The sequence below is a fragment of the Nomascus leucogenys genome, chromosome 7b (assembly GCF_006542625.1).
Source record: "Nomascus leucogenys isolate Asia chromosome 7b, Asia_NLE_v1, whole genome shotgun sequence".
NCBI lineage: Eukaryota > Metazoa > Chordata > Mammalia > Primates > Hylobatidae > Nomascus > Nomascus leucogenys.
In genome coordinates this window covers 64,473,825-64,762,182 of record NC_044387.1, presented here as the reverse complement: position 1 = coordinate 64,762,182, position 288,358 = coordinate 64,473,825, and the positions used below count along the sequence as shown (strand labels likewise).

At 38.3% G+C, this 288,358-nt stretch overlaps 2 protein-coding genes and 1 pseudogene across 2 annotated transcripts; 1 reads left to right on the top strand and 2 right to left on the bottom strand.

Annotated features, from left to right (window-relative positions):
• The first annotated feature begins 96,898 nt into the window (after window positions 1-96,898).
• On the top strand, window positions 96,899-222,942 carry FREM3 (FRAS1 related extracellular matrix 3). The gene is made up of 8 exons (XM_003257761.3): window positions 96,899-102,080; window positions 104,328-104,417; window positions 171,486-171,632; window positions 174,911-175,141; window positions 178,078-178,203; window positions 187,727-187,975; window positions 214,281-214,430; window positions 222,392-222,942. The coding sequence occupies exons 1-8, from the start codon at window positions 96,899-96,901 to the stop codon at window positions 222,631-222,633; spliced, it is 6,417 nt and encodes a 2,138-aa protein (XP_003257809.2). The 3' UTR covers window positions 222,634-222,942.
• Window positions 222,943-229,965: 7,023 nt separating this feature from the next.
• On the bottom strand, window positions 229,966-241,119 carry LOC100603376 (annotated as a pseudogene).
• Window positions 241,120-245,773: 4,654 nt separating this feature from the next.
• Window positions 245,774-287,652, bottom strand: SMARCA5 (SWI/SNF related, matrix associated, actin dependent regulator of chromatin, subfamily a, member 5). The gene is made up of 24 exons (XM_003257759.4): window positions 286,994-287,652; window positions 283,697-283,771; window positions 279,586-279,752; window positions 276,734-276,834; window positions 275,647-275,747; window positions 274,743-274,922; window positions 272,596-272,751; window positions 271,906-272,037; window positions 270,096-270,164; window positions 265,684-265,793; window positions 263,967-264,193; window positions 261,908-262,029; window positions 261,681-261,833; window positions 260,134-260,266; window positions 256,966-257,114; window positions 256,651-256,770; window positions 255,776-255,886; window positions 254,781-254,894; window positions 254,316-254,438; window positions 253,456-253,588; window positions 252,862-252,980; window positions 252,220-252,432; window positions 250,018-250,125; window positions 245,774-247,019 (listed from the first exon to the last, which is right to left on the bottom strand). The coding sequence occupies exons 1-24, from the start codon at window positions 287,168-287,170 to the stop codon at window positions 246,954-246,956; spliced, it is 3,159 nt and encodes a 1,052-aa protein (XP_003257807.1). The 5' UTR covers window positions 287,171-287,652; the 3' UTR covers window positions 245,774-246,953.
• Between the last annotated feature and the right edge of the window lie 706 nt (window positions 287,653-288,358).

The window sequence follows — 288,358 nt, the reverse complement described above, 5'->3', positions numbered from 1 at the left end:
AGTTGTGGTTCTCCCAGCACGCAGCTGGAGATCTGAGAACGGACAGACTGCCTCCTAAAGTGGGTCCCTCATCCCTGAGCAGCCTAACTGGGAGGCACCCCCGCCAGTAGGGACAGACTGACACCTCACTCGGCCGGGTACTCCTCTGAGACAAAACTTCCAGAGGAACTATCAGACAGCCAAATTTGTGGTCTCACAAAAATCCACTGTTCTGCAGCCACCGCTGCTGACACCCAGCCAAACAGGGTCTGGAGTGGACCTCTAGTAAACTCCAACAGACCTGCAGCTGAGGGTCCTGTCTGGTAGAAGGAAAACTAACAAACAGAAAGGACATCCACACCAAAAACCCATCTGTACATCACCATCATCAAAGACCAAAAGTAGATAAAACCACAAAGATGGGGAAAAAACAGAGCAGAAAAACTGGAATCTCCAAAAAGCAGAGAACCTCTCCTCCTCCAAAGGAATGCAGTTCCTCACCAGCAACAGAACAAAGATGGATGGAGGATGACTTTGACGAGTTGAGAGAAGAAGGCTTCAGACGATCAAACTACTCTGAGCTATGGGAGGAAATTCAAAACAATAGCAAAGAAGTTAAAAACTTTGAAAAAAAAATTAGAAGAATGGATAACTAGAATAACCAATGGAGAGAAGGGCTTAAAGGAGCTGATGGAGCTGAAAGCCAAGTTTTGAGAACTACGCGAAGATTGCAGAAGCCTCAGTAGCAGATGCGATCAACTGGAAGAAAGGGTATCGCTGATGGAAGATGAAATGAATGAAATGAAGCGAGAAGGGAAGTTTAGAGAAAAAAGAATAAAAAGAAATGAACAAAGCCTCCAAGAAATTTGGGACTATGTGAAAAGACCAAACCTACGTCTGATTGGTGTACCTGAAAATGATGGGGAGAATGGAAACAAGTTGGAAAACAGTCCGCAAGATATTATCCAGGAGAACTTCCCCAATCTAGCGAGGCAGGCCAACATTCAGATTCAGGAAATACAGAGAACGCCACAAAGATACTCCTCGAGAAGAGCAACTCCAAGACACATAATTGTCAGATTCACCAAAGTTGAAATGAAGGAAAAAATGTTAAGGGCAGCCAGAGAGAAAGGTCGGGTTACCCACAAAGGGAAGCCCATCAGACTAACAGCTGATCTCTGGGCAGAAACTCTACAAGCCAGAAGAGAGTGGGGGCCGATATTCAACATTCTTAAAGAAAAGAATTTTCAACCCAGAATTTCCTATCCAGCCAAACTAAGCTTCATAAGTGAAGGAGAAATAAAATACTTTACAGACAAGCAAACGCTGAGTGATTTTGTTACCACCAGGCCTGCCCTAAAAGAGCTCCTGAAGGAAGCACTAAACATGGAAAGGAACAACCGGTACCAGCCACTGCAAAAACATGCCAAATTGTAATGACCATCGAGGCTAGGAAGAAACTGCATCAACTAACGAGCAAAATAACCAACTAACATCATAATGACAGGATCAGATTCACACATAACAATATTAACGTTAAATATAAATGGGCTAAATGCTCCAATTAAAAGACAGACACTGGCAAACTAGATAAGGAGTCAGGACCCGTCAGTGTGCTGTATTCAGGAAACCCATCTCACGTGCAGAGACACACATAGACTCAAAATAAAGGGATGGAGGAAGATCTATCAAGGAAATGGAAAACAAAAAAGGCAGGGGTTGCAATCCTAGTCTCTGATAAAATAGACTTTAAACCAACAAAGATCAAAAGAGACAAAGAAGGCCATTACATAATGGTAAAGGGATCAATTCAACAAGAAGAGCTAGCTATCTTAAATATATATGCACCCAACACAGGAACACCCAGATTCATAAAGCAAGTCCTGAGTGACCTACAAAGGGACTTAAACTCCCACACAATAATAATGGGAGATTTTAACACCCCACTGTCAACACTAGACAGATCAACGAGACAGAAAGTTATCAAGGATATCCAGGAATTGAACTCAGCTCTACACAAAGTGGACATGATAGACATCTACAGAACTCGCCACCCCAAATCAACAGAATATACATTTTTTTCAGCACCACACCACACCTATTCCAAAATTGACCACATAGTTGGAAGTAAAGCTCTCCTCAGCAGATGTAAAAGAACAGAAATTATAACAAAGTGTCTCTCAGACCACAGTGCAATCAAACTAGACCTCAGGAGTAAGAAACTCACTCAAAACCGCTCAACTACATGGAAACTGAACAACCTGCTCCTGAATGACTATTGGGTACATAATGAAATGAAGGCAGAAATAAAGATGTTCTTTGAAAACAGAGAACAAAGACACAACATACCAGAATCTCTGGGACACGTTCAAAGCAGTGTGTAGAGGGAAATTTATAGCACTAAATGCCCACAAGAGAAAGCAGGAAAGATCCAAAATTGACACCCTAACATCACAATTAAAAGAACTAGAAAAGCAAGAGCAAACACATTCAAAAGCTAGCAGAAGGCTAGAAATCACTAAAATCAGAGCAGAACTGAAGGAAATAGAGACACAAAAAACTCTTCAAAAAATTAATGAATCCAGGAGCTGGTTTTTGGAAAAGATCAACAAAATTGATAGACCACTAGCAAGACTAATAAAGAAGAAAAGAGAGAAGAATCAAATAGATGCAATAAAAAATGAAAAAGGGGATATCACCACCGATCCCACAGAAATACAATCTACCATCAGAGAATACTACAAACACCTCTATGCAAATAAACTAGAAAATCTAGAAGAAATGGATAAATTCCTTGACAAATACACCCTCCCAAGACTAAATCAGGAAGAAGTTGAATCTCTGAATAGACCAATAACAGGTTCTGAAATTGTGGCAATAATCAATAGCTTACCAACCAAAAAGAGTCCAGGACCTGATGGATTCACAGCCTAATTCTACCAGAGGTACAAGGAGGAACTGGTACCATTCCTTCTGAAACTATTCCAATCGATAGAAAAAGAGGGAATCCTCCCTAACACATTTTATGAAGCCAGCATCGTCCTGATACCAAAGCCTGGCAGAGACATAACCAAAAAAGAGAATTTCAGACCAATATCCTTGATGAACATTGATGCAAAAATCCTCAATAAAATACTGGCAAACCGAATCCAGCAGCACATCAAAAAGCTTATCCACCACGATCAAGTGGGCTTCATCCCTGGGATGCAAGGCTGGTTCAACATATGCAAATCAATAAATGTAATCCAGCATATAAACAGAACCAAAGAGAAAAACCACATGATTATCTCAATAGATGCAGAAAAGGCCTTTGACAAAATTCAACAACCCTTCATGCTAAAAACTCTCAATAAATTAGCTATTGATGGGACGTATCTCAAAATAATAAGAGCTATCTACGACAAACCCACAGCCAATATCATACTGAATGGGCAAAAACTGGAAGCATTCCCTCTGAAAACTGGCACAAGACAGGGATGCCCTCTCTCACCACTCCTATTCAACATAGTGCTGGAAGTTCTGGCCAGGGCAATCAGGCAGGAGAAGGAAATAAAGGGTATTCAATTAGGAAAAGAGGAAATCAAATTGTCCCTGTTTGCAGATGACATGATTGTATACCTAGAAAACCCCATCGTCTCAGCCCAAAATCTCCTTAAGCTGATTAGCAACTTCAGCAAAGTCTCAGGATACAAAACCAATGTACAGAAATCACAAGCATTCCTGTACACCAATGACAGACAAACAGAGAGCCAAATCATGAGTGAACTCCCATTCACAATTGCTTCAAAGAGAATAAAATACCTAGGAATCCAACTTACAAGGGATGTAAAGGACCTCTTCAAGGAGAACTACAAACCACTGCTCAATGAAATAAAAGAGGATACAAACAAATGGAAGAACATTCCATGCTCATGGGTAAGAAGAATCAATATCATGAAAATCGCCATACTGCCCAAGGTAATTTACAGATTCAATGCCATCCCCATCAAGCTACCAATGACTTTCTTCACAGAATTGGAAAAAACTACTTTAAAGTTCGTATGGAACCAAAAACGAGCCCGCATCGCCAAGTCAATCCTAAGCCAAAAGAACAAAGCTGGAGGCATCACACTACCTGACTTCAAACTATACTACAAGGCTACAGTAACCAAAACAGCATGGTACTGGTACCACAACAGAGACATAAATCAATGGAACAGAACAGAGCCCTCAGAAATGATGCCGCATATCTACAACTATCTGATCTTTGACAAACCTGACAAAAACAAGAAATGGGGAAAGGATTACCTATTTAATAAATGGTGCTGGGAAAACTGGCTAGCCATATGTAGAAAGCTGAAACTGGATCCCTTCCTTACACCTTATACAAAAATTAATTCAAGATGGATTAAAGACTTAAATGTTAGACCTAAAACCATTAAAATCCTACAAGAAACCCTAGGCAATACCATTCAGGACATAGGCGTGGGCAAGGACTTCATGTCTAAAACACCAAAAGCAATGGCAACAAAAGCCAAAATTGACAAATGGGATCTAATTAAAATAAAGAGCTTCTGCACAGCAAAAGAAACTACCATCAGAGTGAACAGGCAACCTACAGAATGGGAGAAAATTTTTGCAACCTACTCATCTGACAAAGGGCTAATATCCAGAATCTACAATGAACTCAAACATATTTACAAGAAAAAAACGAACAACCCCATCAAAAAGTGGGCGAAGGACATGAACAGACACTTCTCAAAAGAAGACATTTATGCAGCAAAAAAACACATGAAGAAATGCTCATCATCACTGGCCATCAGAGAAATGCAAATCAAAACCACAGTGAGATACCATCTCACACCAGTTAGAATGGCCATCATTAAAAAATCAGGAAACAACAGGTGCTGGAGAGGATGTGGAGAAATAGGAACACTTTTACACTGTTGGTGGGACTGTAAACTAGTTCAACCATTGTGGAAGTCAGTGTGGCGATTCCTCAGGGATCTAGAACTAGAAATACCATTTGACCCAGCCATCCCATTACTGGGTATATACCCAAAGGACTATAAATCATGCTGCTATAAAGACACATGCACACGTATGTTTATTGCGGCGCTATTCACAATAGCAAAGAGTTGGAACCAACCCAATCCACATGAAATGGTCTCCAAATCAAATGGATAGACTGGGATTAAGAAAATGGTGACCGAATGTGGCAGCATATACCATCCCATGGGCAATATACTATGCAGCCATAAAAAAGATGAGTTCATATCCTTTGTAGGGACATGGATGAAACTGGAAAACATCATTCTCAGTAAACTATTGCAAGGACAAAAAACCAAACACCGCATGTTCTCACTCATAGGTGGGAATTGAACAATGAGAACTCATGGACACAGGAAGGGGAACATCACACTCCGGGGACTGTTGTGGGGTTGGGGGAAGGGGGAGGGACAGCATTAGGAGATATACCTAATGCTAAATGACGAGTTAATGGGTGCAGGAAATCAACGTGGCACATGTATACATATGTAACAAACCTGCACATTGTGCACATGTACCCTAAAACCTAAAGTATAATAAAAAAAAGAAAAAAATAGATAAATAAAAATTGAAAAATAAAACAAAGTTATATACAGTAGCAGAAAAAAAAAAAAAGTGTGTAGCAGTTTCCCCTTCACTCTCTCTCTCTCTCCTGCTCCACTGTGGTAAGATGTATTTGCTTCCGCTTCACCTTCTGCCATGATCGTAAGTTTCCTGAGGCCTCTCAGCCATGCTTCCTGTACAGCCTGTGGAACTGTGAGTCAATTAAACCTCTTTTCTTCATAAATTACCCAGTCTCAGGTAAATCTTTATAGCAATGTGAGAACGGACTAATATAGAAGGCTTGTTTTGAGATCTAATTATGTGATGTTACAAACTACTACATTGTTTAAATCTTCTAAGAGGAATTAATGTCTAAAATTACTCTCCTGGGCCATTGCAAAATGGCATCTGAGTGAATGGTTATGTGGATGCTGAGTTCAGTCCCACATTCTGCTTACTAAGACATGGCCCATGAGGGTGAGTTTTTCCAAACAGGCCATCTTTTTCTACTTTTCACAAAAGAACAATATGAGCTAGCTAGACCTTTGTTTATTATAAACTAAGCAACAAATCCTACAAGCCTAGCAGATTCTATGAACTATGATGCTAATCCGAAAAGGAAAACAATATACGTCAATAACGCTTTCAAGGACATAAAGAATCCAGGGGTGAGACTACTTTCTGTTTCCAACCTAAAGACCAGAAAAGTAATAAGACAAGCACGCTGAGTACAGAATTTGTGAAGGTGCTGCAGAACTATGTTGAGCTTCTGTTATTGGTTCTGGGCTTCCTCTTGCCCAGTGAATGAGAAGCCATGACCAGAGGTCATCAAACAATAACTGGAGCACATTTTTATTTGCATGACATTATAAATTTACAGAATGCTTTATTTTAGTGTGTCAAACCAATGAAAAACTAATGAATGTTAAAATATATAAGCACACGTTATTTTCTGATCTTTTTATGTTAATAGAAATTCTAATGGGTGTGAGGTGATATCTCATTGTGGTTTTGCTTAGCATTTTCTTAATGATTAACAATATTGAGCATCTTCTTATATACTTTTGGGCCATATGTATATCATCTTTGGAGAAATCTCTATTCAAGTTCTTTTCCCATTATTTAATTGCTTTTTTTTTTTTGCTGTTGTGAGTTACTGGAGTTTTTAATCTAATTTGGGTATTAACTACTTATTAAATATATGAGTGTCAAGAAGATATTGTACACCCATGTTCATAACAGCATTATTCACAAAAACCAAGAGGTGGAAGCAACCCAAGTGCCCATCAATAGATAAATGAATAAAAGGTGGTATATATGAGATACCATTCAGGCTACAACATGAATGAACCTTGAGGATCTTGTGCTAAGTGAAGGAAGTCCATCACAAAAGAAATGAATTTGTATGATTCCACTTATATGATGGATCTAAAATAGTCCCGTTCATAGAAATAGAAAGTAGAATGGCTGTTGTGGGGTGGGGGCGGTGGGAGAAGGAAGAAATGGGGATTACTATACACTTAAGAATGGTTAATGAGGCAAATTTTATGTGTTTTTTTACCACAATTAAAAGTTTTAAAAACATATAAATAATAGAATGTTGCACAATTGTTTGCATTTAGTCAAGGTCAGTGCTTAGATGTTTCAGAGAGTGGGACTTCACCATATTGTGACAGAGTGAGCACTGTGTGTGACCAACTCTTAATCAGAGGCCTCCTATTTGCTCTCCTACTAATAAAATACAGTGAAGACTTCAGGGCATAAATCTTACTAGATGAATACTTATTCTTCAGACCATTTTCCCACGTGTGGATTGTGACCCTCTAAAGAAGGATTTAAAGAGCAAGTAGAGGCCAGGTGTCCTGGGAAAACTATCACCTTATCTCCTCACTTCCCCTGGTCCCAGCCTCCCTGAGAGATGCAGTAGGATGCAGCACATGCGGTGGTATAGCTTGGATGCATTCCTCAGAGCCTGTGAGAATCCCCATTCTGCCATTTCTAGCAGTATGACTTTAGGTGTATTCACTTTGCTTAGCCTCATTTTCATTACCTGTAAAATGGGGATAGGTTCTCAATATTGAAGTAAGATGAGGCATGCGAAGCTCTAATTTAGACTAAAAAGAGTAATGTGGAAAATAAGAAATTACTGGCCAGAATTGACAGCTTTCTGATGTACACTTGCATGAACATGAGATGACAAATGTCCACAAATACAGCAGTATGATATGAATTAGAAATCTATTTTCAGGGGCATGGCTTTCAACTGTGCCTTAAAACTTGGAAGCCATCCAAAGTAGTGCTATCTGAAAAGAAAACCTGACAAATAAGAACTCTCATGACTGAGATTATAATGAAGAAGAAATGTGAGATTATAAATTCCAAATCAGATTATTATTCTTCCTGATTTGGTCATTTTTGTCATGTAGATGTAGCAGGCATCAGGATGCAAAACTGCCTTGTGAGTGTGATTTGGGAAAACTGGTCCAAAGTGCATTTTGACATGAGAGAATGTCAAATTCCAGATGCTATTAGTAACTCTTTTGAAATCTCAGTATCTAAGTGTACATGCCCTTCAAATTGGAGTCAAACAGTTTGTGTTTCTGTAGAGTTTTATTTCTTTGATGGGAAAAAGGTATAAAAACTGGATTACTTTGTGGGGTGAAATGGATTTTAGGTGGATGTGGGGGGATAATCAATTAAGTGCTTACATTGATTATGAAAGTGTCAGTCAATGAGGTTATTGGTAGAAAGAACAAAGTTCATTGTTATATGTCACAGGAATTTTTTTCAATGCACTTTTAGCATAGATCTTTAAGCATGATTCCCAGCAGAATAATGATAAAACATTGTAATTCATTTGGCTTGCTCCAGCAGAGGATCTCTAGCCAAAGATGATAGGAAATAACATGTCTGAGATTTGGGGCATTCCCTCAGTCCATATTAATTATTTTATCATGATCAGCAGGCCGGATATAAAATAAAAACAATGGTTTCAAGCCTTTGGATAGCTGGGTTTTTTCTTCTGGTAAAAGTGCTTGGTTCTATTTCTACAGAATATAGATCTAAATAGTCTATGAAAGCAATCATTTTTGATCTTCCATTATCATTATAATTTATTATTTTTAAAGTCATGAGATATTTAATCAACTTTTTAAAGTGATGGATACAATCTTCCAGTACGTTGGTTTATTTTGAAGTTTTAGGTCTTTATACATTATCAAATTCAAAATCATTGTTTGAATAAAAAAATAGATGATTAGGCAAAGCTTATTTTTTCCATTTTGTTCATTCAGTCAATATGATAGGCAGAGTAATGCCCCACCCCAAGAGGTCCCCAGAACCTCTGAATATGTTGTTACATGGCAGAGGGGAAGTAAGGCTGAAGATGAAATTGAGGTTGCTCATCAGCTGACCTTGAGAAGGGGGGATTATCCTGGATTATCTAGGTGGGCCCAATGTAACGACAGGGTCCCTAATGTGGAAGAGGGAGGCCAAAGGAGAGAATCTTGGAGATAACAGCATGAAAAGACTCAGTCTGATGTTGCTGACTGTGAAGATGGAGAAAGAGGCCATAAGCCAAGAAATATGAGTGACCTATAGAATCTGGAAAAAGCAAGAAACAGAATCTCCTCTGGAGTCTCCAGAAAGAACCCAGCCATACCAACACTTTTATTTTTGCCCAGTGAGACCCATTTTGGACTCTGACCTCCAGAAATTTAAGATAAATTCTTGTTTTATTCCACTAAGTTTATGGTAATTTGTTACAGCAACAACAAAAAAAACTAATTCAGTCAATTCATTGTTTTTGTTTTTAATCTTCATAGGTACATGACAGTTGTACATATTTATGGGATACATGTGATATTTTGATCAAGCATACCATGTGTAAGGATCAAATCCTGGTAATCAGGATTTTCATCACCTCAAACATTTATGATCATTTCTTTGTGTTGAGAACATTCCAAATCTACTTTTATAGTTATTTATTTTGAAATATACAAAATAAATTATTGTTAAGTATACTCACCCTATCTACTCTGGGCCCAAGGAGATGGGGTCCCTTGGGGACTCAGAAAAAACTTCAAGAGTGGGATCTGATCTCTAAGAAAAGGCTGTGGAGTCCAAAAAGAAACTTGAGGTCTCTAGGAGATGCCATTTAGTTCTATGGCCTACTGTCCTTAAAATCCTTCTCATCTCTATTCACCTTTTTAATGCTTTCAGGAATCACTTTCCTCCTTCAGTAAATTGGCATTTTCTGTAGAGAAATTTTTCTGTGGAAATACTTGTCTTTACAGAAGTAAATGAAGTTAAAAATATGGAACTTTAGGTATCTAAGTAATTAGACGTGGTCTTTTGTTCTTTAGCATCTTTTAAATGAATATAAAACTGATTTTGTGTCATTCAATAGCATTTATTTTACTTTGAAGAATCAGATAAAGTATGCTCCATAGAATTTCAATCATCCCGCTTTTTTTTTTACTGTGTGACCTGGAAATATGAGATAACCTCCTCTCCACCAAACAGCTCACAGGTACTCTAGTGCGTAAGGAGTCCTCTGCCTCTTAGTCAAGGAAAATGTTAACTTGCAATAATGACTACATTATTGGGAAGCTCACTGAAAGAGGATCTTACAAACCATTAAATGTAGCACAATAAAGGTGAAAACTACCTTATACTCATCATGTAACAGTCAGAATTTTCCATAAGCTTTATTTTTATGATGTCCTACTATAAACATGGCTTAATGTACCTTTACTTATAATTGTGCTTGTCTAAAACTTCATCAAGTTTTTTGGTTTATTTTTCTTATATTGTTTTTCTCCTTTTTTCTTTTTGCTTTTATTTTTAAAGGATAGGAATATTTTTAAGAAATGTGTTCAGACAGCAGGATGTAGTAGAAAGAACACCTGCTTTGGAACCAGAAATTCACAGTGACAATATGACACTGGAACTGACTGAGAAACCCTAGACAAGTTCATGAAATGATTTCTACCTCAATTATTTCCCCTATAAAGTGGGCACTTTGCAGGGTTATCATAAAAACTATATGAAATATATAAATACCCATATCAAATTGGAGAAGATATTTACTAATCATGTCTGCTAAGGGGTTAATATCAGAATATATAAAGAATTCCTACAACTCAGCAACACATCCAGTCAAAAGATGGTCAAAGAACTTCCATAAACCTTCTCTAAAAATGAAATACAAGTAGCCAAGAAATTTCCAATACAAGAAAAGATGCTCAACATCACTAGTTATTAGGAAACGCAAATCCAAACCACATTAGAGTGGCTGCTGGCCAGGCACGGTGGCTCACACCTGTAATCCCAGCATTTTGGGAGGCTGAGGCGGGCGGATCACTTGAGGTCAGGAGTTCAAGACTGGCCTGGCCAAAATGGTGGAACCCCCGTCTCCACTAATAATACAAAAATTGGCGGGGTGTGGTGGCATCTGCATGTAATCCCACCTACTTGGGAGGCTGAGGCAGGAAAATTGCTGGAATCGGGGAGGCAGAGCAAGACTCCGTCTCAAAAAAAAAGGTGGGGGGATGTCTGCTGTATTAATCTATTTGTGCTGCTATAACAAAATACCACAAATAGGATAATTTACGAAGAACACATATTTATTTCTTACAGTTCTGGAGGCTGGAAATTCCAACATCAAGGCACTGATATTCAGTGTCTGGTGAGTGCTCATTCTCTGTGCTGCTAAGATGGCCCCTTGTTGCTGCATCTTCCAGAGGGGATGAACACTGTGTCCTCACATGGCAGAAGGAGAAAGGGCAACAGGACCTAAGTAGTTTTCTTCTACCCTTTATAAGGCACTAATCCATTCATGAAGGTGAAACCCTCATGACTTAATCACTTTCCAAAAGGCCCCACCTCCTAATATCATCACACTAAGGATTAAGTTTTAACCTTAATTTTGGAAGGGACACATTCAAATAAGAGCAGATACTATCAGAAAAAATATATATATATAAAAATAAAAACTACACACAAACCAGAAAATAAATATTGGCAAAGATATAAGGAAATTCAAACCCTTGTGTCCTGCTAGTGGGAACATAAAATGATGCAGCCACTATGGAACAGTATGGCAGTTTCTTAAAGATTAAGTATAGAATTACCATGCAATCCAGCAATTCCACTTCTGGTATATATCCAAAAGAATTAAAAGCAGGGTTTCAAGAAGGTATTGCACATCCACGTTCATTATAGCATTATTCACAATAGCCAAAAAGTGGAAGCAACCCACCTGTCCATTCATGGAAGAATGAATAAACAAAATGCTGTAAATTCTTCTTTAAAAAGGAAAGAAATTCTAACATGCACTACAACATGGATGAACCTTGAGGTCATTATGCTAAATGAAATAAGTCAGTCACAGAAAGACAAATTCTGTATGATTCCACTCTATGAGGTATCCACAGCAGTCAAATTCACAGAAACAGAAAGTAAGATGGTGGTTGCCTGGGGCTTGGGAAGGGAGAAATGGGAAGTTGTTTAATGGCTATAGAGTTTTATTTTAGGAAGATGAAAAATTTATGGAGATTGGTTGCATAATGATGTAAGTATACTTAACAGTACTGAACTATACATATAAAAATGGTTAAGATGGTTAATTTTGTTATGTGTATTTTGTCACCATTTTTAAAAATTCATAACATGTAGGAAGTTCTGATTTAATGCTGAGTGGATGGATGGGTGGGTGAAATCTTACGGGGCACTGAATAGGTCATTGCATTCAGATGACCTTGTCCTATCCTACTAGTTGTGTGACTCTCAGCCTCTCAGAAACTCAGCTCTCTTCCCTTCAAAAGAGGAATAATAACACCCTTGTCCTCATAGGCTTATTGTGAGGCTTGCCTTCGGTAAGCCATGTATGTGAAAGCATGACACGTTGCATAATTGAATAAGAGTCTAGGTAGTAAAATATTATAATTATTTGGTCAACATACATGTGCATGCATGCACACACACACACCACACAGAAAGAGAGAGAGAGCCTTTCACCCAAGGTTAAATTTTTCCATAAGTATCACATCTCCTGTCAATATCACTTAACTAATTAGGGCCCAGAGTTCTAAATCACAATTTGAGAATGGGTTATAAATACAGAGAAGTGTCTTAGTATGCTCAGTAGTTTTCAATCTTTCACAAGAGATTGTGAAACAACCTTGTGTACAATGGAAAAAGACATAAATCTCTTGTTCTGCTGTAAAATTATTTATAATAGTCTTTCTTGTTTTTTTTTTCTTCCCATTAGTCTTTCCCTATCTTCTGTTGAATTCTGAAATAAATGTGTCCTCCAATTTGCTGGGGGAACATAAACTCAGATTTCATCTCTCATGGTTCTGGGAAAGAAGTGGGTTTTAATTTAAAGCAAAGCTCATGTATCTAGCAATATATCTACTTTGTTTTTTTTTTTTTTCACCTTTCTTAAAGGAAAAATAGGAAATTAAGTGTATCCTGGTAGAACAACTTGGTTGATAAAGTAACACTTTTTCTCATTAAGAGGAAGTTTGGGGCTCACTTCATTTTACTCACTGACCACTGCTCATGCAAAAGAGGGTAAGTGCTGTCACTTCCTCAGGCTGCCATTTGGTTCATACAAGCTGGAAATCTGGCTGCTTCTTAGATGCCTTGGGAAGAAAACCCAAGGGCGCACAATGCACTTCATCACTGATACTGAGAATGTTTCAAGTCCAGCCTGTAACTGCCAGCTTGTTTTGATGTTTTAAATCAAATATTCAGCCTTGGGAAAAACACTTAGCCTTGAAATACCTGCCTGAAGAATTGTCAGTTTTGTTTTAACAGCCGGATCACCTTTTTGGTGTGTATTCGGGAAGACCGAGTCTGTGTCTAAAGTCAATAACTGCTTTCAGAGAAAAAAAAAAAAGAGAGAGAGAGACTCCACTGAAGGGATTTAAAAAACATAGCTCAACTGGGTCAAAATGTTGTTTTAGCAACAGTTGCCCTTGTAACAAAATTCAAAAAAAACCCTTACTCAAACCACTGCATTCAATCCCAGAAAGGAAGCATGTCCTGCTGATCTCTCATATGTACAGTATAGATAGATAAACTCATCTTATTTCATGTCCTTTGCAGGGACATGAATGAAGCTGGAAACCATCATTCTTAGCAAACTAACACAGGAACAGAAAATCAAACACCACATGTTCTCACTCATAAGTAGGAGTTGAACAATGGGAACACATGGACACAGGGAGGGGAACATCACACAGCAGGGCCTGTCGGGGGTGGGGGTCTAGGGGAGGGATAGCATTAGGAGAAATATCTAAGGTAGATGACGAGTTGATGGGTGCAGCAAACCACCACGGCATGTGTATACCTATGTAACAAACCTGCACGTTCTGCACATGTATCCCAGAATTTAAAGTATAATAATAAAAAAAGAAACTCATCTCAGCTTCTGACTTGCACAAAAGAAAAGCTTCCTGTGGTTTGTCTGCATGTTCTACTTCAACAACCAAGCTGACAGCAGAAAGTGGCAACACAGGGCAGTAGCATTTTTTAAAGAAAAGTTTGAAATTTGAAAGAAAAATAGGATAAGTGAAGGGTAAAAGCAGAGCCAAAGGACCTGAGGGAAAAGTTGCAGTATCAACTCTACTGGACCGGAGCCCTTGGTACCCTTCAAATTCCCCTTCTTGAAACAAATGCTTACACCTATGAATAAATATTTGTTTACTTGCTTTAATCTCCAATTTTGCAGCCAAAAGAACCTGCCTGAGCTCTCCCCAATTCTTCCCACTTTGAAATCTTCCTCTGTGTTCTCTCCTACATCCCACCTTTCATGCCCCACTACCACTCTCCCATCCCCTACTAGTCAGATGGTCTTAGGACCACTGTAGGTCCCCAGGGCCACAGAGGCCCCTAGTTAGGTGGAGAGGGGTTATTAGCAGGTGGGGAGACCTGCGGGGATGACCGAGCAGGTGGAGAGGAGTGACCAGCTTATTATTCATTCATTCATTCAACAAATATTTATTTAGAGCCTATTTTCTGCCAGGACTATTATAGATTCTGCAGATCCAGAAATAAAAAGATAATAAAAAATCCTTCTCTCCTGGAGCTTACATCTAGTGGGATAAAGAGTATATACTATGTTAAATGGTCATCAGTACAACAAAAAAAAACTAAAGCTGGGAAGAAAGAAAAAGATTGTTATGGACTGGTTGCAATTCAAGATAGGTTAGTCAAGGGAGCTATCTTTAAAGGGTGACATTTGAGTAAAGATCTTAAAAGAGACATGAGCCAAGAAATTATATAGCTAAGGAGTATTCCAGAAGGATGCATCAAAGCAAAAAGGTCCTGAGGTCTGACTTGTTTAAGTAGCAGCAAAAAAGACAGAATTACTAAAGGGGAGAGTTGAAGGAGACGAGGTCAAAGAGGTAGAAAGGACTGATCGTGTAGGCCCTTGGCTGATTTTCTTAGTGCAATGGGGAATTATTAGAGGATTCTGAGCAAATAACTATTGTGACTTGACTTATATTTTTAGTAGATCTGGAATGGACACTTATTTTCATTTATGACTTGCCTATTCCCATTAAGTTCCTAATAAAGGTAAAGGGGAAAACAACTGACGACTAGACTAGTAGGAAGAAGTTATTAGGTGGAGAGACACTTGTATTGTTGTGAGATAACAAAGGCAACAGGAGTCAGTGCTATAGATGTCCTATTGCTCAAGAAAGAAACTTCAAAGAGAAATGTATTGCTCTTCCATGACCAGGTATGGAACTTCAGAATGAATGTCTGAGTATACAGCATTGTAAGCAGAAATCTGAGTCTCGAGAAGAAAAATCTCAGTTTGAGCAGCTGGTTGCAGAGCTCTGACCCATCTTAGGAGAACTTCATCATGTAAGAGCCTGGATGACATCGCTGGTGTTAAACCCTGTGGATGATCTTAATCATTCTTACTTGGTCCTTCTGCAGTATTGAAGACTGTTTTTCGATTCTTAAAATCCTCTTTCCTCGTCCTTCTGTGAATTTAGGAACATCTCCCTTCTCTGATATTTCTCCTTTCTCCAACACCATTCCTTCTCTGGACCCGTTATGGCCACTCTTCTTCCTATGCTTTGTTCAGTTCTCCAGTGTACATTTTAGCCCTATTTCCTCTCACTCTGGCTAAACTTACTCTTTCCCGTGATTTCAATTATCATAGATATTTGGACATTTACTCCACTTGAATATTCCATAGTCTTTCAAAGCCAGCATATTCCACATTTAGTCACCATATTTATTCCTTCCACTATTCCCTTCTCTTTTTATATGTTGACACTTACTTACCCTTCAAAATTCATATTACATTATCCAGAAACTCTTTGCTGGGGGCTCATCTCCAGCTGTTTACAGCCTGGCCTCAGACCCTACATTCCAGCTCTTAACAGCTTTCACTTTGCACTTACCTCCACCATAGTATTTGTTACACTGAGAGGCAATTATCTGAGTAGGTGAAAAAATATTATATTTTAAAAACTATTTGATGGGGCTGTAGAATTTATCTGGAGTACAGAGACAACTGATTTTTCATTAAAAAAGACTTTTGTTATAAAACATAGTCAATGAAGAGATGTATTTCTCTGCTTAATAAAGTAGGAGAGTACCTTTCTGAATCAGAAATTTGGGTTAAAAAACAACTAAGGAATATTCTGCTTTTCCTCAGCAACTGAGGAAGAATACAGGAAAAGCCAGGAGTTTGGAGTCCTGAGGAAGTGAGAATAAAAGGAGAAGGAATTCAATTCTGAGGAATGCATCATAGCAATACAGTGACAGGCCAGGACCAAGAAGAGAGCTGACCAAGAGGGGATTCCCTATGAAGATGGCTTGCAGGCTTCAGACACAGTGTTGTTTTCTCCTCTCTGCTGGAATTCCTCTCTATTGTCTCTAAACCCTTAGTAAAATTATTTCATATATGATAGTCTTGTGTTAGCTGTCCCTGGGAAGGAATGAGAAGAGGCTCTGTCCATGAATCCCATGTAGGGCAAAGTGGTGGGCAGTGCACACCCTGGGCCAGGGCTCTGATAAGAGGTGATTGAGGAGAGGTCTTGAAACAGCTTTTGGAGGAAAATAATGTGGCTCCCCCAATATGTTAGTCCATTTTGCATTACTATAAAGGAATACCTGAGGCTGGGTAATTTTTAAAGAGAAGAGATTTAGTTTGACTTATGTTTCTACAGGCTGTACAGGGAACATGGTGCTGACATCTGCTTCTGGTGAGAGCCTCACAAAGCTTCCCAATCATGGTAGAAGGCAAAGGGAGAGCTGGTGTATCACATAGCAAGAGGGAGCAAGTGGGTGGGGAGGAGGCATCACATTCTTTTAAACAACTAGATCTCATATGAACTCAGAATGAGAACATACTCACTACCATGAAGACAGCACCAAGCCATTCATGATGGTTCTTCCCCCATGATGCAAACACTTCCCACTAGGCCCATCTACAACATTGGAAGTCATATTTCAACATGAGATTTGGAGGAGACAAAATATCCAAATCGTATTGTGTCACCTCCAGCCCCCTAAATCTCATGTTCTTACATTGCAAAATACAATTATCCTTTCCCAATAGTCCCCCAGATTCTTAACTCTTTCAAACATCAACTCAATCAAAAGTCAAAGTCCAAAATCTTATGAGACTTAAGGCAGGTTCCTTCCATCTATGAGTCTGTAAGATTAAAAACAAGATATTTACCTCCAAAATACAATGGTGGTATAAACATTGGATAAATGCTCCCACTCCAAAAGGTAGAAATAGGCCAAAAGAAAGGGGCAACAGGCCCCACACAAATCTAAAATCCAGAGGGCAATCATTAAATCTTAAAGCTCCAAAATAATCTGTTTTGACTCTGTGTCCCACATCTAGGACACAGTGATGCAAGGAGTGGGCTCCCAAGGTCTTGGGCAGCTCTGCCCCTTTGCTTTGCAAGGTGCAGCCCTCCACTGTCTGCTTTCAAAGGTTGTAATTAAGCGTCTGTGGCTTTTTCAGGCTTTCTGATACACCCTCTAAAACCTAAGGGGAAGCTGCCAAGCCTACTTCATGCTTGCATTTGGTGCATTTACAGACTTAACACCATGTGGAATCAACCAAGGTAGCTTACACCCTCCAGAGCAGCAGCTCCAGCTGTACCTGGGGACCTTTGACCAAGGCTGGAACCAGAGCAGGTGGGTTGCAGGGAGCAGTGTCTTAAGGCTGCGCAGAGCAGCAGGCTCTGGGGTTGGACCCCAAAACCATTCTTTCATCCTAGGCCTCTGGGCCTGTGATGGGAGGGGCTGTCTCAAAGATTTTTTAAATGCCTTTGTGACTTTTTTTTCCATTGTCTTGGATATTAGCACCTGGCTCCCTTTTAATCATGAAAACCTCTCTAGCAAGTGGTTGCTCCTTAACCCACTTGGATTCTTTGCCTGAAAAATGCTCTTTCCTCCTCTACCACATGTCCAGGTTATGACATTTCCTGGGCATTTTACTCTCTGTTTCCCTTTTAATTATAAATTCTAACTTTAAGTCATTCCTTTGTTCCTATATATGATCATAGGCTGTTAGAAGCAGCCAGGCTATATCTTAAAAGCTTTCTACTTAGAAATTTCTTCCACCAGATACCCTATGTCATCACTCCTAAGTTCAACCTTCCAGAAATTCCCAGGCCATTGATGCAATGCAGCCAAGCTCTTTGCTAAGGCTTGACAAGGGACTTTTCTCCAGTTCTCAATAACTTCATTTCTATCTGAGACCTTGTCAGCCTGGACTTCCCTCTCCATATTTCTTTCTTTCTTTTTTTTTTTTTTTGAGTTGGGGTCTTGCTCTGTCCCCTAGGCTGGAGTTCAATGGTGCAATCTCAGCTCACTGCAACCTCCACCTCCCTGGTTCAAGTGATTTCTCCTGCCTCAGCTTCCTGAGTAGCTAGGATTACAGGCACCCACCACCTTGCCCAGCTAATTTTTGTATTTTTAGTAGAGATGAGGTTTCTCCATGTTGGTGAGGCTGGTTTCAAACTCCTGATCTTAAGTGATCCACCCACCCTGGCCTCCCATATTTCTATCAGCATTTTGGTCTCAAGCATTTAATTAGTCTCTAAGAAATTCCAAACTTTCCTTCATCTTGCTATCAACTTCTGAGCCCTCCAAACTCTTCCACCCTCTGCCATTTACCCAGTTCCAAAGCTGCTTCCACATTTTCAGGTATTTTTATAGCAATGTCCCATTTCTCAGTAATAATTTTCTGTGTTAGTCCATTTTATATCACTATAAAGGAATACCTGACATCAGATAATTTATTTAAAAAAGAGATTTATTCTGGCACACAGTTTTGTAGGTTATACAGGAAGCATGATGCCAGCATCTCCTTCTGGTGAAGCCCTCAGGGAGCTTCTAATCACAGTGGAAGGCAAAGGGGGGGCTGGCATATCACATGGCAAGAGGGAGCAAGAGGGGTGGGGAATGTGCCACACTCTTTTAAACAACCACATTGTGTCCAGACTCAGAATGAGAACTCACTCATCACTGTGAGGGCAGTACTAAGACATTCATGTGGGATCTGCCCCCATGACCCAAACACCTCCCACTAGTCCTACCTCCAACATTGGAGGTCACATTTCAATAAGAGATTTGGAGGAGACAAAACATTCAAACTATATCACCCAGCAATCCTTAGAAATAGTAAGGAAGGCATTGAACTATGTATAGTAGTATAAGGTAGAGCCTCATTATTTAGTTTGATCATTAAAGGACGTCATGACTCCAGAAGGATGGCAGATTTGTGGAGTAACCTCTAGTGCACTGTATCTTCCACTAAAATTTTGACTTCTTAGACAGGGATTACATATATCCCTGTCTCTATATTTCCACCCCCTGACATGGTGCATATCACAGAATAAGTGATTGGAACTTGTTTGTTGTTTGAATAAATGCTTGATTCTTTCATTCTGTTTCACCTTTGAAATCCAGATTAGACAGGAAATTAGTAGAGTGACCGTGGCCTACTTGCTATGATCACCTGGGAGATTGCCTAAGAATAGACACTAAGACAATGCTTCTCAGTCTTTAATGGGCATGTGAATTACCACGAAGGGATCTTTCAATAATGAAAATTCTGATTCAGTTGGTCCTGCTGTGGCCTGAGGTTCTGCATTTTTTACAAGATCGTAAATGATGTCAATTTTGCTGGACCACAGAATATGCTGGGGTTAGAAAACTCTAGGTCACCCAAGAATAACATAATGGTTCATCATCCCAGAGTGATACTGGGCAGATAGTCAATTGGGCAAGGAGAGTGAGATTGTAGAAAACTGATAGGGAACTGGTGAGTCACAGAATAAAATGATTTGATCTTTGTGAATATAATTAGATTTTAGGACACTGTGCTTTGACTGTTACAGAATACATATTTGTTGATGTCTCTGCCCTTTTAAATGGAGTGTCCATTTGAATTATAGCCAGCTGTCAGCAAGCTTGCAAATTTGGTAGTTGATGCTAACTTCCTGGCCTTTCTATCCAGGAGAGAAATTTCCCTGAATTTTGTGAAAAGCTGAGACTCTGAGGCATGGTGCTCTATGCAAACACCGAAGGAATCAACTTATTAAATTTATTTTAAGACTAAGACTAGATAATATCTTAATCTGTCTGTATATAAAAGAGAATAAAGAGGTAAGAAAGATAACATTGGCTACATATTTGAAAATAAATTAAATGTAGGTAAACCTGTATAAAAGTTTATAGGTACTACCAAATAATTTACCAATATAAAAAGCTGAACCTTGACCCAGCACCTCTACCAGCCATTTTGTATTGCAACTCAGTATACTCCTACACACCTTGTCTTTTCTCCATCTCACATCCATGCAAGTAGATTCCTCCTAAACTTTCAGGAAATCCAGGCAATGGCATCTTCGCTCATATACCACAGTGTAAAGAAACATGTTTAATTTCAGGGAACACCCTAAAAGATGTTCTACACACATAGCATAGGTTCTTCTGTCCTAAATCCAAATATCTTTTTTTATTCCATGATAGTCGAAATATTGAATATTGATCCTTCAAATCACATTTATGTTGTTACTCATTTTTAATGTATTTTTCCAAAGCTGTGGCTCCTTCTTAAAATTTCTCAGTTTAATTCTATGAATTCTAAAATAGAATTTCTTTGTTGTCTCTGTGTCATAAATATCAGGCAAGTGGCACATGACCTGGCTGTTAGTACTTCCAGATTTACTGAATTATGTGGTCGAACCAAAGTCCAGGAATCTGATCTCTAACCCTTCACCCCGAAGTATATTATATATCATTGTTAGATGTGATGCAGACATATGAACAGCAAAATGTAGTGTATAGTAAATCATTTTATTGCATCTTCTCTGAGCCTACCTTCTGCAAAGATGTCAATAAATAAAAACAAGATGACCCTGCCAAGCAGATTCATTATTTAATGAACTATTTTGGAGCTTAAGCTTAAATGCCAAGTGTGAAAGGACTGAAAATTGTCATTTATTTTAAGCCAGATTTTTTATTGTGAGACAAGCAAACAGTACTGGGAAGTTTGTCTTTAAAAAGTACTCAGACTTTTTTATGAAGAGTAGATGATTGAAATTATTGGAGAGACCCAGCTTGTTATGCCTCCTACTGGTTCCTCTGCTCCAAGTAAGCAACCTTCCTTCCAGAATAACCTTTCTTTGTCATTTCTTGTGTGACACGGTTCCCAGCTTCTTCACATCTGGGTGAATGCTAATCTGCAAATTCCTCTACTCAAAACATGGTGCCATATGCCCTGTTTTTATAATTTTATCAAAGGTAACTTCTGTGTTTTGGTAATTTAACTGCCTTCAAGAACGAATTCAACACTATTTAGAAAATTGTAACATAAGAGAACACTTCTATAATGCATTATTCTCAATGTGTCTCATAATAATTGTAAAGATACCAACAGAAGAAAATCCATAGATGGCCCAGGTGTTGTAATTAACAGACAAGGACTGTAAAATAAATATTTTTAAATGTTAAAAATTTAGTGGAGGCCAGGCATGGTGGCTCACACCGGTAACCCCAACACTTTGGGAGGCCGAGGTGGGCGGGGGAGTTCAAGACCAGCCTGGCCAACATGGTGAAACCCCATCTCTACTAAAAATACAAAAAAAAAAATTAGCCAGGCATTATGACGTGTGCCTATAATCTCAGCTACTCAGGAGGCTGAGTCAGGAGAATTGCTTGAACCCGGGAGGCGGAGGTTGCAGTGAGCCAAGATCATGCCACTGCACTCCAGCCTGGGCAACAGAGCAAGACTCCATCTCAAAAAAAAAAAAAATTAGTGGAAAGGGTAGACAAAAATTACTAGATGGGGGAATTAAGCCAAAGCAATGGAAATTCTAAAAACAAACCAAATGGAAATCCAAAAAGTAAAAAATAAAATATCTTACATTTATTGGAATCACCTAAAAGCAGACCAGCACAGAATAAGAAAAGATATTTAAACTTGAAGACAGATCAATAAAAATTATCTGTCTAAAACACAGACAGAAAAAACAATTAAAAAAAAACTCAGCAGACCCTTGAGACAATTTCAAATTGTTGAATATGTATGTCCAATTGGAGTATCAAAAGGGGGTAATAGAAAAAATGGGGCCAACTAAATATTTAAAGAGAAAATGGCTAATTTTTTTCCAAAATTGATGAAATATGTCAGTCCAAAAATTCAGGAGACTCAGAAAACTCCAAGCAGAATAAACATAGAGAAAACTATATGTATGCACATCACAGACATACTGCTAAAAAACAAAAATAAATAGAAAATTGTTAAGTCAGGGTGAGGAAAAAAATGTTACACTCTAGGGGAAAAAAATGCAAGTTATGTTTTCATCAAGTAAATGAAAGCCATAAGACAAATGGTTAGAGTCATCATATTAATTTAGGAGAGACACAATTTGCCCCATAACACTCAGGATGAAATTAAATAAAAATTGTGGAAGACCTCTACAATATAGAGTGTAGATAAATTTTTTAAAACCAAAGTAAATGGAAAGCTATACTATATTCAAAGATGCAACAATTCAATCTTTTTAAGATTTCAATTCTCCATCAGCAAACATTGCTCACTAAAGTCATCACAATCCCAGTGAAAATTTCAGTAAAATTTGAAACTTTGATTTGTAAATTTATACGGATATGAATAGATGCAAAATAGTCAAAACAATCTTGATAAACAGGGTTGTGGGCTTATACTACCTGATCTAATATTAACTTACATTAATTAATACAGAGTGGCAGTAGTATAAGCATAGATAAACAGAACAATAAGAGTCCAGAATTAAACCAACATATATATGTGGTCACTTGACTTTCTACACAAGTGTGATGCAGTTCACTGAGGAAAGGAAAATCTTTTCAATAAATTGTGCAGAAGCAAATAGATATTCATTAGGGAAAACAACAAACAATGACCTTTACCTCACACATACTCAAAAATTTGAAAGGAACCGTAGGTCTGAATAAGAAAGCTATGGCTATTTAACTTTTAGAACAGTAGGAAATACCTTTATCACCTTGCAGTAGGCAAAGATTTCTTAGATAGTATACTACAGGCACTCACTATAAAAGAAAAACCACAATAAATTAAACTTTATCAAATTTTTAAAACTTCTGATCACTAAAAGAGATATCTAAGAAAGTTAAAAGGTGGAATATGGAAAAAAAATACTGAATGGAAATAAATACCATTTGGAATTTGAACTAAACTAGCCAGAGGTGGATAGCTCTAAAGAAGAGAACTCAAGGAGGGAAAAAGCTGTTGTGGGAGACAGTTGTTTTTTCAGTCCTTAAATTATTTCTGTATCGGTATGTATGCACACATATATATGTATTATATGTAATATATATGTATGTGTTGTTTGACAAGTTAAATACCAATAATATCAAACGTAAAATCTATTCATATATGATTTAATAAAGTAGAAAATATACATAATCTCAATAGGTACCAATAATCTTCTGCTTCAAAAATTATCTCAATAAATAACTTGTTAAAGAGTGTCTACATTACTTCAATCATTGACATTGTGTTTACTGGTAAAATGTTAAAAGCAGCAATATTAAAGCAAACTACCATGCCACAATCATCATTACTTTTTAATATTATTCTAGAAGTTCTAACCAATGTACAATGGAAAGAAAAATATAAAAGAGTCATGCATAATTATCATTATTTTAGTTGATATGATTGCATATAAACTTAAAAATCTTAACTAACATTCAACATTCAAAATTTTAAGTATTTTCCAAAGTGGGATTACAGATGATTTTTACTTTTGCTTATCCATATTCTAAATAAGTATTAATATCATGAAAAATATTTTGTTTATAATGTAAAATATTTTAAAATTATAAATATTAAATACCTGAAGCACAGAAGTAAGAACATCTAAATGTGTATATACATTTAAATATGTTATGTTTTATTCAAGCATAAGTTCTAAAAATTAAAATGTTAAGAGTTAAATAAGCATTTGCAGAAAGTATGTGTTTTAGTAGTTTTCTGAAGTAAAACAACTACTATATACATAAATATTGAATTCTATCCATAGATTGATGTTGGGAACCAGACTCAACACCACCCGTAGGGTACCCAAAGTCTGGTGGTGACAAAGGATTGAGAAGAGACAAGTTAAGAGGAAAGGTGGGGAGCCAGGGGGCCAGTTGCACTTTTGGAGACTGCAAAAGGCCCCGAGCTCTGGTCTCCACACTATTTATTGAGTACAGTCACTTACATCTAAGAAGCAGATGTTCAGGGTGAAACAGTGAAAAAGAGGCAGTATGTCATAGGAATAATCTATAGCAATAGTGGTTTAAATGAATCTCCTTTGTGCTCAAACAGCATATCTTTAATTTATCGAAGAGTAGCTAGTGGGAGCTGGCTTAAATAGGAGCCTGCACGTCTGTTCACATTCCAGTGTTTCAAAGGAGTGTCTTTCTCCTTGAACACGGTGTCTACAGATAAGAGAGTGGGTCTCCCTCTGAGCATGGGAACATGATGGAAATTAGGAGGCTTTCCTCCTCAGAGGCCTCTTGTGGCTTTCTACAACTTATTGTCCCATATTTTTATGGCCAGTTTATACAGGCATTCCACAAGCCCTTTTCCCACAAGCCCTTTTCCCAACAGGTTGAAAATTTATAATTTTAGAAAATCTCCCCTGTCATTGCAAATCACTAAAATGTTAATTCTTCATGGGGAAAAAAAATGAGTATTTTAGTCTGTTTGAGCTGTTATAACAAAATACCACAGACTGTGTAGCCTAGAAACAACTGCCCAGAAATTTACTGTTCACAGTTCTGGAAGCTGGGAAGTTCAAGATCATAGTGCCAGCAGATTCAGTGTCTGATGACGACCTGTTTCTTGGTTCATAGATAGTGTCTTCTTTCTGTGTCCTTACATTATGGAAGAGGCTAGGGATCTCTCTGTCCTCTTTTGTAAAGGCACTCATCCCACCATTGAAGGCTTCTCCCTCATGACCTAATCACCTCCCAACAGCCCCACTTTTTAATGACATCACCTTGGCAATTAGCATTGATAAAAATTTGGGGACCCTTAAATATTTAGAACGTAGCAATGAGGTTAACAATCTTAAAGTTGGCAATTGGTCTTAAAGGATTATGCGGCAAAATGCACCAAATATATCCTAAGTTCAATAGAGTTTGTCTCTGCAATTTAATGTACCTTTTCTACATTCCTTTAGCATTCATTCTCATTTAAATATCCGAATTAATGTGAGCAAAAGAGACATTTGTTTATTTCTGACTCCTCCTATTTTTCTTTCAGCCCAGGAGAATAACATGGCAGTCTTTCATTGCCTTCAGACGAAACAGTTTGATAAATTAATGATGTGCTCTTGGTGACATCAAATCCAAAGCAGTTGGCAGTACTTCAGAATATAATTTAGACTGATTAGAGCAAGGCTAATAAATGATGCTTTTCTGGTGTGCAGTAACATCTTTTATCCATGAAGCTAAGTCTGCCAGAGCATATCATGACCTATATATTTCAGCCCTTTGAAAGTAAATCAGCCTGTTGTTCAATTTTGAAAATATATGAAAAGTTCCATAATAGTGTATCTTCACATTGTAATAGTGATCAATTGTATTTTAAAACAATATTCAGGAAACAAATTAAATAAACTATGTTATAGTTCTCTAAAAATTTGAGATCAATCTTCAAGGCATGAAAGGAAATTCTCCAGATCAATTTTTCTTCATATATTTCCTGAGAAAAACGTAAATAGAATTTTGTACATCTATTAACTCATTTTAAATCCTCCCCATAACTCAAATGATTATCATATAGATATTGAGCTATATAGGAACTCCTAATTCTGGACTACCTTCTTATTCTTTGTCATGCATCTTTCTGAAATAAGTACAGATTTACAAGAGCATTGATTATATTTTTATTGAAGTTCTTTTCTCTATATATTATCTGTATTTTAATTTTTAAAAATCCTCTTGATAATGAGTGAAGCTAACCACCAAAAACCTCACTGTCGCCTATTTACAGCATTTTGAATCAAACCCCATCTCAGCACTCTGGAGATCTAGGATCCTTTATTGTGGGTTCATGGATGGACCTAAGTGGGGTTATGAACACTGAAAATTTGGAGCAGTAAGCATATTTTTCAACACGAAGACTCCATAATTTTCATCAAATTCTAAAAATATCAGTGACTCAAAAATGTGAAGATAAGAATATTTTGGTCAAAAAAGTAGGCTTTATTTTTACTTATTCTAGGCTGACATTTTTTCTGACTCCCCAGAATTATAATTTTGACCATTTCTATAATTTACTATATGCTTTTATTTTAAATTCAAAGACAAATTCATAGTGTAATCAGTAGTTTCCTATAAGACTAATAGTGTTTTGGATACAACAGTATATTTACAACTTTTTCTTTACAACTGCAAAACTGTATCTTTATATTTATTCATATTGATATGAGGCTTTCCAATGAATCAAACCTTTTGGTTATTACCATGTACAATATAAATGTATTAGAATCATAGCAGTTTATGATGGTAAGACACCTTAGTAGAGATCAGTTTCTACTGTCCATCCAAAGCATGAATCCTGTTCATATTACCCTTGATAGATGATCAATTTTCAACCTTTGTATGAATGTTTCTTGTGACGAGGAACTCTACAGTTCAAGCGGGTCAAGTACATTTTTAATAACTATAATTATAAGGAAGTTATCTCCTCTATAGTATTTATGTTAAGTAATTTGAATATTATCCTAAAAGCAAGAGGAAACCATTAAAAGGTTTTAATCATGAAAATAACATGATTAGATTTATATTTTAAAATATGCACTCTGAAGTGCAAGTAATTAGCTTGTAAAACAAAAGACAGACAATCAGAAAAATTTTTTATTGTGGTCTGAACAAACTTGACCATAGAGATAGAAATTTTATAAGTTTTGTAAGAGGTAGAAACAACATTGGTTTAGTTGGCTGGATTTAGAGGGGAAAAGAGGTGAAACAGATGACACTCAGGTCTCAGAGTGAATAGTGGGACATTTCGATGAGATAATAACTAAGAAAGACAAGCAGTTTTGGAGGATAATATCGAACTTGTGGTGGCTGTGGAGCAGCTATGAAGTTCAGACTAGAAATCTAGACTTAAGGTATTATTTTCAGAGTCATAAGAATAAAAATATAATTGGAGTCATATTGCAACTCAATAAAAAAGAAAAGTATCCAATCAGGAAATGTACAAAGATATAGACATTTCTCAAAAGATAAAATACAAATGGCCAATAAGCATATGAAAAAATGTTCAACATCATTAACCATCATGAAAATGACAAACATAACATTTCATATACACGAGGATGGTCATAATCAAAAGGATGTAATAACAAGCCTTGAAGAAATTGGAACCCTTATACACTGCAGGTGAGAATGTAAAATCTCGCAACCTCTTTGGAAATCAATTTGCAGTTCTTTGAAAAGTTAAACGTACAGTTACCATATGAACCTAGCAATGTCACCTCTAGATGTACACTCAAGAGAAATGCAAACTATGTCCACATAAAAGTTTATAGGTGTATTATTAATAACAGCCAAGAAGTGGATATGAGGCTGGCTATGGAGACATGAGCACAACGGTGCCAGAAACTTCTACTGCTGCCGTTCCTCTGCATAGGATTCTCAAGCTCACAAGAAATAAAGATGACTAATTAGATGCAGCTGACATGTGCCTCTTCACTGAGAGGAACCAAAATATCAAGTAAACCTTCATACTTTGAATAGACAGGAAATAAACCCTGGCTGCCGCTTTTTCTCTTGGTGGGTTCTTTGGCACACGAGAAACACCTCTGCCCCTCCCTGGGTTGTTCCAGTGGCCTGAGAGCTGCCCCTCAGCTCCCACCAAGGTTGTGTTTGCTCCCACCCTAGTTAGCCTGGAGAACCTGGAGGTAGGTTCACCCAACCAAGCCCCACACAGCTTTTCCCCCTGCACCCCCACTGGTGGCAGAGTGTAGGATGGGACACTTGAGAGCTCCATGCTCCCCATCACCAGGCACACCCTGGTAGTTCCCCTGATCAACAAAGGCCAAGTAAAATTTCCACTGCCATCACCACAGCCGCCTCTCACCTGCAAGCACCACACATGGATGGGAAGTCAAACTGCATGTCCAATCACAACTTCCGCTGACATCATTGTACAGTGCTCAGCCAATTCTTACCTGTAAGCACCACCTGCTGGCCCAGTGTGGTGAACTGCACAGCCCCATATAATTACTGCTGGTAGAAGTGCACAGCACCTGGGAATGGGATAACTCTTCTGAGATCTCCATTTCCTCATCTCTGTAGGAGACAGTGAGCCTGACCATATGCACAGCACACCACTACTACAACCTAGCATTTTAGAAAACCACTACACTAATGCTATATATAAACAAAGAATTCATACAGTGCCTTGGTCCTCTAAAAGCATATAGAAGCAAAACCAAAGGACTCCACCCATATATGCAACAATCACACTCTAGTGGAAGAAAAAAATCCCACCCAAATAAAAGTAAATTCCCATGTAAGAAGTGACAGCTTCTACAAATGAGAAGGAACCACCACAAGAATTCCAGCACCATGAAGAAACAGAATGTTGTGACATTCCCCGAAGACCTCAGTAGCTATCTAGCACAGATTCTAACCAAAATAAAAACTTTGAAATGATAGATAAAGAATTCAAGATGTGTGTTATAAGGAAGCTCAATGAGAACACAGAGAAAGTTGGAAATCGACACACACACACACATACACACACACAGAAAAACAATTCAAGAGATGACAGATGAGATAGATGTATTTTTTTAAAACTAACCAGAAAATCTGGAAATTTTCAAATTAACCCACTTAGACAAAAAAAGAATTTAAAATACTGAACAATTATTTGAGATATATGGGATTATGTGAAGCAACCAAACCTATGACTTACAGGTATCCCTGGGGGAGAAGAAAAAGTAAGAAGTTTGAAAAACATATTTGAGGGAATAATTGAGGAAATTTTCTCCAATCCTGCTACAGATGTATACATGCAGATACAAGAAATTTAGGGAAGACCTTGAAGATATTATATAAAACAATTATAACCAAGGCATATAGTCATCAGATAATCAAAGGCCAGTGTGAAAGAAAAAGTCTTAAAGGCAGCTAGAGAGAACTATCAAATCACGTATAAAGGCAATCCTATCAGACAAATGGTGGACTTCTCAGCAGAAACTCTACAAGCCAGAAGACATTAGGAGCCTATTTTCTGCCTTCTTACAGAAAAAAAAATGCCAGCTAAGAATTTTATATACTGCCAAACTAAGCTTAATAAATGAAGGAGAAATAAAGCCTTTCCCAGACAAATAAATGCTAAGGGAATTTGGCACCACTAGACCAGTCCTACAAGAAATGCTCAAAAGCATTCTAAGCACGATAATAAAAGGATACTCATCATCATATAACACACATAACTAGAAATCTCATGGATCTTATAAAACAATTACATACACAATTGAGACTCAAAGGCAACTAGCTGACAAATCTCTGGCAGGACAAAACTTCACATATCAATATTAGCCTTGAATGTAAATGGCCTAAATGCTCCATTTAAAAGATATAGGCTGGCAAATTGGATTACAAAACAAGACACAACCACCTGCTGCCTACAAGAGACCCATCAAATAACTAAAGACACTTACAGACTCAAATTAAAGGGGTAGAAAAAGATATATCACACAAATAGAAAACAAAAGTTAGCAGAAGTAGCCATTCTTACATCCAATAAAACAGACTTTAAACCAACAACAGTTAAAAAAAAGACAAAGAAGGGCATTATATAATGATGATGAGGTCAATACTACAAGAAGTTTTAACTATTCTAAATAAAACAAATATGCACCCAACACAGGAGCACCCAGATTGATAAAACAAATACCACTACACCTAAGAAAAGAGATTGACAGCAATTCAGCACTAATGGGGGTCTTCAAAATCCCACTGACGACACTAGATAGATCACTGAAGCAGAGTCAATGAAGAGGCTCTAGACTTAAACTGGACTCCAGACCAAATGAAACATAGATATTTAACAAACATTTTACCCCCAAAACCACAGAATATATATTTTTCTCATCTGTGCATAGAACACTCTCCAAGATTCACCATATGCCTTGACACAAAGCAAGTCTCAATCAATTGTTAAAAATCAAAATTATATTAAATATATTCTTGGACCACAGTGGAATAAAATTATTAATCAATACCAAGAGAAACTCTCAAAACTACACAAGTACATGAAACTAAACAACTTGCTTCTGAAAGACTTTTTAGTAAACAATGAAGGTAACATAGAAACCAAACAACTTTTAATGAAAATAGACACAACATATCCAAACTTCTAGGATACAGCAAAGGTAGTGCCAAGAGGAAAGTTTATACTATTGAATGTCTACATCAAAAAGATATAAATATCTCAAATTAGCAGTCTAGTGTCACATTTCAAGGAACTAGAAAAGCAAGAACAAATCAAACCCAAAAGCCAGCAGAAGAAAAGAAATAATAAAAATCAGAGCAGAACTAAATGAGATTGAGACCAAAAGAACAATATCAAGGATCAATGAAATGAAAAGTTGGTTCTTTGAAAGGATAAACAAAATGAATAGACCACTAGCAAGTTTAACCGAGAAAAAAAGATTCAAATAAGGACAATCAGAAATAAGTGTTATTATAACCAATACCACAGAAAAACAAAATATTATCAGAGATTACTATAAACATGTCTATACACACAAACTAGAAAACTAGAGGAAATGGATAAATTCCTGAAAACATGCAACCTCCCAAAATTGAACCAGGAAAAAATAGAAATGCTGAACAGATGAGTAACAAGTAATGAGATTTAATCAGTAATAAAAAATTTTCCAACAAATAAAAGCCCAGTATCAGATGGATTCACAGCCAAATTTTATGAGATGTGCAAAGAAGAGCTGGTACCAATTTTACTGAAACTACTCCAAAGAATAGTTAGTTAGTATCACAGAATACTCAATTCATGGAATTCCTCCTCAATTCTATGAAATGAGTATCACCCTGATCCAAAATCAAGAAAGGACACAGCAAAAAAGAAAACTGCGGGCCAATATTTCTGATGAATATAGAAACAAAAGTCCTCAAAAAAATGAAAATTAGCAAACTGAATCTAACAGCATATTAAAAAGATAATTCATCACTATCAAGTGAGTTTTATTCTTGGGATGCAAGGATGGGTCAACATTTGCAAATTAATAAATGTGATTCACCACATAAACAAGATCAAAAACAAACATCATATGATCATCTCAATAGCTGCAGAAAAACATTGGGTAAAATCCCATATCCCTTAAAGATAAAAACTCTCAACAAACTATGCATCAAAGGAATGTACTTCAGAATAATAAGAGCCATATGTGACAAACCCACAGCCAACACCATACCAAATGAGGAAAAGTTGAAAGCATTCTCCTTAAGCACTGGAGCAAGACAAGGATGTCCACTCTCAACACTCATACTCCACATAGTACTGGAAGTCCTAGCCAGAGCAATCAGGCAAGAGAAAGAAATGATAGGCATTCAAACTGGAAAATAGGAAGTCAGATTATCTCTGTTCACTGATGAAATGATCATATGTCTAGAAAATCCTAAAGATTCCTCTAAAGACTCTTAGACTTAACGAACATCTTCAGTAAACTTTCAGGATACAAAATAAATGTACAAAAATCAGTAGCATTTCTACACACCAATGATGTTCAAGCTGAAAACCAAATCAATAACTCAATCTCATTTACAATAGCCATGCTGAAAAAAAAATCATAGGAATACATTTAACTAACAAGGTGAAAGATCTCTGCAAAAAGAACTATAAAGCACTGATGAAAGATATCATAGATGACACAAACAAATGAAAAACATACCATGTGCATGGGTTGGAATAATCAATATAGTTAAAATGACTATACTGTCTAAAGAAATCTACAGATTTGATGCAATTCTTATCAAAGTACAAATGCCATTCTTCACAGAACTAGAAAAAACAATCTTAAAGTTCACATGAAATGAAAAACAGCCCAAATAGCCCAAGCAATAATTAAAAAAAAAAAACAGCAATAGGCATCACATTACCTGACTTCAAATTATGCTACAAGGCTATAGTAACTAAAAGAGCACACTACTGGTACAAAAATAGACATATAGATTAACAGAACAGAGTAGAGGACCCATAAATAAACCCACATACCTACAATCAACTGGTCTTTGACAAAGTGAATACAAATAAACAATGGGGAAAGGATACCCTATTCAATAAATGCTGTTGGAATAGCTGGCTAGCCTTATGCAGCAGAATGAGACTGGACTCCTACCATTTCCCATATATAAAAATCAACTCAAAATGGATTAAAGATTTAAATGTAAGACTTCAAACTATAAGAATTCTAGAAGAAAACCTAGGAAATGCCACTGTGGACATCAGTTTTGGGGGAAAAAACTATAACTAAGTCCTCAAGAGCATTGCAATAAAAACAAGATTGACAAGTGAGACCTAACTAAAGAGATTTTTCACAGCAAAAGAAACTATTAACAGAGTAAACAGACAACCTATAGGGTTGGGAGAAAACATTCAAAACCTATGCATCCAACAAAGGTCTAATATCTAGGATCTATAAGGAACTTAAACAATTCTACAAGCAAAAAAAAGACAAATAACCCCATTAAAAAGTGAGCAGAAGACATGCACCAGCACTTCTCAAAAGAAGACATACCAGCGGCCAAAAAAGATGTACCCAACATCACTAATAATCAGAGAAATCCAAATCAAAACCACATTGAGATATCATCTCACACCAGCCAGAATGGCTATCATTAAACAGTCAAAAAAAAACAGATGCTGGTGAGGAAATGTCAACTAATTCAGCCACTTTAGAAAACACTTTGGAGATTTCTCGAAGAACTTACAGAACTACTATTTGACCCAGCAATCCCATTACTGGACATATATCCAAAGGAAAATAAATCATTCTACCAAAAGTACATATGCACTTGTATATTCATTGTAGCACTATTCACAATAACAAAGACATGGAATCAACCTAGGTGCCCATCAACGGTGGATACCATTTAAAAAATGTGGTACATACACACCACAAAATACTACACCACCATAAAAAAGAATGAAAGAACATCCTTTGCAGCAACATGGTTGCAGCTAGATACCATTATCCTAAGTGAATTAATGCAGGAACAGAAAACCAAATACCACTTATAAGTGGGAGCTAATCATTGGGTACACATGCACATAAAGATGGAAACAATAGACACCAGGAATTTCTTGTGGTGTGGGAAGGGCAATGGTTAGAAAACTACCTATTGTGTACCGTGTGCACTATCTGGCTGACAGGATCAACTGTACTCCAAACCCCAAGATCACACAATATACCCATGTAACAAAACCTGCACATGTACCCCTGATCTAAAATAAAGAGTTGAAATTGATAAAAAATAGTAAGAATAATATAAAATACATTTATTAAGAATCTAAAAAAAAGAATGACGAGAGTATTTACACCAAGGAAATTGGCAAACACTACAAATCAGGACTTTTAATTTTCTAAATGTGAGTTTATCAGCACACCACCGGCTATTACTTTAATGGTGCTGAGATGCCAAGCATTGTTTGGATCATTTTACATACACTCACTCATTCAATCCTCACCCCTACTTTGTAAAATAGGTACTATTTTTATCCCCATTTCAACTATAAGAAAACTGGATCTCAAAGATGTTAAGTTACTTACACAAAGTCATGCAGCTAATAGCGACAGAGACAACAGTACAGCCCAGACAATCTGGCTCCAGAGACCTGAGAAACAATGAAAGTACAGTTTCTTGGATGCCAAGGAATGACAGTGCTTTCAGAACAGGGTAATGGTTAGTGCCAAATACTGCTGAAAGGTCAAGTAATTAAATCAAAACTCACAAGTGCCATAGCAAAAAATGAGTCATGGTGACTTTGGCAAGGCATTTCAGTGGAATTAAAAAAAATGAAAGAGAATGAAAAATTTTAAAATTGTGTTGCCTCCTCAACCACTTCCTTCAGCAACCCTGGGAATTGTCAAGAGTTTCCTGATTGGAGCACATGTGTAGTCAAGAAAGGTTAAAGGAAATAGAAGCCCACAGTAACACTAGGGAAGTCACTATTGGGAAAAAAACTGAAGTGAATAGAGACAAAAACAGTCTACAAACTCTTAGTTTTCATAAACAAGGTACTTCTGATAAGGAATCAGCAAGTGTTAAAGACACAGCTAAACAATTTAAACACATGTTTGAAATGGTAATTAGCATGTATTTAAACTGGGACTATTTACTATGTTTCTGAAAACAGATTTTATCTATTATCTTTAGAAAAAATCTGCATGAATAGATAGGTAGAGATGTGTAGTTTACACATTTTTGAAAGAAAAAATATGTGAATCTTTGTTTCTAATATGTGCCTGACCCCTTGCAACATGTCTTATTCCCTAATTCAATCAAAATTTCTATGTGACAATAATAGCAACCACCAATGAAAGAAGAACTTAATACCCATGTAAATGTATAAAATTAATTATGTCTTATATATATCAACAATAATAATGAAACAGACAAATAATAAGATTTTAGTCCATGATAGGAAATTTTAGATACTAATTATGTGGCATGTAGAAGTGAGCAGCTTTCAAATTTTTCATTTTCTTTGCTCTAATAATCCCACTATTGGAAGTATATCCAAGGAGGACATAATCTAAAATGTTCAAAATAAAATTTTTTCAAAAACTTTGCACAAACCCAAATATGCTTTTGGTGAAATTTCATTTGACCCACAAGATAGTGCTCATCTTTTCCCACTCTGCTCAGTGCAGCAGGAGGCTGACCTGCTTAGATTATGGCCATGAATCCCTTCTGCTCTGGCTTCTAGTTGTGTCAAGTCAATGGGAGGCATGGGAAGATGAACAATCAATACATGGGAGACAAATAAGGTTGAGGTGTTTCTTGCTCTGAATCTCTCCCCTTTGGATCTACAAGAGTTGGCTGGTTTTCTGTGTCCCTTTACCCAAGACCTTCACTCCAGATAGGTAGCTCACTCTATACAGCTACTCTCTCCAGTATTATTTCCCTTCACATGTACTATTGCTAAAGTCCAGGATATTATACTGCTTCTTGCTTGTTTCCTTAAACCCTGCTCATATCATTATAAATAATGCCTCTATAAAAATCTGTATGGTGAGCGTATGAAGGAAGAGAACTTTTATCATTGCTGGTGGGATGCAAAACAGTATAGCCATTTTGGAAGACAGGTTGGCAGTTTTGCACAAAACTAAGAATACTCATACAATATGATACAGCAATAATGTTCCCGGGATTTACTCAACTAATCTAAAAGCTTATGTCTACAGAAAAACCTGCCCATTAATGTTTACAGCAGCCTTATTTGTATTTACCAAAAACTGGAAGCAATCAAGATGTCCTTCAACAGATGAATGGATAAACACAGTATGTTACATTCATGCAATGGAATATTATTCAGCAAAAAAGGGAAGCGAAGAGAAGGGAAGGGAAGGGGAAAGGGAAGGGGAAGGGGAAGGGGAAAGGGAAGGGGAAGGAGGGAAAGGGAAGGGGAGGGGAGTGGAAGGGAAGTGAAGGGACAGGAGGGGAGGGGAGGGGAAAGGGAAAGAAAGGGAAGAAAGCAAGCTTTCAAACCACAAAAAAGAAAGAATTTTAATACATATTGCTAAGTACAGAAGACAGTCTGAAAAGGCTACAAACTGTATGATTCCAATTATATGATTATATAACATTCTAGAATAACACAGCTATAGAGAGAGTAAAAATATAAATGGTTGCCGGGGTTTGGTGTGGAGGAGGGTTGCACTGGTGAAACACATTTTATCTAATCCACTGTTTATGGGCACCTAGGTTGATTCCATGTCTTTGCTATTGTAAATAGTGCTGTAATAAACATATGAGCGCATGTATATTTTTGGTAGAAAAGTTTATTTTCTTTTGTATATATACCCAGTAATGGGATTGCTGGGTTGAACGGTAGTTCTATTTTAAGTTCTTTTAGAAATCTCCTAACTGTTTTCCAGATAGGTAGCTCCCTCCATACAGCTGAACTAGTTTACATTCCCATCAATAGTGTATAAGTATTTCCTTTTCTCCATGGGAGACTATGCAGCCATAAAAAAAAAAGAATAAAATCAGGTTCTTTGCAGCAACTAAATGGAGCTGGAGTCCATTATCCTCAGAGAATTAACACAGGAACAAAAAACCAAACATCACGTGCTCTCCTTTAATAAATGAAAGCTAAACATTGGATACTCATGGACGTAATGACTGGAACAATAGACACTGGGGACTACTAGAGGAAGGGAAGGAGGTTATCAGGGGTTGAAAAACTACCTATTGCATACCATGCTCACTAGCTGAGTGACAGGATCAATTGTGCCCCCAAAACCAGAGCATCACGCAATATACCCACGTAACAAACCTGCACATGAACCTTCTGAAACTAAAATAAAAGTTGAAATTATTTTTAAAAATAAAAAGAAAATTTAAAAATGAAAAATAATTTATAGATCTATGTATATATATATATATATATATATATATATATATATGTTAGTAGACACACATATTTTCTTGCTCTCTCAGGTAAGTCATGAAACAACAACCTCCCAGTTACAAAGAGTACCCAGATCTTGGTTTCCAATACTATTCTCCACTAAAAGGAACCAGAGCTTCTTGGAGAAATGACCGATTCTAGAACTGGGGCAGAAAATATACAAGATGAGCTAGAGCGTCCTGTAGTGCCAGAAATAAGAGTTTCTTTAAAAAATAAAACAAGAACCTACTTTGATGGGAATGTGCTACATAGCAGCCAACTGAAAGAGCTTCCAGTGACCGAAATTGGAATAATTTGAGCAACAAAATAAAGTGGTATTGGTGATATACTTTGGATATTTGTCCTCCCCAAATCTCATGTTGAAACTCGATCCCCAGTGGTTGAGGTGGGGATGGAAAGATGTTTGGGTCATGGCCCCAGATTCCCTCATGAATGGTTTGGTGATGTCATGGTAATTAAGTGAGTTCTCACTCTATTAGTTAATATAGGAGCTGATTATTTAAGAGAGCTTAGGACCTCCCCCCACCCACCTCCATACTTCCTTCCTCTCCTGCCATGTAATGACTATTCCCTTTCCCCTTCTGCCACCACTGGAAGCATTCTGAGGCCCTTATCAGAAGCTGATGCTGGTGCCATGTTTCTCGTACAGCCTGTAGAACAGTGAGGCAAGTAATCCTCTTTTCTTTATAAATTACCCAGCCTTAGATATTCCTTTATAGCAACTTAAATGAACTAAGACAATCAGATTATGTCTTAGTCCATTTTTGCTGCTATAACAAAATACCACCATAGGTCATTGACAAACGGTAGAAATTTGTTTCCCTGGAGGTAGGGAAGTTCAAGATCAAGGTGCTGCCAGGTTCAGTGTCTGGTAACGGCGTTTGACTTCTTGCTACATCTTCTAGAGGGGATGAACACTGTGTCCTCACACTGTGAAATGTGGAAGGACAAAAAAGCCTAAACTAGTTTCCTCTAGCATTTACATAAGGAACTAATCCATTTATAAAGGAGTAGTTCTCATAAGCTAATCACTTCCCAAAATGTCCTGCCTCTTAATACCATCATGTAAATGGGTATTACGTTTCAACATGTTATTTGGGTTGGAAACCTTCAAATTGTAGCAGGTTATAACCCAAAGTATAATATGTATATTTATGATTCATATTTATATAAAAAGTGATTAAATGAATAAATAAGGAATAAGATACAAATATCTCCTGCAGAAGAATTAGAGATAGTTTATATAGATACTCATCACTCAAGGAGGAGGAGCATGAATCTCCACTCTTTAACTGTCAACCATATGTGATGGCTCTTTTCCCAATGGGTACAGTATGGAAAAGAGTGAAAATAGAGTAACTTTGCAGTGAGAAACCTGACAAACACTACCTTAGCCAGGTGATCAAGGTCAATATTAACAAAGATAAATCATGCTGATATATGTACCCTGGATAGAATGTAATGAAAATGAAACTTTACCTGTGGTCTTCCTCCCAAAAACCCATAACTTCAGTCAAATCATGAAAACAAAAGTCTGAAAAATTTCATTAGGGTAGCATTCTACAAAATACTTGACCAGTGCACTTCAAAACTGTCAAGGTCATAAAAAATAAAGAACATCTGTGAAAGTATCACAGCTAAGAGGAGCCTAAGGAGATATGACTACTCAATGTAATATGGTATCCCGGCTGGGATCCTGGAATAGAAAAGGATATAAGTAAAGAGCTAAGGAAATCTGAATAAATGATGGGCTTTAGTTGATAGCAATGTATCATTTGGTGCGTTAATTGTAACAAATGTACCATATGAATAACATATACCATGTTAACCAAAAGGGAAACTGGGTGATAAGGTATATGGAAACTGTACTATCTTCTCAATGTTTCTGTAAATCTAAAACTGTTCTAAAAAATAAAGCTTATTTTTCAAAAATCTCCTAAATTACCCACTTTGATTGTGCAATCTATTTCCTGGTGGAACACTGTTAATCCAGATGTCCAACAGTGAGCAGAATAATTCAGTAAACGCTGTTTCTGTTCATTAGATATAGTGTTTTTAACCTGTTAAAAATATTTGTATAAAATGTGTAAATGATAAAACGTTTAAGTTATATTGCTGAGTAAAAAATTTAAAAAGCATAATGCATAATTACATAAATGTTTGTCAAATATCTTTTTTAACTTAAATAAGGAAAAGACTGGAAGGACAAGCACCAGCATGTAAAAAATATTTAAAGTGAGTGATGGAAAATGATATTTTTCCACTCTCTTTTCCACTTCTTTGTATTTTCCAGAATTTCTGAGTATTTAACTACCTTTGCTACGGAAAATAATAGTGAAATACATTACACGTGGAAGTTTTTGGTAAGGTTTCAGACTTAATTTTATTTTATATATTTTAATTTTGCAATTCTAACATTCTGACATAGCCATAAAATTCTCAAATTTTGCTATCTAATGTATGTTATAGACTGAGTTGTGTTCCTCCAAAATTCATATACTGAAGTCCTAACCATTAGTATCTTAGAAGGTGATTATATTTGGATACAGATATTTAAATAGGTAATTACTTTTAAATAAGGTCATTAGGATGGACTATAATCCAATATGGCTTGTATCCTGGTAAGAAGAGAAGTTTAGGTGGGTACAGAAGGAAAATCTTATGAAGACACAGGGAGAAGAAGCCATCTATAAACCAAGGAGAGGGGCATTGGAGGAAGTCAAGTCAGCTGACACTTTGATCTTCAACTTCTACCCTCCAGAAATGTAAGAAAATTAATTTCTGTTGTTTAGGCCACCCATTTGGCGGTACTTTGTTATGGTAGCCTTAAACTCAATGGATTAAGTTTGAGGTCTTATTTTTCTCTGCACCTTTTACAGTCTTATTCTCTATATTATATGATTTTATAATTAGTTTCTAGTAATAATGATTAGTTCCTAAAAAAAATCACTGTGAAAATAATTGTAGATATCTTAATCTGATATTAGCTCAGTTGAAAACATTTTTACAATCGTAAGTTTAATTAAAATTTGCTGACACCAAAAATAATTTAATTTGCTCTTCAAAGGCAAATTTATATGGATATCTGTGTAAATTTATACATATTTGTAAAACACACACACAAAATAAATAAATAAATAAATAAAACACCTGGGAAGGAATTAGTGTGTTTTAGAACACCTGGGAAGTTTTCAAAATGATTATTGCGTGGAGGTAGCCCCAGAGATTGTGGGTTAAAGGTCTGACATGTCATCTCATCCCTGGAGTTGTTAAAGTTCCCTAAAGTAATTCTAACGTGCAGCCACAATATAAAAGCCATTGCTTTTTATTAAGAAAACATTACCCGAGTTTTCCTCTGAGTGAAGACATAATAGTTTTTAAAAATTCCTCTCTTATCCATAGAATTAATAAGCAACCTAAATGATGAAAAACAAAGAATATTTTATCATCAGTGAAACAAGAAAAGAGCCATAACCCCAAAGCCCAGAATTTGAGGACAAAAAAAAATCTACTGATCTTGTACAGAAGGAAGAAACTGATCAGTAATCCGCTTTGTAGCAGTAGTTCAGAGTCCACTAAAGTGAGGTAGTAAACTGTAAATAACTGAATAGAAGGCATCTGTTATATACAGCTTGTCAAGAAGTCACAGGAAGGATGGCTCCACCAGGCTGCCAGTGCCACTGTTCTTGTGGTTGCCATCTCATCATTGTTATGGCAGTCTCCACTGTTGCCTTGGCCACGGCCAGTTACATCAAATGGACCTCAATGAGGTGTCTAAGTTGAATGCTATGGTTTAGGATCAAGAGGAGCAGCACTGCCAGGAGGGGGCCCTGAGCCTTCTGCAACACCTGTGGTGACATTGGGACCTTCCAGGAAGTAACTCTGAAGCTCTTGATAGAAGAAATCACAAATAAACTTATTGGCCATTGTATGGGTGATATAAAGGAGGATGTAGACCTTGAGAATTTATAGCAGTAAGACTGAGTTGCTAATTGAAGAGATACGGAACTAAAGGGTTTTAGAGTGCTGTAGACTCTACTGTACCTTCTTTCACAGTTCTACTGGACCTTTATGGATTATGCAGTAAGTGTATACAGGGAGAAGCACTGGATGCAAAGTATGCTGGCAACTCAGCCATTTTCAAGCTGAGAGCTGTTCAGCTTGTTAACATTTTGGCTATTTATGCACACAATGACTGGATTCCTTTATTAGTCAGAGTTCTCCAGAGAAACAGAACAAATAGGATACATATAGAAGTTTAGAAAGAGCTTTGTTATGAGGATTTGTTCATGCAATTATGCAGGCTGAAAAGTTCCACAATCTGCTGTCTGCAAGCTACAATCCCAGGAAAGCCAGCAGTGTAGTTCCAGCACAACCCAGAGGCTTGAGAACCAAGGGAGCCAATGGTCTAAGTAAGTCCTGGTCCAAGTTCAAAGGCCCAAGAACCAGGAGCACTGATGTCCAAGCATGGTAGAAGATGAATCTGTCAACTCAAGCAGAGAAAATTCATCCTCCCTCCACCATTCTGTTCTATGTAGGCCCTCAGGGAAATGGATGATGCCCACCTGCATGGGTGAGGGCAATCTTCTTTACTCAGTCTACTGATTTAAATGCTAATCTTTTATGGAAACACTCTCCCAGAAATAATATTGTATCAGCTATGTGGGCATTTCTTAGCCCAGTCAAGTTAATGCATAAAATTAATCCTCATGATTCCTAAGTCTAATCTATGACTATATATGGGAAAATATTTCTCTTTCATTCCCATAGAATTTGCATACAAAGACATTAATAAAGTGTTCCTAAGAGATATTCCAAGCTCTCAGATTTACCAGTAGGTGATGACTTATTTGAAGGAGATTCTCTCCAACATGGGATCATCAGTCGTGCTTTGCCATAATGACCTATTTTGCACAAATGCAATCAGCAATGAGAAATAAAGTGACATACAGTTAGATGATTGTGAACGCTCTAGATACAACTACCTAGCACATGATTTTAGAAGTCATTTTAATAAATTTATAGATGTGCTTTATGTATAGTACCTATCCAGGCAAAGAACTACAGGGCCCATGGCTGCATTCTTATCTTGAAGTCTACAAAAAGTATAAGGACTTTGGAATTAAATTTACTGAAAAGAAGGTAGCCATATTCTTTATTCAAACCAATCAGTTTGCATTGGCCTCTAGTTTCTTTCGGAATTGTGAGCCTTCATTCAAGCCAAATACTCCACTAAGTTTTGTTTCCTTGGGTGTACAATAGTTCATTTTAACCAATACTTCAAAATAAAGCCTGAGATTGCTGCATTAAGAGTGCTTATTTAATTATTGTTAAACAGCTGAGCAATCCTTGCATATCATAAGAATTCTAGAAAAAAATACTGAAAAGCCAATATTTATTATAATTCTGTTATGTAACTGGTTATCTTGCTTTACAAATTATGTCACTATTTTTAAAACAGATTTAATGATGTCAAGAAATATGCCTACTGTGGCAAAACAGAAATTTGTTAAATCTGCCAAGAGCTATAAAAATGTCAGTTTAGTCCTTCCTTTGATAATTTAATCTATGCTATGTGTGAGTTTTTTAAATTTAACATGATTCCATAGCTGCATTCATCTCTTTCATCTGTGTTCTACTTTAATAAGATTAATTTCCATAAACATTCTAGGTGTTCAGTGTGAACATTTTAATCTTGAGGCACTGTACGTAAAATGAATCATTTACTCTTGAAATGCCAGACACTGCTATAAATAACTTAGAATGTTCATATAAAAATATGTGTTCAGGAGGGTGAAAAACATTTACCTTCTCTGTTGATTGCACATCTTTTTGAATTAAATATTGAAAAGAATTTCTTGGGGTAGAATATATCTTAAAATTAAATTCTCCCTGCATAATCTGGAAGTTAAATATTATATATCCTGGAATGTATATGATATTAAATATTACCAAAATCTGTATTGAACAATGTTTTCGTATAGCAAAAATAATGATTTACATGAATAGTTTCAGTTTTTACAATTTTACTGGGTCAAATTGTTCCATTTTTTATTGAAGTGTTCTTTTTTTGCTTGCTATAACCTAGTAGCTAGTAGGACTATTGCTAATTTTTTAAACAAATGTACCAAGTTTATCACACTTGGGGACATTTACTGCCATTTAGATATATTATTCTTAACCTCTCCAATTGTATTTCTTGCATTTTTGGTTTCATGGGTTTTGTTGTTGTTGTTGTTCCATATATTTAAAGTAACAATGATTACTTGACACATGTAAGTTCCAAGTAATATGTTGAGTCTGTGAAAAAGATTAATAAGGAACTTTTAGGGCATTGATCTTGTACCCTGAGAGTCTGCTATAACAAAGTATGGATTAAACAGAAATGCTTACGGTAGGGGGCTTCTGTTGTTTTGTTTTTATTCAAGTGTATTTTTATATTATGTTTCAGGATGAAAAGGAGGCAATCTTGTGGAAGGAAGCTAGCCCTTTGGGTAAATAAGTAGGCATCAAGTTTCAAAAATTGCTGTTTGGAGTTTAGCAGTTATAATTAGCTTTAGTTTGAAAATTAGTGTGACAAGCTTTACACTTTGGTCATGTAAGTGCCTAGATACAAAGTTGGCTTAATGGATCTGCACAGTTGTAACCACAAATTTTTTCTCTGAAAAAATCTTCTGGAGAGCTTGATGTATTATTCTAAATAACTTATACTCTCAATCAACTGCTTTAAAATACTTAACTTATTTTAAGATGTTTAAAACTAATAATAGAAGTAGAAACAACTAAAGGCCATTTTAAATGGTAAATTCTAGTTACATAATTAGAATCTTATAAGGGATTTTTTGTATTTATATTGGTGTTAAACCAAGATTTGTTTTCTACCCCTCAATGTTATGAATGTTTGCTTTTGTTTTTATAAACCATATTACAATAGGATCAATAGAATTTTGCCTAGTTAATTAAGTGAATGGAACCAATTAAACAATTAATAGCTCTTTACAATGTTAGAGTGAACGTGAAAATATGTTTTTGGTGGAGTTTTCATCTATGGTTGAAACACTTTCATAGAACCATGAAGAATTTGTAATACTCTTAATTTTTTGTTTACCAGCCTCTTAAAATACCACAATATATATCTTAAAGAACTATGGAGGAGCGAACTTCATTTTTCTACCTCACTTCACATTGCATCAAACTATTTTGTATAGAGATATGCTGAGCCATTGCTGGTACACTGTGCATAGCTGCTAGCTGTGACACTATTAAATACAAGTATTTCCAAATTCACTTCCATTAAAGTGAATGCAGCAGGGAATAAGGGTACCCACTCTAGCCCTATGACAATGCAATGGGTGTCAGGAACAAAGTCAGATGTTTAACACATTGCCCCCACTCTCTGGTGAGATTTTGGATAAGCTGTTACTTCCTATAACAGTTTAGAGATTATGGCACAGGTTAATAACAGGGTTCAAAATTGCTTCTCTTTATATTGACCATTTAAGGAATTCTAAAGGAAGATAAATCTCAACTGTATTTTTTTTTATTTTACTTTAAGTTCCAAGATACAAATGTAGAACGTGTAGGTTTATTACATAGGTATAGGTGTTCCATGGTGGTTTGCTGCACCCATCAACCTGTCATCTACATTAGGTATTTCTCCTAATGCTATCCCTCTTCTAGCCCCCCACCCCCTGACAGGCCCCAGTGTATGATATTCCCCTCCCTGTATCCATGCGTACTCATTGTTCAACTCCCACTTACAAGTGAGAACATGTGGTATTTGGTTTCCTGTTCCTGTGTTAGTTTGCTGAGGATGATGGCTTCTGACTTCATCCATGTCTTTGCAAAGGACATGATCTCATTCCTTTTTGTGGCTGCATAGTGTTCTATAGTGTATATGTACCACATTTTCCTTATCCAGTCTATCATTGATGGATATTTGGGCTGGTTCCATGTCTTTGCTATTGTAAATAGTGCTGCAATAAACATATGTGTGCATGTGTCTTTATAGTAGAGTGATTTATATTCCTTTGATTATATACTCAATAATGGAATTGCTGGGTCAAATGGTATTTCTGGTTCTAGATCCTTGAGTAATTACCATACTGTCTTCCACAATGGTTGAACTAATTTACGTTCCCACCAACAGTGTAAAAGCATTCCTATTTCTCCACAGCCTCACCAGCATCTATCGCTTCTTGACTTTTTAGTAATCACCATTCTGACTGGCAAGACGTGGTACCTCATTGCGGTTTTGATTTGCATTTCTCTAGTGATCAGTGATGTTGAGCTTGTTTTCATGTTTGTTGGCCACATAAATGTCTTCTTTTGAGAAGTGTGTGGTCATATATTTTGCCCACTTTTTGATGGGATTGTTTGGTTTTTTCCCATAAATTTGTTTAATTTCCTTGTAGATTCTGTATATTAGACCTTTATCAGATGGGTAGATTGCAAAAATTTTCTGCCATTCTGTAGGTTGCCTGCTCACTCTGAATTTCTTTTACTGTGCAGAAGCTCTTTAGTTTAATTAGATCCCATTTGTCAATTTTGGCTTTTGTTGCAATTGCTTTTGGCATTTTCATCATGAAGTCTTTGACCATGTTTATTTCCTGAATGGTATTGCCTAGGTTTTCTTCTAGGGTTTTATGGTTTTAGGTTTTACATTTAAGTCTTTAATCCATCTTGAGGTAATTTTTGTATAAGGTGTAAGGAAGGGATCCAGTTTCAGTTTTCTGCACATGGCTAGCCAGTTTTCCCAGCACCATTTATTAAATAGGGAATCCTTTTCTCATTGCTTGTTTTTGTCTGGTTTGTCGAAGATCGGATAGTTGTAGATGTGTGGTGTTATTTCTGAGGTCTCTATTCTATTCCATTGGTCTATATGTCTGTTTTGGTACCAGTATCATGCTGTTTGGTTACTGTAGCCTTGTAGCATAATTTGAAGTCAGGGAGCATAATGCCTCAAGCTTTGCTCTTTTTGCTTAGGATTGTCTTGGCTATACAGACTCTTTTTTGGTTCCACGTGAAATTTAAAGTAGTTTTTTCTAATGTCAAAGTTAGTTAGACGGGAATAGCATTGAATCTATAAATTACTTTGGGCAGTATGGCCATTTTCATGATATTGATTCTTCCTATCCATAGGAAAGAATGTTTTTCCATTTGTTTGTGTTCTCTTTTATTTCCTTGAGCAGTGGTTTGTAGTTCTTGAAGAGGCCCTTCACATCTCCTGTTAGCCATATTCCTAGGTATTTTATTCAATTGAAGTAATTGTGAATGGGAGTGCATTCATGATTTGGCTGTCTGCTTGTCTATTGTTGGTGTATAGGAATGCTTGTGATTTTTGCACATTGATTTTGTAACCTGAGACTGCTGAAGTTGCTTATCAGCTTAAGGAGATTTGGGCTGAGACTATGGGGTTTTCTAAATACACAATTATGTCATCTGCAAACAGAGACAATTGACTTCCTCTCTTCCTATTTGAATACCCTTTATTTCTTTCTCTTGCCTGATTGTCCTGGCTAGAACTTCCAGTACTACGTTCAGTAGGAGTGGTGAGAGAGGGGATCTTTGTCTTGTGCTGGTTTTCAAAGGGAATACTTCTGACTTTTGCCCCTGCAGTATGATGTTGGCTGTGGTTTTGTCATAAATAGTTCTTATTATTTTGAGATATGTTCCATCAATACCTAGTTTATTGAGAGTTTTTAACATGAAGGGGTGTTGAATTTTGTCGAAGGCCTTTTCTGCATCTATTGAGATGATCATGTGGTTTTTGCCGTTGGTTCTGTTTATGTGATGGATTACATTTATTGATTTGCATATGTTGAACCAGCCTTGCATCCCAGGGATGAAGCTGACTTGATTTTGGTGGATAAACTTTTTGATGTGCTGCTGGATTCGGTTTGCCAGTATATTATTGAGGATTTTCACATCGATGTTCATCAAGGATATTGGCCTGAAATTTTTTGTTGTTGTTGTGTCTCTGCCAGGTTTCGGTATCAGGATGATCCTGACCTCATAAAATGAATTAGAAAGCAGTCCCTCCTTTTCAGTTGCTTGGCATAGTTTCAGAAGGAATGGAACCAACTCCTCTCAGTACCTCTGGTAGAATTCGGCTGTGAATCCATCTGGTCCTGGACTTTTTTTGGTTGGTAGGCTATTAATTACTGCCTCAATTTCAGAACTTGTTATTGGTCTATTCAGGGATTCAGCTTCTTCCTGGTTTAGTCTAGGGAAGGTGTATGTGTCCAGGAATTTCTCCATTTCTTCTAGGTTTTCTAGTTTATTTGTGTAGAGATGTTTATAGTATTCTCCGAGTTTGTATTTCTGTGGGGACAGTGGTGATATGCCCTTTATCATTTTTTATTGTGTCTATTTGATTCTTCTCTATTTTCTTCTTTATCAGTCTAGCTAGCAGGCCATCTATTTTGTTAGTTTTTTCAAAAAACCAGTTCCTGGATTTATTGATTTTTTGAAGGGATTTTCATGTCTCTATCTCCTTCAGTTCTGTTCTGATCTTAGTTATGTCTTGTCTTCTGCTAGCTTTTGGATTTGTTTGCTCTGGCTTCTCTAGCTCTTTTAATTGTGATGTTAGGCTATGGGTGTGAGGTCTTTCTAGCTTTCTGATGTGGGCATTTAGTGCTATACATTTCCCTTTTAACATTGCTTTAGCTGCATTCCAGAGATTCTGGTACATTGTCTCTTTGTTCTTATTGGTTTCAGAGAACTTCTTGATTTCTGCCTTAATTTCATTATTCACCCAGGAGTCATTCAGGTGCAGGTTGTTCATTTTCCATGTAATTGTGTGGTTTTGAGTGAGTTTTTAATCCTGAGTTTTAATTGCTTTCCACTGTGGTTTGAGAGACTGTTTGTTATTACTTCAGTTCATTTGCATTTGCTGAGGAGTGTTTTACTTCCAATTATGTGGTCAATTTTAGGATAAATACCATGTGGCACTGAGAAGAATGTATATTCTGTTGATTTGGGATGCACAGTTCTGTAGATGTCTATTAGATCCACCTGATTCAGAGCTGAATTCAAGTCCTGAATATCCTTGTTAATTTTCTGTCTTGATCTGTCTAATATTGACAGTGGGGTGTTAAAGTCTCCTGCTATTATTGTGTGGGAGTCTAAATCTCTTTGTAGGTCTCTAAGAGCTTGTTTTAGGAATCCAGGTGCTCCTGTTTTTGGGTGCATATATATTTAGGATAGTTAAGTCTTCTTGTAGCATTGATCCCTTTACCATTATGTTATGCCCTTCTTTGTTTGTCTGTTTTTATCTTTGTTGAAGTCTGTTTTATCAGAGAATAGGATTGCAACCCCTGCTTTTCTTTTTTCTTTCCATTTACTTGGTAAATTTTTCTCCATCCCTTTGTTTTGAGCCTATGTGTGTCTTCACACGTGAGATGGGTCTCCATAATACAGCACACTGATGTGTCTTGACTTTTTATCCCATTTGCCAGTCTGTGTCTTTTAATTGGAGCATTTAGTCCATTTACGTTTACAGTTAATATTGTCACATGTAAATTTGATCCTGTCATCATGATACTAGCTGGTTATTTTGCACACCAGTTGGTGCAGTTTCTTTGTAGTCTCATTGGTCTTTATATTTTGGTTTGTTTTTGCAGTGGCTGGTACTGGTTTTTCCTTTCCATTCTTAGTGCTTCCTTCAGGAGCTCTCACAAGACAGGCCTGGTGGTGACACAATCCCTCAGCATTTTTTTGTCTGTAAAGGACAGCATTTCCTTTACATTTCAGCATTTTGGGGTGCCTTCTCCTTCCTCTGGGATCTCTGACCTCGAGGGGCACCAGCATGATGCCAGTAGAAATGCTCCTATACAGGGTGTCTGTCCTTCCTTTATGAAGCTTAGTTTGGCTGGTTATGAAATTCTGGGTTGAAAATTCTTTTCTTTAAGAATGTTGAATATTGGCCCTCACTCTCTTCTGGCTTGTAGGGTTTCTGCTGAGAGGTCTGCTGTTAGTCTGATGGGCTTCTCTTTGTAGGTAACCTGTCCTTTCTCTCTGGCTGCCCTTAATATTTTTTCCTTCATTTTGACCTTGAAGAATCTGATGATTATGTGTCTTAGGGTTGATCTTCTCATGGAGTATCTCAGTGGTGTTCTCTGTATTTCCTGAATTTTAATGTTGTCCTGTCTTGCTAGGTTGGGGAAGTTCCCTGGATAATACCCTGAAGTGTGTTTCCAACTTGGTTCCATTCTCCCTGTCTCTTTCAGGTACTCCAATCAATCGTAGGTTCAGTCTCTTTACATAGTTCCATATTTTTTGGCAGTTTTGTTAATTCCTTTTTATTCCTTTTTCTCTAATATTGTCTGCATGCCTCATTTCAGCAAGATGGCCTTCAAACTCTGATATCCTTTCTTCCACTTGACTGATTCCCAGCTATTGATACTTGTGCATGCTTCACAAAGTTCTCATGCTGTGTTTTTCAGCTCTATCAGGTAATTTATGTTCCTCTCTAAACTGGTTATTCTAGTTAGCAGCTCCTGTAACCTTTTATCAAGCTTTGCATTGGGTTAGAACATACTCCTTTAGCTCAGCGGAGTTTGTTATTACCCACCTTCTGAAGCCTACTTCTGTTAATTCATCTATCTCATCCTCTGTCCAGCTCTGTTCCCTTGCTGAAGAGGCATTGTGATCATTTGGAGGAGAAGCAGCACTCTGGCTTTTTGGGTTTTCAGCATTTTTTCATTGATTCGTTCTCATCTTCATGAGATTGTCTAGTATCAATCTTTGAGGCTGCTCACCCATGGATGAGGTTTTTCTGGGAATTTGTTTGTTGTTGTTGATGCTACTGTTTCTTTCTGTTTGTTTTTCTTGCAATGGTCAGGTCCCTCTTCTAGAAGTAGGGCTGCCGCTGTTTGCTGGGGGTTCTCTTCAGGCCTTATTCATCTGGTTCACTCCTGTGCCTGGAGATGTCACTTGAGGAAGCTGGAGAACAGCAAAGATGGGTGCCTTCTCCTTCCTCTGGGATCTCTGACCTCGAGGGGCACCAGCATGATGCCAGTATAAATGCTCCTAAACAGGGTGTCTGACAACCCCTGTTGGAGGGTCTCACCTAGTTGGGGGGCAGGAGAAGCAGGACCCATTTAATGAAGCACTTTGACTGTCCCTTGGTGGAGGGGGTGTGTTTCACTGTGGGGAAACTTACTCGTCTGGATTGCCTGGATTCCTCAGAACTAGCAGGAGGAAAGAATAAGTTTGCTGGTCTGCAGAGACTGTGGCCACCCTTTCCCCTAGGGGCTTAGGCCCAGGGAGATCAGAGTTCTGTCCCTGAGCCCCTGGATGGGGTTGGAGTTCCTGCAGGGAGGCCCAGCCCAGAGAGGAGGGTAAGTCAAGGTCAGGCCTGAAGAGACACTCTGGCTGCAGTGTGCCACAGCAGTGTGTTGGGCTGTGGGGGATACCTATTGGGTCCAAGCCATCCAGCCTCCTTGGCTTCAGCAGGTGAAAAGCAAGCATGGTCTGGAGCTATAGAGAGGGCTGCTGCCCTTCCCCTACCCTGGGAGCTTAGTGTGTTAGGTAGCTATCAGTCACTGTGTTGGCTGTCGCCCCTCCCCCAAGGACCTCAAATGGCTTAGACAGTAGGTAGCCACAGCTGGGATGCTGATCACCCCTCCACACCAGGAGCTTGGCAGGCTTAAGCAGATTCTAGCTTAGTGGTTGTTGAGAATCTGTGTGGCTCCATGGTTGGGACCCTAGGCCCTGGTGGCATGGGTACATGAGTGGGATCTTTTGATCCGTGGGTTGACAGTTCCATGGAAAAAGCACAGTTTTCCTGGCTGGGTAGTATGCTTACTCACTGCTTCCCTTGGCTAGGGGGTGGGGGCTCCCCTGCTCTGTGTCGCTCTCAAGTGGGCCACCACACCACACTGCTCTTCCTTCCTCTCCATATGTCACACCAGCCACCTAGTCAGTTCTGATGACAGAACCTGGATACCTCCATTGCTGGTGCAGGATTCATATGCTGTTATGGTTCTTTTCAGTGGGAGCCTCCAATCACTGCTGCTTCTAGCTGGCCATCTTGGCCCCACCCTCCAAACAGTATTTTTAAACCATCCCTGTAACATTTGTCTTGTGACTTGTTGAGATGCCTGTTGTCTTTTTATGTTAAGCTAAGAAACATGAGTGCCTTACCTGGTAACTCAACTTGTAGTAAGACCAATCTATAAATATAAAATGCTTATTAGAAGTGGTATTTGGCCAGGCACAGTGGCTCACAATTGTAATCTCAACACTTTGGGAGGCTAAGGCAGGAGGATCACTTCAGGCCAGGAGTTGCCAGCCTAGGCAACAGAGTGAGATTTCGTCTCTACAAAAAATAAAAAATAGCCACAAATGGTAGCATATATCAGTAATCCCAGCTACTCAGGAGGCTGAGGTAGGAGGATTGCTTGCGCCTGGGAAGTCTAGGCTGCAGTGAGCTATGATCACACCATTGTACTCCAGCCTGGGCAACAGAGTGAGACCCTGCCTCAAAAAAATTAAAAATGGTATTCGTGTATATTCAATGTCAATCAATATGTTAGTCAATAGATCATAGTGGCCTGGAAGTATCAACAAGCAAAATTTAACACATTTTTTTCTTTTTTTCTCACTTATTTGTACAGTCTTTCCTGGCCAGTGATATTTGATTAATTTTTCCCTCATAATACCATGCTACTACCATTTTCTAGAAGTCAAAGAGATGTTACAGTGAATCAAACTGTTCATATGATCATCTGAGATCGATATGAGCACAAAACTCATCAACTAGATCTTTCTGGAATGTATATAAAACTGTGTAAGTAAAATTTTGTAAATTAGTGCAAATTGTATCTTGCATACAATCTTGTGTATTGTTTTGAATTCTCTCTTCTTGTAGAAATTTGTCTGTTAGGAAATAATCTAGCTCTTTGGATTTGAACTGGAGCTAGCCAACAGTTCTGGCTGCACAGTGGAATGACAGAGGAACTGGAAATAATGTTTTTCAGTTTTCATGTTAATATCAGCACTTATTTAAAATTTAACCTCCCATTTTCTAATACAGTTTTTCTTTACTAATTTAATTGGCCATAAGTTTTTGTGAGGCTAAATATTTGCAAGTAAGTACACTGTTGTACTAATAGAACTCCATTCTTTGAGTAATAATCCTTAGCTAAAGCAAAGTAAGAAATATAATTTAATGATTGCAAATTGAAGCATGACCCTTTCCTATTTTCAGAGCTAGAAGCCTTTTTCTACAAAAATAACTTAGAAATTTATACATCTCAATGTGACTCTAAACCCCATGTATACAAGAGATATTGTATTAGTCCATCACATTGCTGTAAAGAAATAGAAACTGGGGAGATATACCTAATGTAAATGACAAGTTAATGGGTGCAGCCCACGAACATGGCACATGTATACATATGTAACACACCTGCACGTTGTGCACATGTACCCTAGAACTTAAAGTATAATAAAAAAAAAATATATATATATATATATAAAATAGACACTGGGTAATTTATTAAAAAAAAAAGAGGTTTAATTGGCTCACAGTTCTACAGGCTATACAGGAGGCATGGCAGCTTCTGTTCCTGGGGAGACCTCAGGAAATTTACAATCATGGTGGAAGGCAAAGGGGAAGCAGGCCTCAGCAGGAACTAGAGAGAGAGGGAAGGTGCTACTTACTTTTAAACAACCAGATCTCATGAGAACTCACTAACCAGCACAAGAACAGCCCCAAGGGGATGGTGCTAAACCATACATGAGAAACCGCCCTCAATTATTCAATCACCTTCAACCAGGCCCCACCTCCAACATTGTGGATTACAATTCAACATAAGATTTGGATGAGGACACAGATCTAAACCATATCAGATATGATAAATAATACCTTTTAGTTCAACTAAAGCATATTTCAGTTGGCTTCTCTAAATAAAGTTGTTAATTATGGGATTGTAAAGGGTAGAAAAGATGTAAGTAATCATTTAATTACAGCTATTTCCATTTTTACTGAACTAAAATATTTATCTTAACTCCATTTTAACTTCATAAAAATATGTAAATAAATCTTCCAGGTTTAAAGGAAAATTTCCTTAAACATGCTCAATTAAAAGTTTAAAACATCCACCTTTAAATTATAAAAAATTTCTTTTTTAGACTACATACAAGCCTTCTGTACCATTTCATGAATTCCTTACTTTGTAATATAAATAAGAATGCATGTGGTAACTTGATTTTTTGCCATAAATTGCTATTATATACTGCATTTTATACTGCATTTCAAACTGATTTAGGCTTAAGCTTTTAATATTAATCAGTCATTAAATTGATAGAGAAAGTTACCAATGTTTTATGCTGAGAGGAAAGTTTTGTTATTGGTATCCACTTGCGTTACTTTATAGAAAAGAAGGCAAGCACTAGTAATTATTATGCACAGAGCAAAAAGAATGATAAGTATGTGGTTAAGCAGCTCTACCTTTACTTCAAAATGGAGTTTCTCTGGTTTTTTCATTCATTAGATCTCAGCATATCTTTTGACTGGACATATGTTAAGGCAATCTGTCTTGTTTTTGTTTCTTTTTTAGAAAGAAGACATTACTTATATCGAACCACCTTTTTCTTTTCTTTTCTTTTTTTCTCTTACATACCACTTCTGTGATTACCGTGTTATGTCTTGGGTTTGATGTCTTTGGACAGAAAAGTATATCCATTATTTTAACATTATTTTAAATAAATTTTTCCCTGTCTTTGAAGCTCAGTCTGTAAATGTGTTGCTATGAAAGAAATTACTTGGGCTTAAATTGCGTGAAGTTTTACACACATATATGACAGAATGAATTAGATTTTTCTGAGCAGATTTTTTTACACTGGAAACTTTTCTTTCTGGATAACACTTTGAAAGACGTTAGAGATTTGAGCTATTTGGATGGAAAAAAAATAATGATATTGCTTCTAGAAAATATCCTTTTGTGTTTGAGACATCCAAAATTCAAGTCAATGATAGGCTTCTGTCCTGAAATCTTCTTTCTCTTCATTCCTATACTCAATGCACTTACTATATTACTGATGTTATAAAATATTATTTTATTTCTTTATTTCTTTATTCAGCTTCAGAAGAAAAAAATGACATGAGAAAATGTTATTGCCTTAGCTGTACCTTGAATTGGAAACTTGTGGCATGAAGTTTAAACTCAGGTTTATCAGATGTGAACCCTAGTAACAATGCTGTTTTGAGTATATCGTAAGTACTGTAAATACTCTCAGCACTGAAAATGTATTAATACCTCCTGAATGAATGCAACTTTTGATGCAGGAGTTCTGATACACCTCAGAAACTCTGAGAGTTTACTAATAACCTGCTTTATAATGAAAATGCTTCCTGTTTTTGTTGCATATTTTCATGTCTAAAATTTAATTTTTAAATGTTTTAATATTAACTTAAGTAAAATGTGTCCTGTGGATAAAGTAAAGTTGCCAGTGAAAAAAATTAAAAACAGCCTCATTCCTGTAACTGCTTAATTAAATGTACATTTTTGCTATATGCTCCTAAATTTCTAATAAAGCTATTTATATTAAATATAAATAATGAAGCTTGGCATGGTGGCTTATGCCTGTAATCTCAATACTTTGGGAGGCTGAGGTAGGAGAATTGCTTGAAGTCCAGCCTGGGCAACATAGAGAGGCCCCATCTGTACAAAAAATGAAAAAAAAATCAGCTAGGTGCAGTGGCTTGTGAGTATAGTCCCAGCTACTCCGGAGGCTGAGGTCAAGCAGTCTGAGGATGCAGTGAGCTAGTATCATGCCATTGAACTCCAGCCTGGGTGACAGAGTGAGACTCCGTCTCAAATAATAATAATAATAATTAATCAATTAAAAAAATATATATTACACATACACACACACATATATGAAAGATATACTTTATTTTTGTTAAGTAGGCCTTTTAGCATTAATTAAATGAAGGAATATATCTTTTATGAGATTTATATTAAATAAATAAAAACTGATTTTAACAATAAGTTTGTATCTTAACTGGGAAAAAAAATCAAGGTAATTTACCATTAACAGACGAAAAATGAATGATCATTTCAATAGTTAAAAAAATATGAATTTCACAAAATTCAAAATTCAATATCCATTCATGCTTTTTTTTTAATTTCAGAAGATTAGGAATGGAAAGTCTTCCTTAATCTGAAAAAGATCATCTACAGAAAACTCACAGCTAACATCAAATCATACTTAATGATTAACTATTGAATAATTTTTCTCTAAGATAGAAACAAGGCAAGAATGTTCACTCTTTTGCCATTTATCATTGTATTATTTGTCCTAATCTTTTCAAGAAGGCAAGAAAAATATGTAAGTTCATAAAAATAAGAAAGGAAGAAGTAAAACTGTCTCTATTTTCAGATTATATGATTGCTTACATAATAATTATAGAAACTATAAAAAACAACTACTAGAAGTAATACATGAAGTTAGCAGGGCAAAAGAAAAAAAGCTAATTTGCAAAAGTCAGCAAAAATATACAGTATCTGCATAGAAATATCAATTTTATCTTATTATTAGATTGAATAGTCTGTGCCTGAATGGCAAAGCTGGGCTATCAGAGTGTGTACATTTAAAGATACACTTTTAAGAAGGAAAATGAGAAAAGATAAATTACACATCTTTTTCAGTTCTATTCTAGGTGAAAGGTATACACGAATATGGTTCCTAATTATGTTCTCTTACCACTCAGTGTTGGAAGAATATTGAAGATTACCTAGTTCAGTACATACATCTCAAACTACCTGTAGTGAAGAACCAGTTTTCTCCCCCAATATGTTTGGAAGAGATGCTCTTAATAAATACAATAAAAGTACCAAGATAATGTCAAATTGTTTTAAACATTTCTAACTGCATAACCTCAATTTCTGTACTTATTCTATTACAGACTGGTAACAAGAGTTAATGAATCAGAACCAGTTATAAATAAAAGTACTGCCACTGTCAACACTCAATTTTCTTTAATTTAATTTTCCCAACTATCCTTTTAAGATATTGTTTAAAAAACTTTCTCTTTTTTGCTACCAACTTGCCCCTGCTCTTTTCACCATTTTGACTTCATGTTAAATCTACCCATCTTCATCGAATGTAATCTGAACAATGAAGAGTATTTAATTTCATTTATCCCTGTTATTCTATAAAATATATCATTGTTTTTAAAAGTCTAAAGCTGAATAAACAGAAATTATTATTAGACCACTGACCAAGGTGACCAAGATCCACTGTATGAGCTGGTTAATTTTTCTCTGTTCCAGTACATCAAGCCATATTATTAGGTGGCTATTATATTCAAATTCACATCATATTCACATATGATCAATTATTCACATATGAATAGTCACACATTGTTAATTAGCCTTGAATTTTAAAATAAAATGAGCAAGTAAGGAAAATTAATTGATATGAAATAGATGGATCTAGACTATACTTGCTTATGCAGAAACTGAATCAGATGCTAACTCTCAAGAATATTTATGATCTTGAACAATATTTATGATAAAGTATTTTCCTCTGGAGTTTTGAAAGTACAAAACAAGAAGTGGCCTTCTCATAAGAATGATATGATGGGCCGGGCTCAGTGGCTGATGCCTGTAATCCCAGCACTTTGGGAGGCCAAGGCGGGCGGATCACGAGGTCAAGACATCGAAACCATCCTGACCAACACGGTGAAACCCCGGCTCTACTAAACATACAAAAATTACCTGGGTGTGGTGGCACACGCCTGTAGTCCCAGCTACTCAGGAGGCTGAGACAGGAGAATCGCTTGAACATGGGAGAAGGAGGTCGCAGTCAGCTGAGATCATGCTCTTGCACTCCAGCCTGGCAACAGAGCGAGACTCCTTCTCAAAAAAAGAAAAAAAAAATGATACAATGGACTTTGGGGACTCAGGGGAAAGGGTGGGAGTGGAGTAAGGGATAAAAAAGTAGGTATTGAGTACAGTGTACACTACTCTGGTGATGAACGCACCAAAATCTCAGAAATTACCTCTAAAGAATTTATTCAGGTAACCAAACAAACACCACCTGTTCCCCAAAAACTTATTGAAATTTAATAGAAGTAGAAGAAGGAGAAGGAGAAGAAGAAGAAGAAAGAAGAAAGAAGAAAGAAGGAAGAAGGAAGAAGGAGAAGGAGAAGGAGAAGAAGAAGAAGAAAGAAAAAAAAAAAAAAAAGAAGAAGAAGAAGAAGAAGAAGAAGAAGAAGAACTGGCCACTTTAGCTGGGCATGGTGGCACACACCTGCAATCCCAGCTACTCAGGAGGCTGAGGCAGGAGAATCGCTTGAACCCTGGAGGCAGAGGTTGCAGTGAGCCGAAATCTTGCCACTGCTCTCCAGTCTGGGTGACAGAGCAAGACTCTGTCTAAAAAAAAAAGAAGAAAACAAAGTGGCCTTCTGATACCTATTCCCAATTCTCACTCTCATGATTACAACCAAAACAGAGCAAGAATTATATCCTATAGGAGATAAGATACCCTGCATTAAAGACCTCAATAAATTGCACTCCGCAATTTTTTGGGGACTTTAAATAGCACATTTACATATATCTTAACCATACTTGAATCCCATGGTTCTTCTATTTTACTGGTCATGATGCTATATTTTGTAATCTGCATTTTGGCTCTATTTAAGCGAGGCACATTTCCAGCTGACTTCTCAATAAGAGAAGCCATAGTTGGCTTTTGGGTTTTTCTGAACCAATGTTTCCATTTCCTCTTCCTGCAAATTGCAGTTCATCTCCAGGGCTCATGAAAGTCTTAGTTTTCCTGGGTCCCATGGAGTTCAAAGTCAGAGATTTACCTCACTAGCTGAACAAGACGTGAGAAGATTGTCTCAACCCAGATAGCGTCTGACCTGAATTTGCTCCTAATAGATGAGCAATTCATGCTTGTTTTCCCAGGCTTTGCTTCCTCCTGAGCTTTCCATTCACCTAGAAACAACTTCCTGTGCCCTAACCTATTAAACACCAGACCGGTTTAGGACTATGTGCTTGGCTAAAAATAGACATTCAATAAATATTTGTTGAATGCAGCCTATTCACAAAATTATCTTAAAAGTTTCAACTTCTCATCTATGTGGAGATTCTAACACTTGAGAAATAACTGCTGCTAGAAAATCTTAAAAATAAAATAAAATAAAATACCAAATCTATATTACATTTAAAATTTTTTATCGCTAATAATAAGTGTTGTGGCATATAATAGTGGCATAGCCCTACAAGGAATAGGTAGGGAAATTAAAATAAACTAATAATCATCTGCTCTCCTTTTAAGCACTATAGTTTTATGATTATATAAAATTCACCATGTAAATTAGCATACATTATCATCTTTTTCCATTCTGGTCATGAATAAACATATTTCAGGGAATACCATGGAATGTAGGAAAGATTTTCATTTGTTGTTTTGGTCCTTCCATATATATATATGTTTGTATATGTATATAACCTCGGCATTACAGTGTATTTCTCTACTTTCAAATTGTTTGATGTTAACATTATTTTCTTAGTCAGGGATTGTTTGGTTGCCAGAAACAGAATTCCCTGGACTGAATTTAAGCAAAAGATAGAATACGAGAATGTCTCCTGGAACTCAGTGGTAGGAGATACAATTAGGTCTCACAAAGAAGTGGGATCAGTCAATAAATGACATCATTCACTTTATCTCTTTTGGAGTCACAGAACTTTCCATTTCTACTGATCCTCCATATATGCTAAATTTCTCTCCCTCTCCTTGTCTGTCTCTCTGTATTTCCCCAACCTAATTTTCTCTATTTTAGTATGCACATGATTACCCCCAGGCCACTTTAAATAACCTCTCTAGTTGCAAATGCAACAAAAATTCACTGAAGTCCCTGTGCTGCAATTTCTAGAAAAGAAAAATTTATTGTCCTACTTTGAGTTAGATGTCCATACCTGTTCCAGTCAGCTGTGGCCAGTGTGGTCAACTCAGATGTCCTACAAAGAAGATGTGTGTAGATCATCTACAAAGGTGTTATTATGTGGATTTAAAAAGAGGATATACTAGTAATACAGATATAAATCTACAGAAATATGTGTTCTTTCTATGATTAGTGTTACTGAAACCAGCATATTGGTCCTTCTTGACTACTTGTCCAAGTACTGATTCTTGACATTTTAGAGGCTATTGAAGAATCCTCAGAGGAAATCCCAATGGTGTACGATAGATATAAGATGATACAGGAAAGTACAGTTGTGCAGAATGCAATAAGGAACATCAGTGTGATGTTCATCTTGGTTGTCCTGACTTTCCTCTCTACACTAGTGACACAGCTATCAATGGTGAGGCACACACAGAACTTATAAACAACCCCTCCTTCTATTTGCCGTCTTACTGTCTCCAAACTTTTCTTGCGTACTTATCCTTGCCTATTAAACAACTCCTGGTATTAAACAAAGGCAAATTCTGCTCTTCACAAGCCAGCAGAGAGAGATACTATTGGTTTTTTGCTTGGTATATAAAAACTAAGCTTGGCTACTGCCAAATCAGAGTCAGAGATCAGAAAATCTAACAAAATCCTGGTACACTTTCTGCTTTCTCTCTACCTAGAGACCTTTATTGACTGCCTGGCCTTAGGAAAGAAATTTCTTTGTTTTGTTGTTCTTGTCATTGTCGTTATTGTTTGCAACCTCAAGGCTTAAGTTTTTTCACAGATTATTATTGTTACCACAGTAATAATAATCACAGCCACCTCGTAGTGCTGTTGAAAACTTTTAGAGCATTCCCTAAGACATGATGAGCACCTAATAAATGTTAGTTATTATTATCTCTGCCACAGAGGAAGCTATACCAAAAAGAAAAATTTGTAAACTTAAATACATATATTAATAAAAAAAGAATAAAAATAAATGGATTAAATATTAAACTCAAAACATTAGAAAAAGAATAAAATGAACATAAGACAAAACAAATTTAAAAAATCAAAGGAAAATTAGTGAATGAGAAAACAGAGATGAAGATAGAGCTAATGAATATATGTAAGAACTGAGTTCTGGGGAAGGAGTTAATAAAATACAGAAACTCTTAGATAATCTAAGCAAGAAAAGGGAGCACATAAAGACACAAAGTTAAAATGACAAAGACATCAAAAACCACAGATATAAAGAAAATTGCAAAACCAATGGAGGATAATTTTCTAAATTTAAAAAAAATAAATCTGAAAACCTGCATGCATGACTCATTTGCTGGGAAAATATAAATTGCCAAGACTAAATCCAGAAAGATAAAAACTTAAACAGATGAATTACCATTAAAAATAGAGAAAATTGTCAAATAACAACCACTCTCCCAAATAAAGCAACATAATTAGATAATTCTACTGTGGAGTTTTACCAAATGTTTAAAAAATAAAAATCCCAATGTTCTTTAACTATTTCAGAGCATAGAAAAAGATACCTCTTATTCTTATAAAACTAGAATAATATTGATACTAAAAACCAACATAACCATATAATAAAATTATAAACTACATTCACATGACTACTGAAACAAGATTATGAATAAAATACTAGCAAGTATAGTTCAGCGGGAATTCAAGAATGATTCACTTATAAGAAAATCTTATAATTCATCATAGTATCATTTAAAAACATATTATTAATCTCAACAGATGCTGAAAAGGGACTTCTTAAATTCAACATTCATTCATTCATGTTTAAAAACAAAAATACAGATTTTTAAATAAGAACAAATACTTCCTAAACATAATTATATTGGCCAGCATCTTGCTCAATGAAAAAACATTTTAAAATATACAATTAAAATTAAGAATAAGAAAAAAATACCACTATCACAAATAGTAAAAAAAAATACACAATAAACTAGGGAAATATATAATCGGCATAAAAACTGGGGAAAAACAGATAAAATGATTATTTTTATAGATAATATGATTGGGCACCTAGAAAATCCAAGAGATTCACCTAAGGAAACTATTCTAAATATTAAGACAATGTGACAGAGCAGTGGAGGAGAAATTAATGTACAGAAATCAGTTGCCTATGTGTACATAAGCAATCGCCAGTTAAAAACAGAATAGATTAAAATACCCTGTATTCAGTAACAACAGCACAACAACAACAACAAAAAGTAAAAACACTGATCATAAAAAATACAAAATATACATGAAGGAAACTTTATAATGTGACAAAAAAGAAGAAAAGGGAACAAACAGAAATAAGAACTAGTGTACAGCCAAATGAAGTTCTTCTATATGAAGGCCTAACATCATATAATGATATCAAGACTCCCTAAATTTACCTATAAATTTAGCAAGATCTCGTTCTCACTTATAATTGGGAGCTAAACATTGGGTATTCATGGACACAAAGACGGGAACAATAGACACTGGGGACGACTAGAGTGGGCATGGAGAGAGCTGGGCAAGGGTTGAGACACTAACTGTTGGGTACTATGCCCACTATCTGGGTGACGGGCTCATTCATATTCCAAATCTCAGCATCATGAAATATACCCATGTAACAAACTGGCACGTGTACACCTTGAATCTAAAATAAATGTTGAAATTATTTTAATAATTAATTAATTTAATTACTTAAAATATTTAACATGATTTCAATAAGAAATACCAACATGATTCTTTCAGAAAGTGGACAAGGTGATTACAATGCTCATCTAAAAAATAAACAAGTAAGAAAAACCAAATACTGAAATGTATTATAACACTTCCAAATATTAAAATAGGTTATTAAGGTGCTATAATTAAAGCAATACAGTGAAATAAGACGGAATCCAGGCATAGACAGAACAATGAAATAAAATGAATGGTCTAGAATAGATCCATCAGTACAGGGAAGTGCCTCCAAAATCAGTGCCTCTTAAAACATTCAACAGATGTTCAGACAACTGAGTGATAATCTAAAAATGTATATATATATATAAACTTAGATTTCTACTTCATCACCAACATAAATGCCAGACTGCTGAAAGATTTACATGAATGAAATACAGAACTGTAAAAACATGAGAAACAATGAAAAAAAATTTTTAACCTCAGCACAGGGAAGGCCTTTCCAAGTATGCCACTAAAAAGCCATAAGCTATAAAAGAAAAGGATCCCTCATTCCAGTGGAATAAAAATTAATAATTTCTACATAGGAAAAAAAAGACAAACAGAAATAACAAACCAGGAAAATAAGCTTAGAAAACAAATTTTTATATAGGCCTTCTAAGAGCTCTTAAAAACCAAAGGGGAAAATCCATCAGATAAGTGGTCAAAATATATTAAAAACACAGTTCATAGAAACAGAATTACAAATGACTATGAAACATATAAAAAGATGTTTAATTTCACTCATAATAAGAAAAATTAGAGCCAGGTGCAGTGGCTCACGCCTATAATCCTAGCAACTGCGGAAAATGACGCAGGAGAATGGCTTGAGGCCAGGAATTGGGGACCAGCTTCAGCCACATAGCGAGACCCTGTCTCTAAAAAAAAAATTTGTTTAACTTACCAGGCATGGTGGCCTGAGCCTGTAGTCCCAGCTATTTAGGAGACTGAGATGAGAAGATCCCTTAAGCCCAGGAGTTCAAGGCTGCAGTGACCCATGATCATGCCACTGCATTCCAGCCTGAGCAACAGAGCAAGATCCCAACTCTGAAAAAACAAGAAAGAAAACTTGAAATTTAAACTACATCAAAGTACATATATAGTATATATCTGGAGAGTTCACAAGAAATAATGGTTTTGCCTCTGGGAAAGTGGAATATGTAGCTTGAGAATCGATATTCTTAAAAGACATACATTTCATGAAATATTCTTTTGTATTCTTGGTATCATATGCATATAGCACCTACTTAAAATAATATATAAAATTAATTTTTAAAGGATAAGAAAAAATGCTTAGTGGAAATAAACCAAATTTTGAAATTATATATACAGAGTTCTGTCATTTACATGATTGCTGAGAAAACAAAATGATACCATTGTTCATGAATACATACAGATATGTTAAATGTTTCAAAAATGTGTACATAAGGGATACAAACCAACTTCATGAAAAGAGGAAGCAGAAAAAGGGCTGGGCACCAAACCAAAATGGCCTTCTAATTTATCTATAATTTTTTTCCCCTAAAGCAAATGTTATCATTGTTAATTCTATGTGGTAGGTACATAGGTGCATGCTAGTCTTTACATATATATTTTTATACTTGAGATAGTTTATAATTTTTTAAAGCTACAGAGCCTGATCAGAAAATACTACCTCACTGCTATGGAAAGTGTATCAAATCACTGGCCAAGAGAAAATGACATTATTGAAGATCATTTAAAGACAACATAATCTAGTCACTCCTACCCATACTCTGAATTCTATCTGGGATCAAACTGAATCAGCAAATGTCATATTACATACTTGGAGCAGTAGCTTAGCCCTAACAGAGTCCATATTAATGTTGATATCATTATCAAAAATAATGGTTGAGGAGATCATTCACTACATCTATCACTGTATCCCCAAAATTTCAAAAGAAGGACATGTCCTTTGATTTTTTTCCTTTTAGGAAAAGCCCCGGCTTTCCCTGAGGAACTGTGGTGCATGATTCTTTTAATGTAAGAATCATCAATTATGTGTCACTCTTTCTTTTGGCTGCCTTAATATGTCTCATCAAATTTCAGGTCTGACTCAACAACAATATTGTCTTTCACGATTCAAATTCTTATTTTCCTTTAATTTGCCCCAATTTTGTATTTATAGTTTATTATTATATTTCCTTGAGTTATTACTATAAACCAACTTTATATCTACTATAAATATCTCAAAAGGTACCATATTAACAAATACAGATATACATCAAATTGTCTTATTGGATCTTCAGAAATGCCTTCTGGGGTAGACAAGATTGTTACTAACTGGTCCATTTTGTGGAGAAAATTTTCCTAGAGAAGCTCAGAGAAAATGCATGCTCTCCAGGGATTGCAGCCACAGGCACCCTAAGCAGCCAGCAGCTCTCAGTTTTTATTGATTGAGCCCTCAGTGTGTATGCAGAGTCTTCAACTTGATACAATGGGGAAAAAATCAAAACACACTCACAAAAATCTGTTATACATTTATAAGCACAGCAAGCATTTGGTCACTTATTGATGGTAGAAAAAATATTATTTTATATCATCATTAAATGTTTGCATTGAATTGACTAATTTTTGAAATTTGTGTGTGCCTTTGAAAAAGCTGTTCTTTCTTCTTGGAATGGGCTTCTTCTCTTCCATGGGCAAATGTTTTACAGCCTTTTCTCATGCCCCTAGGCAGAACTTGGAGCTCTCTTACGGGTCTCTGCAATACAGTGATCATCCCTCAGTCACAGCACTCATCTTTCTTGATTATATCTCTCCTGCATTAGTCCATTTCCACACTTCTATAAAGATACTACTCTAGACTGGGTAATTTATAAACAAAGGAGGTTTAATTGACTCACAGTTCTGCATGGCTGGGGAGGCCTCAGGAAACTCACAATCATGACAGAAGGGGAAGGAAAGGCAAGTACTTTCTTCACAAGGTGACAAGAAAGAGCAAGAGAATGCACGAAAGGGGAAGAGCCCCACACTTCTCAAACAACCAGATCTCACGAGAATTCACTCACTATCACCAAAACAGCAACATGGAAACTGCCCCAAGATCCAATCACCTCTCCCGAGGTCCCTCCCTTGGCATGTAGGGATTATGGAGATTACAATTCCAGATAAGATTTGGGTGGGGACAAAGCCAAACCATGTCATATCCCTTATATGGGGATGCAATAAACATAGATTAATAAGGCTAGTTCCCACTTATAATTTTTTCATATATTTATTCTTTAAAAACTTATTCTCCATGATATTTTTCCTTCCACCAGGGAGCCAGACTCAATTATTATGTTATTCTCAAAGTTACTGCTGAACTCTGCAGTCTATAATGTTCAGAGATTATGACTACTTACCAGTATTCAAAAACAAACTACCCTAGCTTTACCATTGAAGAATGAATGATAAAACATTTACTGCTAAAATTGAACTATTGTGCAAACAGGGATCTTCATTTTAGTTGGTGTTTAGATTTTATCTTTTCTCATGGATGTATTTCAGACACACAGCACTCAATAAATATTTGTTAAATTAACAAATGTTGATGTGGAAGTGGGTTAACATTTTACTATTATTATTATTATACTTTAAGTTCTGGGATACATATGCAGAACGTGCAGGTTTGTTACCTAGGTACACACGGGCCATGGTGGTTTGCCGCACCCATCAACCTGTCATCTACATTAGGTATTTCTCCTAATGCTATCCCTCCCCTTGCTCCTCACAGTGTTGTATACAAAACTGTCGCTGTTCACTGGTGATATGATTGTATACCTAGAAAACCCTAAAGACTCATCCAAAAAGCTCCTAGATCTGATGATAAATGAAACTGAAACTTGAGTAAAGTTTCAGGATACAAAATCAATGTACACCAATCAGTAGCGCTGCTATACACCAACAGCGACCAAGCTGAAAATCAAATTAAGAACTCAACTCCTTCCACAGTAGCTGCAATACTTAGGAATATATCTAACCAAGGAGGTGAAAGAGCTCTACAAGGAAAACTACAAAACACAGCTGAAAGAAATCATGGATGACACAAACAAATAGAAACACCTCCCTTGCTCCTGGATTGGTAGGGTCAATGTCGCGAAAATGACTATACTGCTAAAAGCAATCTACAAATTCAATACAATTCCCATCAAAATGCCACCATCATTCTTCACAGAGCTAGAAAAAACAATCCTAATTTTATATGAAACCAAAAAAGAGCCTGCATAGCCAAAGCAAGACTAAGCAAAAAACAAATCTGGAGACACGACATTACCCGACTTCACACTATACTACAAGGCTATCGTTACCAAAACTGCATGGTACTGGTATAAAAATAGGCACATAGATCAATGGAACAGAATAGAGAACCCAGAAATAAACCTAAATACTTATAGTCAATTGGTCTTTAACAAAGCAAACAAAAACATAAAGTGGGGAAATGACACTCTATTCAACAAATGGTGCTGGGATAATTGGCAAGCCACATGTAAAAGAATGAAACTGGATCCTCATCTTGTACCTTGTACAAATATCATCTCAAGGTGTATCAAAGACTTAAATCTAAGACTTGAAACCATAAAAATTTGAGAAGATAGCATCAAAAAAAAAAACCCTTCTAGGCATTGTCTTAGGCAAGGACTTCATGACCAAGAATCCAAAAGGAAATGCAACAAAAACAAAAATAAATAGATGGGACTTACTTAAACCAAAGAGCTTTTGCACAGCAAAAGGAACTGTCAGCAGAATACACAGACAACCCACAGAATGGGAGAAAAATTTTGCAACCTATGACTCCAACAAAGGACTAATATCCAGAATGTACAAGGAACTCAAAAAAATTAGCAAGAAAAAAACAAATAGTTGCATCAAAAAGTGAGCTAAGGATATGAATAGACAATTCTTAAAAGAATATACACAAATGGGCAACAAACATATGAAAAAATGCTCAACCAATAATTATCAGGGAAATGTAAATCAAAACCACAATGTGATACCACCTTACTCCTGTAAGAATGGCCATAATCAAAAAATCAAAATATAATAGATGTTGGCATGGATGTGGTGAAAAAGGAACACTTTTACACTGATGGTGGGAATGTAAACTAGTACAACCACGGTGGAAAACAGTTTGAAGATTCCTTAAAGAACTAAAGTAGAACTACCATTTGATCCAGCAATCTCACTACTGGGTATCTATCCAAAGGAAAAGAAGTCATTATATGAAAAATATACTTGCACATGCATGTTTATAGCAGCACAATTCGCAATTGCAAAAATATGGAACCAACTCAAATGCCCATCAATCAATGAGTGAATAAAGAAAATGTTATATATATAAAATACCATGGAATACTACTCAGCCATAAAAAGGAACAAAATAATGACATTCACAGCAATCTGGATGGAGTTGGAGACCATTATTCTAAAGGAAGAAACTGAGGAATGGAAAACCTAACATAGCATGTTCTCACTTGCAAGTGAGAGCTAAACTATGAGGTTGCAAAGGCACAAGAATGATACAGTGGGCTTTGGGGACTCTGGGGGAAGGGTGGGAGAGGGGAGAGGGATAAAGGACTACACATTGGGTGCAGTGTACACTGTTTGGGTGATGGGTGCATCAAAATCTCAGAAATCACCACAGAAGAACTTATCCATGTAGCAACACACCATCTGTTCCACAAAACCCTACTGAAATTTTTTTTAAAAATTTAATGACTGCCCCACTGGGTTTTGGGCTTGCACGGGGTCTATAGGCTTGTCTTTTGGCCAATTTCTTCCTTTTGGAAAGGGAGTGTTTACCCAATGCCTATACTTTTACTTTATACTAACCACTTTTTTATTTTACAGGCTCAGAAGTGGAAGGGTCTACCCTTGTCTCAGATGAAACTTTGGAATTTGGACTATGGACTTCTGAGTTAATGCTGGAATGAGTTAAGACTTTGGGGGACTGTTGGGAAGGCATGACTGTAATTTGAAATATGAGAAGGACGTGAGATTTAGGAGGGGCCAGGGGCAGAATGATATGGTTTGGGTCTGTGTCCCCATCCAACTCATAGGTCAAATTGTAGTCCCCAGTCTTGGAGGTGGGGCCTGGTGGAAGGTGATTGGATCATGGGGGCAGATTTCTTCTTTCTTCGTAGTCCCTTTCACCTTCTGCCATGATTTTAAGTTTCCTGAGACCTCCTCACCCATGCTTCCTGTACAGCCTGCAGAACCATGAGCTAATTAAATCTCTTTTCTTTATGAATTGCCCTGTCTCAGGTATTTCTTTATAGTAGTGCAAAAACAGACTAATGCAATAACAGATACTGGTAATATTGCAGAGAAAAAAACAACACTTATACACTACTAGTGGGAATGTGAATTAGTTCAGCCATTGTGGAAAGCAGTTTGGCAATGTCTCCAATAATTTAGAAAAGAACTACCATTTGACCCAGCAATCCCATTATTGGCTATATACCCAAAGAAATATAAATCATTCTACCATAATGATAGGTGCACACATATGTTCACCACAGCACTATTTGCAATAGCAAAGACAAGAAATGAATCTAAATGCTCATTAACAGTATACTGGATAAAGAAAATGTGGTACATATACTACATGGAATACTACACAGCCATAAAAAAACAAGACCATGTCCTTTGCACCAACATGGATGGGGCTGGAAGCCATTATCCTAAACAACCCAACACAGGAACAGAAAATCAAATACCACATGTTCTCGTTGATAAGTGGGAGCTAAACATTGAGTACACATGAACACAGAAGAAAACAGAAACCAGGGCCCACTTGAGGGTGGAGACTGGGAGGAGGGTGAAGATTGAAACACTACTTATGGTACTATGTTTGTTACCCAGGTGATGAAATAATCTGAACACCAAACCCCCATGACTCACAATTTACCTATATAACGAACCTACACTTCTACCCATACTTGTATTTTTTAAAAATACTTATGAAGCCTGGTCTGAAACAGACACTGTTTTGGGAGCTGCAGACGCAAGAGTAATATAATGATTAAGAGCAAAGACACTGAAATGAGAAGGTCTGATTCTAATCCTGACTCTGCCACTATCTAGCTGGGTTAACTTGGGGCAAATTACTTAAGTTTTCTGTTCCTTGGTTTCCTCGTCTGAGAAATGAGAATATTAGCATAACCTACTTCTTAGAGTTGTATGAAGCTTAAATAAGTTAATCTGTTCAGAGTCCTACAAGTCCTTAGAATTGTACCTGGCAAATAGTAGGTACTATACAGGTGCTTGCTGAATTCAGCTTTAAAAATAAAAAATTTCTGTTATCATGTAGTTTACATCATAGAGAGGATGAAATGGCAAAGAAAGACAACAGATAAACTAAGTGAATAAATACATACTTTTTCAGGTGATTATAAGTGTTCTGTAATGAAATAAAGTGAGGAAAGGAGAAAGTGATGCAGTAGGACCAAGAATTGCTATTTTAGAGCAAGTGGACCTGAAAGGCCTTTCTGATAAGATGAGGGGTGAATAAAGTGAGAGAGTAAACCATGCGGAAGTTAAGAACAATCATCCTTAAACATTTATAATAATGTATTCTTTAAATATCACTATTAGTCTTATTCTCAGATTTATTTTTTGCATAACAGAACTTGTCATTATGACAGAGGTATTAATTATAATTCCTTTATTCAAAATCTAAATATAGATAATAATTTGAAAACTCTAAAACAATCACCCTAGTATCTATTCTCAGATTTGTATAGTTTAAAATGTCAGGTGTAAATACTGCCATATACTTCTGTTCTATAAATGCCAGAAGCATCACATTACCATAATTATACCCTGGCTGTTAGGAATCCAAACCCATGACTTTATCTCAGAAGATCCTTTACTTCTGGATTGTTGGTGGAGGTGGAGGAGAGCAGGGAATGGGACTTCTCTCCATAGGTAGATTCTTTCTGTTTCTGGATAAATATTAGAAATAGACTTGTTTTGTTATCAAACTGAACTTGAGTCCACCTATCCAGCACAGCAAAGGCAAACACTGACATCAGAATTTGCAGCAAGAGCAAAGTGAGGTGTTTATTGTAGGGTGCCAAACAAGGAGAATTGGGAAGCTAATACTTAACACCCAAACTCCTGAGAGCTTACATCAAAGGGTTTTTAAAGGCAGGGAGGCAGAGGTTACGGGCAAAGTTATAAATCAGTATATAGAGGCTATACATTGGCTTGGCCCCAAAAGGTGAGATATCTTAAAGCAGGGGCTTACAGATCATAGGTAGATTCAGAGATTTTTTGATTTGCAATTGGTAAAGCAAGAAAGACTTTGTCTGACATCTTGGAGTCAGCAGAAATGAATGTTAAAGTTTGACCTGTGAGCATGACTCTTTCCAGGATCCTCCAGAAGAGATTTAGGACACAGAACGCTAATTAGAGTTTAGTCCTCAGCTTTCCTTATCAAAGGTTTATGTGATAGCAGTCAGCATTTTTCATCTGGTAGGGGTCCAGGCTTCTCAAAAACAACTCAGGGACATAGGTCAATATGTTATCTTTAGTTTTTATGGGGAAATAAACATCTTGTGGCTCTAACTGATTTGGGTGGCCATTGCTTTAAATTATTATTACCTTCTTGCTTATTAAGTTGTTTATTTTTTAAGGCTAGTTAGGTACCTGAAACTTTTCTTGAAAAGACTCAATATTTTTCTTCATTTTATGTTTAGGGGAGGCTCCTCGGACCCCTAAGAAGGGTCCTTACTCCTTCTCTCTTTTTTAAATGATAGCAGCTGGTGAACAGCCTCATCTTCAACAAAAGCTTACAGACAGAATATTTCTCATTCCCATCACATTGATTCAATTAGGATACCAGGGCTCTCTAATAGTTGGCTTAGCTACTTTGAGAAGGGTGTATTATTGCCTAATTTCCTACTAGAAAATTATTTAGCATTAAGAAGAGAACTCATCTTCTCTTTCTTTTTACTTTTCCATGACATGAATTAGTACTTAAGACTTTTGGTAGTGAGATTATGGAATAGGACAGAATTAAAAGGAAAAAAAGGAGAAATTGAGAAAAATGAATCAAATTTTTTTTCCATCAGCTAAATGTTTCTTCTCTAAATCAGAGTTTCCCAACCTCAGCACTACTGACATTTTGAACTGGGTAATTATTTGTCACAGGAACTGTACTGTGCATTGCAGGATATTTAACGACATCCCTGGCCCTTACCCACTAGGTGTCTGTAGAACTATCCCCCACCTCCCATATGACAACCAAAAATGTCTCTGAACACTGTAAAATGTCTCCCTAGAGCAAACATTACCCCTGCTTGAGAACCACACTCTAAAATCGTTTTTATTGAACTTTAAAATAAATGACAAATAATTTAAATATAAATGTATGTATGTAAGCATGTATTAGAATTATCTCACAGAATGTTAGACCAGTAGATCTTAATTAAGCAAACCAGTAGATCTCGAAGTTTTTCTTCAAATCACATCTTCCATCTCCCATATATTCCACAACTAGACTTAAAAATATCCTTATTGAAAATAAGTAATCAAAAAGAATCTGTTACAACTAATAAAAAGCTGGACTTTCACCAAGGCTCTTGTTACCCCTTGATATGGTTTGGCTGTGTTCCCATCCAAATCTCATCTTGAAGCGTAGCGCCCATAACTCCCACATGTTGTGGGAGGGACCTGGTGGGAAATAATTGCATCATGGGGGCAGTTTCCCCCGTACTGTTCTTGTGGTAGTGAATAAGTCTCACTAGATCTGATGGTTTTATAAGGGTTTCCCTTTTCGCTTGGCTCTCATTTTCTCTCGTTTGCCACCAAGCAAGATATGCTTTTCACCTTCTGTTATGATTGTCAGGTTTCCCTACCCATGTGGAACCATGAGTCCATTAAACCTCTTTTTCTTTATAAATTACCCAGTCTTGGAAATGTCTTTTTCAGTAGCATGAGAAGGAACTAATACACCCCTAATATGAAAGTAAAAGGAAATACGCATAAACTAAGCACGTAGAATATTTTCACTGATTTTAGTCACTAACATCAACTTTTATCAATACCTTAATAAGGGTTTTAAAAATTACTAAGTTGAAAGGTTTTCATATCATATACTGTGAAACCTTGATTGTGATTTGCATAAAGTGGTAGTTAATTGAGGGCTACACTGTATGTGGGCTGGGAAGAAGAGAGCCAAGGGAATGGGTAGTCAGCCATTGAATCATATATACAAAATTCTCTATCCAGGAAGAGGGGATAAAGAAAAGTTTGAAAAATATAACAATATGTCCATAAATATTTTGTATGCTCTCTGTGTCCTGTTTTCTTTCCTGTGGATCATAAAATTTCTTTTGAGGAACCCACATTGTGGGAACATAATCACATCCCTTAGACTAAGAGAAGAGTGAGGATGTGAAAAAGCATTTCAGCAACTCTGGAGAAAAGTTCAAAACTTTATAGCTCTGTCTCCTTCCCAGAAGACTGGAAAACTTCATGCAGAAGAGAGGGAACAAATTGGAATTCTTTTCTTATAAAATGTGTTCTTGAGTTGACCCTACTTCACCTCCCCCACTTCTCTACCCACTCCGTGCCTAACCCTAGCTGTAATTCTGTGATTCTAGCCTGCTGTTTATTTAGGCTTAGAACTTTACAGCATTGATTTCTTGGTTGGCCTGCTTCTCCAGTCTTTAGCCCACTACTTTTTCTCCCATCTCATAGCTTGTCTTTCAACAAGTGCTCCATTCACGCAAACAATGGGGATCCAGTGAAAAAAGAAAGCATGCTCTATCAGGGAAGGTGAACATTGAATAATTACAATACAGGGAATGAGTATTGTGAAAAGGAAATTAGGGGAGAAGATTCTGGATTAATTGTATCCCTCAGAAAGATATATTGAAGTCCTAACCCTAGGTAACTGTGAATGTAAACTTTTTTGAAAATAGTGTGCTTGCAGATATAATAAAATTTCGATAAGGTCATTAGCATAGGCCCTAATCTAATAAGACTGATGATCTTGTAAGAGGAAAATGCCACATGAAGACAGAGACACACAGAGAATGCCATGTGCTGACAGATGCAGAGATTGGAGTGATGGCAGCTGCAAGTCAAGGAACATCAAGAGTTGGCAGGCACCACCAGAAACTACGAAGGAAGGATTCTACCCAAGTCTCAGGGAGCATGGTCATGCTGACACCTTGATTTTTCACTTCTAGCCTTAAGAACTGTGAGACAATAAAAAGTTTGGTTGTTTTAAGCCACCCAGTTTGTCGTACTTTCCTGTAACATCTCTAAGAAATTAATATAGGGCATTGTGGGAGCATAGAGCGGTGGAGACCACACCTAATCCAAGATTCAGGCAAAATTCCCAGAGAATTTATATTTAAGCTGAAAAGTAAAGCATGGGTAAGAGTTTGCTAGGAAAGGAGACGAAGGAGAAATACTTCAGATGGAGGACACAGGGTGTGGAAAGGCCTAAAGGCAAGAAAAGCAAGGCCTCCTTAAGTAAGTGACTAAGTTCAAGATGGCTAATGGCCCAGTATCCCTGAGAGTGGACAGAGATGAGTCTGGAGATCTGCACTGGATCCAGGTCCCAGAGAGCTCTGAATTATGTGGTAAGGAATGAAGACAAAAAGAAGGCCAAAATAACCATTGAAAATATTTAAGCAGAGCACTATCATCAGGAAGCATGCTTGATGTAATAAAACTATGACAGCCATAGTGTGGAGAACAGACCAGACGAGGGCAAGCTTGAAGGAGAGGAGAACAGTCAGGGTGATGCAAAGGTTACTTCAGACGTGATGGTGGCCAGAGCCAAGGCAGTAGCCACAGGAATGGAAATATTAGGTTGCTGCAAAAACAATTGCAGTTTACTTTTTATAAAAAGAAAAAAAAGAAAGTTTGCTTTTTACATTAAAGCAATGATAAAAACTGTGATTGCTTTTGCACCAATCTAATAAGTGGGTAAATTTAAAGAATGAAGAGAGATTTAGAGGATTGAGTCAAATAGGAGTTGATGACACTAAATGTGGAGATGAAGACAAGGGAGGAGGGCTCACTTCCCAATGAGTCTCAAGTCTCAGCTCTCTGCTTACTAATTTGTTACACAGTAATACATGATTATATGGGAATTTGGTTATAAATGACTTATGTATTACCTTTTAGATCACTAGAGTACAAAGAAGCACATTGGAAGCTGATACAAAGGATGGCTCATCATTTATAATTCCTGGACTCTAAACTGGATGCAGAAACTTAATGAAACTCTGGATTGTCTCCTGGGAGAGAGGATGAAGGTATCCTATGAGTGAGAATAAGTGTGCATATAGTTACTTATGTAGTCCTAAGAGTTACCCCTTATCCTCCAGTATCCATTTTCTCTTTCTTCCTTTTAGTAATTGGAGACAGTCACAGGTCTACCATTCAGCAACCTTTCCTGCTTCTCTTTCCATGTAACCAGGTTCAAGTCAATAAAATATGAGAGGCAGTGCTGTGTGCAACTTCTGCATTATCTCTTTCACTAAAAAGTGGCATTCCCCGGACTCTGTTCTTCCCTTTCTCAAGGTCAGGAGAGTGGACAAGTAGGTGCATCTGCCCAAACCATTCAAACAAGGACAAACTGTATTGGATGGCAAAGCAAAAAAGTGAAATATTGTGTCCACAGAAGAGCTTGACTGTAGATGAAACTCTTCATTTTTCCTGTGAAGACAGTAGAGCTGGAAGATGTGGTCCAATTCTACCTGACATACAAAATAATTCAAAGGAAAGAAATTGGCCAACAAATATTTGAGAAAAGAAATATTTTTCTGTATACATTAGAGTGACACTTAATTGATTTAACAATCTAACCCCATCATTCAGTGCTTAACACAATAAAAGTTTATTTATTGTTCACAAAAGAGTCCAATCTGTGTATTTCTGGTCAGGTAGCTTTTCTCCATGCAGTGTCAGGGACATAGATTTCTTTCCATTTTGTGGTCTGAAAATGGAAACTCAAAACTCAAAATTTAAAAGTAAAGCACTGTTCATGAAACCACTGTTAAAGTGACCAGGTTTTATGGTAATTCCAAATATATAAAGCTTTAAAACCCATGCCTGTGCCTGATGTGAGATAGGCATATATACATACTGCATGATGCGATAAATGCTTCAGTAGATTAATGTGCAAGCCACAACAGTAGGGTAGAAAACAGAACTGTTAAATAGGACAAGGTGAGATCAGGAGAATTCATAGATGAGAAAAGGGCTTCAGCTGAGGTTTGAAGGATGAACATACACTTATGAAACAGAGAAAGAATGTGTGAAGGCATGTAGGCACAATGTAATAACAGCAAGAATGTCAGTTGGCTAAACCAATCAGTAAATGGGAGACAGTACTGCAGAAGAGATAGTCAGGATGCCATGTTCTGATCCTGGAAATATATACTGAGTCTACCAAGGTGTGTTTTCTTTATAAGTTTGGGGGCCTCCTAAAGGATATTAAGCCACATAATTGCATGAGTAATTTGCATGCAGTGGCTGGGCTGGACAGTCTGAGACTGGAGAGAGAAAGATTGTATAGACTGTTCTTCAATTATCTAATTGAGACATCATGATGGATTGGATTAAGGCAGTGCCAGAGAAGCAAGAGAAGAAGAAGAAACATGAGATACAGTCTACTGAATATGTAGACTATGAGATGTGATAAAGAATTGGTGGTATTAAGGAAGAGGGACTCCTAGAGAGTCCTGGGCATCTAGCCGAGATTCCTAGGGAGTGTGTACGCCAAGGAACATAATGGAGGGAGCAGATTCTCCAAGGCAGAGGGAGGTGATGACTTCAGCATGGATATGTTGAATTTGAGGTTTTCATGGGATTTTCAGTCAAAGATGTCCAGCGGGACATTTATAAAAAGAATATGGAACTCAGCAAAAGCCTGACAAGGAACTTAAGGTAAGTGACGAAGTCATGGTTACTTCATAGATTGGAAGAGAAAGCAAGCTGGCCCATGAAATTGATTCCAAAGAGATTGACAGCTTAATTTAGACTACATAACATGAATAATTTCATTTATGAATCTGTTTCAATGGGTACTCACCCCCATATCACTTAGAGTCCAGTGCCTGTGGGAAGGTACATGACCGAGCAATCCCTGCCTGGCAGCTTGCTGAGCAAATGCAGAAGAAGGCAAAGGACCAAAGGACCTCAAAGTGCCAACACAAATGACAAATGTGATGTATCAAGGGGTCTCTACGGGGAAGGAAGTAGTCAGGACAAGGTTGGTGGCTTTGAAAAAAAAGCTAAAGGAATCAAAGGACTGAGGTGAAGTTGAAATCAGACACAGGGGAAAGGAGATAAGAAAGTCGGTCATGTAAAAAACTGTGGACAAAGAGTAAAATATTAGATATCTTTTAAAACCTTTTATTGTGAGAAAAATGCACATGAAAGTTAAGATTTTTAAAATTATAAAATGAACCACTATGTCAAAAAATAGAAAGTGTCCAGCCCCAGAAGCCCCATGTGCCCACCCTTGACCAAATTCCCTTCCCTTCTTCTTTTCTTCCTTTCTTCTTTTGATATTTCTTCTTTCACTCTGCTTTTATGAAATTATTTTTTTATTTTCTTTAGTATTTTACCACCAATATACTTTTCGTAAACAATATAATTTGATTTTGTCTATTTTAAAACTATAGTATGTATATAAGTAAAATTATTTTATATGTTTTCTTTTATAACTGATATTTTTTTCTTATGTTTGTAATATATAGGCACATTTTTGTAATTAACTTATTCATTTGTACTGTTGAGGACACTGGGTCATTTCCAGCTTGAGTTGTTAATAGAATACTACAACGAACATATTCATTTAAGTATTCTGGTGCATTTGTGTATGGATTTCTCGAGTACACATAACTAGTAAAGAAATTGGAAGATGGCAGAATATGTGTGTTTTAGCAGATTATGCCAAGTGATTTTACCAATTTATACTCCCACTTGCAGTGTCTAAGAATTTGTATTGCTTCACACCCTCACCAACACTTATTTTTTAAAAAGTTGTCAGACACTTTAAATTGTTAATCTGGTTGGTGCTTAATGTATCAAAATACATACGAATTTTCCATTTTCTTATGATTAGTGATACTGAACATTTTTTTCTATGACCATTGCCTATTTGAAGTTAGATTCTCATAAAGTGCTTACTTGAGTCCTTTGCCCATTTTTCTATTGGAGTATCTGTCTTGTCCTTGTCAATTTGTAAACATTCCTTATATACTCTATGTACAATATATATTTATGAACATACAACATAGGTTGGCTATATATGTTTTATATATATATATATATATATCTCTTCATACATTCTGTGGCTTTTCTTTTCTCCCTCTCTTTATAGTGGTTTATTTTCTTTCTTTCTTTTTTATTTTGTGTGTGTGTGTGTGTGACAGTCTCACTCAGTTTCCCAGACTGGAGTGCAGTGCACGCTCATAGCTCACTGCAGCCTGGAACTCCTGGGTTCAAGCAATCTTCCCACCTCAGCTTATTGAGTAGCTGGGACTACAGGAGCACACCACCATGCCTGGCTAATTTTTAAAATTTTTTGTAGAAACGGGGTCTCACTATGTTGACCAGACTGGTCTTCAATTCATGGCCTCAAGCAATTCTCCTACCTCAGCTTCCCAAAGTGCTGGGACTACAGGCAGGAGCCACTGTGCCCTGCCCTATAATGTCTTCTTATACTCTCAGATGTTCTTAATATCACTTTGCTAAAATGTATCAGTCACTTCTTTTGCAGATAATTATTTTTGCATCTTGTCTAAGAAAACCTTGCCTACAACAGGGTCACAATTATACATTTTTATAATTTTTTACAAAAACAGTTTATGGTTTTGTCAGTTCATTTATATAGTTAAATCTGGACCATTTAAGTATAAATGCTGTTTTGGGTTGAGTGCTTTGGAAGTAGTCCCTAAAATGAGGATTCTTATGCAGGTGATTCATTAAGGACATGTTTTCAGAGAAAGCCAGTAGGAGAGTTGGAACAAAGAAAAGTGAAAAAGCCAACCAAATGTGTAAACTCAGGCAAAGTCCTACAGAAAGTAGCTTCAGCCTGATCTGTCAGAAAACTCTAGACAAGTATTTCTCAACAGGGGTGATCTTGACCCCCAGGGAACATTGGGCAATGTCTGGAGATATTGTTTGATTGTCACAATTGTGAGGGTGCTATCAGCATCTAGGGGGTAGAGGTTAGAAATGCTACTAACGATGCTACAATGTATAGCCCCTCACAAGAGGAAACTATCAAGTCCAAAATGTCAATAGTGCCAAGGTCAAGGAACCTTTCTCTAGAATCTGACTTGTGTCTCAGAACTCTCAGGTAAGAGAGCTGACACTTCATACTCCTATACCCATCAGTCATTCACTAATGACTGCCAGTGAAGGGTTGGTGAGTGACACATTTCGAGGCATTTCTGGCTGTCTGAAGGATATGAAATAAAGTGGACTACATAGCTCAAGTCAGTCTTCTGGGGAGCAAGAGAGGAGTATGCTAAACCTGAAATATGCACAGACATGGTAAAACAGCTATCAAAAGCATCTGAACAGAGAATGGACTTTATTTGCTGTGGTCCACTCCATGAACTTCTCAAGTGCACTCTATTTCAGTTTACCCAATTGCATTGTTCACAAAAAGACATAATTTCTAGAGAGAAAAATTAGAAGAGAAAGATTACCAGAACAAACTACAGTCCACACTGCTATGATTGGCTTTGAGGCAAAAATTAATTATACTACCTGTTTGAATGGGCCCCTCAAAGTTCATGTGTTGGAAACATAATTCCCAACAGTATGGAGAGGTGTAACTTTTAAAATATGATGAGGTCATGAGGGCTCTGCCCTCATCTCGGGAGTGGGTTAGTTATCATGGGGGTAGGTTTCTGGTAAAAGAATGAGTTCATCCCCCTTCCATTCTTTGCCTCTCTCTCTCTCTCTCTCTCTCTCTCTCCCCCCCTGGCACTCTGACTCACTTGTTTGCCCTTGCACCTTCCGCCATGGGATGATGCAGCATGAAGTCCCTCACCAGATATGGACTCTTCGACCTTGAACTTCTCAGCCTCCAGAACTGTAAGAAATAAATCTCTGTTCTTTATAAATTACTCAGTCTCAGGTATTTTGTTATGGCAGCACAAAATGGACTAAGACACCACCAACTCTACATTTCCTCATCATTGGGTAGACTTCTGCTGTCATCAGTTGTTCATCTGATGGGGTGACTTTGGTCTTCATCTTTGTGGGATTGATGGTTCTCATAGTCTTATCAGGTAGTGGTTGCCTAATTGCCCATTTACAATTAAATTTAAGTATAAGAGTACCAAAAGATGCCCCTGTGGATCCCACAAATAGCAAAATGCCAAGCAATTATTGTAACAGCAGTTATACCTCTCATGATGAGTGAAATAAATTGCCAGCATGAAGTGACCAAAATGACTAAATAATAACTGGATCTTTAGGCTTGGTAGGATTCTTATTGACTCTCCTTTCTGGAAACCAAATCTCTCCATCCATACAACCTAAAGCTATTGAAACAGAAAGCAAAAATTCCTCCAAAGGGGACACTGTGAATGATGGTGAGGTGATTCACACTTCCACAATTTAGTGGACTGTTTTCCTGTCTTGGCAGTTTCAAGGCTGTGGGGTGAAGGGAAGTCAGTTTTAGCAGCTTTCACTCAGTCTTTTACTATAATGACAACTTTTATTTTATGAGTCAATGAATCAAAATTATAGTTCTTCCAGCTGCCAAACATGTCCATTCCATGTCCAATTGATCAGCTGAACTCTACATTCCTCTACTCAAAAAGGGAGTCATATTAGTGTCTTGGGTCCCTTGGTAGCAGTGTGAGCTCAGACCCTGATCTGACCCTAATCCAGCAACCCTCAGAACATCTAGTGCCCAGTTGGTGCACAGTTGCTGGAAAAGAGACCGTAGATCCCTTTGGGGAAATACTAGGGGAATTGCTCTTCTACATATTTGCTGTGATATTGTAGCATCCTTCTTTCAGGGGATGCAGCCACTCATTCAATGAACTTTGTGTCTGATAACTGGCTCATTTATTAAAACTCACTAGGGTGGCTGACATTTTGCTTACATTCATCCATTCTGTTATCTTTGATTATATATAGTAAATAATACCTTTTTCAAATGCCCCTAGGATGTTTGCTCTATTAGCCATTAACATGTATTTCTACAGGTTAGAGCTCCCAGGCTGCCATTCTGACTCAAGCTGTCCAACACTTAGTTCCATTTTGCCTCTGATGATTCAGTGTTATCATTTGGCCTCTTCTTCTCTGAAATCCTATCATTTTTGATACACTAAAAAACAATTCAAATTCCATAACAGAAAATCCTACTAACAGCCGTAGCCTACAAAGGACAACTATTTCTGAGTTTCTAAATGATGCCAGGGATCTAAACGTTACCAGAAAATTTCTTAACATCTTAGTGAAGAGCGTGTCTTCTGGACCACTCTGAAGAATGTAGTCATCTGATAGATTCTCAGGTCTTATAGAAAAGATTCAGTCAAACATTTCTATTTCTATAAGCCTTTTTTTGCCCTCTCTCAATTCTTAGCCAAGGGAATTATGGCAGCTCCACTTCATCTAACGTGGGCTGTCGTTTCTTCCAAGTTTAGGAACCATCCTAGCAGTATATGAATGTCTCTAGATGCCCTTGCCAGAGCATTCCATCCTAAATTATTGGACAGTGGCCTGCATTAATAAATTGATCCCTGTTCAGCCTTACATTATGTCTCCATGCCCCAGTCCAGCACCCTCAAGATCTATTTTCAGGCATGTTCTTCAGTGTTTTCCAGTATATGTCAGTCAGGTCACAGTTCTTCTGTGGGTCATTCCTTTCTCCCTTGGCATGGCAGGCACTTTCCTAGGAGAGCCATGCTGATACTTGACTCTAGTTTACTGGTCAAGTCAGGAGGATAGGTGGGAGGACGAATCTTGTGAAGAACAAATATTATCTTACGAGACAGCTACCTCAGTTGAGACTTGGTTGCTATCCTCTAGAAAAAGATGCAGGTGGCTTCTGCAGGCCCAGAGGATTTGGGGGAATCTGTTCTCCCCCACATCTACCCTGATGCTCCTATCCCAGGTCTCAGAGTCCCATCACTTCCTTATCGGGATCCTACTTGGGTTTAGGAGACTTGGGCTTAGCAGACTTACCAAAGGTCCCAGTTCAACCTCCTGAATTCCCCTTTCCTAAAATTCAGATCCTAGACCAGAGTTTATAAGAGACTTAAAAGGCATAACACAATGAGTTTCTTGACTGGATTCTGAACAAAACAGTTACAAAAGGCATTTTGAAAAAATTGGAAAAAATATAAATAAAGACTGCATTCAATGGCATTATAGGGTTTTCGGTTTTGTTTACTGTCTTTTTGTTTGTTAGGGGGTTTTGGTGCAGTGGTGGTGGTGGTGTAATTGTGAAAGAAGGAGTCTTTATTTCGGGAAATGGAGGCTAGGATAGTTGAACATAGAATCAGGTGATATTATATGGTTTCCTCGGAATACTTCAGCAAATATGGCAAAACATTAATAATTGTGATATCCAAGTGTTGCAGACATCAGTGTTCGTCATACTGTTCTCTCTACATTTCTGCATGCTTGAAAGTTTTCATGATAAAAAGTAAGTGAGAGATATTTTTAAAAGAAAGAAAGTTTAGATTTAGGTGTGATTGTTCAATATACAGGAACAATGGAAAATCTCAAAGCAAGAACCTCCAGGAGGGAATGGTCCCAGAGTGTCATAGGGAGACTAAGTGACTATTTCACAGTCTGTCTACAGGTCGTGTGGTCCTTGGAGAGTGAACCACCTGCAAAGGAATCACTCCACTAATATTCAGAGGAAATAAAGACTTTCCATACCCTATGAGGTGTAACTTTTAAAATATGATGAGTCATATTCAGAGAGTCAATTCTCTGAAATCTCGCTTCAAATGGAAATGAAGCATAATAAATATATCTGCTCCAAAATTTAGTACTTTCTCTCCCCTCCCCACAAAATTTTAATTAAAAAATCAGCCATTAACTCTACAAATTACAAAGGTGCCACACCAAGTCTTTCTGTAGTCATTTCTCATAATCAGAATACCTTAAACTCTGGGGAGAAGGCCAAAGCAAAATTGCCTTATACTAAACTCAATTTTAATATTAAGATTTTGCTGTATAGAGAGAAGACAATGGCTTACATAGCTATTAATAAACACAGTTTTTTGGTCAGATTAAATCAATTTGATAAATTATCTTTATTTCCACAAATTACCTTTTTCTATGACTTTGAGACTTTGGAGATTCAAATTCTACTTATGACTGCATTTTGATTACCTTATGTGGATTTCCAAAAGCTTAGGCTATGAAGTAACAGGATTCCTAAAATATTGACTACTGTTCTGTCTGATTTGCTGTGTGCTTAATAGCTTTATCTAGTAACAATATACACATCAATATGAATATTCTATTACCTCAATCATTTTTATCTCATGACGAATAAACTTATTTAAGCATACTTGCCAGCTCTTCACACAAAGTGAGATTTATGTATTAGTTATCTCAGTGAAGTGTTGAAGCCAGTTTTATCCCCTATTTCAGTCAATGAATAAAATTCTGTTGCCTACTCTACATGTGCCATACACTGTGCAATCCACCAGCAGCCCTGTGTACACAATGCACACCAGCTTCCTGCTGTCATAAAGCTTACACTTCTGCAGAAAATAGATCATGAAAGATCTCCAAATAATTAATTAAATCATTATTAGTGTTGCAAAGTGTTTTAGAAGAGAAAAAGAAACTCAGTCTCCTGAAATTGTAAACGACAGAACTGATAGTATCTTTGTGGCATTTCCAAAGTGAATAATGCTAGGAAGTCAAACATGGTTGAGCAGAAAAATAAAATTGCATGTTTTTGGTAAAGTAAAGAGGATTAAAAACAAGGAAAAAATGCTTTAAAAAATAGAGACCATAAACTCCCTTTCCTCCAGTAACCAAATTGAACTAATATACAAACAAAAGTGCACACAATATTGAAAGGCAGATATTTTCTCCAGCACATTTGGCTTGTGACATTTTGCCAAATTAACTGGTATAACCGTAGTGAAACTGTTCTACTCTTATTATAAATCGACATCAGTGTTTCACAGATCCATCAGAGATTATATTACAAATGTAATACAAATGATCAAATACCATACAAAGGGTCTACTCCCAACTACAGATATCTTAATTTTATTCCATAGTTCCATGTTCTGTGGCAGAAAGATCAAACATGGTCTTTTCATCCATTCCCAAAGATTTAGATTTTTTTTTTTTTGCAATAGCACACTGAGGAGATAATTATGATAAAATTTCTTCTCCAGCAAACACTCAAAATATAATTTCTCCTACTTGCTTCAGGTTCTAGAAAACTTAATTTTTATTGCTTTTAAACAGTAAATAGAAGTCTCTCAACATACAGTGAAAATTTTAACTCGTTTTTATTTTTTAAAACATAGAAACTGAGGCAAAGACAGCATTATCTTCTCCATTGTTATCAGTGACATTACACTTGGATGAACTAAAATCCTTTAGCTCCAATGAAAACAGAAATGTTTGAAGTGCCTAAAAAAGAAGTGTTTCTGCATTTAAAAATTAGAAAGAATGGGCTATTGCCAGCAGACTTTCTGGAGCTGGGTAAAACTTCAGTCCCAGGCATCGGTGTCCCTGAGACCAATTCTCCTTGCATTTAACATTGAAACGCTAATATAGAAACTGGATCTTTTGTTTTCTATGACAGGGCAAATAAGGCACATAGCAAGGGCAACATCTAATTCACAGCCCTTTACCAGACTCCTCATTTCAGGAAAATAACACATCTCATGCCAAAAATCCACAGCTCAACATTAAAAACCCACCACAGATGATACCTGCAGGCGAAGCGGGTAGGGGTTGGGGGAAGAGCACCAAAAGTAACAAAGAAATTCCCAGTAGCCAGGTCAAGCCAGGGGACAGAGGACAGTCCCAGAGCACAAAAGTGAGTTTGCTATAGGGAACATGGGAAGGATGTAGAACAACACTTCTGGGAAGGAATGCAGAAAATAGGGCACCAGATCTGCAGCCAAGAACCTGTTCTGTTTGTGGTTGTTATTTACATTATAGAGGATTTCACATATTGCAACGGGCTTTCACACCCATTGCTTTATTCACACCTCATGATGGAGAGACAGGTATTATTAAGTACATATTGCAGGCAGGAGAGCAGAGATTCAGAATGGTCATGTACACGAGTTGTGGCTCTTGCCTAAGAAAACGTAACTAATAAGCAGAGTCCAGGTCTCCGAGACACCACAAGTCCAGGATTCCTCCCAGTACCTCCTATTTGGACTCCAAAATCATAACCAGAGGCACCAGGCCTTACTTACTGCAGGCAACTGAAACAACTTCACTTACTTAGCATACACATTTCACCATATTTCATCAGCTTAGGATCCAGATTCTTTCTTTATTCTCCTTTGATTGCACAGTATATAGAAAATCTGATTCAAACAGATACACATTATAAATAACTGGTTTTTATAAGCTTGCCTTGTAATTTCAGGAAAATTCCAACTAAACAAAGATGGCAGGATTTTCCAATAGCTGTGCAAAAATGAATTAAGCTGGCAGCACAAATTATAGAATTGATCATCTCCAACGTGTTAAGGTACAGAATTTAACTCAATATGTCTGTTGTTTTTATGTCACAGTTTAAATAGTATCTATGTGTGTACACACACATATGTGCATATATATGTATTATATATAGTGTGTGTGTATTCATATATATATATTGCCCACACCTATTAAATTGTGCTTTGCCTGAAAACTGTAGCACCAAAAAGATTCAATAGGTAGGAGTGCTGTCTGGCCATGCTAAACAACCAGGGGGATAAGACGTCACCCTGGCAACAACACTACAAATCTCAGAATTCAAGGACCTGTAATTATGCCAAACATGAGATACACCCGACATGCCTTAGATTGTATCACAAGTACAAAGAAGTAGTGGTTAAACTGTTACCCAATGAGCACTACTCATGGATTTAGCTATTTTAAGACCAGAAAAAAAATTTGTATTCCAAAAACAAATTATTTAGTTAGAATTATTCTTTCAATTGTTCATCATTTGTATTAATGCTCCCATGGGTCTTTGTATTGAAAAGGACATTCTCTAGTTCTTCCAAGTTTGAAAATATTGAATTCTTTCTCATAAAGACCACAGTTTGCAAACTTAGTTCACAAATTCAAAGAACTATGGAATTACCAACTGCATCTTAATTTAGAGTGTCTGATGTTATAAGGCATACAAGTTAAAGTAATGGTATTGAACACCATAAATGTCTGGATAACAAATACGCCAATAAAAATATTTCTCATGATAATGTGTGCAATAACAAAACTCACAGAATTTACACATATGCTTAAAGCATCTATTCAAAACTTGTTTTTACAATCACTGTAAATGAATAGTAAACACATTACATTACTAAATACAAACCCATTCAGTGACAATAACCAGAAAGGAAAGCAACTGGGGTGATCACTTCACTCACACTGCAGCTGTTTTGTTATTAACATTTCCCATTTTGCAACCAACACAAAAGCAATCTAGACTTCTTAAAATGCAGTATGGGTTTGGATTACTTTAAATTTATTTCTTATAACTCAAAGATACAAGTTTTTTAACTTAAAAACGTGAATTTTAATCTCCAGATTATGAAGGGTATACATGTTCAAATATAGGAAACAGATGAGGCCAAAAGCTTCATAAATTTCATATCCTGCCTATTTACATCCGGTTACAAGACTTGTGTTTCAAGCAGTCCTGAAGTGAAAGATAGACACAGTCTTCAAAGCACAACTGTATTCCTCTACATATTACATAGAAACTAAAGCCAAGCCTAGAAAGATCTTTATTTAAAATACCAAATTATTATGTGAGATATGACAGCTAAACATAAACTTTGGAATGGTTCACTTAAAAGAAAACCACTTATGGGACATCTACTATGTGTTGGGTCCTGGGAAGACACAGAAATGTAAAGACAGTTCTTAACCCCAAATGAGAGCAATGAGCAGGGAAACAGCAGATGCTGGGAGGCCAGGATGCCAGGCCCTCCCATATGTCATTTCACTCAACTCTGACCCCAGGTGGTTGGTCCCAGTGCCTTCAGCATTTCTCTCCCTAAGAGCCTTCACTTCCGTTTTGTTGTCTTCTCCATCTCTGTTTCCCTTTCCCTTCTCTTTTCATTCCCCTAAAACATCCTAATTTTCCCCACACATCCTCTGAAATAGAAAAATAAGACACTAAGTGGATGTTGATCCAAACAGATGGCCTGCATACAAAATCTAACTAAGATCAATCCACACTGAACCCACTATGGAGCCCCCTCATGGCTTCAATATCCCTGCTGCATCACAGTCCACCAGGGGCAATAACTGAGTGCCTGCGTGGCTTCTTTATCATCCCTACTATGGAGTCACTTCTTATGATCTATATTTAAAATGAAATTGAACATGTGCAAAGATCCTTTCTTCCTGGCCCATGCCATGCTATTATACCCCGGTGGTCTAAATGTTCCTTCAGTGCCAAAATATGAACTATCTTCCCCCAAAATCTTGTATCTTAGCAGGCAAAAGATACTTTGTGAAACAATATCATGTCTTTCATATATGAAAACCATGCTTGACTGTAAAGTATGTACTTCTTGATTACTAGTAGAGACAGAGATGTAGTCCCTTCCTTTTTTTTCTTACACCCTGTGGTTTAATTAATATATGTTACTTGTCTAACCCTGTAAGTAATTGAATTTAGAGCCCCTTCAAATTCTCCATACAGAGTCTTATTACAACCATTAATCTTGCCAACCCTCCAAATTCTTAATGCAACTTGGCTTTAATGACTCAAAAATGTATTTCTTTTCTAAGCCAATTTTTGGAAGTGACTCCAAAGTGCTCACACCTATCTTTTAGGGGAGGGGGAAAAGAATGAAAGGTTGTACTATCTGCTGTGACTCCAAGAAGCCCTGACTACTGTTCTAAGTTAGTCTGCCTTTACCAAGTAGAAGCCTCTTCATTGCTGAGAAGAGAGAATGCACACACATATGCAGATGCAAATTTAATCTCATGTGACCATCCTGCTACTATTAGAATTTTTTTTAAAAATGTCTTTAATATGCCATTTATAAATTAGTTTTTAACAAATGATTAAATCCCTTTCCTTTGGAACTTTTCTTTTTTGTTGAGACAAGGTCTCACTCTGTTGTCCAGGCTGGAGTGCAGTGGCACAGCCATGGCTCACTGCAGCCTTGACCTCGTGGGTTAAGTGATCCTCCCACTTCAGCCTCCCAAGTAGCTGGGACTACGGCATGCACCACCATGCCTGGCTAGTTCTTTTTTTATTTTTTTAAGAAGGGGTCTTGCTATGTTGCCCAGGCTGGTCTCAAAGTCCTAGGCTCATGAATCGCTTGAGCACTGGGATTACAGATGTGCTGTAAAGTGCTGGGATCACAGATGTGAGCCACCACTTCCAGCCCTTTGAAACTGTTAATAGAAAATATTTAATAAACTTTGTGCAAGTTTATTGAATGTATTTAAAATGACCTTGAAAGTCAAAAATAAATAAATAGATTCTCTAGTTGTATTAATCAGTCCTCTGAAGAAACAGAGCCAATAAGATACATATATATATATATATATATATATGAAGATTTATTATAAGGAATTGGCTCATGCAATTATGGAACTGAAAAGTCCAACGATCTGCTGTATGCAAGTTGGAGACCCAGGGAAACTAATGCTGAAATTCAGTCCAAGCCTGAAGGCCTGAAAACCAAGAGCCCCAAGGGTGGGAAAAGACTGATGTCCCAGCTCAAGCAATCAGGCAGGAAGGGAAAGGGGTTAATTCCTTCTTCCTCTGTCTTTTTGTTCTATTCAAGCCTTTAACAAATTAGATGATTAAGCACCCAGTGCATTGGGTAGGGCAATCTACTTTACTGAGTCCACTGATTCAAACGCCAACCTGATACCATCCAGAAACACCCTCAGAGACACACCCAGCAATAATGTTTAAACTGGGCACCCCATGGTGCAGGCAACTTGACACTTAAAATTGACTGTCGAACTGTTTTTAAAAAATTCTAAACATAATAATTAAAATCTCCTTGCAGTTACCCTGGATGGCATTTCAAAAATAATAGGTCAATTACTGAAGTGACATTTATATGACACCCTTTCCACCACATCCCTGGATTAATTTAAATCAGAAAATTACAGTTTTTAATCCTATCTGAGGAAAATACATATAGCTATAACCTCAGTATTTTCCATAGGTCAGTTTGGTATTGCTTAATAATTTGGGTCTATATAAATAAATTATTATGAAAATAGATGTGACTATATGGCATATCATTGATAGTTTTTATTATCATTATTTCTGGAAAGAATCTAATAATAAAGTGACAATTTGCTCTCACATATAAAAGTTTCCAAAGTTCATTTCCTACCTAACCACCTATTGCATTAAGCACTGCCTTGACTCTAAAGTTGAACAAATCAGCCCCTATTAATCAGGTAGAATTCAGGTAGATGTGTTTTTCTCTCCCTAAAACTTGCCTGGCAAAAATTTTCCTATCAATGTAACATTCTTTATAGCTATAACTAGTTAAGAATATTACCACATATCCAAGCAGGGCTGAGGGGCAGAGCTGCCATTCAGGTGGGCCTGGAGAGCGGAGTAGACAAGAGCATCCAGCCAAAGAGGATTCTCAAACCTCCAAATATAATGGAATTTGCTCTGCCAGGTTTCAGACTTGCCTAGGACCCATAACCTCATTTTTCCATCTCATTTCACCCTTTTGGAATGGAAATGTCTACCCTATGCCTGTCCCACTGTTGTATTTTGGAAGCAGATAACTTGTCTAGTTTCACAGGTTCACAGCTGCAGAGGATTTTTTTCCTGGGTGAGTCATTCTCCATATCTCATCCATAATTGATTAAGATGATATTTGGATGATATTTGGGACTTAGAGTTGATGCCAGAATGGTTTAAAACTTTGGGAGATGTTGGGATAAGGTGAATCTATTTTTCATGTGAAGAGGGCACGACTTTTAGCGGGCCAGTGTGAGAGCTCTGTGAGTTAAATTACATCTCCTAAAATTCGTATGTTGAAGTCCTAACCCCAAGTACTTGAGAATGAGACCTTATTTAGAGATAGGATCTTTACAGAGATAATCAAGTTCAAATGAGGTCAGTAAAGTGGGCCCTAATCCAGTATTACTGAGGTCCTTAGGAAAAGGTGAAATTTAGACACAGAGACACAGATAGAGGAAAGACAATGTGAAGAGACATAAAAAGAGGCCACTATCTAAAAGTCAAAAAGAAAGACCTGGAAGAGATTCTTTCCCCAACAGTCCTCAGGAGGAGCCACCTCTCAATGTCTTCATTCTGGACTTCCAGCCTCCAGAACTGTGAGACAGTAGACTTTTGTGGTTTAAGCCACCCCTAAACCTGTAGTGCCTTGTTACAGCAGTCCTAGAAAACTAATACCACGCCATTTAATATTAACACAGAGTATTTTACAGAATTAGAAAAATATATTCTAAAACTCATTTGGAACCAAAAAAGAGTCCAAATAACCAAAGTATCCTAAACAAAAATAACAAAACTGGAGCTATCACATTGCCTGACTTCAAACTACACTACAAGGCTAAGTAGCCAAAACAGCATGGCACTGCTTTAAAAAAAAACCAAACAAACAACAACAAAAAAAACATAGACAAGTTGAACGGAATAGAAAACCTAGAATTAAACCTGCACACCTACAAATATCTGATCTTTGACAAAATCAACAAAAATAAGCAATGAGGAAATGACTCCCTATTCAATAAATGGTCCCGGGATGGTGGGCTAGCCATATGCAGAAGAAACTGGACCCTACTTCTCACCACATATAAAAATTAACTCAAGATGAGATTTAAATGTAACACTTTCAACTACAAAAATCCTAGAAGAAAACCTAGGAAATACCTTCTCAATATAGGCTTTGGCAAAGAATTTATGACTAAGTTCCCAAAAACAATTGCAAAAAAAAAAAAAAATTGACAAGTAGAACCTAATTAAAGAGCTTCTGCACAGCAAAAGAACTTACCAATAAACAGAAAGCCTAAAGAATGGGAGAAAATATCTGCAAACTATGCATCGCATCTGACACAGCTTTTTTGGGGTTTTTTTGTTTTTTTTTTTTTTGTTTTTTTTTGACAGAGTCTCACTCTATCCGCCAGGCTGGAGTGCAGTGACACAATCTCGGTTCACTGCAACCTCTGTCTCCTGGGCTTAAGCAATTCTCCTGCCTCAGCCTACCAAGTAGCTGGGGTTACAGGAATGTTCCACCACACCCAGCTAATTTTTGTATTTTTAGTAGGACGGGGTTTCACCATGTTGGCCAGGATGGTCTCGAACTCCTGACCTCAGGTAATCCACCCACCTTGTCCCCCCAAAGTGCTTGGATTACAGGCGTGAGCCACTGTGCCTGGCCGACACAGTTCTAATATATAGAATCTATAAGGAACTTAAATCAACAAGCAAAAAAAAAAAAATCAAAGTTCAATGAAAAAATGGGCAAAGGATATGAACAGACACTTCTCAAAAGAAGACGTGCATGCAGCCAATAAACATATGAAAAATGCTCCACATAACTAATCATCAAAGATATCAAAGAAATGCAGATGAAAACCACAATGAGATACCATCTCACACCAGTCCGAATGGCAATTATTAAAAAGTCAAAAAATAACAGATGCTGGCAAAACTGCAGAGGAAAGAGAGCACTTATACACTGTCAGTGGGAATGCAAACTCATTCAGCTACTACGGAAAGCAGTTTGGAGATTTCTCAAAGTACTTAAAACAGAACTACCATTCAACCCAGCAATACCACTACTGGGTATATACCCCAAGGAAAATGGTTTATCCTATCAGAAAGCCACCTGCACTCATGTGTTCATTGCAGTGCTATTCACAATAGCAAAGACTTGGAATCAACCTAGGTGTCCATCAATGTGGTACATATACACCATGGAATACTATACAGCCATAAAAAAGAATGAAATTGTGTCCTTTGCAGCAACATGTATGCAGCTGGAGGCCATTATCCTAAGCAAACTGACACAGTAACACAAAATCAAATATCACATGGTCTCACTTACAAGTGGAAGCTAAACACTGAATACACATGAGTGTAAAGATGGGAACAATAGACACTGGGGACTATTAGATGGGGAGAGAGGGAGAAGGATGTAGGCTGAAGACCACCTGTTGGTTCTTCAAAGTTGTTGTTTTACTTTGTTTTACTATGCTCAATGCCTGAGTGACAGGATCATTGGGATCCCAAGCCTCAGCATCACAATATACTCACGTAACAAACCTGCTCATGAACCGTTTAATCTATAATAAAAGTTGAAATTATTTTGTAAAAAATTAACATAAAAACATGTTAATGTTTTTTCCAGCTTTATTGGTATATAATTGACAAATAAACATTTTTTACATTTAAAGTGCATAACATGATGTTTTGGTATACAAAGTCATTGTGAAATAATTGCCACAATTAAACTAATTAACTTATTTATCACCTCACATAGTTTGTGTGTGTATGTGTGGTGAGAATATTTAAGATCTTAGCAAATTTCAAGTGTACAGTACAGTATTGTTAACTATAGGCACCGTGTTATACATTAGATCTCTAGAACTTATTAAATCTGCATAACTGAAACTTTTTATCCTTCGACCAACATCTTCCAAAAACATATTAATGTTTAAATGATAACATTTGCATGATATTTGAACATCTATTCAATAGCGACTGGTCATATTTTGTAGGTATGATAATAACATACTGTATGATGTAAAATCATATAGTAAGATATTGCTGAAGACATTAATTCTCTTAGAAAACATATTTAATGAAGGTAGAATCATATTTCAATAGTCATGTATTTCCTACCCATATTCTGCACTTTTACTATTGATCAAAGGGGGAAATATCACAATGGAATGCTCTGAGAGGATATGCAAAATTAAAAAAAAACTGAGAAGTAATTGTAATTTTATCTAACTGACAAATATACTAACAAGTCATTTTCAGAATTTATCTGAGCTTTCAACTTCAGTGCTAAAGTCATGATTATAATGTGGAATGGATCATATTTTAAGAAAGACAAAAGCTGATCTAGTAAAATTACATAATTCTTCATCAGACAAAACCTGTAGACAAACAAATAGGACTATGCCTAAAAGCCAGACTTTTATTAACTCATTCAAATTGAATTAATGGAGACCCCAAATAATGTGCAAAGTAATGGTATCTTTAAGTCATTTTGAGATTAGATTCAACTAAAAGTTCTCAAAAAAACCAGTGCCAATTAAGTACTATCACTCTTCTTCATCATCATTTTTCTTCTAAAATTTGAAACTATTTAAAAGGAAATCTCTATTTAAATAGGCATGGTACTTGTATATACTATAAATACAACAAAGAATATCTAGTACATTAGAAAAATACCCAATCTTTTAGCTTTGATTCTTGTTTTACATCTGTTCCTAGTGCTTTTCTTTGAAATAAAAGTTACTTCTTTTATATGTTGTATGATTTAAAGGAAGATGATCAATTATCATGTTTTAATTTAGTGCTGAATAACCCCTTTTGTTTTTCCAAGGTCTTATTTTCGGCCAATATTGAGAGTTTGGATCAGCTGTTTGTGATGGACCAGAGCAAGACAGAGCCTTCTTCACCTACCTCGCACATGCTGCCCTCTTCTGAATGCCTTGCTGTCCATCTTTTTCTCTGAATAGTGACAGCCTGAACGGGAACTTTGAGAGTCAGGGATCATGTAGCCAACAGCCTAAAGGATGGCTCTTTCCAGCATGAGAGAGCTCTGGACACCTGCTCTATTCTAGATGCTAGTTGATGTCTTAGAACAACAGGCAAAACATTCATCTCCCTCTTCCCTCTTTTTTCACACCACTCAGTTCTCAAATGGCTCTGACGTTACCAATGCACTTGACTTTCTTATTTATTTATTTATTTATTTATTTATTTTGAGACGGAGTCTCGCCCTGTCGCCCAGGCTGGAGTGCAGTGGTGCAATCTCGACTCACTGCAAGCTCCGCCTCCTGGGTTCACGCCATTCTCCTGCCTCAACCTCCCAAGTAGCTAGGACTACAGGCACTCGCCACCACGCCCGGCTAATTTTTGTATTTTTAGTAGAGACAGGGTTTCACCATGTTAGCCAGGATGGTCTCAAATCTCCTGATCTCGTGATCGGCCTGCCTCGGCCTCTCAAAGTGCTGGGATTACAGGCATGAGCCACCGTGCCCAGCCTATACCTTGACTTTCAACCATCTTTTTGAAGGCAGGCAAAATCGGATGACTAGTAGTTTGTTGGGAATGTTTTAAAATGTTTTAAAATGCAGCATCACTTGTTTGATATATGCTGAGTGATTATTCCCATTGGGTATGATGATCTTCTCCTTGCTCCTCTGTATGGAGCCTGCCTTTACCAACATTCCATCATGTGTAGAGGCACAGAGAATAACGGCGCCCATCCTGGAGGGCATGGAGAACCTAGCCCAGATTTATGCAAAGAAAGACATGGCCCTGAGATGTAGTTATTGAGGTGAGCTTCAGCTACTGCATTCTTCAGGTTGGGAGAGACTCACAGAAAATGCAGGTGCCCCACTGAGTCCATATGTAATGGAAGCAAAGGTGGCTTGGCCACTGACAGGCTGTGTGACTTAGTTTAGTTAACTTCTCTTGAAGCTGCAGTCCCCACAGATTACAAATGGTTTGGATGTCATTTTAATGTTTTGTTTTCCATGTTCTGTTTTGTTTTGTTTTACTTGTAGTCTCCCTGGAGCATGTTCTTCCAAGATCCCACTGGTGACCCAATTAGAGCAAAGCCTCTAGATAGGCTTTACTGAAGTACATCAATGCTAAACATTTGCAAGCAACCTGATTCAAGGCATTCATGGTGTGACACATGGGGTTTAAGATCTTTTGTTTCTCCACCTGGTAGAGAAAAAATAACTCCCACAAAAATCAGGTTAGATAGCTGGTCTTGGCTCCTTTAGTTTGGGGGAATGGGGACTGCTGTTCTAGCGCTTCCTGGTTCATAAGGTGAGAACTTTTCCTACCTGTTCCCAGTAACTTCTGAAAGCTGGATGTGACTTTTCTAAAAACGGACTCTCTCTCTGCCAAAGCACACTCAGGATATTTGGACATACAGTCTCCCTTCTATGACCTATTTAATGCCATTTATTCTATGTACCTCAGGGCAGAGCCAGTTATTTATGAAGTGCAGCATGATGGAAAGTTGCCCTGAAGTGACAGGGGTATTTAAGAAGTCCTTCCCTATAGGACAGACTTTTAGTTACAGTGGAATTAATTTGCAAGGTAAAATTTTTCTACTTAACTCTTGTAAGTCTCAATTTCTTATCTATAATTATAATAATTACTTACATTTATTGAGTGCTTACTGTGTACCAGGCACTATTCAAAGCCTTTTATGTGTAGCAATCTGTTTAATTCTTATGATAGCTGTATGAAGTGGGATCTATTACTATATATAAATTAGAAATATGGCACATAACCAGCTTGCAGGGGTTTTTGATCACATATTTATGATCACATATTTGATCACATATTTATGATCACATAATGTAGGGCTTATGAAATAAGTGATCACATAATGTAGGGCTTATGAAAACCTTGGGCATAGCATACAGTTCATAGTTCCCACTTTCCTTCCCACTTAATGACAGACTTGATGCAGCTCAGGTTTGAAGAATAAATTTGGATTAATGAGAGACTGAAGTAAAATATGGATAGTGAAATTGCCCTGTGAAAAGAAAATTTTGGTAATATAAATATTTGGCTAGAAATCAAATTTGAATTTTCTAAACAGAGCTTCCACTGACCTCTAATGAACTGGCATATTCTGAGGAAAGACGAAAGAAGTCATCCTATACTTGCACTGGTTTCTCCTGCTTGACACCTAGACTGCATAGTATGTCAATCACTACTTCTGATTCTCTTTCATTTTTCTATTCATTCATTCATTCATTCATTCATTCAATCAATCAACAAATACTTATTACATACCTTCTATGTGCCAGTCCTTGGCATAAGCACTAAGTATTGATGGTGAACATTACATACTCCCTGCTCTCCTGTAGCTTAAAGCCAAACAGGGAAGACAGACACTAATCGACCTGTACATGAATAAATAATTACAGAGATTTTGCAACATGGTTTGAAGAGCATTTGAAAAATGCTTCCTGAAGAAATGAGACTTAAACTGGGAGGTAGAAGAGAACCAGAAAGGTGTGGCAACATTAACAATATGAGAGATGGTTATAGGAGTTTGCCAGATGAAGTTACTAATTACCTTAGTGAAAGTTTTTTTGGTGTGTCTAAGGTGGAAACCAGACTGGGAGTGTCCTAAAGAGACAATGAGTGAGAGGTGAAGAAATGGAGACAGTAATGAAATAAAAAACCCTTTCAAGACATTTAATGGTGAAAAAGAGGTGAACGGAATATATGCTGAAGAGGGAGGGTCAGAGGACAAAAATATAAATATAGTAGTTTAGCTTTCTGTTATATCAGCTGCCCACATCCATCTCTACTTCCAGTGAAAATAGCATAGAAAAAAAGGTACTTGTCCCAAAGTGAGTGAGTGTGCTTGAAAAAGAACCAATATATATAAAATATAATATAATGACTCACTTACAATGAAACTTTACCTGTGTTTCAATTAAAAATATATTTTAAATAATATTTTTCCAGATACGCTGAACTAATACTGTATAATTAGGCTAAACACATATTGATTCAAACTTATTATCTCAAAATTCTGTTATATGAACAAATCTGTGTGCTAATGGGGCACACTAACATTCAACTAAAGTGAATTGTATAGACCCATAGCATTTCACTGGATGATTAAATTGAATGTTTAGAGAGAAAATTAAATCTTTCAAGTCACTAGCAGATTATTCTTGCCCTGGAAATCAGCTGATGCCGTTGCTGCTGTGAATAAAACAGGCATTTGTAACACTGTAAAAAACTAAAAAAATAACTTGGGGATGACATTTAAAGATTTCTATTCCTCCTTGAAGCCATTTCTATCAATATAGTTTGTAGACATCTATTTTTACTGTCATCAAAAAGTCTCCCACATTCACATTTATTTTATAAGGAAGCACGTTACTATTACTACTACTTTGTTTATAGAAAAAGATTACTCTGCACTGTAACTAAATTGGCTATTTTAAAACTTAAAAAATTAATAGGATTCTGTTAAGTACCTAACACTACATCCATAGTCATCTTCATCTGAAAGCCATGAAGAGCCTGATTCCAAGTGTTAAATGATTGAGCCACAGAAATTGATCCAAGTATTCTGCTACTGTTTCCTTTGACATCCTCCCCTCTGGCTATTGTCTACGAAGAAAGTAATTAGAAAACAGCATGTCTAATAAACTAACAGGCAAGTCACTGTTGATCAGATATGGAAACCACATTCTAAGAAAACGGAAGGAAGCCGAGCCACACACCTGATTGTGTTATGTGAGACCCAACGACAAAAAAAAAACAACAACAACAACAAAAAAACAGATTACAAGCTATTCAAGTTTGGGTGCTGATTTTCTTTTTCAAAACCTGAGCAGACGAAAAATGTCAGGGTTGTTTGGAAGCACTGAATTTCAAGATCCTGAATAAGCTGCTTCATCAGACAGACAGCTAGAAAATCCTATGTGCAAAATAGCTCCCACCAGCTTCTTTTATGTCCGAAGTGAGACTCAGTTTTTGGCTAGAAAATACACTCCTGTCAGCGGTAAGGAAGAGGAATGGTGTCTCTCCCCCTTTTCAGAAACACCATTCCCTGGATGAATGGACAACAGGAGCGCAATCTCACAGACGCAGGACTGACCCGAGTACAGTCACCGTCTCTCTCCCAACCCTGAGGGACAATCCCTTTGTGGCACCCGGGGAAGAGAGTATCCAGACAGCTGGTCGGAGTCTGGCAGCGCGGGCAGCAGTGCGGCGGCCAAGGCTCCGGGCGCGAAGGTGTGTAAGGTAGGCTGGGTGAAGTGCCCAGGAGCGGAGGGGAGAGCGCTGCACCCTCGCTAAGTCTCGCCGCGCTGGGCGCGTATCTGGGGTCCCCAGAAGCCAGCAGAGAGAGACTTGGGACCAGGGCTGAACAGGAAGTGGGCAGATCCCCTTCTCCCGCTGCCGTTACCTGCGGCAGCCGAAGCGCAGCCGCTGGCTGTTGCTGGATCCGCGCGTCGGCTACCGACTGGACAGCAGCTACTGCCTCCACTGCCTGCGTCTGCGGCTCAGCGGATCCCTCTTTGCACAGGGCACCCCACCCCGGGAATCCCAAGGCCAGGAGCCATCCGTGGCCATGGCAGGGGCTTCTCGGCACCCGACTGGGACGCCCCGGCAGCTCCTTGTGGCGCTCGCCTGCCTGCTCTTGAGTCGCCCCGCGCTGCAGGGACAGGCATCCTCGCTTGGGACCGAGGCCGACCCGGAGCTTTACCTGCCCGGCAGGGGTGCGCTTGACGGCACTCGCCCCCACGGCCCCAGCGTGCTGATTGCCAACCCTGGACTCCGGGTGCCCCTGGGTCGTTCCCTTTGGCTCGACCCGCTCCGGGATCTGGTGATTGGAGTGCAGCCGGGGGACCGGTGCGAAGTCACGGTACTGGACGCCCTGCCGCGGCTCAAGGGCGCGCTCTCCCCGCGCCGCTTCCCCTGCACCTTCGGGCCCCGCCAAGTCCAGTACACTCACTTCGGCTCCCACAGCCCCGGACGCGCCCGGGTGCTGCTGCAGCTGCGCTACGACGCCCCGACTCACACGCTGGTGCTGCCCTTCACGCTGGCGGTGGACTTGGTCTTCTCCCAGCTGGAGCTGGTGACGCGCAACAGGCCTTTGGTAGTGGAGACGCTCCGGGGCTGGAGCCGCGCCATCGACAGGAGAGTGCTGGACTTCGCCTCCCTGAAGTCTGGAGCTACGGCCACCCGCAGGTGCCGGCTCACCCCACTTCCTCACGAGGACGGCCCCCTGCCCAAGTACGGGCGCTTGGCGGACGCGGTGGGGGCCCCTTTCCCCAGGGGCAAGGGCGTAGACTGTGAGGCTTTCCTCCGGGCTGGGGTGCGCTATCAGCACACCGCCACATCCTCGCCCAACCGGGACTACGTGCCCATGATGGTGGAGCTGCTGGGGCCTGAGGGCCAAGACGCTGGGTCCGCGGGTGTGCTGGTCCGCGAGCACTTCCAGCTGCTGGTGAGGATCCGCGAGGGAGCCGAGAACACACCGCCCAGGCCCAGCTTCATGGCCACGATGATGATGGAGGTGGATCCATTGGTGCTGACAGCCCTGACGCCTGACGCACTGGCCGCGGAGGACGTCGAGTCAGACCCTGGTGACCTGGTGTTCAACATTCTCAACGCCCCCACTCCACCACCAGGGCACCAGGGGCAACAGGGCTACGTGGTCAGCACCGACGACCCTCTAGGGCTTCCAGTCTCCTTCTTTACCCAGCAGGAGCTGCGGGAGCTGAAGATTGCCTATCAGCCCCCTACAGAGAACTCCCACGGGGAGCGCCTCTTTCAGCTGGAGCTGGAGGTGGTGGACGGAAACGGAGCCGCCTCAGACCCCTTTGCCTTCACGGTGACAGTGAAATCCATGAATACTCTGGTCCCAGTGGCTAGCCATAACAGGGGACTTGTGCTTTTTGAAGGTCAGTCAAGGCCCTTGTCCAGCACCCACAGCGTTCCTATCAATGATAAAGATAACCTGGAAGAGGTGAAAATGGCTGCAGTCAGGGGCTTGAGACATGGGCAGCTGGTGGTGTTTGGGGCACCTGCTGGGTGCAAGTATTTCACACCAGCGGACCTGGCAGCAGGGCGAGTGGTGTATCAGCATGATGGCAGCAACACCTACAGTGACAACATCATCTTCCGGATGGAGGACAGGCACCACCAAGTGGAATTCCTCTTTCCCCTCACCATCCTACCTGTGGATGATGAACCACCAATGGTCAATACTAACACAGGACTCTCACTGACTGAAGGGCAGGTGGTCCAGATCTCTCCCTTTGTACTGAGTGCTACTGATATTGACTCTGAGGACTCAACCATCCACTTTGTGCTGGAGAACCAGCCCCTAAAAGGAAATGAGGAAGAGCCTCAGTGGGAGTTGGCCCCTGGTTCCTCCCACCCAGGCCACTACCTGGGGGACCTGTTGCTGCGGCAGGCTGAACTACCTCTCTCCACTGAAGATGAAGACTGGCACTACATGGAAAAGGAAGGGCTTTATGAGAAAGTGGTGACTGAGTGGCTACAGAGAGACATAATGGAAGGGAGACTCTTCTACCGCCATCTTGGACCACACTGCCCTCAATCTGTAATGGTCCAGCTGGCTTTCCATGTGCAGGATGACCATGACCCACCCAATCTCTCCAAGCAGCACATTTTCACCATCAAGGTCCAACCAGTGGATACACTGAGTCCACAGCTGTATCCAGGAACTGCACTAGAAATGACTGTACAAGAATACCAACTCACTCACTTCCAGAAGAATTTCCTCCGATACATTGATCAGGACTCTGATGACCAGAACCTATGGTACACCCTACTGACACTCCCGACTGACACAGATGGCAACCACCAAGTCCGGGCTGGAGAAATTGTGCTCACTGATTCACCAGACACACTCATCATGCACTTCACCCAAGCCCAGGTAAATCAGCATAAAGTTGCCTACCAGCCTCCACAGAAGTTGGGTATCGCACCACGGGTTGTGCAGTTTACTTACCAGGTGGAAGATGCTGCAGGCAATAGTGTGTCAGGCACATTCACATTATTCCTGCAACCTGTGGACAACCAGCCCCCAGAAGTCACCAACAGAGGCTTTACTGTCTTAGAGGGAGGCAGCTTTAACCTCAGCAGTAATGAACTGCATGTTACAGACCCAGACACAGACATTGACCAAATTGTCTTCATATTAGTCCAGGGTCCCCAACATGGACACTTGCAGTACTTTAAAAAATGTATGGTCCCAGGGGAATCTTTCATGCAAGCTGATATTATTAATGGGAGTGTCTCTTACCAGCATGGCAGAGACCAGACTGCCAGTGACACTTTCCATTTGGAAGTAAGTGATGGGGTGCACCATATACCCATCACCGTCCCAATTTCTGTGCATCCCAATGTGGCTAACAGAAGTCCTAGGATCTCTCTCAGAAGCAGTTCATTATTGGATGTTTCTATAGACGTACTAGAGAATAAAGCCACTGAAATTACCATGGGTGTCATCCATGGCAAAAGGAAGGATGTAGGTGACTTGACGCTGTCTTTCATTGTAAAGGACAGCCCCAAACTGGGCACTATTCTGGTAAATGGTTTGCCCACAGAACGATTCACCCAAGAGGATCTCATCAATGGGAGAGTAGCCTATGTCCACACTGGAGGTGAAGTTGGTTTTCAAAAGCAGCACGATGCCTTCAGCCTCATCCTCTCCAACAATTCTTACCAATGGGTAGTGGGGAATAGCATAATAGAGAGAGTACAGGTACAAGTAACTGTGCTGCCGGTGGACAATGTGGGACCCAAGGTCTTGGTGGGGGAGTGCTTCATTGTCTATGAAGGTGAGAAGAGCTCCTTGACCTTACAACATCTCCATGTTGAAGATGTGGACACTCCTCAAGATGAACTCCTCTGCACAGTGACTAGTCAGCCAGCCTCTGGCTACCTGGAAAAGATTGCACCAGCTCCTGGTTCAAAAATGTCCCAGTCTGGTAGCCCCATCAGTGCTTTCTCCCTCAGAGATGTCAAAGTGAGGCATATCAATTATGTACAGAGTATTCACAAGGGAGTGGAGCCACAAGAGGATCAATTCACCTTTTATTGCTCTGATGGCATCAACTTCTCCCCAAATGTCTTCTTCCCCATAATCATCCTGCCCACCAATGATGAGCAGCCTAAACTTTTTGCCCATGAGTTTGAGGTACTAGAGGGGATGAGCCTGGTCATAGACACTCAGCTGCTTAACGGAGCAGATGCTGACCTGCCACCGAATGAGCTCCACTTTCAACTCACAGCCCTCCCTCGGCATGGACGAATCATACAACAGCTGGCTACAGGCAGCCAGCCCACCCACAGCTTCACCCTCAAGGAGATCCATGAGGCCTCCACCATTGTGTATCAGCATGATGACTCAGAGACCAAAGAGGACAGTTTTGAGGTCTGGCTGAGTGACGGCAAGCACACAACCCACAAGAAGGTAACCATTGTAGTGACCCTAGTGGATGATGAAACTCCTCAGCTGACTGTCAACAATGGGCTGAAGGTAGAGAAAGGACACTCTGAGATCATCACAAATAGGATCCTCAAGGCCACAGATCTTGACTCAGATGATAAGAGCCTCAGTTTTGTCCTCCATTCTGGGCCTCAACAAGGGCTTCTACAGAGGCTGAGAAAACCCAGAGGAGAAGTGAAGAACAATCTTACTCTGGGAATGAACTTTACCCAGGATGAGATTAACAGAGGCCTCATCTGCTATATCCACACAGGCCAAGAAGGGATTGTTGACATTATCAAGTTTGATGTTACTGATGGGGTTAACACTTTGACAGACCACTACTTCTATGTCACCATTGGCAACTTAGACAGGGTCTTCCCTGAGGTAATCAGCAAAAGGATCACCTTGACAGAAGGTGCCAGAGTGACCCTTACCAACAATCTGCTTAGCAACAGTGACATCAACAGCTCTGATGAACATCACTTTAGCATTACACGGGCTCCAAGCCTGGGTCACTTAGAAAGTTCTGACCATGCTGGGGAACCCATTGCCTCTTTCACTCAGCTTCAGTTGGCTAGCAACAAAATATCCTACGTCCATACTTCAAATGATGAGAAAAAGATGGACAGCTTTGAGTTTCAAGTGATCAACGAACTCTACCCTGTGTTCAGAATCTTCAGGATCTTCATCACTGATGTGGATAATAAGAAACCTATCTTGACCATCCATAGACTAACACTACAGAAAGAGGATAGCCAACTGATCACTCTCCTTGAGTTGACAGTGGAAGACAAGGATACCCCAGATGATCTTATTCTCTTTACCATCACCCAGGTCCCCATGCATGGCAAGATTTTGTACAATGGTAGCCGTCCTGTGACCACTTTCACCAAGCAAGACCTGAACAAGAACCTGATTAGCTACAAGCATGACGGCAGTGAGACCAGTGAAGATAGTTTCTCCTTGACTGTGACAGATGGCACTCACACTGATTTCTATGTCCTACCAGACACTGCCCTGGCGACACACAAACCTCAAGTAATGAGGGTCCAGATAAGATCATTAGACAATAGGCTTCCCCAGATTACTATCAACAGGGGTGCCCCAGCCTTGAAGCACCTTCACACTGGACACATGGGCTTCCTGATTACCAGCAAGTCTCTGAAGGCAGAAGATCAGGACAGTCCCCACAGGCTTCTGAAGTATAAAGTGACCAGAGGACCAGAGCATGGCTTCATTATCAAAACTGGCCTTGGAAACCAGAGCACTCGAGTGTTTACACAAGGTTAGTATGCATTCTTCCCTGACTATTCTGTCCCTCTCCTTCATTGGATCAGATCTCTCAGCTTTGTGTAAAATTGTCCTGATCGCAACCATTTGCAGTAAGATTCTTGTTCTAATAAAATACAGTGAAGCGTGAAACTATTCTAAAAATAAAAAAGGCAACAAGTCCTTTTTCATCAATTTCATCAGAATGCCCATTTAACAGAAACTCACAGATATTTCATAAAGTTGTAGTTATACCTTAAAACTGCTAAACGCAGGAGGACAGCTTCTGCTTCTGAAATATTATAAGATAACATTATATTAATTCTGATAATATCAGATTGACTTTGAATTTTAAGAATGACATATAGAAATCATTTGCATAGTTATTAGTAAGTCCAGATTTCTGAAGATGTTTGGTATCTAGATTTTGGATATAAATTCCTACACTGTTCATTTTTATTATACTATTCAAATGTAATTTCTACGTCTAATAAAAGCACAGAACTATGTTTGCCTGAGATTATTTTTTCTTTTATATTTGGTGTCACTACTAATCATGAGCTAGAGGCAGGTCCCTCTACTTTCCCAGGTGATGTGATACCCGCTGGCTTTTAAATGCTCTTTATGTTGTCATAACTTATTTAGATAGCTCTGTGCATGAAATTTCCCACACATGATACATGTAAACCCAGATGCAAACTCAGAGGAAAACTTACACATGTTTTAAAAATAGTTTGGTTACATTTTCAGAATTGCTTCTAAAGCAAATGAAATCATATGTGGTTCTCCATGGCATGTGTATACCTATGTAACAAACCTGCACGTTATGCACACATATCCCAGAACTTAAAGTATAACAACAACAACAAAAAAGAAATAATGCAATCACAACAGTGATAACATTTTCAAATATTAAGCTTATATAAACTTTAATAAAATCATATGTGGTTCTATAAGAATTATTCTATAAACAAACACCCCTGAAAGCAAATTGTTTTTAAAATACTAATAATTACCAATATAAAAACATAATTATAGACCTTCATAACAAATTATTACCCAAGAGAATAGCCAATAGAAAAAAAAATCATGATTTTATTCTCATTTTCTTTTTTCTTAGGGTGCAGTAATTATTCTTGTTTAAATTCGTTTTGACAAGTAGTTCATGAGTATCTACAGTTATGTCAAGCTCTATACTTGTGCAAAAGATTCAAAACCAGATAGACCTGGCTCTCCATAGAGGACCAGGATGTTGTAAAGCAGACGTAACTAGAATGCCCTCTTTGCTGGGCTTCAGCACCCAGAGAATATGCACATAGTAGCACTGTGACAAAGTCAGGGTTTCTTAACTTCTATTTTAGGTTTGGAGGTACATGTGAAGGTTTGTTACATACTTAAACTCATGTCATGCTGGTCTGTTGTACAGATTATTTCATCACCCCAGTATTTAAGCCCAGTACCCAGTAGTTATCTTTTCTGCTCTGCTCCTTCTTCCTACCCTCCACCCTCAAGAAAACACCACTGTTCCTTTCATTGTATTTGTGAGTTCTTATCACTTAGCTCCCATTTATAAGTGAGAATATGCAGTATTTGGTTTCCTGTTCCTGAATTAGTTTGTGAAGGATGATAGCCTCCAGCTCTATCCATGTTCCTGAAAAAACAACAACAACAAGAACAACAAAAGACATGATCTAGTCTTTAATGGCTGCATAGTATTCCATAGCGTATATGTAATATATTTTCTTTATCCAAGATGTCATTGATGGACATTTAGGTTGATTCAATGTCTTTGCTATCATGAGTAGTGCTGCAATGAACATTTGCATGCATGTGTCTTTATGATAGAATGATTTATATTTTGGGGGTGTATACCCAGTAATGGGACTGCTGGGTTGAATGATAGTTCTGTTTTTAGCTCTCTGAGGAATCATCACACTGCTTTCCACAATGGCTGAACTAATTTACACTCCTACCAACAATGTATAGTGTTCCTTTTTCTCTACAATCTCACCCAGCATCTGTTATTTTTTGGCTTTTTAATAATCACCAGTCTGACTGGGGTGAGATGGTACCTCACTGTGACAAAATTTCAAACCAAAGTTTTATTTTTGACATTGTAGCTTTAAGAAGAAGGTTCATGTTCACTCAATCATTATTTTCAAATTTATTAATTGGAGTACTTCTATGCCTAATTAAAACTTTGAAGTTGTTAACATACTCATTTTCATTTGTGACTTTGTGTGATGGTTGCTTTTTTTTTTAGCTGACATTGATGAGATGAAGATATCCTATGTCTTGAATGAGGGCAGCAACGCATCAAAGGACATCTTCTATTTCTCTGTTGAAGACAATGGTAAGTCATAATAAACCCTTCAAAAGGATTCATGGTTAACTAAAATCAACGTAAAATTGGAAAAAAATTAAATAATTTCTGGGCAAGTATAGGCATCATGTAAGCAAGTAATCACAATCAACAATGTCATAATACAAACAAATTAATTCTTTTTGTTTCACTTATGGTCCTGTGCCAAACAATTCTTGATAAATAACTTTTTAGGAAGAAAAAGCAATGAGGAGTTTGATGAGTGAAATGTGAAGTACTTTATCTGATCTGGATCATGTGTGACATCATATAGGCAAGTGAATCTTACCTTCAAGAGATTCTGTGAATCTAGCTAGTGGTTTCTATCATTCTGAAACAGATTAGAAAATACATCTTCAGGTTTTGTTGGGATTTTTATTTGCAGAACTGAATCTTATGGCTCCCTGACCTTAGATTTGAAATCTTTCTGGATGGGGTAAATATATATATATTTCTCCCAGCATAGAGGAAAGCTTACTTAAAAACTGCCTGTTTATGCTGCAGCTTGGTCTGTCTACTATTAACTTCAAAGTAGAATAATGGGCAGCATCTAGTTAACAGAAGCCACTTTCTTTACACACCTAGGGAGTCAATGATTATGTGGTCAGAAGAAAAATCATTTTGCAGTATGACAGGATAATAGCAGAAATTATCTCTGTGTGCTGCTTGCCACTCAGTAACCTCTTTCAGTACAAATCATTACTCATTCCCAGTAAGTAACCTGCATTTTCTGCCTAAATCATGTGTAATCAGTCAGGAACTGAATTTATTGTAAAGTAGTCCTATATGAGAGGCCATATGGTATACTGACTGGGTTTGAATCCCAACTTGTCCTGTGTGACCTTGAGTAAGTGACCTTGTCCTCTTCATTCATTCCCCCATGTATAAAGTGGTGGTCTTCATACATATCTCAAAGAGTTGCTAAGAGGATTGACTAAGATCATGAATGTAAAGCACTTCATAAAAAGTAGGTGCTTTCACCTGATTCTTGTTCTTTTTAAAAAAATTAATTTAAAGATAGGTGCCCATTAACTAGGTACTTTCTCTCCTTCTGATGAGACTAACTACAGTTGAAACTACTGATCCCTCCTATCCATTTTCTCCCTTAAAGTTTAAAATCAAATCTTCCTTCCCTTTCCCAAGTTCTCAAGAACCACAAGTTACTAAAAAGATGAATTTATGCCTTTAAACAGGTTCATAAATAAATGTAAGACAAATATTTTATATTGAATATTTTCCTTTCTGTTTTTGAAAAGAATGTCACTCTAAAACGATGTACCTCTGACTCCGACACTATGTTTTGTGGACAACGTTACAAACAAATGACACTGTAAGGTGAATTTTATGTAGCTATCATGTTTTAACTTTTTTCTGTGAGCTAGCCAGTCCCTAAAGACATTATGACTTTCGATCCTCACTACAAAATAAAAAGTAAATGTTATGATGCCCATTTTAAAATGAAGACACCATGGTTGAATAACTTGCCTGAAGTTATACAAGTAATAGGCAAGTAAACTGGAATCAAATCCAGGTCTTGCCAGTTCCAAAGCTAGGGCTCTTAACTGGTAATGCTACACTCACCCTGCTTTGGGAAGCTGAAGCCATGGACAAAAGTCAGAGAACAGGGCCAAGACTGCACTTCTTAACCTGACAAAGAAGCACCTTGAGAATTAAAGTGATAAGAATGATCAAACACAGAGTCCAAAATATTTGAGGATACATTTGTTCATAGCTGTATCTTAAAGTACATATACATAAACTAATTAAATATTTGCACATTCATTTATCCAGTGGATTTTTTCCCCTTAGATCCAGGGACAAACAGGAATTTTTAAAAATTATTTCTTTAAAGATTTTTTATAGAAACAGGGTCCCTCTATGTTGCCCAGGCTGGAATACAGTGGCTATTCACAGGTGCAATCATAGTGCACTGCAGCCTCGAACTCTAGGCCTCAAGTTAGTCCTCCCACATCCACCTCTTGAGTAGCTGGTACTACAGGCATGTGCTGCCATGCCCAATGAGTGAATTTTTCAGCTGCCTTCTACGTACCACGCATGGAGCTAAGATCCATGTCCACTGATGATGGGCATTCCTGGAACAGCTGATAAAGGACTCACTTTAAACATTCTTTTATCTGTTATTTTGAAATATTATGAATCCATTCTTTACAGTAGCTGACTTAATCTTTTTTCTTTCAAAATGCCCTCACTTTAAAAAGATTTCCTAAATGGAATGTTGAAAATTTCCATTTGATCTACTAATAATTTTTTTTTCCTAATAGCACATAGCACTAACAGAAGGTATTATACCCTTCTAGAAAAAGATCTTTCACCATCGGGCTGAAGTAGATATTGTTGTTGTTGTTTCCCATACCAATATTCAAACTGTTAAAAGAAGATCCTGTCCTGCCTCCAGAACTGGACATTAGGTGTATGCTGCGGCTTAGTTCAGGGGCCTTAAGAATGGAAATACTGGCAAAAATAACTCTAGTGCTCCAACTTTACTAAAGTCTCAAGAGTGATACCATGAAGGCCTCTAATTAATAGGCTCTGGACCCAGGCTGTCTGTGTCCAAATCCCACCTCAACTCTTGTAGTCTTGCATCTTTGAGAAACTGCCTGTGCTTTAGTTTGCTCATCTATGAGCTGGAGATAATGATGGCATGTGCCCCTTAGATTTATTATGAGGATTTTATTAGTTTCCTGCTGCTGCTGTAACAAATTACCACAAACTTAGTGGCTTGAACCAACGCAAATCTGTCATCTTACAGTTCTGGAGTTCAGAAATCCAAAATGGTCCTTACTGGAATAAAATCAAGGTTTTGACAAGGCTGCATTTTCTTTTCTTTTTTTTTTAATTTTTCCTAAGTTTTTAGGGGTACAGGTGGTGTTTGGTTACATGAGTAAGTTCTTTGGTGGTGATTTGTGAGATTTTCATGTATCCATCAACCAAGCAGTATACACTATTTTTTGCCCCCCTCCTACTCTTCCCCCCAAGTCCCCAAAGTCCATTGCATCATTCTTATGCCTTTGCGTCCTCATATCTTAGCTCTCACATATCAGTGAGAACATACGATATTTGGTTTTCCATTCCTGAGTTAATTCATTTAGAATAATAGTCTCCAATCCCATGTCACTGCAAATGCTGTTAATTCATTGCTTTTATGGCTGCATAGTATTCCATCGTATATATATATATATATACCACAGTTTCTTTATCCACTCGTTTATTGATGGGCATTTGGGTTGGTTCCACGATTTTGAAATTGTGAATTGTGCTGCTATAAACATGCGTGTGCAAGTATCTTTTTCAAATAATGACTTCTTTTCCTCTGGGTAGATACCTAGTAGTAGGATTGCTGGATCAAATGGTAGTTCTCCTTCTAGCTCTTTAAGGAGTCGCCACACTGTTTTCTGCAATGGCTGTACTAGTTTACATTCCCACCGGCAGTGTAGAAGTGTTCCCTGATTAACAAACACATCCACGCCAAAATCTACTGTTTTTTTATTTTTTATTTTTTTGATTATTGCCATTCTTGCAGGAGTGAGGTGGTATTTCATTGTGGTCTTGATTTACATTTCCCTGATTATTAGTGATGTTGGGCATTTTTTCATGTTTGTTGGTCATTTGTATATCTTCTTTTGAGAATTGTCTATTCATGTCCTTAGCACACTTTTTGATGGAATTGTTTGTTTTTTTCTTACTGATTTGTCTGAGTTCATTGTAAATTCTGGATATTAGTCCTTTGTCAGATATATACATTGTGAAGATTTTCTCCCACTCTGTGGGTTGTCTGTTTTCTCTGCTGACCGTTCCTTTTGCCATGCAAAAGCTCTTTCTTTTATTTAGGTCCCGGCTATTTATCTTTACTTTTATTGCATTTCCTTTTGGGATCTTGGTCATGAAATCCTTGGCTAAGCCAATGTCTAGAAGGGTTTTTCCAATGTTATAGAATTTTTATAGTTTCAGGTCTTAGGATTAAGTCCTTAATCCATCTTCAGTTGGTTTTTATATAAGGTGAGAGATAAGGATCCAGTTTCACTTGCCTATATGTGGCTAGCGAATTACCCCAGCACCATTTGTTGAAAAGGGTGTCCTTTCCCCACTGTACGTTTTTTGTTTGCTTTGTCGAAGATCAGTTGACTGGAAGTAGTTGGCTTTATTTATGGGTTCTCTGTTCTGTTCCATTGGTCTATGTGCCTATTTTTGTACCAGTACCATGCTGTATTAGTGACTATGGCCTTATAGTACAGTTTGAAATCAGATAGTGTGATGCCTCCAGGTTTGTTCTTTTTGCTTAGTCTTGCTTTGACTATGTGGGCTCTTTTTTGGTTCTATATGAGTTTTAGAATTGTTTTTCCTAATTCTGTGAATAATTATGGTGGTATTTTGATGGCAATTGCATTGAATTTGTAGATTGCTTTTGGCAGTATGGTCATGTTCACAATATTGATTCTACCCATCCGTGAGCATGGGATGTGTTTCCATTTGTTTGTATTGTCTATTATTTCTTTCAGTAGTGTTTTGTACTTTTCCTTGTAGAGGTCTTTTGACTCCTTGGTTAGGTATATTCCTAAGTATTTTATTTAATTAATTTATTTTTTGCAGCTATTTTAAAAGGGGTTGAGTTCTTGATTTGATTCTCCACTTGGTAGCTGCTGGTGTATAGAAGAGCTACTGATTTGTGTACTTTAATCTTGTATCCATAAACTCTATTGAATTCTTTTATCAGTTCTAGGAGCTTTCTGGAGGAGTCCTTAGGGTTTTCAAGGTAAATGATCATATCGTCAGCAAACAGTGACAGTTTGACTTCATCTTTACCGATTTGGATGCCCTTTATTTCTTTCTCTTGTCTGAGTTGCTCTGGCTAGGACTTCCAGTGCGGTGTTGAAGAGGAGTGGTGAGAGTGGGCATCCTTGTCTTGTTCCAGTTCTCGAAGGGAATGATTTAAACTTTTGCCCATTCAGTATTATATTGGCTGTGGGTTTGTCATAGATGGCTTTTATTACATTAAGTTATGTCCCTTCAGTGCCAATTTTGCTGAGAGTTTTAATAATAAAGGGATGCTGGATTTTGTCAAATGCACTTTCTGCATCTATTGAAATGATCCTGTGATTTTTGGTTTTAATTCTGTTTATGTGGTGTATCACATTTATTGACTTGTGGATGTTAAACCATCCCTGCATCCCTCATATGAAACCCTTGATCATGGTAGATCATCTTTTGATATATTGTTGGATTCAGTTAGCTAGTATTTGATTAAGGATTTTAGCATCTATGTCCATCAAGGATATTGGTCTGTAGTTTTCATTTTTGGTTATATCCTTTCCTGGTTTTGGTATTAGGGTGATGCTGGCTTCATAGAATGAATTAGGGAGGATTCCGTTTTTCTCTATCTTGTGGAAGAGTGTCAAAATAATTGGTACCAATTCTTCTTTGAATGTCTGGTAGAATTCTGTCGTGAATCCATCTGGTCCTGGATTTTTTGTTGTTGGTGGTGGTGGTGGTGGTAATTTTGTAATTACCATTTCAATCTCACTGCTTGTTATTGGTCTGTTCGGGGCATCTAATTCTTCCTGATTTAAGCTAGGAGGGTTGTATTTTTCCAGGAATTTATCCATCTTTTCTAGGTTTTCTAGTTATGTGAGTAAAGGTGTTCATAGCAGCCTTGAATGCTCTTTTGTATTTCAGTAGTGTCAGTTGTAATATCTCCTGTTTTGTTTCTTAGTGAGGTTATTTGGATTTTTTCTCTACTTTTCTTGGTTAGTCTTGCCAGTGGTCTATCAATTTTATTTATCTTTTCAAAGAACCAGCTTTTTTGTTTTATTTAACTTTTGTATTTTTTATTTGTTTGTTTCAATTTCATTTAGTTCTGCTCTGATCTTGGTTATTTCTTTTCTTTTGCCGGGTTTGGTTTTGGTTTGTTCTTGTTTCTCTAGTTCCATAAGGTGTGACCTTAGATTGTCTGTTTGTGCTTTCAGTCTTTTTGATGTAGGTGTTTAGGGCTATGAACTTTTCTCTTAGCACCGCCTTTGCTGTATCCCAGAGGTTTTGATAGGTTGTGTCATTATTGTCATTCGGTTCGAAGAATTTTTTAATTTCCATCTTGATTTTGTTTTTGACCCAATGCTCGTTCACGAGCAGGTTATTTAATTTCCATGTATTTGCATGGTTTTGAAGGTTCCTTTGGGAGTTGATTTCCAGTTTTATTCCACTATGGTCTGAAAGAGTGCTTGATATAATTTTAATTTCCTTAAATTTATTCAGGCTCATTTTATGGCCTATCATATGATCTATCTTAGAGAAAGCTTCATGTGCTGTTGAATAGAATGTGTATTCTGTTATTGTTGGATAAAATGTTCTGTATATATCTGTGAAGTCCATTTGTTCCAAGGTATAGTTTAAATCCACTGTTTCTTTGTTGACTTTCTGTCTTCGTGACCTGTCTATTGCCGTCAGTGGAGTATTGAAGTCCTTCACTATTATTGTGTTGCTGTCTACCACATTCCTTAGGTCTATTAGTAATTCCTTAGGTCTATAAATTTGGGAGCTCCAGTGTTAGGTGCATATATGTTTAAGATTGTGATATTTTCCTGTTGGATAAGGCCTTTTGCCATTATATAATATCTCTCTTTGTCTCTTCTAATGGCTGTTGCTTTAAAATTTGTTCTGTCTGATATAAGAATTAGCTACCCCTGCTCGCTTTTGGTATCCATTTGCATGAAATGTCTTTTTCCACCCCTTTACTCTAAGTTATGTGAGTCCTTATGTGCTAGCTGAGTCTCCTGAATGCAGCAGATAGTTGGTTGGTGAGTTCTTATCCATTCTGCGGCTCTGTATCATATATATAGTTTAAGTTCTGGGGTACATGTGCAGAACATGCAGATTTGTTACATAGGTATACACATGCCATGGTTTGGTGCATCCATCAACCCATCATCTACATTAGGTATTTCTCCTAATGCCATCCCTCCCCTAGGCCCCCACCCCCCAACAGGCCCTGGTGTGTGATGTGTCCCCCACAGCTGTGTCCATGTGTTCTCATTGTTCAACTCCCACTTATTAATGAGAACATGCTGTGTTTGGTTTTCTGTTCTTGTGTTAGTTTGGACATGGATGAAGCTGGTTCTGTATCTTTTAAGTGGAGCATTTAGATCATTGACATTCAGTGTAAGTATTGAAATGTGAGGTACTATTGCGGTCATAGTGCACTTTGTTGCCTATGTACTTTGATTTTTTTGTTTTTTGCTTTTTAACTTGTATTTTTGTTTTATAGGTCCTGTGTGATTTATGCTTTAAAGAGGTTCTGTTTTGATGTGTTTCCAGGATTTGTTTAAGATTTAGAGGTCCTTTTAGCAGTTCCTATAGTGGTGGCTTGGTAATGATGAATTCCCTCAGCACTTGTTCATCTGGAAAAGACTGTATCTTTCCTTCATATATGATGCTTACTTTTGCTGGATACAAAATTCTTGGCTGATAATTATTTTGTTTGAGGAGGCTGAAGATAGGCCCCCAATCCCTTCTAGCTTGTAGGATTTCTGCTGAGAAATCTGCTGTTAATCTGATAGGTTTGTCTTTATAGGTTACCTGGTGCTTCTGTCTCACAGCTCTTAAGATTCTTTCCTTCATCTTTGGATAACCTGATGACAATGTGCCTAGGTGAAGATCTTTTTGCAGTGATTTTCCCAGGTGTTCTTTGTGCTTCTGGTATTTGGATGTCTAGGTCTCTAGCAAGGCTGGGGAAGTTTTTCTTGATTATTCCCCCAAAAATGTTTTTTAAATTTTTAGATTTCTCTTCTTCCTAGGGAACACCGATTATTCTTAGGTTTGTTCATTTAATGTAATCCCAGACTTCTTGGAGGCTTCGTTCATATTTTCTTATTCTTTTTTCTTTGTCTTTGTTAGCTTGGGTTAAAATTTGAAGATATTGTCTTTGAGCTCTGAGTTTCTTTCTTCTACTTGTTCAATACTGTTGCTGAGACTTCCCAGAGCATTTTGCATTTCTAAAAGTGTATACAAAGTTTCATGAATTTTTGATGGTTTTTTCTTTAAGCTATCTATTTCCCTGAATATTTCTCCCTTCACTTCTTGTATCATTTTTTGGATTTCTTTGCATTGGGCTTTGCCTTCCTCTGGTCCCTCCCTGATTAGCTTAATAACTAACCTCCTGAATTCGTTTTCAGGTAAATCAGGGATTTCTTCTTGGTTTGGACCCATTGCTGATGAACTAGTGTGATTTTGGGGGGGTGTTGAAGAGCTTTGTTTTGTCATATTACCAGGGTTGGTTTTCTGGTTCCTTCTCATTTGGGTAGCCTCTGTCAGAGGGAAGGTCTAAGGCTGAAGGCTGCTGTTCAGATTCTTTTGTCCCACAGGGTGTTCCCTTGATGTAGTACTCTCTGCCTTTTACTATGGATGTGGCTTCTGTGAGCCAAACTGCAGTGATTGTGTTCTCTCTTCTGGGTCTAGCCACCCAGCAAGTCTACCAGGCTCTGGGCTGGTACTGGGGGTTTTCTGCACAGAGTCCTGTGATGTGAACCATCTATGGGTCCCTCAGCCATGGATAGCAGTTCCTGTTGCAGTGGAAGTGGTGGGGGGTGCAATGGACTCCATGAGGGTCCTTAGCTTTGGTGGTTTAATGCTCTGTTTTTGTGCAGTTGACCTCCTGCTAGGAGGTCACACTTTCCGGACAGCATCAGGTGTGGTAGTATGGGGAGGAACTGGCAGTGGGCAGGGTCCTAGAACTCCCAAGATGATATGCCCTTTGTCTTCCACTACCAGGGTAGGTAGGGAAGGACCATCATGTGAGGGAGGGGCTAAGTGTGTCAAAGCCCAGACTTTCCTTGGGTGAGTCTTGCAGCAGTTGCTGTGAGGGATGGGAGTGAGGTTCCCAGGTCACTGGAGTTGTGTACCTAGGAAGATTATGGCTGCCTCTGCTGAGTCGCACAGGTTGTCAGGGAAGTGGGAGAAAGCCGGCAGTCACAGGCCTCAGCCAGCTCCCACGCAAACTGAAGGGCAGTTCTCACTTTCACCGTGCCTCCCACAACAGCCCCCAGATTGTTTCCAGGCAGAGAACCACACAGGCTTGAAAACCTGCCCCAGGCTATCCGCCTCCCAGCTGGGAAAGAAAGGGGCTTGGTTCCTTCCCAGCCTGTGGAGTTCTGCACACTGGATTTGCTCCCTCTCTGAGTTCTGGCCAGGAGGCTTCTCACCCTGTTCAAACTGTTACAAAGTTCAGCTAGAGATTTCCTTGTCCCTAAGTAGTTTTCCCCCTGCTCCTCTCCCATCGGATCCCTGTGATGCCAGGCAGGAATGGCCTGCTGGGGGAACCAGCGAGCTCCTAGGGCCTTTCTGCTGCTTCCTCTACGCCTGAATTTTGCTCAGCTCTCCAAATTGACTCAGCTGCAGGTAAAGTTGGAAACTTCCGCAAACAGACCTTCAGCTTCTCCAATGGGGGTGTGTGTTTAGGAGAGGAGGGTCTCCCTTTACCACTTCCATAGTTGGGGCACTCACAGTTTGCGGGGGACTCTCCCAGGTCCTGCAGGAACAGTCCGCTTCCTTCAGAAGGTGTGTGAGTCCTCTTGGGATTGCTGGTTTGTTCTTGCAGTCAATCTAGAGCTAAACTTCACAATGCGAGCCCCTGCTTGCTCTGTCCAGAGCTGCAATCTAATCCTGCATCCCATCTGCCATGATCTCCCGCCTCTCTCCAGCCAAGTTTTTAAAACCTCAAGACTGCATGTTCTTGTGCGACTTTAGGGTAGAATCCATTTCCTGGCCTTTTCCAGCTTCTAGAGACTGCCCATTCCTCCGTCTTCAAAGCCAGAAGTGAGTGAATCTTTCTCCTGCTGCATCACTCTGACACTCCCCTGCCTCCCTCTTTCACTTGTAAGGACCCTTGTGATACATTGGGCCTAGCCAGATAATCCAGCGTAATCTCCCGGTCTCAAAAGCCTTCATTTAACCACATCTGAAAAGTCCCTTTTGCCATGCAATATATTCATAGATTCCAGGAATGAAGATGTGGATGTCTTTTGGGAAACGCTGAACCATTGTTTTCTACCACAAGTATTAAAGGAATCAACACACATAAGGCACTTAGAAGAGTGCCTGACACATAGTAAACACTCAATAAACACTATCTTTACAATTATCAGCTAATGTTAATGGTAAAGGGTAGTGACTACAAGTCCAGGTTCTTTGCATTTTGAACTAAGAATTGGACAAAACCCCCAGCAAAGCAAAGAAGGAATGAAGCAACAAAAGAACAAAAGCAGGGATTTATTAAAAATAAAAGTACACTCCACGGTGTGGGAGCAGACCCAAGCAGTGGCTCAAGGGCCCGGATACAGAATCTTCTTGGGTCCCAATACCCGCTGGAAGTTTCTCATTGGCCACTTCATGCTCACCTCATGTAACGGAAGTGGTAGCCTGCAATCAGTCTGATCGGTTGCAGACAGCAGCCATTCAGTGGGGGGAGTGAAGTTACAAAGTTACAAACCAGGACTCAACCGCACTCATTATGATTTGTTGCAGACAGCCAATCCCCCCTCTGCTGGGCAGAAAAGGTCAAAGGGAGTAGCCTCTGGTCCTTTTGTTACTTAGGCCTGGAAAATTAGGATTTTCCTTTCAATTTAGTTCTAGGAAGTTGGCGTGAAACAGCCTTAGGTCCCCTGCCTCCAGACCCTATTCTCTTGCCTCACTAGGATACCAAATTTTGTATTTTTCTTCTTCTGGCTGAAAAGAAGTTTATTAACGTATTCCTCTTTATATGAGGTCAACTTTTAGACTATTTTGGTGAATTATTTAATTGGGATACTGCCTTAAACCCTTGGTTTCTCACCTCTTTTTCTCTGCCTACTTATAAACTGATTTTATATTTATTAGACGTCCAACAAGTAGACAAAAGAAGGAGAGGAAGTAAGTCAATCCACTGTTTTAGTCTTTGATGCTACTTACTGAGCTGATGCACAGTAAATATCTTACCTATCCACATCTTGTTGTCTCTATCAATTTTGCCTTTTTCTTTTTGTTCTGCTATAGTTAAATGAACTAACATATACCAAAAATGTGATATGATGCCTAGCATGTATCAATTTCCCAATAAATACGAGTTCTCTTCTCTTCTTTGCTCTCACATAGTTATGGACATAACCATACTGGTGTATAGAGTTTAACTGGCAATTTAAATGGAAATTTTTGACAATGTGGTGGATTTATGTATTTCATCAATTTCTGCAGTTTTTGAGTAATCCAGACTAAGGCTATTTCACCATAAGAGATCAGTCTACTTTTTAACATTAATGATAAATTTCATTATATTCAAGGTTACTATGAAAGCCACTGGCAGAATAGGGGATACAGTTCAGATTTCTAAAGCTCTGAACTGTGCCAATTAAGCATACTGTCAAGTTTATTAATCTTCCTTCCCTAGGTCATTATACTCATAGAATCATAGATTTGTATTGAAATTTTTCACATCTCTACTATATCTAACACTAAATGGGTCTCTTCCACTTACCATATAATAATATTACTCTAAACTTGTATAGCACTTAATATATCAATAAAGTGTTTTATAGGAGTTATTTCATTTGCTCCTTACCACAAATTTTAAGATGACAAAATGGGCTTAAGGAATAAAAATCATCTATACAAAGAACAATTTAGAGGAACCAAGTCAATTCCTTCTAATAAGCCATACTGAATAGCTAGCTATATGCAAGAAAGACTATTTTCATTTTGTGATGTACTATAGATATTTAACCATCCTATTAAGACTAGAAACAGATTGTTCAATTTTCTCTCAAATGATTTGGTGTTTAAAGCTCAAGTGATTAATATTATGCATTTTGATATTTAAATTTGACCTGATGGAATTTGACTTGCCTCATGGTCCATATGAATTCCAATTTTCTGTTTAGGTGGCTGTCCTTTTCAAGCAAATTATGAAAATAAATTAATAAGAGATTTAAAAATATTTATCAGGACAGTGACAGTGATAGAACCAACCAAGAGTTCAATTAATCTCTCCATGCAGTTAAAGTAATATCACACTTACTTAGAACATTAAACTCTTTAGAATACATATGATAATTCAAAAGCAAGTTAGAAAAGTCTCTGGGTAGTCAAATTATGAGATCCATGGCCCAAAATTTTCACACCTGATTCAAAAATGCTTGAATTCTGTTTGCTCTTATTTTTCAAACAACTCTAATTATATTTTAGATAAAAACAGTGGTAAGAAAAGTATAAGTGTTAAAGGCAAAGACAGTTACAAAATACAGACGAGGTAAAAATTAGCAGAGAAAGAATTCAAGAAGCAATGTAAATGTAGTGATGAGACAAAATACCCAACATATTTCTATAGCTGCTTATAATAAAGAGGAATGCATAAGTGTGGTAAGTCTATAAAACAAGTCTATGGGCCTTAGAAGATCATAATAATAAACCCATATTTGTTTATATTGGAAAAGGTTCAGAATGTACTGTTAAATGAAGAAAAACAAGTGGAAAACAGTGTGTAAAGATGTAAAGGAGATTACATTGTGATATATATAGATAGATATGCATATATATTCCATATATATATATATATGCATTATTCCCTATTCCATATATATATATAGGGGAAGGTCTAAAATATATACAGCAAGATGTTAAGATTGGTTTATAATGGCAATGATGGATTATAAATTGTTTTTATTAATATTTCCTTTTTCTTTACATTTTCTTGTGTAAATGCTTTACAATGACCATTTTATTATTTTTAGAAGAAGGCAATTTCCATTTAAGAAAAAAAGAATGCTTGAATACATCACAACCAACTTGGTTCAATAATATTGATTAATATGACTAACCACATTATTCTGGCTTATACATACATCAAAAATGTCCCCATTATAATAATGTGATGGGTTCAAAAATCCAAACAAAAGAGAATCAGGGTGATTTATCTCAGGCAGGAAGGAATCAGCAATTGGATTTGTTGCTAACTTGTTTCCTCATGAGTCCTTCTTGTTTGGTTCTTTTATTCCTGTATACATGGTGAACAAAAATGAATTGTTTGCCCTGGACAAGCTATAAGCAAGATAGTTCCAGAGGCAATGAGAGGCAATGGAGGAGACAAGGCTCACCAACAGCATTCCCAGGTTCTGTAAAGCCAATCTGTGGAAGAATTAGCTCAGAGCTGTGAAATATAGGAAATTGCTGCAAAGGGCTGGATGTGCAGATCCTGTGCTGAGTAAAGTGACATCATCCACTCTCCCATATGAGATATGCCAGATAATCTTCCCTTTGTGTGATTTAATTTTATTCTGTTTTCTTTTATGCTGAAACCGCTGATTATATAAAGATGAAAAAAATATTTTCTATTTACTTTTGATCATCTTATAAGTTATCCAGCAGTCCAGCCAGGCCTGGAGTTCAACTGTTGCTGTAGGCGATTTTTTACTACAAATTGCTCTTTTCTAAAAGGCAACACTTTTTCACACCACCCAAGATTGAGTCAGTCTTAGAAGAGAATTCAATGAATGAGAGAATGGTAAGGAACAGTATTTTGAAAATTAATGGGCACACTCATAAGCTTGTTTTTAGCATTGTTAATTGTACCTCCAAGTGAAAGTGTGAAGTCTAAAATCCTGCACATAAATACCTGAATTTAGTGGTATTTTTTAAATAGTCCAAGAAATTTTAAATGACCTATAATTTCTAGTGGAGACCAGAAGACTGCTATCAACATATTTAGAAAGTAAAATAAATGCATATACATGGTTAAAGAATAACAACAATTAAACTGTGCATTGACACCTAATTCCTTTTCCAAAAGAGAAATTATTGCTTATGTTTCCTTACAAAAAGAAAATTATTCACAGAGCAGAATATGTATATGTGCATCCTTTTATACACATAAGAGATTTTTTTATGCTTGCATCTAAACCTTACTTGCATCTACTTAAAATATGTTCTTAATATATTACTTGAAATATAGTTCATCATATATATAATAAACTAGCACAAATGGATTTACCTAAGCTGCCTTATTTTTTTTAAACAGTATATATTTCATTTTATGACTATATTGAAGTTTAATTAAGTGGTTATCTAATAGAAGGCATTTTCCTCTTTCATTTTCAATGTTGTTTTGAACTTTTAATCTTGGCTGACTGTGGTACATACTTGCATACTTTTTCTTAGTACCAGAAATATTGATTTAACCTGGATATTTGAATCTCTAAAACATTCTAGCATTTTCCTAAATTCCATAGTTGCTTCAAACATAGGCTTTTTCTTCTTTTTTATACATATATATATATTTTTTATTATACTTTAAGTTCTAGGGTACATGTGCACAACGTGCAGGTTTGTTACATATGTATACATGTGCCATGTTGATGTGCTGCACCCATTAACTCGTCATTTACATTAGGTGTATCTCCTAATGCTGTCCCTCCCCCATACCCACACCCCGCAACAGGCCCCGGTGTGTGATGTTCCCCTTCCTGTGTCCAAGAGTTCTCATTGTTCAATTCCCACCTATGAGTGAGAACATGCAGTGTTTGGTATTTTGTCCTTGCGATAGTTTGCTGAGAATGATGGTTTCCAGTTTTATCCATGTCTCTACAAAGGACATGAACTCATCATGTTTTATGGCTGTATAGTATTCCATGGTGTATATGTGCCACATTTTCTTAATCCAGTCTATCATTGTTGGACATTTGTGTTGGTTCCAAGTCTTTGCTATTGTGAACAGTGCCGCAATAAACATATGTATGCATGTGTCTTTATAGTAGCATGATTTATATTCCTTTGGGTATATACCCAGTAATGGGATGGCTGGGTCAAATGGTATTTCTGGTTCTAGATCCCTGAGGAATTGCCACACTGACTTCCACAATGGTTGAACTAGGTTACAGTCCCACCAACAGTGTAAAAGTGTTACTATTTCTCCACATCCTCACCAGCACCTGTTGTTTCCTGACTTTTTAATGATCGCCATTCTAACTGGTGTGAGATCATATCTCATTGTGGTTTTGATTTGCATTTCTCTGATGGCCAGTGATGATGAGCATTTTTTCATGTGTCTGTTGGCTGCATAAATGTCTTCTTTTGAGAAGTGTCTGTTCATGTCCTTTGCCCATTTTTGATGGGGTTGTTTCTTTTTTTCTTGTAAATTTGTTTGAGTTCTTTCTAGATTCTGGATATTAGCCGTTTGTCAGATGAGTAGATTGCAAAAATTTTCTCCCATTCTGTAGGTTGCCTGTTCACTCTGATGGTAGTTTCTTTTGCTGTGCAGAAGCTCTATAGTTTAGTTAGATCCCATTTGTCAATTTTGGCTTTTGTTGCCATTGCTTTTGGTGTTTTAGACATGAAGTCCTTGCCCACGCCTATGTCCTGAATGGTATTGCCTAGGTTTTCTTGTAGGATTTTAATGGTTTTAAGTCTAACATTTAAGTCTTTAATCCATCTTGAATTAATTTTTGTATAAGGTGTAAGGAAGGGATCCAGTTTCAGCTTTCTACATATGGCTAGCCAGTTTTCCCAGCACCACTTGTTAAATAGGGTATCCTTTCCCCATTTCTTGTTTTTGTCAGGTTTGTCAAAGATCAGATAGTTGTAGATGTGTGGTATTATTTCTGAGGGCTCTGTTCTGTTCCATTGGTCTATATCTCTGTTTTGGTACCAGTACCATGCTATTTTGGTTACCATAGCCTTGTAGTATAGTTTGAAGTCAGGTAGTGTGATGCCTCCAGCTTTGTTCTTCTGGCTTAGGATTGACTTGGCAATGGGGGCTCTTTTTTGGTTCCATATGAACTTAAATTAGTTTTTTCCAATTATCTGAAGAAAGTCATTGGTAGCTTGATGGGGATGGCATTGAATCTATAAATTACCTTGGGCAGTATGGCCATTTTCACGATATTGATTCTTCCTATCCATGAGCACGGAATGTTCTTCCATTTCTTTGTATCCTCTTTTATTTCGTTGAGCAGTGGTTTGTAGTTCTCCTTGAAGAGGTCCTTCATGTCCCTTGTAAGTTGGATTTCTAGGTATTTTATTCTCTTTGAAGCAATTGTGAATGGGAGTTCACTCATGATTTGGCTCTCTGTTTGTTTGTTATTGGTGTATAAGAATGCTTGTGATTTTTACACATTGATTTTGTATCCTGAGACTTTGCTGAAGTTGCATATCAGCTTAAGGAGATTTTGGGCTGAGACAGTGGGGTTTTCTAGATATACAATCATGTCATCTGCAAACAGGGACAATTTGACTTCCTCTTTTCCTAATTGAATACCCTTTATTTCCTTCTCCTGCCTGATTGCCCTGGCCAGAACTTCCAACACTATGTTGAATAGGAGTGGTGAGAGAGGGCATCCCTGTCTTGTGCCAGTTTTCAAAGGGAATGCTTCCAGTTTTTGTCCATTCAGTATGATATTGGCTGTGGGTTTGTCATAGATAGCTCTTATTATTTTGAGATACGTCCCATCAATACCTAATTTATTGAGAGTTTTTAGCATGAAGGGTTGTTGAATTTTATCAAAGGCCTTTTCTGCATCTATTGAGATAATCATGTGGTTTTTGTCTTTGATTCTGTTTATATGCTGGATTACGTTTATTGATTTGCATATGTTGAACCAGCCTTGCATCCCAGGGATGAAGCCCACTTCATCATGGTGGATAAGCTTTTTGATGTGCTGCTGGATTCAGTTTGCCAGTATTTTATTGAGGATTTTTGCATCAATGTTCATCAGGGATATTGGCCTAAAATTCTCTTTTTTCATTGTGTCTCTGCCAGGCTTTGGTATCAGGATGATGCTGGCCTCATAAAATGAGTTAGGGAGGATTCCCTCTTTTTCTATTGATTGCAATAGTTTCAGAAGGAATGATACCAGCTCCTCCTTGTACCTCTGGTAGAATTCGGCTGTGAATCCATCTGGTCCTGGACTTTTTTTGGTTGGTAAGCTATTAATTATTGCCTCAATTTCAGAGCCTGTTATTGATCTATTCAGAGATTCAACTTCTTCCTGGTTTAGTCTTGGGAGGGTGTATGTGTTGAGGAATTTATCCATTTCTTCTAGATTTTCTAGTTTATTTACATAGAGGTGTTTATAGTATTCTCTGATGGTAGTTTGTATTTCTGTGGGATCAGTGGTGATATCCCCTTTATCATTTTTTATTGTGTCTGTTTGATTCTTCTTTCTTTTCTTCTTTATCAGTCTTGCTAGCGGTCTATCAATTTTGTTGGTCTTTTCGAAAAACCAGCTCCTGGATTCATTTATTTTTTGAAGAGTTTTTTATGTCTCTGTCTCCTTCAGTTCTGCTCTGATCTTAGTTATTTCTTGCCTTAGGCTAACTTTTGAATGTGTTTGCTCTTGCTTCTCTAGTTCTCTTAATCGTGATGTTAGGGTGTCGATTTTAGATCTTTCCTGCTTTCTCTTGTGGGCATTTAGTGCTATAAATTTCCCTCTATACACTGCTTTAAATGTGTCCCAGAGATTCTGGTATATTGTGTCTTTGTTCTCGTTGGTTTCAAAGAACATCTTTATTTCTGCCTTCATTTCGTTGTGTACCCAGTAGTCATTCAGGAGCAGGTTGTTCAGTTTCCATGTAGTTGAGTGGTTTTGAGTGAGTTTCTTAATCCTGAGTCCTAGTTTGATTGCACTGTGGTCTGACAGACAGTTTGTTATAATTTCTGTTCTTTTATATTTGCTGAGGAGTGCTTTACTTCCAACTATGTGGTCAATTTTGGAATAGGTGCAGTGTGGTGCTGAGAAGAACGTATATTCTGTTGATTTGGGGTGGAGAATTCTGTAGATGTCTATTAGGTCCACTTGGTGCAGAGCTGAATTCAATTCCTGGATATCCTTGTTAACTTTCTGTCTCGTTGATCTGTCTAATGTTGACAGTGGGGTGTTAGTCTCCCATTATTATTGTGTGGGAGTCTAAGTCTCTTTGTAGGTCTCTAAGGACTTGCTTTATGAATCTGGGTGCTCCTGTATTGGGTGCATATATATTTAGGATAGTTAGCTCTTCTTGTTGAATTGATCCCTTTACCATTATGTAATGGCCTTCTTTGTCTCTTTTGATCTTTGTTGGTTGAAAGTCTGTTTTATCAGAGACTAGGATTGCAACCCCTGCTGTTTTTTTGTTTTCCATTTGCTTGGTAGATCTTCCTCCATCCCTTTATTTTGAGCCTATGTGTGTCTCTGCACGTGAGATGGGTTTCCTGAAAACAGCACACTGATGGGTCTTGACTATTTATCCAATTTGCCAGTCTGTGTCTTTTACTTGTAGCATTTAACCCATTTACATTTAAATTTAATGTTGTTTTGTGTGAATTTGATCCTATCATTATGATGTCAGCTGGTTATTTTGCTCGTTAGTTGATGCAGTTGCTTTCTAGCATCAATGGTCTTTACAATTTGGCATGATTTTGCAGTGGCTGGTACCAGTTTTTCCTCTTCATGTTTAGTGCTTCCTTCAGGAGCTCTTGTAGGGCAGGCCTGGTGGTGACAAAATCTCTCAGCATTTGCTTGTCTGTAAATTATTTTATTTCTCCTTCACTTATGAAACTTAGTTTGGCTGGATATGAAATTCTGGGTTGAAAATTCTTTTCTTTAAGAATGTTGAATATTGGCCCCCACTCTCTTCTGGCTTGTACAGTTTCTGCAGAAGACGGGTGATTTCTGCATTTTCAACTGAGGCACTGGGTTCATCTCACTGGGGCTTGTTGGACAGTGGGTGCAGGAGAGTGGGTGCAGCGCACCGAGCATAAGCTGAAGCCAGGCGAGGCATTGCCTCACCCAGGAAGTGCAAGGGGTCAGGGAATTCCTTTTCCTAGCAAAGCTGTGACAGAGGCCACCTGGAAAATTGGGTCACTCCCACCCTAATACTGCACTTTTCCAATGGTCTTAGCAAATGGCACACCAGGAGATTATATCCTGCGCCTGGCTCGGAGGGTCCCACGCCTACGGAGCCTCGCTCATTGCTAGCACAGCAGTCTGAGATAGAACTGCAAGACGGCAGCAAGGCTGCGGGAGGGGCACCTGCCATTGCTGAGGCTTGAGTAGGTAAACAAAGCGGCCAGGAAGCTCAAACTGGGTGGAGCCCACCGCAGCTCAAGGAGGCCTACCTGCCTCTGTAGACTCTACCTCTGGGGGCAGGGCATAGCTGAACAAAAGGCAGCAGAAACCTCTGCAGACTTAAATGTCCCTGTCTGACAGCTTTGAAGAGAGTAGTGGTTCTCCTAGCGTGGAGTTTGAGATCTGAGAACGGACAGACTGCCTCCTCAAGTGGGTCCCTGACCCGCGAATAGCCTATCTGGGAGGCACCCCCAAGTAGGGGCAGACTAACACCTCACACGGCCGGGTACCCCACTGAGACGAAACCTCCAGAGGAACAATCAGACAGCAACATTTGCTGTTCACCAATATTTGCTGCTCTGCAGCCTCTGCTGGTGATACCCAGGCAAACAGGGTCTGGAGTGGACCTCCAGCAAACTCCAACAGACCTGCAGCTGAGGGTTCTGACTGTTAGAAGGAAAACTAACAAACAGGAAGGACATCCACACCAAAACCCCATCTGTACATTACCATCATCAAAGACCAAAGGTAGATAAAACCACAAAGATGGGGAAAAAACAGAACAGAAAAACTGAAAATTCTAAAAATCGAGAGCCTCTCCTCCTCCAAAGGAATGCAGCTCCTCACCAGCAACGGAACAAAGCTGGACGGAGAATGACTTTGACGAGTTGAGAGAAGAAGGCTTCAGACGATCGAACTTCTCTGAGCTAAAGGAGGAAGTTCGAACCCATCACAAAGAAGTTAAAAACCTTGAAAAAAGATTAGACGAATGGCTAACTAGAATAACCAATGCAGAGAAGTCCTTAAAGGACCTGATGGAGCTGAAAACCATGGCACAAGAACTACGTGACAAATGCACAAGCTTCATTAGCCGATTTGATCAACTGGAAGAAAGGGTATCAGTGATTAAAGATCAAATGAATGAAATGAAGCAAGAAGAGAAGTTTAGAGAAAAAATAATAAAAAGAAATGAACAAAGCCTCCAAGAAATATGGGACTATGTGAAAAGACCAAATCTACGTCTGACTGGTGTACCTGAAAGTGACGGGGAGAATGGAACCAAGTTGGAAAAGACTCTGCAGGATATTATCCAGGAGAACTTCCTCAACCTAGCCAGGCAGGCCAACATTCAAATTCAGGAGATACAGAGAACACCACAAAGATACTCCTCGAGAAGAGCAACTCCAAGACACATGATTGTCAGATTCAACAAAGTTGAAATGAAGGAAAAAATGTTAAGGGAAGCCAGAGAGAAAGGTCGGGTTACCCACAAATGGAAGCCCATCAGACTAACAGCTGAAACATAGGCTTTTTCATACAAAGATGCCAAGACAGACATGTGGTTGAGGTCCAAAGAATGACAGCAGTTTATTCCAAGATTAGCTTTTAATCCTTAGAAGTAAAAAAGTATGAGCAAAGAAACAACCAAACAAAGTCTCTTGCTGGTAGATGTTCCAAGAAAGTCCTTGAATAGTAAACTGAGTTGTTGGCATTCTTGCTTCTGTGGCTTTAGAGGGGTTGAACTATGGTGGACTGTCTACCTTTGGGGTTTCGAGGTCGTTTATGCTGAACTTGTAAGGATTAAGTCTGCAATTTAGAATCAAGTTGGAATCAAGTCTATAGTTACAGTGAACTGCCTGAAGATATACTGCTGCTCTGAGTACACATTTCTAGCTCGCTAGCCAGTGGAATGCCAAATATCACTCTGCAGTGACAATGGGAGAGAGAGGGGAACCTTGCCAACTCTATGTCACATGACAGAGCTGGGTGTGGTCTCAGCATTTTATAAGATATTGTACATCCATCCCCAGTGCTTGACTATAAAATCTCATTCAGAATGTAGGAATAAATGGCTTTAAATCTTACTAATGTTAGATCCTGCTCACGTGTCTATTTCGTGTGATGTAGACTTGCCCATACTTTTACAAAGTAGCTGCATTTCTCATGTATCAATTTTAATGTTTAACAATTAGAACTCTTCACACCTAGTTTCCACATAATAAACTAAATGGGGTTTTGAGGTGAAAGTTTTTTAGATATTGAGTCAAAAGTGGGATGATTTCCAGATGATTATTTCAGTTCTCTATTTTATTCTGAAACATCCCTGTGGTTTTCACCATACTCTTAAAAAATAAAAATAATATATGCATAAATAAAATGAGAATTTTAGTACAGAAGAGTCTAAAAAACAAAAGTTTTCTTTCCTGTCCCCATCTGTAGTCCTATTACAGAGAGAAAAAAATTGCTTTTATATAAGCAAATACGTATATGTGTGTGTAACTAGTACACATAGCTGTAGCTGTAATTACATCTCCCATAAATTTTTAAACAGGTGGAAGTATGAGAGATGGATAAATTTATATTTTATTTATCTATGGCCTAAATATTCATCTTTCGGTAAGAGGATGCTGTTTAGAAATATATCTTAGGCTGTGTATATGAGTTAAAGAGGAGAGGGAGATAATCTGGTTAATTCAATTGATATAGTCAATCAAATCATATACTCCTAATCATAATCTATGTTGGAATTGAAATGCCTGCCTGACATATAATAGGTGATCAAATCATATTGGTTGAATAAAAGAAGAAACAATCAAAATAATGGAAAAATTATTAAATTTCAAGTTCATTTTGTGATTTGTAGAGGCTGAATATTTAATTGTGATTTTTGAAGTAATATTGATTACCATTGTGGATGATTTTGAGGTAGACTTTTTGAAAATAAAAAATGAATACATTGTGGAGTTTATGAACCAGAACAAATAGCTTTAAAGAAAAATAGCTTTGGTCTCTTTATCTTTCAGTATTTGCATGAAAACATTTGCGTTCACGTTTCCATAAAAATGAAACACAGGCTTATTTTTTTATTATAATTTATTTTTTTAATCATGCAATTCCATGTATAAAAATAGAAAGTTGGTGTGATCATGCAAAAACCTAAGAAAGCTCTGATATAAGAAAATAATCACGCTTCAGAAAACCTGGCTAATCAAAAACTATTTTGGAAAGAAAAAGAAATATTACGAATGATTTTTTGAAACATTCTCAACTAGTAAATCAATACCTACTATACTCAGGGATTGTGTCTTTTAGATTACATTATTGTGTATTTCTTGCCTTTCATTTTCCAGTTGCTAAATATCCTGATTACCACATATATCAATTTTAAAAACATCATTTTGCTTGAAAAGAGAGTTTATTGCTTGAAAAGTCAAAGCTGTTTTTGTCTTGCTTTATGTAAACAGGTTATTAAATAATCAATTCACAGATAAATTTAAAATATAACTTCAACCTTGGGATGAAGTCTTAAATTCCATGTACACACACATGTGCCTAGTAAGTAGATAATTATAAATAAATACATATGTATATATTAATATATGAGGCATGTATATACAACAACTCTTCAAAAGTTAGAATGGCTAGTTAGCATGTATCTTTCCTACTGGTAGTACAGTAAAATACTTCATTTTTCAGGATATTTTTAATTCTTCATTCTCAAATTCAAGTTCAGCATTTACTGAACACATATCTCGTCCCAGGTATTGTGCTAGACATACCTAATTTCTCAGTGAATCTCCTCAGGAGATAGATATTATCCTCTATTTTTTAGATGAAGAAACTAAATTTTGATGAGATTGAGTGAATGGTTACATTCTAGGCAGTCACAGGGAAGGACAGGAAAATCACAAAATTCTAATCCCTTTGAAATTAGGTCAATATCAAAATTATCTTTAAATGTGTTGATCTACTGTTAGTTTAAAAATTGCATAGTTCTTGTAACAACAGACAGAGTGGACTACTTGAGTGGGGAGGAAGGGAGCAGGGTGTGGGCTGAAAAACTTCCTATAGGGTACTATGCTCACTCTCTGGCTGCAATATACCCATGTAACAAACCTGCACATGTACCCCCTATGTCTAAAATAAAAGTTGAAATTAAAATATATATATATTACATGTTTCTGTAGAATGCAAAAGATATTTAATTTAAAGCAAAAACTATAGGCAAACATCTGGAAGCTGATGTTTCTATACAATACATGCATAAAAGACAAGTCCTTAGGTGATTTGTGGTTTTTTTTTTCTGAACTAAAAAAGCAGTTGAATACATGTATTAGTGTTACATAAAACTTCATATAAAATGGAATGAAGAGTTAGGGACCGGGCATAGTGGCTCAGGCCTATAATCCCTAAGTAGGCTGAAGCGGGAGCATCACTTGAGGCCAAGAGTTCGAGACCAGCCTGGGCAACATAGGATGACCCTGTCTCTACCAAAAAAAAAAAACCAATTGTTTTAAAAAATAGCCGGGCGTGGCGGTTCACGCCTGTAGGCCAAGCTACTACTCAGGGGCCTAAGGCTGCAGTCAGCCATGACCAAGCCACTGCACTCCAGCCTGAGTGACAGAGCTAGACCCTCTCTCTAAAGAAATTAATTATGAATTCATTAATTATGAATTAAAAGCACAGCTAAGAATAGTTATGATCTGTGTGAGAGAATTCATAATGCACCCTAGTTCCTAATGCGGTTATTTTTTCTGGTTCATGGGCCTCTCAGTCTTAGACTCATTTTTATTTTAGAGAAAATAAAGCCACTCCTCTGAGTTTTTGCCTCTCACTAAGCAAGTAACACAAACAACTGAATGAAACCACTGCCACTTTTAGAAACCAAAAATCACTGTTTCAATACGTAAATGACTTAACTATACACTTTTCATTGTCTGGAGTCACAGAAGACAGACATTCTTCAGCGTCTGCTGAACTGAAGACAGTATTTTTAATAGAAAAACTACCTACAGATTGCATTCTAATTGAGCTTCAACTAAGCTGAGCTTCTGAGCAATTTGCTTACAATTCCCTATCAAGGCACAGATATACTGGGTTGTCTCCATGTATGAGAATGATTCAAGATTTTCTAATGTAATTTACAAAAACGTAGGAGTGACTATGCTTATGTCCACTTGCACACTTTTCTTTAGCCTGTGTTTATGAGAAATTGGCAGAAAAACAAAATATATGTATGAAGCATGGAATGGATATCAAACCCTGGCCTCATCAGAAGAGCATATAGTAAAACACGAAAGGCACACCTGGTATCTAACCTTGTCAGGTTTTCAGAGGCCCATGCCCCAGCAATAGCACCAAACTGGAAAGTCAGTGGCAATATAATTTCAGCCCTTTCATGAATCGAAGCCAAACAAGCCAACATTAAGGGTGAGGGATGCGCCAATCAAGTGATCAAGGATCACAGAGTTTTATTCGTTAGGTGTGTTATTAGATATAGACATGCAATCAGAAGTTTCTGCTTTTGCTTTTATTTTTTGGCAGTTGTTTGAGAAAGTGAATACCAGAATGCATTGTTATGCAGTGTTGCAACAGCAGAGGAAGGTTTAGGGCCTCCAGATCTTTGTTAGTGATGCCATTGAGGTTCTAGTTCTTTGCTTTTACTTTTTTCTTCTTTCTACCTCTGCTTCCACCTTCTCTTTGTTTGCTTTTTATTTCTCTGGCCCAGCTTGTAGAATGAGCTCTGGATGCTCATCATGTTCATCGGTTCTTGAGTCACTTTCCAGCCCTGTAGTAATACTCCACTTGTGACTTTATTTACATGACTTACTGCCTTATCTTTCATTCTGCTAAATAGTGTTTAAAAAATATAAAACACTTTCATCTATTTACTAAAAAGTGTTTGCATAACAATTTTATTTTTAAAGCAATTTCTGTAAGTTATAATAAGCAACTTTTATTATATCTGACTATAGTCATATCTAATAAATGCACTGAAGAAGGTGTGGAATTTGTTATTTTTATAAGTACAAATTCTCTGAAACAGAATGACTTGTTATGATGTTTACTCAAAAAAAGCTAACAACATCGGAAAACTCTGCTAAGAAAATCCTACTAAAGAGAGGAAAATTGAATTCCCTTTGAGACTAGCTAGGTAAAATGTTTCATTCACACAATGAGTTTCAAGGAGCTAGACATCCTCTTTAATTATCGGGGAAGGCACTAAGCCCTACTCGGGGCAGACATTTTGTAGTGCTGGCAGGATTACAGCTGGAAGCATTCTTGCTTACGAGAGCCAGTTGAGTTACTCAACTGAAAAAGTTATGATGGATTGAAAATGGCATGTGGTCTCTACTTCCTCTGATTAAAACAAAGCGGAATGTGTGCCAGTTGGCAAGGAACTGGGAGAAAAAAAAATGAGTTTCCTGCGACAATGACTTTCTAGTCTTTTTAAGTGACGGATATAATGTTGGAGTTAAATGATTATTTGAGGGAAGACTTGTAATAGATTTCCCAGTTCCTTTTTTAAAAGTAGTTTGATTTAATATGCAATGTTAATTTAATAAACACTGCCCAGCATTAGATTCTCAGTTAGCAAAATTATTTATGCAGATAAAGAGAGAAAAGACAAATCAATTTTTTCCTTAAGTAGTTTATTTTTAGTAGAATAAATCTATAGATCTTAATCTAAGAGATCTGTATATAGAATACAGTGGTGAAATTGAATTTAAATTTTCTTTTAATTTTTAGTAACTTCCACATAAAATACAGTATTCCTCCAATAAAATATATGTTGGTAAAAAAATACTACTAGCATTACTTGTGACTTCGCAACTATTAGAAATATCAAAGTACAGATACTTTAATATCAAATTACAGGTATTGCAGAGATGTCAAAATATTCTTCACAGCCATTATTACTTTAAATTTTGGTAATAATTTTATTAGAAATTTTTTAACAGTTTTCTTGAGATATAATTCATATACCATACAATTTGCCCATTTAAAGTCTATAATTCAATGGTTTTTAGTATATTATACATTTTTTTACATTGTGGTAAAATATATATAACATAAATTTTGTAATTTTAACCATTCTTAGGTATACAATTCAGTGGCATCGATTATATTTACAGTGTTGTGCAACTATCATTACTGTTTTCAAAACCTTCCATCACTCCAAACAGAAACCCTTTATCTGTTAAACAGTAATACTCCCCCTTTCTCCAGCCTCTGGTAACCTCTAATCCACTTTATGTCTCTATGAATTTACCTTTCTAGATATTTCATATAAGTGGAATCATACAATATTTTTCCGTTTGTGTCTCGCTTATTTCACTTAGCATATTGTCTTAAAGGTTCATCCATGTTTTAACATGTATCATCACTTCATTTTATGCTGAATAATATTCTGTTGTATGTACATACCATATTTTGTCTATCCACTCATCTATTGATGGACATTTGGGTTGTTTCCACCTTTTGGCTATTGTGAAAAATGCTGCAGTGAACACTGGCATACAAGTATCTTTGAGTCCCTGATTTCAGTTCCCTTGGATATATACCTAAGTGTAGAATTTCTGTATCTCATTCAGTAATTGTATGTTTAGCTTTTTAAGAAACTGCCAAACTGTTTTCCATAGCAGTTGCAGAATTTTTTTAATATTCTAATAATTGTGTTGTAATGTAATTGGTTTTTGCATATCCTATGCATTTTCTTTTATGCATGTAGAAACACTGTTCTGTGAAGGGGATCATAGGCTTTCCCAGACTGCCAGCATGCTCCATGGCACAAAAATGTTCAAGAACCTCTGCACCTGTCTTCTGTTTTATCTAAGACAAAATAATTTAAGTTTGTAAAACCCTGGCATGTATTTAAAGCCTGAAACTAAGAAGAGCAATCATTATAAAAATACTGATTTTGCATAATCTTAGAAGGTTAGTACAGATAAGCTAGACTGATTACTAAAATGAAAAATGTTTACAGAACAAAATGTGCTGGATTTATAATGTAAGAAATATCTTTAACAATAAACATGCTGAGAAAACACAATATGCCTTTCAGTGGGTAATTATGATAAATCAGGCCTTTGATATCCTAGAACACAAGGGCTAGTTAGATGAGTACACTTTGAAATCCAGATAGTTCTTGAAACATGGTTGATTTAATCAATCAACTTCTATTGGAGTTCTGAAAAGGTAGAGGGGAAAAAATTTGCATCTCTTGCATAGAACTGTATTCAATTTAAACATCTCAAAATTCATTATGGTTAGCATTACTGTGTCTTTTATATAGAATTCCACTTAAATCTTGTGTTTTATAATGAGAAAATACTTTAACCTCTTGCCCAACTAAAGTGTTTAGGATTCAGAATGGGATTTTCCTCAATATGTAAAGAAACACCTAGCTAGAACTTGGGCTGAATTTCAGAAATGGCCTAATAGTATTCTGACTTTACTGTAGCATTATTTTATAATTAACAAATACTTATTAAGTACCTCCTATATGCTAGGCAACTGGGATATGACACAGAAAAAGACATAATCCTTGCTCTCAAGAACTTACAGTCTAATGGGGGATAAGTGAACAATGCAGGGTAAATGCTATGGTAAGAGTAAGCTTCAGTTACTATGAGAATAAGTGGGTAAGGCACCTTATTCGTCTTTGATGACTCAAGGAAAGCATCCCAAGAAAATGACCTATAATCTGAGACCTGAATGAGTAGGCGTTAGCCAAGTGAAGGAGAAAGAAAAGATCAATGGAGATGTATAAAGGGAGAAACAGTAGGAGCAAAGGAGATTTGGGGCACTGCTTGAATTCACTGTGACTTTGTAAACCTGAATGCAGAGGGTGCAGCCAGAGTTGAAGTGGTGAGCATGCTCCAGACCATGAAGGATATTCTAAATCAAGGGTGACAATCTTTTGGCTTTTCTGGGCCACTTCACAAGAAGAAGAATTGTCTTGGGCCACACATAAAATACACTAATGATAATGATAGCTTATGAGCTTAAAAGAAATTCTCATAATGTTCTAAGAAAGTTTACGAATTTGTGTTGGGCCACATTCAAAGCCATCCTGGGCCGCATGCAGCCCAGGGGCCACAGGTTGGACGAGCTTGTTCTAACTGATGTCGAAAGACTTCATCCTGAGGACACTGAGGAAACAGGAAAGGTTTAGACAAGGTGGTGGGTGACATGCTCACTCTCTCAGTCCATTCAGGCTGCTGTAACAAAACACCATAAATTAGATGGCTTTTAAACAGCAGGAATGTATTTCTCACTATTCTGGAGACTGGGAAGTCCAAGATCATGGTGCCAACAGATTGGGTTATCTGGTGAGGGCCTGTTTCATGGTTCACACATTCCAAATTCTTACTGTGTCCTCATGCTGTGGAAGGGGTGAAGAGTCTCCTTCTGGCCTCTTTTATAAGGGGACGAATCCCATTTGTGAGGGCAGAGCCTTCATGACCAAGTCACCTCCCAAAGGCCATGTCTCCTAATACCATCACGTTTGGGGTTAGAATATTAACATCTGAATTTGAGGGGCACACAAATGTTCAGACCACAGTACTCACAATGTGCTTTGCACACATAACTTTGTTTGCTCTATGAAGACTAGATTGTGCAGGTAGAGACAAAACTAGAAAAGAGGAGATGGCAGTAAAATAAGGTGAGACTGATGTTAGTAGAAACTTAGGTCATGGCAGTAAGGGTGGAGAGAAGTGGATTGATTTTTTTATTAAATAAATGTGGTGTGGGAGTTGGAAGTGACAGTTACTGAACTCGAGGAGGTAAAGAGAGGAAGTCAGGAGGGGCACCCAGATTTCTGGCATGGGCACTGGGTGACATGGTGGCACAGAATAATGAGTTTAGCTTGGGAAGTGTTGGGTATGAAGTTCTCATTCCATATCTAGTGCTTACTATGCCTATGGCTTTGGGCAAATCCTATAACCTTTTTTAACCTAAAATTAGCATCTCTAAAAACTAGCTAATTCTAAAATAGAGATGCTAATTCCTGCCTGGCTCATATGGTGTGATGAAGCACTAATAAAATTATGTAAGTAGAAGTCTTTTATAAACTGTTAACCACTGTACAACTGAAAAGTGCTATAATTCAGATCACTGTTCCAGTAACTGATTAAAACCTTCTGCAACATCATCATTACTGTCATGAATTATCATTTGGGTAAGTAAGTAAGTACAGGCCTAGGAATCAGGAAACTTAAGGGTCAGTCCCAGCTCTGCTGCTTGCTGGCTCTGGGATCTAAGGTCCTGACTTGCAAAATGAAGAGGTTGAACAGCTCATCTCCAAAGACCCTTCCAGTCCTAAAATTCTAAGAATGCTATCGACCGTTCTATTGAATATTCAGCATGATCCCAGTAGGTCTAGGTGGATTATTCTTATGGAAGGCATTTTAAGAAAACTTTTCAGTCACCATTAACCTACTTTATGGAGAAAAGAAAGCTTAGGCTTTCTGAGAAACTATTACACAAACAAGTACATATGTGATTAATAGGTTACTTGATAAATACGAGTGTGTTACAGAAACAGTTTAATTGAGTATGACTAGGAAATGGTAAAATGTTATTTATTTGCTGCAATGAACAGTCAGGAAAGATATGAAATAATTCTAGCATTTCTTATTGAATTTCATTTTGTGAATGTGAATGCATAAACAATGCTTGGGATTTTTTTCTCATGCCATTGATGCAAAGAGCAGAAAGTATATAAAACCCTAAACAATTTCCTTCACTATTTTATGTTCTATGTTGTTGAATATAAACAATCAGACACTCCTGGGGCTTTGCCTTCCCCTTAGTTTTTACTTTTTTGTGTTTTTTTTTAAATAAAATCTATTTATGTACATGAAAATACATACTATATCATATTTTAATTAAACTCACCTTATACAATTTACCCATTTAAAGTATGCAATTGAATGGTTTTTAGTATATTCACAGGCTTATGCAACCATCACCACAATCTAATTGTAGAACAGTTTATTCCCTCCAAAAATAAAGTTCGTACAGTCACTTCCATTTCCCCCACCCCTCTCCCTACTCTAGGCCTTAGCAACCACTAATCTACTTTCTCCCTGTATAGATTTGTCTATTTGGTCCTTTCACATAAATGGAATCTTGCCATATGTAGTCTTTTGTCTGGTTTCTGTCACTTAGCCTAATGTTTTCAAGGTTTATGTTATAGCATATATCAGTACTTCATGCCTTTTTATGGCTAAATAATATTCTATTATATGTATATATGGTACTGCTTTTTATTTACCCATTTATCAATTGATAGACATTTGGATGTTTCCATTTTGGGGCTATTGTGAATAGTGCTATTTGAACACTCATATAAACAAGTTTCTGTGTGCATATAAATTTTGCATGGAGGAATTTCTCTTGAGTATGCACCTAGGAATGAAAGATAGTTTTTAGAACTCAGGACTTGATATCTGCTGTCATCACTGCTTGAGGAACTCTTTATTTCAGTAGAAAGAGGAGTAATGAGTGGCAACTGATAGAAAAGCAATTGGATTTCTTTTGAAAACATGTTTAGGCTTGGGTGTTTATCTAATTATGCATGAATTACTTGTATTCAAATTTATAATTACTGTGGGGTAAGAAATTTTTACTGCAATACATTAGACAGATCCAATAACCTATGCCTGAGATCTGTTTTCTTAAGAGACTTCGCAACTTCAATAACACTTGTTGTAGGTAATATTGGTCATTTAATACAGAGGTTATGCCTATGAGCTAGGGAGTGTGGGAAAACTTGATAAATTTATTACACATCCTCTGAGGAGTTTTACTCTTATATTAATACAAGCACTGATAAAACTGAATACAAAATTCACAGTGAATTTTTAAGCTATTGCTGTGACTTCAAAGCTCATAGCCTCTAGCTATGCCCTGGGCCCCTGGTCCTTGTCCCTTGTAGGGACAGGTTCACTCCGATTTGCCCTTAGGGCATTGGCTGTAAGGTTTGAGAAGCACTGATGAAATGAATTTCTTTTTTTTACATGGTTTTTGATACGAATTCAAAATAATTTAAATGGTATTTACTCAATGGAGCCATATGGACCTAGAAGTTAAGAGATGCTGCATTAAAAGATGCTGCCTTTTGTTTCACAAGTTTAATTGTAAATTGACCAAAACCATCAATTAGAAATCATCTCCAGTGTTAACTTTAGAGTACTGAGAAGAGATTCATGAGAGGGTACTCTCTAGGTGTAAAACATTCTAATTTTATTAACCACTAAATACAGTTTTGTTCACCTGCAATGTTTTTCTTCTCTCATTTTGTCTTGTGTAGCCAAGTTGAGCTTGGTAATGCTATTTCCCTGTTTCACCTGGGCTACTTTCTGAAAAAATGGCTTCAGGCTGGCAGACACATTTTCTGTGATTAATTAGGCATAAAAGGGTGATATTTTTCTACATAATTTCACCTTTCATGCTATAAATTGATTTTCACCTTTACAGCTTCAATTTTTCTCTCCGCTGAATTTACTTATTGGGGAAAAAAGTCCTAAGGAGGAGTACATTGGTGCACAGTATAATGAAGATATCTGGAAGGGATTTCTGACAGATTTCTACACAATCACAGATCCTTTCTGCTGCCTTGCACCCTTCCCTGAGCCCCACGCCTCTGTCCTCACTTACCTGCCTGGGCCTCCTGGTGTGGAAATGGAGGATGGAAGGAACAGCTGCACTTCAACTGTTCCTGCCAGCCATGTGCTCCTCCATGCTTACTCTGATTCCTTCATTTGCTCACTGTCTTCAACTCTAACTTGTTTCCTTACTAGGCCCAACATGCTCTTACTTTACAGTTCACCACAAAGTAGTATGACATAATAGAATGAACACAAGTTTGCAAATACAGTTTTAGAGTCATTGCATGACAAGTTCAGGAAAGATGCGTCTTCCCTTTCCTTGGGCAAGAATTTCAAATGTCAAAAAAAATGGGGCCCCTCCAGATTAGTAGATGTCATTGCCTTATTCAGAGTTGCTTAGGAAGAACTTGCACAATACAGCAAAATATATAAAACACCTTTAGTGGAAAACAAGTGCAGCTAGAAGATGGGAAGGAATTGGATTCATCCTAGTTTAGTGCTTCTTTTTATTCTTACCAACAATCATTTTCCCCGGAGAATTTGGTGAATCTTTTTTACTGAGTCTTGTTTCCTAAGTGCACTTTACATGAAAATTCTTTCCTAGCAGATACACCTCACTCATTTCAATAACTTCTTTTATTACACTCCAAGTTATTAATGTTAATTTTTAGACAGAAAGATTCCTTAGTTTGGGCCTAGCATGCTGGTTCACGCCTATAATTCCAGCACATTGGGAGGCCAAGGCGGGCAGATCACTTGAGGCCAGGAGTTCCAAGACCAGCCTGGCCAACATGGTGAAACCCTGTCCCTACTAAAAATACAAAACTTAGCAGGCCGTGGTGGCACAAACCTGTAATCCCAGCTACTCGGTAGGCTGAGACAGGAGAATCACTTGAACCCAGCAGGCTCAGGTTGCAGTGGGCCCAAGTTGCACCACTGCATTCCAGCCTAGGTGACAGAGCGAGACTCCGTCTCAAAAATAAAAAAAAAATTTTTAAATTAAAAAAATAGAAAGATCCTTTGGTTTGTTGTACTGGATTTAGACCAGTAGTCCTCCTAAAGGTATTAGTTCAATTACCTAATATTGTTTTGCTTGTTCAAGAATTCTCACTTTATGAACTCACTTTATGAACCTCCTACTGAAAAGAGCTTAATTTCAAAATTTTTTTCTCATGTTTTATTCTGGTAATCAAAAGAAGAGTCCCCTAATTCCAGAATTACTGAATAGGCACACATGGTCCTTGTGGAAATATTTGTTGTATAATTACATTACCTGGGAAGTTTTTTGAAAATACAAATCTGGGCCCAGCCATCTAAACACTCTGATTTAATTTGTCTGGAGTAAATACTGGGCATCAGTATTTTGAGTAACTTCCCCAGCAATTCTAATGTGCAGCCAAGTTGGAAACAATGGTTGGCAAAATGTTAAGATAAGCCCCATGTACACTTCCTGTATAACCTCTTGTCCTTGAGTGTATGTGGGACCTGTGACTTGCTTCTAATTAATAGAATATGTCAAAGGTGATGGATGCCACTTCTATGTTTAGGTTTACACATGTGCATACCTGTGTGTATGTGTGTGTGTGCATCTCTGTCTTGCTGGCACACACTAGAGAGAGTCTACATTGACCTTAAAGAAGGAAACAGCCATGATGTGAACTACCTATTAAAAGATCCACATGACACGGAACTGCAGGAAGCCTCTAAAAGCTAAGGGCAGCCTCCAGTCAAAACCAGTAAGAAGCTGTTGAATGACCACAAGTAAATGAATTCTGCCAAAAATTCTTCCCTATTTGAGGCTCCAGATGAGAATTCAGTCCAGCTAATACCTTGACTTCAGTCTTTTGAGACCCCCAGCAGGGGCTCTAGCTAAGCTGGGCTTGGACTTCTAACTCATTGAAGCTGTGAGATAATGTGTTTTTTCAGCTGCTGAAGTCATGGCAATTTTTACATGGCAATACAAAATAGGAAACACTGTATAATAATTATATCAGAGCCATTTGTATTTGTGTTGCTCCTTTATGCCTTTTAGAGTTTGCCCAAAACATAAAAAAATAGAGTCAAGCCCTATTATTTGCTGCATTCTAGTACCAAAAACTTGTACAGCTTTTTTCTCCAAGTTCTGCATGTCGCCATTAAGAGAAGGCAGAAAAGGCCCAGGTGTGGTGGCTCATGCCCATAATCCTAGCACTTAGGGAGGCCGAGGCAGGCGGATCACTTGACCTCAGGAGTTCAAGACTAGCCTGGCCAACATGGCAAAACCCCATCTCTATAAAAAATACAAAAATTAGCTGGGCATGGAGGCATGCAACTGTAATCCCAGCTACTCAGAGGCTGAGGCAGGAGAATGGTTTAAGCCCAGGAGATGGAGGTGGCAGTGAGCTGAGATCGCACTGCACTCCAGCCTGGGCAACAGAGCCAGACTCTGTCTGAAGAAAACAGAACGAGGAAAGGCAGGAAAGCATGCAGTCTTCACCTCAATTTACCCGACTCACAAGACCCAAAGGGACTGAATGGGATTTTTTTTCTATATTCCCTTTCATTTGCCACTTTCATTTCTATTGCTCATTAAGGTTTTTAAAACTCTTTATGTATTATTCTTTTTTTAAGAAAGGAAAAAGACCATTTGAATGAATAGTTGAGTTATTTTTAAATTTATATCTTTATGGCACACCAGCAAAACCAAATGAACAGGGAGGAAACTGGCAGCATGTAACATTAAGTGCAAAATGGTAAGATGTTATACACAGCTAGGGACTTGTGCAGAAATACAACACACAGAAAAATCTCTTGAGCTATTAGTTCTTCAGATATTACAAAAAATGCACCTCCAAGAATGAGTCCATTGAAAAGAAAATAATAGTAATGCTGAATTAAAGTACACTATTCCATTCAGCACATAACTGATTATTTTATATGAAAGTGACCTATGTCATCTTTACTTCCTTCTCTCCTTTCATCTGTTAAGAAGTATAAATGACTTAAGGGTGGGCTTTATTATTTTCTCACAGGTTAAAGCATTTCCCGATGTCCACATTGGATTTGCACAATTTCAACTAATATGGGAGTGTGTTGGCCAAGTCTTTTTGAGGGTCACATTAACTCATTAATAAAAGAAACCAACTTATAGCATTTCAGTTGACCACTTTACTAATCAGCACCCACTGAAATTAGAGCACAGTTACCATCTGTTGAGGAAGGAGCAGATAGTGCAAATGAATTCTAAGGCCCTCCAGACTCCAGCATTTTGTTCTGTGTGTGCATTTCCATGTCCCCATCAAGGGCACTGGAGTGCTCGCCAGTGAAACTCTGAACCATCTTATCCGAAACCTTTGAATATTTAAGAATTGGGATTTCGGTCTTTTGTAATGTCTTTCCACCCATCCTCTGAGTTCCTATTGAATTCATAGGAAATCAAAAGTCTCTATCTTGCTTGATTCTTGTACAGCAAGCCAAACACTGAAAAGATTTAGCAAACGGTAATTAGAGAAATCATCTAATAGACCAACATTAACTATTTGTTTATAGATTCTGTGAAAATTATGGTGAAATGAGCAACCATTTAAAAAAGAAGGGAGATATGTGTTTTTAAAACCACTCAGGAATCCCATTGTTTCTTAAGTCCTGGTTAACACTCTGGAAATATATTACTTGTCTGACTAAAACCAAATCAAATTACTATCCCCTATTTAAATAGTAAGTAAAAGAGAAACATTGAATATTATTAAAAGGAATACCTAGACCACTACAGTGATCAAATAAATGAGCACTGAGTTTGTTCACTTGCCAGGAAGATAATCCCATCATTGAAAAAAATCAGAGTAGTTCACTGAAGATGAGAAGTCAGGGACTGACATATCCCGAAGAAAGAAAAGTCCACTGTGATTACGCTAATTAAGGACTGAAGCCTGTACACTGGAGAGGGTGGGATGAATCCACAGTACTGATATAAATGATTAAAACAAATCCCATGCTGGCTGTGGTGGCTCATACCTGTAATCCTAGCACTTTGAGAGGCCAAGTGAGGAGGATAGCTTAAGGCCAGCAGTTCAAGATCAGCCTGGGCAATATGGAAAGAAGTCGTTTCTACAGAAACTTTTTAAAATTGGCTGGGCATGTTGGCATGTGTCTACAGTCCCAGTTACTTAGGAACTGAGGTGGGAGGACAGCTTGGACCCAGGAGTTCAAGGCTGCAGTGAGCTATGTGTGTGCCACTGCACTCCAGCCTGAGTGACAGAGCAAGGTCTCTATAATAAATAAGTAAATAAGTACCAGTTCCATGTTCACCATTCACAGAAGACTCGTCAACTGGGCCTGGTAAGGGTTTAGACACCACAGTCATTGATCATCTTTGGCTGATAGTTCATTGTCATTTATAAGATATGGCTGGTTAGAACCAACTGTGGGGAAGGTCAAGTATAGCATCCGGCTTTTAATGTCTCCTGAACAAGAGCTTTGTGAGTGAAAACTGCTTTTACAGTGCCTTCTATTGGTTTTCATCTATTCAGGCAAAACAACATGCCTACAATAAGATAGGCAAATTATCAGATTTTTAGGTCTACACTACTACTTTGGTTTGGAGAGAGAATTTCACACACTATTAGTGTCCTTTCAGTATTGTTTCAGACTTCTTTTGTTATCGAATCATCAGATGTATGAACTGGTGGAATGCTGACTGTGCGATAGCATTTATGATTTTGTTAACGATTGACATGACAAAAGCAATGAATGGGAACAAAGATAGAAACAGCATAACTAATATTTATAGAATGCTCCCCAGCTAAATTCCTGTTTTGCCAAACCCAAACTGTGAGAGTAGATGTCATGGACTGGTTTGTTCAATTTGAACAACCAATTGATTTGTTCTTAAATTTTATGCAAAGGTTCCTCAACTGGTCCTGAAACATTCATTCAGAGGAAACAGAAGGTGTTAACTAGTGTGTAAACAGACCTTAATTTTTCATAAATAATCTGAAATTCTGTTATCTAGTACCATTGTAGCAAGTACATGGAGCCTCATTTGCCAAGCCTGTAATGCAAATATAGTTTCATTTGCAATGACAGAAAAGGTGAGAAAAAATTTATATACAGCTTTCTAAGGTAAGTAGTCCAAGCCAAGGAAAAAAGTCCCATTGAAAGACATGAATATCTTCAACTCTTCCAGGAAGGTCTACCTATCATCAAAGTACAGTCAATAGGTATTACTAATGCCTGAAGAGAATGGGAAATTTAAACCTTGTGAAGGATCTTATTATTAACACTCCCAGGTTAACATTTTTCTTTCCCTGGTTTGTTATGAGTATATTTAATTTTCACAAAGGAAAAACAAACAAGAGTCTGTGCAGTCTGTAATGGGATCAGGAGGAATGCAGAGGTTTCCAGAAAGCTGAAGCACTGCTCCAAATATTGTCTGATGCACAAAGTGAGAAGAACATAAGGTGTGCAGCATGTATGACAAAGGAGAATTTAGTGATCATGAAGAGTTGATGGTGTTTTCAGGATTTCCATACTGGTAAGGCAGAATCTATGACTGCAATAGAATCCATTTAAAACTTTACAATGAAATTTAACAGATATGGAATCTTATTCATATAAACATTTTTGGTAAATGATATTCTCTGTTCTACTATCCTTATTAAAGTTAAATTGGCTGTATTTTATGCAACTAAGATTTTTAAGCCATGGAATTTCAGTTAAAGAAAAAAAGCTGGCCAGGTTTGGTAGTTTATACCTGTGATCCCAATGCTTTTGGAAGCCAAGACAGGAGGATCACATGAGGCCAGGAGTTTGAGACCAGCCCAGGCAACATAGCAAGGCCCTATCTCTATTTTTTTTTTAATGCTTTAATTAGCTGGGTGTGGTGGTGCACACATGTAGTCTCAGATCCTCAGGAGGTTGAGGTGGGAGACAGCTTGAGCCCAGGAGTTTGAGGCTGCATTGAGCTATGATCACGCCATTGCACTCCAGCCTGCGCAAGAGAACAGGACTCTGTATTAGTCCATTCTCACACTGCTATGAAGAACTGCCCAAGACTGGGTAATTTATAAAAGATAGAGGTTTAATTGACTCACAGTTCCACAGGGCTGGGGAGGCCTCAGAAAACAAATCACTGCAGAAAGGGAAGCAAACATGTCCTTCTTCACTTAGTGGCAGGAAGGAGAAGTGAGTGTCAAGCAAAAGGGAAAGTCCCTTATAAAGCCATCAGATCTCATGAGAACTCACTCACTATCATGAGAACAGCATGGCAGGAACTGCCCCCATGATTCAATTATCTCTACCTGGCCCTGCCCTTGACACATGGGGATTATTACAATTCAAGGCGTAGGTACACATTGCCAAACCATTTCACTCCATCCCTGGCCCCTCCCAAATCTCGTGTCCTCACATTTCAAAACAAAATCATGCCTTTCCAACAGTTCCCTAAAGTTTTAACTCATTCCAGAATTAACCCAAAAGTCCAAGTCCAAAGTCTCATCTGAGACAAGGCAAATCCCTTCTGCCTAAGAGCCTGTAAAATCAAAAGCAAGTTAGCTACTTCCTAGATACAATAGGAGTACAGGCATTAGGTAAATACACCTGTTCCAAATGAGAGAAACTGGTCAAAACAAAGGGGCCACAGGCCCCATGCAATTCCAAAATCCAGCAGAGCAGTCAAATCTTAAAGCTCTGAAATGATCTCCTTTGACTCTATGTCTCACATCCAGGTCATGCTGATGCAAGAGGTGGGCTCCCATGGCCTTGGACAGCTCTGCCCTGTGGCTTCGCAGGATACAGCCCCCTTTCCAGCTACTTTCATGGGTTGGCATTGAGTGTCTACAGCTTTTCCAGGCACACGGTGTAAGCTGTTGGTGGATCTACCATTCTGGAGACTGGAGGATGGTGGCCTTCTTCTCACCGCTTCACCAGGCAGTGCCCCAGTGGGGACTCTGTGTGGGGGCTCCAACCCCACATTTCCCTTCTGCACTGCCCTAAAAGGGGTTCTCCATAGGGCTCCACATCTGCAGCAAACTTCTGCCTGGACATCCAAGCACTTCCATACATCCTCTGAAATCTAGGCAGAGGTTCGCAAACATCAATTCTTGACTTCAGTGCACCCACAAGCCCAACACTATATGTAAGCCACCAAGGCTTAGGGCTTGCACCCTCTGAAGCAATGGCCTGAGCTGTACGTTGGCCCCTTTTAGCCATGGCTGGAGCTGAAGCAGCTGGGACACAGGGCACCAAGTCCCAAGACCCCACAAAGCAGCAAGGCCCTGGGCCCATCCCACAAAACAATTTTTGCCCCCTAGGCCTCTGGACCTGATGGGAGGGGCTGCCACAAAGTTCTCTGATATGACCTGGAGACATTTTTCCCGATTGTCTTGGTGATTAACATTTGGCTCCTCATTACTTATGCAAATTTATGCAGCAGGCTTGAATTTCTCCCCAGAAAGTAGATTTTTCTTTTCTATCACATTGTGAGACTGCAAATTTTCCAAACTTTTCTGGTCTGCTTCCTCTTGAATGTTTTGTCGCATAGAAATTTCTTCTGCCAGACATCTTAAATCATATATCTGAAGTTCAAAGTTCCACAGATCTCTAGGGCAGAGGCAAAGTGCCACCAGTCTCTTTGCTAAAGCATAGCAAGAATCACCTTTATTTCAATTCCCAACAAGTTCCTCATCTCCATCTGAGACCACCTCAACCTGGACTTAATTGTCCATATCACTATCAACATTTTAGTCAAAGCCATTCGACAAGTCTCTAGGAAGTTCCAAACTTTCCCACACCTTCCTGTCTTCTTCTGAGCCCTCCAAGTCTCTAGGAAGTTCTAAACTTTTCCACATTTTCCTATCTTCTTCTGAGCCCTACAAACTTCCAACCTCTGCCAGTTGTCCAGTTCCAAAGTCGCTTCCACATTTTTGGTTATCTTTATAGAAACATCCCACTCTCTGCAGTATGAAATTTACCGTATTAGTCTGTTCTCATGCTTCTATGAAGAACTGCCTGAGACTGGGTAATTTATAAAGGATAGAGGTTTAATTGATTCACAGCTCTGCAGGGCTGGGGAGGCCTCAAGAAATTCACAATTATGGTGGAAGAGGAAGCAAACATGTCCTTCTTCACTTGGTGGCAGGAAGGAGAAGTGAGTGCTGAGAGAAGGAGGAAGCCCCTTGTAAAACCATCAGATCTTGTGAGAACTCATTCATTATCACAAGACCAGCACAGCTGAAACTGCCCCCATGATTCAGTTATCTCCCCCTTGTCCTGCCCTTGACATGTGGGGATTATTACATTTCAAGATGAGATTGGGTGGGGACACAGAACCAAATCATATCAGACTCTGTCTCTAAAAAAAAGAAAACCAACTAATCCTTAGTATATGAAAATACAGCATGTCCTAATACCTTAAGTAATGTTTGCTAATGCATCAATTTTGCAACTCAAGTTCTCCTCTGAAGGATCTTTGAATGAATATTCAGTGTATTTTATGTAAAACATTCTTAAGCTTTCATGTTGTATGTCTTATTATTTCTCATATTTTCCAACAATTTTAAATGCTGGGCAACTTTTATAAACAGAGGATTTCTTTTTTTGTTGTTATTATTATGTATTCTCCAGTGAAAGATCTGAGTTTAAATCTTCATAAAAGCGCTTTAGGCAAATTAGGTAACATTAAAATACTTCATCTCTCTCACTGGGGAAGCAGCAAATCTTCCCCTACAAAGGGTTCTTGTTGCAAAGGCTACATACAAAATGCACCTTACTAAATTAAAACAAGCAAACAAAACATGAAGACAGAGTCCAAACATGTAAATAATAATTAAAAGTAATTAAGATATGAGATTTTGTAAGATGCCTGTATCCAGCCAAGTTTCACAGATGAAGAAAAAAAAGGCAAGGGATGAATATCATAGTAGCTATACTAGTTGGAATTCTCCAGAGAATCAGAAAAAGAACCAATATATTGATAGATAAGTAGATAGATTGATAGATAGACAGATAAAACATAGATATTTACTGGCTGACACAGTTATGGGGGCTAGCAGATACAAAATCTGTAGGAAAGGCTGGAAATTCAGTTAAGAGTTTATGTTACAGTCTTGAGTCTGAAATCTGCAGGACAAGCCAGCAGGCAGGAAAGTAAGGCAGGTTTTCTATGTTTCAGTCATGAGGTAGGATTGCTTACTGGGGAAATCTTAGTCTTTGCTCATAAGGCTCTTAACTGATTGAATGAGGCCCACCAACATTATGGAGGGTAATCTGCTTTACTTAAAGTCAACTAATTATAAATTTTAATCACATACACAAATACTGTCACAGCAACATCTAGACTGAGCACCATAGCCTAGTTGCATTGACACATGAAATTAACTATCCAAGTGACTATCCATCAAAAAGTTGTCATCATTCTTGAAGCAAGTAGAGGTACCCCGAATGAAAATTCAGTCAGAGTAAATCAGTGCCTCTTTTTCTCAGGTTTAAGTAGAGTTTGCAAGAGCTACGAAACAGTTCCACAGACCATGAATGTCTTCGGCCCGCACCAGCAAAACCCCTAGGCTTTCAATGATTATCTTACCGTCCTCACGGAGCACACAGTTCCTCTTCTCTTGAGGTGGGCCACAGACCTGCTGGACTCGTGTACAAGCTGCAAGAGAAAAGCAGATTCATGTGTCTTCACTTAAGAAATAGTTATCTTTTCACTAGTGATGCTTATCCCCAGTTTGCTTTATCACCCATTATTAATACATAGAAAGAAGGCCAGAATCAGAAATTATGATAATAATAATTTTGAAAAGGTTAGATTTGACGGGAAATGGTGCATTTTAATTCTCAATCTATAACTTCTGCCTGGGTTTCCCTTGGGAAACCAAAAGGCCACCTACCTTAATATAACTATGGAACCTCTATGGCTGGGCAGAGGACCTTGGCTTGCCGGGGCAGTCATATTTTTGTTGTATAGCTTGTACTATAAAGTTTATATGTTCTTTGTGAGAAAATGTTTATTTTCCTTATAAACTCTAAGAAATGCTTTTTTAAAAATTATATGCTTTGTAGATTGAACTTGCCTTTTGTTATTTTTCAAAAAGGTAAAATTATAGAAGCTATTATTGTAATTATTACTACACTCAAAGTTATAGATCTAAAGACTGGAAACAACCTCAGAGATCGTGCCCATTTTTGTGTCTGTGTTCAATTAAAGATGTGGAAGTGAAGCATTACCTTGAGATTTTATCACAAATTTCCAGGGATCTACAAGGTTTGACTCCAGAGACATGGCAAAGGAAACAAATACATTGAGAAATCTCTTTGTGGATGCTGATTATTAGATACTCATTCTTTATATTTTAGATTTTTTAAAGACAGTGTATACAAAATTAAATGACCTTATGGAAAATGGAAAGAGCTCACGTATGCATAAAGACAAAGAAGTAGAAATAGGAAGATGATGCAGATACACGGAGAAGGGCAAGATAAAAGAAACAGAAAGGGGCCCTGGGAAAAGAAACATGTGTGCAAATGCACACACACACACACACAAACACACACACACATATGCAGAGCAGGAGGGAAATAAGATTAACAGAAAGTTACAGAGACCAAGAGCCTGGATTTTTCTCTTGTCAATTTCTGTCTGTGTTTGGATGCTCCTGATCATCATATAACAGTATCCTATGTTAAATTATGCAGCAGCATAATTCATAAAACAGTATACACAATCCAAAGTCCCTAAAACTATTTTCATTTTAATAAAATATATTTTAAATAATTTATAATTGATATGCTGTACTTGTACATATTTATAGGGTACAATTTGATAAGTCCATAATGTATGTGTTAAATACTGATCGAATCAAGGTAATTACCATATCCATCACCTCATGCATTTCTCATTTCTTTGTGGTGAGAACATTCAAAAGCCTCTCTTCTAGTTATTTTGTAGTATGCAATACCTTACCATTTACCATAGTCACCCTACTGTGCAACAGAACACCAGAACTTATTTCTCCTACCTTATTGTAACTTTGTGCCTGTTGACCAGCCTCTCCTCATCCTCCCCTCCCAACTGCCCTCCCCAGTCTCTGATAACCACTGTTCTGCTCTCTGTTTCTACAACGCCAACTTTAAAAAAAAAAATCCCACAAGTGAGACTGTGCAGTATTTGCATTTCTCTGTCTGGCTTATTTCACTTAACATGATGTCTCCCAGGTTCATTCATGTTGTTGTAAATGACAAGATTTTTCCTCTTTTCTATGGTTGTGTTTATATTTATATACTTTATATATTATATGATATAAACATTGTGTTTCTATACCACATTTTCTTTATCCATTCACCTGTTGTTGGACACTTACACTGCTCCAATATCTTGACTATTGTAAATAGTTTTGCAATAAACACTGGAGTGCAGATACCTCTTCAGCATATTGATTTTATTTCCTTTGGATATATACCCAGCAGTGGGATTACTGGATCCTTTGGTAGTTCTATTTTTAATTTTCTGAGGAACTTCCAAAATACTGTTTCCCATCATTGCTCTACTACTTTATATTCCTACCAGGAGTAAGTGTTCCCTTTTCTCTGTATCCTCACCAACACTTGTTGACTTTTGTCTTTTTGATAATAGCCATCCTAACTGGAGTGAGGTGGTATCCCATTGCGATTTTGATTTGCATTTCCCTGATAATTAGTGATATTAAACACTTTTTCATATACCTGTTGGCCATTTGTATATCTTCTTTTGAGAAATGTTTATTAAGGTCTTTTGCCCATTGTTTTCTGGATTATTTTGTTTGTGTTTTTTTGCTGTTAGGTTCCTTATATATTCTATATATTAACTCCTTGTCAGGTGTGTACTTGCAAACACTTCCTACCATTGTGTAGATTGTTTCCTTTGCTGTGCAAAAAGCATGTGAGTTTGATGTCATTCCATTTGTCTATTTTTGCTTTCATTGCCTGTGCTTTTAAGGTCTTATTTAAAAAATCCTTTCCCAGCCCAATGTTATGAAGTGTATCCTCTATGTTTTCTCCCAGTAGTTGCATAGTTTTGAGTTTTACACTTAATTCTTTAATCCATTTTGAGTTGATTTTTGTACATGATGAGAAATAGAGGTCTAGCCTCATTCTTCTGCATTTGGCTATCCAATTTTCCCAGCACCATTTATGGAAGAGACTCTTTCCCTCAATGTGTGTTCTTGTTACCTTTGCTAAAAATAAGTTGGCTGCAGGTGCACGAATTTATTTCTTGGATCTCTACTCTGTTTAATTGGTCTGTGTGTCTGTTTTTATGCCAGTACTGTGCTGTTTTTGTTACTATAGCTTTGTAGTGTATTTTGAGGTCAGGTAGTGCGGTGCCTCCAAATTTGTTATTTAAGCTCAGGATTATTTGGCTACTCACTACATAAATTCTGTTATTGTTATCTCTTCTGTGAAGAATGTCATTGGTATTTTGACAGGGATTGTATTAAATCTGTAGATTGCTTTGGGTTTTTATGGCCATTTTAACAATACTAATACTTAGAATCCAGAAACACAGGATATCTTTCCATTTATTTGTGTCTTCTTCAATTTCTTCAACAATGTTTTATAGTTTTCAGTGTAGAGGTCTTTCACCTTTTGGGGTAAGCGTCTTTCTAGGTATTATGAATGGTTTTTGAACTGAATTTCTGTTTGACATGACAGCAGGCAGTATCCAAGTTTAGTCTGCCACTGAACATGATTCACCTATGATTATTCTGCCATCTTTAAAATTTTTCCTCTCTATACAGCATCATTCAAAATGATGCCTAACAGACCCAGTTCTATTTTCCTTAAGAGTATATAAGATTTATGAATTTGACAGTTTATTGCTTTAGTGGAACCCTTTGGGATCATTTATAGCTTATGCTATATAAAGGGCATTTTTATTTCTAGAAAAAGGAATATTTTACCCAAGAGTGTGTAAGTTAAGTGGAAGTTTTTATTTCTCTAACAATTATTGATTTGTGGTCTGGCAGAAAGGAATTTCTGGCAAATGGAATGCTTGCCCTGAAAAGAAAAGCTCAGCTTATATTCTTAGCCTGATAACTGTTGGCCAAAAACTTGGCTAATGACATCTGTTACATCTCTGGTTTGGCTATTTTTGCAATGTGTGGACTAACAATGGATATTATGATTACAGAGCTGTGCTGTGGTTTACTTAACTTCCAACCTTTCCTCCCTAATTATTGTTTTATTAAACCTCAAAAAGAAGTCTCAACCAGAGGTCATCTATCCCCCATTCACTTAAGGATTTGTTAGATAGATCCAAGGTTCAGCCAAACTCACAATTGTTAGTGAATACACTTGGTTCTAAAACCTGGGCTGTGGTCAGTAGAACTTTATTTTTATGCCTCTACAAGGCTTCTTTTTTATCTCCTTTTTTTCATGTAGACCTTCAGGTGGCTTCCCTTTTCCTCACATCTATGAATCAAATTGCTGTTGGAGTCATCTTATTTCTCCTTTGAGTACACTGTGTACATAAGCTGTGTAGGGATATGACATTTATCTTTGTATTCATAGAAAAATAAGTCTTTCTGGCTTTTACACCTCCTATTTCACTGACATTAGCACAGGCTGTCTCCTATGTGTATAAGGAAGAAAAGGGGCTTGGTTTGATTGGGACCAGGTGTTTCTAAGATGTACAGTGCATTATGGCTTTCAGGAAATATTTGTTTTTATTTATTACACTATCTAATTTTAATGCCAATCAAGTACAACTCTATATGACCAATGTAACATGATTAATTTATAGAACATGAGAATGCTAGATTTTGAATAAAAAGTTAAATAATATATACTATGGACATGTAAGTCATTTTTATCATTTTTTTAAAGATTGCTCTAGAATAAGACCCTCATACTTAAAGATTGGTTCACAGCCTGGCTGTACATACAGTATTTTGTAGAAGCTCTAAGCTAAGAATCTAAAAGCCTGACTATAGGTACTGGCTCTGTTGCTAACTAGAAAAAAAAATGGCTTTATACTGTATTACCAGAATTTTTTTTTTTTTGAGATGAAGTTTTACTCTTGTTGCCCAGGCTGGAATGCAATGGCACGATCTCAGCTCACCACAACCTCCACTTCCTGGGTTCAAGTGATTCTCCTGCCTCAGCCTCCCGAGTAGCTGGGATTACAGGCATGTGCCACCACACCCAGCTAATTTTGTATTTTTAGTAGAGATGGGGTTTCTCCATGTTGGTCAGGCTAGTTACCAGAAATTTTTAACCCATTATCTACATAGTTACGTAACAAGATAATAAAAGTAATACATTTACAAACTATACATGGGTTGAATTATTAGCAGTGCTCATTCTATTCTTCTTTGAGTCTACATTTAGGTCATTTTTTCTCCAGAAAGCATTGTCATTCAACAGGTATTGATTAAGCCCCTGTTAATTGCCAGGAACTGTGCTTGCGTGCTAGGGACTCCAAAGTGAAAAGATACTTGCAGTAATTTGGATCAATCAGCTCCAAATCTGGAAACAGACTGACATGTAGACAATTAACTGCAGTACCCTGAGAGGTGCAAAAAGGAAGTATGTGCAAGGGTAGCAGAGATAAACCATTACCCACGGAAGCTTCATTGAGAAGCAACATTCAAACAGGGCCTTCGAGGGTGAATAAGAGTTTTCAGAGCTGTGAAACAGCATAAGAACTTGGTATCGCTGGCCTGTGTGCTCCAAAGTCAGTAAGAGAGGTAGGAGATGATGGAGAGGCAGAAAGGATCCAGACTGTAGAGAGCTTTGCCTATTTTTACATTTTTTTTTTTTACTAGCACTGTGACCTCAAGAAAGGCACAGTTACTAAACTGCAGGTACTCCATTTGTCAAATGTCAAGTATGACTATTCCCATTCTTGAAAGTTGTTATAAGGATTGGATTTGCACATGAGATAATGGATATGAAAAGACTTGGTGATAATATGCAGTCAGTGTTAAGATTACACCTCTAGATTTGTCAGTGCACTTCTGTTCCCAGACAGTTTGTATGCCTTCTGGGGAATTCACCCTCCCCACACAGCTTAGACCTCCAGGGAGCTTAAAGCTCACTTAATATATCAAGTGACAACAACTTTTGTGAGTGATATTATTGTTTGTCCAAAATGGGACATAATAAGTTAATCTGTTTTCTGGATTGCTGTAATGGTGACACATGCTAAGGGTGGCAGAAAGAATCACAGAATGTTAAACCTGAAAACGAACTCAGAAAGGTTCTAATTCCACTCCCTCATCTGAGAGATGGGGAAACGATGCCCTGCGAAGTAAGCGATTCACCCAGGACCACACCTTAGTTAGTGGTATTGCCAAGACTCCAGCCCAGATCTCCTCACTCAGTCCAGTTCTGTTTCCACAACATGCTGACACCGCTCGTATGTCAAGTTGAACTATTTGAAATTGCTGACCATTCATCCATTTTTGACCTGAAGAAAATAACAATCTCCTCTGGATCAATCTAATAGAAGGACTCACCCTGCTGATTCCCTCCCAAATACAATCTCCTTCTATGATTTCTGCCGGTGAAGAACTGTTCTCTTCTTACTGAAAACTCTGCAAACTTAGGTTTAGGAAAATTCTGTTTTCTAAAACTTCCACATCTATCTTCATATTTGATCCCTATAACAACACAGAAGGATCCTTATATAGCACAAAAAGGAAAAATCACCAGAAGAAAAAATTTAAGATACCACCAAATTAATATTTTGGAAGCAAATGTAAATTATTTCACACAGCAATCATAAGATCGACTATGAAATAAGTGATACTAAGGGCAGATGATGCACTTGGGTGTGGCACTCACCTGGGCAGTCATGAGCTCTCTGTGATGCTGATGGCCACATTTCCTTTTGCTGCCTCAGAGCCCTATTTAGTCTACTAGGCAGAGTCACAATACTCTGTATCTGTGTCTTCTCAATAATGATAGATCAAGACTATGTTCTGGACAGTATGTTTAATTGCTAGATTGGTAAGGACACAGCAAACTCTGGTGTCCCTGGCCCTAGAGAATAGGGATCAAACAGTCTTTACCGCCAATGGGGAAGGACAAGAAAATAGAGTGAGATTCAAAAGAAGAAGAGGACCCTCTAGTTCAGTACATGAAAGTTCACAGTCACTTGCTCTGGACTCAAGATTGTATCGGAAAATGAGCATGATTCTTTTTATCTCTAAATAAGTTGCTATATTAACTATATCATATTATATTATATTATATTATATTATATTATATTATATTGTTTTCTCTGGAATAAAGAGTTTGGTTCAACCTCCTCTTTAAATCTTGTATGCTCCTGAGAAGGTACAATGTTTTCTGCCTTCCAGTTAAGCCATGTGGAGCCTCAACTCCAAAAAAGAGATGGCCCATGTGGGCATGGAGTGTATTTCCACTTTGCTACTAATTGAAAGCTTCTGCTAATACAACCATTTTTAAAAACTCTCTAATGTCTTGCTTTGAGACTTCTTTGGGTAATTTTATTTTGTATCAAAAGCAGAATGTGGTGTCCCTATTGAGGCATGCAAATGAATCTAAGAAAAGCGTGTGGTCTTTATTATTTCACACTGTTTCCACTGTTCTTATATTGAAGAACACTATTTTAAGAAGGAGAAAAAGGGCACAAAAATTTGTATTGTTATACATGACATGACATGTTGGGTTTTCATTCTCCAAAATGGAGAGCCAAATATATCATCAAGACAGTTTGGGGACATCTCCAAAAAGAATATACCAAACACCTCTCAGTGAACAGAATTAGAGCTAGCAGCCTTGACACCTGCCACCTTCTGCTCTCCCCACCCACCAACCACGTGAGCACAAACACCTCTCCCTCCACCACCTGCCCCACATGTCCAAAGATTGCAGAGGTGGATTTAAGAGCACTGTCTGTGAGTGGCATCTCTGCATCTTAGGAGAATACAACTAGGAAAAGGACCAACATAAATCTCATCTCTTTGCTGTTCTTTTGGTTTTTACCCTCTTTTCTGAAAAACCTATGGGTTATTTTGTATGGTTGCACAAAATAGCCTATTGTTCCTCAAGAAGAGAATGGATATGAGCTTGTAATGTTGGAGTCTCCAAAAAGAGGGCCACCTGTCCCTCCAAGCTCCAAGATGTGGGTGGTGGCACCCTGAAGCACTAAGAGGGCACAATCAGGGAGACCCGGGGAACAGTTGAATAAATAGAAGTGAATTAAGCAAAAGCCTGAGAAATGGAACTGGACAATCAAGTGGAATAATACCCTTATTTGGGAAGGGAATATGGCAAATTTCAACCAACAAGACACATTTTTGAAATTGCTGGACACACACGGGTGGAGCCAAGATGGCCGAATAGGAACAGCTCCGGTCTCCAGCTCCCAGCCCCAGCGACACAGAAGACGGATGATTTCTGCATTTCTGCTTGAGGTACCGGTTTCATCTCACTAGGGAGTGCCTAACAGTGGGTACAGGACAGTCGGTGAAGCGCACTGTGCGCCAGCCGAAGCAGGGCGAGGCATTGCCTCACTCGGGAAGCGCAAGGGGTCAGGGAGTTCCCTTTCCTAGTCAAAGAAAGGGGAAACAGACGGCACCTGGAATATCGGGTCAGTCCCATCCTAATACTGCGCTTTTCCAACGGGCCTGGAAAACGGCACACTAGGAGATTGTGTCCCGCACCTGGCTCAGAGGGTCCTATGCCCACGGAGTCTCGCTGATTGCTAGCACAGCAGTCTGAGATCAAGCTGCAAGGCGGCAGCGAGGCTGGGGGAGGGGCGCCCGCCATTGCCCAGGCTTGCTTAGGTAAACAAGGCAGCCAGGAAGCTTGAACTGGGTGGAGCCCACCACAGCTCAAGGAGGCCTGCCTGCCTCTGTAGGCTCCACCTCTGGGGGCAGGGCACAGACAAACAAAAAGTCAGCAAGAAACTCCACAGACTTAAATGTCCCTGTCTGACTGACAGCTTTGAAGAGAGTAGTGGTTCTCCCAGCACGCAGCTGGAGATCTGAGAACGGACAGACTGCCTCTTAAAGTGGGTCCCTCACCCCTGAGCAGCCTAACGGGGAGGCACCGCCCCAGTAGGGACAGACTGACACCTCATTCAGCCGGGTACTCCTCTGAGACAGAACTTCCAGAGGAACTATCAGACAGCTGAATTTGTGGTCTCACGAAAATCCGCTGTTCTGCAGCCACCGCTGCTGACACCCAGCCAAACAGGGTCTGGAGTGGACCTCTAGTAAACTCCAACAGACCTGCAGCTGAGGGTCCTGTCTGGTAGAAGGAAAACTAACAAACAGAAAGGACATCCACACCAAAAACCCATCTGTACATCACCATCATCAAAGACAAAAAGTAGATAAAACCACAAAGATGGGGAAAAAACAGAACACAAAAACTGGAAACTCTAAAAAACAGAGCGCCTCTCCTCCTCCAAAGGAACGCAGTTCCTCACCAGCAACGGAACAAAGCTGGATGGAGGATGACTTTGACGAGTTGAGAGAATAAGGCTTCAGACGATCAAACTACTCTGAGCTACGGGAGGAAATTCAAAACAATAGCAAAGAAGTTAAAAACTTTGAAAAAAAATTAGAAGAATGGATAACTAGAATAACCAATGGAGAGAAGGGCTTAAAGGAGCTGATGGAGCTGAAAGCCAAGTTTCGAGAACTACGCGAAGATTGCAGAAGCCTCAGTAGCAGATGCGATCAACTGGAAGAAAGGGTATCGCTGATGGAAGATGAAATGAATGAAATGAAGAGAGAAGGGAAGTTTAGAGAAAAAAGAATAAAAAGAAATGAACAAAGCCTCCAAGAAATTTGGGACTATGTGAAAAGACCAAACCTACGTCTGATTGGTGTACCTGAAAATGATGGGGAGAATGGAACCAAGTTGGAAAACACTCTGCAAGATATTATCCAGGAGAACTTCCCCAATCTAGCAAAGCAGGCCAGCATTCAGATTCAGGAAATACAGAGAACGCCACAAAGATACTCCTCGAGAAGAGCAACTCCAAGACACATAATTGTCAGATTCACCAAAGTTGAAATGAAGGAAAAAATGTTAAGGGCAGCCAGAGAGAAAGGTCGGGTTACCCACAAAGGGAAGCCCATCAGACTAACAGCTGATCTTCAGCAGAAACTCTACAAGCCAGAAGAGAGTGGGGGCCGATATTCAACATTCTTAAAGAAAAGAATTTTCAACCCAGAATTTCCTATCCCGCCAAACTAAGCTTCATAAGTGAAGGAGAAATAAAATACTTTACAGACAAGCAAACGCTGAGTGTTTTTGTTACCACCAGGCCTGCCCTAAAAGAGCTCCTGAAGGAAGCACTAAACATGGAAAGGAACAACCGGTACCAGCCACTGCAAAACCACGCCAAATTGTAAAGACCATCGAGGCTAGGAAGAAACTATAGCAACTAACGAGCAAAATAACCAACTAACATCATAATGACAGGATCAGATTCACACATAACAATACTAACGTTTAACGTAAATGGGCTAAATGCTCCAATCAAAAGACACAGACTGGCAAACTGGATAAGGAGTCAGGACCCATCAGTGTGCTGTATTCAGGAAACCCATCTCACATGCAGAGACACACATAGACTCAAAATAAAGGGATGGAGGAAGATCTATCAAGCAAATGGAAAACAAAAAAAGGCAGGGGTTGCAATCCTAGTCTCTGATAAAATAGACTTTAAACCAACAAAGATCAAAACAGACAAAGAAGGCCATTACATAGTGGTAAAGGGATCAATTCAACAAGAAGAGCTAACTATCCTAAATATATATGCACCCAACACAGGAGCACCCAATTCATAAAGCAAGTCCTTAGAGACCTACAAAGGGACTTAAACTCCCACACAATAATAATGGGAGATTTTAACACCCCACTGTCAACATTAGACAGATCAACGAAACAGAAAGTTAACAAGGATACCCAGGAATTGAACTCAGCTCTACAAAAAGTGGACCTAATAGACATCTACAGAACTCTCCACCCCAAGTCAACAGAATATACATTTTTTTCAGCACCACACCACACCTATTCCAAAATTGACCACATAGTTGGAAGTAAAGCTCTCCTCAGCAAATGTAAAAGAACAGAAATTATAACAAACTGTCTTTCAGACCACAGTGCAATCAAACTAGAACTCAGGATTAAGAAACTCACTCAAAACTGCTCAACTACATGGAAACTGAACAACCTGCTCCTGAATGACTATTGGGTACATAATGAAATGAAGGCAGAAATAAAGATGTTCTTTGAAACCAACGAGAACAAAGACACAACATACCAGAATCTCTGGGACACGTTCAAAGCAGTGTGTAGAGGGAAATTTATAGCACTAAATGCCCACAAGAGAAAGCAGGAAAGATCCAAAATTGACACCCTAACATCACAATTAAAAGAACTAGAAAAGCAAGAGCAAACACATTCAAAAGCTAGCAGAAGGCTAGAAATAACTAAAATCAGAGCAGAACTGAAGGAAATAGAGACACAAAAAACCCTTCAAAAAATTAATGAATCCAGGAGCTGGATTTTGGAAAGATCAACAAAATTGATAGACTGCTAGCAAGACTAATAAAGAAGAAAAGAGAGAAGAATCAAATAGATGCAATAAAAAACGAAAAAGGGGATATCACCACCGATCCCACAGAAATACAATCTACCATCAGAGAATACTACAAACACCTCTATGCAAATAAACTAGAAAATCTAGAAGAAATGGATAAATTCCTCAACACATACACCCTCCCAAGACTAAACCAGGAAGAAGTTGAATCTCTGAATAGACCAATAACAGGTTCTGAAATTGTGGCAACAATCAATAGCTTACCAACCAAAAAGAGTCCAGGACCTGATGGATTCACAGCTGAATTCTACCAGAGGTACAAGGAGGAACTGGTACCATTCCTTCTGAAACTATTCCAATCGATAGAAAAAGAGGGAATCCTCCCTAACACATTTTATGAAGCCAGCATCGTCCTGATACCAAAGCCTGGCAGAGACATAACCAAAAAAGAGAATTTCAGACCAATATCCTTGATGAACATTGATGCAAAAATCCTCAATAAAATACTGGCAAACCGAATCCAGCAGCACATCAAAAAGCTTATCCACCATAATCAAGTGGGCTTCATCCCTGGGATGCAAGGCTGGTTCAACATATGCAAATCAATAAATGTAATCCAGCATATAAACAGAACCAAAGACAAAAACCACATGATTATCTCAATAGATGCAGAAAAGGCCTTTGACAAAATTCAACAACCCTTCATGCTAAAAACTCTCAATAAATTAGGTATTGATGGGACGTATCTCAAAATAATAAGAGCTATCTATGACAAACCCACAGCCAATATCATACTGAATGGGCAAAAACTGGAAGCATTCCCTCTGAAAATTGGCACAAGACAGGGATGCCTTCTCTCACTGCTCCTATTCAACATAGTGCTGGAAGTTCTGGCCAGAGCAATCAGGCAGGAGAAGGAAATAAAGGGTATTCAGTTAGGAAAAGAGGAAGTCAAATTGTCCCTGTTTGCAGATGACATGATTGTATATCTATAAAACCCCATTGTCTCAGCCCAAAACCTCCTTAAGCTGATTAGCAACTTCAGCAAAGTCTCAGGATACAAAATTAATGTACAAAAATCACAAGCATTCTTGTACACCAATAACAGACAAACAGAGAGCCAAATCATGAGTGAACTCCCATTCACAATTGCTTCAAAGAGAATAAAATACCTAGGAATCCAACTTACAAGGGATGTGAAGGACCTCTTCAAGGAGAACTACAAACCACTGCTCAATGAAATAAAAGAGGATACAAACAAATGGAAGAACATTCCATGCTCATGGGTTGGAAGAATCAATATCGTGAAAATGGCCATACTGCCCAAGGTAATTTATAGATTCAATGCCATCCCCATCAAGCTACCAATGACGTTCTTCACAGAATTAGAAAAAACTACTTTAAAGTTCATATGGAACCAAAAAAGAGCCCGCATCGCCAAGTCAATCCTAAGTCAAAAGAACAAAGCTGGAGGCATCACCCTACCTGACTTTAAACTATACTACAAGACTACAGTAACCAAAACAGCATGGTACTGGTACCACAACAGAGACATAGATCAATGGAACCGAACAGAGCCCTCAGAAATGATGCCGCATATCTACAACTATCTGATCTTTGACAAACCTGACAAAAACAAGAAATGGGGAAAGGATTCCCTATTTAATAAATGGTGCTGGGAAAACTGGCTAGCCATATGTAGAAAGCTGAAACTGGATCCCTTCCTTACACCTTATACAAAAATTAATTCAAGATGGATTAAAGACTTATATGTTAGACCTAAAACCATTAAAATCCTACAAGAAAACCTAGGCAATACCATTCAGGACATAGGCGTGGGCAAGGACTTCATGTCTAAAACACCAAAAGCAATGGCAACAAAAGGCAAAATTGACAAATGGGATCTCATTAAACTAAAGAGCTTCTGCACAGCAAAAGAAACAACCATCAGAGTGAACAGGCAACCTACAGAATGGGAGAAAATTTTTGCAACCTACTCATCTGACAAAGGGCTAATATCCAGAATCTACAATGAACTCAAACAAATTTACAAGAAAAAAACAAACAACCCCATCAAAAAGTGGGCAAAGGACATGAACAGACACTTCTCAAAAGAAGACATTTATGCAGCCAAAAAACACATGAAGAAATGCTCATCATCACTGCCCATCACAGAAATGCAAATCAAAACCACAGTGAGATACCATCTCACACCACTTAGAATGGCCATCATTAAAAAATCAGGAAACAACGGGTGCTGGAGAGGATGTGGAGAAATAGGAACACTTTTACACTGTTGGTGGGACTGTAAACTAGCTCAACCATTGTGGAAGTCAGTGTGGCGATTCCTCAGGGATCTCGAACTAGAAATACCATTTTACCCAGCCATCCCATTACTGGGTATATACCCAAAGGACTATAAATCATGCTGCTATAAAGACACATGCACACGTATGTTTATTGCGGCACTATTCACAATAGCAAAGAGTTGGAACCAACCCAAATGTCCAACAACAATAGACTGGATTAAGAAAATGTGGCACATATACACCATGGAATACTATGCAGCCATAAAAAAGGATGAGTTCATGTCCTTTGTAGGGACATGGATGAAACTGGAAAACATCATTCTCAGTAAACTATCGCAAGGACAAAAAACCAAACACCGCATGTTCTCACTCATAGGTGGGAATTGAACAATGAGAACTCATGGACACAGGAAGGGGAACATCACACTCCGGGGACTGTTGTGGGGTGGGGGGAGGGGGGAGGGACAGCATTAGGAGATACACCTAATGCTAAATGACGAGTTAATGGGTGCAGGAAATTAACATGGCACATGGATACATATGTAACAAACCTGCACATTGTGCACATGTACCCTAAAACCCTAAAGTATAATAAAAAAAGAAAAAAAGAAAAAAAGGAAATTGCTACCAACAGCTCCAGGAACATGGAAGATAGCCAGAGGAAGAAAATGGAGACCTAGCTGACAAGCAGTTTGGCTTTTTCTGTTACCTAATCTGCCAATTCTTCTATTCCAAGTTACTTTCTTTTCCTTAAATTTATAGCTCTATTGGAAAAAAGGACCATTATATTTATCATCTGTAGACATGTAACTGGAGCTGTGCATGTGAAGTCACAAGTCAGAGTAACACATTTCTCACTGTGAAGCATTTTCCAAATGACAATGATACTGACACTATGTGACAATTGCTAAGTAAAGGTATTGTTTCCAAATGCATGATGAATGGGTGCTTATGGAATTCAAATACACTTTAAAACTATATTACGGTGTGAGCTGTAGAAGCTAAATGCTTAAGACAATGAAGCTATTTGAAAATGTTATGAAGTATTAGAAAACATAAGTATATATAATATTAATTTTTCTTTAAATTATTAAGCACTTAAGATAGAAATATCCTAGTCAACTAAAATTTTTTCTAAGTTCAAGTCATAAACATTTAACATTTGACAATGGCTGCCACTTTATCATTTGGTAAATGACTTTATCTATTTGAGAGTCAGCATTTATTAAATGCATCTTCAAAATTTCTTTAGTGGTATATAATCTTTTTTATTTTGTTTTTATTTTTGTGGGTTTTTTTAATTATTGCGTTTTTAAAAGAGGAGATTATATTAGAAATTAGAATTAGTAATTAAGTTATATCAAAATTAAATCTTCCTAAATATAGTATTTAGGTAAAATACTTGATGTCTTTTTCTCATATTTTTTAACCTAATGGGAAATAATTGTGAAAACATAAATGCCATTATGCTCTTCACATTTTGATAAGTTAAAAATTCTGCAGTTGGATGTTTTTCTCTATTATTACTTTAATAGTCACCTTCTAAGCCATTCCTATTCCTCAAATTTCTATTTTTCTTCACTTTACTGTGCACTCAAATCATTTTCTTGTCCTGGCTGGTCCTATCAGAGCCTTTCTACTGACTTCTATCTCCTTCAGCTTGACCATCTCTCCATGTCTTTTTTTTTTTTTTCGGACAGGCTGCACAGTGCCCAGCCCAATATTTGCCTCACAATGGGCATTTGGTGCATGTTGGTCCCTCTTTACTCTCATTTCCCAGTATCAGGTTATATGTTTTCCTTTCCTTTTTTTTTTCTTTAGAACATTAGGACACCAATTTTATTCAATGTAGTTTTTTTTAAAAAAAAAAAAAAACAATGTTTCTACTGTTTTATGATGTGAAGAAAGGAATTTAATAATAAAAGCTTAAGTTATAAAGATGATATTTGTCCTGCACTCCCCTACCTCTGAGATCTCTCACACACAATGCTTCTTTGCACCTCTTTACTCCCACTTTATAGATGAGGGAGCAGATGAGAAGTTGCCTAAGGCCAGAGAGATACTGTGTGAGTGAACAGTGTCAGGTCTTGCCAACTGAACCTGACAACCTGATGCTTCCACTTCAAAATACTGTCTGAAAAAAGTGTGATGGTAAATCAAACCCCACTAAATAGCTCTTCTTCATGACTTGTAAACTCTAATTTTCTCATATGGAAAATAGTTTTATATTATGATTTTCCTTGGATTAATTTAGGCAATGCTAAGACTACCTTCTGAATTCAATAGAGAATGTTTGATTATCTATGCCAAATTCAAATCTAAAATGTTTTATCATTCTTCTAAAACACAGTCATGTGAGATATATGAAGATTTGTATCAGATTCAGTAAAATTATTTCATTTCACCTACACCAGTAGTTCTCAATCAGTGGTGATTTTCCCCCCAGGGGACATTTGACAATGTCTGAAGATAGTTTTGATTGTCACAATTGAGGATGAGGAGGAGCAGGGAGGGAATGCTGTTGGTATCTAGAAGGTAAAGGCCAGAGAGGTTGCTGAGCATTCTGCAATGCACAGGGCTACTGTCACAAAGGAATTATCCAGCCCATAATGTCAGTAGTACTGAGATGGAAAATCATGCACTAGAGTATAACTAGATACATAGCTACAACAGCTTAATATAACAAATAACAAAGTGTCATGCTTTGATGTGAAAATTATACTTATGCTTCAAGCTATTCTTTTTTACTTCTAGGTGATCATTTTATACCAGACCTCCACATTGTGATAAAACTAATTCAAGTATTTCTTATTCTCTATTCTGTAACGGACTTCTTTTTCTTCACTGGTTTCCAAATGTAACTGTCCCCAAAGTTTAGTTTTTGGTTCTCTTTTTCTAGTGTCTCCCTCATTGAAGTACATAGTGTCAGCTACACAAAGTCCCTGACTTACATAAATTGGGTTTTCATACACTCCAGAATCTGTACTCTTATTTATTACACATTAAACCACCTTTCATACACAGAATACAATTGTTAATGCATCATCTGGCTGACTCCCTGCTGCTAGGTCTGAGGGAGGAAGTTGAGTTCTCCAAACTGAAGCCTGTGGGGGCATAGCTAAGGTCTAGGCAATGATCTCTCTGGCCTCCATTTGGAAGGACCACAGTGACATCCCCCCATCCCACACTCCCTCACAATTCCCTGACTTCAGAATCCCACACCCCCTCACAATTCCCTGACTTCAGAAGTCAGGGAGCCTGTAACTGACCCTCACTCAAGGAGCCTCCAAGGAGCCTCCGTCTTAGCAGGGTTTCCCTGGCCTGGCCCAGCTTCTCCCTTTCTAATATTTCATTTCCTTCCCCTCACACTCTTTTTCCAGCAAGTGATTATGCACAGCCAGAAGGAGACTCAGTCAGAACCACACATGAGGAGGCAGGATGTGTCATGAAGACGAAGCCCTTTCCTCCACCTTGCTTCTGGCTTGGAGCTTCAAAGTCCAGGGGTGGCCAGCTGTCCATCAAGAGCCCAGTAGCAGATCTGAGAGAGGGTGGAAAAGGGTGATGGCTGAATCAGCTAACTCAGAGCCCCCGGGGTATCTTATGTCAGATACGCTGCTGGGATCCCAATAGCTATAAATCTTCTTATCCAACTCCACAATTGCCTAGATCCTTTGAGAGTAATGCCTAACAAAATACAAAGATTGTACAATATATATTTAGCTCTCTATTGTTAAACTTTCAGAAACCCGACCTTAAACCTCTCTCTCAGCAACTTCCTGCATAATAATTACTCCTGAATTTACATGTCTTGCCTTTGGCTGTCCCCAAACCTTTGTCCCATATATCCAAATATCTGATGAGCCTTTTGCACTTGGGCTTCTTATCATCACATCAAAGCCAAATTAAAACCAAACTCACAAGCTTATCTTCCTTCCTGGCTTCTCTAAATCTGCTATTGCTATATCTATACTGCTATACTACTATACCTACACAACTCCTCCAGCTGCCCTGTTTGGGTTCTATGAGTCATTTTTTACAGTCCTCATAACTCTCAGAGCTAGTCATCTCCTACAGCCTGATGGTTCTTCCTTCATTTTTCTTTAACCCATCTTTTCCCTTTCCACTGTAACTCTTTAATGCTTAAGCTCTTATTATTTCATGAAGCCTGTCAACATCCTCTCTGAAGAGCCCATACCTGACATGACTTTTTATCTACAACTCTTAGGACTGTGCCTGATGTATGGTTTGACTTCAAAGTAATTATATATTGTGTAAATGAGCAAATAATCAGTTCTCTGTATGTAATTGATTTATGCATTCCAAAACACCAATTTGTACTTATTTTCTCCTACGTGTCCATTAAAATGTGTGCATTGCATTGATATTAATATAACCTTAATGTATCCAGTGTCTTGAGTGCCTACTGCATGCCAGGCATTATGCTAATCATTTTCACCTTCACTATTCAATGTCTTATTCCTTTACAAACCCAATAAGACAAAAACAAGTTCATTGTTGTGGGATTTTGTTGTTTTCATTGTTCTATCCTCAACACTTAGAAGAGGGAACAGCATATACCAGGTGATCAACAAATATTTATGCAATAATTGAATGGATGGCTTAGTTAATTGTAATATTTCATAAATCATCCTTCAGAAACCTAGAATACAACTTAGATCTACAAGAGAATTTTCCTAGTTGCAAACCTACCATTGCTATTTAAGTCCTATTAAATATCATTGCTACTTAAATAAAGAAATTTATTATGGCATAGTAATAAGCTTTAGTAGTATCTCTAGGAGGCCAGAGAGATAGAATGACAGGACATGCAGCTAGAAAGAATGCCAACAGCACTCTGTGGATGACCATTGCCACTAGGTACAGTTGTCCCTGGACACTAGCTCTCTGCTACCAATGCCCATGAAAACCAAGTGCCTCCACTGCAACCCTCACCAAAATATGGACTCTATGCAGTTGACCTGCATTCTCCTCACATTGTACACTTTTAAATCAAAGTCTCAAGCTACATTGTCAAAGCCTAAGTGACAAGCTTATGCCCTAGCTGTAAGAGAGGCTGCAAAATGATATTTCCTAATTCCTTCCTGTGGGTCAAGCTTGTCCAACCCATGGCCTGTGGGCTACATGCAGCCCAGGATGGCTTTGAATGTGGTTCAACACAAATTCGTAAACTTTCTTAAAACATTACGAGTTTTTTGTGATTTTTTTTTTTAGCTCATCAACTATCGTTAGTGTAGTGTATTTTATGTGTGACCTAAGATAATTCTTCTTCTTCCAATGTGGCCCAGGGAAGCCAAAAGATTGGACATTCCTGCTATAGGTGACAGGACTCATCAAATCCCAAATCCTCCAAATATGGACAGGGAGTTCAAAAGCTGCAGAATAGTTACAAAACAAAATCATGTTAACTAAATGGCCCTAATGAATATTACTTGCCTGAAAAAGCCAGTCCACCTTCTTAAGTACTGATTGATAGGTACTGATTGATAGGAATAAAAAGGGCACCAGAAGGGAATGGAGACCAAGTAGCCTTTGGTCATGACAGAATATTGATTAGTTTTAACATATGGACATATTTATTTTTGTGCTTGTTTTCCCTCTGCCTGAAATATTCTTTCCCCCAATCTCTAATCAAGTATCACCCCTTTAGAAAAGCCTTTTCTAACCACTCTATATAAAATATTACCTTCTGATTCTCCCAGTTATGCTTTATCCAACTATCCTGATTTTTGCATAGCACTTTCACCATCAACTATATTATATATTATTTGCTTATTGGCCCACTGGAAAGCAAGCTACACAGGAACAAGGATTTTTTTGATTTCACTGTTCTATCCTCAACACTTAGAAGAGTCAATAGCATGTAACAGGTATTCAATAAATATTGGTGGAATAACTGAATGGATGGCTTAATTAATTAATTGTAACTTTTCATCAATCATCCTTCAGAAACCTAGACTATAACTTAGATCTACAAGAGAATTCTGGAGTGTATTAACACATTTTTTATTATAATTATCAAGCCAAAGAAACTGAAAGGGTGCCTGAAATTTTTTTTTTTTTTTTTTTTTGAGACGGAGTCTCGCTCTTTCACCCAGGCTGGAGTGCAGTGGCGCGATCTCGGCTCGCTGCAGGCTCCGCCCCCCGGGGTTCACGCCATTCTCCTGCCTCAGCCTCCCGTGTAGCTGGGACTACAGGCGCCCGCCACCTCGCCCGGCTAATTTTTTGTATTTTAGTAGAGACGGGATTTCACCGCGTTAGCCAGGATGGTCTCGATCTCCTGACCTTGTGATCCACCCGCCTCGGCCTCCCAAAGTGCTGGGATTACAGGCGTGAGCCACCGCGCCCGGCCTGAAATGTTTTTAGGTTATCAGAATTACTCTTTTTGTGGTAAATGCATGTAAGTATTTTGACAATCAGAAATCTTCCTGAATCCATTCTGAAGTGGTCTTGTCGTGCCTTAGAAACAGTACATTTTACTAAAGAATACCATTACAAATTTTTAAGAATGTACCATGCCCTTGTAAGTTTCCTTCACTCTGCTTCCCCTAAGTCTACCTTCTTCTCCCTCCATATTAAAATGGCCCCTCCTTCTCTGCAAAGAGAATTCTACCCATCTCTCCTAGCCCAGTCATCCCAGGAAGTCTTCCTTTCTACTGATTTTGCTCCATTCATTTCTATCCACAGTCATATTGCCCTTGTGTTGTAATTTAACAGTTTCATATACACATCTTATTTTCTAGTTGGATTAGAGAATCCTGAAAGTCAATGCCCACACTAGGGAAATAAAAATGTATAGATATTATCTCTACTATTTAGAATTAGCCGGGCGTGGTAATGTTTGCCTGTAATCTCAGTTACTCAGGAGGCTGAGGCAGGAGAATCACTTGAACCTGGGAGGTGGAGGTTGCAGTGAGCTGAGACGGCGCTACTGCACTCTAGCCTGGGTGACAGAGCAAGACTCTGTCTAAATAAATAAATAAATAAATAAATACAGTATTATAATAACACAACTTTTCTGGATGTTTATTTCTGTAGTAAATTGGCAATTGCAATGGTAGCTCCTTCAAAATTTAAGCATGAGGAACTAAGCCAGCCCCAGAATCAAATAATATTCTTTGGCACAAATTCGCATTTAATTGGAATAAAATAACATTTTTAGCAGGTAACAAGAAGTTGGTATTTGGGATCAATTTGTAGGATATGACCAATACACCAGGGAGCCATTTATCTCTGATTTGTGTTGCTTTATAGAGAAGGAGAAAGAGAAAATACTTTAATGAAAACTCTCTTCTGCTCTATCATTACCATTAATTATTTTGACTTCTGATAGACAGTCTTTTTGCTGGCCAATACATGTACTTACTGCATTTTAGCCACTGGTATCTTTAGGCCAAAACCCCATTGAGTTGTTCCTTAGCTATTTACTTCTCTATTTCTATTTATTAAGGAATATTAATAAATAGAGCTTTAAAACATCTGTAGATAGACTTCACCTTCTTGGATTCATCTAGAACTAGAAACAATTCCTACCAGCTTCTTTCTCCTAACATACTTGGTTTAAAGTAGGTTCCCTTTAAATGTTTTGAAACACAGAATACTTCTTATTTATCCCAGACCATGTTTATTTTTCTCATTTCTCTAGAAAGTGAATTGATATGGTGCCTAACAGCAAGCACGTGGTCACAGAAAGCATTGATTAGCCAGTGATGTCAGGTTACAGTGACTAAGGAGCTCATGCTTGAAGAGGATGATGCTTTCATATTTTCTTATCTTGCTCAAGGCATACTAAAATTTCAACAAAATAGTAACAATAATGTTGTTTGGTATGGGGACAGGCAAAATATAGGCAGATTGCAAAGGAATATAAAATGTGACAGGAAAGTGCTTTAAAAAGAAATGTTCTTCACATCCCTTGTAAGTTGGATTCCTAGGTATTTTATTCTCTTTGAAGCAATTGTGAATGGGAGTTCACTCATGATTTGGCTCTCTGTTTGTCTGTTATTGGTGTACAAGAATGCTTGTGATTTTTGTACATTGATTTTGTATCCTGAGACTTTGCTGAAGTTGCTTATCAGCTTAAGGAGATTTTGGGCTGAGACAATGGGGTTTTCTAGATATACAATCATGTCATCTGCAAACAGGGACAATTTGACTTCCTATTTTCCTAATTGAATACCCTTTATTTCCTTCTCCTGCCTGATTGCCCTGCCAGAACTTCTAGCACTATGTTGAATAGGAGTGGTGAGAGAGGGCATCCCTGTCTTGTGCCAGTTTTCAAAGGGAATGTTTCCAGTTTTTGCCCATTCAGTATGATATTGGCTGTGGGTCTGTCATAGATAGCTCTTATTATTTTGAGACTACAAACCACTGCTCAATGAAATAAAAGAGGATACAAACAAATGGAAGAACATTCCATGCTCATGGGTTGGAAGAATCAATATCGTGAAAATGGCCATACTGCCCAAGGTAATTTATAGATTCAATGCCATCCCCATCAAGCTACCAATGACTTTCTTCACAGAATTGGAAAAAACTACTTTAAAGTTCATATGGAACCAAAAAACAGCTCGCCTCGCCAAGTCAGTCCTAAGCCAAAAGAACAAAGCTGGAGGCATCATGCTACCTGACTTCAAACTATACTACAAGGCTACAGTAACCAAAACAGCATGGTACTGGTATCACAACAGAGACATAGATCAATGGAACAGAACAGAGCCCTCAGAAATAATGCCGCATATCTACAACTACCTGATCTTTGACAAACCTGACAAAAACAAGAAATGGGGAAAGGATTACCTATTTAATAAATGGTGCTGGGAAAACTGGCTAGCCATATGTAGAAAGCTGAAACTGGATCCCTTCTACACCGTATACAAAAATTAATTCAAGATGGATTAAAGACTTACATGTTAGACCTAAAACCATAAAAACCCTAGAAGAAAACCTAGGCAAAACCATTCAGGACATAGGCGTAGGCAAGGACTTCATGTCTAAAACACCAAAAGCAATGGCAAAAGCCAAAATTGACAAATGGGATCTAATTAAACGAAACAGCTTCTGCATAGCAAAAAAAACTACCATCAGAGTGAACAGGCAACCTACAGAATGGGAGAAAATTTTTGCAACCTACTCATCTGACAAAGGGCTAATATCCAGAATCTACAATGAACTCAAACAAATTTACAAGAAAAAAACAAACAACCCCATCAAAAAGTGGGCAAAGGATATGAACAGACACTTCTCAAAAGAAGACATTTATGCAGCCAAAAGGCACATGCAAAAATGCTCATCATCACTGGCCATCAGAGAAATGCAAATCAAAACCACAATGAGATACCATCTCACACCAGTTAGAATGGCCATCATTAAAAAGTCAGGAAAAAACAGGTCCTGGAGAGGATGTGGAGAAATAGGAACACTTTTACATTGTTGGTGGGACTGTAAACTAGTTCAACCACTGTGGAAGTCAGTGTGGCAATTCCTCAGGGGTCTAGAACTAGAAATACCATTTGACCCAGCCATCCCATTACTGGGTATATACCCAAAGGACTATAAATCATGCTGCTATAAAGACACATGCACACGAATGTTTATTGCGGCACTATTCACAATAGCAAAGAGTTGGAACCAACCCAAATGTCCAACAATGATAGACTGGATTAAGAAAATGTGGCACATATACACCATGGAATACTATGCAGCCATAAAAAATGATGAGTTCATATCCTTTGTAGGGACATGGATGAAACTGGAAAACATCATTCTCAGTAAACTATCACAAGGACAAAAAACCAAACACCGCATGTTCTCACTCATAGGTGGGAATTGAACAATGAGAACTCATGGACACAGGAAGGGGAACATCACTCCGGGGACTGTTGTGGGGTGGCGGGGGGGAGGGACAGCATTAGGAGATATATCTAATGCTAAATGACGAGTTAATGGATGCAGCAAACCAACATGGCACATGGATACATACGTAACAAACCTGCACATTGTGCACATGTACCCTAAAACCTAAAGTATAATAATAAAATTAAATTGAAAAAAAGAAAAGTGTTATAATAAAAGGAGTTCAAAGTTCTAACACAGGCTGTTCCTATGAAACTAGCCACTTTTTAAAAGATGTATTAACCAGTCAGTAGTGAAAGCAAAGTCAAAAGCAGCAATATAGCCTAGCGTAAATTAATCCTATGCTGTTTTAAAACCATGATGATAAGAACCCACATTTATTGAGCACCTAATTTGTGCTGGTCATTTGGTAGCATTGTTTTCTTTGATTCTCACAACAATCCTGTTGAGTACATAATGCTATTATCACATTTACAGATGAAGAAACTGAAGATCCATAATTCGCTCATGATCAAATGGCTCATAAGTGGCAGGCCCAGAACCTGGGTCCATGTGACTCAGGAGTCTATGCTCTTCATCACAAGACTACAAATTAGCTGTTTGGAATCTGGAAATGTATCTGTCTCTAATTGTTAAACCCTTCTCACTGTGCATGCTTTTATTCAGAGGGTCTGGTCTGCAATAGATTTTTCCTACTTTGCTCTTGAAGTGTTTGTGCTGCATTGATCCCTAACCCACAGGAATGGCAGCTCAGAGTGAAAGACAGAGCACTGGACTAGCAGACTGCAAAACTGGCCTCACCACTCACCTGTGGGGACCTGGTCAAATTGCCTCATCCTCCTGAAACTGTCCAGTTATAAATTGAGATTAATATTTGCCATACTCTGTAATGGGTTTGTAGAATAAAACATGTGATGGTATATAAAAGAATCTTGAAAAAGACACAAAAAAAGTAAATATAAACTATTATCATGATATGGGATTTCAAAATCTAAAGGACTACATACATGAATAATTAAAGTGTTTTCAAACTGTAAACAATATGGTTTTTAAAAAATAGCAGTAGGATTTTGGGCACTTTTGTCTTGTATTTTTCTGTATTTATCAGAATATCCACAATAGTATCAGTAATGTTATTTTTTAAAGACAGAGAAAACTATGGAGTGTAAACATGAAAATCAACATATGCATTTATCTTGCAGTTACACATCAGTGAGTTCCTTTAAGCCCAAGTAGGATTAAATCTCAGTGCTTGTTTTCTACTGATCCTTCTTTGCAACTATAGATCAGAACCTGCAGTGCGAAGGAGGGCTGAGGCCAGCTTCCCTCTTTCCATGCTCATGGTTCCCTTCACTTACTACCAAGGCATTGCTCTTCGAAGGTTGCTCTAGAAAGAGAGGAGATAAGGTAGGCAGAGCACAGTCTGGTATAGAAAGTATCATTGCCATCTGCTGTTGGAGGTCCCTGGGTGGCAGCTCTTTAAAGGGGACCCCTTCTTTACTTGGTGTTTTCATGGGTTCCTTGAAGATTCCTATCTTTGGAGCCTCCTTGTCTCTTACTGCTTGTGCAACTCATGGGAATCTGGTGGTCGGCTCCCAGCTTCCTTTCTGTGGAAATCCTGTTGCCTCCTTAACTGGCCCTACTGGACAGATGACCCACCTCTAGTCCATATACCTGCTTTCTTTGTCCTGCTCTTCACAGCTACTCGATTGCTTCCCAATGCAGCGCTCTCCACTCACTCCTTTACCCTGCCAATCTTTTTTGGAAATGAGTAAGTCACATGGACTCCAACTATAGAAGGAGATGTCAAGCTCTCCAGGAGGTTCATTGAAGCCCTGTAGGCTGGAGGTCAAGGCTGTAGCCCCATCTCATACCCACACTCTTTTTGGTGATAATAGGGATTTCCACCTCAGCATCAGCTTTTTCTAAAGTACTCTCTTCACAAATTCTTCTTTCTTGTCCACACACTGCCCCATTTTGATATGCTTGATCTCATTAAGGGGTCCAGTAACTGTGGAACTGGTTAGTAAAGCTGTATTTGGTAAAGTTCATACACAGTCACTTTGGTATCTGATACCTATCATATTGGCCCATCAGTTGAAACTCAGTCATAAAAATTTCTACTTCAACATCTTTTCACAGGTGATTATTTGCAGCAACCACTCCCCAGATGAGAGAGACCTTCTCTTGCTACCAATACACAAACCTTACACAGCCACAGTAAGGGGCTGGGTTGATCTTTCAGAAAGAGGCCAGTGACTTGGTGTGGACAAGAGGAAATAAGATAGAGCCCTTATATACCTTGTCTATTGTCCTCTTCATGGGTAGTTTTTAAACATTAGAGTATATAAGTTCAATACATCATACTATGTCCTGAAAGTGATAAAATAAGTAAATATAATGTTGGTATTGCCTTCAAGGAACTTCCAGACTAATATGAGATCAAATCGATGCTCAAATAATACAAAGGAGTAAGTTAAGGGCAAAGAAAAAATGGAGGAGGCAGAGAGAGTGGAAGTGAACAAGACAGGCAGAGGGGAAAGGACAGAGGTGTTGAGTATGACCTGAATTTAAAACTACCAAGGTCTGGCTCTTTGGAACCCTGATGCACAAGACCCTTTGGGAATAGGAGGCACCTGGCTCCCTCCATATTAAGCAGGAGGAATAGGGCTTAAGATGACACTCATGGCATCCTCTAGAAAAGCAAAGAACATTTCCTCTCTCTACCAAAGAAATAAAATCAAATAAAACAAGAGTATGTTTTGAAACCCCTGGTTTCAGAAGTAGAATGCACACCTTGATCATTGACTTTTGCCGTCAAATACTCCAGCTGACTTTTCCTTTGCCCCTATCAATTGCAGGAGGAAATAAACTAACAAATCAGCCTTTCCATCTAAACTGGGCTTGGATTTGTTTGGAGAAAGAGTACTACATTGTGGATGAAGATTCCACATTCTTAGAAGTGACCCTTACACGCAGAGGATACCTTGGAGAAACATCATTTATCAGTAAGTAACTTTGGATTGGTTGTTGGTAAAAGGTCATGGAAACATGAAATCTAGGACTAAAAATAATTATAAGAAAGTATACTGAAAGAGAATAAATAACTGGTTTGGAGAAATCTCTAAAAAAGTGTCTGTGAAAATGTGCTGTGGTTTTTGCTCCATGTGAGTTATGGGGCTTAGATACGTATCAGTTTTTATCATCCTTCCCCTGTTTTCCTCTTTCTAGCAAGTTACATCTTTCTCTCTTTTATAACTCACCAGTCTCCAGGAAAATTAAGACACTTCATAGCCATCCTACAATCTTCAAGTCACTCAATTTCCTTCAAAGTTGTTTTAAGCATATATTTTTAGCCTTAGTTCTAGCTATTTCTTTTGAAAAATTATTCATCAGTACATGATCCATTACTGTGTTTAGTTCTATATATTTCTTTTGATTATGTATAATTGTTTTAATCTTGCTAGTAGGTTATAAATTCCTTGAGGACATGTATGGTGTCAAATTTCTTTATGTTCTACAAGGACCTAGTACAGAAATATGTTTTCTTGGAGTAAACACATACATAATGCCTGCATAATATATCTGATTATCATCATTAATAATTAACAATAGTTGTTCTAATAAGGCATTGCATTTTCATGACATCTTTAGCTGCCAGAACTTTCAGAAATCATTTTGCCTTTATTTATATAATCTATTAAGAAGATAGATAGTGTTATATTGTCTTCATTTTACAAATAAGCATTGAGTTTCCTTGACATGCAGCACCCCACTCAGAGCCGAGGCAGTATATCAAAACCGTTGGAGAGAAGCCAGGGAAGAAATGAGCTGGAGAGAAAACAAGCAATCAAGAAAAGGCAAGCTTTCCCTAGTCTCCGCTCCAGGCCCAGAGCTCCTAAAATAGGACTGTTCTCCTAGAAGAAGGGGTCAGCCAAAGAGCACCCTGATTTCTGGGTGGCCCTCAGCCTCGGCCTACATTCCAGGTTACTACATCAACACATGGTGGAACTCGCTGCCAGGAATGTCAGCTGAAATATGCCTCCCTCCTCTCGTCAGGCCCTACTTTCACGATTCTTCATCTCAAGGCTTTCTTGTGAGTTTGGGTTAAAATGTCAAGAAGCATTTTTGTATCCTGACCCAAGAAAAAAAAGTTCATCTGCTTAGAACCATTTGAATGTTGGCCCTAACTGAACCCTTTGGAAATCCTTCTGGCCACCCTGTCCAAACCAGCACCCCTGCCATACTCTATCTCCATGCAGTGCTGAATGGTTCCTCACAGCACTTACCATAATTGGCATGGATCATATGTCTATTTGTCTTCCCAAGTAGATTTCAGCTTTATAAGGTCAGGAACTACATCCTGGGTTATGTCCAACCTCAAGAACAGCATGGGGCATATGGTAGTCACCAATATTTGTTGTTAAGTAAACTCCAGCCAGCCCTTCTGTTCCATAAATACTCTTTAAAATCACAATACTACTCAACATCACAGACAGGAACCTCTAAAGCATCTCACTCAGACACTCCAGAAAGTCCTCCTGATGCCCCAACTCCACCCCAGGCTAATAGTCGAACCACAGGATCCAGAAGAAAAAAAGAAACAAAATGGTGGAGTTCGACTTCCTGCTCTGTCACTTACTCTTTTTTGTTACTTTCAAAAGAGTTCAGTTTCCTTATGTGTAAGTAAATTATCCACCTCATGATGTGTTTGAGGGGAATTCCTAATAATGATTATAAATCAATCTAGCACAGTTCTGGGCATACCGCCGATGCTCAATAAGTGATAAATACCATTCTGTGGCACTCATCAAACACAATTAAAATCACCTGTTTATCTGTTTGCCTCTCCCAAAATTGAAAACCTCTTGAGGGTAGTGGTGGCTGTGCCTAATTCTGTGTGACATCCTCAGCACCTGACACAGAGACAATGTTCATCAAACATTAAGTAAATCACCATGTGCCTGCTTCATTCCTATAGCAGCGCCACTTAGCTCTACCTAAGCTTTGGCTGAGGACACGATTCACTCTTCTTTATGTTCTCCACTTCCAACATGTGGCCAAAGGAGGCTCTTCCTAAATACTGGACATTCACTCTCAGTCACCAAACTGATATTAATGCAGCCTTTCTTCAGCAGATTTGCAAAGGCAACACTAGCTATCCTACCTTTGAAATTATTTTCAGGCTCTATAGCTTCGAGTATCTTTTACAAGTTTCAGATTATTTGAGAATGAGGCCAAGGAATCGCAAGGGGGGGCTATTAATCTTATTTTATATCAAGTTTTCACCATAGCTGGTGTCAGGTTACCATATTTGATTTCATACATCCACACAACTGCAGAATGTAACTAACCCTTATAATGGGACCTAAAGTGGTGAGGCATGGGTATTGTTTTCTTGGTATGTTAAAAATCAAGACCAAACAATATTAGAATGCTGCTTGAACACTTTGGGTTGAGAGGAAGGTCTATTTAGTCTTGATGGGGTAGCACCTTTCACCAGTGTATCTCACATTGGGTATTTTAACACTATTTTGTTGTTGTTGTTGTTGTTTAGTATCTTCAGTAAGTTACTAATTACTATTTCCTAACAGTGCTCAAATCTCTTGCCTCTCTCCATTTTCACCAACATTGCACTGATTGCCTGAAAAATTACTAAGAGTTCTCTTACAATCAAAAAATCACTAAACATATGAGGAAACAAGCCACCATGAGTAAGAATCTGGAAGAGAAAACAACCTTCAGGGTCATTCTTCCAAAGGCTGCAGAAATTGAAATTATCAGATACAAAATGTTCACTCAATAATTTGTATTGAATACCTACTACATGCCATGCACTGTCCTAATTCCCAGGAATTCATCAGTGAACACAACGGTCAAAGATCTCTACCTCCATAGAGCTCATATTCTAGTATCTTTCTCTTGAGACTATGAACTTTCTGGGGGCTGGGACAATTTCTTATTCATCTGAATCCCCAGCATCTGGCAGAGTTTGGCACATCGAGGATCTCAATAAACATGTGCTAGAATAAATAAGTTAAATAAGACTGTTCTCTGTTCTCTTCTTTCTGTCAATCCCCCTTCCATGTTTTCTTCTCAATTCTATTCAATTCTGCTTACTTACACTCTCTTAGCCAAGAAAGATCATTTACAAGTGTCTTTTGGGAGCATTAAAAGAAACAATTTCTATGTTATCTACTTTTATTAACAATAGAAACCACTTTGAAAGGAGACTATGCCTTCAGTCCCTTGGCTTTATATTTATAGTTTTCTGATTTGTATTCAGGCATTGGTACCAAAGATGAAACTGCAAAAAAAGACAAAGATTTCAAATGGAAGACCAATAAACAGATCCAATTCAATCCTGGACAGACTACAGCCACATGGAGGGTGAGAATTATACCTGACAATGAATATGAGACTTCAGAGACTTTCCAGATCATTCTGTTGGAACCTCTCATGGCTGTACTGGAGTTTCCAGAAATGGCAACGGTTGAAATTGTAGACCCTGGAGATGGTATGTGACACTGACTGATTTGCTTTATTAACCAGTACAGGTTCTTGGCTCTCCATTTCCAACATTCATACTTCCCTCAGGCTCTGTGAGCCACTAGATGCGTTCATATCCATTAATTTAAAGTGAAGTAAATTACTTTATAGACAATAATTTTTCATTTGCTCTCAGGATTTTTGAAAGAGAATACAGGAGGATTAAAATAGAGAGGATCTGGATCAGCATTTCTGTAATATATATACAAGTCCTTACTGCAGGCTTCTGCACGCCATAGGTACGAAGCAGCTCTGCTCCCAGATGGCTAATCCTCAGGGCTCATTTCAGAGCCACCATCTTTTCACAGCCAGATCAAATGGGGACTTAGATATCCATTGTCCTAGATGTGGCTCCTGGATACCAGCCAACTCATTTGTTTTAACATGTGTTCCTTGAAGTTCTGTTATCATTGTACATAATATCCTTGAATTCACTGGTTCGTTTTATGCATTCATTCTTTCAGCAAATATCTCCCCAGATAAATTAAAAGGAAAAAAATCTAAGCAGTAATCATGCTACTTGCTGCCCCTTTTTTGGAAGTAGAAGACTATTCTCTAAATGGTGGTGAGGGGGGAATAATATTCATCTTTGAATTTTAATTAAGCACATCGATTACACACTGTAGTTAAAAGAGGTCACGTAGCACCTGGAAGTGCATAGCTTACAACCAGGGAGCAGGCCTTAAGTTCCACAAGACTCGATGAAGAATCCCCTGCATTAACATGCTCTGAACTACATAAGAGAACATTAGTGTAATAGACATCTACAGGGGATGGAAAGGTTTCCATGGTCAAACAAGTCTAGGAACTATTTCAAACTTCATCCCTCTTTTGAGGCATCATAATTCATGTTAGCATATTAAAGATTCTGAGAAACTCTCCTATAAAGAAACTCATTTAATTTTGTTTAATTTTTCCAAACTAGACTGTGGATTTTCTTTTCATCATCTCCAAGGAATATCTTTTAAAATCTCTAAGTTCCAGTTTTCTTAAAACATAATTTGAGAAGTAGTGTTCATATGCTCTGCACTTTGGCAGATACAAAAGAAGTAGAAAACACTGCCCCCACCACCTAATGAACAAGGTATCAGACCAGTTTTGTTGAGAACAACACTTTGATACATGAATCAGTTATGAAGTAAATGTAAGACACATGGGAGAAACACTAAGAGTTCAAGGAGAAGAACATAGATCATCATGGTCCCAAGTAATTAAGGCTCATGGAAGAGGCAGGGTTTGAGCTGAATCTTGAAAAATAAATGGGATTTTGATCAGAAGAGCAGATAGAAACAGGCTTTCCAGATTGGAAAAAATACAGGGCATGACTGAATAACTTAGTTCTATTGTATCAATTTTTTCACACGACATTGATAACTTCAATTTACTTTTAGTTTCTTCCATAATGCCAACGTTTTGAATTGAAAGATGTCAAGATAGTAGACTACCATACAGGTAAAATGGAGGACAGAAAATTATCACTGGTCTTTTCTCCCTGTGACTCAGGGTCAGTGTCTTCCTTGAGATTGATGCTTGTATCTGTTGAAGCTAATGTAGGCAGGAAAGTAAAGAAGAAAAAAATTAATATATAATAGCTAGATAATTTAACATTGAATTCTGAATTATCATTTAGTAATAGTTCCAAAATGAAAAAAAAAAAAAAAGATGATTGCCAGCCGAGTGCAGCGGCTCATTCCTGTAATCCCAGCACTTTGGGAGGCCGAGGCAGGCAGATCACTTGAGTCCAGGAGTTCGAGACCAGCCTGGCCAACGTGGCGAAACCCTGTCTCAACTAAAAACACAAAATTTAGCCAGGCCTGGTAGCACATGCCTGTAATCCCAGCTACTCAGGAGGCTGAGGCACGAGAATTGCTTGAACCTGGGAGACAAAGGTTTCAGTGAGCTGAGATCACGAAATTGCACTCCTCCAGCCTGGGTGACAGAGCAAGACCCTGTCTCAAAAAAAAAAAAAAAAAAAAAGATGATTGCCTACAATCTTTTCCGTTTTTGCTTGCATCACTAAGAGGAAGAATCTAGGTATATATATAACATAAAGAAAAAAACTGAGGAAATTAAATGTGGTTTCATAGATAGTTACTGCAGTTCTCCACTTCACACTATGAGTTGGAACAATCTGCTCTAAAACTTTATTTGTAAACAAACACCTATATTTTAATTGCACAATGCATGCTTAATAAAAAGCCTTAGAAAACATCTAAAATCTCTCCCCACCAAAACAGTACACATAATCCCATGAAGACATGACCAATATTCATATTGATATTTCAATGAATGTTTTGATTATGTCTAGGTGTATGCACATACACACATACACACACACACAAACGTGTGTGCACATATACACAACTCAGTAAATTTCAGCAGTAATATGATCTTTAAAATTGAGGGAAGGACCTGTAGCTTATTTTTCTCAGCATATTAAATGACCAGCACAGTGTCTGCTCAATAAATGTTAAATAAGCAGTTTGTTGAATGAAGCATGAAAACAGTTTTCTTCATTAATGAATTAGATTACTTGATTAAAATATTTTTAAAAATAAACAGTAAAAGTAAAGCAAGGACAGAAATATGTGATCTCCATTTAGAAGACTTAAAATCTGATCTCGGAAGAAAAATAGACATGAAATTGCTGCAAGATTTTTGTTTTCCTTTTTAATGCTGGCTATCCTTTTTAACCTTTCAAAAGAGGTCTCCTAAACCCAATTCCACTGCCTCTGCAGCTCCACTCAATAATAAATAATGTTTCCCATTCTCACTATATTTAATACAGTTAATCATGTTGGAAAATATAAGGGTCAAAGACTTTGTACATTTCTGCTCAGGTGTGTTCAAATATCACCGATCAAATGTAAATCTTGGTGAAAAGTCTTCTGCCGTCTTTTCTAGAATCAACAGTTTATATTCCAGAGGCGGAATACAAAATACAAGAGGACATTGGGGAACTTTTGATTCCAGTAAGACGATCGGGAGACGCAAGCCAGGAACTAATCGTCATTTGCTCCACACGTCAAGGTATGAGGCTCTGTGGGGTCCTGTTCGCAGGAATAAGATGATGAGAACAGGACTGTGGTAATGCTGGGAGTAGCACAGGGGGTGAGCAAAGCAGAGTTAAGATGCTGGACGCCTGGAACCCTCATCATGCATGCCCCGCTGCAAACCCCCTTTGCTGACTCTGTGCAGGTGCCCTACTCCTCTGAGCTGGTCTCTTCAACCAGGGATAACACTTTATTCAAAACTGGGATTAAAATATCTATTTTAACTACCCCACGAAAGGGCTAGTCAAATGAGACATTTGTGAAAGTCAAATGAGACATCTTGTGTCAAAAGAGTTTATATATGCTGGTCAAAAATTTATAAATTAAAGATTCTTATTTTTAATAGTCAGCATTGCCTCTGGGCAATATTGTAAAATAGTCTGTGTATACTACTCAGTTTCTCTTCTCCTCTCTGCCCATCTCACAACCACAGATGCCCCCCAACCATGAGTTCAGGCATCTTTGCACCCAAAACAAGGTTCCATTCTTTTTGACCACTTCTATACAGCCAGATTTAGCTGTCTCATGTCTCATCCCCTCAGGATCATATTCTCTAACATCTTATTAGTAACTATGTAGAAAACGAAAATTATGGAAATAAATGAAGACCACCCAAATGACAACAAGAAAAGGCTATTTAAAGCTTGCTGTAGTATGTCAGCCACCATCACTTGCATGTGGCAGAGACTCGCCGGCAGGTAGAAGCATGAGAAAGCTTTATAGTGGAAAAAGGAAAGGTATCAGGTATGCCCTGATTGGAAGCTGTCGACCTGGGAATCTGGAGACTGGCTTGGTAGAAGCAGGCATCCTATATGATTGGTTATGAGGGCATATTTGGCTCTCTCTGGTTGGTCTTAAATTAGAAGTGGGAGCAGAAATTAGAGAAGCTGGCAGTTATTTAGTAAGTCTTGACCATTTGATTGTTGATTGCCACAGAGGTGGTGGCTTGGCTTCCCGGACTAATTGTTGCAGCTTGTGGGTCAGAGTTCTCTTTTTATGTAAGGTATGGCCATTGTCCATCTGTATATTCAGTCTCTCAAAATCAGTGCTCCTACTTGTTGATATGTCAGCGAGGGAGAATTTATTCCTCCAGCTTTTCTTCCTCTCCCAAACAATGTTTCGGTTTTTTTTTTAAATAATACCTCCACCATATTGTTTGTAAACACTGATGGTGCACTAATCATTTAGCAGGGGCAGGAAGTACCTTGGCAGATGGAAACTTTAATGGTAGGGCCTTGAGATCTCCAGCAAAACACAACATAAAACTAGTTGCCTCTTTCACTTACCCGTAGCCATGTTTAGTATTTGTGAATTATTAGTAACATACAAAGCATGAGTCTGCTTTCCATTGCACTGTGTATGTAGCTCATGTTCATTTTATTTATGAGAATAAGTAATTGTTAAACATTTACCTTAACATGACTTCCAGAGATGTTTAAATAACCGAACTGAACTTTCATCCTATACATGGGGAGTAGGTGAGGACAAATACCACAATGGCACACGATATGAGTATAAGAAGATTTACAACGTTCACACTTATAATTCTGTTACTGGCCAGGTTCATTCTGCTTGTGCACAGCAAGTCAATCACTGTGGTGACAGGTTTTGCAAAAGAGAAAAAATTTCCTTCACAAGGCTGCCATACAAAGATACAAGAGAATGAATCAAAATTCATCTCTTTGTAAAGAGGGTTTGGGAGTACTTATGAAATAGAAAGCAGGGTCTTCTAAAGCATGGGGAAAGGTGATTGGCAAGTAGGGAAGTTGAGGTAATTGGGGTTTCTGTGCAAAACTAATCAAGCTACATGGTAATTCATAGGACACGTATGCACAAAATGGCAGTGTTAGCATAATCTGAGGTTGGAGCTTTTGGCCCTCTGACATCAAAAGATCACTCTTTGGGCACTCAAGCAGGCCCAGTTAGAGGGTCAGTGGTCTCAACAGCTTGAACTGGACAACAGCTGCCCCCTAGTTCCTGAAAAACAACTTTAAGCAACGTTACTATAGTGCCCCACAGTCAGAGATGTTATCTATAAGGAAGCTAGTGGGAGTTTAGTTATGTATTGTTTGGCTAAGTGATTTGCTAGTGGGAGTTTTTTGTTGTTGGTTTCTTGGTAGGTTGGGGGAGGATTTTGAGACAGGGTCTCACTCTATCACCTAGGCTGGAGTGCAGTGACTCCATCACAGCTCACTGCAGGATCAAACTCCTGGGCTCAAGCCATCTTTCCACCTCAGCCTCTGGAGTAGCTGGGACTATAGGCACCAACCACTATGCATGGCTAATTTTTCAAATTTTTTGTAGAGATGAAATTCTCACTATGTTGCCCAGGCTGGTCTCGAACTCCTGGCCTCAAGTGGTTCTCCTGACTTGGCTTCCCAAGGTGCTGGGACTACAGGTGTGTGCCACCATACTTGGCTGCTAATGGGAGTTTTACGATAAGCCATAAGTAAGCTGTTAAAAGCAAGCAAGGCAGGTTAAGTTTGGCAAACTTAATCAGCTTAGCCCTCAGTTTCAGTTCCACCAAGAGATATGCAAGAGTCAAGATGCTACCTTGCATACAGTGGCTTAGTGTTCCAGGAAGGGCCCTGACCCTGTTGTATCCTATTTTTTTTTCTTTTCTTTTTTTTTAACCACAAACATGAAAATACCTTCTTATGTGGGGATCTCGGGGTCAAGGCTCAGGTGTCAAGCAGTCTGAGTTGTGCACCAGCTATGCAGGGAGTTTTCCAGGCATGCCAGCTTTCACATCTGGAAATCATGTGGGAAGTTGGATTACATAAGGGAATCTTACGAGAAGCTAAAGTTAGGTGTAGCCCTCCCACTTGGGGAAGCGGCACTCCTCCATCCTAGCTGACTCCGTGCCAGATACTCTGAGCCTTGCTATTCATTTGGATGGTCCTTCTGCAGCATAGCTCTTTCCAAGGGATGAACAGACAGACCCTCGGTGAATTTTTCCACCTTAGCAATTACATATGATCTGTTCAACTGGGCTGTTTACCATATCATCTCTTTCATTCACGTCTAAGAGACTTTAGCACCATTGTCTGCTGGACACTTTGGTTGTAGACAGAGAATGTGTCACTAATACCAGAAGAAGCCCAGCTTGAAGCCCAGAGCAAAGCATGAGTACACTTTCTACAATAGCTGATCTGTCCAGCCTCAACCACACCCCCCAGCTCCCACATACTTGCCCATTATTGCAAGACCCAAACTAAAGCCCCAATGCACCAATGGAAGAAAGAATTAGGCACATCCTTTCAGTGATCAGCTAGCTAAGGAGAAAGGCCTCAAGGAGTACCTCACCTAGCTTGTTTTTTCTCCTCTTCACTTTTTCCTTCCCAAACATAAAACTAGCTTAAACCCAAGAGTTGCTAACATTATATGGAGCTGGCTATATCTGGTGCTTTCAAGAGGAAATCTTAGTTAAAGAACAGGCAATAAGCCTATCTCTGGATATATAGCCAAACGCAACAAACATGAAGATCTTGAAGATGCATTACAAAGGTTTGTCCTTGTAGTAGGTTTTAAATATCTTAAAATAAATTATCTGTTTACTGCCAAATCCTCTGTCTTCCAGGGCAGAGGAGAATTTATTCTTGTTCCTCTTCTCAACCTTGGCACCATTAATGTTTTGAATAACTGTTTATTGTGAGGGCTGTCCTGTGCTTTGTAAAATGTTAAGCAGCATCCCCGGTCTCTATATACTAGATGCAAGTATCTAGCATCTAGACGCGTCTGCCATCTCCATCTGTGACCCCCAAAAATGTCACCAGACATTGCCAAGTGTCCCCTAGCAAGTAAAATCAGCCCAACTGAAAACTCTTGCTCTATAATGAAATGTTTTAAGCGCAAGGATTCTTTAAGTAAAGACTTGCAAATTAGACATTTCTTGGTCTTATTTCATTCTTAAGAAAAATCTCATCGATCTTTTTCTTCTCATTAGTCACTCTCTTGTTTAAAAACTGCCTTATTGGAAGGAACAGCCAATAAATAGCAAACCACAGAACCTAAAACCAAATGAATAGGTACAGCATTGAATCATCCTGTGGTTTTTGGTCAGGCCCAAGTCAAATATGTTGCGGTTTTTAATGATCTACTCTATCCAGTTAAAAAGAACTGTGTAGTAAACCACAAGCCATGGACCCTGCCCCACTTCTCTGATTGGATTTTTTCTCTGGGTCATCCCCTAAGATGGAGGTAGAAAACAGATAATTCTTTTTTTTTTTTTTGAGACAGAGTCTCGCTCTGTCACCCAGGCTGGAGTGCAGTGGCGCCATCTCAGCTCACTGCAAGCTCTGCCTCCCGGGTTCACGCCATTCTCTGGCCTCAGCCTCCCATGTAGCTGGGACTACAGGCGCCCGCCACCACGCCTGGCTAATTTTTTTTTTTGTATTTTTTTAGTAGAGACGGGGTTTCATAGTGTTAGCCAGGATGATCTCAATCTCCTGACCTCGTGATCCGTCTGCCTCGGCCTCCCGAAGTGCTGGGATTACAGGTGTGAGCCACTGTGCCCAGCCGAAAGTGGATAATTCTTAAAGGGTTCCAAGCATGTCCAGGTGAAACACTTTCTTCTTTCTTTCCTTTTAAAAAAGATTCTCTGTGTTGATTTATTTAGTTGCAGATGTGTTCACAGGTTATAGAAGTTATACTTTGCATCTCAGACAGTTTGGGGGGATTATCGTTTTCTGTTCCTGAAGTACAAATCATATGGTTTAAAAGTCCCCTTACTGAAGGTTTTCTGGGGGTGAACTCTCACCATTTTCTGTTTATCAGAACATGTCTTTATTTCAACTCCAGTCTTGAAATTGTAGGTTGGCAGTAGTTCTCTCCTAGCATTTTAAAGTTATTATTCCAACATATTCTGGCTTCCATTGTTAAGAAGTTTGTTTTTCATTTAAAAGTCATCTTTGTAGAGATGTTTTCTCTATGCATCTAAAATCTTACATGTATTTGATCTGAATCTGTGAAAGATCTGAGGGCTTCACTTAAAAATGTTTTCCTCCAAGAAAGGTTTGCTTTGCTTATTCCAGGATTCAGAGGGTACTACGGATCCAGACACACTCCTGCCACCCTGTATCCTCAGGTATAACCATAGCTTCCGAGTCAGCTCTGTGAGGTGGCCTTGCCCAAGGCCTGTCTCCACCTGCAATGGTGATAGTGCACCTGCTCTTGGGGGGATACCACCTTCTGAATGGGAATCCCTTCTACGGGTTATGGGATTTCAGGTTGGGGGAGGGTTTTTATGGTTTGTTTTAGGTATTTTTAATTTCAATTTTGTTTTGTGGGCTTTTGGGTTTTTTGTTTTGTTTTGTTTTGTTTTTTTGACACTTGATGATATTCCCTACACTTGACGATATTCCCTATGAGAACAGAAAAGCCAGAATCATTATTTTTTCTAGTTGTTTTTTACTGTACGGGCATCCCAGAGTACCTGACTGGCCAGTATGCTGGAAACAAAAGTCCCAAAGTCCCCTCTAGATAGATGCTCCCATGCTGCTCCAGCCAAGCCTTTGCTACCCTCCTCCTCTCTCCTCTGGTTCTCCCACCTCCCTTCAAACATCAGCCCTCCTGGGGCATGAAGAGACTTGTGCCTGGGGTCCAAAAGCCTTCTGCTCCAATGAGGTGTTAGCTGCTGCACTTTAAAGAGGGTGATTGCTTGTCTTGCTGTCCTATTAAAATGTACATATTAAAAGAAAATCGTGTGTTTAAAAGAATTTATAATCAACTAAACAAATAACTAAAGACAATGTGAGAAAGTAAAAAGTGCCCCAGGCTGACTATCAGGAGATGGGTCTTTGACTCCTTGGATATCATGAGGCATTCTCCGCCTCAATTTTCTCATTGATAAAATGCCCTGCCCACCTCATCAAGTAACCAAACAACATAATATAATGATTTAATTACCCTTTAGTGTAGTTCCTTAATAGGACTTTCTCTCTGATTTTAACATTTATGATTTTTGTAAAGCAAGTGTAATATGTAGCCACAGAGACTGAGCCATAAATACTCTTTTGTAAATAAATAATTTTTAAAGTAACTTCACAAATTCTCAGGCTGCCAGAGAGGTGAGGGAGGCCTGGACAGGGGCAATCGATGCCATCATCATCATGGATAGAGTGGTATGCTGGATCCAGCTAGTAACTGCTCCTGAAAGCTGATTCTGTGCACCTCTTCCCTACTCTATGCTCCGTGACTTCACATTGATAGTTGAAGTTGGCTATGGTGGGAATATTAATACAACAAAAATCAGCAAAGTTTGCAAATCAGCTTTCGAATGCCTTGTTTGGAGAGCACATCACCATGCTAAGGGAGGGAACTCCTAGGTTAACATGAAATGAATCTTTGGTTCTAACCCTTAATTTTGGAGAACTAAACCCATACCCATTAAAACTGTCATTCATCATGCCTCATAATCTACCTCTGCAAACAATGAATCTTTAATATTTCTCACAAAGATGCTATGCTCTACCACTGGTCAAGCCACCCAAACAAGGCTTGAGACCCAATAAGTGTCTTTGATACCAGCCTGGAAATCATACATTTATACTCTTTGAAGCCTCTTCACTGTAAAATATGGGATATGTACAGACAATCGCCAGGGACCTTATCTTTTATCTCAGAATATATTTGATGTTTTCAGAACAGAATTTTTCCAAGTCCTGAGGATTCTTAACTTGCTGCAGATAAAATATTGTTTTTTACTTAAATGAATGTCAGTATTCACATTCTTAATTATTGAATACAACTGCTCAAAGAGTTGCCCAAAGTAAATTTTCTAGAATCCTACAAGGAATGTTCCATTTAGATCAACTGAATTTTTTTTATTAAATACAATTTACTTAGACAACTTTTTTCACCAACTCTTGTTTAAAAACCTTGCTAAAACATATTGTCTTGATTTCTGCTTTAGAAGAGTTCAATCACCAAATGATTTTCAAGAAGTATTATATTTCAGTCTTTTATTTAACCCAGAAATCAACCTACTTGAATGTCATATCTATGTCAAACAGTGGATTGGTCAAATATAAAAAAATAAAATAAAATAAACAGAAAAAGATAAAATCTCAATTGCTTTTGTTTCATGAACTACAAATAAATCATTATTTGAATATTCATTAGGTGATATATATTGAGAAAGAGGTTTAATACAGATAGTTATATTTAGTGAAGATAGTGTTAGTTACTATGCGAGCCTAGTGTGTACAGTATCTGCTTTTGGCATTCATCCTGAGGAGTTAACATGCAGTTTCTAACAAGGTTCTTTGTCATATCGCCTGTCATACCAACATAATGCACACTTGATGGCTAGGCAAAATTGAGAACTGTGTTCTCCAAGATATATTTCTGTTTAAACATCTGGCTCTTTAAAAAGACATTCCAAAAGTTGTTTGCTATTTAATCAGATTGTTGTAAGAGCTTAAGACCTTTTTTCCTTTGTCTGTGTGCCGGGAACACAGAAAGTCTCCCTGACAGTGTTTCATCTCATCTTGAGAGCCTTTCTATATTGCTAGCCACTTATCTCTTTCCCCATTTAACTGGAGAGTGCCTGTCTTAGGCACTCAGTGATAGCACTATGTCTCACATCCCAAGAGCCAGCCTATCCTGGTTGACTTGAGCGTGGAGACCTCTTTCATGCATAGGTTTCCCCAGAGAAGGAATCTCATGAGACAATAAGGTTTCAAAGCATAGACCACCACTGAAACTCAGCTAGCTTCCCCACCAAGTGATAGTTCCCCTTGTGCCTGTCCATTTTGATCAGTTTCTACCCTCTGCCCTAGCAAACACATTTTATTCTCATCAACTCTCCAGCTCTAACAATTTTTATGATTCCAGAATAACAAAACAGTCAATTTGTTACTTCCGAATAATTCTAACATTTTTGTTCTTTCAAAAAAACCATTCTAAAACACTTTGTGAGTCAGTGCCCTTCCAAGCAAAGCATCTGAAGTCAGTTGGAGACCACTATCATTTTTTAGCAACTTAGATCTATACAAGCAACATGCAGTGATGGACACCAACTTGTACGGATGTTTAGATGACAGTGGGCATTGGTATCATCTTGCATATGTGCATGTACCATAGCTATAAGCAAGAAAGACTGTTACAAGACTGGAGCATCCAGTCCAGAATCTCACTGTCATCTCCTCACTGCTTCTTATTGAAGTGAGGTATGGTGGGAAATATTTATATTTTTCAAAAACTTCTTATCTGGTATAATAGGTTATTATTTCGTAGTCTTTGTTCTGCCTAAATCTGGTCTGCCTAAATCATTTAAATTACAACGAATACTGTTCAGTCTTTTAGCCCTAAATCTATGTGTTGCTGTTTTAAAACTGCAAAAATGCATCAAAACCTAGGAATCCTACTCCTAAGTATTTATTCTAGAAAAAAAATTATTGGGTTGGTGCAAAAGTAATTGTGGTTATTGCTATTAAAAGTAATGGGAAAACCGCAATTCCTTTTGCACCAACCTATACATACCCACTCAAAGACTCGTACTTGAATATTCATAGAGCATTACTCACAATTGCCAAGAACTAGAAATAACCCAAATTATCAACCAGTAAATAGATAAACAAACTGTGGTATAGCCACACAATGGGAAACAATAGTCAGCAATAAAAGGGAAAACATATCATGGTACATGGATGAATCTCAAAAGCATTGTGCGAAATGAAAGAATCAAAACATATGCTTCATTTGTATGAAATTTCTCATAAAGGCAAATAAATCTATAATGATGCAAAGCAGATTTGTGATTTCCAAGGCCTGGGAGACAGGGAAGGAGATGGATTGCAAGAGACACAAGTCAACTTTTGTGGATGGATAAAAACATTTTATGATTGTGATGGTGGTCACATGATTATATGCATTTGTCAAAACTCTTCAAACTGTGCATTTACATTGGTGAATCTTAATGTAAGTAAATTATTAAAATAACATTTAAAACACACTGAATCTAAACTGAAATCCTCTAATCAATCCTGCACTCCTTGTAAAATAAGATATAATTTTCTGGCTATATTATGGTGTCATACAAAGAACTCTAGTTGGGGTGTGTGATGATCAGATTACATAGATGCTGCTCACAGCTATGCCACTATGGGTAGAGCAGCAGCAGGAAAAAAATCTATACTATTTTCATGCTGTGGATTCTCTAGTCCTAATTTCACTACACCTCAGTTTTCTCATCTGTAATAAGAAATAATTGAGCTAAGCCAGCCCTAGCATCCTGTGATCTTGTTTATTTAGCCCCTAATATAAACAAACCTTATTCAATATACTCTATTTAAAAATCACTAAATCTAGATCATGTCAAAATACCAGAGTCTATTCCAAAAGCCTTCTTCTTACAGTATTAATATTTGTGAGCATAAGAGGTAAGTGTGTTCTATCAGATAGCTATTATCTAAAAATACGTTAAAGAAAACAGACAGGCTTTTTGTTTGGAATTCCATTTCTTCTAAACTTCCCTGTTCCTTCTCATATTTCTGTAGGTTCTGCCACAGGCACGATTTCTTCCACAGTGTTATTCTCTGATTACATCTCACGTCCAGAAGACCACACCAGCATCCTCCACTTTGACAAGAACGAGACACAGAAGACCTGCCGGGTCCTGATCATTGATGACTCCCTTTATGAAGAGGAGGAATCCTTCAGTGTTTCACTTAGACTGCCAGTGGGAGGACAGCTGGGAGCCAGATTCCCCACCACTAAGGTGACTATTCTGGCTGATCATTATGATGGTAAGTCCATTTGTTGCTTCCTAATCTTTGGCAATAGCTGCCTTCTCACACTTTCCTCCAACAGTCGAAAGGCAAATGTAGCTTAAATTATCTTTTAAAAGAATATTTTATGTTCTTTTATCTCCAAAAACTGTGAGTAGCTCTTCAAATACATAGACATCACCAACACCAAGGACAAAACAGCCATGCGAGAAGATTAAATATTTGGGTATGATTTTACTTGACACAAGAAAAAGCACAGCCCAAGGAGCTGACTTAACTTAGAAGGAAGCCAGGGAGAGGACCTAAGTCAAGTATCTAATTACCCAACCAGGACTACCCCCAAGAGGACCTTCATCTTAGCAGCACAAGGATCATCCCTCACAGCTAGTGTGTGAGTTGTCAAGCAGCACAAGGATAAGATGGAGCCCAGTGTGTCAGCATCTGGACCTCTTTTTACGGTTACCTAGCAGGGCGTTTGCCTCCAGTCCGTGGGGGTCCCAGCTGAAATTTAGCCAGAGAAGAGAGGGGCACCTCATTCCTAAACGCCAATTCCCCTCCCAGACATGACACAAAGTATCAAGCCCAGTATGATTTTCCTAGGTCTCACCTGCCCTTCTATAAGGAGCACTTTTAACAGAAAATGGTAATAAAGACAGGGCCAGGATCAGAGTGTTTTATTACTATTCCCAAATTAATGTGAGTGCTTCATCTCTCAACCATGCTTCTGTCAGGATTTGAGTGGCTGTGAGTTGCTAAGCTCAGACCTAAGAAGGGTTAGACTGGGCTGTTATTATAGACCCAAACTTAATGTGACTGCTTTATGGATGCACCACAAAGCTTCCATTAAACTGAGAGCTGTGCCAAGAGATAAACACAGATTTGTAAAGTCTGAACAGTTTATACTCTCTAGGTAGGTATGGTAAATTTATCATGTACTATCGTGTTCTGTTTAAAATTATGTCTTCATAACAACCATAGAACAAGAGAAAATATGAGTGAGATTAAAGGCGGTCTTCTGTTTGTTGTTTAATCTCCTAAACGGCTTTACTTGGGAATATTTCACCCTGTGGACCAGATCTCTGAAATTTTCAGTAGACTAGTTTTGCTCCATTAAAAATAAAAAAGAATTCTCTAGGACTAATTTCAGTTCCAAAACATATCATTAGAAGTATCAAGAGCTAAGAATAAGGACAGGCCCTGAGATCCATGCTTTCTTCATCGTGTACTTTTCTTTTCAAAAATTTCTTCATTGGAATTAAAACAAAGATTGTTTTTCTTAAAATAATTTGAATAAATTTTCAATATATTCCTTTGTGGAAATGTATAATTGTATATATTTTCTGTTAAACCAAACAGATAGGACGAAGTGTCCAACAGGAAAATTAGCCTTGATTTTCCAGTTTCATTTGAAAGAAGTTGTTTTGGAAAGAGAAACACTACTCACATTATCTTATAAAAAGTATCTGCTGTTTTCCCAACAGAAGAGAAGTAGAATCTGAGTAAATTTGTCTGGTTGAGACATCTGAAAAATCCCTACGTGGTCAAGTCTAGTTGATTAATACGGAGAGCAAATTGAGAAATGAGGACACTCTGAAAGACAAAAAATGATGACATGGCATTATGTGGTTTTTGAAGCCTGCTTGAAATATTAGAATTTCTTTTTAATTACAGGCCTATGATTAGGATATTGCTGAAGCAACTATCTCTTACCAAGAGGTTAGGAAAGATTTACCCACACCGAGTGCTACAGACCAAGAAGGTGTTAACCAGGCAGAGTGAGAAGGGAGAAAGGCAAAGTTATGGAAGTGGAGACTTTTTTACATTTTCTACATAGTCCACTTCACAGTATATCCTTCTTTGTATAATCAATGCTTACTTTTCCATGATAATGAAGAATTAACATGAAAAGTTGAAATTTGTAAACACATAGCTTCAAATTCCTTTTCCCTTCACTATCACACCTTTTCTTATAGCCAGAAAGATTGGCGTCAGAACAGTCTTCGTTATTCTTCTCTACTGGAGCTAGTAATAGGTCAAGGTACACAACGAAAGAAACGGGAGAGAAAAGGAAGAGCATCAAAAGTGGAACAACAGAGTCAGAAAAGCTTGTGCTGGGGGCCTGGAAACTTGGATTCTTAGCCTGAGCCACACTCTCTGGGTAACCTTGGCTAGGTCAAGCTATCTGGGGCTCTGTTTCCCAATCATGAAATAAGGGGATTGATTGGGTTGTCTCTAGGAACCCTTTCCCTCCATAATTCTATCATTTTTAAGTCATTCTAAGAAGAAGGCATTAGTTAATAAACAGTACCCATACACAGAAATGATGCATCCTGTAGGCTGAGTTTTTCCATTAAAATTTTGTCATGAACTTAGAAAAATATATGTCAAAGTTTTGCTCTAAACAAGCCAGGTAAAAAAGAGAGTTAATTAGTGAAGCAAGAACTTGAATGGTCTTGTGTTTTAAGCTATCCATTTTGTCTTTTATTTTTCCAAGGCCTACCCCTGTTTGACACATGATATTCTTTCCAACATAAGTGCCAGAAGACATATAACTGAAGTGATATGTCTGTACCCTGGACATGCTCTAACATTTTTCAAGCACATACTGAGTTACATTTTGATAAGCAAGTGCATTATATAATTTTACCCAGATAATTAGAAGGAAATTTCTTTTAAAAGTAGCCTGAAATTTTTAAGCAAACATGAAGAATTAAGTTGTCTGACCTTCAATTATTCTATGTCTTCTTCCTCAATAAGAAGTATGTTTTCTGCAAGCTCTTTACCTAACAATTAGAATAGGCTCAAACACCAGAGCTTACCTGAAAACTACAAAAGCTAGAGACAGGCATAAAATACCCAACAGATATTATATCTAAACAAGCAATTTAATGAGATTCAGGTGCCATTATATGACTTTGTTGGTATGTTCAGAACTGAGGTGACTCTGGGAACCACCTTACAAAAGAATGAGAGAGCTCCTTAACCAAAATATTAGTGTTTGTATGTATAATAACAAGCGAATGGCTGTCAAGAAAACAGACATTCAAGTCCTTTGGTCAGTAATGTAGGCTGAATAATGGACCCCAAAGATATCCACATTCTAACCACCAAAATTCTGAATGTGTTACTTTACATGGCAAAAGGGACTTTTCAGGTCTGATTAAGTTAAGGCTGTTGAGATGGAGCAATTATCCTGAGTTACCTAAGTGGGCCCAGAGTAACCAGCGGGGTCCTTATAAGAGAGAGGCAAGAGGATCACAGAGAAAAAGGGGAACTGATGACTGAAACCAGAGGTTGGAGTGATGCACTTTGAAGCTGGAGGAAAGGGCCACAGGCCGAGGAATGCAGGCAGCCTCTAGAAGCTAGAAAAGGCAAGGAGATGGATTTCCTCTTGAAGCCTCCAGTTAGAACACAGCCCTGGCAACACCCTTTATTTTAGTTAGACTTCTGACTTGCAGAACTGTAATAGAATAAATTAATGTTGTTTTAAGCCACTAAATTTGTGGTAATTTATTACAGCAACAAAAGGAAATTAATACCATCAGTATTGTTTCTGGAGGAAACGTCTATATAAGAAACCAATTTATAATTAGAAAATTTAGTGACTGTGTGGAAATGAAAAGATGATCTGTTCTTGTCTTTAAGCAAATACAGCCTTCTCTGCTACACTCATAATCCTACAAGAGTATTGAACATTTGAGTGTAAGTCAAGGATTCTCAACCTAACTCTTAATCATTGAGTTCCCCCTTCTGACTGCATGCCCTTTTCCTAAATCTTCAATTCCTCTTCTAGTAACACTGTGAACCAACTACAGAGCAAGGTAAAAAGTGATTAAGGCAAGAAAGGCTCAGATGAAGGACGAAGGGAATCAAGAAAAGGCAGAGATTTCTTCTAACTGGAGGAGCTCAAGAAAAAAAATACCATTTGTGCTGTGTCTGGATGGGTAGGTGGAACTTGAGGATAGAGAAAGGAAGGACAATGGCATTTCAGGTGGAGGAAACAGCTTGAGCAAAGTCATAAATGAGGAGATATCAAGAATGTGATTCAAGACTGTGCAGGAATGCCATAGGCCAATTCTTTTATTCAATGGGATTGCAAATTAGCCTCATGCTTTACTTTTATGAAGAACTACTCGTTTATTAATGTATTAGTTCCAAAAGCATTTGTTGAGCCCCTACCATGTGTCAGGAACTCTGCTAAGCATAGAGGATACAGCAGTGAAGAATACAACCATTATATAATCAAGGGGGGAACACTATTCTGGAGTTTTCCTAGAGACTAAATAAAGGATATTAATAATAACTTTCAGCCATTGCAACTCAGGTTCAAACTTAAGAAAATTTTTCTGGTAAAGTTCTAGCTATCAAAATATACTGCAGAGAGATATTTTGGGGGATACTTTTAAGAAGAGAATATGCAATATAGTATTACCTAAGTTGTTTGTATGTAAGTCTTGCTAAGGACAAGAAATAGATAAAAAAAATCCTTCTAGATTCATAGAAGCATGAAATCTTAGAAACAAAACGGGACCTAGAGATCATGTGGTTCAGCCTCCTCATTGTTGAGGCTAAATGTACTAAGTGGTTTTTCCAGTTTGCCCAGTCAGTTAAAGCCCAGATTTCTGCCTCTGAGTCTGTAACTCTTTTGTACTCTACTACGATCCTTCAGTGATATGGTTCTAGGATGCATTTACCCCTAAGAAATAGCCAAATCTTCCATAGATAAGTATTTTCTTCCTTTTAAGGTTACTAACTGCAGTGATACTGAGGTCCGTCTAGTGTTTCTGATAACGAAAAGCTACCTTCATGTTCAAAACCCACAGGAAATCACCAGTCACCAAAGTTTAACCCCATTGTCAGTTTAAAAGGGTTGCAGCTTTCTTCAAGTGTTTGCAAAAAAAAAAAAAAAAAAAAAAAACAGTTACTATATTCCATAATATAGTAATCTCACAGGTACCATTTAGCAAGCAAACTCCTTGAAGAACATGTTTTCATATGCACATAGCCAAAAAGTAGATAGTTTGGAGCAGATGCCAGCCCTTTGATGCTGGCTCTCTCCACATAGGTGAACAACAGGATTTTGTAATGCACCTTGATCCTGTTTAAATACTGTGGGCTTTCCTTCTGGGATGTGAGGAGCGCCTCTGCGTGGCTGCCCCATCTGGGAAGTGAGGAGCGCCTCTGCCCCGGCCGCCCCATCTGGGAAGTGAGGATCACCTCTGCCCGGCCGCCCCGTCTGGGAAGTGAGGAGCGCCTCTGCGCGGCCGCCCCGTCTGGGAAGTGAGGAGCGCCTCTGCCCGGCCGCCCCTTCTTGGATGTGAGGAGCGCCTCTGCCCGGCCGCCCCGTCTGGGAAGTGAGGAGCGCCTCTGCCCGGCCGCCCCATCCGAGAAGTGAGGAGCCCCTCTGCCCAGCCGCCACCCCGTCTAGGAAGTGAGGAGCATCTCTGCCCGGCCACCCCGTCTGGGAAGTGAGGAGCACCTCTGCCTGGCCGCCCCGTCTGGGATGTGGGGAGCTCCTCTGCCTGGCCGCCCCGTCTGGGAGGTCTCCCATAGAGGCCAGAAGCAATGTGGGGGCTGGACATGGTGGCTCACGCCTGTAGTCCCAGTACTCTGGGAGGCCAAGGCAGGTTGATCACTTGAGGCTAGGAGTTCAAGACCAGCCTGGCCAACATGGCGAAACATATGAAAAATACAACTGACAAACCAACCAACCAACCAAGCGACAACAAAACAGGTCTACCCTGGAGTCATACTCTAATTTTTTCTATTTTCCTTCCTTTCTGATCCTTTATCCCACTTTCTTTTTCTTCCTCTTCCTTCTCCTTCGTCAAATAGAGGATTGAGTTATTATCATTGATCCATACAAAGTCCCTCTCTCATTTATTTTCTTTAATTCCCACCCCCCATTTCTATTCCCCGTCTTCCCATGTGCAACCTTCCTAATATGTTTGATATGCATCTTTTTGTTTGTATGTACTTTTAGAAAATGTTTATTGTTTTGTGTGCAAAAAAAAAAAAAATTAAAAAAAAATACTGTGGGCTCTGTAGCATTGTCTCATTTTATGTAGAGACCTGCTGACTGTGTGTGTACAACTCAAAAAAGAATCCAATTGTTCATCAGTAAAAATTTTGAAGAAAGAGATGCAAACAGTGTGCTACTTAATAAGTGAACAAAAAACTGAAATAAAAGGGGCTGGCACATTTTGCCAGTCGTCTCATAGGCTGAGCAAATGTCTGTGTAGAAATGAAAAATGGCCACAAGGGAAAAAAGAACCATGAGCCAATGTAAGTAACCTACCCAAGAAAACATTTGAGTATGCTTGACTTTTCAGAAAAATAGAAATGGCATTAAATTACCACTTTGTTTATGAAGTAGGAAGTAAAGATTATAAGATAATAAAAGGAGACTTTTTGCTCATGTACAAAGTAGTAAACTGTTTGCCTCTCAGTATTTGGAGTTAAGTGGTAGGAAATTGAAATGATAGTGTCTTTATTGGCTACACATGAAAGTCAGAGGAAGGAAGAGAATAAAGAATGTAAATGGCTTTCTTTATAATCACCACTTTCTTAATCCAGTGCATATCCTGGCAAACCACTTTGGCTACATTTTTCTCTCTCTTTGACTCTGTTGTTTATATTTCAAATAATAAAGTTACATCTGCGAATCATAGTGACCACTGAAACAACAGAATAACACTAATTAAACTCCAAAAATGAAACCTAAACACTTGAATTTTATTAGTGCCACAGCATTGTATGAATAACAAAGCCATCAGGTGAACAATAAAGTTAGTAAGATGAGCTACATTGTACTTAACTGTAAGAGTAGTTATTTATACAGGAATATGTAAAAACAAGTAGAAGTCTTAATATCTATTTCTTGAAGAAATATTATGCCCTTGAGCCCTGCCATATTCCTACTTAATTTTTACTTAAAACTTGGTAGTTTTAAATCCTCTAATGTTCAGAAGAGAACTTGAGAAAATTTCCAATATTAAATATAAAAAGGAAGGAAAAATACAAAGAAAGGAAGAAAATTACACAAAATCCAGTATACGATCCAATTGTTAATTTACAGTGTTGTCTGAAATGGTCTTAGTAGACTCTTAACAGGTAGATAATTCGTTCAAGAGACATTCACAGTGACCTGTCACTTGCTTAGTACAGGACTACAAAGTCTATCCCTGCCTTCTATCCTACCCAATTTGATCTTTAATTAGATTATCCTTGAATGAATTAAGCCTTTTTAATGGAGAAAAAAAAATATGCACAGAAATAATGATGGAAGAGTCATAGTTCAGTGTAAACAATCTGAATTGCTACATACTTATTTGAGCAAGTCATTATTTATAATTACTGGATTGTGGGAACTTGCATTCAGAGTCTGTAACATTTATTGAGGATCAAGCACATTGCTAAGCTTAAAATGTAATGCTAGAATCTACATACATGGTCATCTGTGTGATTTGTTCATGAAGTCACACTAAAATATTATTTAATTTAAAAAGGAGGCAAGCTCCCAAGTTTTGGCTTCTAGTTACCTTTCAGGAGCTTGCTAAGTGATTTTGGTTGTGCTCTTGAGTTCTTAGCACCCCTGAGATTTGAGACCTGCCCTTATTTTTATCACTTAAGATATTAATAATTAATGAAAAAAATATAACTTTTAAGTATTTTATTAGTATCTTGAATATGTTCACCTAAAAGGAAGAAGCTGAGGCAAAATTAATATAGAGTTTATCTGAGCCAGGGTTGAGGACTGCAGCCTGGGACAATATCCAGGTTGCCTTGGAGAGTGCTCCAGAGAGTGAAGAAGAGGTTTAAGTTTTTAGAGAAAAAGGAACAAATCAGGAGAAGGAGTGTCTTAGTCCATTTGCATTGCTATAAAAGAGTCCTGAGGCTAGGTAATTTATAAAGAAAAAAGGTTTATTTGGGCCATGGTTCTGTGGGCTGTACAGGAAACATGGTGCCAGCATCTGCTTCTGGTGACGGCCTCAAGAAGGTCCACTTGTGGCAGAAGGGGAAGGGGAGCTGGCATGTGCAGATCACATGGCAAGAGAGAAGCAACAGAGAGGGGAGGAAGTGCTAGGCTCTTTAAACAATCAGATCATGTGGGTACTCATACAGCAAGAACTCACTCATTACTTGAAGGATGGCAACAAGATGTTCATGAGAGATCCAACCGCCTGACCCAAACACTTTCTACCTGGCCTCACCTCCAACACTGGGGATCACATTTCAACAAGAGATTTGGAAGGAACAATATCCAAACTGTATCAGAAGGCAATTACAAAAAGTTGTTTGTCAGGAATTCGCATTGGTTTACATAACATTGGTTAGTGGTTGGCTATACACTGTTGAATTATAGGGGGTATGACATTTTATGGCTGCTTGGCATGAGTTAGTCTAGAGTCCCCATAGCAAGTCACTTCAAGAAGTATATTATTTATCTCAAGGGGGAGTGGGATGTGACAGGTGTTATATTTTAAATGCCTCTCTGGGCTGGATAATTTAAAGGGACTTGCATTTCTCAGATAAAAAGGTTTTTTTCTTTCTCATATAAATAATATACAAATTATTTCCAAATCAACATATTTACATTAAGTTGTTCCTTTATCTGGCACTCCTCATCTCAGAACTATGTCATTCTACTGAGGCTACAGAATGTATTAAATTGATCAACTATGTCTAAAGAGCAGACCGCATGGGGTGGAGCCAAGATGGCCGAATAGGAACAGCTCCGGTCTACAGCTCCCAGCCTGAGCGACACAGAAGACGGGTGATTTCTGCATTTCTGTTTGAGGTACCGGTTTCATCTCACTAGGGAGTGCCAAACAGTGGGTGCAGGACAGTCGGTGAAGCGCACTGTGCAGGAGCTGAAGCAGGGCGAGGCATTGCCTCACTCGGGAAGCGCAAGGGGTCAGGGAGTTCCCTTTCCTAGTCAAAGAAAGGGGTGACAGACGGCACCTGGAAAATCGGGTCAGTCCCACCCTAATACTGTGCTTTTCCAATGGGCCTGGAAAACGGCACACTAGGAGATTGTGTCCCGCACCTGGCTCAGAGGGTCCTGTGCCCACGGAGTCTCGCTGATTGCTAGCACAGCAGTCTGAGATCAAACTGCAAGGCAGCAGCGAGGCTGGGGGAGGGGCGCCCGCCATTTCCCACGCTTGCTTAGGTAACCAAAGCAGCCAGGAAGCTCAAACTGGGTGGAGCCCACCACAGCTCAAAGAGGCCTGCCTGCCTCTGTAGGCTCCACCTCTGGGGGCAGGGCACAGACAAACAAAAATTCAGCAGGAACCTCTGCAGACTTAAATGTCCCTGTCTGACTGACAGCTTTGAAGAGAGTAGTGATTCTCCCAGCACGCAGCTGGAGATCTGAGAACGGACAGACTGCCTCCTAAAGTGGGTCCCTGACCCCCGAGCAGCCTAACTGGGAGGCACTCCCCAGTAGGGACAGACTGACACCTCACTCGGCTGGGTACTCCTCTGAGACAAAACTTCCAGAGGAACTATCAGACAGCTGAATTTGTGTTCTCACGAAAATCCGCTGTTCTGCAGCCACCGCTGCTGACACCCAGCCAAACAGGGTCTAGAGTGGATCTCTAGTAAACTCCAACAGACCTGCAGCTGAGGGTCCTGTCTGGTAGAAGGAAAACTAACAAACAGAAAGGACATCCACACCAAAAACCCATCTGTACATCACCATCATCAAAGATCAAAAGTAGATAAAACCACAAAGATGGGGAAAAAACAGAGCAGAAAAACTGGAAACTCTAAAAAGCAGAGCACCTCTCCTCTTCCAAAGGAACGCAGTTCCTCACCAGCAATGGAACAAAGCTGGATGGAGGATGACTTTGACGAGTTGAGAGAAGAAGGCTTCAGATGATCAAACTAGTCCGAGCTATGGGAGGAAATTCAAAACAATAGCAAAGAAGTTAAAAACTTTGAAAAAAAATTAGACGAACGGATAACTAGAATAACCAATGGAGAGAAGGGCTTAAAGGAGCTGATGGAGCTGAAAGCCAAGTATTGAGAATTACGTGAAGATTGCAGAAGCCTCGGTAGCAGATGCGATCAACTCAAAGAAAGGGTATCGCTGATGGAAGATGAAATGAACGAAATGAAGCGAGAAGGGAAGTTTAGAGAAAAAAGAATAAAAAGAAATGAACAAAGCCTCCAAGAAATTTGGGACTATGTGAAAAGACCAAACCTATGTCTGATTGGTGTACGTGAAAATGACGGGGAGAATGGAACCAAGTTGGAAAACACTCTGCAAGATATTATCCAGGAGAACTTCCCCAATCTAGCAAGGCAGGCCAACATTCAGATTCAGGAAATACAGAGAACGCCACAAAGATACTCCTCGAGAAGAGCAACTCCAAGACACACAATTGTCAGATTCACCAAAGTTGAAATGAAGGAAAAAATGTTAAGGGCAGCCAGAGAGAAAGGTCCGGTTACCCACAAAGGGAAGCCCATCAGACTAACAGCTGTTCTCTCAGCAGAAACTCTACAAGCCAGAAGACAGGCCAATATTCAACATTCTTAAAGAAAAGAATTTTCAACCCAGAATTTCATATCCAGCCAAACTAAGCTTCATAAGTGAAGGAGAAATAAACTACTTTATAGACAAGCAAACGCTGAGTGATTTTGTCACCACCAGGCCTGCCCTAAAAGAGCTCCTGAAGGAAGCACTAAACATGGAAAGGAACAACCGGTACCAGTCACTCCAAAAACATGCCAAATTGTAAAGACCATCTAGGCTAGGAGGAAACTGCATCAACTAACGAGCAAAATAACCAACTAACATCATAATGACACGATAAGATTCACACATAACAAAATTAACTTTAAATGTAAATGGGCTAAATGCTCCAATTAAAAGACACAGACTGGCAAATTGGATAAGGAGTCAGGACCCATCAATGTGCTGTGTTCAGGAAACTCATCTCACGTGCAGAGACACACATAGACTCAAAATAAAGGGATGGAGGAAGATCTATCAAGCAAATGGAAAACAAAAAAAGGCAGGGGTTGCAATCCTAGTCTCTGATAAAAATAGACTTTAAACCAACAAAGATCAAAAGAGACAAAGAAGGCCATTACATAATGGTAAAGGGATCAATTCAACAAGAAGAGCTAACTATCCTAAATATATATGCACCCAACACAGGAGCACCCACATTCATAAAGCAAGTCCTGAGTGACCTACAAAGGGACTTAAACTCCCACACAATAATAATGGGAGATTTTAACACCCCACTGTCAACATTAGACAGATCAATGAGACAGAAAGTTAACAAGCATATCCAGGAATTGAACTCAGCTCTGCACAAAGTGGACCTAATAGACATCTACAGAACTCTCCACCCCAAATCAACAGAATATACATTTTTTTCAGCACCACACCACACCTATTCCAAAATAGACCACATAGCTGGAAGTAAAGCTCTCCTCAGCAAACATAAAAGAACAGAAATTATAACAAACTGTCTCTCAGACCACAGTGCAATCAAACTAGCACTCAGGATTAAGAAACTCACTCAAAACCGCTCAACTACATGGAAACTGAACAACCTGCTCCTGAATGACTATTGGGTACATAATGAAATGAAGGCAGAAATAAAGATGTTCTTTGAAACCAACGAGAACAAAGACACAACATACCAGAATCTCTGGGACACATTCAAAGCAGTGCTCAGAGGGAAATTTATAGCACTAAATGCCCACAAGAGAAATCGGGAAAGATCTAAAATTGACACCCTAACATCACAATTAAAAGAATTAGAAAAGCAAGAGCAAACACATTCAAAAGCTGGCAGAAGGCTAGAAATAACTAAAATCAGAGCAGAACTGAAGGAAATAGAGACACAAAAAACTCTTCAAAAAATTAATGAATCCAGGAGCTGGTTTTTTGAAAAGATCAACAAAATTCATAGACCGCTAGCAAGACTAATGAAGAAGAAAAGAAAGAAGAATCAAATAGATGCAATAAAAAATGAAAAAGGGGCTGTCACCACCGATCCCACAGAAATACAATCTACCATCAGAGAATACTACAAATACCTCTATGCAAATAAACTAGAAAATCTAGAAGAAATGGATAAATTCCTCGACAAATACACCCTCCCAAGACTAAACCAGGAAGAAGTTGAATCTCTGAATAGACCAATAACAGGCTCTGAAATTGTGGCAATAATCAATAGCTTACCAACCAAAAAGAGTCCAGGACCTGATGGATTCACAGCTGAATTCTACCAGAGGTACAAGGAGGAACTGGTACCATTCCTTCTGAAACTATTCCAATCGATAGAAAAAGAGGGAACCCTCCCCAACACATTTTATGAAGCCAGCATCGTCCTGATACCAAAGCCTGGCAGAGACATAACCAAAAAAGAGAATTTCAGACCAATATCCTTGATGAACATTGATGCAAAAATCCTCAATAAAATACTGGCAAACCGAATCCAGCAGCACATCAAAGGCTTATACACCATGATCAAGTGGTCTTCATCCCTGGGATGCAAGGCTGGTTCAACATACACAAATCAATAAATGTAATCCAGCATATAAACAGAACCAATGACAAAAACCACATGATTATCTCAATAGATGCAGAAAAGGCCTTTGACAAAATTCAATAATCCTTCATGCTAAAAACTCTCAATAAATTAGGTATTGATGGGACGTATCTCAAAATAATAAGAGCTATCTATGACAAACTCACAGCCAATATCATACTGAATGGGCAAAAACTGGAAGCATTCCCTTTGAAAACTGGCACAAGACAGGGATGCCCTCTCTCACCACTCCTATTCAACATAGTGCTGGAAGTTCTGGCCAGAGCAATCAGGCAGGAGAAGGAAATAAAGGGTATTCAATTAGGAAAAGAGGAAGTCAAATTGTCCCTGTTTGCAGATGACATGATTGTATATCTAGAAAACCCCATTGTCTCAACCCAAAATCTCCTTAAGCTGATTAGCAACTTCAGCAAAGTGTCAGGATACAAAATCAATGTACAAAAATCACAAGCATTCTTCTACACCAATCACAGAGAAACAGAGAGCCAAATCATGAGTGAACTCCCATTTACAATTGCTTCAAAGAGAATAAAATACCTAGGAATCCAACTTACAAGAGATGTGAAGGACCTCTTCAAGGAGAACTACAAATCACTGCTCAATGAAATAAAAGAGGATACAAACAAATGGAAGAACATTCCATGCTCATGGGTTGGAAGAATCAATATCGTGAAAATGGCCATACTGCCCAAGGTAATTTATGGATTCAATGCCATCCCCATCAAGCTACCAATGACTTTCTTCACAGAATAGGAAAAAAACTACTTTAAAGTTCATATGGAACCAAAAAAGAGCCCGCATCACCAAGTCAATCCTAAGCCAAAAGAACAAAGCTGGAGGCATCACGCTACCTGACTTCAAACTATACTACAAGGCTAAAGTAACCAAAACAGCATGGTACTGGTACCACAACAGAGACATAGATCAATGGAACAGAACAGAGCCCTCAGAAATGATGCTGCATATCTACAACTATCTGATCTCTGACAAATCTGACAAAAACAAGAAATGGGGAAAGGATTCCCTATTTAATAAATGGTGCTGGGAAAACTGGCTAGCCATATGTAGAAAGCTGAAACTGGATCCCTTCCTTACACCTTATACAAAAATTAATTCAAGATGGATTAAAGACTTAAATGTTAGACTTAAAACCATTAAAATCCTACAAGAAAACCTAGGCAATACCATTCAGGACATAGGTGTGGGCAAGGACTTCATGTCTAAAACACCAAAAGCAATGGCAACAAAAGCCAAAATTGACAAATAGGATCTAATTAAACTAAAGAGCTTCTGCACAGCAAAAGAAACTACCATCAGAGTGAACAGGCAACCTACAGAATGGGAGAAAATTTTTGCAACCTACTCATCTGACAAAGGGCTAATATCCAGAATCTACAATGAACTCAAACCAATTTACAAGAAAAAACAAACAACCCCATCAAAAAGTGGGCGAAGGACGTGAACAGACACTTCTCAAAAGAAGACATTTATGCAGCAAAAAAACACATGAAAAAATGCTTATCATCGCTGGCCATCAGAGAAATGCAAATCAAAACCACAGTGAGATACCATCTCACACCAGTTAGAATGGTCATCATTAAAAAGTCAGGAAACAACAGGTGCTGGAGAGGATGTGGAGAAATAGGAACACTTTTACACTGCTGGTGGGACTGTAAACTAGTTCAACCATTGTGGAAGTCAGTGTGGCGATTCCTCAGGGATCTGGAACTAGAAATACCATTTGACCCAGCCATCCCATTACTGGGTATATACCCAAAGGACTATAAATCATGCTGCTATAAAGACACATGCACACGTATGTTTATTGCGGCACTATTCACAATAGCAAAGAGTTGGAACCAAGCCAAATGTCCAACAACGATAGACTGGATTAAGAAAATGTGGCCCATATACACCATGGAATACTATGCAGCCATAAAAAATGATGAGTTCATGTCCTTTGTAGGGACATGGATGAAACTGGAAAACATCATTCTCAGTAAACTATCACAAGGACAAAAAACCAAACACTGCATGTTCTCACTCATAGGTGGGAATTGAACAATGAGAACTCATGGACACAGGAAGGGGAACATCACACTCCTGGTACTGTTGTGGGGTGGGGGAAGGGGGGAGGGACAGCATTAGGAGATATACCTAATGCTAAATGACGAGTTAATGGGTGCAGCAAAACAACATGGCACATGGATACATATGTAACAAACCTGCACATTGTGCACATGTACCCTAAAACCTAAAGTATAATAATAAAATAAAAAAAAAGAGCAGACAGCATTTGGCATTTCACATGTCAGGTCATCACAATCAGAGACAACTGGGAGAAAAGAAATGAGACAAACAATAACAGCTGATTGCCACTGGTTTTTATCGCAGAAATCTGAGAAAATGTATCAAAATCATTTTAAGGTTACATATTCATAAGATGATGTACATTTCACAATCTCTTTACAAAGCCAAGTGATGCAACACTCTTTTTAGATTTCTAAAACCACCTAGATGTCTTCCAGCCATGTAGAAGCAGTTCCTTGGCTCATCACTGCAGTCCATGGCCTGTCAGAGTCAGAGGTCTAGAAGCTCAATTTTGTCTGTGGGCACAGAGACAGGATGCAGACCCACAAGAGACATGATATATGTGCCAAAATGACTAATTCTAAATTACAGTGAAAACTAAAGTCAAAGAAAACTGAAAATCAGAGTCCTCTGGTTAATAGATTCTCTTCTTAAAGGAGGCTCTACTGGGCAACCACTTCATAAGCAGGAAACTGATGATAATGGGATCTGAGAAATCCCATCAAGCCAATACAGCCATCTCCATCCTGGGCAAATAACTGCTAAGGGTCCTGAAGACTCAGCATCCAAGGTCAGAATACCTTTTGTCTTAAGATGGCTAGAAACAGGCAACCCATTTTTCCTTTTTTTGGCTGCTTGCTCTTTTCTAGGTTTCATGCAGAGCTAACTTCAGCTAATGCCATTTTCCTTTAAATACAGGACAAAACAGTTGGCCATGCTGCAGATGTAACCATGCTAACCTAGCCTGACTCTACTGAAATTACACTTGGTCACATTCCTTTAAGCCCAAGCTTGACTCTACTGAGTGCCCTAAAACAGCTCAATCTCCAGAGTTAATAATACTTAACTCTGACAGAATCTCCTGTCAGAGTTAATGATATTCCAGAGCAGGTATTCGTTTGTAAAATTCTGAGGTGTGATTTCCTCCCATCTTCAAGTCCCCCATGGGGCACTCATTTGGCAGCTGTAGTGTATGACATTTATGGGAGATACTTCTGCTTTAGTCCCTACCCTAGAGATACTCACATTTTGCCACTTGTGACTCTAATGATCCCTTTGAATGGTATCATTTTATTTTGGCCTTGAGGAAACAACCACAAGGATTATTAGTGCACTTCCCACGTAATTATATCTTTTTTAGAATAATGACATGAAATGATAATTCTGTTAATTCGAGTTTCTAAGCATTAGCCACCTGTCAAATTCCTGTGTGGTGTGTCTCCAGTAGTAGTTTAGTCGTCATTTCAGTCAGAAATAAAACATGTGTCCTTCAAAATTGACTATTTGAGAAAATATTGGGAAAAGCACACATTCATTTCCCAGGGTTAGGACTTTACATATGGTTTACCAGTTTAGGCACATGTTAGATACCAATAATGCTTCCTTTTTAGGAGAGTCAAATGCATCATCTTGTAACAAAAGCATGTTTTCATTTAGGCCAAGTGATGACACAATATCTAGCAACCTAAAGATATACCCAAGTTACTCAAGGGCAAGCTTTTTTTTTTCCAGAATGAGCTGAGGAATTTTATTCTATTTTGCTGGACTCCAGGAAATGTTTGCTTCCTTAAGCAGAGATTGAATATCCCACTGTCAAACGGATCACCTGAAGAAATACTTTCATAAGGACAACTATCATGGAGTAAGACAAAGAAAAGAAAAAGTATAGGAGCAACCACAGACTAAGATTACCCCAGGCCAGGGACGACAGACTTCCTGGCCCACACTGCCAAGACAGCCATTATAAAAACATCAGCTCCATGAGAGCAGAGGCCACGGTATCTGCCTAATAAATGTTTGCTGAGTGAATGAATGGCAACTTCACATTTATTCACCTAGCTTTAGAACCTAACTTCCACTGGCCCTGTATCAAGGGCAAGATAAAATTGAGAACACTTGTTAATCTGAAAAATGTGTCTGTTCTATATATAAGCACTTTATACTATCTCCACTCGGCTAGTAAAGACTTTCTTTCAATTTTTAGTATGTGATTTGAAAACTCTAGTAACCTGCCACAAAAAGAAATGTCCGGTTTCACAGAGGGTTATATATTTTGTCCTGAGGCAGTAGGATTTGGAAAACTTGCATAAAATTTGCCTATAAATATTACCAGCTAGTTTAGTGAATTTGTCATTAAATGGGCATCCAACAGAATGTTGACAGATTTAAGAAAACATTGTAAGGAAAAATTGTGCATAAACAAAGTGTTACTTTGGTGAAATCAGCACATTCAACTTTTTGAAAATGTGGTTATGGACCAAGATAAACTTCAACACATAAAAGTTTTTAAAATGTGAAAGACACATATTGCTATGCTGTAAATCCCAGGAAACTGTTCAGAAGAAATAGTATCATTATGCGTTCTAGGGCTAGTCATATTATAAAACAAGTGCTATAGGCTTTAAAAGTATCATAATTTTAATTTTGGATCTTATTTTTTAGTTTAAAGTTAATGAAAGGAAATATTTTAGAGGCCATTACCCAACATCTCAAAAAAAACAAAAAAAAGACTTTAGAAACAGAAAGGAGAAAAGAGCATTCCCAGAATGAAGTGACCAGTGACCACCCTTGCTTGCAATAGAAATGATAGCACTGATAAAAAGTAGTTCTCAGGCAGAGATGTTGGCTGTGCGTGGTCTTTTCAGCCTCCATGATATCTTAAGTTCTTCTGCATTTAGTAAACAAGATATTTAATCACATACAGCCATATTTGTTAGTTATGTTACATTTATTTTAGGTTTTATGCTGAATCTTAAAGAAAATGGATTACATTCTCCTAGCCATTGTAAGATCTTTTTATGAAGTTTCACAACTTTTATATTTGAAGGTAACCTTGGGAGAAGTAGACCTAGGATTATTTTACTGTTAGACACATCATGCTGACAGCATATTATAGTTTAAATGACAACTGCAAAGTTCAAAACAACTTTTTTATTTTTTATATAGAAAGCACACAAGGTTAAGGTCTAAACTAATGCATTAGTCATTTCTTTTTTTTATTTCAATAGGGTTTTGGGGAAGAGGTGGTGTTTGGTTACATAAATAAGTTCTTTAGAGGTGATTTTTGAGATTTTGGTGCACCTGTCGCCCAAACAATGTACGTTGTACCTAATGTGTAGTCTTTTATCCCACCCTTTTTCCTGAGTCCCCAAAGTCCATTGTATCCTCAAAGTCCTCATAGTTTAGCTCCCACTTGTGAGAACAAAATGATGTTTGGTTTTCCATTCCTGAGTTACTTCACTTAGAATAATGGTCTCCAATTCCATCCAGGTTGCTGCAAATGCCATTATTTTGTTCCTAGCCACTGTCTGCTAGCCACTGTCAGATTTAATAAGACCACTACAACCAGTTGGAAAGATTTAAGGGCTTCTTTAAAAATTCCTATGCCTCTGCTCCAGGGCACAGACTATTCTCCAGCTCATGCTGGATGCCAGCATGACTCAGAAAATGTGAAGACCAACTACTAGATTTTTAAGTAGCTCCCTAAGTTATATTTCTCTCTTCAGATGAGGTGCTTCTGAGCCCATAGTCCAGGGCCAAAGTCTTCCATACTACATTTCATGTGTGGATAGCTGGTCTTATGCCAGGAATTCTTTTTCCACATCCTGCACTAGTATCAACAAGACCCTGGTCTCCACTCTTAGGACTTGATACTTTCCCTGGAGGCTAGAATGTGTGTACCCCTGAATTCTAGCCCTGCTGCCCATGAATAGACCCTTTCCCTCATCCTCTATTTTTCCTGCTCTGGATTTCCCCATTCTTTTGTTCTAGCCCAGTGTTCCTTTGCCAGAGGTAACACTTTAAATTACTACATTCTTTGGACACCATGCGTTGCCAAGTGGCTGAATCTCCACTGGTAGTTTTGACGTGATTCAAGTCAGATCTGTTTCTACCTCCACACCTCCTACCATAATCCTCCAATCTCCACCTCAATAAATTATAAGGACGACATTCCAATGCAGAAATGTCTTCTGCATCACAGAATCATTAAGACCAGAAGGAACCTCAAAGGTCATCTAGTTCGACCTCTTAATTTTACAAATGAGGAAAGCAAGGCCCAGAGAGTTAAAGTGACTTTCCCAAGTGTCCATATTGTGTCAAGGCAAGAACAATCTGAGAAGCCTATTATTTCCGGATTCTGCATTCAGTGCTCTTTCTCTAATATCATGTCCCTTAGCCTCTCTGACAGCTAGTTATTTTTCTTTGTTCTGAAAAATCCTATTGACCCAGAGTTTGCTACTTAAAATAAGGCCAAATTTATGGTTAAATAACTTTAATTAACAGAATGCCCTTTCTTATTCTGATCCAAAATTCTTTTTTAAAAATCAGCTTTCTGAGCAAGATGGCAGAAGACCCTCCTACACTTTTCTTCCCTCTACAGACATACTGACTCAACAGCAAAACACTAACATTCTCTTTATGAGAAATCCAAAAACCAGCTGTAAGCCTCCCATATCCAGGCTGAGTACAAAACCAGCTACAGTCATGTGTCACTCAATGAGAGCAATATGTTCTGAGAAATGCATCTCTTAAGGAAATTTCAATGTTGTACAAATATCATAGAGTATACTTACACAAACCTGGATGGTATAGCCTACTATGCACATAGGCTATATGGTATAACCTATTACTCCTAGGCTACACATCTGTACAGCATGTTACTGTACTGAATACTGTAGGCAACTGGGACACAATGGTAAGTATTTGTGTATCTAAACATAGAAAAGGTATAATAAAAATACAATATTATGATCATATGGGACAACCATTTTATATATATGGTCAACCATTGAGCAAAACATCATTATGCTTATACATAAAAACTGGTAGGAGAGTTCAAGACACCCTCTTGCCCAAAGCCCCTAGCACAGTGCCATACAATTGGGAGCTCCAAGCTTTTCTTTGAGGAAGGAGGAGAAGAGAAGCACCATATATCTAATGCCTTGACTTCTCTAGGGCATGCACAAAACGCTGGCTTCTGCGTCACCTGTCACTGAGCACTAACAGTCTCACATACTATAGATGTCCAGAAGCTATTACTGAGAACAAAATTAGAGTTCATAATAGCAAGCTAGCATATGCCACAGCTGCAACCTTCAGCTCAGTGCAAAGTGAGTGGGCAGGGGAAAAGAAAACAGCTCCAAGCTGATATTACAGCTTGTACCTGGGCAGGGAAGAAAAGGATGTGACCACACATAAATGTTCTGATTTTTACTGGGGCCTGCCCAAGTCACTGGTTTCTGTCTACCTGCCTCAGACCACTGATGCAACCCACCATACTCTAGATGCTGAGGGCCACTGCAGTGGACTGAATGTTTGTGTCTCCCTCAAATTTATATGCTGAAATTCTAACCTCCAAGGTGATAGCATTAGGAGGTGGGGACTTTGGAAGGTGATTAGATCATGAGGGCAGAGCCCTCATGAACAGTACTAGTTCCCTTATGTAAGAGACCTGAAAGAGACCCCTCACCTCTTTTGTCATGTAAGCGTATAGCAAGAAGGCAACATCTATGAACTAGAAGGTGGTTCAGATTCAGATGCTGAATCTGCCGATGCTTTGATCTTAGACTTCCAAGTCTCCAGAACTGTGATAAATTTCTGTTGTTTATAAGTTACTCAGTTTATGTGGTATTTGAATCTGTAGATTGCCTTCAGTAGAATGGATATTTTAATGAACACAGGATGTCTTTCCATTTGTATGTCTTCTTTAATTTTTTTATCAATATTTTGTAGTTTTCAGTGCAGTACAAGTCTTTCCCTGCCTTAGTTAAGTTTATGCTGAAGTGTTTTATTCTGATAGTATTTGAATGTAAACGGGGTTGTTTTCCTAATTTTATTTTCAGATAGTTTGTTATTAGTGTAAAGAAATGCTAGTGATTTTTGTATATTGATTTGTATTTTGCAACTGTACTGAACTTATTTATTGGCACAGTTCTGAGAAAGAAGAGCAGAGCTGGAAGCATCACATTTCCTGATTTCAAAATATTTACAAAGCAACAGTAGTCAAAATAGTAAGATACTGGCATAAAAACTGTGTTTATCTAAGCAGGTCTTCCTGAGTAGATTTTCTGTCTCCTTTCATTTGGGCACTATAGTTAATTTACTTTATGCAGCTGAAAGTTTCATAAGACGTGTTTTGGGTTTTTGCCGTTGACGTCCACTGTTGGCTTACATGTATCTTTCTGGATATGCTCGCTGCGTTTGACATTGTGACCACTCATTCTTCTCAAGATTCTTTACTCTCCTGATTTTCCTGTTTCAAACTCCTCTCTCCCTCTTGCCAACTATTTTTTGCTTGTTTGTTTTTGCTTGTTTGTTTTTGTTTGTTTGCTTATTTTTCCATCTGTTTGTTTTTGGTCTCTTTTGGGGGCTCCTGTCACTCGGTCTTTCTCCCCAAAGAGGTCAACCCCCAAAGGGTTGATGCTCCCTGCTATGATCCTCTTTTTATTCATCCATAGTAGACGGTCATACCATCTAATATAAGAGTAACCCCAATCTGTATGCTTAAGACTTCCAAATCTTATTTCCAGCCCTAGCTTGATTTTTTGTTTCTTATTTTTTGAGACAAAGTCTCACTCTTTTCCTCAGACTGCTGTGCAATGGTACAATCATGGCTCACTGCAGCCTCAATCTCCTGGGCTCAAGTGATCCTCCCACCTCAGCCTCCCACAAAACTGGGACTACAGGCATGTGCACCACACCCAGCTAATTATTTACTTTTTGTAGAGATGGGATCTCGCTGTGTTTTCCAGGCTGGTCTCGAACTCCTGGTCTCAAGTGATCCCCTCTCCTTGGCCTCCCAAAGTGCTGGAATTACAGGCATGAGCCACTGTGAGGCTTGATTTTGAACTCTGGATTCATGCATGAAAGGGTTTTTCCAAAATATCTACTTAAATGCACCACAGGCCACTCAATTTCAACATACCTATAACCAAACTCATCATCTTTCTTTATCTTACCCTCAGTCAACACTGTTCCACCTGCTTTATTCCCAACTGAATTAGCGCCTCCCACTCCCACCCACAAACACTAGAAACTTGCAGGGCATCCTAGAAGCGCTACATTAGTCACTGGGTGCTGTTCAGGGCACTTCTTACATTCACCTCTTCCACTCCATCACTAATACTACTGCCTACTAGTAGTATCATCAATCATCATTATGTCTCAGATGAATAATTGCAATGCCTTTCTAATGGGTTGTTGTACTAATTCCTCCTAAATTCATGGCCCACACTGACACTGGACAGATGTACGGAAAACAAAAACCAAACACCTTTTCACTGCCTAAAATTGGTTTCCACATTCTATAAAATCTAAAATATCAAGTCCCATCTACCTAAAATGATTATGTTTCTCTCTAAATTCATTCCAAACATTCCTCTGTTCTCACCTTACACACTACCAATAAACAAGTTCTTGCATCCTTTCCTAAACGGTAGGCTTTTTTCGTGCTTGTGTGTCTTTGTTCCTACTAGTCACTCTACCTGGAACATTTTTCCAACCTCTCTCATTGGTCAACTCTCATTCATTTTTAAAGACATAGCACCTTATTTTCTCCAGGACTCCTTCTGAGCCTCAAAGGCAGTTCCTTCTTTTTTTTTCTGAGATGGAGTCTCACTCTGTCGCCCAGGCTGGAGTACAGCAGTGTGATCTCGGCTCACTGCAAGCTCTGCCTCCCAGGTTCATGCCATTCTTCTGCCTCAGCCTCCCGAGTAGCTGGGACTACAGGAGCCCGCCACCACACCTGGCTAATTTTTTTGTATTTTTAGTAGAGACGGGGTTTCACCGTGTTAGCCAGGATGGTCTCGATCTCCTGACCTCGTGATCCGCCCACCTTGGCCTCCCAAAGTGCTAGGATTACAAGCATGAGCCACGGCGCCCGGCTCTCTTCTTTTGCTGTAGCACCTAGGATTTAGCCGAATGAAATCCTAGGTGCTATAGCAAAAGAAGGAACTGGTGTGGAGGCCCTGTCATATCAAAAATATCTCGAAAACAAGACTGTATATCTCTTTACATTCCCAGTAACTAGCACCATGCTTACAGCACATAGGGGATGCTCAACAGATGTTTGCTGAACTGAACTAAAAAATATTTTTTAAAAAAACATTGAATTGGCTTTGCCAAATCTGATATTAAAGAACCAATACTGACCAATGGGCATTATCTTTCTTTTCTCAGAATTCAAAACCTGTTTAAATAAGCAGTTCTAGAATTGTTCTAAAGATAAAGCCTACCAGTCTGTTTCTAGAATCTGTTTTCTATCCTGAGGCAACTGGAAAAATATTTTCCTATCTTCCATTTTTTGGCATCCATTCTAGGTTCTATACGGTTTCTCAGTTTACCAACAGTGTTCCTGTTACCTCATTTGCAAAACTTGGCATTAAATGTCTGAATATGAACACTGAACTCATTTTAAATGATAATCTTATCTCTTTGAGAGCTTAATTTCTGACCTTGTCATATTTATTTTTCCTATTTTCATTTAAAGGACATTCTCTCTTAAAGGAGATTAAAACACATCTATGGCTGTGGAATCCATTTAATGTAAATATGATGTGGCCAAAGCATCATACTCTCCTAATTGCCCATCCTTTAGAATCACTGCTAGCATCTCAGTTTCTCAGACAGAGCTAAGGTAAAGAGTACTTGGAAACTCTTCTGTGCTACATGGAGGAGCTGTTTTCTCTATTCTGACAGATCTCCTGATGCTCAGTACCTAGAGCATCTAGAAAGAATTTCATGACATTTTTTACAAGTGATACTATCCTCCTCTCATGTCTTATATCTTAGTGTCAGAACTCAGAGGCTTGAGTTCTGACATTTTTTTTCTCTCAACAACAGTATAACAGATCCAAATGTTTTTTACCTGTCTCACTTCTTGCCCTTCCCCAATGCCACACAATATAATTCCTCTGCTAAAAATGCAGGTAACTTTGTCTAAACTTTTTTTCAACAAACTTTGTAATAAGTTCAAAATACATCAGAAGAGAGTTAAAAATGTCCATTTGACAAATTCTTGAGACTTTGTCAATATGCTAGCCACTGCGTCACTAAAAATACAAGGGCATATAGAATATGGTCCCTGACCTTGAGAACAGTTCATAAGGCTCTGATAAAAACACAGGACAGCATGTTAGAATGGTAACTTTTAACATTTTTGCATTTTAAAGAGGTGCTAAATCAAGAGAGGGGGCTCGAAGGAGACAATTTGGGCAGTATGATGTGTACCACCTGCAATGTGGAGAACATAATGAAGTGGGATCTGGCTCTGCCTGGAAAATCTGAATGTGGGAGATAAACCGGTTGGCTGCTTTGGTGGATGAACAAAAGAGAGGGACTGCCTTGGGGTTAAGCAGTATTCCTGGAGTTTATCAAGGCAGAGGATGCAGGAAGGTTGCCATGGACCACATGTGAGCCATGCATACAACAGTGAGCCAGAATGAACTTGTCTTAGGTCTTGTCCAAAGGTGCCATCTAGAGGGCTGAACAGAGGTATTTCCAAATGCTAAATAGGTTGAGGAATGATTAAGTGATCAGCCAGAATATAGCTGTTTGATCCTCATCAGGAGAACTGCAGATAAGAGATACCCAATTGTGGGAGTGAGAGATCTCCAAAGAACCTGCAAAAGTGCCCATGATAAACAGAATCAGCTTTTCTTCCATCTTCCAAAACCAAAGAGTACTGACATCCATGAAAGTGTTCAAGAAAGAACTTTCCTGCTACTCCTCCCTCTCCTCCTTCTTTCCTGTCCCGACCGTGGAGGCATCAGAAGCACCCATTAGCAATAATGAGGAGAAAGTTCTTGGTAAGAGAAGAAAGAATGGGATATGCGCATTATCCTGACCTGATCATTATGCCACAAATATATCAAAACACCACTATGTACCCCATAAATACGTACAATTACTACATGTTCATTAAAAAGAAAGAATGACCCCACCACCCTTTTCTGAGTGCAGGCCACCTGCCTGCTGTATACCTGAGGTGAGCAAATTGCAAGTGTGTTCCATTACTACAGTTATAGAACTATTTGAAATGTTAGGGAAGCACAGAGTGAAGAATGATTATTTATTGAGGAAATAAATATGGCTTCCCAGAGAAGGCAACTCTTTATCAAAGTCTTAAAAAAAATGAGTAGGCATTTGCCAGATTGGCACATTCCAGCTCAGAGAACATCACTACCAAAGATGGAGGCTCACAAATGCATGCTGTGTTCAGTGTATTGGGAGCTGTTTAGCATAACCGGGACACAAGCCACAGAGTGGGGTATGGCAACAGATGATTCCAGAAAAAGTCAACTCAAATCAGATTGGGAGAGGTCTTGCAGTTTTACTACTACTACCACTCCCTCAGCAGTTAAAAGATCTACTAAAATACATCTTGAAGCAAATAATATTTACTAAATCTGATTCCTAGCCTCCAAAAATTGAATTTAAATTCAGATATGCTCCTGGTGCATTGCAATATATTCGCAAAGGTGTCATCTCCACAACTAATTTTCCGTTCGACAGCCTCAAGGGGTTGTTCCTCCATGGTGAATCTTCTTCCTAATATTTACATTTTTTGCCTCCAGATGTCACAGCCAACAAAGTATTCATCTCAAAACCTTTTTCATGACAGTACATATAGTAGGTACTGTTACAGCTAAGCTTTGTATATGCTTTAAATAATCACCTAAGTTCATAGCTACTTTTTAGAACAGAGCGAACGGGGTATGGATAGGTGTATTTGCTTGGCCAAAGCAACATTCGCATTGTCAGCCTCTTCCTCCTTTTAGAAGATGTACAATTCCCTTCTACCCACCCCTGAAGCCTGGTGTCTGTGCTGGTTGTTCTCCTTCAGCCTTCTTTTTCTATGGAGTCACTTCTTGGCCTCTTGGGGAAGTGCTTCTGGCATCTCAGCTAACAGGATCTCTCCTCCCCCTCATTCACTGCCCCAGGATTTCCATCTGTCCCTGTAATCAGCAAATGCCCTACGAAAAGGCAAAGCCATAGTGATCAAACTCAGAATTCTGGCTCAACTGTCCCTCCATAGGAAGAGCAATTTTCTCCCTGCCAAAAAAAGCCTCTCTAACTTCTCCACCATCTTTTCCCAAACAATAGCGGACTTGCCTGAGTTACAGCTGATTGGCCAATTTTCCCTAATAGGAAAATCTCTTCTATGTAATGGAAAGTCCTTAAAACAAAAAAATGAATAGCATCTCAACTGACTTCATCTCATGGCATTTCCTGGAGTCAAAGTCATGGTATGTGACTCTGATGTGGCTTTTTGTGCGTTTTTGTTTTTGTTCTCCGTGAGCTATATAAAAAACAAGACCTATGGGATCTGTCATCTCTGACAATTATGACAAATGCCCAGGCTCACACAGGGCCAAAGGAGACAGTATACCAGGCAGGCTGAAGCATTCTTAGTTTATCTTTTTTTGCCTCTCTAGAACCTGTCCTGCACTTTGGGGATGCTGAATATCACGTCAATGAAAGTGCTGGCTATGTGGAGGTTTGTGTTTGGAGAAGAGGCACTGATCTTTCCCAACCATCATCCATCACCGTGCGCTCCAGAAAGTCAGAGCAGGAGTCAGCAGAAGGTGAGAGGGCCATCATGATACATGTTTATGGTGGGGTCTAGTCTGTTAAGTGTAAGCATGCTTAGTCTTTGTTGATGGACTCCGAATGAAAGTTTCTCTGGCTTCAGCACATAGATGGTTTTTATACGTAATGACTTCTGCTGGTTACAAAATAAATACATTATTCAAACAGCAGCCTCTAGGATTCATTTATTACCCACTTGCTTGTCATGGGCTCAAATTAATTTTTCCAAAGTTCAGAATATTTATAGATACCTAAAACTGCTCATAAACAATATTTCAGATGAAATTACCCCCATAATGGCCAAGCAAGTCCCAACTCGTGGAAGAAGCTCGTCACATATTAGACCTTTGAAGTGTAGGAAGTTTTGACTTCAGACTCAGGCATTTGCCTTAGCTTCAAACAGCATGTCTTCATGCCCTGCTCACCTTTGTATTTCCTGACATGGATGACCAAGGCCTAGCTGACAGCATGGCACAATTCTAGATACCATTTCCTCTAGAGTACCTGTCAGGTGCTTTATCAGAAAAAGAACAGGACCCAATAGGAAAAGAAAAGGACATTTCCATGTACATTGATGCCCACATTTTCTCATTTGCAGTTGTGACCTTTTGGTATGGTGTTAAGTTCTTAATTTTATATCTTTCTAACTTTTTGATGTGAGCATTTAGCACTATAAACTTTCCTCTTAATACTGCTTTAGCTGTGTCCCAGAAGTTCTGGTATGTTGTATTGTTCTTACTAGTTTCAAAAAATTTCTTGATTTCTGCCTTAATTACATTGTTTACCCAGAAGTCATTCAGGAGCAGGCTGTTTAATTCCATGTAATTGTATGGTTTTGAGTGATCTTCATGGTATTGGTTTCTATTTTTATTGTTATATAATCTGAGAGTGTGGTTGGTATACTTCTAAATTTTTTGAATTTGCTAATAATTTTTATGGCCAATGGTGTAGTTGATTTTAGAGTATGTGTATGTGCGGAAGAGAAGAATGTATATTCTGTTGGTTTTGGGTGGAGAGTTCTATAAATGTCTATTAGGTCCATTTGGTAAGTGTCAAATTTGGGTCCCAAATATCTTCGTTACTTTTCTCCCTTGATGGTCTGTCTAATACTGTCAATACGGTGTTGAAGTCTCCCACTATTATTGTATGGTTATCTAAGTCTCTTCATATGTCTTTAAGGACTTGTTTTATGAATGAGGATACTCCTCTGTTGGGCACATAAATATTCAGGATAGTTAAGTCTTCTTGTTGAATTAAACCCTTTACGATTATATAATGCCTGTCTTTGTCTTTTTTATCATTGTTGGCTTAAAGTCTGTTTTGTCTGAAATTAGAATAGCAACCCCTGCTTTTTTTGTTTTCCATTTGTTTGGTAGATTTTTCTGCATCCCTTTACTTTGAACCTATGACTGTCATTGCATGTGAGATGGGTCTTTTGAAGACAGCATATGGTTGGATCTTTCTTCTTTATCTAACTTGCAACTCTGTGGCCTTTTAATTGGGTCATTTAGCCTGTTTACATTCAAGGTTAATATTTGATATGTGAGGATTTAATGCTGTCATCTTGTTGTTAGCTGGTTTATTATGCAGACTCAATTGTGTAGTTGCTTCATAGTGTCAATGGTCTACGTACTTAAGTGTGTTTTTGTGGTGGCCATAATGGTCTTTCATTTCCATATTTAGTGCTCCTTTAAAAACCTCTTGTAAGGCAGGTTTGGTGGTAATGAATGCCCTTAACATTTACTTGTCTGATAAAGATCTTATTTCTCCTTTTTTGATGAAGCTTAGTTTGGCTGGATATAAAATTCTTGGTTGAGCTTCTTTTTTTTTTAATAATGCTTAATAGAGGCCCCTAATCTCTTCTGGCCTGTAGAGTTTCTGCTCAAAGATAATGCTGTTAGCCTGATGAGATTCTCTTTGCTGCCTTTCTCTTCTCTTCAGCTGTCTTTAATATTTTTTTCTTTCATGTCAACCTTGGAGAGTCTGATGACTATGTGTCTTAGGGATAGTTGTCTTATACAGTATCTGGAAGGGTTCTCTGCATTTCCTGAATTTGAATTTTGGCCTCTCTAGTGAAGTTGGGGAAATATGAATGGACAGTATCTTCAAATATATTTTCCAAGTTGTTTGGTTTCTCTCCCTGTCTTTCAGGGATGCCAATGAGTCGTAAATTTGATCTCTTTACATAATCTCATATTTCTAAGAAGTTAGGAAGTTTTGCACATTCTTTTTTATTCTTTTCTCTTTATTTTTGATTGTGTTCATTCAGAGAACCTTTTTGCTATGAGATTCTTCCCTCAGCTTGGCCAATTCTGTTGTTAATACTTGCAATTGGCCCAGCACAGTGGCTCTCATCTGTAATCCTAGCACTTTTGGAGGCCTAGGCAGGTGGATTGCTTGAGTCCAATGTGGGCAACATGGCAAAACCCCATCTCTTCAAAAAATACAAAAAAATTAGCCAGGCATGGTGGTGTGCACCTGTAGTCCAAGCTACTTGTAAGACTGAGGTGGGAAGAGCACCTGAGCCCAGGACATTGAGGCTGCGGTGAGCCAAACATTCCAGCCTGGGTGACAGAGTTCAACCCCGTCTCAAAAAAAAAAAAAAAAAAAGTAAATTAATTTAAAAATAATAAATATTTTCAATCGTATTATGAAATTCTTGTAGTGTTTTCAGCTCTATCAGATCTGTTGGTTCTTTCTTCATTTCATCTTTCAGTTATTACATCATTTTATTGTTATCCCTAGATTCCTTGGATTGGTTTTGACTTTCACCTGAATCTCGATGATTTTTATTCCTATCCATATTCTGAATTCTATGTCTGTTATTTCAGTCATTTCAGCCTGGTTAAGAACCATTGCTGGGGAACTAGTGCAGTCATTTGGAGGAAGGAAGACACTATGGCTTTTTGAATTGCCAGAGTTCTTATGCTGGTTCTTTCTCATCTGTGTGGGCTGATATTCCTTTAACTGTGATGTAATTTTAGTATAGTCAATTGACTTTGCTTCTGGATGTTTTCAGAGGGCCAAGGCTTTGTTCAGGGTCTTCATATGTAGCTGAATTCTTGTCCTTGGTTTCACAGGGTGTTACAGGCAAAGTATTTTTGGTTTCGAAGTTTGGGCTGTGATCTAGTAGATGGCGTATAAGTGTAATGGCTGGTAGGCAGGCTCTTACGCAGCCACATGGCTCCTCTGTGCATTTGCAGCCGTGTTCCCTCTCAGCACTCTAACAGTGTGGGCTCCTCTCTTACCTGAGTGCTGGCTGCAGATCTTGGCTTTGCACTCCTAAGCTATACACCACAGCCTTGAGGCAACCTCAGGCTTTACACTCCCTTTCTAGCTTGGGGGCAACGAGGACGGGGACCTTAGCAGTGGTAATGGCAAAGGGCTTTCGACTTGTCTCTTCAAACTCCACCCCAGAGAAACCCAGAGCCACTATCAATCAGAGTGGCTGCATTGTGAGCCCAAGCTTGGGGGACTGGGGAGGGCCTGCCTGGTGATGGGCAGGGGGTGCAGGAGGCTCACAGGGAGGACAGACTGGCCTCTTCTCCTTAGGGCAGCTAAGAGCTGGAGGTGTGAGTAAAGCACTCAGAGTCTTTGTTCCTTTTCTTCTCTGGGGGCAGCAAGGGCAGTACCACTACAGTGGCATTAACAGAGGAACTTTCAGATGCCTCTGGGAGCTCCACCCCAGAGAAATGCAGAGCCACTGCCAATGGAAATGTTCAGCCAGGAGGTGGTGCAGCTGTCCTGTGGGCTTGAGCCAGGAGCCCTGTTTGGTGAAGAGCAGCGGGTCAGGGGCTCACAGGGAAAAGAGACTTGGCTCCTCTCCATATGGCAACTGGCATGGTAGAGGTGGGAGTAAAGCCCTCAGACTCTTTGTTCCTTCCCCAGTCTGAGGGCAGCACTGGCAGAACCACTGCAGTGGCAGTGGCAGAGGGCCTGTCAGTTGCCTCTGGGAGCTCCAGCCCAGGAAGACACAGAGCCACTACCAGTGGAATGCTCAGCCAGGGGCAGGGCAACTGCTCTGCAGTCCTGAGCTGGGGGCCTTGCCTGGTGAACAGTAGAGGCTCCCAGGAAACAGAAACTGAGCTCCTCTCTGTATGGTGTTTGTGGCATGCTGGAGGTGTCAGTGACTTGACCAGCCCTTTGTTCCTTCCCCAGCCTGAGGGCAGTAAGGGCAGTACCACTGCAGCTGCAATGGCAGAAAGGTTTTGCATTGTCTCTGGGATTTCCTCCCCAGAGAAATGCAAAGCCACCAATGACAAAAGGGTTCAGGTGGGGACAAGGTGGCTGTGCTGGGTTCCCAGATTGAGAGGCCCTGCCCAGTGAGGAGTAACAGCGGCAGGGACTCACATGGAGAACAGTCTGGGCAGTTTTCTCTAAGGCTGCTGCACTAGGCTGGAGGCCTGAGTTAGTCCTGAATCTCTTTGCTCCCTCCCACGCCTGAGCTCAGCAGGAGCGGGGGTTGTGGAGCAGCAAAAATGGTGGCACTGCTACTTCTGGGAGCTCTATCCCAAGGAAGTACAGAGCTGCTACCAGCCAAGAGCCTAGGTGGGGCTGGGGTGGCTGGCGTCCCAGGTCGGGAGGCCCTGCCCAGTAAGAGGTAGCAGACGCAGGACTCATGGGGAAAACAGTCTATTTCTCCATAAGGCAGCTGTGCTGTGCTGGGGGTTACATTAGTTCTCAATCTTTTTGCTCTCTCCAGAGCCTGAAGACTGCAGGGGCCAGAGCTGCAGACCAGCAAAACTGACAGGCCTGCCTGCTACCACTGGGATCTCCATCCCAGGGAAGTGCAGGGCTGCTACCAGACTGCAAGCTCAGGTGGCCACGCTGGGGTCCCAGGCCAGTGGGCTTTGTTTAGCGAGTTCAGTGGAGGCAAGTTGTGCAGTCCATCTGCTCTTCAGCTCTGTGAATTCAGCCCCTATCCTGGGGGCATGTGAGGCAGCAGAAGCTCCAGATGCTGGTACCAGGGTTTCCAGGGGTCCAAAGCCCCTGGAACTCCGTGCATACCTGAGCCTTAGCTCTGCCCAGTGTCCACACAGTTCTCTGTGTCTGTCTGGAGGCGCCAGTGGTAGGGGTGGTCATGGAGGATTTCCAGAGCCCAGGGTTGCAGAGGTTCATGGAAGAACTGTGGGTCCCAGGAGGGTCACACTCACCATTTACCCACGGTGGGGATCCTCCCCTGGCTTCGCCCCAGTCCTAGGTGGGCAGCTGTCCTGTCTCACTCTTCTATGTTCTCTGTGGGTCATGTTGCTTCCTTGATGAATCTCAACCTGTCCACCTAGAAAATCCAGCTGAAGGGCTTGTGTGTTTATTCACCACTCTCTGTCCACTCCATGAGAGTACCACACACTAGCTGCTTCTAGTTAGCCATCTTGGCACTCCCCTCCCCTCTTTTTCATTCTTTTTTAAGTTTTCAGACAGGGTCATTTCTCACTCTGTATGTATCCATGAAACGAAGAGTGAATAAACCCATTTGGTTTGGTGGACTTCTTTGCTTGTGGTTTGAAAGAGAAATTTAGATTCCTTTAAATAAACCTCTTTGCATGAAAGTAATGACGCCTCTGCTAGCTGTCTGTTAGGGATGAACTAATAGAAGTAATGTTCATGCTTGGGGTGGTGATTCATGGGTTTAACAAGTAGAGCTGTAGAAGTAAGGTTTATACTTGATAGTCTACTGAACCTAGTAAATACTTGACATCTGCTCAGGTTAGTTAACTATATTAATCTTATGTATATATGTATAAGGTATAACGTGTTACATTAATAATTATTATAACTTCTGTGTTCTTAATGCCTACTATTTGCCAGATACTGTGTTAGCATACGTGCTCTACTATCTATAATCTTCACAATAAACCTTATAAGGTAGCTATCATTATCCCCATTTTGCAGTTGAAGAAAAGAAACTGAGACTCAAAGAAGTTAAAGAATTAGTACAAGTAAGCAATAAACCAAGATTTGAGTCAAAGTCCATGAGATACAAAACCTTATCCATTACTCTCCTGCCTTAGTAATTTTCACTATAACCTTGTTTTTGTTTTTGTTTTTGAGACAGGCTCTCACTCTGTCACCCAAGCTGGAGTACAGTGGCATGATCTCAGCTTACTGAAACCTCTGCTTCCCAGGTTCAATTGATTCTTGAGCCTCAGCCTCCCAAGTAGCTGTGACTACAGGCACTCACCACCACAACCTGCTAATTTTTGTACTTTTAGTAGAAATGGATTTCACCATGTTGGCCAGGCTGGTCTCGAACTCTTGGCCTCAAGTGATCTGCTCGCGTCAGCCTCCCAAAGTGCTGGGATTACAGGCATGATCCACCGGGCCCGGCTTTGTTTTGTTTTCTTAATGTCACTATTTAGTGCCTTTTAGAAAATTTTTTGGAGTAATCTCAAACTTACAGAAGAGTAACAAGTAGAGTGAGACACTTTTTTTTTTTTGTCAACTATTGAGAGTAAGTTTGGAACCATGTCTCCAAAAACTTACAATGTAATTCCTTCAAACACATTCTTTTGTATAACCACAAAACAAGCATAAACTGAGAAATTAACTTGATACACTTCCATAATCTACTCAGACCTCATTCAAATTTCACCAGTTGTCCTCAAATCATTCTTTACAGCAAAAGAATCCAGTTATAAATCACGCATTATATTTAGCTGTCATGTCTGCTTTTGTTTTCTTCAATCTATAACAGTCCTCTCAACACCTTGATGCTTTTGAAGATTACAACCCAGTTATTATACTATATAGAATGTCTTCCAAATTTGGGTTTTTCTGATGGTTTTTCATAATTAGATTCAGGTAATGCATCTTTAGCAGGAATATCACAAAGATGATACTATCCTCTCATTGTATTCTGTCAAATGGCACACAGTTTCCATTTATCCCATTACTGGTGGTGTTAACTTTGATCACTTGGGTAAGGTAGTATCTGCCATGGTTCCTCATTATATTCCCTTTTTTCCTTTGCAATTAATATTTCATGGAGGAGTACCTTGAGACAATATAAATATTCTGTTCCTCGATTTATTTTTATATTTATATCACTCATGGGTTTCTATTTAATACCATTGATTATCATATGTTATGATCATTACATGTGATGACTTTCCGAATAAGTCACAAAGAAGCTGTATGGTGAGGTGGACCAGCTTGAAAAAATTATTAATAACAACCCAGAGAATGGCAGAACTTCATGGCTTCATAAAATTGAGCAGAATGTTGTGAGATGAAAACAGATGTCTAGCAAAAGTGAATGGGTGAAATCTTTTTTTTTTTTTTTTGAGACAGAGTCTCGCTCTGTCACCCAGGCTGGAGTGCAGTGGCGCAATCTCAGCTCACTGCAAGCTCCGCCTCCCGGGTTCACGCCATTCTCCTGCCTCAGCCTCTCCGAGTAGCTGGGACTACAAGCGCCCGCCTGAAGACACCACGCCCGGCTAATTTTTTGTATTTTTAGTAGAGACGGGGTTTCACCGTGGTCTCGATCTCCTGACCTCGTGATCCACCCGCCTCGACCTCCCAAAGTGCTGGGATTACAAGCGTGAGCCACCGCGCCCGGCCTAATGAGTGAAACCTAATCAAAATAAAATGTATTATATTTATCTTCAAGGTTAAAAAATTAAAAAGGCAAATCCTTTCATTTCAAATTGAAGCTACCTTCAGAGATCCTTCAATAAATTGGCAGAATCTTGGTGGAAATAGTTGGAAGGTGATGTGCCTGGTCTAGACGTGTAAAGCCCTGGTGAGGATGGCACATGGGCATGGCACAAGGGACTACAGGGCATTTGGTAGAATATGGAAGTTCCCCCTTCTGGGGATCAAACCCAAAATATATGATCCTGAGAGTGTTGGGTACAAAGGAGAATGCTGCAGGGTTGATGAGAGCTCTCATTTTTCTCTGAAGGAAAACTTATGACAAATCCTACTGTCTCACTAGTTCCTTTTTCTTTTTCACTAGCTGGAACAGATTATGTTGGTATCAGCCGAAATCTGGACTTTGCTCCAGGCGTGCGCATGCAGACATTCCAAGTGACCATCCTTGATGACCTGGGACAGCCCACCTTGGAAGGCCCAGAGAAGTTTGAATTACTTCTTCAGATGCCTATGGGTGCAGTGCTTGGAGAACCAAATAAAACTACCGTTTTCATCGAGGACACCATCACTGACTGTAAGCAGAGTGCTTGTAGTTCCTTTGATTGAAAGACTTTAAGAGGGAAAAACATAGCCAAGATATGCCTCCTAACAACAGAATGAAACTCTACTGTTTATAGATCTTAGCAATTCTGGGATATCAGTGATATTGTACTGTCATTGGTGTTATATTCTGGTGATATGTGGAAATGTAATTTATGTGACTGCATGGAGATAGAAATATATATACACATAGAAAACATTGAGCCCACAAAGAATTAGACTGTGTTCATGTTCTGTTTCTATTTTGTTTTACTTTGTTTCTGAGGCAAGTAAGAAATCCACTGTGATCAATTAAATCAAAAGTTAAGATCAAAGGATTAACCTCTCTTTACTGATTGCTGCGGCATATGAAACACTTTTCAACTCTCTCTCTCCATATATAAAGTTCTTTTAGCGAAATCTTCAATTTTTCTTCACAAGTCTTTATCAGAACTACTTGGTAGGGAAATTTTTCAACTCTTTATTCCTTTGCACTCCTTTGTGAAAAAAAAAAAGGATACTAAACAGTAAAGTGATGAACATGCAAGTAGTGAAAAGGAGAAGAAAGAAGAGTTGAAGATGTGCATAGTTCACAAACTGCCCAGTTAGTTCTTAACTAATGTTGAATTGACAATATGTATAGCTGTGGCTAATACTACATAAATCAAAGTTTCCAAATTATTTTGAAACCACATCTTTGTGCCCCATCATTACTTTTTAGGTATTTCTTTTGCAAATGTTTTTTTAAAATTTGTGTTTCAGACATTAACTTATTCTCAAGCCAACATAGTGTATAATAGAAACCATTCCCAGATGCATTTTTTCCAAATATTGAATGGGGATAAAACGGCTCTTCACTGTGATATAGTCTGCACATATAGGCCAAGAAGCCCTTGTCTACTGTTAGCCCAGGTTTTGCTTCTTTGCTAGACTTTCATTTTCCCAACCAGAGGAAATATTTTTCTAAACTACCTTATAACTCTTGACCTCACTTCTCCCTCTGTAAAATAAGAAATTTGGACTCAATTTCTGTTAAGATCTCTTCCGGTTCTGTCTGATTCCTGTCTGAATGCATATCTACCAACAGAAAATCACCCTCCCTCACCTTGCAATTTTCCCAACCACCAGGGGAAAATCTCTTAAACTAAAATTCAACAGATAGTTATTGGGCTTCTTCTTCAGGTCAAAGAGATATGTCCCCTTCACACACGTTAGAAAAAAAGTAATAGAAAAACTACACATGGACCAAGATAACTCTCAGATATACCTAAGAGACCCCACAGATGCCCTGGTTCGGGCCCCAAATGAAGCAACAACTGAATTCCCTGCTGAGTACCTGTGTGCCCAGGGGAAATACACATTGTCAGCATTAGGAGGAATCTGTTTTGAACTCGAAATTAATTCCAGTCTTTCAGTGTTTTTCAGAAAATCACTCTTTTTCTCTCTCATTGTATTTTTTTGTTACTTAGGTACATTCAGATGAATGCAGTGCTTAGGCATTCATATGTTTGGGGGAAGGATATCACAAACAGTGCTTTTTATAAAGTCTGTTTCATTCCCAGTTTCTACCCATTAAGATGTGCCAGAGAAGCAAAATTATATTTTTCAGGATAAAACCTGGTGTACTCTAGTTATGACTTAGAACATATTCTACAGTTCAGTAATGAAAGTAATCCAGTGTCCCGAAAGAGTGAAAAAATGCCTGATTTCCTACCAGGAATGGAATTGCACACTATGGAAAATTGGGCTTATTTGTCATCCCTTATATACTCTTCCCTATGCTAACATTTTTATAGAAAAAAATATTAAGTATTTTTTTCTCACTTAATACTTTAGTTTTCTCAGAGCTGGAAAGTGTAATGGAGATACACTAGATGTTGCTGTTCTTGCGTAAACTTTAAATGGAAAGGTGTTGTATATTTTATTTCAGTGCCCAGGGCCCAATTTAAGGGCTCCACTGATGGGGTGAATGAAAAAGGCAGCTAAGGGCCATCATTTACTGGAGCAGAGACACCAGCCATAGGTCCTTGGTGAAATGCCGTACCCACCAGGGCTCAGCCCAGGAGACAGTGAACTATGGGGAGCAAACCACACTGATGACTCCACAGGTGGCTTTCTGCCAGCTAAGCATTCAAAAATTTGTTTGTCACTAAGGCAGCAGAATGTTGCTGCTCCTAAACTTATCTATAATAATAAATAATTATAAGCAGCCTAAATGCCCAATACTCAGGAAATGGTTAACTGAATTATAGGATATCTACTTGATAGAACAGTATGAATTCTAGAGTATCCATGACCATGTGGCTATTGCAATCCTTAAACATATGGAAAAGACTAAAAGAAAATGCCTGGAAATGGTAATAACTTTCTATTAGGGTAATGAAATCATCAGTCATTTATTTTGTAAACATACTCTAAAGTTATATCAGCAAATATCTGTGCTCATTAGCAAGTTGTTGCTATTTATGAAATTGAGGAAATTAAACAGATTATAATGACCTCATTCTGTTATTGTTACCACAATTTGTGATGAAGTTCATAGGGTCCCTGCAGGAATATTTAGCACTGACTTGTCCTAATCCCTGGAACCTATGGATTTTACCTTACATAGAAAAAGCATCTTTGCACATGTAATTAAGGATCTTGAGATAGGAAGATTATCCTGAATGGCCCCTAAATGTAATCTCAAGAGTCCTCATAAGACGATGTGAGATGGAGGTTACATACAGAAGAGGAGGATGCAATGTGACTATGAAAGGCAGAGATTGGACTAATGGGGCTACAAGCCATGGAAGGCCAGCAGCCATTGGAAGCTGGCAGGCAAGTAGATTCTCCTGCTGGAGGCAGCACAGCCCTGCCAACAACTAGGCTTTGTCCCAGTAATACTGATTTTGGACTTCTAAACTCCAGAACTAGGAGAAAGTAAATTTCTGTTTTTTTAAGCCATCAAGTTTATAGTAATTTGTTATAGCAGCCACAGGAAGCTAGTACCACAGGCAGGGAGAGATCAGGAGAGTTTGCTGGTATTGGCAACGAAGCAAAATGAAGAACACTAGAAAGCATGCTCAGAGAATACAGACAGAGACCGACACTCAGTGTCTGCTGTGAGGGGATCTTTGTGCAGAGATTCAAGGCCCTGTCCTGAAGACATAACGCAGTCCATCTGACAGAGGTAATGTTTGGAAGCAGCATCAGCAGACACACAATGTCTTGAAAGCAATGGGAATTCCAGCCTGAGGCTTTAGTAGACCTATGTTTAGAAAGAAGCTGTAGGCAGTCCAGCATTAGCCTAATCTACCAATAATGTAAGTATTAAGAAATCTAATGAAATAAAAACTATTCCTCGGCTGGGCATGGTGGCTCAACACTGCTGGTGTAATCTCAGCACATTGGGAGGCCAATGCAAGAAGACTGTGTGAGCCCAGGAGTTTGAGACAAGCCAGGGCAACATGGTGAGACCCTGTCCCTACAGAAAACAAAAAATTAGCCAGGTGTGATGGCCCAAGCCTGTAGTCCCAGCTACTTGGGAGGCTGAGGTGTGAGGATTACTTGAACCCAGAAGTTTGAGGCTGCAGTGAGCCACTGCACTCCAGCCTGAGCAGCAGAGCAAGACCCTGTCTCAGACATAACAAAACAAAACAAAAAAACAACAACAAAACAAAGATAGAACTATGATTCTATTCCTCTACTCACAACATTTCTTACATGAAATGTGTGGGTTCTTCCCACACCAAGAACCAATACTCCCACCCTTGGGATACCAACTGGGTACCCTACCATTCCTACCTGGAGTTAGCATCAGACCCCACAGGTGAAGGGCTCAGTCCCTTAAGACTGCTCCCACTTCAGACACCATACTTCTGAACAACTTGGCTACAAATTGGAGGTGCCCATAACCACCTCTCAGGTTTGATAATTTGCAATAACAGCACAGAACTCAGGGAAACACTTTTACTATTACTGGTTTATTATAAAGGATATTATAATAGATAGAAATGTACAGCCAGATGGGCCAGGCTCAATGTCTTACACCTGTAATCCCAGAAATTTGGGAGGCCAAGGTGGGTAGACCACTTGAGGTCAGGAGTTTGAGACCAGCCTGGCCAACACGGTGAAACCCCAACTCTAGTAAAAATACAAAAATTAGCCGGTGTGATGGCACGTGCCTGTAATCCCAGCTATGTGGGACACTGAGGCAGGAGAATCATTTGAACCCAGGAGGCAGAGGTTGCAGTGAGCCAACATTGCACCATTGTACTCCAGTCTGTGTGACAGAGCAAGAGTCCATCTCAAAAAAAGAAAAAGAAGAAAAGAAATGAACAGCCAGATGAAGAGGTACATAGGGCAAGGTCCCAAAGGGTCCTGAGCACAGGAGCTTCTGTCCCCTGGAGTTTGGGATTCACCACCCTCCTACCATGTGGATGCATTCACTGACTTGGAACCTCTCCAAACCCTGTCATTTAGGGTTTTTATGGAGACTCCATTTTATAGGCATGATTTATTAAATCATTGGTCATTGGTGATTGACTTAATCTCCAGCTCTTCTTGCCTCCCTCGAGGTTGGGAAGTGGGACTGAAATTTCCAACCCTGTAATCACATGGTTGGTTCCTCTGGCTAGCAGCCCATTCTTCAAGAGTCACCTCATTAGCATAAACTCATATATGGTTAAAAGGGGCCTATTAGGAATAGCAAAAGACTCTCCACTTTCCTCTGTCACTCAGAAATTCCAAGGGTTTTACTAGCTCTATGACAGGAATCAGGAACAAAGACCTTAAATGATATTTCTTATTATATCAAAATATCGCATTAGTAATTTCAAGACTATAGAAAAAGACTCCAAATTTGGAGCATGACTAGAGAATATATATATATATATATACACACACACACACACATACATATGTATATACACACATATACACATACATATATATTTATATATACACAAATATGTGTATGTCTCTATAGATAGATATCCCCCTCTATATATTCCTTTATAAATCAAAATAAAATAAAGAACAAATAAAATGTGTTAATAAGAATCCTTATACCGTGAAAGAGTATTTTCAGAGCAGGGTCCATACATCCAGCTGTATCTCCAGTTTTCCTTTTGTCTTCACTTATTCACCAATCTCACTTCTTGACGTGAAGTTCATGCTGTCAGTTGATGGACCAGGGCCTCGGACTCCTCCATTCTTGGTATTATGGCATGTCTTGACACTACAGTAGATCAAAGGAATTTTAATTCAGAGCAAGCACAAATATGTTGGACTTTTTACAAAGCTATGTTCTTTGATTCTACAATGGAGCATCACAAGAAAAAAATATGATAGGAAGTTATGAATCATCACAAGAGCTTACCTTCTGTACCATACCCCCATTAATTTCATACATTTTAAATATTTTAAATGTAATAAAATATAATAAAAATCATATATATACACTTCCCTGGATTAAGCACCATGTCCATTTTGTCACATTGGATTTGTCTCATTCTAAAGCTCCAGTTCTTTCTGGGTCACTCTGGTCTTCAATATTGTATTGTGCCATAATAAAAACCAAATGTAATGATGTCCCCCAAGTACTGTAAGATCCATAAGTGCCTTCTTATGGATAATAATTTTTATTGCTCTTACAATATCAGAATCAATATATATCTCATGTATATTTTAATATATTACATAATATATAATATGCATATTAAGAGGTATCTTGAATTGTAAAGGTATCTGTTTTGAACAGAAGTGCTTAACTTAAATAGACATAATGCTACAAGAAATACATTAACTGAGGAAGAACTTTGAAATTAAGCAACTCTTATACTTATTCAAAGAATGTTAAAGCAAAGGTATAGGCACATCCCCCACAGAATGCACTCCTAGTGTCACTGAGTGAGGTCGACAGCAACCTTTTCTAAGATAGAACACCCCATTGGTGAGAGAGCATGCTTAAAGGGCCCAGGTCAGAGCTGAGTGAGGTGGGACTCCCAGTGAGGAGGAAGCCTGTGCTAGGACCAGATCAGTGCAAACTCTGTGTAATGATTTTTAGCCCTATGAATGTTTTTCACTGGGTCCAGACCCTGCCTCAGCTCTCCCCAGCTCTCTGGCCATGGTAGACACTAAGTATACTTGAGCTTCCACTTCTTTCTTTTCTTAGGCCATTCTGAATAAGTAAAAATGTATTGTATTTTTTAACATCATAGTTAACAAGTATGAAATAATTTCACTAAATATGTGTTGTATGCATGTGTGTGTGTTTATGATTTTTTTATGTCCACAATTACATCTTCCAAGGACTAAAAGAAATCCCAGCAGAGAGTCTCCTAAGCACAACCATTGAAGGAAGAGCTCCACACGTTTTCATCTTGTTGAAGCAACAAGAAATTAGGCCACATTTGAACAAGGAATTTTTTGAGAGAAGTACATTGATATCTCAAAAATCGGTAATTGATTATTATTAATCAATTTATTCCAAGACTTTTTCCCTTATAATATAGAAGTCAATAATTTACAGAGATAATTGTGTCAATGACTCAGTTTTTCACCTGCAAAATGAGAATATCTCCTTCATAGGATTATCGAGAATTAGTATGATGATATATGTACACTAGTGTTCACTAGGCATTCAGCAAACTGTAATTACTATTCCTTGTTTTATTCTCATTATCCTGGAGTGGCCAGTCCCTTATGTTTTCATTAGCATCTGTTCTCCCAGGTCTCTGCCAGCCTCATCTGTCTGACACAGTGGGAGTTGAGCCTTTCTCAGCCAAGATTCAATATATGGGGCCTGATGACTCTGTTTACTTCAATTTAATCAAAATCATTGTGATGATATCACACATGAATGATAGGTGTTACCACAAGACAAAAGGCACAAGCATGCATTCTCTGCAAGGTAAGGGGGACCTCAGGGCCATGCCTCAGGCCACTGGAAGAACTAAAGAAACAAGTAGGACCCAGTCACCCCATCCCCAAGCTCTGCCCTATGCAGGCTGTCTCCCTGGGTTCCAGGAATGCTGCCTGTCATGTCCACATGGCTTCTTGCCAATTTTGAGCTCCCTCTCAGCCCTGATGGCAGGCCATGGTAGACGCTAAGTATACCTGAGCTTCCTTCTCTTGGGCAGACACTAAGTATATTTGAGATCCCTCCCATGTGGGCAAACGCAGTGCTCCAATCTTCTGGTGACAGCAAGCTCCACATCAAAGATGGCTTCACCACAAAGCATGCCAAGCACCTGGAAGTGCCCAGGCAGAGCCCCCCCGCCCAAAACAGTGCAGTGCCTCCCTAAGACCTGCTGGCACCCTTTGCTTTCACTAGAACCTCAACCTGGAGGCCTGCCCCTGTGAATTCAGCAGATATTATGACATGCCCAAACTGCTGACTGAGTGTGCTCCAGTGGCTCCTTCGGCACTGATGGCCAGGTATGCTTCTGACAGGAGGACTGATGGAGCAGAGCAGCAATCCATACTCATTAACTGGGGACAGAATAATCCATTAAAGGCTTAGAGCAAGCCTAAATGTGAGTGTAAATGTGAATTAACTCCAGATAAATCAACTAATTGAAGAGGCAGCTCCACATCTGAAATTTCAAGTGGAGCTTTAGATACCAACATATTCACTTTCAACAGTTTCCTTACTTGGAATTTACAAGATGCCTTCATATCCTTTTCCCATTTAATCATCCTTAGTCCAATGTGAGGTGCTTATTAATATCCCATAATAGAAACAAAAATACTCCTGAGTTGTTCAGGTATCAAGGGGTGGAGCTAAGATTTGAGCCCATGTCACCTGACTCCTAATTTTACATTTCTTCCACATCTTGCCATAAAAGCATGAATTGAAGTACCTGTGATTTGTTGATGTGCTTATACTCATAGCTGATAAGTATAGAGTTATACAAAGAATCATGGAACCTGAGGAAACTGAGGCTTGAGTTGATTCAACTGAAATGTACAAGCAAAAGTACTTTAAAATGATGAGCTCCTAGCTGAGTGTTGTGAATCACACTTGTAATCCCAGCACCTTGGGAGGTCAAGGGAGAAGGATGGCTTGAAGCCAGGAGTTCAATAACAGCCAGGGCTACAAAGCAAGACCCTATCTCTACAAAAAAATTTAAAAATTAGCTGAGTGTGGTGGTGCACACCTGTAGTCCTGGCTATTTGGGAGGCTAAAGCAAGAGTATCTCTTGAGCCTGGGAGTTCAAGACTGCAGTGAGCTATGATTGTGCCACTGTACTCCAGCCAGCCTGGATGAGACCCTGTCTCAAAAAAAAAAAAAGATGAGCTCCTGTTCCATTTCAGCAAATTATTTTTCCCAGCATCACATTGGCTGTGATACGGCTGAGACTATGACTCTATTCTCCTGACTGCTAGCTAGCCCAGTGCTTACTCCACCTAATGGAGGGTGATTTGAAAGATTTTTCCTAAAGCCTTTTTGGACTTCTTATCCTCTTCTTTTAAAAGTAAAGCAAAGTATCAGATTTCTTGGCACCTTTTTCAAAGTGATTTAATGTTGGTAGTTGATATGGATTGGCTGTGTTCCTACTCAAATCTCACCTTGAATTGTAGTAATCCCCATGTGTTAAGGGCGATTACTTTGGACTGTGGACTTTTGAGTTAATGCTGAAGTGAGTTAAGACTTTGGGGGATTGTTGGTAAGGCATGATTGGTTTTGAAATGTGAGGACATGAGATTTGGGAGGGACCACGGGTGGAATGATACGGTTTGGCTCTGTCCCCACCCACATCTCACCATGAATTGTAATAATCCTCATGTGTCAAGGATGGGGCCAGGTGGAGATAATTAAATCATGGGGGCAGTTTCCCCCAACTATTCTCATGGTAGTGAATAAGTCTTACAAGATCTGGTGGTTTTATAAATGGGAGTTCCCTTGCACAAGTTCTCTTGCCTGTTGCCATGTAAGACACGAATTTACTCCTCATTTGCCTTCTGCCATGATTGTCAGGCCTTTCCAGACATGTGGAACTGTGAGTCCATTAAACCCCTTCCTTCATAAATTACCCAGTCTCAGGTATGTCTTCATTAGTAGCATGAGAATGGACTAATACAGTAGTAAAGCTTTCTGGTGGGCTCAACAAGTGTAAAAGTCAAATGGATAGCCTCACCTGATCCAGACGTATCACTGCTGACATTGACCTATGAGCATTAACATGAGCCCAAAGTTTCCCTATATCCTCCTTTGGGACAAATAAGAAGCAGGTTAGACAGCTGTAGAAGAGAAAAAAGACATACAGCCAAATGTATAAAGCTTTGAAAATTGATGTCTTAGTCCATTTGTGTTGCTATAAAGGAACACCTGAGGCTAGGTAATTTATAAAGAAAAGTTTATCTGGCTCACAATTCTGCAGGCTGTACAGGAAGCATGGCACCAGCATCTGTTTCTGGTGAGGGCTCAGGAAGCTTTCAATCATGGCAGAAGGTGAAGGGGAGCTGGTGTGTCACATGGCAAGAAAGGAAAAAGGGGGATGGAGGTGCCACACTCTTTTAAACAACCAGCTCTCCTGTGAACAAACAGAACAAGAACTCATTCATTCTGTAAGAAATGCACCAAGTCATTCTTGAGGTATCCACCTCATAACCCAGACACCTCCAACCAAGCCCTGCCTTCAGCATTGGGGACCAAATTTAAACATGAGATTTGGAGGGAACAAATATCCAAACTATATCATTCTATCCCTTCCCTCCCAAATCGAATGATCTTCTCACACTGCAAAAAAGAATCATCCCTTCCCAATAGTCCCCCAAAATTTTAACTCATTCCAAGCATCAGCTCAAAAGTCCAATCTGAGACTGAGCATGGTGGCTCACACCTGTAATTCCAGCACTTTGAGAAGCCAAGGTGGGCAGATCACTCGAGGTCACGAGTTCGAGACCAGCCTGGGCAACATCGTGAAATCTGTCTCTACTAAAAATATAAAAATTAGTGAGGCACGGTGGCACACACCTGTAATTCCAGCTACTTGAGAGGCTGAGGCAAGAGAATCACTTGAACCTGAGAGGCAGAGGCTTCAATGAGCTGAGATCGTGCCACTGCACTCCAGCCTGGGTGACCAAGTGAGACCCTTAACTCAAAAAAAAAAAAAAGTCCAAAAGGTCCAATCTGAGACTCAAGGAAAGTTCCTTCCATCTATAAGCCTGTAAGATCAAAAACAAGTTATGAGAATTAAAAACAAAAATCATGTAATCATCTCAACAAATGCAGAAAAAGCATTTGACAAAACCCAGCATCCCTTTATGATCAAGACCCTCAGCAAAATCGGCATGAAAGGGACATACCTCAAGGTAATAAAAGCCATCTATTATAAACCCACAGCCAACATTATACGGAAAGAGGAAAAGTTGAAATCATTCCCCCTGAGAACTGGAACAAGACAAAGATGCCTACTTTCACCATTTCTATTCAACATAGTACTGTAAGTCTAGCCAGAGGAATCAGACAAGAGAAATAAATAAAGGGCATCCAAATCGGTAAAGACAAAGTCAAACTGCCACTGTTCACCAATGATATGATCATATACTTAAAAAAACCCTAAAGACTCATGCAAAAACCTCCTAGATCTGATCAATGAATTCAGTAAAGTTTCAGGATAGAAAATCAATATACACAAATCAGTACCACTGCTGTACACCAACAATGACCAAGCTGAGAATCAAATCAAGAACTCAACCCCCTTTACAACAGCCACAAAAAAAATAAAATAAAATACTTAGGAATATACCTACCAAGGAGATGAAAGATCTCTACAAGGAAAACTACAAAACACTGCTAAAAGAAATTGTAGATGATAAAAACAAATGGAAACACATCCCATGCTCATGGATTTGAAGAATCAATATTGTGAAAATAACCATACTGCCAAAAGCAATTTACAAATTCAATACAATCCCCATAGAAATACCATCATCATTCTTCACAGAACTAGAAAAAACAATCCTAAAATTCATATGGAACCAAAAAAGAGCCCACATAGCCAAAGCAAGACTAAGCAAAAAGAACAGATCTGGAGGTATCACATTACCTGATTTCAAACTATAGTATAAGGCTATAGTTACCAAAACAGCATGGTAGTGGTATAAAAATAGGCTCGTAGACCAGTGGAACGGAATAGAGAACCCAGAAATAAAGCCAAATACTAACAGTCAACTGATCTTCGACAAAGCAGACAAAAACATAAAGTGGGGAAAAGACACCCTATTCAACAAATGGTGCTGGGATAATTGGCAAGCCACAAGTAGGAGAATGAAACTGGATCCTTATCTCTCACCTTATGCAAAAATTAACTCAAGATTGATCAGGAACTTAAATCTGGCCAGGTGTGGTGTCTCACGCCTGTAATCCCAGCACTTTGGGAGGCCAAGGCAGGCAGATCACGAGGTCAGGAGATCGAGACCATCCTGGCTCACACAGTGAAACCCTATCTCTACTAAAAAATCCAAAAAATTAGCTGGGCATGGTGGCAGGTGCCTGTAGTCACTGTTACTAGGGAGGCTGAGGCAGGAGAATGGCATGAATCTGGGAGGTGGAGCTTGCAGCGAGCCGAGATCACGCCACTGCACTCCAGCCTGGGTGACAGAGCGAGACTCCATCTCAAGAAAAAAAAAAAATAATAACTTAAATCTAAGACCTGAAATCATAAAAATTCTAGAAAATACATTGAAAAACTCTTCTAGACATTGGCTTAAGCCAAGAACCCAAAAGCAAATGCAACAAATAGAAAGATAAATAGGCAGTACCTAATTAAACTAAAAAGCTTCTGCACAGCAAAAGAAATAGCAGAGTAAACAGACAGCCCCAAGGAAAAAAAAAAAACAAATACTCCTATCAAAAAGTGGGCTAAGGATATGAATAGACAATTCTCAAAAGAAGATATGCAAATGGCCAACATGGGAAAAAATGTTCAACATCACTAATGATCAGGCAAATGCAAATCAAAACCACAATGCGATACCACCTTACTCCCACAAGAATGGCCATAATTAAAAAATCAAAAAATAACAGATGTTGGTGTGGATGTGGTGAAAAGTGGAACTACTGTTTGATCCAGCAATCCCAGTCTTGGGTATCTACTTAGAGGAAAAGAAATCATTATATGAAAAAGACACTTGCACATGCATGTTTATAGCAGCACAATTCACAATTGCAAAAATATGGAACTAGCCTAAATGCCCATCAACCAACGAGTGGATAAAGAAAATGTGGTATATAGATACCATGGAATACCACTCAGCCATAAAAAGGAATGAAATTATGGCATTCACAGCAACCTGGACAGAGACCATAATTCTAAGTGAAGTAACTTAGGAATGGAAAAACAAACATCATATGTTTGTATGTTGTAAATGAGAGCTAAGCTATGAGGATGCAAAGGCATACATAAGAGTGACATAATGGACTCTGGGGACTTGGAGGAAGGGTTGGGGGGGTGGTGAAGGATAAAAGAATACACATTGGATACAGTGTACACTGCTTGAGTGACAGTTGCACAAAAATCTCAGAAATCAACACTAAAGAACTTTTTCATCCAACCAACCAGCACCTGTTCCTCCAAAACTATTGAAATAAAAAAAAAACAAAAACTGGCTGAGCATGGTGGCTCACACCTGTAATCCCAGCACTGTGGGAGGCCAAGGTGGGTGGATCACGAGGTCGGGAGTTCGAGACCAGCCTGATCACCATGATGAAACCCTGTCTCTACAAAAAACAAAAAACAAACAAACAAAAACAAGTAGTATCTGTTGATATTGTAAAGAGAAAATCAAACTACTGTTATAGCACATCTGGTTTTCTAATGAGAAAATGCTTATAAAGTATGCCTAGAGGGGAAAATCCTGCTCACTTAAATAGGGTAAATTATATCTTCCAGAGGTCCTAGTAAGAGTGAGTGAAGAACAATGAGTCGGGGACCCGAAGAAGATACTAAGTTATAATTACCATGTCCATATTAACAACATACAAGAAAACTTATAATTTAGATGACTAATAAGGCCTTTCATTCTCTCCTACCACTTTCAGGTTTCTCTTACTGTTTCTGGGGTGATAGTGTTGAAAATAATGATTCTTAGGCACTTTTACAGAATAGCAATATTTAGTAACCATGATTTGGTATAAAAGGATATCAGGTTAATTTATATACAATTTTGCAAGAAAAGTGTGGTAACTTACTGATCTTTTTCTGAAGCATACACCAGCCACAAGAAATGCTAACAATTCTGTATAGTATAGCAGTTCGCCTCTCAGTTGTGTCTCACGCACTGCCATGTTTATACATGGGATCCTAACCTTTTAGACTGAAATACATTTAAAAAGTTATAATCTTCAGGTCTCAGAAACAACATATTTAGTTCACATATTTTCTTTCCATTAAGAAAAGGCTTAGCATTTGAGTAAGAACATGACACATTCTGCTTTCTTAATATCATATTGTCTTTAGCATATAACCACCTTTAGATTAAAAACCTGGAGGAAAATGGTTATTTGCCAAAAAGTAATTTTCTTCCCTCAAAATTTAGGTAAAAACACAAGGGACAAAGTGAAATGCAGCCTGGAAGAATATTTATAGAAAGAGAATTGTATAGAAAGGTATAGAAAGACAGGTATAGAAAGACAGAATTGCCTGACATAAAAATTATTTTAGAATATAAAACATAATTTTAGAAAATGATAAATATGATGGGGTATAATTATTATTCATAATTCTGGAAAAGTAATAAAAATACATTCACTATATTTAACCAAAAGCATAAACATTCTTTTAAAAAGTAGTACTTGTTATTCATTATGTGCCTTTTTAAACTAATTCAATTATCTTTACTGTATATGATTTTCTCTATATAGATTTCTATTCTGTATGTTACGTTCTAGTTTTTACTTACAAGCAAATCATTTTTTAAACTTACATGTGTTAACTCTCTTGAAGTGCTATCAATAAATAATAAATAATATTGAGAATATTACCTTGAAAAATCAAAAAAATAAACAAGTTATATTCTTCCAAGATACGATGATGAAATAAAGACTGATAAACATTTCCATTTCAAAATGGAGCAATAGGCCAAAAATAAGGGGCAACAGGCCCCATACAAATCTGTAACCCAGTAGGGCAGACATTAAATCTTAAAGCTCCAAAATAATCTCCGTTGACTCCATGTCCCACATCCAGGCCACACTGGTGCGAGGGGTGTGCTCCCAAGGTCTTGGGCAGCCAGACCCCTATGACTCTGCTGGGTGCAGCTCACATGGCTGCCCTCATGGGTTGGAGTCGAATGCCTGCGGCTTTTCAAGGCTGAAGGTATAAGCTGGCTCTTCCATTCTGGGATCTGGAAGGCAGTGGCCTGTTCCTACAGCTCCACTAGGCAGTGCCTCGATGAGGACTCTCCATGGGGGGCTTCAATCCTCTATTTCACCTCAGCACTGCCCTTTCGAGTCTTTCTACAGGGCCTCCACTCCTGCAGCAGGCTTTTTCCTGGGCACCCAGTCTTTCCACTATATCCTCTGCAATCTAGAGGAAAGTTGCCAAGGCTCCACCACTCTCGCCTTCTGCTCACCTGCAGAACTAACACCATGTGGAAGCCTACAAGGCTTATGATGGCTTGTGCCCTCCACAGCAGTTGCCCAAGCAGTATCTGGGGCCCTCTGAGCTGAGGCTGGAGCCAAAGCAGCTAGGATTCGGGGAACAGTGTCCTGACTCTGTACAGGGTAATGGGGGCCCCAGGCTTGGTTCCCAAAATCATTCTTTCCTGCTAGACCTCTGGGCTTGTGAAAGGAGAGGCTGCCTTGAAGAATTACCTTCAATAATTTATAATATAACCAGGAATCAAATTTCTTATTACCTTTCTTCATGGGTTTTCTGGCCTCTAAAATGGAAAAAAAGATTTAATTCTGTTCCTAGAGATATGTATCCAGCAAGATCCGTAACAAGTCAGATACCAAGCAGAGTTAACCATACAGTAGAAAAATGTGCCCATACGTGCTGTCATTGGGTGCCAACATCAACCTCTAATGTGAAATTTAAGTAATAGAAAAAGGAAAAGTATTTTTTTTAATGTAGCAAAACATGAAAAAGTTTTATTGACTGGCAGAGGTAAAATTAAAGTAATAGATTTACCAGAAGGTAGGAATACTAGTTGAGGGTGTTGTTTCCCCCACCCTCCTACAAAATGCTGCTTCCACGGTTTCTCCAGAATTTGCAGTTACTTTCTGACTCCACATATTCACTACTCCCTGATTTCAGAGGAGGGTCCAAATCTCTTTATTTTCCAAATTGATCACTTTGAACCCTGACGTTTTTAGGCCCCAGACCTTAACAACAAGCCTCAGTCCTCTTTACTAGCTCAATCATTTCTGCCTGCCATCTTTCCTTCTCAGAAAAAGCTCACTTTATGGGCTGATACCTGGAACCCTAGTGGTCATCAGAAAATAGGGTTTAATACTTGGCAGTCAGATGCATGCTTGATATTTCCCAATCTCAATGCCTAGGATGACATATCCCCTCTGTCTTGTAACCAGAAAAATGTCATTTGTCCTCAGACTAAAGAGATCATGGAGAACTGTTTCAGCAATAGATATGGAGCAAGGAAGCATTAATCTTTCCTATGCCTGCATGGAACAGCAACTGAGGTTACAAATAATACTCTCGTTTTCAATCTTTCGATGGCTTTCTATCACAAACTATTTTGTGACTTAGGGAAAAATCAAAACATATTTCTTGTCTACAGGACTGCAAAAGCTCATTTACATGATGTGGCCCTAACTAAGTCTCCATTATTATTTCCCACCTCTCTCTCCCTCCCCAACTACACTCCAGCCATGGTGTCTTACTGCTGTTCTTCAAACATAACAAGCACTTTCCCATCACAGGGCTTTTGCACTTGCTGTTCCCCCACTCCTCCTAAAGATCTTCACACAGATGTTTGATGGTTAACTCTCTTACATTATTCAGTTTTTCATCCAAATGTCATTTCCCTGGAAACAACTTTGCTGACCACCCTAAGGCAACAACCCAACATCAGTATCTGCATACTCTGTGTTGTTTGACTTCACAGCAGTAATGACTTTCGGGATTTTTATATGTGTTTGTTTATGCATATGTGTTAGCATATAAACTCCATGAAGGCTGAGGTTTTGTCAGTTCTCTTTATTGTTGTATCTGTGGTACCTAGAATGGTACCTGATACAGAAAGGTTCTATATAAATGTATGTTAAATGAAGGATTTGACCAAGGAGTATCATCAAATTTCCTGTTGCCTGAGGTCAGCCAGTAGCTGACTTCTCTGTTGCCCCTTGCTTTCAAGCAGCTGGTTGAGTAACTGTATTATACGCATTGGGTGGCCAACTGCCATTCTGAGAACTAATTTTCTAGTTCTAAAGAAACTATAAAATTGATCTGAAAAAACCACTAGAGCCAACAGTAATTCAGGAATTCATCCCACCATCTGAGCACTAATTTCTTGACTTTCCTCTGAAGATAGGTGCTAGACCTTTGGCAAACAATGGCAGCAAATGACAGGAAGAATCGAGTTAAGACCTATCTTGCCTTAGCATTGCTATATTCCTATGGTCACAAGTGTTTCATAGTCTAATCACATCCTCTTAAGTGGCATATGCTTAGGATTGTTATTTTTCTTTAGCATACACATAAACAGGGGCCAAAATTGAACTCAACTGCTGTGTATTGGCTACATAAAATATTGCAGTAAGAATCTGGACTTGGGTTTGAATGGACAAATCTATACTACAATTTTCCTCTGATATTTTACAAATAAACTTTTCCATCAAGGAGTCTACACACACTGGTTCTACATTTTCTTTACCATCAGATCCTGTTTTGAACACTACCATGCCACTGAAGAAAACTGTTCTCTCCAAGGTCAATCTTCATTGACCTTTATCAGTCATTAAATCCAATGCCTCCTTCCAAATTTTCCACAACAGCTTTCAAAACCTGTGACATTCTGGGTCTCCTCCCATAACTGACTCCCACTTTACAGGCAGTACACTGTAGAAGAAAATGCATGGACAATAAAGTCATACCATTCTGGATCAAGCAAATCTGTTCTAGTTTTGAATTCTCACTCAACCACCTATTGGCTACATAACTTTAAACTAGTGGGTTCACAAACCTCTAAGCTTTACTTTCCTAACCTATATAATGGAAGTAATCATATCCACCAAATGTTGTGGTTATGAAAACTAAATACTAATATTGTCTTTGGCACACGGTAGACATTAAATGAATGTAAGTTTTCATTTTTCTTTTGTATCCTCTATCACTTCCTTGACTATTTCGTCTTCTTTCAACAAAGTCTCTCTTGTTATTTTCATTTATTACATTAACTGTCAGTTTTTGAAGAGCTCATGTAAATATTCAGCTCCACACTTCTCATTGAAAATTTCTTAATTACTTACAAAATTTTTAAGTCACTGATATGTGACTTACCTAATGTAATTACCCTAATGTAATGCCCCACGGGGTGGGACAGGAAGGTGGGTGTATGGGTGGAGGCAGGATGGTACCCACGTGGAGGTGTCGGCCATGTCGAGGATGGTCCCTGGTGGCAGGGTGGAGGGGATGAGCATGTTGTTGATGGTGATAGTGATGCGGAGGCAGGAGGGCAGGGGCCCCACCTGGAACAGGCTGCTGATGTCGGTGTCAAAGGGGAGGTAGACCCCTCATGCTCTAGCGCGTCCACCCCATTCACCCACATGATGGCATAGGAGTGGGCACTGCCAGTTCTCAGCACCACTCTTGTGTGCAGGTCCTGGGTCCATTGCTCCGGGAGGGTCACCTCCCGTTCGTACCACATCTGGCCTACAAAATGCCTCAGCCGCCAGTCCTGGCCAACGTCGTTGAAGCTGGAGGGAACCGGTATGTCCAGGGTGGGGCCCGACTCTCGCAGCAGACGCCGATACCACTGCTCCTAGAAGCCACGGCACCGTTTGTCGAAGAAGTCGGCGCGGAAGCTCCAGAGGCCGTCCAGCTTCTTCCGCTCCCGCGACGGCCTCTCTCTCGGGTACAGCATTCCGCCCTGCAGCGCCAGCGCGCAGCCCCACAACAGCGGCCCGAGCGCCTACCAGGCGTCCGCCGCCCCCCGGACCATGCTTTCCGCTCCTCTGCTAGGCCGCCGTCTGAGGGGCTAAGAGCAGCGTGGGAGGAGCCCTACGGACTGGTCGCGCGCGACGTGACGCGCCGGTAGCGCAGAGGGAAAGTATTTTTTAAAAACAAAGAGATTTGAACTGAGGAACAATTACAAATACCCAAAGGGATGATTTGTCCCCCTGTGTTTAAAAGTCTTGATGCTAGACAATCAAGGACGTTTCCAACATGTACCTAAAAGACTCTGACCTAGCACCACTGTTCAGGTGTTAAACTGGGCCCAGTCCTACGTGACTGCCTGCGCCTCTCTGTATTCTAGTCTTTCACTCCCACCTGCAGCTAGTAGCTGGCAGCGTTTGACCTGCAGTGGGCAGCTCACCGTTGTTCCTAACACTGCCATCCTGCGGATTGGGTCTGCAGCCGCCAATCAGAGCGTCAAGGTGAGCCTGGGGAGACCTTGTGCCTGTGGTCACTGTAACTACCTAACTATTCATTCTCTTATCAAGCACCCAGTCCCAGTACTGTCCAGGTACAATAAGGAGCCCAATGATAATTTTTTTTAAAAAGATTAGTTCCTGCTATGAAGAAACTAAACTCAGCGTACTCTTGAAGGAGCTCCCTCTAACTTATGACTATTAAGGGTGAGAAGAAAGCACTGTGGCATCTGCAGCACTTAGATTGGTAGGAGTATTCTGCAAGGAGTATTCTGCAAGATCTGTGCCATTAATTTTATCAAGTTGGCTACCAGGGAAAGAGGTGGCTGGGGAGGAGGGGGAGCGCAAATAATAGGGGGCTGGGGGAAAGCCAGTACCCAGAGAAAAGACCTTCCTACAACTGGAAAGCATACTAAGAAAGCAAACCTATCCATCTACGGGGATTAAAGGGAATACAAAATGAAAAAAAAAAAAAAAGTTACTCCTTGCAAAGCTAGGATGACTAGATAGCCCCTTGCCACCTCCTAGAAAGGAGTCTGAAAGTCAGTTAATCACCAGCCTGTTTGTGAGGAAGAGCCAGTAAGAACTCCGCCTTTGCACAGCAAATCTGTATCATCTGTATTCTTCTTTTTCCCTCCACTCAGGATCCCTACACCCAGCCAGCATGGGCATCAAGGAAAGCAGGCTGCTGGTAAACTTCAGGGCAGAGATCCACTTCTGAAGGCAGCTAGTAATTTCTCACCCAGCTAAGCCTTGCTACTAGGCAACAGCACTGCCTCACTCAAGAAATTATCAATCTGCATCAGGCCAGATGCAGTGGCTCACACCTGTAATCTCAACATTTGGGAGGCGGAGGCAGGCAGATCATTTGAGGCCAGGAGTTCGAGACCAGCCTGGCCAACATGGTGAAACCCTGTCTCTACTAAAAATACAGTAATTAGCCAGGTGTGGTGGTGCATGCCTGTAGTCCCAGCTATCCGGAAGGCTGAGCCAGGAGAATTGCTTGAACCTGGGTGGCGGAGGTTGCAGTGAGCCTAGATCGCACCACTGCACTCCAACCTGGGTGACAGAGCAAGACTCTGTCTCAAAAGTCACTAGTCTGCATGAGGCACAGAAGCTTTGACAAAAATTTAAAGAGCCATGGAGAAATACCGATGGTCTACAGAAGCAGTGCTTAGTCCTTGCTAGAATTCTCCAGTTTTGAAACATGGGAATAAGTAGAACTGCCAGTGTGTCTGATGACTAACTGTGGTGTTTATTGCAACTGAGCTCTAGAAAGAGGCTACTGTTGTCTATGATCTACCCTTTCCCCAACCACCCAGGCATCTCTTTGTCCACTCCAGTGATGTCTGCAGACCACCCTAAGGTCACCTCAAGAGGGGTGACACCTTCCATTGGCCAGCATAATAACCCTGGAGTTTCATCTCAGATTTCACAGTGAATTCGGCTTTCAGGGCAGGCTTTAGTTTGGGATGAAAAAGTGTTTCCATTAAGTATTGTATTTGAATCCTGGGTTCTTCAGTGATTGAGGAAGACTAATAAAGAAAAGTTTACCAATAATCACATGAACTAAATTACGACTTCAAAAGTTTAATGAAATAATCTCTACTTATCTCTATTTCTTTTCCCAATTTATTCATAATCTATATACATAAAAACTCCTTTGGGTTGTCTACAATATCAAAAACAAGAATTTCTATAGTAAGCAAACTATATGCATATTCTTTGTATTAATAAAATATTTTTGTCAGTGTAGTGTTTACATTGTTTATATTACAAAGTTTCCAACATTAAATTCTGATAAACTTCCTTCTTGTACTGGAGATACGTGATATGCAACATTAAATATTGGTGTCCTAGAGATAAGAGCCACACACCTTGTATGCTGTAGAATTAGAGGCAAGCACCTAGATCCTCAATCTTCTCATAGCCTCATTACCCCCCAAAAAATCTGTCATTAGAGCTAGGGAATCTCTCAGGACACAAGGGAATCTCAGTGATAACAAAGAATGAAGACCCATGTTGCCAGTCTTGAGTATCTCAGGTGAGGTGCCAGTCCACTTCTGAAACAATGCTTTGCCTCTTATGCCTATGGAGAAACTATTCCACTTCTTTATTTTTTTCATTAAAAATCATAGCATTTCAGTCTTTTTCTTCTTTCTTCAATTTTGGTTCTTGTAGCATAGTCTTTTCTGGTAACTACTGTAAAGTTAATGCTGCAAAAGCCTATTTAATCATTCTAATAAAAACCTTAACAGATCCAAAACGATTCTGGGATGTACACAGGAAGTTAATTCTGCAGCACTGCTCCACACCAAGAATATATTTGGCCCATTATCTGTCATCTGAGGGATGCCATCACCTTTGATCTTGACATCAGATTCCAACAGGCAAAGATATATTTTGGTAACAGCTATGTACATATACAAAATATGTATATAGTTTGGTAACAGCTACTGTTAATACAGCATTCCATTCATTTGGATTTATGAGTTCATCAATCCACCTTGTGTCATTAATCTACTGTTTAAATTACCCTTCTTAGTACCTATTTTTTTAGCAATGTTCTACTCCAAAACAACTGGTTTGAAATATAGTAGCACATCCTTTCAAAAAGATTTGTTTTTTAGATTCAAGATTTCAGAATTTTTCTGAAAAACCACAGGGGTGTTTTATAATGCTTTTTAAAATCGAGATTAAGAAAGGTACTAAGCCAAAGATCATTTATATAATCATTTATATAATTAAATCCAGACTAGTTCAAACAATCGGCATATATTAAATACTCAAAGGGCAGACTGAGCAATCCTTATCTGAAATGCTTGGAATGAGAAGTGTTTTTAGCATTTTCCAGACTTTAGAATACTTGCATTATACTTATCAGTTCTGCATCCCTAACCCAAAAATCAGAAATGCCCCAATGAGCATTCAAATTTTGCAGCATTTCTTATTTTAGATTTTTTGATTAGGGATGCTCAACCTGTATCTATGCTTAAGATTTGCTTCTCTCAACTTTATGAAAAACTTAAAATGTAGGCCAGGTGTGGGGTAGGCTCACACCTGTGATCCCAGCACTTTGGAATGTAGGCTCACACATGTAATCCCAGCACTTTTGAGAGGTCGAGGCAAGAGGATCACCTGAAATCGGCGTTTGAGACCTGACTGGGCAACATAGCAAGGCCCTATCTCTACAAAAACTAAAAAAACTTAGCTGGGCATGGGGGTGCACATCTGTAGTCCTAGCTACTTGGGAAACTGAGGTGGGAGATCACTTGAGCCCTGAAGTTTGAGGTTGCAGTGAGCTGTGATCACATCACTGCACTCCAGCCTGGGTGACAGAGCAAGACCCTGTCTCTTAAAAAGTAGTCATAATTATACTTTATAATAGCCTCCAGCACTTTGTCAGATGTACAATTAAGCAATCTTTCATGCTTTGTTAAAAAAAAAAAAAGACATTTATTCAGTATCATGACCAGAATATTAAAACATTTAGCAATCAACAGCATGGGTACAAAACAAAACAAAAAAATCTACATTGAAACTCTGTGTTGGAATGCTTTACTTTCCACAGAACAGAAACTAACCTATTATACAATTAGTCACAAATACAGTCATCAAGTTCTGTGATCGTGGTGGCTTTGGTGGCAGCCATGGTGGTGGTGGTGGATATGGTGGCAGTGGGGATTGCTATAATAGATTTGGTAATGATGGAAGCAATTTTGGAGGTGGTAGAAGCTACAATGATTTTGGCAATGACAACAATCAGTCTTCAAATTTTGGACCCATGAAGGGAGGAAACTCTGGAGGCAGAAGCTCTGGCCCCTATGGTGGTAGAGGCCAATACTTTGCCAAACCACAATACCAAGGTGGCTATGGCAGTTCCAGTAGCAGTAGTAGCTGTGGCACTGACAGAAGATTTTAATTACTGCCAGGAAACAAAAGCTTAGCAGGAGAGGAAAGCCAGAGAAGTGACAGGGAACCGACAGGTTAAAACAGATGTGTGAACTCAGCCCAACACAGTGGTGGCAGGGCCTAGCTGGTTCATGCTTTTTTTCAAGTGAGTTTCCCTTCACACAGTTTCCATTTGAGTCCCTAAGCTCTCAGGGCTAGCACTATACTTGATTCATTTTGCATTTCCACTGTGTATCTCCCTTCCAGTTTCTCTTCCTCTTGAAAACATCACTTTTGTGACCTCCGTAAGTTTTCTTCAGCCTTACATTTTTTCAATTTCTTCCAAACTGAGGTCTTAACTCTTACAAATTCTTCTTCCTTTCATGAGAAAAGTAACCATTCCTCATGCATGTATTAGACCTTTAACTGTTAAGAATCTAACATAGTATTTAAAAAGTTAATTTTGAGGGAGCACTAAATAAATTCAAATTACTTTACAATTTGCCATAAATACTGCGTTTTGCTTGACATTAACAGCAGCAATTCCACATTTCAAGAAATTAAGCAGTATTAGTAATACTGCAGGTACCAGAATTTTTTTTTTAAATCTTCAATTACATGAGGGCAGATGAAAACAACTACTAATAGAAATTTAAGGGAAATGTGTCCTAAAGGAAAAAGTGAATAAAAATTGAGAAAAAAATTAAAGAAATGGAAAGAAAAGACCACTTTACGGATTATAAAAGTTATATTTATTCACGATGCTACATTTATTGCATTCCCTTAGAAAAATGGAGAACTGTTTATGTACCCAATCTGCACATATAAAATTTTATACAAATTATGTGTAGCACATAAAGGCCTCTGGTACAGCTAAAATCCTGACACTATAATTTGGGTATTCCCACTTTAGGGTCTCCAGTTTATCAAGTCTATCCATAGAAAACAGAAACTGGAATTATAGTCAGTCTTGCTAACACTTAGAAATTACTTTAAAATACAATAAAATTTTCATTTACCCTAAAACTCAAAATGGGAGGGGATATATTGTTACCAATTTCAATGTAACAGTATGACAAATTCACATCTCATTTTGGCTGGGCTTTCAAAATTAAAAAAATCACCTTAGTTCTGACATTATCTAAGTTGTGGCTGCTTCAGAAGGTCATATGACAAAATATTTACCAAATAATTAAAAATAATAATAATAATATTCCTTTTACAAAATGGTACAGTAATACCTTAAGGAACCAGAAAATACTAAATGTCTTTGGCTATACAACTAAAAGGCCATTCTTTCAAAAGAATAGGGCAAATTCATTTCAGAATCAACTAAAAAAAACAGAAAGCATAACAGAAATATGCATAGAATTTAAGTATACTTTGTCTTGCCTTCTTTTCCCATTCTACCCACATAAGCAAGAGAATGCAATTTATATCATCTTTCCAGATGAGACTCAATAGCACTACAAAGAAAATACCCAAATTTCTGCAAAGGCAAAGTGAATTAAAATAATTACACAACTAGGTGAAGACTGAAAGGGACAAATGTTATTTGCAATTTTCTTTTTAACTTGTTTTTAAGCCTTTCAAGTGTAGAAATCATAGCTAATAAACAAAAAGTCACAATCTTCACAAATGGAACTACAATAGAAAAATAAATCAAATGAAACACTCAGTAATAAATGAAGCCTATTTTATTACTTCAAGTGTTAATGATAAAAAAATTTCAGCACAGCTGTTGCATTTAAAAAAGTGAAACTACATACTATGTTTCTAGCTCAGTAAACAGATGAACCTGATGTCTTTAAATGACATAACAATTGAGCATTGTACAGTACATCTTATGAAGACCCGTAAATTAAAGAACTACTGGTTTAAAGTTAGTGATTATGAAACGAAAACATATTCATAATTTCAGCTTCTTTTTTCTTCCTCGACCATCAGGTGCTCCATCCATTTTACGTTTCTGTGTCTACAAACAGACAGAAGGATTACTTTTCACAAGACTAATATAAACATGAAATACAGCTGCAGACACATTATAACACTTTAGTAATAACAACTACTACAAAGTAATAGGTATGAGATTTTTCCCCCAGGCAATATAAATCTTTCAAAGCAAACTATAAAGCCTCAAAATAATCTTACCTACTTATTTTACTTACAGAATAAAAAATGTTAATGTTAATAATGACGTCATAAAACGAATGCACAATTAACAGTAGTAAATCAATATCAAATAAATGCAAGCTTCCCAAAAGAGTAGTCAGAAACACTTGAGTTTTTAAAAGGCAGTTACATAAGTACCAAATACTATCCAGAGATACTCATTTATTCATGACTTTATAAATTAATCATTTTTTATTAAATTAACTATTATTAAGTAACATTTTTTCCCTTAAAGTGCTTGTCTTCACGTTGCTAAAACATCACTGAAATAATCAAAGCTTAGAGACGAACAGTAAAAGTCATAATACCACTGCTTTTCCAATGTTTCTTAAATTATTCTAAAAGTATAACTTGTATTCCCAATGAGATGTGTACACACTTGGCATTTACGAGACATACTTTCCTGATTTTCATGAAGCCCCATATTAAGGACTACCATATCATCAAGACATATTTTTCCCACACAACCCAGTCAAGCTAAATTTGTACTTTTTGAGTATTTCAAGGAAGTCCTAGGTATAGCAATCAGACGAGAGAAAGAAATAAAGGACATGTAAATTGGAAACAAAGAAGTCAAATTGCCCTATTTGTAAATGACATAATCTTACATTTGGAAAAACCTAAAGACTCCATCAAAAAACTATTAGAACTCATAAACAAATTCAGTGACACTGCAGGATACAAAATCAACATACGACAAACAGTAGCATTTCTATGCCAACAGTGAAGAATGTGAAAAATAAAAAGTAATCCCATTTACAGTAATTACACGTGAAATAAAATACCCAGGAATTAATCAAAGAAGCGAAAGATCTCTGCGATACACTATAAAACACTGATGTAAGAAATTGAAGACACAAAAAAATAGATATTCCATGTTCATGGATTAGAAAATTCAATATTGTTAAAATGTCCATACTACCCAAAGCAATCCAGATTCAATGCAATCCTTATCAAAATACGCATGACATTCTTCACTGAAATAGAAAAAAAAAATACTAAAATTTATATGTACCCACAGAACACCCAGAAATAGCCAAAGTCACCCTAAGCAAAAAGAATAAAACTGGAAGAATCACATTACCTAACTTATAGTACAAAGCTATAGTAACCAAAACAGCATGGTGCTGGTATAGAAACAGATACATAGATAAGTGCAACAGTGGAAAAGAACAGAGAACCCAGAGATAAGTCCATATATCTACAGGGAACTCATTTTTGACAAAGGTACCAAGAACATACACTGGAGAAAGAACAGTCTTTTCAATAAATGGTGATGGGAAAACTGGATATCCATACACAGAAGAATGAAAACTTGACCCCATCCCTAACCATATACAAAAATCAAATCAAAATGTATTAAAGACTTAACTCTAAGTCCTCAAACTGTGAAACTACGAGAAAACATTGGGAAAACTCTCCAGAACACTGGACTGGGCAAAGATTTCTTGAATAATACCCCACAGGCAACCAAAGCAAAAATGGACAAATGGGATCACATTAAGTTAAAAAGCTTCTGCACAGCAAAGGAAACAACAAAGTGAAGAGACATCCCACATAATGGGAGAAAATATCTGCAAACTACCCATTTGTCAAAGGATTAATAACCAGAATATGTAAGAGCTCAAACAACTCTACTGAAAAAAATCCTAACAGTCCGATTTAAAAATGGGCAAAAGATCTGAACAGATGTTTCTCAAAGGAAGACACACAAATGGCAAACAAGCATATTAAAAGCTGTTCAATATCACTGATCATCAGAGAAATGCAAATCAAAACTACAATGAGATAACATCTCATCCCAGCTAAAATGGCTTTTATCCAAAAGTAAGGCAATAACGAATGCTGACAAGAATGTGGAGAAAAGGAAACCCTCATACACTTTTGGTGGGAACGCAAATTAGTACAATCACCGTGGAAACAGTTTGAAGGTTCCTCAAAAAACTACAGATAAGAGTTACCCTACTCCTAGGTTTACACCCAAAAGAAAGTCAGTTTATCAAAGAGCTATGTGCACTCCCATGTTTACTGCAGCACTATTCCCAGTAGCCATGATTTGGAGCAACCTAAGTGTCCATCAACAGATAAATGGATAAAGAAAACATGGTATGTACACACAATAGAATACTATTCAACCATAAGCAATGAGACCCTGTAATTTGCAACAACATGGATGGAACTGGAGTTTATTAAGTGAAATACGCCAGGCACAGAAAGACAAACTTGGCATGTTCTCACTTATTTGTGGGAGCTAAAAACTGCAATTAAACTCATGGAGACAGAGAGAAGGATGGATACCAGAGGCTGAGAAAGGTAGTGGGGGTGGGGGAAAGTGGGGCTGGCTAATGGATACAAATAAATACAAAGAGTGACTAAGATCTAGTATTTGATAGCACAACACAGTGATTACCGCGATAAATAATTTAATTATACATTTTAAAATAACTAAGAGTTAAATTGTTTGTAACAGGGATAAATGCTGGAGGTGATAAATACCCCATTTACCCTGATGTCCTTATTACTTATTGCATGCCTGTATCAAAATATCTCACGTAACCTATAAATACATATACTTACTCATAAAAACTAAAAATAAAAAACGTATACCACTACCTAAATTTGAAAGTGGAAGAATCTCAAATTATGAGCTTGGGTTCTCCCTTAAGGGGAAAAAAAAAAAAAGTAAAGGCAATGGGGGGGCGTGGACAACAGGGACTAACACATCAATGACAGCCAAGCAGTGTTAAATACTTAGGGGAAATTTACATAATCCACATATTTACATATTCATGAATACTTACTGAAGGCTTTGGTCCTCGTTTCTTTTTCTCAGCCTTCTCCTTTTCTTCTAGTTCCATGTTTTCTCTTTCAATCAAAGTAATTAAGGTATTACATCTCCTCTGGAGCTCCTAAATTATAAACAAACACGGTACATGCACTTTCCATCTACAAGTTTCATGATTTCAATTTTAAAACAAGGTATGTTTTAATAGGATAATATATAAAACCACTAATACATCCCTAATTAAAAAAAAACTGATTTTCATACACAATTCATGCTATGAAGATTAAAAGCAAGATATTTGTAAATAATGTTTTTACTCCAATCTTTAAAGCCAAACTACTGTGTATTCTTCAAAAATTCTTCCTTCACTTAGGAGTTAAAGCAGTAAAAATGAACATATGCAATACTGCTACTTAGTGTGTATGTCTGAGAACTACTGTGCTACTTATATCCAAAACTTAAAAAGATTAATAGTGCACATATGTGAGGGTCAAAAACAACAAGAACTTTAACAGGTGTGTATAATCTTTCCCTTCAAAGTATCACTAGAATTATGGTAGTCAATCAATCACATGGCACCTTTTCCAATTTTGGAAAACCAGCCATGGAAGTCTACGATGAGTTCTACCTCAACTCTCTCTGGCAAACTGGACATACAGCCTCCAGAAAAGATTTAAAGTATAACGTAGAAGTAGCAGATAACCCTGAAAGAAAGAGAAGTCCATTTGCATGGCTGCTGGTTAGCAGCTCCCTTTCTTATAGAGCAAAATTATTTTTTTCTTATAGTAAGTGATACTACTACACACACAACTACAGTAAAATAATTTTAAAATACTACTCTATAGAATACACCACACAAGGCTTAGAAATAGTATATAGATAGAAGAATACATTATCATTTTTTGTGCATCTTAACATGGAACATGTTAAGAAGTAACACAGTTTTAAATTATGGTACTGTACTAGTTAAATTAGCATGGCACTGTCTTGTTACAATCACTATAAAATTATTCTTTATTAACTCTATAAATTGTTCCCACTTAAGAAATAAGCTTTCAGCAACTGGATCTTTTCTCTAATTATAAATTTATACAGTATTTTATCTTCAAAGTAGCTTCATGTATTTAAGTTTACTACATTTCCCGAACTTGGGTATCACAAAACAGTGATGTCTAGTGAAAAAAAATTTTCAGTAGTCAAACATGAAAATACTGCTAACTATCCACTGTCTTACAAAGTGACATTTTACTTTAAATATACAGAGAAATCTTACTATAAACAAACACAAAGATGTTTCAACTTTGCTTATCCCGGAATATCCCAAACTTAAGACTACAGAACTTATTAGCATTATCCTCATCTGGCAGAAAACAAGCTGAAGCTCAAAGTTCAATGGTGGTGAAATAAGGAAGAAAAGGAGCAATCCAACAAAGCTAAACTTTTCTGAATTCAAATTTTAGGTTATTAGAAATGGGGCTATTTGGTCAGAAATGGTTAGTAAGATATTGGGAATAAAAACAAAACCTAGCACTAAATCAGTACAAAAATAGTGTTTCACTACAATAAGCCATCTTAAAATAATACAGACTCAGCATTCCGATGTGCAGATGCCTGAATGCAAGGGCCATTTTTCTTTATAGAAATATGTTCATTTGAAAAACCAAAAAGTCGCCAGGCGCAGTGGCTCACGCCGGTAATCCCAGCACTTTGGGAGGCCGAGGCGGGCGGATCACGAGGTCAGGAGATCGAAACCATCCTAACACGGTGAAACCCCGTCTCTACTAAAAATACAAAAAATTAGCCGGGCGCAGTAGCGGGCACCTGCAGTCCCAGCTACTATGGAGGCTGAGGCAGGAGAATGGCATGAACCCGGGAGGCAGAGCTTGCAGTGAGCCGAGATCACGCCGCTGCAAAAAAAAAAAAAAAAAAAAAAAGGAAAAACCAAAAAGTTGTAACACTCAGAAGTTGAAACTGATACTTCCTCCCACTTAGAACTTGAAAAGCTAGTCTTATCATATAGTGATGTTTAAAGGCCTAAGATACTAAGGGATAGGACCAATAAACTTATAAGTTATCTCTGGTATTAGGTTTTGTGATACTAACAATATTGTAACAAAAGTCTACTTCATACATTTTTTTAAGGTCACCTTAAAGAATACCAAAGATGACACTTACTCTGAACTCTGCTACATTACACAAAAAAGCCCTGAGCACTCACCATTGCAGTTCTGGACTTAAGAAACCAGTCAAATCTGAACTGAGGAGAGTTGCGAATACACTGTCGCAATTCATCATAAACATTTTCTTTGTCAAATCCAAGTTTGTGAAGCATACAAATCAGAAAACGATCTTCTTCTTCAGTATAGTTTTTTCCTTTGTTAGTACCATATGATATTCTCAGCTGATGAAAAGGTGCTTTGTACCGTCCAATCTATGAAAGTCAGATTTTATATTATATAAAATACAAATCCTATATAATCTGTTTTCAAACTCAGCTTTAGTATAATTAGCTAAAATGTTGCATTTCAAATCAGAATTTTCTATCTAGAGCACCTCAATTGCTTTATATAATCTTTGTCCTAAAACACCTTTATAGTCTTTATTATTATAAAGAGAAATACAGACTAAGACTTTCTGATTCTACTTAGTAAAAAGCTAATCTTAGTGTCTTTGACTCAGATCTATCAGTCTACTGTATAGGTAAATTCTGCTGACAATACCATGCCATGTTTGAATGCTACTCTGAAGAAATTTTAAATGGTAAACCCTTACTTCTTTTCCTTTTATAAAAAGTCACTCTCTCATACTCACAGCTAGGAGTTATTTTATTAACTACCTAACTTATTAACAAGCAAATTACCTTTGTGTCAAGTGCTTTCTTAATGCTTATTCTTCTTTGAATTCTCGCCTCTCCCCTTTCAATCTGAGCCATAATCTTCTCTATGTCCTGGAGCTCGTTGCACCTTTCCCAGAACACAGCTGTAAAAGTTGGACAAAGTAAACAAATCATTTATATTTTTATTTCTTTAATGTAAAAAAAAGGGATCAACTGGATTATTTATCTTCTAATTCTTAAATGTCTGCTATTCTAAGCAGACTCACCACAGCATACCCTCACATACTAACCTAATGATACAACTGACTTGAGGAAACACAACACATAATACTTGAAATTATGGAGAGAAATTAAGATTAAAATGCAAGGGCAATTATCCAGTGACTTATTCTGATTTTCTTTGCTGTGGCTACAGTTAGCTAGGGTTAAAAAATTTTTAAAAAGGAAACCATTATGCCATTTCTGGGAACGGGACATTTTCTAATTTGTAAAAACTAATGAAGAAGGTACTAACTACACTGTGACAAAATTAGCTAATCACAACATAATTCAGAATAGGAAGACAAGAACCTTCCAACAGCTCTTACTAAACTCCAACAGCCTGGTTAAAAGAATTACCTGAATATTCAATGACTTCTTCTGGAGTTTTGCCTTCTACTTCTCTTGCTATATTTTCAATATCATCACGACCCCACTTCTCATTAGCTTTGATAAACTGGTTAAAATCTCTCTTGTTCCAATTGGTAAATCCCTTCACAGAACAGAAACAAAATATTTAATCACAGCACATTAAACTCAGAAAACATGCTATTAGCAAACCTTCTAAATATTACAAAAACAAATTTTCAATTGCTGCTAGTTTATTTATTAAGTTCTTTTAGAGTGGTAACTTTTCATGTACGTAAATGTACACTTTTGACAACACATTATATATTGCTCAAATACCCAAGCAATTAAATATGAGTGGGTGAGAGCAAGGAACACTGTATGAAAAGGTGACAGTTTCACTGAGCTTTGAAGGATTACTAGCAGTTGGCCAGAAAGAGTGAATAACATAAAGGGCAAAAATATGAGCAAGTAGAAAAATGGAAGGAAAATAAAGCTTAAAGGTAAGTCAAAGGCCAGATTCTGAAAGACCTTGATGAATACCAAAGGATGATTAAAAAATACCAAGCCAAGATTTATAGTTGAAAATGGTGACTGGGTAGCAATGTGGAAAATTCATAGGAAAGACGGGAACATTCAAAGTAAGGTGATGAAAAGGATACCCACTCTACCAAGCCAGAGTAATAAAATCTGTAGTCTTCTCAACTAGTGACAATCAGAGGGAGCATTTATCCACATGCCCATGCTTTATTGTCTCCAATTATTCCATCTTTAAAAGCAGAAACCTGTATTTATTTTTATGCCCCAACATAACCTAACACAGTCCTTTACAACAAACTGTTACTACAGTTTGTACTGATTAAAGACTATACCTGTGTTAGAAGCTTCTCTTTTTCCTCTAACTCTTCATCATTAAGGGATTCAGCTTCATCAATCTTAAGCTGTTCTTCTTTTTGTGCCTGTGCTGCATTAGGCAACTCAGGATTTCGAGGTACCTAAAAGATATTTTTCTATGCCATCAAATCAGTAAATTTTAAAGAGCATGTGATGAACCAACTAACTGACATTTCACAAGTTTCGATTCAACCAGGAAAGAAAATACACTGATACATTGCATTTATTACGTTAAAAACAAACTAGATTGGTCATGAAGTCTTATTTTTTCTTGTTAAAAAAAAAAAAAACCCAAGTTTATGTATTTCATATATATAACTAGACTAGGCTAAAGCAGTATTCTTTCACACTAGGTCCAAATTAGATAAATATTTATAACTAATGTTTATACCTTCCATAATTTCTGGATAGGAATGAACAGAAAGGCAGATAATTTCAATTACCTTGTACCCAATAGTTTTTCTGTAAAACAGAATTTCTTTTTCCAGTAATTCAAATAAACGTGGAGGAAAGAACTGGAAATCCTGAACGTTGGGTTGTTTTGGAGGTCGAGGAGCCTAAAGAAAAACAAAAATAAGTGTTATCCATAAAAAAAGAAATTTTGTTTTAAATGTACCCTTAGTCCTCACTTCATAAACCACGACAGCCAATTCTGCAAGCAACTGAATGCATCTTTCAATAAAACTGAATTTATATCTCAATTTTAAATGCACAGATTCAAAATTAATTTTTAAAAAATGTTAACTAAAGACAGAAGGGAGTACACTCTAAAGAAATGCAAAATGGGCCGGGCACGGTGGCTCACGCTTGTAATCCCAGCACTTTGGGAGGCCGAGGCAGGGGGATCACGAGGTCAGGAGATCAAGACCACAGTGAAACCCCGTCTCTACTAAAAATACAAAAAATTAGCCGGGCGTGGTGGCGGGCGCCTGTAGTCCCAGCTACTCGGAGACGCTGAGGCAGGAGAATGGCGTGAACCCGGGAGGCGGAGCTTGCAGTGAGCCGAGATTGCACCACTGCACTCCAGCCTGGGCGACAGAGCAAGACTCTGTCTCAAAAAAAAAAAAAAAGAAATGCAAAATGTAGGCCAGAGGCAGTGGCTCACGCCTGTAATCCCAACACTTTGGGAGGCCAAGGCGGGCGGATCACGAGGCCAAGAGATCAAGACACCATCCTGGCCAACATGGTGAAACCCCATCGCTACTAAAATTACAGGGGTGGTGGCGGGTGCCTGTAGTCCCAGCTACTCGGGAGGCTGAGGCAGGAGGTTGCAGTGAGCTGAGATCGCACCACTGAACTCCTGGTAACACAGCGAGACTCTGTCTCAAAAAAAAAGAAGAAACACAAAATGTAATTATCAATCTTTTTGCAAGAATATAAGAAAAAAATTACATTTTCAAAATTTTTAGATATTTTTATGCTGTGTCAGTCAACTCACCTTGGGTGCTTTAGGTTCACTAACACGAAGAGCTTCCCTGAAATATGCATCAACGGCATAGTTGGCTTTTCTTTCTCGTTTAGGTGGTTCAATCCACTCTGTGAATGCAATCTAGCAAGTGGGAAACAAGTCAAATCACCGACTTTTATTACACACAGTAACAAATCATCATCAAGAAGGATGTTTGTAAATAGAAAGATATTCACAAAATCCTAGGCTATAAGCTCTATGAGGGTGGAGACTATGATACTTTGCTCAATATTATGTATATAATTAACACAAGACAGTGTCTAGTCAACAGTGTAAGCATTCAGTATTTCTTGCTTAAAGGAACAACTGTTAAATGAGGGAGAAACGCTACAGAATGTTTGGTATAAATCTAAACTAGGAGAAAAGTGTAGACACATAATTAGCCTACAAAAAATTCTGAAGATATAGACCTAAATGTTAACAAGAAAAACACTGGGTACAATTATTTTTTTCTTCTAATCTATGGGTATTTTTCAATTTATCTCTATATTACCAAGTATTACTTATGAAGTTAAGAAATTTTTCCCTTTATTACCAGCCAATTCTGCTGTTTAAAATAAAACGAATCAGATTACCATCCCAAATTACTATTCATCCCATACAAGAATACATTTCACTGTAAACATATACCACAAACTTCATTACAAAAACTTTAAAAATATTTCAGAGCTTACCAACTGAAAAACTGGCATTAAATTTTACATAATGATGAAAATATTCAGATGTGAATAGGCAAAAATGACTACTGTTTTAAGCAAAATTACAAAACATTACAGTAACACTTAAAATTCCAAGTTTCCAGTAAAATAAAGCTTTCATGTAACCCAAACCTATTTCTAAATTACCTTTTGTTTTTCTCTATAGTCTTCTCCTTCAAAGTTATAAACACTTGACTCTGTATCCATTGTAAAGTTTCTAAGTGAGCTTTCGCCCATCTTGGAGAGCTTTTCATTCATCTCTGCAGTCTAGAGAACAAAACAATCAACTTCTTAGATTCACAACAAAGAAAGCATGAAAACTGCAGTCAAAATAAATTAACTTCACATACACAAAAGCTTCTTTTTAAGGAAATAAAATTATTTATCATCAATGTAACAGATATTTCCTGTTTCTGGTCTAAAACATTCTATATTAAAAGCATTATTTAATCTACATCTCACCTTCTTTGCACCTCTTTCCAAAATACCATCGATATCTTCATCAGTGATCTCACTTTCCTTTGAAGCAAACACATGTGTTGCTCCATGTCTAATCATTTGAAGCATTTCATCTTTCCCAATTTTGTTCAGATTCTGATCCACAAGCCTCCCTGAAAAAAGATTGTGTTGTATAATGTTAATTGAACAGACTTTATTTTACTGGAAACTTGAAACTTTAAATGTAAGGTTTAATGCTTTATAATTTTTTCTCAAATGTCAATCATTTCTGTTTACTGTTTATTCACATCTGATAATTTTCATTTTTGCACTAAATTTAATGCCAAATTTTCAGTTGGTAAGATACAAAACATTCCTAAAGCTTATGTATTATATAATGAACCCTGCTGTATGCTGTGTCAACGAAATATAATCTTTTGTGAAAGCTGCATATGAGAAATTTTCAAAAACCTACAAGTTTCAACAGATGGAAGCATTATATACACAAGTTTCTGACGAGCAGAAAAGTGTTATTACTAATACTCCCCAAATCAGCTTTTTCTCCTTAGAAAAGTAAAGTAAAAAATTCTTCACATAGGCCAAACTTTACACAGAACTGAAATATGTAACATCAGTTTCTTTTTAAAGAAAACTTCTAGAAGAACTGAAACTCCTAAAAACTTATTTTATTCGTTTATTTTTTTGAGACAGAGTCTTGCTCTGTTGCTTAGGCTGGAGTGCAATGACAGGACCATAGTCACTGCAGCCTTCAACTCCCTGCTCAAGCCATTCTCCTGTCTCAGCTTCCCAAGTAGCTAGGACTAAAGGCATGCACTACCACACCTGGTGAGAAAATGTATCTGATCATCGAAGAAACTCACCATTAATAAATTAACAAAGATTTTCAGTTGGCAGGAATTTGGAAAACCTTGTAATTAGTGTTTTCAAAAATACAGGTATAAAAAAACAAACAAAAACCCAGAAAGACTTGTTTTCACCCTCCTCAAGGGTCACTCACATACACCTAAACAAAGCTTTGATTTTTATATGTCAACCAACTTGTAAGTAAGTGGAAAAAGATCCAAGTTTTCAACAACTTCTTTAAATACTTGTATCATGGTTTGGGACCCATAATAGAATATACAACCAAACATCCATGACTTTGAAAGTGAGGAGATATCCACAAAGCATGTTCTTTGGATTGGATGCTACCACTGCTACCAAAATGTTCTTATGCTTATACAAACTACTTCCAAGTTGGGAAGGAAGGGAACCTTCAGATGTAAAGTGCTTGTGTACTCTCGTTTTTAATTATGTCCCTCAAATAAAAAACAGTAACACAAAGGTATGCACTTAAGGCTTGCTGTTTGACTAACATGTCTACAAATGGCACAAGAAAGCTATTAGCCTGAAGGTTTGCTCCAAAAATTGCCACAGTAAATATGAAGTAAAAAACCTCAAGATTTCTAAATTAATTATGAATCAATCAATTAAGGTTTTTTTAATCTTTAAAAAAAGTGTTTCGGATGGGTGCGGTGGCTCACACCTGTAATCCAGCACTTTGGGAGGCTGAGGTGGGTGGATCACCTGAGGTCAGGAGTTCGAGACCAGCCTGGCCAACAAAGTGAAACCTCGTCTCTACTAAAAACACAAAAAAATTAGCCAGGTGTGGTGGCGGGCATCTGTAAACTCAGCTACTCAGGAGGCTGAGGCAGGAGAATTGCTTGAACCCAGGAAGCGGAGGTTGCAGTGAGCCGAGATCGTGCCATTGCACTCTAGCCTGAGTAACAAGAGCAAAACTCCATCTCAAAAAAAAAAAAAAAAAAAGTGTTTCATGGATGAAAATAACTGAGAACAAGAAACACATGGCAGGTCTATTTCAAAACACATGGATGTGTGAAGAAAAATAAAACATTAGCCATTATATCACCCACGAGATAACCTCATGGGTTGGCAGCCTCAAGAAGTCCCCAGAGACTTTCCTAATTAAACACTTAAGAGTTAACAAAGTTCTTGATCCCCTTTGAGTCACTTCCCAGCTGTATGTACAATGAACAAGTAATTTAACCTCTCAAAAGCCTTTACTTCTGATGCTAACATCTCAAGTTGGCATGAAGACTAAAGGAGAAAATGAAATGTTAAGTATACAGCACACTGCCTGGCACAAAATAAACACTTTATTAACGGAAACGATTTGTAAAAATAAGCAATAATTTATTGTCTTCAGGTATGCAGACATATGGCTAACACTATGAATAGCATTAGGGATACCAAAGACATGTAAAATACTCTCTTACATGGAAACCAGACACTGACAAAATCAAGATACCTACATAATCAGTAAACAATGTAACAGTATGCCTTTCAGCTTTATAGACAGATAGTAAATATATGCTCACAATGCAGTTACAAAGGAAACCAATGTACACTTGAAGTTATTAAGTTTCCCACCCCTTTTCTTGAATTTTATATTTCCCATCATCAGCTTTATAGCAGGCTTCATGAAAACATAAATTATGTCATCCTTAAAAGCTGATCTGGAATGAGAACTTAAGTTTCCTTCAATTGATCCAAAATAAAATCCCACTCTCACCCCCTACTCCTACTTATACCCTTGTTTACTTCATCTCTCTCTCCCAACTAAATTGTAAATTCTTTGAAAGTAAGAATACTTATATGTTCCATTTACCACTGAATTCTCAGCACCAAGAACAGTGCCTAGCATCTGGTGGGTACTCAAAAAGTTGCAGACAAGAAAAAAGAATAAAATCAGGCTCTTTGATTTTTATTTCTTCAGTTTTCCCCACAGTAATCAAGAGTAGTTAGTACATATAAATTATTAACCACCACACTGAATGTCAGATATTTTATATACATTATCCCCTTTAATTCTTTAAAATCCTTAAGTGTAGTTATTTTTATCCCCACTTAACAGATGAGGAAATGGGTTCATGTAACGAGAGAGAACTGCTAACTGGCAGAGTCATTATTCAAACCTCAACTGTCCTGAGCCCAAATCCATCTTTTTAACGACAAAACTCAAGTTTACTGTATTTGCAATACAAGTCATCTCTACTGGCTGCAAGCTTGACTCAATGGATGCTTAGTAACAAGAATCTTCTAAGATGATTTTCAAACAAAAACAGGTTGTGTCAATCCAACTTGGTAAAGTTTTAAAGTTCCATGGCTTACCTTGTTGAATGACTATTGAATCCAGTCTGAGTTTCATCTCAGCACGCTCTACTATTCTTTCTTCTACAGTGTTATCAGTTATAAAGCGGAACACTCTGACTGTCTTGGTCTGCCCAATTCTATGTGCTCGATCCTAAATAAATTACCATGTTATTTTGAATTTAATTTAAAAGTCACATAAATAACAATGAAATGGGTACGCTAAGAAAAAAAATTAAAATATTCTGAAGTACAAAACTTCTTAAAATTTGTAATAACACTGAATCTGTAAGGAATCAGATGAATTCTGCTAGGTTACACTGAGATAAAACACATAATGTCTCCAAACAATATACAAAATTATAGTTTTTACGTCTGATGAGAAAAGATTTTAAGTCTTTTTTCCTAGGTGTAAATTCAAAATGTTTTTCTATCTAAATCAAACCCAAATTGTCACTGCTATCAGGCAAAGTGACATGAAACAACTTAGCCAACATAAAAATTCTAATCTTTAAATATTACCCAATTAACTACATACAAGTAGTCAAACTAATTTGAATATGAATTTGTTTCACTTTTGCTAACTACATTCCTAAAAAACTCCCTTATTTCTAATAATTGGTCAATTTTCCCCAGTCACCCTTAGTAAGAGTACAAGATGAAAGTGACTAATGGGCTGGATGCAGTAGCTCACTCCTGTAATCCCCGCACTTTCGGAGGCCGAGGTGGGTGGATCACCTGAAGGTGAGGAGTTTGAGACCAGCCTGACCAACATGGTGAAACCCCATCTCTACTAAAAATACAAAATTAGCTAGGCGTGGTGGCGCACACCTGTAATCCCAGCTACTCAGGAGGCTGAGGCAGGAGAATCACTTCAACCTGGGAGGCAAAGGTCACAGTGAGCCAAGACTGCACCATTGCACTCCAGCCTGAGCAGTAAGAGCGAAACTCCATCTCAAAAAAAAAAAAAAAAAGTGACTAATGACAGAGATTAAAATTGGATTTATGGTCACCAATATCATGGGTCAGGCCAATCTGCAGTATCAATTCTCTGAATCTAAAAATAATCTTCCTGATCTGACCAGGTACTCTCACACAGGTGTTCTTTTAAATAACTAAGGTGGAAGACAGGCTAGTTGCTCATCAAACCCAATTCTCTTTGGTCCTGTGATACAACTATACTATAATTTACCAATTCCCTTGCAGTCAGTTATGCTACATGATTTGAGTTCTGTCCAATTGTTTGATCAAGGGGGTGGAGAGACAAGCAGGCTCTTTCAAGGTCTGACCCATAAAAAATTTCCTGAGAAATCCCCAACTCTATCCTTTCCCCCTTCTGCCAATTGGATGCAGTATAGCAGAGGACTCCAGGGTCCTAAGATATGGCAGATCCCTGAGATGGAAATACCCTTATTTAGATGGAAGATCACCTCAATATACTCTCACTGAACCACTAGACTGGAGAAAAATAAAATCCTACTGGGTTAAGTCACTGATATTTGTAGAATTATCTTGCCCTAACTAACGCATCTACTAAGCACAGAATATATTTATTTGTTATCTCTTACCATAGCCTGAAGATCTACTTGGGGATTCCAGTCAGAATCATACAAAATTACTACATCAGCGGTCGCAAGATTGATGCCAAGACCACCAGCACGCGTGCTTAACATGAAAACAAACTTTGTGCTGTTTGGTTCATTGTATGCATTGATGGAGTCCTATGGATAAAACAAAATGATTGTCAAAAAGTTTATCTGATTCTTTTTTATCTCCCTCCCCATATTTTACTCACTTGTCTCTCATCATGGGGCGTCTGACCATCCAACCTGCAGTACTCATAATTTCTCCACATGCAATAATCTTCCAAAATGTCCAATACCCTTGTCATTTGACTGAAAATTAGTACTCGTGAACCTGTTGGGGAATATAATAATCTATTATCAGTGGCTTCAAAAGTCGAAAAATTTAAGGGTAACCAAAACTAAGACTAACCAATTATCCTTAATTCGAAAGTTACCTACTTGGTTACAAGGGGGGAAAAAAATCTACACATTATTATCCAAGTCAGTCATTTCCCACTTTTTTCTCACCATGGCACAAATAAAAAAGGGTAACATTTGTACAGAAAAGCATATTTGCCTCTGGTCTCGAAGGCTTTGCCATCCCAAAGGGTAAGATAATCATTATCTTGTTGCAACATATATGTTTAAAAATAACCTTCCACTACTTCACAACAACTCTTCAATGCATATGACTCCCCAAACCTCCAACACACACCTAATACTCCTGGTCTCAGCCTGGTTCTGAAGACCCATTCCAGATCAAAGGACCATAATAGGTGCCTCATATATCTACAGTGACTATCCTTCACTTACCACTTACCTGACATGATTCAAATTATCTGACTGCCTTCCACTTCTTTAGGCAGCTACATAATACCTTCAGTAGAATATATCAAGACAAAGGATCATTTTGAAAAGTAATGATTATGAAGTGATCCTGTCCTAGAAGAGGAGGCTGACAATCTGCTGTTGTCACACGTTCCTGCACCTCAAATGCATAAGAATTTTTTTTTTTTTTTTTGAGACGAGTCTTGCTCTGACACCCAGGCTAGAGTGCAGCGGCGCCATCTCAGTTCACTGCAACCTCTGCCTCCGAGGTTCAACTGATTCTTCTGCCTCAGCCTTCCAAATAACTGGGACTACAGGTGCATGCCACCACGCCTGGCTAATTTTTTTTTGTATTTTTGGTAGAGACAGGGTTTCACCATGTTGGCCAGGCTGGTCTCAAACTCCTGACCTTAGGTGATCTGCCCACCTCAGCCTTCCAGAAAGTGCTGAGACATGAGATATTTAATAATCTCCATTTTCCCTGCAGAGTTTAATATACCTTTCATTAATATCTGAGTATTCCCACCAAGTTCCTGCCACTCCTCCCCACCAATTTAATTCCTTTAATTACTTTGCTTTCAAGGAAAGCATTTTTTAAAAACCTATCTCTACAAAAAGGTATAAAAAGGAAAAAGTAAACCCATTCACTGACAACTCTTACAATATGCTTTTGATAGTATCATAGAGGAGATTCATCTACAGGTCCAACTGTCATTCTTATTAAAATATAGAGAGAAACACAAACTTGAATCTGTACACTTAATACTATTGCAGTGATATTTCGTATCTTTAAGAGATATATAATAATTTATGAAAGGCTATAGTGTCTGGCGTTTGCTTCGAATAATCTGGGAGGAGGAAGGGTATAGCAGACTAAAAACGTTTTTATTAGTTAAAATTGGAAGCTGGCTTCTAAGTTCTTTCTACATTCGTGTAATTTAAATATACCCAAACACACATCACAGACATACCCATTTTCATATAAAAAGTCAGCATACTACAAATAAAAATGTTTCAGGTCCATGTACATGGTACCTTATTAAATTAAAACTCCACATAAATAATTAAAAAACAATATCATGAACACACCACCAATTAAAAAACAATATCATGAACACACCACCACTGTCTAACAATGGATCTGGTAACCATGTGTGGGAGGGAGGTGCATTCTTCACATTTTATGACAGAAAGCTATAATTTCTAGGAAAGTATATATAAAGTATGAACTCTTCCCAAAATCAAGGGAGTACGGTTGCTCTAACTATTGCTTACCTTCTAAGAGACTTAAGGCCTAAAATCAGGAGTGGGGTCAGAACTCAGATAATGAATAGGTTTTTTTAATGTTCTACACTTCAACTTTGGAAAGCATCAGAGCAGTCATTTCAAAGTATGGTGCTCCTTTGTTTTAACATGAGCATTTTAAAACAGTTTTGATAATCTGATACGGCTAACAGATACCTTGTTCTTTTAACTTAGGGAGCAGCTTGTCTAAAACCACCATTTTGCCACTGTTGGTTACTAGATGCATATCTGTTGTATAAGGTGGACCAGGTTCTGCTCCATCAAAGAGATATGGATGATTACAACATTTTCTCAACTGCATTAGGATGTTCAATAACCTCATTTTGTCCATCTTGCCTGCTGAGTTGAGTATATCTATATCCTTCATTAATATCCGAGTATACCTATTCAAAGAAGAAAAATATTTTTAGAGCTCAAATGTTCCTTGATCAATCCCTGACACTTTACATACTTAATCCCCTTCCCCACATGAACCCCCAAATATCTATAAGAAACTACTCATCAACTCCTAGGTATGGTTAGGAATTTAACATCTGTAACCTCTTTCTTTTTGCTTCCATTTTTCTTTACTGTCCATAGCATTATAATGTTCATACTTACGCCTTGGGCCTTGAGGATATTATTTTAAAAGCACAAAAAGAGTTCCCTTGGGTAGAATTAAAGCAGTAAGACATAATATTTTTAAGTAATAAAGCAAAACTTAAAAAAATGTAAGTTTTAAACATAATTTTAGTTTGTAGTTTTTTGCAACAGGAAGTGCCACTATTCAATTACTACATACCCCGTAGCTAGTGTAGCATTTAGGTAAGAACCCTAACATCTGAGAAGACAGGAAGAATAATGAAACAGTAAGGCATGATGATGAGAATAATATGAATACAACGTTACTTAAACATATGTATAAATACACAGGGGGAGGGAGGTATGTCTGTGAGGCAAGTCTGTGAAGCTACAGCCATAAGCTAAGGCCAGATTATAAAAAGCCTTGAATGTATACTAAGAATTTAGACATTGTTATGAAAGAATGAGTAATTTGTCTAAGCATCAAAGTTTTAGAGCCTTGGATCCTTTGAACAAAATAAGTAGCCTAGGCAATCTATGCTTAAACAAGGCAGACCTTTCCATCTCAATTCTGATATAAAGTTCGCTCAAATGTTTTACTAAAAAAGATTTGTCTTCCCTTAGCATTGACTCATCTTAGTTCTGTTTTAGAGCCATCCAAGGTAACCCTAATATCTGCTACCCTTTCAAAAGTTTTGAGGACATTTAGGACCAACCACCTTCTACAGATAACCTCTTACCCAGATAACATGCCCAGCTCTCTATATGATTTTAAGTCCTTTAACCAAACAACTCTGGCCTCTTGCAAATACTTATCAAAATTTAAGTATGCAGTTAAATACACATGAAATATGATGAGACCAGTAAAGGGTAGCTATATTTATTTCCTCTCCTTTGAACACTACACTTACATTAAATTAAGGCTAACAGTATCTTTTTCTGCAGCTACTTTACACTGACCCAGTATTTATGAACTACTAAGTGAACCGTGTATCTCCCACACTGTGCTATCACAGTTTCCTTTTTAAAAATTCCAAGTAGATGGTTTCATATGAACCCCGTTTAATTAAATCCCAATTTTAATTTTGGATTCATTGAGCCTTCCATCCCGATTCTGTCATCTAATAGGTCCAAAACTTTCTATAACGAACTTAATGAGCAAGCCCTATACTACATGACAAGAAAACTCTTTTCAGGTTGAGTTCAATCCAGCAAACTGGAATTCCATGAAGACACAAATTAGGAAAACAAAATACAAATGAAATTTAGGGAAGAATCAATAGTGCTATCAAGTACATCTGAGAACACATACCATTCCCTTTGCATTTTGCTGAGGCCCACATAGATTTTTACTTCCTTCTTTGGAGGCAAACTCTTTTCAACATCAGCCTTAATTCGACGAAGGAGGAATGGACGCAAAACCTTAAAAAGGACAAAAATAAATAGGTAATACCAATATTACACATAAGGTCATATTTCAGCATCTTAGAATTGTATATAAAATATATGAAAAAGAAATTTCTCTGCGTATCAAGTGATTTCTTAGGATTTCTCCCTGCAAATACAGTCATATCTCAGTATCTGTGGGAGACTAGTTCCTGTCCCCTTCCCTGTGAATACCAAAATCCACAAATGCTCAAGTCCATTATATAAAATGTACTATTCGCATATAACCTACAAACATCCTCCCATATACTTTAAATCATCTCTAGATTACTTACAATAATAGTTGATGGAATGTAAATGCTATGTGAATAGTTGTTACACTATACCGTTTAGGGAATAATGACAAGGAAAAGGTCGGTATATTTAACACAGATGGAACCATCCATTTTATTTTTATTTTTGGGGGCAAATATTTCCAATCCATAGTTGATTGAATCTATGGATGTGGAACCTATGGATATGAAGGGCTAAGTGTATATAATTTATTACTACTGGGTTCCTGAAGGGTAGTAATACAAGGCCATTACTTATTCAATAAAGGCGTACCTCAGAGATATTGTAGGCTCAGTTCCAGACTACCTCAATAAAGCAAGTCACATTTCCCAGTGCATCTAAGAGTTACATTTACACTATTAAGTGTGCAATAGCATTATGTCTAAAAAAAAACAACGTACACATCTTAATTTAAAAATACATTACTGCTTTAAAAATGTGATACATTATTTAAAGCAATACATTATTGCTTTAAAAACAGAGTAAACACATGCCATTGGGAAAATGGTGTTTATCGATAGACTTCCTTGACACAGTGTTGCCACAAACCATCTATTTGTTTTGCAAAATAAATTTTTCTTAAAAATGCAGTATCTGTGAAGCACTGCAAAGCATAATGAGATGTGCCTGTATATGTGAGTATATACTTGTTATACTACCATAAAATACTAAAAACAATAGTAAATTTTTAAAATGATATTTTCAATGATTTGCTGCCTTTCGGGTCTAAAACTAGTTACTTGCATGCAGACTAACATTGCTTAAGAATGGGCAAGGGTCGGGAGGCCAAGGCGGGTGGATCACGAGGTCAGGAGATCGAGGCCATCCTGGCTAACACGGTGAAACCCTGTCTCTATTAAAAATACAAAAAATTAGCCAGGTAAGGTGCCAGGTGCCTGTAGTCCCAGCTACTCGGGAGGCTGAGACAGGAGAATGGCGTGAACCTGGGAGGCGAAGCTTGCAGTGAGCCGAGATCGCGCCACTGCACTCCATCCCGGGCGACAGAGCGAGACTCCATCTCAAAAAAAAAAAGAATGGACAAGGGTCTCATTAAGATCTCTTTATGGTTAGTCTTTAAACTTACTGTCCTAACTTACGGAAAGAATATAAAAGTACACACTTCAATAAATCATGAGGGTATACAGTTCTAGAAATTTTATTCAAGTACTGTAAAAGTACCCATGTTATTACCTAAACAGAATACTCTAGACATCATTTTTGTGTCCCTTCCAATCACTATCCCCTCTTTTCCTTCCCAAGGGTAAGCAATATTCTTATTTTGAGACACCATAAATTAATTTTGCATATCATTTTTAACTTTATATACATGGAATCACTCAATATGCACTCATTTATATCTGGTTTCTTTTATTAAAAAATGAGACATTTCCATGTTATATGTAGTAGTAGTTCACTCATTTTCATAAAACAGTAAGTTTTAAAATTAACTACACAACTAAAGATACTCTTTTTTGTACCTCTGTTCTATTTACACTGTTTTTTAAAAATAGTGACTATATCACAAACAAATTAGACATTAGTGGGAAAAATATCAGCAACACCTCTCTAATATCACCACGTAGAAAAGCTAGTTCAGCCCTAGTCAACAGGCGGCAGCAACTGCCAGATGTGTAAGTGAAGACCTTTAGCCCCACTGGTTCTCTTCTAGCATTGTCCAGCTAAATAAATGTAACTGGATAAACCTAGGTGTAACCCACAAAGAAACCATTCAGTCAACCCATGAATTCTGGGGTTGTTAATAAAATATAAACTATTAAGTGTTTTGGAGGTGGGGGAAATAAGAGAGTCTTATTAACCCCTGAAGGGAGGGGGTTAAGGTGTTTTGGGGGGTGGAGGGAATAAGGGGTTCTTTTGCAGCATTAGATAACTAATACATCAAATAAGAGTTATCTCATTCCTAAGCATATCCATACTGACTTCTAAACCCTCCCTTCATTATGAGACCACAGATGCTACTGTACAAAGTAAAGAGCAGGAGAAAGTAGAGAGGTAGCTACAAGACCTCTTCTCCCTGACTTCATAAGCATTTTCAAAATACCCTGTGAACAAAACAGAGTTTCCAAATCTGGTTGATACTGCTGTATGGGTTGTTCATTTGCTTTACCTAGATGTACCTACATATTTACTAAAGGAAAGCCAAGAGCAGAGGAATAAGGGAAAAAAATGCATGAAAAAAATCGTGTTCTTCTGCCTCCTTTTCTAACCCCAAGATTACATGTACACTCCACAATCCTTGGTCTAAGTAAATACGAAGAGAGTGCTTAGATGCATGAATGCCATCTGAACTGAAATAAAGGTAGCTAGGAAATTACTACCTTCAAATATTTAACAAAACTCTCAATATTTAAGAATTTTAAAGTACTTTATAATGAAATATTTGAACAATCATGAACTTAAATTTTTTTCCCTGTTCAAATGTCCACTCTAACTAGGCATTGTGCCAGGTATACAAAGACAAATAAATATGTGCTTCCTGCCTTTGTGCTTACAATCCAGTATGGAAAACACTTGTGAATCATCTCAATATCCTCTGCAAAGTCCTATAATATTAGGATGCTCAGATTGTTAAAGATGGAATACACAGAAGGGCACCTAGGCCAGCCTCAGCCTGGCTGGTTCAGTGGAGGTGATGTCGCTGAGTCTTGGACTAGGTATTAGTAAAGAGACCAGGAAAAAGGATTCTAGATGTAACAAAAACGATAAGCAAAAATAGATTAGAATTACCACAATGTTTACAGAAAACTGACAGTGGGGTCAGCAATCTATGAAATTAAAGCTCAATATATGAAATAAAACAGATGCCAAAGAATGTTAAAAAGGTTAGGTCATGGAGGGGCACAATTTTGTTCCCCAGGGGACACCTGCAATGTCTAGAGAAATTTTTGGTTGTCACAACTGGAGGAATGTTACTACTGCCATCTAGTGAGTAGAAGTATCAGGGATGCTATTAAACATTCTACAATACACAGGACAATCACATTCTCCCCTCTCTCCTTACCCCTCTCTCAAAGATATACCCAGACCAAAATGTCAGAAAAGGCTGAGAATTCCTGAGTTAGGTCATTAAGGGCTTTATATAACATAACATTCTTACAAGCTCCTGCTTTAACCTGCTGAGCAGGGTATTTTAATCTGGGGTCTGTTGGAGAAGTTTCTCTACCTACCAACTTTTACTTGTGAACCGTCACAGGAAGCTGTATGTAGAAACAAAGCTATACAGCAAAGCAAAAACATACCAACTCTGCTCATAATGCAATATTAGCAGTTGCTTATACACGACGTCACTAGATTCAAGAAAAAACAGATGGATCTTTAGCCCTTTCAAAAGTGAACCTGTTAGATTCTTCCATGGAATGTAAATTGAACTAAGCTTTAAAAACTTGTCTATTAAGGCCGGGCGTGGTGGCTCATGCCTATAATCCCAACACTTTCAAAGGCCAAGGCAGGCAGGTTGATAACTTGAGTTCAGAAGTTCGAGATCAGCCTGGGCAACATGGTGAAACACTGTCTCTACAAAAAATACAAAAATTAGCTGGGCATAGTGGCCAGTGCCTGTAGCCCCAGCTACTCTAGACACTGAATGGGGAGAGACTGCTTGAGCCTGGGAGGCAGAGGTTTCAGTGAGCCAAGATCATGCCACTGCACTCCAGCCTGGACGACAGAGTGAGACTGTCTCAAAAACAACAACAAAAACTTGTCTATATTAATTATTATGCAATTCTTCTTTCCCCCACTGTATTTTGTATAACTGTAAGAGAATACTTTCTCCCTTAAGTCAGGATTCCATTCTAGGTTCTAACACTGAAACAACCACACATCACCCCCTACATTGATTGTAAGATGTAAGAGTTAAGTGTCAGAATTCAAGCAGATCTGATTCTTAAGCCATTGTGCTTTTTATTGACAGGAAAATAATCTACTAATTTAAACCTTTATCCTTTTTCCCATCATAAATATGCTTTAACACTACTCCAAAATACTTACCATATGAAGCCTCTCAACTAGTTTTTGATCCCCAAGGCAGTTGTTTGTATCAAACCAGGAATCAAAGTCCTAGATAAACAAACAAAAAATATACTCAGATCAGAGATAATATTAACAAATACCCTATAATACCAGATATAAAAATGATTTCTAGAATTAGTAATTTGAATTGTAACCCACAAAAAAAAAAAAATCACTTAGTCCAATCCTGGTTTTCATGTGTCATTGTCACTAATTTTAAAACAGGTAGTTCAGAAATCACACTACCTTCTAAACATTCTTCTCAAAAACATCAAAATAACAAGTTTCACAGTAAAAAGTTGGAAAGCAAGTTCTATAGAATTAGAAAATTAATATTCTTGAAAAATATCTTTTAAGTTTCATAAAAGCTTGAAAATTAAAACATTTTATAGTTTGTTCTCTGAGACCATTCACACTACTCAAATACAAGTTTACGAACAATGTCAATTTTAATCAAACTTACTAAATGAAATTGAAATTACCAGCATTTCATCAAAATTTGATTAGGATTTCAACAAGGGCAGTTTCCCTAACCTCATCTCTTGAACATATGTATTATATATGTGCTTTGTTTTTGAGTAAACATTATCTTAGAATTCACACTGCTTTAAAGTAAATGAAAGTGTCAACGTAGTGAGAAAAAGGAATTATCTCACAAACATCAAAATACATAAAATCGAAGCTAAAATTGCTTTTGGAGTCTGATTAAATATCTTTTTACAATACAAAATCTCTATTCTTTCCAAATAATCTTCAACAGAAAAAAACAAAATTAATTAATACCTTTTTATAACTTAATTGTACAAAAATATACTAACGTGGAGCTCTTCAAATCCCTCCAATACACACGAGACGCCAGCTATGCAAACAAAGCTTCAAAAATAAATGCTGGTCCAGGAAAAAAAAACTGCAATTTCTAATAGCACAAACTCTTGACATAGTTATTATATTAGTATTAACAGTTCAAATAGCTAATTAACCATTACTATCATTTCTATGACTATAAATAATCCATAAAGATAAGGTTCTATTTGTTTGTTAGACTATAAGAAAAGCCAGACAGATTTCACTAAATTTGACAGTCATCCTTGGGACTTACAACATAAGCAATGTGAGGTATACAAATCACTTCAGGAATACCTTGAGCAGCACCTTAAAAACATAACCAGTCAACCTAGAGCCACTGAAACAAAGGCCAACATGACGTACCAAATAGGAGTGACAATTTATGCCATTTCAGATAGAGAAAACAATGATTTAAAGTAGACTGAGGCCTGGCGTGGTGGCTCATGCCTGTAATCCCAGCACTTTGGGAGGCTGAGGCAGGCAGATCGCTTGAGGCTAGGAGCTTGAGACCAGCCTGGACAACATGGCAAAACCTCATCTCTACAAAAAAATACAGAAACTAGCCAGGTGTGGTGGCACACACCTGTGATCTCAGCTATTCGGAAGGCTGAGGCACAGGAATCACCTGAATTCCGGAGGTGGAGGTTGCAGTGAGCCAAGATCACACCAATGCTCTTTAGCACAGGTGACAGAGTGAGACTATGTCTCAAAAAAAAAAAAAAAATAGTAATAATGAAGTAAGATTGAAACCAAAGGCACAAAAGTAAATTCCCATTATACAGAGACAACCTAGGAGATAACACCAGGCTAACTATGTAAATAAAAGCATAAAAAATTAATAATAATCTCAAGCCATGCTAAAAGGCAGGCCACTTTTATTACAAAAATATATAGCATTAAGCAAAATATTATTATTAACCAGAAAGCACCAGGAAATACTTACATCTGCTGAATTAAACACATCTGGCAACAGAAAGTTAAGAAGTGACCACAGCTCATGCAAGTTGTTCTGCAGAGGTGTTCCAGTTAACAATAGTCTATTTGTAGTCTTGAATTCCCTCACTATTTCTGACAACTGAAAGAAAAGAACCAAATACACCATTAGAATATTCTGCATATTGCATTATTTACAACAGCAAAGACCTGGAACCAACCCAAATGTCCATCAATGATAGACTGGATAAAGAAAATATGGCACGTATACATCAGGGAATAATATGCAGCCATAAAAGAGAATGAGTTTATATCCTCTGCAAGGACATGGATGAAGCTGGAAGCCATCATTCTCAGTAAACTAACACAGGAACAGAAAACCAAACACTGCATGTTCTCACTCATAAGTGGGAGCTGAACAATGAGAACACATGGACACAGGGAGGGGAACATCACATGCCAGGACCTGTCGGGGGGTGGGGAGAAAGCAGAGGGACAGCATTAGGACAAATACCTAATGCATGCGGGGCTTAAAACCTAGATGATGGGTTGCTAGGTGCAGCAAACCACCATGGCACATGCATACCTATGTTAACAAACCTGCACATGTATCTCGTAACTTAAAGTTAAAAGAAAAGAAAAATCTGTACTTTAATCAAATTCTTACATGAAGGCTTTTCACATCTAAGTATCAAATTACCTTAGATTTTTCATTTTTGATCCTGTGAGCTTCATCTATTACTAAGTATCTCCAATTAAATTTTTTGAACACAGACTTCTCTTTAATAAGCATTTCATAAGATGTTACACATACATCCCATTCTCCTGGTAATAAAACGTCTCTGACAAAAGCAGCCTGTGTAACAAGAGAAAAAAATTACATCACGCAGAAATAAACTACGCATTACATTTACTGATGACAAGTAATCTAGTATATAAAAGGAGGTGGGAATACTAAAAAGGAGTAGAGTAGCTAGCTATATTATGCAAACGTTTAGAACCAGCTTTCCTAACACTAAAGTAACGTCATTAATCATTTAAATGTCAGAACCATGAAGTTTTAAAAAACTAACAAAGTTGGCCGGGCGTGGTGGCTCACGCTTGTAATCCCAGCACTTTGGGAGGCCGAGGCCGGCGGATCACGAGGTCAGGAGATCGAGACCATGGTGAAACCCCGTCTCTACTAAAAATACAAAAAAATTAGCCGGGCGTGGTGGCAGGCGCCTGTAGTCCCTGCTACTCGGAGAGGCTGAGGCAGGAGAATAGCGTGAACCCGGGAGGCGGAGCTTGCAGTGAGCCGAGATTGCACCACTGCACTCCAGCCTGGGTGACAGAGCAAGACTCTGTCTCAAAAAAAAAAAAAAAGAAATGCAAAATGTAGGCCAGAGGCAGTGGCTCACGCCTGTAATCCCAACACTTTGGGAGGCCAAGGCGGGCGGATCACGAGGTCAAGAGATCAAGACACCATCCTGGCCAACATGGTGAAACCCCATCGCTACTAAAATTACAGGGGTGGTGGCGGGTGCCTGTAGTCCCAGCTACCCGGGAGGCTGAGGCAGGAGGTTGCAGTGAGCTGAGATCACACCACTGAACTCCTGGTAACAGAGCAAGACTCCGTCTCAAAAAAAACAAAACAAACAAAAAAAAAAACTGACAAAGTTCACAGTGCAAAATTCAATAGACACTTAAAATGTCTTTCTGCAATTCCACTAGATCGGGAAATTTTGTCTAAACCTCAAAGGTTTAGACAAAAAAGAGGGAGGTTTAACATAAAGAAAGGAAGAGGGTGGAAAGATAGTTAGCAGTAGTAGGCATTTGTATTTCTTTCAGGTTTATAAATGTATTAACACATTCCTAATAGTATTATTTTAAAGGTAAGGAAACTGAAGCAAAGAGTGGTTAAGTAATTACCACTCTTTGGGCTCCCAAACAAACAAAAATTGATAACTTAAAATATCCAACATAACTAGAAAGGGAGAGAAAAAAATACAGACTTATCACTCACAGGTAAATGAAGAGGAAGTAAAAAACAAGTACACAGCTATTCAGTAGTCTGAATAAATTTCCAAATCTGAGCTTTATATACTAATGTCATTATTTCCATCTCTTCTTCCCACAAGGATGTTGTCAACTGATCGAAATTTTAACTTATTTTGTTAGATATCATAATAAATCACCAAATTACTATATATGACTCAACCCATCTTTAAAAACTGTAATTCTGTGACTATTATCACTACACACATTCATCTAAAAATGTGGCTCCTTAAATTTCCAACCAACTCACATTTCAAAATATCTTTTAAAACTGAGAAAATAACTTCTAATGAGAGCACAACCACTGATTTTATACCACCACTCCCAAAAGCGACAGAAACAAACTATAGTCTTACAGCTTTCTACCGTTTCTAATGTCTTCTTCCTAGTATGATTTTTTTTTTTTTTTGAGATGGTCTTGCTTTGTTGCCCAGGCTGGAGTGCAGTGGTTCCATCTCGGCTCACTGCAACCTCCACCTCCCAGATTCCAGCGATTCTCCTGCCTCAGCCTACCAAGTTGCTGGGACTACAGGCCATGCGTGCTACCACACCCAGCTAATTTTTTGAGTTTTTAGTAGAAATGGGGTTTCACTGTGTTAGCCAGGATGGTCTCGATCTCCTGACCTCATGATCCACCCGCCTTGGCCTCCCAAAGTGCTGTTTTTTATCCACCAAGACAATGCTACATTTGTAAATACTAATATTTGCGAAGATCTCGTCCCTTTTATCCTTCTTCCAGCTATACCCATACCCAAGCCTGAATTCAAATTATTGTAGCATCAAAAATGTAATGAAATACTAGAAACTTACTCTTTGTTCTTTATCTCCTATCAAACAAACAGATCTAAGCGTTGGTACCCATCTCTTGAATTCACTCATCCAGTTGTGTAATGTAGACTTAGGAACCAAAACCATATGAGGACCAGGAATGTTTCTATAATGTTTCATGTACCCAAGAAGAGAAATTGTTTGAAGAGTCTTTCCTAGGCCCTGAAAGATTTCAAAATCACCATGAAGCAGTGAAAAACAAAAATATTATTTCACAATTATACCTCCCAACATATAGAAATGTTCAAAAGAAATGCTACATATTTATAACAGTTAATAAATGGCAAAAACTTAACATATATCAAAGTTTGTAAGTGTTATGTCATATAATTTTCACAAGTCTCTAAAGGAGGTATTATTATCACCCGCATAAGGCCCCGTTTAAGTGACATTCCCAAAGCCATCTAGCAGAGCTAGCATTGAAACACAATTCTTTTGACTTCACACTTTCTCCAACCAATTAAACGTTTTAGCACTATAGCAATAAGGAAACTTTTTTAAACATTCATTACATAACTAGTAGTTAACAAAAGACAAATGTTTTCCAAGAATTGTACAAGCTACCACCTGGAAAAAATATTTATCGGTTATAAACAACTAATGACCTCACTTTTGTTTTACAAAACTGGAAGCAAATAAATCATTGTACTATAAAAGTCATCCAAAAACATGTTTCTCAAATGTATTGTTTTTAAATTTATTATATTTTCATAGATGGAAATTTCTCACAAAATACAGATCACACTTATGCAACTAAGGCAAGCTGCTTATACTAGTTTCTGAGACGATCCATTTGCTAACAGCTGTAGACTGTAAGAAACTTTTATCAATGTATAAGGTATTTTAAATACAAAACATACCCTTCAAAAAAACTACCAACACATACCATTTCATCTGCAAGGATACCATTGATGCCATTCTCATACAAAGAAATGAGCCAGTTTAATCCTCGGACCTGATAATCTCTCAGTTTACCCCATTTTACATCTAAGAACAAAAGAAACGCACAATACGCATTTTAAGACAAGAAATACAAGGCAATCTCTTCATCTGGGCCTACACATATCTACTGACTTTATTTTCATTACTAAGGGATTCTTGAAGAATAGGAACTCTGCAAGTTCCGAAATACTAGAGGTAGCTGCGGTGGTCTGAAGTGGAAAAGCTGGACATGGAAGATAACCAAGTGCGGGAAATATGACTGCGGGGAACAGAGTACCCACTCCAACAACTCAGTTCTTACATTACTCATATACTGGTCTGAGAGACTCTTTGGCCTCTTGTCTTTTTAATGACAAACCAAGTGTTCCTAACCAAGTATTTTCAGCTTTCATAAAGACCAGATACAGGTTATCTGGGGATTTTATTTTCTTTCTAGTAAAAAAAAAAGAAATAGGAAATTCCTAAGTTACTTGTCCAATATATCTTATACATTCCAATGCACTCTTTCAGGATATACTACTTATTTTGCTCCCCAGAATAATTACCAAATACACATAACAGTCACCTGATTTTTCTTTTTCAATATGTACACAGTGTAGCCCCCAGCTCCTTTTGAAAAACACTTGAGGATAAAAGCTAACCAATAAACAAATACATTTCACAAAAAATTAAAACAAATTAATATAAAAACATCACAAGATAAGTAAGCAAATATGTTCATGAAGTACCTTTTTTTAAATAAATTAGTTTTCTTATGTGGGACAAATATAAAGCAAAACGGTCCCTAGTTTTATATATACTTCAGGACAATAACAAACACAATGACATTTTATATAACTTTGAAATACAGCACTACTATACTATAATATGCTCTCACCTCCATCAAAATCTGAAGTTTATTTCACAACCAATAAATATCTAAGATTACTAAAAATTTACTTCACAAATAGTAGCCAACACAAATCCAAAACATTAACCAAAGGAGGTCTCAAAGGGCTTTTTTTTTAAAAAAAATCAAGTGTTTAACATACATGACGGAGAGTCTTCAAATCGAGTGCAAACATTGGTTGCTTTGGAGCTTTCTGTTAATAGCTCTTCATCCTCCTCTTGCTCTGTTCTACGGTGTCGGTAACTGTTAAGATGAAAATAAAATAACCTGATTTGAGTTTTGGCTTTAATTATCAGCTACTGTTTAAACATCATAGTCAAGTGGCTGACCAAGATTCCACAAAATTAAATTTTTAACAGGCATCAACCAGTGGACAGTAGAAAATATGAGTAAATTTAAATTTGCAATGTTTTAAATAATTATTTAAAATATATATTAGTTATTAAAATACAGCGGTACTATACATTAACCAGAACCCAATAAACTCAAATATGACAGTCAAATTTCAAGAACTATGTAGTCAGAAAATCTCATTATTTGAATTTTAAAGTGTACCTTTTTAAAAATCTTTTTGCCAAGGGAAAAAAAGTTCTAGAAACCACGTTTAGAATTGTAACTCCGAGCAAAAGCTGCAGCATAAGGACTCAGAAACTTAAGCAGTGACCACAGATTCATCAAAAAAAATTTTAAATACACATCCAAATTCTACATCCTAAGAGAATCAGATATAACCCCTTAAAAACTGATTTTCTCAAGCTTTAATACTGCCAATTAATCTCTAAAGGGCTCGGTTCAGTAAAACTATTAATACTTACTCCCCAATTCTGACACTTTCAACAAATATTTTCATCTTCTTTAGAAAAAGGCACATTATGCCTCTATTGAGACCACTGAATCTAATTTGTAACTTCATTTCTACCAAAACCACATGCTTGGTAAAAGGATAAGTGGCCTTCCAAGATAGAAGCATTCCTCAGAAATTCAAGGGCCTTCTTGTTTGTTATATATGCTTCTAATCATAATTAGTACATCCTAGTCTGTTATTCCTCGTACTTCTCTGCATTCTGAGCCTATGAAATTGAGTACAAAGATCTACTTCCATCCCCAATTTATTCTCCATAAATTGGGAGATAATTTTAAATTATTTTTATAAAATATCCTTTATAGTCCTCTCAAAATGTTTGATTATTACAGTTGTAAAACTTAAAAGCTGAGATGTCATTTATTGTTAAAAATTAAATATAATCGTGAATGACTAAAAAAACAAACAACATATTCCTGGCCAGGCACGGTGGCTCAAGCCTGTAATCCCAACACTTTAGGAGGCTGAGGTGGGTGGATCACTTGAGGTCAGAAGTTCGAGACTAGCCTGGCCAACATGTTGAAACCCCATCTCTACTAAAAATACAAAAAGGAGCTGGGCATGGTGGCGTGAGCCTGTAATCCCAGCTGAGGTACAAGAATCACTTGAACCCCAGAGGCAGAACTTGCAGTGAACCGAGATCACACCACTGCACTCCAGCCTGGGCCACAGAGCAAGACGCTGTCTCAATAAAAACAAACAAACAAAGAAGATTTAAAAAAATGTATTCCTGATACTCAAAGACAATACTATCACCCTCATTACTTTAGGTAAATTAGCTTCCCATTTAAGATGGTTTGAGGAGTAAAGAAATCTGTTAACTACGACTCTTTTCCCTAATAACACTATTTAATACATCAAGCCTAACAATTTATTATTACTATTTCCAATAGAATCTTTTTTATCTTATAAAAAAGATAAATTAGGATAATAATAAAATAGAAAAGAATAACAGAAGTGTTCCTTTTCGAGACACCATACTGACTATCCCATAACAATATTCAGTACAGTAATTTCCAGTTTCATGCCATGACACTAATGCAAACTTCTGAAGTCTGAAATATTTTAAATACAGCTGAAGGGCAAAATTGTCCCTTTCAAAGTTTCGTAAGTATTAAAATAGAGCTTTGGTCACAATGGATGAGAAATAAGATATATTGAATGAGTGGAATACCCCAAATAAAAGGTATTATGCCTACAACGATAACCCCTTCAAGATGAAGATCATACTTCCCTCTTTCAACAAACTGTGTAGTGAATTTAACCTTGTTGATACTTCTTCTTTTAAACAATCTTTTGTATTTTAATTACTAATCACAGTTTTCACTTTGGGAATTACAAAAAGCCATTTCAGGGAGCCAAGACTGCCCTAAATCTACTATTATTAATCAAACATCTTATTTATCCAACCAGAATGAAAATTCTAGAGAATTTCCAAATTCAACATGTAAGAATTATTTTCAACCACCACCAAACGACGGCATACATTTTGACACTTCAATTTATATAAAAACGACTAAGTATGCAACAAAAATTTTAAACAAGCTGCTGTGATGTAAGTCACCACAATATCCCACACACCACACTTCAGATAAAATACCGTGAACATCTGTATGTGATGGAGGAGCCTACAGCACACTCAAGTCAGATTCAGATTCAACTCTGGATCATTCTAAAATGTGATGTTAAACAAGCCACTTAACCTCTGCATTTGTTTCCTCTCTGAGGAATGACGTGACATCTAAATTCCATACTCAACATGATTGTTACAATTCATAAACTATATAATGCTACACAAAATAAGGCGTTACACAGTTTTTTTTGTTGTTGTTGTTGAGATGGGATCTCCCTACGTTGCCCAGGCTGCTCTGATACTCCCGGACTCAAGCAATCCTCCCACCTTGGCATCCCAAAATGCTGGGATTACAGGCAAGAGCCACTGTGCTCTAACCATTATGCGTATTTTTATATACTTAAACATTTATGGCAAAATCATGCCAAGCCAAACAGGGCCAAATAAATAATGGCACTAAAATAATTTTTTAAGTTATTTATCATAGTGATTTTATGCTTCTACTGAAGACTATCAAAAATAAGTTTGGTTGAACAATGAAGTTTAAACTATTACTCACTCGCCAACGGATAGTAAGTTCTGCTTCTCATCTTTTTTTATTCGTGGGCGCCCTGGTTTCATCTTCAGAGGTGAAGTTGGAGTCTTCTGAGCAGCAGGTTGAATGAAATGTGCAAACAGTTCTGTCTGCTTTAATAAATACTCGAATCTATTTGCCCGATCAGTTTGCTGAAAAAAAAAATTTAAGATACATTTTATTAGAGTATCAATTAAAACTTCTGAAATGAAAGTTTCAGCAGGCCTCCATACAATGAACTCAGCAAAAAAAAAAAAAAAAAAAAAAACTACAGACAAATGCAACAACATGGATGAGTTTCAAAAGCACTACGCAAAGTGAAAGAAGTCAAACACAAGACTACATGCTGTATGACTCCACTTAAATGAAATGCTAACTAGTGACAGAAAGCAGATCAGAAGTGGCAAGGAGGTGGGAGCAAGAACTGATTAGAAAGGAGCAGGAGTAAACTTTCTGGGGATGATGGAACTACTCTGCATCATGATTGTGACGGTATTTAAATAAATATTTGCTAAAACTCATTGAATTACAAACTTAAAATTATTTTATGTCAATTATACTTCAATATAGTTGATCGGAACAATTTTTAAAATATTAAGCACAGTGCAATACAAGTGAATTTATTCAGAAGCTGGAAAAAATGCATTGGTCATTCAATAGTTAGGCTGTGACAAATTTTAAAACGGTATTGGGATTGATACTATTCCTTCCTTTCGTATCTGCCATCTGCCCCTTTGAATGTTCCCTATTATAATACCGAGAGAATGGAAGAAATTTACTTGGGCAAAAAAAAACTTAAGAGCCTTGGAGACAAATTTTCATAAAAATAATGAAATTGGGAGCCATTAGGCAGCCTTTATACAGAAACAGTAATAGTTTGATGAAACAAAGGAGAAGCAAGACAAGAAAAGCTCAATAAACAGGGAAACCAAATACTCAACATCTCTGTCTGTAAATGTTTAAAATGTCAGTTTGGGAATGAATTACAAAAAGACATTTTACCTAGCAAACACAAGAAGTATCCAAATGCCATAATGTTGTAACAACTATGTATTTTTAAAAGGAACACAATCATTTTTTAAGGTCACACCAATGTAAAAACTAAGCCCAATTTGCTATTAGGAAGGCACATGGTTAGTGTTTCATTGAGTCACAAATGACAGTCATAGCAGCAAATGAATCTGCACAGTTAACAAGACTGTGAACATGCTAGAACCTCAGTAATGTCCTATAGATGACAAGCCTCCGTTATTTATGTTTTCCAAGATTACAGACTGTTTTTAAAGTACTGAACAAGATACATACGTGAATGCACATTTTACATAATTACATTTCTTAATTTATAGATAATGAAACAAAAGCCAAGAGCACACATGTACAAGATGTTTGGACTGAAAAAATAATTATTGTAATTATGTTTGGAATCAAGATAAACTGCTTGAGAGAATGAAAAGGTTAAAACTTTACGGTCTTGAGGAAGAAAAACTAACAGAACCTAAAAAGCAAAAACAAGAGAGTATGATTAGGAACCTGAAAGAAATCAATTATAAAATCAAATGGAAATTAAAGTGAATAGCTTTGGACTAGCTTCATATGTTTGAAAAGAGAAAGAAAATAAAGACAGGCCTGAAACTCTTTGTGGAGGAAGACTGAAAATAAGGGCATGGTAGAAATGGAGAAGGATTGATCAGAGTGGGCACATTTTAGAATGGCTAAATGAGACTGATAGGCAATAAATACTTAAGGTCCAAGAAAATAAAAACCATAAACTTATACTGGCACTAATCAGCACTAGTATTTAGTTTTCTGAAGTAGTACACAGCATTCTGTGTTCAAGAATGAGGAGTGGATAGTGAACTTATCTATGGTTAGGAACTAGCAGATGACAAGGGAGCTTGCTCAGAAGAAAACTGTACAGGTGAAGATCATGATGTCAAAAAAGGAAATAATGCTGGGAGACTGAAAAACCTGGAAGAAACAAAAGAATTCCAATAAAGGCCACTAAGAAAATGAAAAGCATTGTAGAGAGCCACTGAAAAACCTCCATTTCACAGTCAAATTTGTGTCATAAATAATACTTTGCAAAAATGTTAAGAAACTTGGAAGGGGCCAGATCATAAGAAAAGAGGCAAATACAGAAGCACAAAATAATCCATGCAATAATAGAAAAATACTGAACTAAGGTGATATGGAAAAGAGAATAAACTCGTAAGTAAACTTACTGTTAAAAAGTATGCAATACTGTCATGAACATCTTGAGTACACCTGAAGAGGAACTTTCGTTCATTGAGGTAACATTAAGGTATGTTAAGTAAAAATTATGAATTCAGTTTTGGATATTCTCAAATAAGAGGTATGAATAGGATTTTAAAGTAAATGAAAATACTGATTACAGGCTTCTGGGCTACAGGTTAAATTAAGTATTTGAAAATATTCAGTTTAAAGATACCAGGTAAAAACCAGTAAGAATCAAACTGTCTAGGAAGAAATGTTCAAATTTTAGTAAGGAAGGACAAAGGAATAAAAAAGCAAAGAGGATATTATCAAGGGAAAAAATGTCTTTCAAGGCAAGTCAAGATTTTTGAGGAAGGTCAACAATGTTAAGCACAAATCAAGAAACTAAAACTAAGCCTCAGAATTGGCAATTAGATTCACCGGCAGAGTGTGTCAGAATCTAAGCTATACAGGGTTAAAGCAGTATTAAAATATGTAGACTGTATTCAAAGTAGTATTCACTTTAAAAAAACAGAGTGGGAAATCTATTTTTTCTCTAAGTTTGATAGCAAAAAAGGTGAGTTACATATACACATATGTAAAATATGTAACAAATCAAACCTAAAGATAAATCATTTATAATTTACATAGTGTTATATGTATCGTGCACATTATACATGGACATAAAATACATACCATAATTTTAAGATTTTGAAGCTATTTAAGAGATTCAAAAATATTTACTGATTTGGAAGAGAAAGTCAAAGGACAAGAAAAAAGTATTTTAAAAAATATGTAAGATCTGCTATGTGCCAGATACTGTTCTGGGTACTGAAGACAGAAAGAAAGATTAAGACACTGTTCTTACCCTACAGGAGCACACCGTGTAGTGGTATTCTTAATACATTGTTATTTTAACTTTTTGAGATTTCAATACAATTAAATGAGTTTAATCCACATAAAGCATTCATAACAGGGCCAGAAACGGAGTAAACATTCACTGTTAGCCACTATTACTATTATTAAAACTGAATTTAAATTTAAAGTTCTGTGTAGGTACTGTTTAAGTCAAGTCATAGTTTTGAGAAGTTTCTTAGAAGATATGGAACGTGAACTGGGACTTGAATGACTCCAATATAATGTCATGTTCTTTTTGTAAAGATCCCATCTATAATAATAAAAATGCTGTGAACAAGGAGCATATTTGTTTTTTTGGTAACTAGCAGAGTACAATGCTAGCCAGGTGCAGAATAAACACACTGAGTAACTATTCTGGTCTTCACCTCACTTCCAAGGTTAAATTTTTAAAGGTGTTGTTAACTAGATAATGACATCATATTATGTTAATTCATATAATACTTCCATTTGGTTTACACAGACACAAAAGATATGGAAGTTATAGTATTCCATATTACACATATTTCAAATGGATATCTGTGCCATAATTATAAAAATTAAACAGACATTGCTATGGTTTGACTGTGTCCCCCTCCAAATCTCCCATGTTGTAATTTAATCCCCAATGCAACAGTGTTGGGAGGTAGGGCCTAATAAGAAGTGATTAGTTAAAGATTACTGTCATTATCTCAGGAGGAGGTTATCACCAGTGGGCTTGTTATAAAAGAAAGTTCAGTCCTGTCTTGCTCTCTTCTCTTGGCCTTCCTCCATACAATGACACTGCAAGAAGGCCCTCGGCAAATGCTGGCCTTGATCTTGGACTTCCCAGCCTCCAGAACTCTAAGAAATAAATTTCGTTTCTTTATAAATTACCCAGTCTGTGGTATTGTTCTAACACAAAATGGACTAAGATAGATGTTTAGTACATTTAATCACCTAATAAAAAGTTTTCCTTATAGACTCTATTCATAAGCCTAGAACATACCATTTTTTCTTCATAGGTAGGATCCGGTTCTTGGATTTCTTTTTGCTTTCCAGGTGACGCATCATCAAATACTTCCTGGTAGAAAGAAAAAATTAAATAGAATTGGTCTTCAAAAATAGTAAACATACCATTATAGACCAATTTCTGACCAAAACACATCTTAAATAATATATTCTCACCCCAAACTTCCTAGAAACTTAAACTGTTGTCATCTAAGCTAACAGAAAAACTGATAAAATGATATTAGATACTATGGAGATAACAACCTATTTAACCCATATATATAAACTGTATGGTTGCTGCCAAGATTAGAACACAAGATTATCTTCATCATCCTAAAAGAAAACTACATTTAATACAAGCCAATCTGTTTCTCTTTTTCTGTAATAACCATGAAACCAAATTAAACAGTATAAAATGTGGGAAAAAGTTCCCTTTTTGTCATAAAACTACAGTATCTACTGTGCTACTACACAAATGTCTACAAAGAAATCAGGATTAGTCACCCTGATTTCCATCTTCTGGAATATTACAAAAACTTTATCTCGCAGCCTAAATTGAATACTCTAACTACAGTCTGATTCCTAAACTAGTAATAAATGTTATTCTTGCAAATGTATTTATCCTGACATTCATATGTCACAAGCAACAAAAATCAACAACTTCTACCCTGCAAAGTTCTATTCATCCATTAAAAAAAATTGGCAGAAGTAATCTTCATTAGTAATGCACAAATATATGCTAGGCAATACATGCTATAGTAAAACTATCTGTGACCAAAAAGTTGTGGGGAGGAGACCTGGTATGGTACTGGAATAAAAGGTAAAATGACCTTAAGTCAAGTCTAACTTCATTGTTAAGACCCTTGGCGGTTGTGTGACCCTATGTTCATCATAAATCTCTGGTCTCCATATGTTAAGTGACAAAGCCACCTACCCAGTCCAGTTTACAAAATTCCAAAATGCCATGAAATGCAACCTATAAAAATAAAATGTGCTTCAGGCATTTTGACATCATATTATTGGCATATAGGTGGCTATTTAATCAATCTAGTCAACAGAGATGAGGATGAACACAGAAGAGTTCCACATTGCCAAAAGGATAACTAAAAAAGAAGTGCTCCACTGATCTATTAGTATCAAGCAAAAAGAAAGAAAGTAACTGAATACATAGGAAGGCTATTTCTGGGAAAATCAGCTTTGACACACAAAAAAAATTCATGAATGCTGGGTTTATTCTGTGATTTTAGAAAAACACCTTAGATCATACTTCCAAACAAGAAAAAGTCATTTATAAAATATTCCTTTTCCAAGTGCAAAACAGATTAAGTTGTGACATATATATTAGGCATGTGTGCTCAAACTTAGTTTATATCATGAATTGCAGTAATTCTGAATTTTGTTAAACAGGAAACTGACGGTACATTTTAAAAGATTAAAAAAAATCACACTATGTCAACCAAAAAAATGAGTCAGTGATAAGATGGATAAAAAAATAAAATTCCTAATATTTCTATACTAGGAAGGTAAAAATAACTGTTATTCAATAAATTGAACCGCCAAATAGGTTTTTTTGGTAAGAACGTGGCAGAGCAAGATGGGTGGGAAATGGCTCACTTTTAAAGGCAGATCTGAGTTTTATCACAGGTTCTACCTAGCAGAACTCAATTTCCCCATCTGGCAAATGAAAATATCACTAATTTAATACGGTAGTGATAATATCTATACTCAAGTTTGAACTTTAAATCAATTTTCATTTAAAATAGCAACTTCAAGTCAAAAATGTTGACTTGCTTTAGGCTTAAAATTACTCTGCGTTCAGATATTAATAAGACCTCTGGTGAAACATTCATTTTTCCAAAGTTTGGATGGTAGATCCTTTTGAGAAGCTGAGGAAAACCATAAACAGATTTTTGTAGAGAACTGCACATTTACACACAATCGCTTTGTGTCAAACCCCTTAAGCCTTGGAACAGGAATCCAAGTTAAAGAGCCCTGGTAACCCAAAAGAACCATTTCCTTAAGGAAAAAAAGGCAACACTGAATATATATATATTTTAATTTGAAAGTAATCTTATCTTAATCACTCAAAACTACAGGAACTATCAGGAGTTCCTATGTCACTAAACCTACCCTCACCACTAAAAATTCTTTAAAAGATTACTAACATTAATGTTACTTAACCGCAGCTACCCAAATATAACTACTGTGCCAAAAGCCTCAATGGTAAATTACGCTACCATTTCCTTACTATGTAATGATTCTGCATCAAGACTCATCTTCGGAGCAGTATTACTTTCATTCTGTCTAAGGATAGGAAAATCCCAGAAATCTTTGGGCTCCGACTTACAAAATATCTCAAAACAGGTCGAAGGCCAAGAATAAAAACTGATGCAAAGCCTGGAAGCATATCCAATTTACCCGCCTGGCAGCTTCCCCCATCTTTCCAGCCCCCTCAGTACTGTCAGCATCCCTGGCCAACCCAAACCCAGAAGTCTCGGCAGCGAATGGTACTAATTTTTTTTTTTCTTAAGGCCAGAGGCCAAAAAGAGAAAAGTGCCGGACTGAGAGCCAATCAACTGCGCCTGGTTCTCTAATTCATTCCTACACTTACTCATCCCCCCTAAATTAGATGGGGGATCCGAGACAGCTGCTGCTGCCTTGGTTGCTTCCCTTCCAGTGGAATAGTGCCTGGGAGGGGCCTTCTCTCCCTTCACAGAAGCAGCTGCGCCCCGCTTATCCCCACTGCGCACTCGGCCATCCGGCTCTCGCCATTGTTTCTGCCCAGAACAGATACCGCCCCTGCAAGGACCGGGAAGAAGAAAAGGAGGCCCAAGTCCTCGGACGCGCTGCTTTTAAATGCCTCCTTCACCCCGCCCGTGCATCCCGCTCCTAAGGGGTCATCTCCTCGCCCTTCCCCGAAGTTTGGTGGAAACTAAAAGCCACATTCAGAGGTAGGAGAGGGAATTACGGGAGTCTAGTGGGAAAAAAACGATGGGTCCCCCTGGGCCACGGTAACGAAGAACATCTGTTCATTGAGAGCGTTCAAAGATTTGTCAAGATTCACGAAAGAGACAAATAATTTAAATGTGAGGAGCCGGAAATCCATTTTGCTTGGCTCGAATAGATTAAGAACAAGGGAGCAAGAGTGAGAGCATCATTTCGTATCCACAGGGTGTGAAGCTGAGTCTGGTGCAGAGAGAGAAGCCCGGCTCTGCGTCCGATCGCCACGATCCGGCGAGGGAGCCAGCTCCTCCTCCCCGCTGCACCCGCTCCCCATGCCGCAAGTCGCCCTCACCTCCATCTCGGCGTCTGCGGGACCAGCGCTGGCCGCAGACGCAACCGCCTGCGCCGCGACGCCCTCGGGGCCGCCTTTGTTGCTGCTGTTGCTCCCGCCGCTGGCGGTCGAGGCTGCGGGCTTGGAAGGCGCGCTCTCGGGAGGCGGGGGTGGCGGAGGCTCGGCCGCGGACGACATGATGTTCCGTCTGCGTCACCCGCTGCTGCTAGAGGCCGAGTCCGGCGGGGATGGACCGGGAGGCCTAGGCCTGGATGCTACGTCGCAATAAACTGGTGGAGGAGCGAGACTCCCACCGGAGCGCTCCCCCGCGCCCCGCCTCCGCGACGGGCCTGAGCCGGGCCCAGGAGCTGCGCACTCCCAAACGTTCTGCTCTTCCGCCGGGCTCTAGGTTCCACCGGCGCTTACCTCACGGCGGGAATCACGTCGACGCGGGTGGGCGGGGCCAGACGGGTCACTGAGGTCAAGGAAGGCGGGCTGATTTAGAGAAGGGCGGAGGGTTGGGGGAAGGGAAAAGGAAAACGAAAGAGAGACTGAGGCTGGGAAAACGCTTCGCCGTCTCCTCCTCTTCCTCTAGCAGATATCATCTATCTCGCCAGCATCCAGGACGACGACCTACGCCACCGACTTTCAACACTCGCGAGATTCCTTATTGGCTCACTGACTGGGTCCTGAGTGCGCATGCGCATACTGCCCTCCTCACCTTTCGCCCCTCCTCTTCCAGACCTCCAGCAGGCTCTGTAGACAAGAGTGGGCGGGACCTCCAGGGACCGCTCGGAGGCGTAGGTTTGTGCGTCTGCTGCCTGGCAGGACGCGAGCTCAATGTTTTAGGATTTCGTAACTGCTCACGGTTCTCGCTGTGTCTTCTGAGCCTGACAGAGGTCGGCGGCACTACCGGAAAACTTGCCTGGGTTTTGCGCTGCCCATTCAAACTTGGAAGTCTTGTGTCTGGCCCCAAAACTTCTGCCGTATCCGCGTAGAGGCGTGTTGCCACAGCCTTGACGACGTTATGGTTACCCCAAGTGACGTCTCACTGTTTTTTGTTGTTAAAAAAAAAAAAAAAAAAAAAGTACGTTAGTGTGTGATCTTTTTCTTTTTCTTTCTTTTTTTTTTTGCCTTCTCATGTTAGCTGCATCAGTTATTTCTAAATACCCTCCTTAGGCACAGAGTTAAATGATATTTCTTCTGAATTTATATGCCAAAGGTAAGCAAATAACGTGCACACTACCATGGAAGTGAGAAACACGAATAATCAATATATGGGGAAGATAGGTGGTGCGGTGTAATCTTTTCCTGAAGCATCAAACATGAAAATTAGAACGTACATTCTCCTTAAGTGTTAACAAATACTCAGCACTGATTTTGTAT

Bases quoted from the DNA above. Each gene is read 5' to 3' on its own strand.
- FREM3 (XM_003257761.3), top strand. From the start codon at position 96,899: ATGGCAGGGGCTTCTCGGCACCCGACTGGGACGCCCCGGCAGCTCCTT. The intron at 171,633-174,910 runs GTAAGTAACTTT...ATTTGTATTCAG, and splicing joins TGGAGAAACATCATTTATCA to GCATTGGTACCAAAGATGAA. The intron at 178,204-187,726 runs GTATGAGGCTCT...ATATTTCTGTAG, and splicing joins CATTTGCTCCACACGTCAAG to GTTCTGCCACAGGCACGATT.
- SMARCA5 (XM_003257759.4), bottom strand. From the start codon at position 287,170: ATGTCGTCCGCGGCCGAGCCTCCGCCACCCCCGCCTCCCGAGAGCGCG. The intron at 283,772-286,993 runs GTGAGGGCGACT...TCTTTCTACCAG, and splicing joins CCGCAGACGCCGAGATGGAG to GAAGTATTTGATGATGCGTC. The intron at 261,834-261,907 runs GTGAGTAAAATA...TTTTATCCATAG, and splicing joins CGCCCCATGATGAGAGACAA to GACTCCATCAATGCATACAA.